The 288,358-nt window shown below is 41.0% G+C and overlaps 2 protein-coding genes across 6 annotated transcripts; both read left to right on the top strand.

Moving 5' to 3' along the window:
- Positions 1-70,712: 70,712 nt before the first annotated feature.
- Positions 70,713-227,194, top strand: PTPRR (protein tyrosine phosphatase receptor type R). Of its 2 annotated transcripts, XM_074573239.1 has the most exons (15): positions 71,110-71,255; positions 72,681-72,752; positions 83,550-83,854; positions 147,715-147,828; positions 151,174-151,329; positions 158,999-159,109; positions 165,752-166,014; positions 189,070-189,256; positions 197,645-197,729; positions 204,686-204,765; positions 206,993-207,130; positions 213,950-214,060; positions 215,244-215,401; positions 219,406-219,519; positions 225,980-227,194. In XM_074573239.1, exons 3-15 carry the CDS (start codon positions 83,792-83,794, stop codon positions 226,071-226,073), a joined length of 1,674 nt encoding a protein of 557 aa, XP_074429340.1. In that variant the 5' UTR covers positions 71,110-71,255; positions 72,681-72,752; positions 83,550-83,791; the 3' UTR covers positions 226,074-227,194. The 2 variants fall into 2 exon arrangements, with proteins under 2 accessions (XP_074429330.1, XP_074429340.1); XM_074573229.1 differs by lacking the exon at positions 72,681-72,752 and having other exon boundaries at positions 70,713-71,255.
- Positions 227,195-227,922: 728 nt separating this feature from the next.
- Positions 227,923-288,149, top strand: PTPRB (protein tyrosine phosphatase receptor type B). 4 transcript variants are annotated; one of them, XM_074573203.1, is made up of 34 exons: positions 227,923-228,021; positions 229,309-229,701; positions 238,254-238,492; positions 243,819-244,101; positions 251,237-251,515; positions 251,855-252,112; positions 253,685-253,948; positions 256,364-256,633; positions 258,408-258,668; positions 260,728-260,994; positions 262,319-262,582; positions 263,519-263,782; positions 264,750-265,013; positions 265,741-266,004; positions 266,877-267,146; positions 267,785-268,048; positions 268,878-269,141; positions 269,528-269,809; positions 270,997-271,275; positions 272,091-272,240; positions 273,512-273,755; positions 274,871-274,977; positions 275,488-275,587; positions 277,247-277,330; positions 277,448-277,465; positions 277,571-277,652; positions 278,112-278,202; positions 279,372-279,448; positions 280,253-280,387; positions 281,396-281,518; positions 281,735-281,898; positions 283,156-283,291; positions 286,421-286,541; positions 287,574-288,149. In XM_074573203.1, exons 1-34 carry the CDS (start codon positions 227,967-227,969, stop codon positions 287,594-287,596), a joined length of 6,639 nt encoding a protein of 2,212 aa, XP_074429304.1. In that variant the 5' UTR covers positions 227,923-227,966; the 3' UTR covers positions 287,597-288,149. The 4 variants fall into 4 exon arrangements, with proteins under 4 accessions (XP_074429304.1, XP_074429313.1, XP_074429292.1 ...); XM_074573212.1 differs by lacking the exon at positions 270,997-271,275; XM_074573191.1 differs by lacking the exon at positions 287,574-288,149 and having other exon boundaries at positions 286,421-286,702.
- The last annotated feature ends 209 nt before the right edge of the window (positions 288,150-288,358 follow it).

Raw genomic sequence — 288,358 nt, 5'->3', positions numbered from 1 at the left:
GAGGCATGTCCATACATACAGGGCAGTTTTCTGCAGCAACGGAGCCGTAGGACACATGGAAAATTTGTGACCCCAGGCTTCTGCTTTCCATTTGTTCTCCAAGGTATGTCTTTTATATATTTTGTATGTGGTATGTGTCTTGTTACTATAATCAATGCAATGGTGTTGCTACACACTTTGCAAAGCTCAGGAGGTCGCCCGTAGCCTAGCGTGTGACAAATTCTAACAAGGATATACGATTATTTGGGCCCAGACGCACTGACAAACGTGCAAGTCGTCACTAGAGATATGGGTTACAGTGGCCTCCATGCCAGCAGCCTGCCGTCAAGCTCAAGATACAGCTTAGCACTTCTTCAAAGCGTGGCATCTGCCTGCAGCCAAGAAACGTCCACCCCACTGGAATATGGATTAGCACTGTGCATGGAAAATAAGCTTTCACAGTCACCTTATAATTTGTTATTTTGACTTTTCCGTATATTTTTGCAAATGTTAGAGAGCAGAACTGAGTGTTAAGGACTCTGGGGGGCAGGTGAGGTGGTAGCAGACGAGATGGATTTGCACAGCAGCAATGAACTAATAAGGTATCAGCATCATTTCGCAGATTTTTAAACCATGTGTTGTTATGCTTTTCTGAAGCTGCAGAATTCTGCGGAGGATGGTACTTGTTAACTGTAAACACTTAAACTGCTAAAGCCGCAAGTGTCGGTTTCTTAGGAATGTATCTATTTTTTCTAAAAAATATTGAAGAGTATCAGTCTGGTGGCCAGACAACATTCATAGGCAGGAGTCCATGTTCAAGCAGATACAGTGAACTTGTGCAAGCCCAGAGCAGCAACAAAAAGCACCACATCACGATCTTAGGAAACGGAAACCTGTTTCGTCCTATTTACCCTGATTTAGATTAAGGAATGTTTGGGAAAAGACGGTTTGTAAAAAGCCAGTAAGTGTTCAGGGCGACAGTACTGTGCCATTTGTGGAATAATAGTGTTCTCTTTAACACAGAAAATCTCATTGACCCAGGAGACGCAATGGGGCCAAATCCTCATCTGATGTCAATCAGCATGATTCCTTTGCCATTAGCACGGCTCCAATGTGTTCGGTGGAGCAATACCAATTTACTTCTGCTGAGGGCTTTGGCCTTCTGTCTCATAGCTCAAAGAAATTAAGCTGCCTTCCAAGCCTTCTGACTGAAGCCGTGCACAGTTTAAATCTTGTTGCAAAAAAGCCTGTTCAGATATGTTTTTCCTTTCTGTTTCAAATGACTTTGCACATTCATCATATGAATTCAATGGAATATGTTTAATTTTCATCAAACCATGGAAAACCAAAAAATGTTCACAGGTTTACGCCAATGACCCATTTTGCTGAAAAAAATAATAATGCACTTAAGCTAAATTTACTTTGCAGAAATATTTTCTCTTTTTTTCTTTTTTTTTTAAATTTGTAATGAGATGTGACGAAAGTTAGCATATGAGCCATTTTACACCTTATTAATAACATTCTGACAGACATACTTTGAAGTTCTTTTCAAAATAATGTGAAAATCCAAGAAAATTATGTCAATATTATTTTAAGTTAGAAAGGCACCCTTTTTTCGTTTTTATTTTTTCCTTGGTCATGTTTAAAATGGCCTGTCTTAAATTTGGAAAACCCTGTAAATTCACAGCTAAAGATATAATTCGGTCCTTATTGAAACTAACACTTTCCTATATTACTTTAGTCTAAGACCTCAGCTCATTATCTCATCTCACAAATCAGGTAAACTATAATGCTCCTACAAAACAGGAAAATTATAGGAATTTCCATTTTCCATGTTACATAGCGAGAACATCCTACACAGATGTTAATAGTAGCTGAGATCAGGAGTTTTGTACACTTCCTCCTGCTGTGATTAGGTTTTGCAGTTATTTTGCATACTTTTGCTATCACTAGGGTTAACTTTTTTATGAAGTGAGGTATTGGGTAGGTTTATGCATTTTATATTTGTTATGGTAGGCAAGATCTGTGGGGAGCTTGTGGGAGGAAGAATGGGTCTGAGAGGGGCTGGTCAGCCTCTGCGGTGAGGAGGACCTACCCATGGAGGACTGAAAGCCGCAGCAGACCGAGGCTTTGAGGGGACTGAGTCAGGTCCCTGTTGGTGATACTGAACTGGGACTCCAAACGTCAAAGGTTCCCCTAGGAGGAAGGAAGCAAGAAATGGTGCCAGTGGTTTGGAGATACTGACATACTGGCACATGAAGAGGTGTGCTGGCTTATTTGAGAGAGAAGAACATGAGGGAGGATCAAACATCTTGGAGCAGGTCTACCTAAAGCTTCCTCTTAGTTTTAAATATCCCTGCACCTTTGTCACCTCTCCTCGCCAACCCCGTGGTCATGGCAGGAAACCTCCTTGTAACTGGGGTTTAGCATGGCCCTGCAACTAGATGTGACCCCACGCATTCCATCACATCAACTTGTGATTGCCACCATGGACGTGAAGAGGGGAAAAGTCACAGGGGGTGAGGACATGGTGAACTGTGGTGCTGGCTGGGCTGGGAAGGATCTGACGGCACGTCTAAAGGAATAAGCCCTCATAAGGAGAAAAGCAGACAGTGTTCCCCAAAGGAGCTACACAAGATGACCGAAAGAAGCTGTTTCCCAGCAGATCCTGTCTACACTAGGGCTCTGCTGGCATGACTTTGTCGGCAAGTCTGGAAACTCCTAATTGAGGCACAGCTCCAGCGGCCAAACTTTAGTGCAGATCAGGCCTCAGGAAGGGCCAGGACGCTCTGATGCATTATTTCCAGTGCAGGTCCCACTAGATTAGGATGTGTTTTTCATTTGAAGTTGAGCTACTCTAACCCAGTTCCCTCCAAACAAACAAACAACCGAACGAGCGAGCAAACGACCCCGTGGGAGGGATGGCTTATTCGTGCTCAGTGGGGAGCAGAGCGGGGTGGGGACCGACTGGCTCCGAGTGCCGGCGCTGGGGTTGTTTTCCCCTATGACTTTCATCCTGTTTGTCACTGTTACCAGGGGTTTACAAACTCAAAGCAAACATCTGGTCCGGTTTAATACCAACAAGAAAGAAAACTGGATATTAATTTTGATATGACAGTAAAGCAGTTTGATAGCGCTCCCGCTGACAGAGCCGCTGCACCATTTACGATCTCTAAAACGAAATTGATTTTCATAAAACCCTCACAAGATCCTATTAGGGCTGACAATTAAGATTATAATGCAGCCTAGCCTGCTCAGGAGCAGTAAACTTTCCTGGATTCTGGTGGGTTGGTTATACTGACTTTATATTAAGTTAGAGAAAATTTTGGTCATGTGAAGGCAAAAGCAGTTTAAATCTGTTTCATACATTGCAGCATGGTCTCACTGATTAAAAATACCTGGGCCTCTTCCAAACTTGTCGTCATATTGGCTACATGACTGTTATAAGCAAACCCCCGCAAACAGAAAGATCTGAAAGTTCAAAGCTTATTTAACTTGAGAGTGCTTGTAAAAGGGGAAAAATGCCATTTCTGCATGGAATAATGGCTTGTAACTTTTCCAGCATTATTTTTTCATTAATATCACCTGAATCTGATATGCATGTTTCACAGCAGACTCTAAATAAGAAATCTGGTACCTTTTGGCCTGTTATTCCTGTACCATCTGGCTAACAGGTACTGTACTGTTCTTGCAGTGTGACGCACCAAATAAAAAAGTCAGATCTTTTTAAAGCCACAATAAATTTCCCAAATGAGTTTGTGTGAAATGTTAAAAAGCAGAAGATAGAGGTTTTGGGTTACATTGCCTCTAATTTGAAAGGGGGATAAGTGGAGCCAGGTGGGCTACTTAGCCAATACCTGCCTGTTCCAGCTTTTTGAATCTGTGAACATTACACCCGGATACAGATGGAAATTGGAAACAATAAATGATTATTACAGAGACTTTATCATCCTGTAACTTGTGCACAAAAGATGAGCCACTCTCAAGGACACTTTGAAAGTGTGCTGCTTAGGCGTGCATCCGGACAGATGTACGGGAGTAGGGATGTGCCATATATCAAGTGAGAGGAATAAGATTTCTTAATTCCACTGTGACAAGAACCAAGTATCTTTTTAAAAATGAATCTCCCCTTCTCAGCATTAATCCAGTTTCTTTCTGATGTCTCTTTTTTGGTTAAGATGGGCGTCCACCCATTTCCAGCAATCTGCTAGTCCACAACTTGAAATGGGGGATGGTATAAGCAGGCAGATATTAAGAAAAGGTGCTCACGATATCTTACTTGAGTTAGAAGTACAAGAATTAAAGGTAAGCTCAGACAGTTAAGTTCTCCTCTCCCACTGTCCGCTTCTGAGTCATAAACCTGTATTCTTATTAACATTCAAAAAGCTACGTTTCAGGACAACTGCAAATAAAGCCAGATCAGAAATTACTCAATGGCATATTTCTTTGTTGACTATCACAATCCAAACTTTCCACATGGATGGCCTGACTTTGGTGGGGGATGGATGGGAAGCAGAAAAATTTCCATCACAAAATGTCTAGCTTGCTTTCAACTTTCTCAGCAGAGGCCAATTACTCTGTGGCCTGGGGTCCCTGCTCCCCATCCTCTCCCAGCTGTTGGGAGCAGAGGCTGAAGGAAAACTGGGGCTCTGGGACGCTTGGCAGCAGCTCGCTCCAGATCCACCTCAACTTCACATGAGACGAATCCCTCCGCAGAAGCGTGCGTTCTTTCCCCATTAATGAGGAAGGCAGCCTGGACAGATGCAGGCACTGAGCAGAGCCGGGCAGCTGGGCTGCCGTGGAGTTCAGGGCTTTCCTTTGAGTTGGTGACAAAAATGAATGCTGAGACATGAAAAACCTCAGCAGGATGTGATGAGCTTCTCTGCACATCTCTATAACCAGCTGACGAGCTCTCCCTTGGGAGGGGAGACCACCGCAGCTAGCACAAGTTCTGATAAAGCTCGTAAGCACTGGGCAGGTCTTCCTACGTTTTAATTCTATTTGCATATGATATAAGACAAATACGCCAAGGGGCCGAGCATTGTGATGCTCAGCACTGCCATATTAGGGGCTGGGGTGAAGAGGGATTCATAAACCCAAGGCAGTGCTCCAGGTAAGCTGTCCTCTTGAGTGGAGGTGGGGGCCACAAGGGCAGCATCCACCTCACTCCTGCATGGGATTCGCAGCCCAAGAGCTCTCCTCAGCTGCCTAAGTCACTCCTCTGTTGTAAGGGACACACTTTACTCTCTTACAGTATTTATTGCGAGGCTTTCTTAAGGTTCCCTGAGCAAAGTGCACACACTTCGGGTTAGACAGGAGAGGGCAGAGGACTCACTGTGCTGGACTTTCGTGATCAAATTTGCTCATGGCTTTTTTCTGCCTCTCACCCTCACCTTACCACTGTGCCACTGTTTTCTGTTGCCAGCCTTTTTTCCTTCACAATGGTCAGCTCGCTTCAGCTCCTTGTAAAGTGTCATCAAACTCTGCAACACAATAATTAATTAAAGAGCAGAAAGAAAGTGTAGGGATGGTAATAATGCAATTCTTACCCTTTTTCTAGTAATTTTTCATTTCTCTTAGGGAAAACAAACCTGAGCTGTAACAGCAGGACTGCGTTTAAAACAAAAACAAAACCCTCTTCTGGAATACCTCCATATATAAGAATGGGAAATTATTCCTTGCAAATAATTCAAATCAGGGTATTCCACAAGATGTGAGACTCAACTCAGGAGGAACTGCTGGAATGAAGTGCAGTGGAAAGCTTAACACCGCCTCTATTTAAAAGGAAAAAAAAAGAGAAACTTTACAGATCTGATCTTTATTATATGAAAAATGAAATAATATTTTCAACATTTATATTTATTCTGAATTAGTGGAAATGCCACAACAATGATAATTTTTTGGCCTAGCACAGAAAATGCCAGTTTCATAACAATTGTACATGTTAACATACTTGTTCCCTTTGGGGTATTTGTACGTCTTACCAGCTTAAATAGCTCCACTACTTATAAACTAGTACACAAACGTCTAACAGATGTACAAGTTCACATGAGAAGGAATAAAAAATGCACAAAACCATCACTCTTTCACAACTAATCTGCTTTAATGTAGGAAACACAGCCCACTTGCGCTTCCTTCACTGCAAATGGTTTCTTACTCTGTGAGATCCCTGAGTCCCAGCCTACTCTTTGTTCTTTCATATTTGAAATAGCTGTTCGACTTTTAGAAATGCTCCGTCAGTCTTTTTTAATTGTCTCATGAGACCCAGTACTCTGAACAAGCATAAATAAATGCCTTTAAAAGCTCTGAGATGGATTTACTGGGAGGACTGAGGTGGGTACATCCCCCCATATATAACAGCACAGGAGCTGCGACCCCGAGGGGTCTTTTCCTCACCTTATCCACAACCATGCAGCATCCATCTCTGAACAGTCTGATTTTCATTTACTTGGCACATTAACCTGCATCTAAACAGTTTTGAGGTCCTGGTTCTCCTTATTCCTTGTTCCTCTTCTGTTGTGATTTTGGCCAAAGTTGTGTGGAGCTGATGTTTCTTCTTTCTCCCACCTCCTGTTCGCTGTGTCCCTTCTCCAGGGAAGGAACTGGTCCTACACACATGTTTAGGATATGCCTATGTCCCACAGTGTGGTCCTGCAAAGAGGTGGCCTGAACAAGCTGTTCAAACAGAGATGTTTGCAAAATAAATGAGTCTGCAGTTTCACCTGAAGATAAATTTATCGTCAGAAGTGGAATAAAATAGTCTCCTTGCACTGCCACATGAATTGAGCTTTACTGCTTCTACTCTCCAAGCCAGCTTGCTTATGGTTGAGGCAGATTGTTTGTACAGCAGTGGGTTGTCTACAGGACTTGAATCCAGCTCAGCAGTGGAGAATGCTTGGACCGATCAGTCACTCAAATGAGTTTCTCCCTCCAACTATTGCACAGAGCGTACACTCTTGTGTGCTGTATGACACCAAAATCATTCTTGATCAAGAAAGAAAAGAGAGGCAAATACTTCTAGACCAATTACTAGTCCATGCCTGCAGGAGGGTAAAGGAAGGAATACATTCCTGTCACTTTAGGAGACACCTCAGTGTTCTGCTGAGCATCCGTTACCTTTACCATCATCAAGTTTAACTAGATGTCAGTTAAATGATTGCAAATGCTGTATCCTTAACAGTGCTGTGGATCTTGCCAGTTTACTGGCACCACTGAGACCTAGATTGACTGGGATTTCCCCCCGTGTTCTTTGCCGTAGATCCTGCCTATGGCTTTTGGGTTAGCTCTTCTCCTTCGTCAAGAGAAGCAATAAACAAGCTGGTAAATCTGTCCTCCGCATTGTCAAAGTGTAAAGTTACACCGCATCTGTACTTTCTTCTTCGTTTTGTTTTTTAAGAATCTATTGGGTTTGTTTGTTCAAGTTAATGAATATAGTATGTTATTGTTATGTAGTTATGCCAAAACACTTCACCAGAAATTTCATAAATGTTTTCTGGTGCGTTGCCCAGTTTCATGTGGTTTCACTTTTTCCTTCATATAGAAGAAAAGCACATGGAAGATAAAGATCTTAGGGTTAATACAACTAGAGAAAGCCCTGGGAAGATTCCCTTAAACAGCAAAAAAGGAGTTAATGAAAAATCAAGTACAAATGAATTATTGTCTGGCTGGCTAACAGTAAAGCTTTAAGGTCTCGATCGCAGCTTTTATTTGCAATGGTAAGCATTTATTCTCAGCAGGAGTCCAGCCAACTTTTGGGGGGACCATTTGTGTGAGAAAGCACACATCACCACAGGGAAAGGTCTCACCACCTCACATTTGCAGCTTCACAAAGTTTCAAAATTGTCCTTTGCTCATAGTAGCATTCCTCTTGGGCTAAGGAGTTTCCATACAATTAAAAGGAGAGGGTCTCTGCCTCCAGGGAGTTCACAGCTGAAGGTCAAAAAAACCCAAGGGGAATCAACAAAGGGGGTTTTGTACAAATCAGCAGGATGCTACAAAACAGCATTGCATTAGGCTTTTAGGATGTCTCGGACTTGTTCTGTTATTACAAAGAGGCTATTTTCCCAGAACACCTCCATTATCTGTGCAAAAACGCTACTTTTTGAGATGGCAGCTGAGAAGTTCTGGAACTGTAAGAAAGCAAATTATAAGACAAACTAAAGCAAACTGCAGTTTGTTCATATAGATAGTGCAGAATTTCAGTGCAATAGACTTGCAAAGAGCAGCATGGGTATAAGGGTAGACTTTGTCCCTCTGATGGTAAATATATCCACTAATTTAATTTTAAAGCCTGAATTCTGTTAAATCAGCCTTATATTCCATCTTTGCATCCTGGCGGTATACATCTACTAAAATTCAGGGCTGTGGAACTTCCTAGATCTTCTTAAGCAGTAAAATATTCCTCTTTTCTGATTTCTCTGCTGCTCATGTTAAAGTTAATGGAAAGCTCTCTTTGATTTTATTCAAGTGGGATCAAGCTCTCAAACATAATTTAAGACCTCAGCCAGTTCCCATTGCAGCAACCAGGCCCAACAGCTAACAGCTAGAGTTGCACATGCAGATTGCCAAATGGAAAGAAAACAGGCTGAAAGAAGCATAAATATAAGGGGTACTGAAAATAAATTTATTGGAAATGAACACTGAATCTGAATGAAAATCTGAACTGCTTCCAAATCAGGTTCAAAGAACTGATACAGCAGAAAAAGGCCGCCTTAGCCAGTATTATGTCTCTTACCTTAGATAAACTAACCTACTAATGATATATAGCGGAGTCACATATTTTTCTCTGACGCATCTGCCAAACATCTATATGTGCAAGTGAATTCACAGATCCTGGATTGCTTTCAGAGGCAGGGATGTAGACATGTAAGCTCTCAAGTCAAAGTAATGTGACCCTCTTTGTAGCTGGATACTTTTTTTCCCTCTAGTTTCACATACACAAGTGCAAATTTCCCCAAGATCGGCCACAGCTGCGTGGAGTTATGTGATGAGGCACATCTGCCTTGACGAGCCACATGGTGAGGGGCACGATGCCAGCCTTGGAGCGCAGTTTCTGAATATGAGATCCAGGTTACAGTACTGGGCCACAGCCTCTCCCCTGCTCTAGGACACCTCAGGCCTGACCGGCCAGTTTGGCAGATTTAAGGTGAAGCAGACCAGCTGGATTTGGCATTTAATTACAAGAAAATTAAGCACAGTGAAAGGAATGAAGAGGCTTACGTGGTGAGGTGGTGTGTGATGGCAAACTGCGCCATGCTACCTCTCAGTCCTATCCACCACGAGCCCCCGTCCTCTTCGCACCCAATGATCTTCTACTCACCTTTTCAACCCCACTCCTCCAGCATTTTTCAATCTCCAGGTCTCCAGACTCCTTCTTGCTCCACCTCCTCCCCATCTCCAAATGTTCCTGATCCTTATTTCCAGACCTCCTTGTGCCTGGTCTTTCACTGCCCGCGCATGTCCCCTGGCTAAAGCCCAGTTCGTTTTCAGGAGCTGATGATGTCCCACCCCTCCCCCTAGGCTTGTTCCATCTCTCCTGCTGTCCACATCCATCACTGCTGTCCCACCCTGGCCATGTCGGCTCCCTGCCCTGACTGTCCCTGAAGAAACAGTGAGGTTTTAAGAACCTGAGCACAGGCTGCAACTGTGAAAAGCCTTCCAGAGCTGCACTGTGAGGGTGCCAGCTGTGGGAGAGACAGATGGTTTTGCCTGGGATCACAAACTGGGAAGACATCGTGGTGTTGCTCTCCCAGTATGCAAGGAATTAGTTTCATGGGGAAAGAAAATGAGGTAGGAGCCAGTTGTAAGTGTTCAGTATTTGAGACTTGACCAACCCACCAGCAAAGAGCTAGTAGTGGTTCACCAAACTTACAATAAATATAACAAAGCCTAGGCCACTTGGAGTTGGGAGAACCAAATATGGAGCTATGAGTCCTTCAGGGGGCTGCAGAATAAATTAATTTCTGTGAATTTCCTCTCACATACACAGACACATTATTTAAATGAACATGTGTCTGTCTTGTCCTCTTCCTCCCACATTTCCCCTCTCTTCCTCCACCAGCAGAGGTGCAACAATAAAACAGATTTGCTTTTTTTGCTCTTGGAAAGCTGGGCTGCACATTAGTAACTTCCCTTTTGAAATCTAAACTGAAAAATTATGTGCACTAGCAGACCATATTGTGTTCTTATTCTTGAAGCCAAGCTCCCCTTGGGTACCTATACAGCTTAAAAAGGCAGTGACAGGATATACAGCTGGACAGAGTATTTCCAGTGGAGCCACTTTCCACTGGACAGTGACATTTTGGTGGAATGTGTTGTTTCTGTCAGAATTTGCGCTGGGAGTCAGTCTGGTAAGCAGGTGGGTGGCCAGAACCACAAAAAGCAATTTTTTAACAGAATTCCATTATAAATTTCTTTTGTCTTTCTGACTTTTCCTTCCAGTTTGGAATAAAAAATAAATAAATCTGGAAATGGTAGTTTTTCTGTGGAGCAGGAATTCCTAAGCCTTAACCAAAAGAGAAACTATTTGTTTATTTTTCCATTTGGCTCTTCCTCTCTGTTTCTCTGGCTTCTCTCACTCAGCTACCCTTCCCACTCCCCCTTTTTTGTTCCTTCTGCTCATTTTTCCCCTTTCACCTCTTAATTTCTCAGCTGAATTGTTCTCTCACTCCTGGCTTTGCAATCTATTTCACAGCTGATCCTTTGCCGAGCATGAACTCAATAACACTGGAGGTGAACTTTCACACTCATGTCAGTTCAGAGGATTAGGGTAGACAGGTTTGCCCCTCTCTGTGTAGTAAGTAAGGTTAATGTATAAACTTCCTCTCTCTCTGCTTTATATTCTCGTCGGTTTTATTATCTGAACTTACTGTTTTGTTTTAAAACCCTGATCCATATCTAAACATAACCTCATGTGAACTGCCTGGCCACCACCACCACGGCTTCGCCCTAGCCCAGCTCCCCTGTACGAGTAGCAGAGTTGCTGTGTGAAACGCGGCTTTGTATTGGAAATGACCGCAGTGTTCAGTGCGGTACCTTCAGTAACGTAGTTCGGTAATGGAGTTCCTGCTCTACGCACCTTTTTCCTCTCAGCCTGAGAAAAGTTTAAGTTTTACCTCCCTTAGTTTCACTAGCGGTAGCACAGGTTGTTTTAATATTCTACGCTGCTTGTAACATATTGCAGATGTACCTGTGTGAAATGGTCTCTCGTTATTGGAATGCAATAAAAAGAAAACAAGCTTCTCGAGAGGAAAGAGGGTAACAGAAAAAAGTTAACTCAGTTTGGGCCTGAAATTCCCCAGATTTTTATACTGACATTAACGTTTTATAATACAGCTATTAAATTACCCATAGAAGTGCATTTAAAAAGGCTCTGGGCCAAATTCCGTATTCTTTCTTTTACTCAGTCCCTGTATCTGTTGCTGAAGGAATAAGAGAGTTTGTCCGATTAAGGCAGAAGAGTAACATTTGCAGAAGCGTAGCAGTGATTCTAGGATCTCAAAGACTGAGGATATGCTTGTGACATGCCACAGAGAAAGATGACGAGACAACCTGACGCAGTAGACACCACGGGAGTTCCAGCAGTGGCAGGAGCCTGGGCATCTTGCCTCTGCCTTACCACAGGTCAGGCAGAGCATTTCAGCTCAGCTGCACCTTGGTGACCTGGCTGCAACGTGCTGGAGAGACTGGGGCTGCTGTTTGCATGCATTTCTGCTCCGTAGCCTGTTATCTGTGCACTGTGTTTCCTTGCGTGGTGTAGATCTGCTGTGAGTCAGTTTTTAAATGGGACTTAGGCTCCTAACTTAACTGGAGACTTGCAAAACGTCCAAGGAAAACATGAGGGCCAAACGCTTTCCCCTGAAGGAAAGCCCTCATCTGGTATAGATCTGACACACCATGCCTCTTCTCATTAAGCACATAATGTATTAGGATACTTGAAATGAGGCAGGATATATCCATGTATTGGTTGTCCCTAGAGGGAAAGTCGTCCAACAGAAGAGTATCCATGCTGATCTGAAGTATGTTAGATGCAGCACAGAAGCGGCAACAGGGTCAAATGAAATGTCTGTGCATTTGTTCTGTGCCCCCACTGCCATCTCTGAAGGGCTTTTGGTTCAACTGAGCTGGCAGATGAACCCATTCTCAAGTTCTAAAAGCACCTTCAAATTGCTTGTGTAGAGGTCTCCAGCTTGTAACTTGAAGCCAGTACAAGTATTTTAATTTGTTTTAATTCACTGCCTCTGTGAAATGAGACCAAGGCAGAATGTCCCTCTCTCCCTCAGAAGAGCACAGGACTGTGCCAGTGCATTTCTTAAGGCAAGCTGCATTATTTCACACCAATTTACTCCAAGTTTGGCAACAGTTTCTTGCGAACACTGATTTTTCCTCAGGGTTTGTGTTTTCAAGTGTAGTGTGTATAGCTGATTTCTTTCAGTTTGAATGCTTTATTACCCATTGATGGTGGAGCTAGAAACAGGAATGGTTTCGTAGCATGAGAACATCATCTATGATCTGAATGGACTTAGTGTACGAAAAGGTAAGGGTTGAATATAAATGTGTGGTTGTTGGTCCCATGCCAAAACAGAGTTCACTAAAATATGAGTCCAGGTCAGCATAGCCTGGGATTCTGACCTGTGTTTGCATAAATCCATGAGTTCGGTGATCTAAACCTAGGGGGGAAACCTGTGTTTGGCCGTCTGCACCTTGAGAGATGAGCAGTGAGAAAGAAACTGGATTATTATAGTGGAAAGGGAAAAAAAAAAAGCCATTGTGCAGCAGTTGTTTGCAATGGGCTAGATCATCAGCCTGGTGTAATTTGGCAAAGCACTGCTGACTTCAGTGAATCTGCCCCAGTTTATACCAGTGAACGACCTGTCTTGCTGTAATTTATCATTACTGTCAGCAGTCCCTGTAATTTTAATCTTACAGCATCTATGAAGACCAATGTGTTATGCACAGCTTCTCTTCTGTAATCATAAGGGAATCATAAACCTTCTGGTAATCTTGGATAATCCCCGAAGCTATGAGTCACTAGAAGCTGAGGCCCTTCATGCATCGTTTGAACCCCTAATTATCCAACACATGCGGGTGAAAAGTGAGAGGCAAGAGCGGGGCCAGCAGTAGACAGAAAACACTGGAGGAGCGATTTCGAAGGGGACTTCCCGTTAATATAAACAACCTTCTTTCCTTCCTAATAATGCACCTGTTAGCAAATATATTCCTGGAGAGCTGCGCTCATGCATCTGCTTACGACTTTGCAGAGGAAGTAGCTAATTGACATTAGGGGACTTTGAGGTGTTTCCTGACTGTAACTGTGCAGTACTTAACACTGCTTTATAGAGCACAATGCTCAAAACACTGCCAAAAACTCTGGAGCCCTGCTGAAAATGTGGAAGAAGCAAAAGGTTTCCATGTCCAGAATGGTGACCTAGAATTTAATCTGTTTCCAGGTAGAATTAATAGCACCCTGGCATGGAGCCCAGTCTTTACCTCTGCACAGAATGAGTCCTGATGAGAGCTTTTTTCCCTCTCTGAGTTACTAATCGTATCTCTTTTCAAGGAGATGTGTTTCCCTTGATCATTCTCGGTTCCTTAGGGTGGAGAAATCGAAGCTATTGAAGAGAAATCTGAGAAACTGCAAGAACATTTTAGAAGCAGGTTGCAGGCAGTGGCGGCAGCAGGTCTCATGTTGTGCCAGGCTGAGTACAGGAGGAAGGAGGCCTTCAGCCCCTTGATTGTGTACCGCTTTGACATCACTTGTTGCAACAGCCTGTTGTGAACACTACCCAGGCATGGTCCATGCTCTAATCTACAGCCTACTGATAATACAAATGAAGTGAGGGTGACATTAACAATGGAATTTCCTCTTTGAGCATTATATCTCTCAATTCAGTCAAAGGGAAACAGTTTAGCCAAGTTTCTGGAAGGAATAAGGTTAGTAAGCTTGCTCATTGTGCATTGTTTGTTCCTCATCTTTTGAACATTTTGGTTGATTTCAGTGATATTGGGGGCTTACATATCTTGGAGAATTCACCAAAAATAGAGACAGAGATTAATGACTGCCCCAAGTGTGTGAAAAGCTGCAGCAGAACCCACGTCTTCGTAGACACAGGAGTCAACCAATCCTGAGACACAAGCAAAAGGAGGCTCCATTAGTTCAGACGCTTTTTTAATTTAAATACTGCTTCTGCTGCATTTCCAGTCAACCACATGACAGAACTCAAGGAATTTCTCATGGGATGCGTGAGGCCTTTGATAGCAGCAATGGATGGGGCCTTTTTCAACCACTGGTGTTACTTCTGGTCATTGCTCAAGATGAAACTGGGCATTTGTGCTTTGACTGTGGAGTTACAGAGGGGAACAGGCTGGTCAAAGTTGAGCCAGCGAGAAGGGAGAGAGGACCGGGACTCTGTATTCATGTGCTACGAAACTGTTGTTGGTTTTAAGACATCTGTACATCAGGCCTGGCTATTTGAAGTCTCAGATTAGCTGGAATTATTTGGGCCGTAGTTGAAGCATTGCCTCTTTAAATCTTCAGCAGACCAGCGCTGGCTGACAGGGATGGACTGTCAGAGTATGCTTCTGGGGAAAGGTGGGATATAGGAACTACTCCATCTCTCAAAGGTATGTTCAAACTTGCCCCGATGGCTGCAGAGCACAGCTGGATGGTGAAAATCCTGTGGATTTAGCTGTGGGCTTGTTACAGAAGTTATTGCAGCAGAGCACTCCTAAGCAACAATCCATTATATTTCCGGGAATATTTTTTTCTTCTCACTATAGCTGGAGGTTTTGCTCTTTTTTGCTTTTAGTTTAGCTTGCCTAATCTGTCCCCCTCTCTCTTTTTTCTCATTTTAGGAAATTCATTTGTGAGTAACTTCAAAAATGGAAAATATTTTTAGAACTATAAACAATTTATTTTGTTTTCTTGCGGGGGTCCGTTAGCTGGCACGGGTCTAAAGAAGAAATCCCATAGCTCTTGCAGCCAATTTGTTTTTGTTTTCTCCTTTGGTTTATTTTACGGTTACACAGACCGGATGGGTGGAGATCAGATCGGTATCATTACGATGCCTGTTATATCTGTCATCCCACAAGTTTGTTTGCTTTCCAGAAATGATTAGTGTTGATTTCAGCAGCTCTATCAGCTAGTATATTCTGCTATTTGGTGCTTCTCTCACCAAAACACACCTACTGTATCCAAACGCAGGAAGAAGGTGGTTACTTATCCACAGACTGCGTGTACATCAAGAAAGCTCTAGCATATCTCTGAATGTTGTGAAACAGCCTCTCTTCTGCTGTCCATAAATATAAATTTTCCATTTACTAAATGGCTCTGACTTCTTTCTCACCTGCTGGTATGACTCTCTCTGTGCAGAAAAGGCAGCTAAAATTCCACTTTTTTTTTTTTTTTAATTAAAAAAATCTAACAAACCCCAAATCCTTTGTTCTATTGGAACATTGGAAGTGGCTCTGGGCTAACGGAAATCAGCAGCAATGTTGACATATACTTCACAGGGTCTAAGCTTTCATTCAGTAATATTATACCAGAGTGTAGATCTTCAAAGAATTTTCTCACTGGAGAATTTCTCAACCTCTACTTTCTTACACAGAGTCAAGCTGAGAATAGATGCTTCCCTGTTAATTTAAAATGGTGCTTGTCTAGATGCCGTATCCTTAAATCAAGACAGTATTACTCTTGTCACTGCATGATTTTGCGTATGTGAAGCCCCCAAAGATGTAGACACTGGCACCACACAAAATAGGTAACAGAAGACATTAAGATACTTTATGTGTCCTGCAGTCAAGAAACCAGACCAGCTGCCTTGATCTCTGTCAAATGGGAAAAGGCATTAATCATAATAAAAAAAAAGAAACCTCAGTCATCTTCATTTGCTTATTCCACTACTCGGCTTTTAAGCAGAGGTAGGTAAAACACTTTGGGGCATATTTAAACTATTCTGTTTTTCCAAGACTTAATTTATACCCAGTTTTCTTGAGAGAGACAACTCGAGGACATCAGCAATATGCAATAGCTCGGGACAGGGAGTAAAAGATAAATGCAGAGGGAATCTGAATTAGGAGAATGATGGTGCTCAAGGCTAAGAGTGGCCAGCCACAGAAGAGTCAGGGCCAAATCTGATATTAACCTAAATAGTATACCAGTCCCAGGCAGGTATGAATCTGAAACTCTGCAGAACTGGGTATTAGAGAAAACTCATACAGTTTTGATCTTCGGGAACTGTGAATAAAAATAAACAAGAGAATGGCAGAAAGGGGCTATAACAACCCATAAAGACGATCAAAAGTAACTTGAGCAGGAAATATCACCTAACATATCACTAGCACTGCAGCTTCATTCTACCATGTACTCTAGCACATCTGAGTGGCATTTGAGAGCAAGGCATGAGTCTTACAGAGGAATAAGGCTGGTGTTAAGGCCATTTGCATATGCATATGCAAATCCTCCTATGAGGACAGACTGAGAGAGTTGGGGTTGTTCAGTCTGGAGAAAAGAAGGCTCCGAGGAGACCTTATAGTGGCCTACTAGGATCTTAAGGGGGCCTACAAGAAAGCTGGTGAGGGACTTTTTAGGATGTCGGGTAATGGCAGGACTAGAGGGAATGGATTAAAACTAGAGATGGGTTGATTCAGACTGGACGTTAGGAAGAAGTTCTTCACCATGAGGGTGGTGAGACACTGGAACAGGTTGCCCAGAGAGGTGGTGGAAGCCCCATTAAGGCCAGGCTGGATGGGGCTCTGAGAAACCTGGTCTAGTGGGAGGTGTCCCTGCCCATGGCTGGGGGGGTTGGAACGAGATGATCTTTAAGGCCCCTTCCAACCCTAACAATTCTATGATTCTATGATTCTATATGCTCATGCAAAGCATATGCTTTGACAGAAGCTGAGTTCATCGTATACTGTATACAAGACTGTTCATTGAATAAAAGCTGTAGGTATAAAATAAATGTTGCTGTTCACCTGAGTTAGTTGGTTTAGTATTTGACCATACGAAATAAAGGTGTTGATCTTCTGGTTTTTTTTCAGTTACACTGCCTTAAAGTGTGTTCAGAAGGCTTGATAAAGTATTTTTCATAGAACCATTATTGTGTGGCTGATTTATGTGGCTACTTTGATGGTAAGGAAGTTTAATTAGTAATAGGTACAGTTCTTGAAGAGAATTTTAACAAGGTACCTCACATACGAAAAGCACAGAAGCCTCTTTGTTCTGAACAACCCCTAACAGGGTGTAGAAGGAGACTTTTGCTCACCCCACTCATTCTGATAAATTAGTAGGTTGCTTTGAGCAAGTAAGCGGAACAAGATCACAATACCACCAAGCATCAAGTCTTGGCCCACTGAGGGAACAGTTGCACCATTGCTAAATTGCTGCGGAAGATTTATACCATCACAACATCAATGGTGGGATTTCCTTCCTTGCTTCATTGAAACGGAGCTGTGTCTAGCTAAATGTCCAAAATCTAAGCTATTCCCCTTGAGCATGGGGAGGAATTGGTACAGCTAGGAAGTGAGTCACCTCATCCAAACACAGGAATTTAGGATAAGCCAATTCAATTGCTGTAATCAAATCTGCTGAAAACAACCTTCCACACTTTCTGTTAAGAAAAAAATAGTTGCGGCTGGTATTGCAAGGTCCCACTAATGCAGGCTGTCTACCCAGCTGGAGAACATAATGCATTCTCATTTTTACGGCTATTAGGTTTTGGAAAGAAAAAGGATAAACAAGTTGTTTGAATCCATAAATCTGATACAACTTTTAATAAATATTTTGGTACTCTCTGAAAGGCAGTGCCTACACCACCAACTAAAGGCAGCCAGGAATCATTCTCTGTACTGAAGGCCAGATGGCATGGCATCGATCCTGTTCACAGGCCCAAACTCAACTGCTCTCTCAAAGCAGAGACGTCAGGTTGCTTTGCGGGAAGGGTCCCTGGCAGGCACTGGGCTTGAGCATGGTCTGTGGCAGCACTAACAAGCACTGGCCAGACGCGGGCAAGAGTGTGCTCATCCTTTCATTGCACTTGCGAAGCAGGGTGTGGGCTGTGCCCTGCCTGTTTCTTATTTAGCAGAATAGATGTAGTCAAGAGACTTTATCCTACAAAAATACAGTTACTACTGAAAACACTTTTTTTAGCAGCAAAAGACCATAGGCTAAAATGGGATGGTGTGTGCTCCAGCAGGGCAAGGTTATGGTTGCATGTTGGGGGGGTGTCGTGGTTTAGCCTCAGATGGCAACAAAGAACCACGTGCCGCTCGCACGTGCCTTCCTAATACAGGAAGGATCGTAAGAAAAGGCAAGACTCTTGGGTTGGGACAAAGGCAGTTTAACAGGACAGTAAAGGGAACAGGCAAACAACAGCAACAACACGGACAGGGGAATATACAAACGCAATTACGGAACCGCCGCTCCCCGCCGCTCGCCGACCGGCCGGACCCGGGACGCCCCAGCCCGCTTTTAAGCAGCAACTTCCTGCCCCCTCCCCCGGCAGCTCAGGGTGGGCGTGGCTCCATGGCATGGAATACCAGGAAAAGTTAACCCTATCCCCGCCGGAACCAGGACAGGGGGATTCCCAGATAGTTGTGTGTATTTTCCTACGTTCTTTAAAGAAAGACCCCCAAAAGGAAAGTTACATTGCCTGTATGGTCTCTAAATGAATCCTGATCAAATGATTTTTTATTATTTTAGCTATAGCAGATAGACTACCTGATAGTGTCTTGAATCCTTCTCTAGATGTAGAGATGGAAGCTCTCACGCATTTCTTAAATGCTCTGAAAGTTATAACAGTCTGGCAAGAGAGCAATGGAATGGAACAATCATTTACTTCTGGTCTCTTAAATGCATGGCACATAAAAGTAAAACGTAGGCTAAGCATTCATCAGACAACAAAATTTATGAGAAGGCTAAGAGAAGTCAAGAATACTATCTTCAATTTTTTCTTTTTGCTGAAACACTTAAAAATTCTAAGGTCTAAGACAGGTCTGAGGTCCTCAGTTTTGAGGGGATGCGGAACTAGAGTGAACAAAACCTCTTTCTGCAACGTCGTGAAGGAACTGCCTCTCTAGGTCTGAGAAACCCAAGGGGAATTGCACCAGGGAGTCTCACAAGAATTGAAAAGAGATGGATGGAGAGGGACTAAAACCAGAAACTATAAATCACTTCCACAGTGTCTAGAGCTAAACTACATTTCCAAATGCTAGTGAGATGGTTTAGAAGTTAGCTTTTGTGAACAAGTCTTGTACTTGTCATAGCGATCCACTTTGAAGCTTAATGACACAGAATTGTGAAGTTATTTTGTGACGTTTTGTCTTCATGTTTCATCTCCAGGAAATGAAGTCCTGTGATTTCATACAACTCTTGCATTTGACTCAAATCAAGAATTTGTTAGTAATAAGGATGATTGTTAATGATGGGGACAAATGGGTGAGTTCCTAGGTTTACTTACAGTAGATATTGCCATGTGCAACCAAATCTGTGACAACTGCAAAGGGGTTAAGAAATACGCAAAAGGATTGATTACAGAATAAGGCTACTCATTTCTATACATGCAGACCCAATGGTTACAAAAGCACAAGCTTTAAGGCAACGAGGTATTTCTCACTGTGGGCATCTGCACACTCTGAAGAAAGCCAGTACATAAACTCAAGCAGAATTTTTTTTTAGTCTTCGATATATATTTTACTGCAAAGACAATGGGATTCAGATGTGCCATAAAAAAACCCAAAACCAAACAAAACACATGTATTTCTTAGGCGGCGTGAGATAAAGAGCTGTATGTAGCCTCTTATATTTGAACCATCTCAAAACCAGACATGGGGATTTTTAGTCCCACGGTGCTGCTAATGTCTAACAACTTTCTAAGAGTAAGGAAGCAGGCAGTGTCTTCTGTTCCTCAGCCACGCTGTTGCAATATCAGCGCAGATGCCCGTTGTGATAAAGGTTTCTCATAATGTAAGCAGTTATCGGCTCTTCCACTAAGAAACCCTGAGCCAGACTCTCCGCCACACCGCAGGGGCCGTGGGCTGAGCCGGCTCCTGTGCTGCTACCTCTCTTCCCAGGGTCACAGGTGCATGGCCAGACCCCTGCCACGACCCTCCTCGCCTCGGTCGGCCGTAGGGAGCCCCTGCCAGCTGGATGCACTGCTGTGCTTGGTGCCGAGTCTGCTCTAGCAGCCCCCTTCTACCTAAATTCAGCAGAAAGCTGGAGAATGTCACCAACAAAGACAGAAGGATTAAAAAAATAAGCAGAGCACATAGGACTCTCTAAATTGCAGTGGACAGCAGTGCGTCCTGCGTCCGTAATGAGCGATACAGACCTCTTGTGGTGGTCAAACCTCAGTATGTTCCTGCTAGTCAACTAGTGTGTATTTCATAAAAATTAGCTGGTATGTTACTGTTAAAATTTTATTTGGAAATCAAAAATTCTTTGTAGCTTGTTTTTCTTTCTCAAATATCTCTGTGGGGGTTTTTAAAACAGTCTCATACACAGAATTTTATTTATGTGTTTTATAAACCCTGTAAATTCCTACCAATCTTTCCTTCAAAATATAGAAAATTAATCAGAGATGTGAAATTCTATTTATGTAGGTCTTCGTAGTGCCTTTCCTGTCATTCATACTTCCAAGTATCCCAGGGAAATCCCCTAATTGAGAGAAGTCAACAGCAATCAGAACAGTTACAAGACAAACTGAGAAAAGCAATTGCACAACAAATTAATGAATATATTAAAGTAAATGGAATTATTTTTTATTGCAGAAAAAGTAGACAATTAGTGTTTTTCAGTGTGACAAGGAGAAATGTTAAAGTAAAGGGCAGATGGAACAATTAAATTATGCAGATGAATCAATCTGGGAGGTAGAAAAAGCAAATGATTAACTGAATGCCCTGACCTAACTCACCAGACGACTACAGCATGAGAATTAAACAGCAGCATGTGCACAGTTACCAGCAAAAATATCTGGTGTTACTTCAATTTCACAAAAAAAGTAACATTTGACACTCATATATATATAGAGAGACATACAGATACACCTTCTGTTGTGCGAGAAATCTTTCAGACTCGCCCTTATTTCAAAGAGCAGTGGCTTTGGGCCATATCAGCATGTTATCAGCAAGTATTCTATTAGTTCACTCATGAAGGCTTCCCCAGTGAGGATTTCCCATGGGCAGCTGCACTTCAGGTCTTGGTGGTATCATCAGGGCCTCTCAGGTGGATTCAGCCTGGACACAGTAATTTGTATGACCTGCATTCCATGGCACTCACTGTACTCTGAAATGTTTTTTTTAGCACTTCCCTTACCTATTTGAAACACGCTGCCTTATGCTGTCTGCCAGCATTGCCCAGGAGCTAGACGTTTGTCATGAGCAGCCTTCCTCATGCACCCCCGTGGTCCACCTGGACCCTGACCTGTCAGCCCATGTTGTATCCCTACAGGTAGCTCTCTACGCTCTGTTGAACATAGTTTTGTCTTCAATGAGGTCCTGATATGAGACCCTCTTGTGAGGCAGGTGCTCCTGATGGCAACGCTTTTGGCCTCATAAGCAAGTGGTTACACACTTCACATGTATTACCAAATCTTTGAAAAAAAATCTCACCAAATGTCTTGGGCTCTGAGGTGAGCATAGCCATATTCAAGTCATCCTTGTGGAGAGCTGCGAATGGTTTGGTCACTGGACAGTGTAAGAGAGCACACCAGAGGGCGAGGTATTGTGTATCTTAACCAGAGGTTTTCCCTCCCAGCAGTCCCGTTTTATATCGAACTCCCCAGGGTATTACCCAAGACTAAGACATTTGCCCTCAAAGGCCTTGGAGTCGCAGGAGCATGTGGACACTACCAATGCCTTTAGTGCAGTATGGCTTCTTTTTATATCTGTTTTCTTCTTGTTTTTTTTTTTTTTTTTTTCTCTGAAATATGCACTGGGAGGCAATATACAACAGCCCCCCAAATCTGCACCTCATGGCTGGACACCTTATCCTCTGCAGTTTTGAGCATTTACATCAGGACCAGATGTTCAGCAAATTCACTGGAGCCAGAATTAACACTTGCAAGTTTTTTTTTCTATAATGTGAATGCCTTTTAACAAAACTAAAGGCAACCAACTCATATGGCATAGGCCATCAAAGTACAGTAAGAAGGCAAACTTTTGACTGGTGACTGGTAGATGTATTCTCTACTTTTACTGCTGATGTTTGGAGATCTCGTGTGTCCCAGGATAGATTTTACTGATGTATAGAAAGAGAAGACAGTGACAAAGACAGAAGTTTTAGTCATACAAAATGTATTGGTACGGTTTGCATTTCTTTTTTTTCCCTTTTCTTTCAGTCTCCCTGTGATTTTTACCCTATCTTCACCACTTTTGCCAAAAGTTGTTCAGTTTTTGCTTGCTGAGAGCTGACAAGTGCTTAGTTTTATGAAGAGCAGTCAACAGCTTCTGCAGGAGAAAGTGAACATTTTCAGATTAGTTTTCTTTGATAAGAACATAACTCTGTTAGAATCAGATGGGGTCGCCAAGTTCTCAGACTAGTGCTAACGAGGTTTCAAGCTACTGATCCGAGTCTTGTACTGATTCTTCCTTTATTGCAAGGGCTAGAATGCATGTTGCTTCCACTGCAATAAGAAAATACTTAGACAGCTCGTGTGTGTCTATCTTCTCTAACCTTCAGAAAACATGATTTTTTCTCACATGGTCTGAGACTCCAAATCTGAGTTTAAATTGCATGATAATACTATTTTCGAAGACATTTTTCTGTGTCCTGGAAAATAATCAGAGACATGCTTCGATGTCTTCTTTCTGATAGAAAACAACAGTGCCTGCAGCCCAGACATTACTTTTGAACAACTGTAACAAAAAAGGAAAACTATGGGGAAGAAAAGGGAACTCTACACAAAAGAAAACCCTTCACAGAGAAATGGTAGACTTTGTATGATATTATTCCAGTTTTTCTTAACGAAGAGAATACACTAAGGTTAAGGGTTACATTTTATAGGAAGACAGTGTCTGTAGGTTTTCAAGCTGAACTCAGAACATAAACCGGACAATTGCACTTGGTTATCTGCATGCCTGTAATTATTCTAACTCTCCACTGGATGTCAATACTGCTTAATACAAATGTTGGCTCAGAATTCACTGTGTTGAGCAGAGCAAGCCCTGCTTTTAGCGGTAATTACTGTTTAAGAACATAATTAGGTAAGGAATGTAACTACAGCAGGTGAAACCTCACCCATTTGGAGGAAGGCAGAGGATAGTCTTTAATAGAAAAGTACTTCTTCCTCCATTCTCTGAAAAGTTAAGGTTGCAATTGAGCTTCTGTTATATAGCTGATGTGCATCTCTCTGCAAAAATTTCTGCCCTGAACAGTTCGGCAGAATGGGGAACCTGGTGTCTAAAATTTCTACCAAAGATAGAAAAAGTATTCTAGAATAAAATCATCCTAAAACCATTGCAAGCTTACCTTCCACTTTTAATAGAGAGGGGAGGCTTCCAGAACTCAGGCACATGAAACCTGGCACACAAAAGAAAGACACACAGAGTAAGTTTTCGTTAAAAAAAGTTGTTAAAACCACATGGCTTGGTATTAAAGCCAAAATTACTGATTGGCTTGAACAAGCCTCAGTTAAGCTCTAAACTGCCAGGACCTTCCACCCTTTTTGCTCGTACCTAAAACAGATCCCCTGGTGCAGTTTTCACCTGCAGAGCAGGGGCATGGTGGAGCTGCTGAAGGAAGAGCCAACGGCCACAAGGACTGCAGAAGCAGAAGAGGCAATGGCACGAAGGTAAGGAGAGAGGAGGTATAAAAATTCCCTGTCCTGCAGATATAGGGATTTGGAGGATATTCTGTATTTCCTCTGAAATCCCAGTGAACTCTCCCTGGTAAAAATTCCATTAAATGAGTAATTCTGTGGTGCAAGTGCAGTAGAGTTTAGCGATTCTCTATTATCCTCCTGCTGCTGTCAGCACAGGTGAGAACATGATGCTCCTTGAAGAGGAGAGGGAAGCTCTGCTGATCACAAAATCTGAGTTAGCAGAGTATAATTTTTAAATGAACAACATTTAAAAAACTTTTTTTTTATTTTGTCAGGTGACTCTAAAAGACAACCAGGTTAACATGGTACTTCTGTCAAAGTAGGGAGTTTGGGGTTTGGGTGGGGTTTTTTTCACTGCTATATGTAGCAATGAGCTGAAACAAAATGTAGAAAACAAAACGAACCGAAATGGTGTTTCAGTGGTTGAGCTCCCAAAGCTGAGCTGATGCCAGTGGCACCCCATGCTTCTGTGATTCCGCCTAACGATGCCTGTGGTATTTAACTTTCATAAGGATTTAATATTTGACACTGTGACAAGATTTTTTCCAAGCATGCATGGAGTGTTTTTTATACTCTTTTTTGGCATATTTATTCAAAATGTACTATATTTAAGATTGCTGTAATCACATACATACATTGGCTACTGGCCACAACATTCGAGCTATTAATCATACCCCAGAATCCGTGGCAGATGTAAAAATTAAGTTTTATTTATCAAACTTACTCATTGGAAATGGCAGCCCAAGAAATTTACTCCTGAGGATTTTGACTTTTCTTACATACTTCTGGCAAAGGGTTCAAGGTTTTAGAAAGGTGTAAATCATATTTTTGCTCAGTCCAGACAGTGTTGGCACAAAACTAAAATTATTTTTCCAGAAATGCAAACCCTTTTGTTTGGATGGCCTTTATTTTTCTGCCAAATTATACCACCAGCGCTATTTCTTTAGCCTAACACTATTTTCCATTACAATCCCATCTTTCAAGAAACAAACCAAAGCCTTCTACCCTTGCAGAAATTTCAGACCCACAGATATGACTACCTTTCAACTGAGTTGGGAAAGTGGTCTCCAGTGACAGACTTGGAGGATTCCGGTTACTTTTTCCATAAATAGCTAGATGAAATTCAAATAACCTGATAGGGAAAAACAGGTTCAGGAGGAAGATTGTTTCTGTGGTATGACCCACAAAGCTCCGGCTCTGAAAACCTTCATATATGGGTTTAGTTACTAAAGATAGTGCTTTTGAAAATAACTAGCATGAGTACTGTTTAAGCTGAAGGGGCCCCAAATGATTGTGATGCTGTTTCTGTTGTTTGCTAGCATAGGAAAAGCTCCTACAACACAAACTTCCTCGAGTTTTCTATTAAAGAAGAGCAAATTGGGTACAATAATACAGAAAAGAAGGAAAAAGAACAACTGACAAGGCTAGCATTATAGGACAAAAATACACCCACCATATGAGTGTACAGAGTGCCACAGATTCGTTCATCTGGTTTTTCGCTTTCAAATTGTTTTTGATTTACAAGCATTCCTTTTATATACATATATGATATATTAAAGTGTAAGAACTAAATTAATTCCAATTGTCTTCTGCTTGGACTAAATATATGTTAATGTCTGGGCCTTATTTTATTTGCCTTCGCCTTCCAAACATTGTCATAATACATCTCTTTGTATTTGTACCACAGATCTATATAGCACGTTATTATTTAAAACTCAGTTGCTTTGTTGAGCAGCTTATAAACTAGCCCAAATGAAGAAGGTACCTAAATGAGAGTATGTAAGAGAATGTATGGACACCCGTGGAGAGCGGGTCGGCAGAAAAGGCACTCCTCTGCTAAGGTGCAGCAGAGGAAGTGTCTGGGCTTTGTTCCCCCAGCCCTACCTGCTGCTTAGCTGGTGCTCCATGTTAGAAGCTTGGTTGTGATTGTCTGCTCTTATAAACATCGGAGAGAGGGCGATTCAGACATTATGTGAGCTAACTCATTAGATGTCTAATGCTAAAAGGGGTGAATAATTTGTGGCCAGGGAACAAAAGACTGCCCCAAGTACAGCAGGATGAAAAGGATGTTATCCAGTTTGCAGGAAAAGCTGTTTAAAAAAATATACTGGTTGTTTAATCCACACTCTTCTGGCTGGTGACCTCAGTGCTCCCCAGGTGGGCAGATATCCCTGTCACCAAAACCAGCATTTCCTCCTCCCAGGTGAAGGCACTATCACCAGCCGGCACAGACCTCACCCTGGATGTGGCAGAACTGCTCCTGCACGGCACGGCAGTGAGACATGGGTTTATGGGGCAGAGATGGGGCAAGGAGGCGGGAAGTCAAGCAGAAAGATAAAGCGTTGCAGTGTCCCATGGGAGGGGGATGTCCTCCCCCTGTTTGCTCCAAGAGCCACGGTCAGTCAGGTAGGTGGTTGCATCACCTACCTCCAGCGAGGAACAGGCTGGCTCCAGACTGAAAAGATGGAAGTTCCTCCAGCAGCATCAGCGGACTTGCCCGTCATTTTATTTACCTGTTTTATTTGCTGTAAAGCAGAACTTTTCTGGTTTCTCACTTTGATGAGAAAAGTAAAACGAAGAAAATATAAACTCAGTTCAGTCTGAGCTGAATCAGTGTATAACTTGGCCTCCAAAGCGAAATATCGACTATCTGCAAAGACCTAAAGGAAACCATCACGCAGATTTGAGGTAAATCGGTATAAATCCAATAGTTTCAACAGACTACTTCAAGCATTAGTGTTAGTACTTGTGCAGCCGTTACAAGGGGAAAGATAAGCATTATCTACCAGGTTCAGTCCATGACTTGAAACGTGGTGGTACAGATTCATTAGCCATGGCGCTGCTCAACACACTCATTATTTATTTGTTCCTAAATAGTCCTCTCAGGTTTTGTTTTGTAAGTTTTCCTACATTCCTTCTGCTTCAATGTCACGTCGTTTGCCAGCATCCTACTTGTACTCAAAATGGGTAAGATTTGTTTTCCGAAATGTCAGCATTTCCAGGTGTCAATTTTCTTCCCTTTTCAGGCGCAGAAGTGCCAGCGGAAGGTTGGCTCTCTTTTTCTGGCTCCACAGTGAATTAAGTTCAACGTCTCCTTAAAAAGGTTTGTGTTTCAGAACAGCTCAATTTAAAAAAAAAAAAAAAATAACCTGACCCAAGCCCCCAAACAGGACAGTTAATGGAAGAAAAAGCTCTCGGCTTTGGTTTGAAAGTTCTTCAAGAGGAGGAATGCAAAAGGACTAGTGAACACAAACAGTTCTCATCCATGCCCCTTCTCCATGCCAACATATTTCTTCCTTCCAACTTCTGATCACAAATTAGTAGTTTAGTAACTGACCCTGTAGTGTTTTGGACTATTACTCTATTTGGGTCTGCTTTCACCTAAATAACAACCATCTGGTGGTGTCTCAAATCAGATTCGTGTGATGGACTGTATATAACAACCAGTTCAAGGATTGTCAGGGGAAGGGTTAACATTCTTGCCCTGAGCAGAAGGACCGCAGCTGCATGCCGTAAACTTTGCACAAAGATTGTCAGGGTGGAAAGGCTGGGTCAGCTGTAAAGAATTAAGCGAATCCCCCTACCACGAGAAGAGGGAAGAAGAGGAGTGGAATTAAGAAGTCCTTTTCTGTTCTCGTGTTTGGTTTGTAGTAAAATAGATAACTGAGAACATTTGAGGCGTACCTCGACCCTTACCCTCTACACAATTTTTCCTCGTGAAGGGCCTTGCTCCTTGATCTCACAGAACCTGAGTGATTCATCTTCTGTTCCAGTAACGTCCGAGGTTTGCAGAAGGTGTGTGGAAAAGAGACCACATGTACCTGCAAACTCATTTACTCTTTCTCTAGAAATTTGTATCCCCACTGTCAATCTAACATTATGTTCCTAAAGGAAAGGTGGAGGGTTTACTCTACACTGAAATGTTTTCCACACAGGTCCTTCTTCAAGGGCAAAATTGAGTTCAAGTAGCATGGACATGTCTTGTTTTCCCCAACATGTTAAAATCCTACTTCAGCACAAACAGCATTTCCAAAATGCAGAGCTCCCTGAAAGGTTTATCACAGGGATATGGGGAAATGGCATATCTTCCTGCTACAATAAGTCATGGGGCAGCTGGAAACAAAAGTATGTGTCATAGGAAGTTAGAAATGGAAAAAAAAATAGCAAGGTCTGGTTGACTCTGCGTATCCAAAGGCTCTTTTGTGGATAGCAGGAATGTGAAATGCTGGAGCATGTTGCAGAAAGGAGGCTTTCACAAAAAGACGTGGCTGAGGATGCTATTACAGCCTGGGACCATGGTAAGGGTATAGTCCGGACTCCTTGTGATGGGTGGGGAAGGCCACATTCTGCTTTCTTGTTTTTTTCTGCTTTCTTGTGTTCTCTGACTTTGTCAGGGTGCCAAGGGTTATCAGGCTTTGGGCTTTTTCTTTGTTCCTTTTTAGCTGTGGGTTGGGAAATAAATTTTCCTCTGTGGATCTATGTGAATGTAAGATATGTATGTATTCACAGAACATAAGTATGTATAAGTCTAAATATGTGTATATACACAAAAACATCTTCAAGAATATAACTTTTTTATATACCGAGTTGTGCAAAAGCACAGCCACAAACTTATCTGTGTAACCATAAAGAATTCTACTGAAATCAATAAGACTTCTTCAGGCAATAGGGCATGCATGAGATACGGTTTTTTGGCAGTTCAGAGTACAGGTTGGCTTTTTTGTTCTGAGCCCAAATCCAGGCACTTGCTGTTGCTCACAAAGCTGCTGTATCTCCGGTATCTTTGGAGGAACTGCCTAAGGGAGCAGCAACCAACCTGAACCTTCGCTCCTGCTTTTCCTGACTTGTGTGAGCCGATGCTTTATGAGCTTACTTGTTTTCTCTGTAGCTGTTGCCGCGCTGCATGCCGCTGTAGCTGCTGTCCATCCGCAAGACTTAAAGCAAGATCCTTGACGGTATCTGCTGTTGACAATGGAAAAAGCAGATTTGTTCTGGCTTTCTATTTTTTTTGTGGTGTAAGACTATATTTGAGATATGAAAACATTTTTCAAAATGATTAGATCAATCCCTCTGTAATTTGATTTGTTGGGTGGGAGGAGGGGAGGTGGAGGAAAAAAATCTATTGTAGAATGTTTTTCAATAAACTGCAACAACTAAGAGTCCAGACCAACAAACACTTACACATGTGCTTAGCTTTAAACCTGAGTTAGACCCATGGGGCCTATATTTGTGTTTGATTAATGACAATTATTTGAAGAAAGATGGACTGGGTGGAATCAACTGGAAAAAATATGTAGCTATAAAAATGTATGCTTACTGTAACCTATTTTTATACTGTTTCAGTTCTGTTATATTCTTTTATCTTGCATATTTGGCACACAGCTGTATGTTTCTACCATAAGGAAAAGGTTGCACTGTCAAATTCTGTTTAGTTTTAATCAGAAGTGTGTAACTAAGTCCCCATTTGCCAACATGAGCCCAAGCAAAAACCCTATTAACATTGAGGAACCTGGTTGCAGAACTGGGACCTTAATTTGAATGAGCTGCAGGGGCTGATCTCCCTTTCTTCCTTCCTCTGGTGAGTTCAGTAGCCCTGCTTGTATGGTTACAAGATTGAGCTTACAGTATGATAGCAGGATCGCTTCATTAACAATCCCCTTAACCCTCATACTTGTTTCATCTTATCTGTACACAATTTTGGATGTTTGCAACCAGGTATTTGGGTGTAAAGTTAGGTAGAACCAGCATCTTTCAGATAAGAGCTTGTCTAAGGGTCCCCACAACACTGCAAAGAAGTATTTTTAATGATATGAGGAGTGGTAGAGTGCTGGGACAGGCCCTACTACGACGGCAGTATCAGAGCACAGCCAAGCTCCCAGGCTCTGGGGACACAGACTGTGCTTATGTGGGTGACTGTCACGTTTGTCAACTTTGCTGCCTGCATGGGTTGCTGCCTTGATCCACAGAGCAGCTCTGGGAGAGCCAGCAGCCCCGGTGCTCCTACCCCAGCATCAGTGCTCCTGCCTCAGCCTGGGCAACTCCCTTCGACCAACTTTGGGAAGAGGAGTTGTCAGAGTTGCAGGAGAGGCCATGCAACCACGTTAACTACTGTTTTCCTACTGGAGAGAAACCCTTGTTCCTGCTGCCCAACACTTTCTTTCTGCTGGTGCAGACAGAAGGAGGAGGAACAGGGCACCCAGACTTGGCATGGGACCTGCTTATTCTCAGCTCAGGTTAGCAGCTTAGAAAAGACACTGCTTTGAGCGCACAGGTCAGATGAAGAGTGCATGAGCGTGTCCACCCCTGAGCCATTCATGCTCCCTTTGTAGCAAGTGGTGGGAAACCGTCCGTAATTCTCCTCAGCCTTAGGGTAGGGGTAGGATTCAGCTCCAGACTGACTGCTGAATCCAGGATCTACACGTAGGTATCTAAATGTGAGCAAGGTCTTCAAGTGTCTGGAGTGGTCAGTGGAGATATAGTCTATACAGAGAAGGGGAACCACAGGGCAGTTCAGCCCGCTACAGATAACTGTATTGTAGAGTGAACTGAACTGCGCAGTGGTCTCCACTGACTGTGTTGACCAGATCTCCATGACTGTTCTGAAAGCTTAGACAAATTGCTCCCACTACTTCTGATATGTTTTTCTTAAAATGTATCCTGCCCCAGGTGTCTGTGTTTGGTCAGGAGAATCAAGTCCTGTAAGTGCCTGTTTTGCTCCACTGTCATCAAAGGTAGGCAGAAGATGGCTGCTAGGTGGCACAAATCGTAACACCCCTTCCCTGCTCTGGAAGGAGAAACAGCAGTGACAGCTCTGGGAAAGGTCTGGCTGGGGCTGAGGGTGCCAGCTGCGTTTGGGTGCGGGGAGTGGCAGTCTTCTCTGGACTGTTTCTGGCTCAGGTTTCTAGTTCCTAGGAAATGGCCTCTAGTTCCTAGGAAATGGCTTCTAGCTCCCTCTAGAGCTTAAGTGTATGGGTTTTCCCTATGCAAATTGGAAAGCCAGATTGGTTAATTCATTATAAAGTCTCTTCTAGAATTCGATTCCCAACTCACACAAGAGTTCAAAGAGAAATGTACAGGCTTAAAATGCCTAAATCCAAATTGCAGTTCTGCACATGTTAAGTGGTGCCTAAGCTCTTGAGAAGGCCAGACTGAACCCCAAGACAATGCCTAACCTTGTTGCTTCACAAGTAGTTAACTGATAAAAATTGCTTTGGTACCCTAGCTGCAGGAGCTAGGTTAAGACCATGAAGAGTGAGTAAAGGTAGGCGTTGCCTTCAGCACGGGGAAGGCATGCTTGCCCTCTAACTTTCAGTGTAGTCAGTTTCTGTTTAGAAAACATCGTTTAACAGGACTGAAGGTGGCCCTCTCTATATTTCCTAGATTAAACACTTGGAGTAGAAAGTCATTTTACCACATGAAATCTGCTCTGAGGAACATCACTGTCCCAAGTCATCTGTAAGGACTACCTTGCTGCATTTCAGAGCCAGGACACAGAGAGGTTAAGTGAGATGATAAAGGTCCCACAAGCCAAGTTCCTCTGTGAAGCTGGCATTTGGCTATACCTCTGGAGCCAAACACTCATGAGGGTTAATACATCTTGAGCCTAAACTGCTGCTCCAGCCTCAGCCTGAAAATGTCTTCCTCTCTGAACTGCTGGGTACTGCTGTGCGTTGTTTAAACAGCTGCAGAGCTCTACTCCTGAGAGACCTGCAGGCGTGCACTGGGTGAAGGCTTGTATACACAAACACAGTTTTGTGTACTTCTTTGGAATCTGCCTGGATAAAAGGTGGTATATAAACAGAGGATCACCATTGCTGCACAGTGAGGATTACATATCCAAGCCTCATTAGCTCTATGGCTGAGATGATAGATTTTACCTTTTTTTTTGTAGTACCGCCTAAATGGAAACCACCAAGACTGAGGCAAAACACCTACCCAAGACTTAGCCATTTAGATGCCCCGTTCCGATCAAAGGCTTAGATTCTGCAAATGTGAGGTTAAACTTATACCAGGTTGGGTAAGGCCCACTGGCAAACCCAAGTTAACAGAAATGACGCTGCATCTCTCTCTAGTGCACAAGGTTGTTAGACGTAAGAAGATTTATCCGCAACTCAGTACCGTTAATTCAGCATATATAACAACAGATGCGATAAAACCCATCCTTGCAGTAAAAAGCCTTTGCAGGCTGCCCTTTGGGACTTCAGGTCAGGAGTTCCCAGTCTCTCTTCCTTCTGGACCCATTGTGGTACAATTCCTACTGCAGGAGTACGGGGCTGTAGCACTGCCGCTGGGGTGACGCACTGAGGGATTTTTGCCTTCCCAGAGCCTGTAACTCTGGGTTATAATCACACACAAATGTCCTGTAGAGACTGTTTGACAAACTGCTGGGAAGGCGCAGGAGCCATGAAGTCATTTAGCAGAAATTGCTATGTTTGACATGTCAGGGGGATTACTGAAGTATAGTAGAGGTTTCAGATTTTATTTTCTATCAAAGTGTGTTTTGCATTTCTTTGAAGACTCTAAAGTAAATAAACTGAATAGTGCTTGGTGTGCTAGCCTAATGTAGTTGTTATTATGCCAGTTATTTAGAAATACTTTCGTATTAACAATACATGCCAGAGACAAGCAGGAAAGCATGTTCTAGTAACGTGGCATGGATATATAATTTTAATATATAGATTACTAATGCAACAGAAACAACTGTATGTGTAGTAACGGCAAATTAAATTCCACATATGTTATCAAGTAAAAATGATTGTTGGGCCCTATTGAGTGCAAATTTCTGCAGTTGCCTATGATGGCAAGCTACAGAAAATGAAAGGTTTGCTTCCAAAAACCATCTCATCCTTTTCCAGCTATTGGACTAGTGAATCTCTGTGCTTGGTGAGAAGAATCTGGGCTGGAGCAAGGGTTTGAACCCCAGACCTCCCTCATTTTAGGAGACTACTCTGAGAGCTGGAGTTTTAGCTATTCAGTGGTGGTCCTCTGGCTGTAGTTTTGAGCAGAAATTCCATCCTCGAGCAGAGAACGCTTTCCCAATCACTGTTTCATTGAAGCTGACACACACTGTGAAAAGCTTTATTTTCAGTGAGTCAGCACTTTCCAAGTAAAATCCATTTTGTCAGGAAATTGCCTACTAGCTTTCACCCTGTGCTAGCTGCACACATCCTCCATCAGGAAAAAAAGCCAGCTGAAAAGGATGTTTCAGCTGCAGCAGGTGAAGTCTGACAGGTGATATACCTGGTCTTTTGTATTCCTTCTCAGGGATGCATCCGACCCAAGCACTCTGACTTCCCTCTGCTTTCCCAGCCAGCAGCCTGATCCCTGCTTCATACGGGTGGGAGTGGGAGAGAGGCCTCTGACAGCACCAGCGCTTGGGTAAAGGCACAACACACGAGGGTGCGCCGAGAGGGGCGAAACAGGGAATACGCCTGCGCAGCAAATTAGGCATGAATTTAATATGAGATGCGTGGTGCTCTTAAAGCAATGATTTCTGTACAGTAATGAGTGTCACAGGTGAGATCAGGGTTTTATCAGTCTTTAGCACCTAGCCTCCACCGTTGTCCAGTGTAGGTATTCCATTTTTAAGTTTGTGGGGTTTTTTAAACAAAACAAAACAAAATAAAATAAAATAAAATAAAATAAAATAAAATAAAATAAAATAAAATAAAATAAAATAAAATAAATAAAATAAGTATACGTATATCATATATATACAAATACTCAATAAAAATGGGAACAAAAGTGAATGCAAAAAAAAATCATTAAAAGGACAATTGCGTGTGATCAACTGAAACAGGTTAATAGATTTTAATATACACAGCTTAGGAAAGGCATTTATGGAAGGAAGAGGGAGGAAAGATATTTAAACATGTGAATAGTGAAGTAAAGCTATCAGAGAGGAGTAACTACTTCAGCAGGTTGTGAGTGGGAATAATAAGGTGAAAGAGCTGCAAATTAGAGAAGATAAAATTTACACCAGGAAATACCAGAAACATGACAGAACTGAACAACTTGCTTCATACGTGTGAAAATCAGGCAAAATGAGACTAGATAAAACCAGAGAAACCCAGGTCTTGGTGTTTGGTGGGGTTTTCTGTTGGTTGGGTTTTTGTTTTTTTTTCTCTGAAGATGGTGACAAAATTCTCACTAGTTTCCGTAGGAGCTGGTTTGTGCCGCCCCAAAGGGTTAACCATAGTTCAGCTCTGGGGGTGGAAAGTATCACCCAGAAGTGGGGGAAGAAGAGCAAGGGGAAAAAGCCTCAGTGGCAGAAGGGGGGTGCTGTATCATCTTCCCTCCTCCTCATCTTCCCTCCCTCCAAAAGGAGGATTTAACACAAAAAAACCTGCTGTGATATTAACAATCTTTTCCTTAATTTAAAGGCTCTTCATACACAACCTAAAGGTTGGGTTGAATTAGGCTACAGTGCACAAGCTACTCTGCCTTATTCTGAGTGGTAGGAAACATGAGGAGCAGGAGTTGATATTTATAACCTTAAATAAATTATTCTGATCAAGAACAGCCTGATAGCAAAGCATGTATATTCATTTCTTATAATCTGTCTTGAAGGCCATTTACATAATCAGTTAGCTGAGAAATGCAATGTGGTTATATTATCCTACTGTCCTCATTCATAAGTATTTTGCCTTAATCAGGGTGGAAAGTTCAACTGACAACGCATTTCCAACAGTAATCATACCCTCTCCTCATCTCACAAGGCCCTTCACTTTCAGCAGAGCAGACTGCTAAATACATTGGCATTCTTCATATATGGCACTGGTTTCCCTACTTTCTGGGATATAAAATGTCAAATCTTGCATGTTTCATAGTTTTCTTAAATGTGTCTCCTAAATTCAGTTTGAGAGAATGAAAATTACTGAGGTCTGCAAAAAAAAAAAAAAAGAAAAAAAAAAGAAAAAAAGAGTTTTGAGCTAGAAGAGAGAGAAATATTTTAACAGTAAATAAGCGTGAGTTTTCATGAAATCTCATGGCAGGGATATTTCAGCAGAATGCCTCTGCTCTGCACATTCATGGAACATGTACTGGGATACCACATAAATGAGTGGAAAAAGTCATCACGGCACTTTGAGAGGAAAATAATTGCATTTTATTACCCATTTGGGCAGCATGAAGTAACACCACTTCTAGTTTGACCCTTTACTGTTGCTAACAAGGGTTGTTTAGTTTAATAAAAATATCATTATCTTTTACTTAAACTACAACTCTAAGTCATTGTTAGAGCTGGGCAGAAGAAGGAAATTCCATTCTATGTAGTACTTTGCCATTTCAAATTAGACTTTACTCTGATTTGGCAATGAAAATAAAATAAATGTGAACTTTGTCCAAGAGAAGGATTTAAGGGTTGGCCAGAAGACCTTGGAGCTATTGTTGGACCTACCTGGTTGGAGGTTGAGCAGCCAAAGCAGAAGGCGGTAGAAACCATACAGTTCTCCCATAACCATTTTTGTTTTGCAAACCCATGCTTAGCTTTCTGTTTTATTTAAGTACCACTGACTTTACTGGGATTAAGCTCATGTTTAAGTTTGAATGGGGATGAATCCAAGAGAGTTCATAAATCCTTTCTTGAGAACTAGGAGGTTGATGGCTGGAAGCCAGCACAGCTGTAGTGGTGGTGCTCCCCAAGTACGCATAAGGACATGCTAGGCCTGCCAACAGAGAAAAACGCAGGTTCCTTCTGCTTGAAAAGGTTCAAATGGAGTTTGGAAAGTCCACCTCACCATTGCGCACTCCTACAAAACAGAACCGATGCAGTGATGCCATGTGCTAGGCAAGGGAGCTACTTCTAAATGTAGAAGTTTGCACATAACCCAATTTTAGATAAAGAAGTTTGTTCAGGAGGGAGCTAAGAGTCTGTGATGTACTGTTTCTGTATTTCTCTGTATTTTAAGGCCTATCAACTGCGTATGAGGTGCTAACATAAAAAAGGAGAAAAAGAGCTAGTATCTTAGTATGACCTTTTCCCATCTTTCATCAACACTGAGCAAGTTACCTCTTTAATCTGCTTAGTCTGTGCTGGCTGGAGGCCTGGGAACCAAAGCCTTCACTGGCAGCCCAACAGCCACTACTTCACTACCATCTTGGCTGAGTCAAACTCATTTTTATTAGCAACTAATTTATTGTATAACATAAGCAGCAGGAGGACATTTCAAAAACAATAAAAGTTTTCAAAGATTTATGAACTACTAAAGACAGCAAAATATGCTTTATACATAAACTATGAATACAAAGAGATTTGAATTGTCTTGAGATTGAGGCATAATACGCTTAGTACTGCATTGCAGCTACTTCCTTATCTGAGTTTACTAAGGTGACCAAGAAGCAAGTGGGTTTCTGTTTTGGTATTATTAAAATCAAAGTCACAATATGCATCAGTTAATGAAAATTCTGTGGTAATAGTGTTTACAACTATAATGGTCAGGAATTTCCTTTGATTTAATGTGAACACATGATATGCTTGAAACCCGTTAAAAGAATGTTATTACATTAAAGGATGGAAAACTAAATAGTGAATATTAAATAAAACTTAAATGTGAATAAAATGTCAGTCTTTGTGAATGTGCAACATGCAAAGCCTTACAAGTCCCCTAAGATAAGGTGGAAGATATTTCCTACCCTTACTACCTCATAAAAGCAGAAGATATGCAGCAGACCAATTAAAAATACAGTTTGGAATTAATTAAATCTATTCACAGATTTCTGCTGGCAAATATTGTTGTTCAAAACTATGGATAAACAAAATAGAGTATTTTTAAAAGATGGTATACTGTATTTTCTATTTCTTGTGCTATATTTCTGTATTATTATTATTATTATTGTTGCTATCTGCATTTCAGAAATTGTTCCTCAAAATCCTGAAACATAATTTTTTCTTCATTTCAGTGAGCAAACTAAGGAACATGATTTACATCGCAGGTTTTAGATTTGCTGCTGGAATTGTTTTAGATGAAAAGCTGGACTTTGTTTTGAATGATATTCTTCATGAACAACGCAAAGGGAAAATGTGAACTTTTCCTTGATAAAACATGTCCAAATTGAATGGTGTGGGGAGTGTTGATCAAAACCAGAACGCTTCAGTTAAAATAAGTTAAGACAGCGGATTAGGAGAGAAGTAGTGTGAATACCTCCTGCTTCTCCTCCCTATGGCTGCCTTCCTCAGCTGAGCTATGTTCCTGCCTTGCTCTGCAGCCAGGAGGACTTGCAAGATAGAGCCCAGCGGGACCATGGTGGGACCATCCTGCACCCTGGGAGACGTAGTCTCCAGGAGGAGGTGAACTCACACAGCTTTTGGAACGTTTTAGGGGGAAAAAACCCACAAGAAGTGGGTTATCTTAGCTTCCCAACAGCTAAAAAGGATGAACAACCTGGCATAAATATCTGCACTTCAGCCGAATAGTGTTCAGGGTATGTGCAAGCATTTTTATTGTTTCTTGCCCTTTTATCGGTGAAATGTTGCAACTTGTAGCTTTTTTTTTTTTTTAGAAATGTTGCCTTGTAAATTAGGCGATTAGATCAAATACAGCTCTTAGCAGTTCAGTGCTGTCACTGCTATCTTGGGCATATCCCTCATGCAAACTTTGATAGTGTCAAGTGTTATTTCTGAAGAATATATACTTAACAAAAGATACCTGTGCAGACTGCCTATAAGCTTTCAGCAGAGCAGAACCTTAGATGTACGGCTTCTTTACCTAATCTGTTTCTCAAAAACATCTATACAGTTCTCTAAGAACCAGAGAGACAAAAGCCCGGTTTCCAATCACTTTATTCTGAGAGTTGACTAATTTTTTTAATGAGTTATATGAGGCACAAGCTTATACTTTATTATACACTGGGGAATCCACATTGACTATCAGCAGCCACAATACAAGGATTTTTTTCCCTATATCTGGCAGCATATTTTCCTATCTTTTGAAACCTTTGTCTTAATATCAGATTAGGCTAAAACTGGTCCAAACATTATAGGAAAGGAAACGAAGAGGACTGACTGAGCCCATGAACCTTGCCTCCTTCAGAAATCAGTTAAAATGGCTCCATGCCCTTATCGAAGGGATAGGTAAATTTGATATTTAGATTAGCATGATTGATAGAGCTTTTCTGGTGGAGTAATTTAATTCTCATATCCTCATAATGTTTTTTCACCTTGCAAAATATGCAGTTGTCATCCCATTTTACTGGAACTTTTTGAAAGGAAAAAAAGGAGATATGCAATATTAAAATACCAAGTCTGCCTTTGTCAAAAGTGCCAATGATTTGTAGTGCTGGGAAGTCCTGTGTGGCTGAGGTCTAGAGTGAATTAAACCCTGGAAGTATGGCTGTATTTTAGTGCTGAGCCATCAGGTGTGAATATTTGCCTGGCTGAAGGAGTCCTCATTTGTTACTACTGGCTAGACGTGCTGACCGTAAATCTGAAGTAAGGAAAGGCACCGAGCTCAACTGGCATCCCAACATACTTAGGCTTGTAAAACCCCCAAGTATTCTGTTATGTGCGCCCTGAAATGTTGACGCCTGTCTGACTGGAACCAATAACCTTGTATGACTGCTTTTTGACATGGGCAACTGCATGCAGAATAGGAGGCCAAACACCTGAGGGGTAGTTCATTTGGCTCTCTGCAGCTATAGTTGTTTCAGGGCTTGAATCAACTCTTTTCTTCCATGACAGCTATTTTGTTAAAACCAAAGCGTTTTGTAAAACATAGTGGTATTCTCTGAAAATGTGATTAATGAAGTTCTTTCTTAGGTTCAGAAGTGTATCAGGGAGAGAAAGACATTTACCTGGAAGGAGGAAAAGTTCAAATTCAACTTCTTCACTGCCTGGTTACTTGTGGGGAGCTGAGTTTGGCTCATTTTTTGTCCAAAGTGAGTAACTAATCTGTATGTTATAGACAATATCCCATCTGGTCTCCTGGAACAGATTTCTTTTCTTCATCCTAGTTTAAAAGGAGGTATTGCTTTCGTTCATGTTCGAACAGGCTTTGAAACCTCAGTATGCTTCATAAGGTGGAATTACTGCTTTTCAGCCCGAATGTGACCTTTGATTTTTACCATGCCCAAGGGTAGTTATGTGATAATGTTTGATAGTTTTCTGGTAAATCCCCAGGAAGATCTAAGGGGGAGGAGGTAAAAGTAACTGCTGAGATAGTAATGCTCTCCTTATTCTAATATCTCGTTCAGAGCTGGAAGATTAATATTGCAGTTATTATGCTTATTGTGACCACAAGAAATAGAGAAAAATGTAAATTTAACCACCCCAGGAAAAGAGAAAATATCTATTTATCTAGTAATGAAAATAAAGGGATATAATAATATAATATTTTGAGCTTTTTCGATGTGAGTGGGTGGTCAGCAGGGCTGGAGGATAAATCTTTAGTACTAATACACAGGCCAAATAAATTGAAGAGACCTAAAACAAAGGTGAAGAGTTCACTGAAAGACTGGACTGAACCAAGAGCTCAACATCAACCTGCCAAACCCCAGTGACTTGGATACTACCACTGTGTACTCAGCTGCTTAAGGAGAGGCTCAAGGCAGTTGACATCTGCCTACAAAGTAGTTTTGCATATACCATACATATTTCTGCATCCTATGGTCAGTGACCGAGCTTGTCACACAATATACAGGAAACTGCTCACCACAGATAAGCATCCAAAACTCTGTATCTATTTAAAATGACTGCATGGAAAAATGTTTTACTCTGTTTCTTATTAGATCTTTATGGTTTGTGATAGGGATGCTACTTCATGTCCTGTTTCCATCAACAATCATTAGTATGCCCGTTAGGACATCCAAGCTACAAACTGCCATCCAAGACCTGGGTCACAGGCAAGTCTGTTTGTCTATATTAGATGGAAAAAAAGTAGTACTCTATTGGCAGAAGAATTATTTAAGAAGAATTTTAAATCTTTTAATGATGCTTTACCTGGTTGTCTTCATTTTATGCGAACAAACATCGGGCATAAAGGGAAAGGAACAGTAATCAGGACTGCAACCATAAAAGATATGATTGTGGGGGCTTCTGCCTTGAAACAGAATTATCAGTTAGACGCTGTGCAGTGTTTCTAGTCTACAACAGAGGTGTGACAGCCATGTTGCTATTGCTTCTTTTACCAGTATCCGTTTTGAAGCTATTGTAAGTTACACTCTCTATCCCTCCCTCCCTCCCTCCCTCCCTCTCTCTCTCCCTTGAAGTCATGAACTGGTCCTGTTTCATTAAAACTAAAAGAAAATATTTTGCATTATCTGTACTAAATGAGGCAGAGGCTGAAAATAGCAGTAGCAGCATCCAGTCACAGGGCAGTTTAAATAAACAGGAGGGCAATTATTTCATACAAAAAAAGTCATAAATTGCCTTTTTGCTTAGTGACCCTTTTAAAAAATCTTCACTAGATGTATTAAATATGTTATCTTTAACTAGATTATTCCCTGTTGAGTGACTAAAACTGCTAGAAAAGTATTGGCTTAGTCTTATTGGATTATTAAGTGTTAAAAAGCTAAATTATATTTTATTGTAGATATAAGTATGGATCTCAGCACGCATTGCTTATGTTTCATTGCGTACTGGATTCTTTTTGCTGCACAGTCTATGCACACTGAAATTTAATTCCTTAAGAAATTTGTGCAGCTCCCTGAATAGTTACAGAGAAATGCTGTTTGTGCCTTTGGTATTTTTCCTGCAAAAGGAAAAAGTAGCAAATATAAATTAAACCTTGAGGCATTTCATTTCTATTATTGAGTCTCCTGTGATCTCCTTAAAGAGAGAGATTTTTTGAAAATTATGGTCTAAGCAGTATTTTAGCACAAGATTTTTTTTCTGCAGATGCAAAGCATTGTTAAAATGCTATAATTTTTAATGATATGATAACCAAACTTTGTAATGTTTGTTATATATATACACGTATGGAACTGAAGTTATTATTCCTAACTTTCTGACTATCTGGTTTGAAAATAACTAAATATCTGAAACATAGACCTGTAGTCTATTTTGTTCACCTACTCTCCCACATAGCTGACAAAAGGAGCATTTCTCCTGAGGGCAGCTCATTCCACCTCACAGACATCTGTCTTGGGATGGGTTGAATTACTGTTTGGAAATATTTCTCCACTGATTGAGGAGGGAGCCTGTGTGGCGATCTGAGACTCAACACTTGAACTTTTCAGTATCTAAAATGTGGAGGGCTAAATCTCCCTCACAGACAAAATGCTACTTGTCTAACCGGGATGGGCTTTGTCCTGTCAAACCTTAGACATCAGCCACCCACAGCTGACAGAAACCTTGGAGGCTGCCCAGGCTGAGGAGCAGTTCCTTCGTTCTGCAGTGGCCATGTAAAACAGACTGGAGGCGTTGTCTAATTCCACACTTCCACACAGGTGACTTTTTCTGGAGACCACTGTACAAGCTTCCGAAAAAGACTGTGAAATCTCCGTCTTTGGACATTTTCAAGACAAAGCCAGTGCTGATCTGATCTAGCACTGCTGATAGCCTTGACCTAGAAGACCCCCTGTAGATCCCTTCCAGCCTATATTTTTCTCTTGGTTCCCCGCCCCCCCCCCTACAGGTGACAACACAAGACCAGACAATGAGCTTTGACACAGGCATTGATGATTAGGTGAGATGAATGCCAGCTCTGGTCTCAGGCTGCTTCTGTAGACAGTTTGCCCTATTTTGATTACAAAGACGTATTCCTGTTGGTCCATGCTCACCAAAAGCAAAGTCTTCAGTAGCAATAAATATTCATTCATGGTTACGTATGTTAATACCTAAATGTAGAAATGTTAAGGGGTATTTCTAGGTGGACTTATTTAGGGTAATCTGAGAAAGGCATTTAAGTTGGATGGTACGACTTCTTCAAAGTAAATATCCACCTGTTTTAATTACTGTGGCAGAAGCTTAGACGAGTAGCTTAAACTAGATATCTAACATGTAAATAGCTAAATATTAGTGATGGATGGATCATATCTGGGAAGTCAGCTTTTTTCTACAGAATTTTCTGCCTCGTTTTCTTGCCTTTTTTAGTTACTAGGGAAGCAGAGATTGTATTGCAGATACATCTGCTTGAAAGAAAGAAAACAATTCTTAAGAAGAGCAGTTTTATCTGCTCTTTTTACTAAAAAAAGTGGGTTTAGAATTTCCCTTTCTACTTTTTTTTTTTTTTATTATTGTTTTAGGCCTTTCACTACATACCGGTTTCTTGTATTTTATTTGTTTCACAATAAATTGAAGTATTTAAGTTCTCATTGGAAACAGGAACATTTCAGACAAACTAAATCTTTCTTTCCCTCCAACGCTTTTCATAGTAAGTAAAACACTGTATGTGATCTTACTGAATACGGATAAGGCTTTGGTATGTGCTCTTGGATAATGAAAGCATCCAGAAGAGGAGATGGAGAGCAACAAATTTTTAAGCAATGGGATGGCGGTAGAACCCTAAGATGCAGTAGAGGAGAGCATCAATGACAGAGAAGAGACTGCTGCAGATCCCTGCAGTAATGTTGTTACTATTTTTGGAGTATTACACATTAGCTATCTAACAGAGATATCAGCGTCTGTTCTTCGAAGATTTGATCGATTTAACAATTCAAATACATATAATTATTTGTGGAAGAAGGCTGTTGCTCTGTTGTGGTTTTTTTAATTGGTAGGTTTAGCACTTCTGTTGTCTCTCACTCTTTCTAACTCTTTTCCTGCACTGAGGTATAGCATAAATCTTTTTTTAGGGATGCGTGCTGTCAGCCACCATATTATCTGAACCCTTTTCATGTAACTTAGAGGGCAGCAGCGAACTCCCTGGTAGACCTTGTGGAGGTTCTGGCTCTTGTCTTTTTTCTGTTCTAGAAAACTCTGTTTGCTATGGGGTGTTCCTTGGGGGAAGAATGAGGGGTGTTCTGGTAATGATAAAATGTACTCTAGTGAATAAATGGGTCTGGCAAAATTTCTGAAGTGTGGTTAGACTCTGGATTCATTTAATCTCCTCTGAAACTTCATTCCATATTTTCTTTCTACAATCACACATGGAGGACTAGATCCCCAGCTGTTTTAAGTCAATACAGCATCACTGACATCAGCTGTCTGTTACCCAGGATAATCTGGGTGTTACAACGCTCTGGCAACACAGAAACCTAGGCAGCATGATAGTTTCCATCCCTGAACTGGCTCGTACAGAACCAGCTTAAGAGTCCCTGCACTGGACTCCCCTGTATATCTGGTATTCAGGTGCTGATCCATGTGAACAAGTGAGACTTGTGAAAGCTGAAGCAGGCTGGTCATTGCTGCCCAAGTTACCAAAGCGTTAGCACATGGATGTGCTAAAGACAGCAGAGGCATTGGGGGGGCAACCCAGTGGAGTCCAGCAAAGCCAATACTGGAAATAAATTGGGGGTTTGAGCAGAGTCAGCTTTCTTTCCAGAAATGGGGAGTCTCTTTGAGGATGGGCCCAGTGACACAGGCTCAACATTCAGTTGTGTTCCTCGACTGCCAAAACTGTGTCAGGCACTAGATTGCTTCTGTGGAACAAGTTCAAAACTGTCTTTTCATAAGGACACAGTATACCCCAAAGCCTATCTACCTGTCTAGACTATCTATACAATCTATTCATATGTAATGGAGATTTATCTGTTGGTTTGTAAGAGCTAGAGATGCAGTTTAAAGGCTTTGGCTAAAGTTATGTTCACCTTCTTCTTTGGTATTTGAGTTAATGCCATCTTTCCTTTCATGCGTAGAAGCTAGATATTTAACACCCTTGAGAAAATAATTTTCAAATTTCTCACTGAAGGCTTTGCAGAAGAGAAGAGAACAGACATTTAAAGAATTAGTTGCCTAAACACAGGTGTCTTGTGCCTGTTTAGATCCCTGAGAGCATCCTATTTAGCCTGCAGGTGAGTATGGATCTCCTATGGGTACTGACAGCCCCAGGTGGTTATGCTACAGCAACCCAAATGACACTGTGCCTGTTCTGAGTCAATGGAGTCCTGAGACTACTCACTGAATCTGTTTTTGACTTGCTGGGCTAGCGCTTCTTCAAGCAGTGGTCAAAGAAGGCAGCCCACCACGGTCCAGTGATTCCTGCATAGGACTGGCAGCCGTGTCATGTTAGCTGTGTTTGGAGAGGCCCAAGTGTTTAGGAAGAAGATGATCTGTCAAACCACGAGTAGTGAACAACATGGACAAGCTGGAGAATGTGACCACAGCTGATGCTATCTCTTAAACTGACTATAGGGAAGAAACATATATTGTTTACGAAAACAACAGGTAATGTCAAAACAAAAGGTCCCTGACCTTTTTTCTCCTTTTTTTCTTCTTGACTTTTTCTGGACAACAGATTAATCTATACTATTGTGCCGTCCTTCAATGTCCTAGAGCTCTCCCTCTCATACTTTATAAACATAACCACTATTTATCAAAAATCTGTGGCTCACTGTTTTTGAGGTGGGACAAGAGAGTAATAAGAGGCTAAAAGGAATCATGTGGATCCAAAAGGTGCTATAACTCACACTCAGCAAAGGCAAAACATGATTGCCCTTAGTTTGAGAGAAAATCATATTTGTTTCGAAGTTTATACTACTTTAGACATGCTAGCAAGTACTTGAATAAATGTAGCACTTTACGTATAAAAATTGCAACCCAAAGGGAGGCAGCAATAATTTAGCTCAGAAAAACCATAGAGCTCTCTATTTCTCATTTAGTTGGCAGAGAAGCCCTCCCATATCCTCAGAAGAAATGAAAACAGATGAAGTCCTGCATAGTCCATCCTCTAGTAGGAAGCAGATCGTGTTTCCCACATCTGTTACCAAGATAGCTGATCTGCACTGTTCCCATCAGAGGGATAGTCAGGGTATCAATGATTTGAGGTTTTGCCTTTTTAGGAGATAGATTTCTCATCTTGTTATGTCTTTTGTTAATTTTTACAGCAGTTTGATATTATGAAGGAGCTCCTCCTTTTCTGTCAATAGTACAAGGTCACCCTATCAGAATAACATAATACATCACCAGCTTGCATGCTTCAGGCATTTGAATAGATTAATTTTGCTCTGGTAAAATTTAGCAATGCATCTTTACTTCCTGCTTTTCTGTGGACAGTCAGTCCAACGTTAATGTCAAAAGTAACCGCATGTTATGGTAATATATTAGGCTTTAAAGAAATCAGATATTTTAAAGATCTGAAAGTACAATGTTATAATGCTTTAGTTCTGGGAAAGTTTTTTAATTTTATGGGCTATAAATAAGTTGAATTATGGAAGCCACCTAAGCTTTTTATCCATTTGCCAACTTGCCAATATGCAGCAAGGAGAGAGACAAACAGGTTGACAAGTCTTTATGTCTGAACGCCATACAGAAAGAAATTCAGGGATGAAACTGAAGGACCACAGCACACCTATAGCTTCCACAAATGATAATAAACTGCAGAAATTGCAGCCCGAAACAATTCTGAAATGTAAAAGATCTATCTATTTGGAGTTAAAGCTTTGGAAGCATTAAGTATACTGAATCTCTCTAAATTTTAGAGATGGAAATTGCCAGAATAAGTCCATATGACTTGTGTTCTTGTGAATCTCATATTCTAATAAAATCTCATTACTTGCTCCTACTTCAATCAAAGGTTTAGAGCACAGAATAATATTTAATCATAACATGTAAGGTAGCGATTAGAAAAGACCTTGACAAACTTGTATAATAAAGTTGGCAATAGTGAAATCTAATCACTCCTAGAAATGACTTCAGAAAAGAAAGAGGTTGCATAAAATCGATGCAGAAAAACTGGGAGATCATTAAAAAGTAGCTACAACCATATTTTTTGTTGTTTATATGTTACATGGGTGAAGACTGAGGGAGTACCAGTGAAGAAACACAGAGAAATAACGAGCAAGCTCATTACATCAACCATCAGTTAAAGAAATCCTGAAATATTTATAATGCACATCTAAACAGAAGAATATACGGTGATGAAAAGTCAGGGATACACCTGATGATTTTACATTCACCTGAGCAATTGCAAACAATGAGATCGATCAAACACACAGGAGTTTAAAGGCTAAAATTCTGCCATTTTCTGCTCTGCAGAAATCCTCGCTAAGTATTTCGGGATGAATTGTCAGTTAAAGGCTAAATTTGCCATAGCATTGGAAGTACAAATCAAAAGACTGGAAAGCATGTTTCTGGTGGATCACTTGAAAAAAACAGTCTCTGAGAACTGCAGAGGTGACTGTTTCTGCTCAAATAGTTGTCACAGAAATACATTGTTAAATAATATACATAGAAGCTGCAATTTGGACAGTTGGTAAGAAAATTACACCTTTCTGTGAAAGGTACACAGACAAAATAAAAAGAAAGTGAGAGCAACTGCCACTGCACAATGATTGTCATGTAATTTATTAGGTTAACACACAGGGCTTGTTTCTGTTTTAATTGGGAAAAAACCCCCATGTGTGTCCATTTCAAGGTAAAGAATCACTGGGCCTTTTGGTTCTGAATCAGGACATCATGTAAGGGATAAAACGCTTTATTCTTCCAAGGGATTCTAAAAAAGCTGAGATCCTTACTTTTGGATGTCAAATGCATTTTTAATTATGATGTTCCTTCTACTATGATTAGCGTTGTTAGCAGATGTTTTTGCTCAAGAATCAAGACTATTGGAAACCAATATGTTTCTCAAACTAGCTATGTTTTTCCTCAAAGAGAATTCTGATCTAATTGGCATGTGTATTAAAGGGATTTCCTGTTCTAAATATACTGATTTCCTCAACTGTTGTGACTATGTGTAACATATGTCTCCAAAAGCAGAATATCCTCAATTACCAATGCTCCAGAGTTTATGCTGTGAAAGCTCAAAGATCTCAACGAGTTTTTAAATTTCATTCTTAACTTCTGAGTTCAGTGGGATTTAGGGGCATTTATGACCTTTCATGACATACTCAATATGTTGCAGGATCAGGCCCGTAAGTCTTGCCACAAGAAAGTATTCAGAATATGACTTTCTGGATTTTGTCATTTTGAATGTCATATAATTGGCTCAACAATTGCAAGAAACTCCAAAACGTCTGGAAGGCATCACATTTCATACTGATGGTACCTACCAGGTTTAGGTAGAAAAGCTCCAGACAGTGTATATTTTATTTTTTTTTTTAAATGCTGGTTCTGTTGGAAAGAAGTCGATACCCACATAGCTAAGTTCTTAAAAATGTAGAAAATCTCACCAGATCTGAATAAGGGTTTAACAGAAGGATTTAGAAGAAACTGTTATGACAGCCTTGGGCATGTCATAAGTGGGTCAGATTAGATATAGCAGAACAGATAGAAGGTGAAAGAACCAAGATTTGCAGGAGAACTGGAGTTTTAACAAGAAGTATTAAATGGAATATGAAATATTACATCCATATGCTAGAGAAACCACATGTCGAACAGAAGGAATGGTAGACTATCAAAGCAGTGACTTAAAATTTGTTAGGTTTGGCAAAGCAAGTCATAATCAGTACAATAAACAGAACACTCGAATACTTAAATAACCTTGAAGAAATGTTGTAACTGCAAACAATATTTTCCTCTTGATTAAAAAAAAAAAAAGTGGGACCAATTCTGTTAGGCAGTATTATGTTTTAGGTTTTTTAAAATTTGAGGGTACCCAGAATTACTACATTTTGTTTTTATAGAAAATACTGTCTTGTGAAAACACTATCACTTGTTAAATATTGCATGAAAAATATCTACACTTTGTGGCAGTAAGTAGAAACAAGTACAGCATAAACAGCAGCAAACTGCTGATGAATGGAAGTGCTATGTGTGTTACCTTACGGTATTATTAAAAATATCATGCATTATTTACAGAATTGCCTCACTCTGTGCAATGCTGAAAGCTTTATCCATTCTTTTAGAACTTCTGAGGACACCATATTGTCTTAAAAATGCTTTTTTTCTTTCAGATATTACAGTATGTCACACTATACCAAGATGCTACCTGGAGTCAGAAGTTTAAATTGATTCTCTCATTTTTGCTTTAATGTAAACTGAAGCAAATGTCATTCACAGATTTCAGACAGATGCTCTAAAAAAAAGGAAAAAAAAAGGAGGGAAAAAAAAGCACTTACTTAAAAAGTTTCCACAATGTCTCATCATTTACACTAACAGCCTATGACTCCAGGAATTATTACTAGTGTTTACAAGTAGATATTCCCTCCGATCCATAGGATGGCAGTTCTGCAAGCTGCAGCACATAGGATGTATTATACATCTCTAAAGTCATCAACTTCTTGAGAAATCATATATTCCAATTGTTCCTTATTTTTTTTTCTGGACTGTGGGTTATTTAATGCTCAGGCTGCAGCAATTTATGTTTGCTGAACGTTACATGTGTTTTAGCTATCTCTCTGTGTGCTAAGATAACAAATCACACATGAATCAGTCAACAAGAACACATCTATAAACAAATAATGTCCAGCAAACAGTTTTTCATTAATCATTCCCAGTAAATCACAGTGGCAGTCTGAAAAAATTAGACGTTGATGGAATTGTAACATTTCTTCCAGTTTCAGGGAGATGTGAGCACTGAGCCTCAACTCCAAAGGTCCACAACATCTCTGTTATACCACATCGGACAACAAGGTGTCTTAAACAGGAAGGTGTTGATTGTTGATTCAGCCTTTGTTTTCAGCTAGAATATATATAGATACACATTGAGAGTGATTTTATTTGGAAGGGCCAGAATACGTGGACTTCCTTACACACTTTGAAGGGGCACATCCCTCAAGCAAGGGGTATGTGACCTCTGCTGTAAGATCCTACCAAGAAGCCTAATTCATCTCTGTATTTTAGGGTTCATGAAAGACTAAAGATGAAGTGCCTGAAAAGCATTTGATATAAGAAACTTGGACATTAAAATATATTGTTTCTGTTTGTCAGACACTGTTTCAAGGCATTTTATTATGAACTAGTCCCATCACGCATAACAACTTTCTGCAGCATGGGAAAAAACCTATGTGTTTGTGCACTTGTTCTTTAGTCTGGGTTATCAGTGAATTAGCAGCAAATTATCCATTCACTTATATTTGAAAGGAGAGCAGGCAGATACAGGGTGGATCCCCCAGGCAGGATTTTAATGTTAAAACAGGGCTCTGTTCAAGTGGCAGGCTTTTGTGGTAGCCATTCAGAGGTGATCTGCAGGGCTAGTTGTGCTTACAGGGAGGCTGGGTACAGATGAGCAACAGTGTGCTAAGATGCTTGCACCTCCTGCTGCTTTAGCTGAACAGTTACCATCTGTAACTCTAATGCCTTTTGTGACAGTGCCCCACTCACCTATGCTGTGCAATTAAAGAATGTCAGTTTTGCGCAGAAGTAGATAAGCAATCCTTTCAACAAACTTAGATGTTTTACTGCTCCATTTTCCCCACCAACTTCCAGGCAGAAACTGTGATGGCACCCTTTGCCAGGGCTTCATCTGTATTTCCATCCCACACAGGTGCATCAGCAGATGCTCAGCAGAGAAGAGCTCTGCTCTGCCCCATTCCTTCCACCAGGGATGCAGGGCATCCCTCCATCCTTCCAAGGAAAAGGCAGAGAAAGGAGGAGAGGACTCCATTTAGATATAGGGGAGTGGGAAGGAAGTCAAGAGGCAGAAGAAAGAGTTTAATCCCTAGGCCTAAAGCATTTCAAATAAGATTAAGGTCTCAGTTCAATAACTGGAGCACTGCTATTTCTTCCCGAATTAAAACTGGCAAGTGTGTAATGAAGACTAATTGCATACTTTGAATATTAGAAATACTCAGATTTAGTTATACCCTAGAATCAATATTTTTTTTGATACTGATTTGGGGACATTTAAGAGTGATGCCTGTTTAATAGAGGTGATTTTTAATGGATGCAAAGTGCCAATCAGTGGCTGCAAAGAAATTCTCTCAGCCTCTTTTGATTCATTTTCTTCTTTGCAACCATCTAATAGTCCTGGCCTACTTCAGCTATCATTAATGGTAGTATCATTGCTCGAAGAGGATGATTAAGAACTCCTTAAAAGAAAGAAAACTCCTGTAATCTCATTGCGTATTATAATTTACATTACCAGACAGTTCAAGCCTGTAAAACTACTTTAAAGTATATGAAGTTGGTTTGGAGGGCTGCACATCCCAAAGGTTAGATCCCTTTTTAGCCAGGCTTCCCTGAAAACCTCTTCTGTGTCTTGATCCCTAGTCCAAAGACCAAATGACAGCATAGCTTGTAGCAGGCTGTGAAGGCACAAGCTTGTTCCTGCCTACTGCTTCATTGTGGAATCGCCCATTTCTAGGACCCAAAGGCACAGACGGTATAGATACAAACAAATAAATTTTATGGTATCCAGTATCATGCCCACCCATATGCTAGGAAATTCCCAGTTCTCCATCACCTTATCACTTTTTATCAGAACAAGAAAGACTGAATCTAAAGCCAAAATCAAGCTTGAAATGTCTGGTTACTTTTTGCTGGGCTGTAAAGACCCACAAAATTAATCTGGAAATTCATCTGCAAGTTTGAGACAAACAATGAAGCCAAAGACTAAAGTAACATTCAGCATGGTGAATCACTAAGGGTGTTCAAAGGGAAGCTCTTTCTCAGTTTATCCATTCTGGGGTCACTTATATTTTCTGTAGGGTTTTAAGTGCTAGTCTGTTCATCGCTTTTAGGCAGGCCTATTGCTGGCGCCAGAGAGACTCATTATTTTATCAGGCTTGCCTCTGTTACACGAACATTTAATTGTTTGTGGTATATTCTTAGAACACAGAAATGATAGATCTTTCTGGCATTCAAGTGAATTCATTCATTTGATTTATTTGTTTTCCCTAATAGCACAAGAGGTTTCGGCTGAATATTTGTTTGGAAGGACTTGGTATATAGAGAAATGTGAAGAAAAACAAATGTTTTTGTTCCATTCAGATTAGCTGGCTGTAGTACACATGGAGAATACACAGTCCATGTAAATGCAGAAGAAAAGCCAGTATAAATGTTTGCTTTACAGTATTCAATAAGAACTGCAAGAGGCATAACTTGTTCCTGGGGAAAACTGCTTGAGCTCTGTCGTGAGTGCTAGCCACATGGCTTTCTGGTTTTCAGAATGGGTGTCTTCCTTTGACGTTAGTACCTAGAGGCTCTGACTAAGACTGGGGTACCACTCCAGCACATGCAGAAGGTAGATAGAGCAAATGTACTGATGCATGTTCACTCTAAAAAAGCCTAGGAGTACAATTTCCATTTTTTGGAGATGACGAAGGCTCAGCAGGCTGTATGCAGATGGCCCACATGGTTGACTTGGGACTACAGTACTACAGTGTTCACATTAAAGAGAGCAATGACTGACCCAAACTTTCTGCTCTCCAGGGCATGGCGTTTGGATCCCTATGCAGGTGAGGAGAGAGATGAGAGAGAAGTAACACAGCAAGGCAAAATAATATAGGTCCCTATAATTCCTGTAACTCAGTCCATCTAATTTAGATGTTGGGATTTCTCTCCATTGGCTACATAGGCAGCACTGATTGGCAGCCTTGATGAGAAGATAGTTTCATGCACTTGCTGCTGTCCTGAAATAAGATGTATGTCATCCTGGTAGTGCTGACAACTAAAGGATGACCTGTGATCATTAAGGTGGCTGATCGTTGTAGAGGCAGTGCAGCAAAATGTCCAATATCATGCAGTTGAGCCAGTGACCTGATAGAAAATCATCCTGTGGTCTTCTAAATCTGGCTGCATAATTGTCACAAGAAGAACCAGCACAGATCTAAATGACAGGTGCTGCACAGCCTGTGGACATCTGCTGTGATGTGGGAGACTGTGGCACATTGCTAGCGTAAATGATGGAGATAGGGAAGGAAAGGTCCCTCTTCTCCATTGTATAGCTGCACCTCACCCTATGGTAATATTTATCTCAGCATAATGTTGAAGTGCAGTAACAGAGCATGTGAAGGCTCAACAACGCTACAGATTTCTTCAGTATATACCATTCTTCTGGTTTAGTTCTTGTTTTCTTGTTTTATTTTTAAGGAGTTCAGACACAGACTGCTATTGTGAAAGTGAAAATGTCAGTTTTCTTTTAAAAATCAACTTCTAAATCTCATGTGTGTAGATAGGAAAATATTTACCAGTGTGGTTTGTACCTGGAAGATATAGCATCATCAAGGTTTAATGACTTTTTATGAGAGAAAGTCATTTCAATATCCCCATATTAATAAAGCTGAAAAAGTTCGTGTGGACTTCAAATTCATGGTATTTCGATATTATCAGAATGAAATATGCCTATGTTTTCATAGCTATTTTTTTTTTAGAAATTATGTTCCACAACTTTTTTTTAACAATTTAATGGTTTTGTCTGTTGAAGACAGAAATTCCGTTTATGAATAGCTCTAGTTGTTGAGGAAAGCTGGAAAAAATGATCATGGCAGGCTCAAAAACCAGAAGACCAATAAAAAGAAACAAAAAATGTAGTATTTCTTAATATTTGGATTTTATACCAATGCCATGAATGCTGGTGGCCTAACACTGTGGTTTGGCAGTCCTGTATTCATTCAAATCCTAAATATTTTTCAGCTCAGTTGTGCACTCAGACATTTGTGCATATGAACAATTTGCATATGAACAAGGCATCTGTGCAGAGATGAGCCCATTTATTCTTCGCCATAACTATTCATTATTGATTATTTATTCTTCAGTCACATATGAATAGCGACACATTGTGGAAATTGTATTGTTTCAGAAATGCTATAAAAACAGGACTTGACCAGTCCCCAGACCAAATCTCAACTATTTGTTGTGATAAAAACTATAACTCTTCTATTGCTTTTTAACCACAGGTCTTGAAGTTTGTGACAGCGAAAAAGCATGAGGGTTACAGAAATGGGGAACTGAGGCACAGAGCAGTTCAGAGGAATTGCAGTAGGTTAGTGACAGACTCCTGCACCCCTTCACTTAGACACCTCAGCCTTTCTTGGCTTCTAAGGATGCTCTGTTCTTCTGGTAGTGTTAAAGCACTAAAATGCTTTAATGGCCATTTTTTTTGGACAAATGGTTCTGTGTGTGCTGTCCAAAATGGGTAACTATTGACTTATACTGCTAGACTCATATGGAATAGATTAATTTCTAAGCTGCAATTTTTCACAACCAAAATGTTCTTTGAGTAGTAGAGTAGTAGAAATAGCTGTTAATATGGTGCATATGCTAAGGGGAAAAATTTAATTTACCTAAGACTTTCTTGTAATATATACATAACTCTTCTTATTCTGCCCAACATACTGAAATTTATTATCTTTTCCCTATTTGAATCCTGTATTTTCTGACTCATTTCTTCTGTACTGTCCTCGTTGACACCAGGAGATTTGAGTTCTACCAAACTTTCATTTGATCTAAAATTTGAGATTATCTCCCTATGGACCAATGACGGTTAAAATTGTTACTGTTTATAGCCTACAATTATACATATGTGTGATCAGGCTAAAAAGGATATGTCCCATCTGTGACTTCTAACATTTTCTCCATATCTACTGTTAACTTCTAAGACATCATAGTCAAGACATGTCTTATCGACTAAGTGGAAGGAACTATTATTATAATAGGTTTTCACAAATATTTGTTTTAAAAGTTCTTATATAAATTTCTACACAAGTATTGGAATTAAGCAATGTAAAATTAAGGCTAAATTTTGCAGACCTTAAACTGAGTAAGAAGTGAAATTACCTCTTCACTTCAGACCCGCTACATCAATGCACTTTTGATGAGATGACAGCTGAAAGAGATTTGAGAAGGGTTCTGCATGCTGTCACTTAGACATGAGGGCTAATCTTTTCAGACTATTGGCAAAATGAGTTGGCCGCAATCAGGATGAGGAATAAATGTACATAATTCATTATACAGTTGTCTTATGGTTTGGATTTGGTTGAGAAGAGCAAGTAGGCACCACTGAAAAAAACTGATATCTTTCATTTTGGTCTGCCAGGGGACCCTTAAGATCAAAATCTGGCTTTCCAAGTGATAGAATTCATATGGAATCTGGTAAGGGCTTACAATTTTCACATCAGCAATAGTCAGTTTGTTTCCATCAGAGAGGTTAGAAGCTGTCATTTTAATTTTTTTCTGCCTGCTGGTGTGTTACAGCATTCACACCTGCCAGAAAATGTCAGAATGTTTATTCCAAGAATAAAAATGTGGGCACATGTCCGCCTCCCAAAATAAATAGTACAGCAGATATATTCTGTAGCGCCTCCAATACTCACAGGTTGGAGTTAGTCATTCTTCCTGTGAGAGGGTGGCCATCAATCACTGTCAAAAGGAGCCTTGAGTTCGGAGTCAAGAACAGGGGTACTTGGATCAATGGACAAGGAACACAAGGAGCCTGTAGGGAGAGGATAGGCTTTTTCATATGTGTAAGTGGCAGCACTGTAAGGTCCCAAAAGCATCTGAGCTTGAGAAAGGAAAAACTGCAGTATGGAGAGTTTGCTGGTTTGCCAAGCAAATCATCTTTCAGTCACAACCTTCTCCTCCCAGAAGACCGAAGGGTGAATATTTTCATAATAAAAAGAAATCACTAAAATTTTGTCCCTGCCAATGGAACATGTTCAGCAATCATCTGCATTGATTTACTGGAAAAAGGGAAATCTTTGTTCTATCGTGAAGTGGTACCACAATTTTAAGATGGCAAATGCATAAGAAACACCAAAAGTGATACTCAGAAGCTAATTTAGTCTGTCAAACTTACTCTTTTCAAATAAGTTTTAATAAGCCTCTCAAAATCTACTTTAAAAATCTTCAATTTAAGTGATCGGAAACTAAAACAGAGCAAGGAACAAGTCATGAAAGCTTTACAGGGAATGGTAACATTGTCTTGTATTTAAAGTGCTGGAATAGGAATTGCCTAAATTTCTGGCTCAGTCACAGACTCCTTGGGTGACTCTGGATGAGTTATTTAATCTCCATTTGCCCCAATACTTGTAGAGAAGAAAATACTCCCTTTGAACTGGTTGCTTTAAAAGGCAAGTATTGAGGGGCAGGTAACGTGGCTTGAATTCATCTGACGTAGAGAATCCAACAGAGCTTCATTAGTGAGTAACATGCCAGTTTCAGGCTCCCTCTATAGTTAGAGCAGGGGGATAAGAAGCTCCTTTGGCCCTTGATGTAGTCCAGCTATGATCAGAAGACTCCTTTGACAGCACCTCTTTTTATGCATTCACAGCAGAAGAAACTTAAGGTGACCACAATCCTCATTTGGCATTTGGCTTAGCTGGCTGACCAAAAAATGATATATTTTTTTTCCCCATGCTGATATGACCTCCTCCAGAAGAGCTGGTAACTTCTTTCTTCTTTGTGTTTCATGGGTCAAACTCCATAGCTAGACTGTTTCCCAAGAGCCACTGCAGGAAAAAACACCTATCATGCATGACCTTCTCGAAATACAAGAAGACAACGAGGCCTTAATGGCCCTGCATCTGCAGTTCTCACAAATTCAGTGTTTTCAGGTTTTTTTCTGAAATTTATTTAATGAGATTTCTGAAGCAATGTTTTGGTCAAAGTTCTGCCAGTAACAACCTCTTGACTTTCTGAACCGCACCTCAGATGATGAGTTGAAAACAAGCAGGAACCCTTCGGCTGTCAATCAGCTACTTATTCACACAGCATCTAAGTCCTTAGTTTTTTAAAAAAAAAAAAAAGTTTTTGAAACAACAATGCTTACAAGGGGCTGAAATATTGTGACCAAAGCAAAATGGCAATCTAAGAACAGATGGGAAGCCATGGCACAGAACATAACTGCAATTCTCACAGTATTTATGTATTTTATTATGGTGGATCAAGAGAATGGAAAAAAAACATCAAATATTTGCAGATGAGGGCCTGGGGAGGTGCAACCATGAAATGTGTAGTGTCTTTACAAAAAGAACCTATTTCAGCAAAAGAAATGGAAGTTACCTACTACATTTGGTCAGAGCACTGTCTGGAGAAGTAGGAGAATTTGGACCAAATCCCTGATGGGGCTGCAAACCAGCGTGATTTAGACCATGACCCTCACATCCCAGTCGACATTCCAAGATCATCCTGTTTTCTGTCTTGCTTTTCTTGTCTTCTATTTTTCTGTTCCAGTCCCATTAACCTTGGCGAATCTTGACCCAAATTTTTATTTCTATCAATTTCCTGCACCCTCCATGCCCCTGGAAGTCCCCTGAATATGAGAAATCATCAAGCTCTCTAAGAACAAATAAACGTAGGAGATAACAAAGCAGAATTGTCCATTTTCTTGTAATGATGTGAACCACAGTCAGAAAATGTATTGTCTCCTGCTCCTCCTTACGCCTATTTATTGAGTGCCTTCCATTTTCTTAGATATAGTTTTATATAGATACAGTGATAACTGAGCAGGGAAGTGACTTACTTGGAAAAAAGCCCCTGCACTTACTTCATTTTTAGCCTTCTTAAATGCAGGTGAGGATAAATACCTGCATCACAAACCACAGAGTTTTCTAAGTCTCTGGGAAATGCTTGCTGGCCTTCAAAATCTCTGAATTTAGCATTTATTTCTCAGCAACGAAGTGTAACCAAGGAGACACGCATTCCCAGACAGAATATCTTTAAGTAGCATAGGCTCCCAGACATGCATAAGAAGAGTAGAGAATTCCTTGCTTGCAGCCTATGAATTAATGTTACTGTGAATATGTGTTCTTAGAAACAAACATCCTGCAGACAAAACCTAGAGGTGGCTGGCGAAGGCACCCATCAGTCCAAATCTGACAGCCATCCAGTCATATATTTAAAGACAGTATTATTAGCTTCATCCTAAGGAAGTTCAATGAAATCTTTGAATTTCTTTGAGAAATTCCACGGGACAGGAATTTCAATTCACATAAGATGCTTGATGCTATAGGCTACTTAAAAGGCTTTGATTTTTATCTTTCTCCTAGTGGCTCCTAGCAAAATACAGAATTAATCTACCATAGTTCTTGGCACTTTGTAGTGCAAAAGACCATCCATGAAATCTTCTGATATGGTGTCAAGAATGATGTGAAGTTTCTGGGCAAAATGAGAGCAGATGACAAGCTGAGGTAAGTAGTGATGACTCCTGAGTTTAACTGATATATATACTTGGCAGTCACATACGGGTTTGAAGTTTTTGTGGGTGTTTTTTGTTTTTTTTTTACTTCAGTCATCTAAAAGGGAAACAGCTTGATCCTTTGAAATTAAATTAGACAAGCTGTTAATGAAGACTAATTGCTTTGCATAATTTAAAATATGTAGAGGGAGCTCCCTTGATCTGTGCAAGCTGTACTTGGGTTAGCACTGGGGCTGAAGACAAAAGATATCTCCAAGCCATTCACCATCCTCCTAATCTGGAACCAGACTGACAGCCAAGATGCCCCTGAGAAAGTTATAGCAACCCAGAAATATGCATCACTGCTCTTTTATTCTGTCATATAACTTAGCTGTGCTTTCATGTTTTACTCACTAGGGAATGCAACTGTCCTCTCCACTCAGTGCAAGGTTCTTACTTCATTGACAGAGCCCCTTTCCATGCTGTGCTGGAGAAAATCTTGTTACCTCATGAGACCCAGGAGCCAGAATCTGCCCTGGAAGTTTCATCCTTCGGGAGGTGTGTTTGGGGACTGGAGGCAGAGGCTGCAGGGAGAGGAGGGAGCGTGGAACTCGCACTACTCAGCACAGGGTACCTTAGGCACCTACTTAAAGGAGCGGGACGCCATCAGCATGAGCAAACCTAAGTCAGGGTGACTGGAGTCTTGCCTGCTATCATCCTAGTGGCACATTCCAACATTTCCCCCCTACACTAACCCTGTGGCCAAACATCAAATCTCTTCAGGGAGCTTATTCAAAATAGAGAATTAATCTGATATTTTCCTCTGGATTAATTTTTGGCTGAACCAGCTCACCACCTACCAGACATGAGGGAGAAAGAACAGGAATGTACAGCTGGAGGTGGAGGTGGGACTTCCCACACCACTGACTTAGATCAGCTTAAAATGCTGTTGAACTGCACTCTTGAGGGCGATTCACAGCCTAGTTTCACCATATAAAAGTAAAGGAGTCACTAGAGAGCAGTAGATTCTGCAAAAGGCAAGTCAGAGCACCTAAGCTAACTGCCTCAAGTCAGCAGCGGGACCCCCCATGTTGAAACATGCTGTTATGCACTAATGATGCTCTGGACACACTTGGGTGACTAGTGGGTTGGATTTTTTCCCCAATGTTTATTGATTTAGCAAACACAAAGAAAGGAGTGCCAAATCTGGCAATTATTAGTGACTCCATGCTGTAGTCTGCTTGTGAACATACAATGTTCTGAAATATTTTCTAAAGAGCGTAGCATATAACAGCCTGATTTAACTCGGTTATCCTTTTCACAGATTATTACCTTACTGGCAACTCCTCTGCCGCTTCTTCCAGTCTGTTTTCTTGCTAGTAGCATAATTTCTAAGTTAAAATACGTGGATACAACCCAGTGCAGTGTCTCTGGGAGCACTCACACTGCCAAATTTTAATCATGTAACTTCATGGACTTTAAGGAAAGCCATCTCTCCCTGAGCTGCTGATGTACTCACTGGAAAAAGAGAAGCTCTTCCAGAAGCACATGAATTGTGCTTCCTTTCTGAATCACTGTGGAAGACCCAGTTGCTCTCTAGTGATCATATAGGGAGCCTAAGGTAACAAGCTTCTAATTTAGACATATGAAGTAAGTGCCCAAAATTAAGCACTTGGAAAAAAATGTCATCAAAATATTTTCAATTTTCTGTATCTGCAGAGTGAAAAAGTATTACGTACACATGCAGCTAGGCAAAGTGCTGCATTGTTCATTTTGAGATCACCCCATCTCTTAAGCACATATCTTAGACAGTATGTTTAAGTAAAAAAAATTGAAAAGTGGCAAGATTCCTCTATGGCCATGAACCAGGACCACTACTCAATTTTGAGAGAAGTTATTAATGGTTTACGTTGAGGTAAGTGAGAAAAATCAGTGCAAGTGAAGTACAGCATTTGGAGAAACCTTTTACTTAACTATGGAAGTTTTTTTCCGTGAGCTCAGTTTCTGAAAATACGAGTTGCTGCACTACTTGGTTAAAGACCCACTATATTTACAGCCAGAAAAAAGTGTTCACATATTTATTTCTGGAGAACAGTGACATCTAGTGAGCGTCCTGACCGGTACCGAGCATTCCCTGGGGTCGTCTTAAAGACTGAGCTTGCTACTTGGGCTTGGCTTGTTTTTCTGCTATTTGTATTTTACAGTTCCTTGAATCTCAACTGCATGTGCTGCTCATCTCTGACAGAGTCTCATCAACGCAAATGGCAAAGTAGCTGTGAGCCAGAATGGGGAGGGAGTGGGGTGACTTCGAAGGGGGGACTTAAGCACAATTAATAAAATGTAGGTATGTGCCCTGGGACAGATTTGCTGTAGTAGAGGAATTATGGTGGTAGCAGTGTTGCCTAGGAGATAAACATCAAGCTGTCAAACGGTCGGGAGCTCCATCAGCCAGGAAACCACAAAGTCTAAGTGGTTCATTAGTTCGGCACTTTTCTGGTAGACTTTCTGTTCCTGGGCTCCCAGGAAGCTCCCCACAGAATTCACAGCTGCCTTCTGCTGGAGATCCCAGGGCATGTAGCCATACTCACTTCCACTTGCAGCCGGGGGGACATCCCCAGATACTAATGTGAATTCATCCATCAGGTGAAGTCTGCAGTTTTCTTTCCCTACCGAGGTTCAGCCCAGGACTGTGAGAATATGTGGACACATCCACTTAAGAGTAAAGATGTTAGAGCTTTAAAACAAAATGCTTTTCCAACTAAAAACACTATTCATTTTACATTGCAGCTCTGTGAATAAGTGACAACTGGGATGATCCTCCAAGGACCCCTGGATAGGGAAAAGGGTGTCAAAAAGAGCTGGAAATTTTGCTGTAAAGGAACAATTCTCAAAGACCGCAGTGAATCACACAATGAACTTGGGGGTTACAAACGGTTTTGAGGTACGCACACACCAAACTGGAAGTCTTCAGCACTCCATCAGCACCCACAGCTGGACACTTCATTAGCACTTGGTCTTTAAAAAACTGGAGAGGTGATCTTTCAGCTGTGTCATAAATTACAACTATATCCAATTCAATCTGTCCAGGCTGTAATAATGTATTTTATTATATAAATTACATATATTTTATTAGTATTCTGAGATACTGGGCCAGGTTTAGCAGTGTTTTTTAAAGCAATTTAAGTCTAAGAAAACAGTTTTTCTACATCTACACCAGTTTAAAAAGGCAGAACCTTTTTACACCTAGATTATCATGATATCACTTTCATCTGTCAGCATTTGAAGAAACTCAATTAGAAATGATGAGAAGGCTTGGAATGGTGGAAAACTAAAGGTAATTAAATCTTTACATCATGTGCTATGTAGTTCCTGAAACTGGAGGATTAGAAGTTTATTTTACAGAAATGTTTTATCATAGGATACTAGAATGGATGAAATCCCCACTGTAATGTGAGTTTTTTATTGTTTCCTGTGTAATGGCATTTACACTGTTTTGTTGGTTTTTTTTTCTTTTCTCTCTTTTCCTCACTGCAAATGCTGGAAGAGTGCACACATTTGAAGAAAACTTGTGCAAATATCTCAAATGTCAGGAACAGAATCTGAAGACTATCTCATTGTATTCTGCTTCTTCTTGTTTTACCTTAAGGAAAGTGTAGTATGTGGCCATCTCATGGAAGCTGCATTTTAATGGATAGGGACAACAGAACCAAAGCAAAGTTTTCTGGGTAAACTTAATCTTGGTGTTTCCCATCTTCTGTGCCTTTGATTTTGCTACCATAACAATTCTGTAACACTGTGACAGATTCAAACATGCCTCTAGAATCTTTTCTAATGTTTAGAAGGCAGATGATACTTTTAATTTTGTGGAAGATGATAGATAGAGAAGCTCCAGAAAAGGAGCTTGACTTCTCAGAAGCATACTGCAGCCTGTTATAACCACACTGCCACCAATACAGACAGTCTCACAGGTCTTGTCTGATCCCTCTCAGAACAAGGACTTTTCTGCAGAAATCTCCTGAAAAGTTTGCTGTAATGAGGGAAGAGCTGCAATGTACCAGTGGAAACATGACACAGGAGGCAGGCTATGTGGCAGCCGGGTCATGGGGGCCAGCCACCGCTATGTGATAGAAGGTGTTTGTAGGACAGAGGAAGGAAAAACGATTTTCCCCTTCACACCATCAACAATCTGACAAAAGTACTGCAGGACTGAAAACAGGGGCTGAGAAAATTTATCTTATGGTGAGGTCTTTGAAAACCTGAGTGCTTTAAGAATAAATCTTCAGCAATTAAGAAATTTTGTCAATAGGCATGTGCTTTGCTATTTCCTTCCTTGCTCCTAGGACATCTAGTTTATGGTCTCCTCAGAGAACACATTTTAGATAAAACAATGGATGGAAATTGTTTAATCATAGTGCTAAATATCCAAGAGAGAGCTCTTTGACACTAATTTGGGAATCCAATGCAGCTTCCTGTCAGATTAAAAAGTCAGATGAGAGGTTTGATGTAGGATTGTATCCAAAAAAGACAGAGCTATAACAGCGAGACTGTATTTAGCCATTCTCAGCTGGTTTAAAAGTATTTAAGATTTAGCAATAGAGTCTAAACAATGAGGTATTTGGCTTGGCTGTGTAAGTGTAAACATAATGTTTCAATTGAAACCTTCCATATCAGATGTTTTTTCTCTTCAGTTTGCATTTTGTAAATAACTTGGAATTGTACTGATTCCCCAGAGTCAATAACAAGTTGAAATCATTACATGGACAATGTCCTGTATGACCTGAGCCACTTCAAGCATTGTAGGCTATTTTCCCTCTCAGGGTACCAGCTGCTGGAGGATGAACGATGAGCTTTGCCTGTGGCTTAGTAACTATTTTCTGGTAACAAAGTGTAGGAAAAAAACAACAACATTGATTCAAAGATGGTTATTAGTAAAATTGTAATGTTAAATCATTCCAATCTTGACAAAGTCTTTTTCTCAATTTGGAAAGGTATCTGTGAGTATTTTTATACCAGTGATGACTGAAGAAAATAAAAATACGTATTTATGGGTTAGGTTTTGGGGGAATTACTTTCCACTAGGAAATGCTCTGGATAAAAAAAGGAATTCCTCATCCTTCATTAGTTAAGGATCAGTTTCAAGCCTTAAAAGACAAAATACATTAATCATAAACCACAAAACATATTTTTTAAAGACCGAAGACAAAAATTTCTAATTCTTCAATTTTTAACACTATTTCCTTTTATTCTGCAAATTGGAAAGTGCATAAAAAGCTTTGTGCTTTGTAGGGAGCTAATAATATTTTGGAAGTGGTTTACATACTAATAAAGTCTAAAAGCAACTATAAGTGAAAAAGCAACTGAGGAAGAGTTAGACCACCATTGCATGCCACTGGAAAGAGCAAGGGCTGTCTCAGAAGGCTGAAAGAACTTTATTTGCAAGAAAATAAACCTTGTGGCAGAGTTGAGTATCAGAAAGATTCTAGACTTCAAAAGAAAAAAAGATTATTCTCTTTAGAAACAAAAGAAAAAGTAGTGACACATTAGTCGCAAAAGTGGACGCAGCTTTGGTTTGATAGAAACAAGTCAAAAGTGTATTAGGGGTGGACAAAGATAATCAGTTTGTAGACAGCAAGAAGCCCACACTTCTGACCTGATGGACGACTCCTTTTCTGAAGTTATAAAAAAAATATATTATAAAACAAGTAGCCAAAGAAAGCATTTGTTCCTATTCTCAAGTTTACCACAATTTTCATAGTGTGTCCTTTGGCTTATACAAATGAAGGAATAGCCAGATAAATGAAAAAGAATGGTGAAGCAAAAATGCTGCAATACACCACTTGGGAATACTGATTTTCTTTTCATGAATGTTTCTGTAATATGATGACAAGACTGCATTGTCCTGTGAAAGACAAAGTGGTAAAACATTGCCAAGAAATTAGATTGATATAACTATTTTGAAGTTTCTACCAGGATAATGATTTATTATTTTAATTAAAATATTAAGGGGAACAGAGAATACTGGAAAGATTCCTTTTTTTATATAAGACTATTGAGATATATTTATATGATTATTATTTTTGACAATTCCTCACGTGACTTATTTTTATAAAACAACTTTTCAGATTTTGTAAGACTTAAAATTCCTATCCATTGATCATCTATAACCCTACAGGTTAGGTTATCTGTGATACGTTACACAGGCCTGATCAATCCCCAGCTGTAACTACTGATCCACCTATAGGCTACCTTTGTTACTTACGTTACATTAAGATAAGACTTGCTGCTACTTGGAAGAAGTAGATATTCTGGACTCCATATGGTTAGACCACACTCAGTGATGTGGTCTTTGTTAAGGCCTTTCGACAAAAAGGATAAATAAAAAGAATCGAAATACCCATTCCTTTTGCTTGTGCTCTGTTTTTAATTTTTCTTTTCCTTTTCTATCAATTAAAAAGTCATGGTTAATAAGCACAATAATTTTCCTTGTCTTTAATCATTGTGTTCCTGAGGTGTTGGTGAGGGAGCCCATGTGACTTAGAAAGCAGGACTGGAGTCCCTAGACTGGCATTAAGAGAAACAATTACTAGATGTTGGCCTCTCATTTTTATTTCTCCAGATTATAAATTGCAGAGGGGAGCTTTGTTTATTTCTTTGTTTGGATAAAATTACTTGCTGCTCAGCAAATTGGAACTTTTTTTTTTCAACCCACAAAGAATCTGGCATTCTTTTCCAAACTATAGTGTTTACTTTACTGTCCGCAGACCCTCAAGCTTCTATTGCCATCTCCTCCTGTTTCCCTGACTACTTTTTTTCCCATCTTTTGTGTTTTCCCTCATCCACTACTGTACTTCAGTTTTTCCTTTTTCAATCAGACTGCATCAGAGTATTAATGCCTGTGCTGTCTCATGTTGCTAGTATTTTTCTTTCCATTCATACTTGTTTTGATATTCCCCTTTAAGTTTCTCCTTTACACTGCCAGGAGCAGGTAGAGAAAGACGTTCCCTGTATTCCAGCCAGGCATGCCATAATATTGGTCAAGCATGATTCGCTGTTGGTGAACCCACGTTGACCACTCCCGATAAATTTATTTTCCTCCACATGCTTAGACATGACATCCAGAATGAGCTGTTCCATCACGTTTCCAGAGATGGAGGTGAGGCTGACTAGCTTGTAGTTTCCTGGGTCCTCCCTTCTTGCCCTTTTTGAAGACTGGAGTGCCATCGGCTTTCCTCCAGTCCTCAGGCACCTCTCCTGTTCTCCATCTCCTTTCAAAGATGATGGGGAGCGGCTTAGCAATAACAACTGCCAGCTCCCTCAGCACTCACGGGTGCATCCCATGGATTTGTGGATGTCATGTTTGCCTAAATGATCTCTAATCCAATCCTCCTCAATCAAGTGAAAGTCTTTCTTTCTCCAGACTTTTTCTCTTACCTCCAGGGTCTGGGATTCTTGAAGGCTGGCCTTAGCAATAAAGACTGAAGGAAAGGCAGCATTCAGTAACTCTGCCTCCTCTGTATCCTCCGTCACCAGGGCATCCAGCTCATTTGGCAGCAGGCCCACATTTTCCCTAGTCTTCCTTTTGCTACTGATGTACTTGAAGAAGGCCTTCTTATTGTCTTTGACATCCCTCGCCAGATCTAATTCCAAGTGGGCCTTAGCCTTCCTCATTGCATCTCTACATACTCTGATAAGGTTCCTATATTCCTTCCAAATGACTAGTCCCTTTTTCCCCATTCTGTAAAACTCCTTCTTCCATTTCAGTTTTTCCAGAAGCTCCTTGCTCATCCATGCTGGTCTCCTGCCTCCTTTCCTTGATTTCTTACTTATAGGGATGCAGCAATCTTGAGCCGGGAGGCAGTGGTGCTTGAATATTAACCAGCTCTCTTGGACCCCTCTACCTCCTAGAGCCGTACCTCATGGGATTTCTCTACCTCTCCTGAAGTCCAGGGTTGTAATCCTACTCATTGCCTTGCTTCTTCCATGCAGTATCCTGAACTCCACCATCTCATGTTCACTGCAGCCAAGGCTGCCCCCAGCCTTCACATCCCCAACCAGTCCTTCTTTGTTTGTTAGTACAAGGTCCAGCAGCACACCTCTCCTCATTGTCTCCTCCACCACCTGTGTCAAAAAGTTATCATCGATGCTCTGCAGAAACCCCCTGGACAGCGCGTGCCTTGTTGTGTTCACTTTCCAGCAAATATCAGGGTGGCTGAAGTCCTCCGTGAGAACCAGGGCCTGAGGCTACTTTCAGCTGTCTGTAGAAGGCCTCATCGACTTCCTCTTCCTGATCAGGTGGTCTGTAGTAAACACAACAATATCACCTCTATTAGCCTGCCCCTTAATTCTTACCCGTAAGTTCTCAACTCATTTTTCATCCACCCCTAGGCAGAGCTCAACACATTCCAGTTGCTCTCTCACATAAAGAGCAACCCCACCACCTTGCCTTGCTGGCCTGTCTTTCCTAAAAAGTAGGTAACCACCCATGACGGCATTCCAGCCGTGTGAGCTATCCCACTACATCTCTGTAATTGCAATGAGATCATGGCCCTGCACCAAACACAGATCTCTAGTTCTTCTTGTTTATTCCCCGAGCTGCATGCATTCGTGTACAGGCATTTCAGAGAGGTAGTTGTGCATGCAGCTTCCCTGGAGGGGTGAAAGAGGATCCACCATAACCATACACACCCTTGAGGTGCTTGGCCTTCTAGTTCTCGTATTAGGAGGCACCTAAGGAACATTTGTTGCTGCTCTGGTTGGCCTGGCTTGTTCTCCAGTTGGATGTGATGGCATAAGCATTGCCATTTTGGACCCCGCCCCCTGAGTCCTTCAGTTTACACCAAGTTGGCCAGCCTGCTGCCAAAGATTGCCTTGCCTGTTCTAGACAGGCAACTCTCCCTAACAGGTTATAGTCATCAAAGAATGTCCCGATGTCATCCAGCCTAAGGTGCTGCAGGTTTTGATGCATTAAAACTTCAACTACTAGTTGCAAGTATATTTTAGAAACATTGTTTGACAAGCCAATGAGCAGCCAAATCAGGCAAATTTTCATTAAAATCAAGCTTTGTGCTTATACAAGGAAACAGTGAATTTTAAATCAGTCTGACAGAGATGACTGGCAGTTTGTTCTTGTTTACTTGGGCTAGAAGAAGAAAGTCAACTTTGCACAAAATTGCATATTCAATTAATTGGATTTTGACTGATTTCTCTTTTATTTCCTATTTCAAGGAATGGTACACTCCTGAAACATAACATCAAAGTCTGAGGCTAATACTGCAAATAGACAAATGCCCAAATTCCCTCACCTTATCTGAACCTGAACTTACCCTAACACTGGCATCTACGGATTAGATCAGAGTTGCCTGAAGTTTGATTCGCTTGACACAGAAGCTCATTATTATTATTATTATCTCTACACAAGTTTAGTTACTTTTGTGTTGAGAGGTTTGAATCTAGCATACTGTGCAACTTTAAATCTCAAGCACAGCTGCATCATTTAGAGATTCACTGTGTAGTTATTAGTAACCATGGGTAACTTTCCTTCCATATTTAAATGCATATTAGCATACACACACATATTTGCGGGTTTTTTACCAGTATTTAATGAGAAAGGCGTTATTTGACATATTTATTTGACATAAAATAACTGACTATACAAATAAATATAGTTCAAGAGATACATTCCTAGCTTTGACTAAAGGCCTTTTAAGGATAATCTGAAACTTCTTTTTACACCTTTTTCTGTCTGTGTTGCAATTTAAAGTATCTGACTTTATAAATCTTGATGCCTCTGGTAGAACATTGGAGGATGATATCTTTACTGCCCTCTGGTATGAATAGCATAAAAGAGAGAAGAACTTGAAATCAGGTAAAGTGGTGACATGGTACCTGGGCTGCGTGAAATCAGAGCTGCCACTTGCTGTTCCAGATACTTGCTACGAATGGACCTGGACAGAGAGCCAAAAATGTCTGCTAACATAGATTATGTCATTGTGGCAGGTTGTTTATCACCAATTCAAAATCACATATATCACCAATTAGAAATCCATAAACAACTTTCTAAGAAGTGTATTCATATCCATATGTGAACTAATTACCTTAAATTCCCCTTACTGTCAGTGGAGAAAAATTGTAATTTGGGGATAGGATTCATCCAAAGGTTGACATCTAAAACAAGTCAGATGAAATACACTCTAGGACTTACTATTTGTCTCTCTCGATAATAAATGGATCTCAGCATGACTAGTTCAGAGGAAGATATCTACCTTGCAGATGCAGGTTAGGTGAAGTGAATCCCACACCTACATTTGGAATATTTGTGTGTCTTCACGTCCCACTTTCAGGCAAAACAATGGAACAGCTAATGCAGCACAGCAGAAAGCAAAGATGACATTTCTGGCACATTTGCACAATTAGGCTTCAGATAGAAACAGTGCTAAAAGACCTTGCCATGGGCAAGAAGATAAATAGCCATCCTTATTATTTCAGATCTGCTTAAAAGTGTTTTACCACTAAATACAAAATGCTGAGACAAGCTATCATCAACATGGCAGGAATAAAAACTCCTACCATGCTCCACATCACATTCATTCCTCTCCTCCTTCACACGGAAAATACAGAGGGAGCCATAACTAGCATCTGAATTGCCAGCTTCATTTCCCCTCTCAGCAGCTTTGTAAACTCCTGATGATACTGTAGAACACCATAGCTTCTGGGTACTGTATGGGAAAGCAGGTGACCTGGAGCTATACATCTTCACATCAAAAGAAAATAACATAACTTTGCTGGCAATCTAAATGCATGAATGAATGAAACTGGCTGCCAGAAGGGAAGTAATCAGCATGGCTAAATGCATTTGCAAGTACTGATGTCTTGCCCTCAGTACTGGTTAGGTCTATCCCAACCCCTCACAGGTCTTGTTCAGTACTTCAACTGCTCACACTGGGGATTAACAGTTGTCTGCCTTGAGTCTTTAACAGGCAGCTTTTGGTCAGATACCCCTTAATCCATTTGATTATTTCCAAACAGCCACACCAAACAGGAGTGAATTGTTTCCACTTAAGCTATAGTCAACTTCTTTAGCAAAAAAAAAAAATTAAAATGATACAAAAATTATAACATGGTCTTGTCAAAATCTGGATAAGGGTCTTGAAGTTTCAGACTAACACACAGTGAATAAAATACCCTTGCATCCTCTCTCTTTCTCTCTCTGTCTTTTGCTGTCAAAGTTTTTGTTTCTCTCAGCTGAGTCAGTGTCAGTTTTTCATGCCTATATTAGAGATTCTGCCAAAAATACACTGGAAAGTCTCAGACCACTTTAGAAGGCTGTAACCCTATAATGACAATACTCATTAAGGAATATGATGCATTTGCATTGGTACAATAATGATTTTGCCCACAGGCAATCTCTCAGGACACAAGTCTGACACTTTTCCTCTAGCAGTTACCTTTCCACACTGTGTTAAAGGAACTCCTCTTCCCATCCCAGCAATATCATTTAGTGTGAGACCTAATTGTACATGTCATGAGCTTTCCTCTGCTGAGATCACTGTATGCACACACATGCATACACCAAAAAGTAGCTATTTTTCTGATTTGCATTCATCTCTCTAAAGAATCCTTTGATCTATGCATATAACCTCCTATTCACCCCTCCTCCTCCTCCAACCTGCTTTCATTTATTACTACACAGTGCTTCAGTTTTCTGCTGAAGCTTGTCAAGGGACAAGAGATATGAGCATCCATATTATTAATCTTAGACAAAAGTGTGATTCTCTCTTCTTCAGGTATATTCTCTGCTTGCTAATCTATGTATTGCTGCCCTATTAAACTGAAGATTGGTTTTGAATTTGGCTTTCATTGTTTTAGCTTCTTCTTAAAGCAATTTGTCAATGGAAGTCTAGTGCAAAATGATTCCCAGACAAGGAAGATGGTCTATTCAGTGCGACAGGGGAGGAAAACAGTAAGAACTTTAACACTTGGACCAGTCTCTCTTAATTGTAACCATCAGCAGCATATTCAATCTGTAACATCTGAAGAGAAGAAGGTACTATGAAAAAACTTTGAAGAGAGTTAGCAATATCCCATACTATTTACCCCACTTACAAATATTCATCATTCAGCTAAACACTTATTTCAGCTCTAGACTCTCTTAGAGTAAGCCACACACTAGTGATCTCCACTCTGGTAATAACACGTTCCGTATTTGGAAATTAAATAAATAAATCAGTGAAGCTAGAGAATTCAAGCTGATGCAACATGTGTTAGCTTGCTTTCTGTGTAACAGCTTCCCACTCCACAGTAATGCTTCCATTTTGCATTGACGAGACTGCCTTTTAAAAAGGAAGCATTGATATAAAATTCAGCAAATTATTCAGTCTTAGCTTCCCATTGAATTCAGCTTAAGGATGAGTTGGAAGCCTAAATGTTTTCTTGGATGTGGGCTCAAAATCATATCTCAAGACAATTTTCTTAACAGAATAGTGGTGAGTCATCTGGTCTTTGTGCCTCAAGGCTCTACAAGTGAGGTGAGTAGATATTGCTACAGCACTCAATCATATGAAACCACAGCTGCCTCATCTGTAACCACACAGGGACAAATCAATACCATTAGCTTCTGTGGAGTTACCCTATTGATATATTTGACCCTACGTCCTTACCTAGAACACACAAGGGTGATGACTTGTGGACAATAACAAAACATCAGAGGAGTGTAAGTAATTTTTTCTCGTGTCTTTCCCTAGGAGTTGGCTAAATTGCAATTTGGACTGCACAACTTGTTATGGGAAGTATAGCCCCCTACTTATTTTTCCCATATGTATACCTCTGAGGTCTGGGCACCCAGGAACTGCGGTTGTGGGGGCACAAGTAGGGTGCACTGCACGGACAGACTTCTTTCTTTCGCTTCTTTTTGCTTTCATTTCTACTAGTCAGGATTAAACTGGAACAGGATGTGCCGCAATTTGTATATAACCACAGCAAATTATCATCTCAGTAGAGGAAGCAGCAGAAACCTCACGATTTAGCAGGGCATCTGAGGCACAATACCTACAAAAGATATTACTGAGATGACAGGGCTCAAATACCACTCCTTGTTCAAAAATCCCCTTGATCATTTTAATTCCCCGTTTTGGGCAGAGCTCAAGATCGAGTGCTGTCTTACGACCTGAGCCTTCTTTCACTTATGTTGCTGTCAAGCAAACGACCTAACTGTCTATACGTACACGAACAGCCGTGTGGGGGCTGGCAAAGGAAGCTCATTTGCATACGTACAGTCACACATACAATCACATCTAGATATCAGGCCCTGTGCAGCGTTTCCCATCTTTATGTGAAGAAAATTTCTGCACAAAGGTTCATTTAAAGACAGTTGAAAGCTTGGTTAATTAATCTCTTTTGTTATTCTCTACTTAAGAGCATCATTTCAGCCGCAGACCTGACGGTGTGCATTCACTGCTTGCCACATCCAGCAGCAGGCTGTCGACGGATCGCTTGCCGAGTGACACATCTGCCGCTCCCTCTCAAGGTTAGCCTCCAGTGGCTCTTTGGATCAATTAAACTCAACTGTAGAAAATGATCTTGTTACAGGGCTGTCTCATGTTTGGCCTCTTTATGTGGGTCTCTGATAGCCATGTAATCAAATTTCCTAAGTGTCTCCTGCCTGATTAGGTGTTGCATCAGTCTGGTTTGAACCGCTGCCTGGAGTTCAGCGGATCCCAAGCAAATGTTACTCTATTTCTGTATCAGCCGTGATTTCCATCAGGCAGTTTTCGCTAACTGCTTGTTTTACAACACAACGTGTTTCACAGCACATTGAAGGGGAGGACTCCCCCGCTGCAAGCACAAACCCACACGTCGCCCAAGTCCTCCCCGACATGCCAGATCTTCTGAGACGAGCCTCAGCAGCGCTGCGATACTGGGGAGATGCAAAACACACCGCTTCGCTGCAGCAGCGAGTCCCGGCTGCCGCTTCGGCTGGGAGCTGAGGGAGAAACCGCCCCCCTCGCTGTTTCCCTCTCTGGAACCGGAGATCTCGCCCTTCGCCTCTCATCCCCGGACACACCGGCTCCCCGCCGCCCTCCCACAACACCATCTCCCGGTGGGGGGGCGATCTCACCCCGGTCCCCGCTTCTTCCCGCCGCCGGGGCTCTCCCCTCGCCTCACCCCGCGCTGAGGAGGCAGCTGAGGCCAACCGTCCGCCCAACCGTCCAACGGCCCGGCCAACCGCCCCTCCAACCGCCCTCCCGCCCCGCGCGGCGCTGCGCATGCGCAGCCCGCTCCCAGGCATGCTCACTGGCGGGGGCTGGGGAGGGAGGGAGCGGGACGCGGTGCTGCCCGGCTCGCCTCGCCTCGCCTCGCCTCAGCGCGGCTGGCACCATGCGGCAGGCGGCCGCCTGCCTGCGGGCGCTATACCTCCTGCTCCACCTCCGCGCCGCAGGTGAGCGGGTTGGCGGCCGGCGGTCGGACGTGGTGCGGGGAAGGGGTAGAAGGCGGCGGGCATCCGCTTGCGCCCGGCGGCGGGCACCTGTTGTGGCGGGGCGGCCCCTGCGCGGGTGAGGCGTCTCGGGGTGGGGGGGGCTTGGTAGCAGCAGCCGCCGGCGGGCGGGCGCTGCGAGCGTCTTTCAGCACCGCGGACAGCGGCCGGCCCCAGGCGAACCCTCCGGCCCCTGGTCGCGCGGACCTGGCCGGGAGCTGGGGCAGCGGAAGAAAATCGTGCCTCTTTACCCCTTTTTCTTCCTTTTCCCCCCCTATTTTTTAAAATTTATTTGGGGTGTGGGGGAGGCGTTGCGACTTGTATTTGCTCGTGGCAGCAGGTTTTTTAAGAAAGGGGAATTTCAGCTGCGACAGCAAGGCGTTTAGGCTGTAGCGGGGATAATAAATCCTCTGCCTGCTTGGCGAGCAAAACGTGTGCCTCATTCAGAAACGCGGTGAGCGATGAGCGCCCCGGTACGTACATGAAGTTCCGCTGCCAGTTTCGTTCTGATGGTCGCGGCTTATGTTTCTGGCGTAAATCTTGGGCTTCTCTTAAATCATGAAAAACTGCTTGTTTTTCAGAGTCTCTCTCTCCCCCTGTGCAGGTTTAAGTATATGTACTCTTAGGAAGGAAATAAAATCTGGGGTAACTGTATAATTGAATTAAGTTCTCAATTAGAAAAGTTGAAGAGTTTCTTTGTTTTATCATTTATGGCAAGCACAGCTACTTCTGGAGTAGAAAATGGCTGTTACACTCTGCTTTTAACTTCACTGAAACTTAATTAAGGAAAACAATGAAATGCACCCCCTAGGTACTGATTCTTTCGCTCTTGAGAACGTTGTTTTTAGGAGAGACTTTTTAAGATGCAACTAACTTGCATTGTTTTGTTGCAGAATCATTAAAAGTGATAATTGAACTTCATGTTTCTTTTCATGTGGAAACAGTGCATGAACATGTATGCCCCCCCACCCTCCCAAACAAGCTGTGTTATGAAAATAGTTGTTTATATGGAGACAGCGGGAAGCAGGCACTGCATTCTTTCATTTGTCGTTGTCAGGAGAAGTGTTTTGCCTCAGTTATTGGTATTTTATTGCGCTGGAATATTAAGCTACACTTCATAAAATCTCAGGAGCTTCTTTCCTGTATAGTTATAGTTAGGAAGCTCATGCTGTTACGCCTTGTATTCATGTGTGCAAGAGATTATTGACTGAAAGACGGGGAGCATTTCGTGATCCATTTTAATATGGATTAATAAAAAATAAAAGCCTTAAGCTGCTTTTAGATTGTTCTTTTACAACATGTATTAAAATGATCATGTGTACAAAATTATTGTACAGCCTCTATTTGACATAACATGCCTTCTAATCTCAGTGTTTCCTCTATTAACAGTGGACTTCGCATTAGTTTTGATGTCCTTCATTTTTCTATCCTACTAATGGAAACTGTGTTTATATCCTGCCAGTAAGCCATTTACTTTCCTTACTAAGTTTTACTTGTTTCATTAAGTAATTGGGAATGCTTGCAAATGAAGCTTGGCCTTTATTATGAAAACGTCTCTACTCATGAGAAAAAGAGAGGAAAATAGATGTTGATATGGTGTTACTTTGTTCCCTGGGCAATCTTGGAAAAGAATTGTTTTGGAGAAGGCAACAGAGAGGATGGACGGGAACTGAATTCAACCTTTGCATATTGGGCATGACTCCCATTGAGCGCAAGAGCTGTGCTTCCTCGAAGGCAGGGCTGCATACAACTTGCTCGCGTTGGAAGTCATTGAAGATGTCACAACAATGAAATAACATAGCAAGCTTAATCTGCTAAGATTTCTCTGTTTCATCTGATGCAATTAGCAAATTTGGTCTTACACAGGCTACCACTATGGACATCTTTTATGTATAGCCTAAACTTAGGAATTATTGACAGTGATTTTGCAGCTTTGGTTCATGTGGAACCAGAAAATGCATTCCACTTGCCACTAGTGCTAGGTCACAAATTATACCCTGAATGTAAATTTTTTTGTAATGTGATGGAAAATGCTTGGCTTTTTTGTTCTGAGGCTGAATATACATGAGGCATGCTTCTAGGGAATGCTGAAGAAACTGTCGGCAGACATTAACAAAATCTCCCTTGATATCAGTTGGTGATAATAGATTTTAGGGAAAACATAAGTCTATGTTTACTTGAGCTAATGCTACAGCAAAAAAATATCATTCTGTAATGTGTTTAAATAGTGCTTTGTAACGGAGAGGTAACGCACGTCATATTGCAAATCTGGTTTGCTACAGAAAGACAATTCTGCTGTGGTTGTGTTGCAATAGCCACGTATGTATTCACACAAAAATGGAAAATATTCTTGTAAAAAATGTGATTGGGAATTTTCATGTGATTAAAAAGGTACTGTTTTACTAAGTTGATTTAGATACCGATTCCAATAAAGCATGACAGCTGTGTAGGCAGAAAATTAAATCCAATTGTGCTGTTGGTATACCCGTATATTGCTTGCTGAAATCAAAGACACTTGTGTGTGCATCTCTGAAAACAGAATTAGGCCCTTCTGCTGAGTGCAGCAGGTGAACTAATCAACCTGTATAGAGCTTGCTGTTGGATGAAGACCTAAATCTGTAGCGACTGATTACAGGTCAGCATGAACCTTCAACTTGTATTACGCATTGCATGAGAGACTGCAAGGCAGAGCAGGTTATACTCTTTTTTAGTAGGTATGATCTAATACATGTTCTTGCAATATAAAACTAATGTCTCCCAAGATAACTAGGAAGCATTCTTGCCTTATAAAAGAATGGCAGGTGGTAGCAAAACCACAAAGTGACGCATTAGACTATGTTGTAATTAGAGCCGTTTGCATCATCCAGGTTACTCGACTAACTGACTATTTCAACTCATTTTCTTTTTTAACAAATTTCTTGAAGAGAATTAAAATATATGATTAATTAAATATCCAGTCACAGGAAATAGGCAAGGAAAATCAACTAGGCTAGAAAAAAATTTACTCTTTAAGAGAGCATTTTTGCAGAATTTGCTTTTAAGATGAACAAAGCTTGGACCTGGAAAAGCACAGAGTTAACAACTGAATATCTGGTCAGGTCATCTAAGTCATGGTTTCTTGAGCAAAGGCCTTACACTAGTTTGCTAAGGGCTTCTATTACCTCATTTTATCCTTGTCTCCACCTCTCGATCCTTCCCTAAGCCTGTCAGCTGAATCAGGTTAAATTCAAGATAGGAAATAGTGGCATTTTATCTTTGTGGGGCAATGCTGTAATAACATGAGGATTGCTTATATCAAAACCAAAATTTCTTTGACCGCAAACTAACCCTCCATTGGGTAGAATTCACTAGGTGTAGAAAGATTTATTATAAATATGCTAGACTGCTTCTCAGTTAATTGTTACCAAAGTCCATAAGGTGATTTTACTAAGTTCTGCTGAGCAGAAACTAGTACTTCAGCTTTCCTGGTCAAACATGCACTGTGTGGTATTCTCATTGTTGGAAATGACTCGAGTGGACTGTGGTTTCTAATTAAGTGCTGGGGTGCCTATTTTTTAAGAAATGCACAAGCTCTTTCACAAAAATAAGAAAATCTTTTGACTGTACTTCTAGGGTTGACGTGAGATCTGCACAAAATGCATTCACAATCAGATCCATTTCAGTAACTTCATACCAATGAGTGAATAATGCTAGCCTCTAAATAAATTTAGAGTGAATGTGAAGGACCTATTGATTTAAAAATGTATTGGAATTCTGCTTCATTACACTAACATAATCTAAATGAAGCTGGTACTTATAATTGCCTTCTTTAGAAAACATATTGCTGGTCATGAGTGGGTGTTTTTACTAGAATAGACATTTGTGCCTTTTATTAGTAGACTCATGGATAATCAGAGGGTAGTCATCTGTCTCGTTGAAGGTTCTGTTGGGGAGAAATAGTTTTATAATTTGGTATCTGACTTCATATTTTTGAGGAAGTTTTTAGTTGGAAAAACAGACTTTTGTCATGTTTTTACTTGTAGAAGTTGTCGCTACTTATAGTTTTGAAAGACATCGTCTTCTACGAGAGGTTTATGTTCAGTACATCCATTAGGAAATTATTGAGGTTTGTGATCGTGGAATCCCTGCCTAATTTCATTTGTTGTATTATGAGAAGACTGAAACATCTTAGACAGCAAAGGCTGGTTCCAGCTTCTCTGGAAAGTGATGCAGGAGAGTTGCTGAAAAACCAAGAATTGGGCTCTTGGGGGAGTCTGTCTCTCTAGAAGGAGGCTAATGAGATAACAGTGGGCGGCCGTGTCTGGTGGTGGCCCCCCTCCACAGGGTTGTTATGAGACTTGATGTGGGGGACTAGAAGGAGTGGTAGGACTCTTACTCCATAAAGCACAGTCGTTGTCCTGTAGGATTTTCAGCATGGCTTCGGAATAAGTACTTGGAGAAGCTTAATAAGATCTGTTCAGAAATCCTCAGTGTGATTTCCTGGAGCAGTGTTACTCAAAAAAACCCCAAAACAGACAAAACTTCAAGACTGAACCTGACTTCCCTTCATGCCAGCTATGGATTTCTGTGGAGCTCCAGATTGCATGGAGATACTATACATTTACATCCACGTTACGCAGAGCAAAATTTAGCCACAACCTTCATTTGGAAAATTACAGTAATCACAAAATTAGCAAATTGATGCAGCACTTTCTCACACCTTCTGGGAAAAAAAGTCTGATGTGAGACTATACAGTACATTAGTGCCAGGGCATAAGTATGGCAGAATACTTAAGTGCCTTTGGGACCAATGGCTCATTTCTCAATTCACATGAGTAGAGCTAGTGAAATCAATGGTCTGTGGTATCCAGTTTCATTATTGACATTTCAGGCAACAGGCCCATAAAACGAGATGCAAAGTGCCTTTTTGAAAAAGATACCACTGATGCTTAATTCAAATTCACTGTAGCTGTGGATATTTTTGGTCAGAGCTTTTTTTTTTCTTTCCTACTGAAAAGGACAAATTCAGCAAAAATGAATTTGCAGTTGTTTCTATTTTCAGCAGATTGCTTATTAGAAAAGGAAAAAAAATCCTTGCCATCATCTCTCTCTCGTGTGTACTCCCTCCCTCTCTGGGGCGCCCTCGCACTCTCTCACATGCCTGTACGTGCACTCACTCACTCTCACACACACCAACACGCACAGAAAAACAAATTGTGTCGACACATACACACATTTTGTACGAATCGATTTTGTCTGAATTTTTTGTTTTGATCAAAAGTTCTGAACGTTTTTGTTAAGGCCAAATCAAAATATTTTTGTGAACTTTTACAATTGCCCTGTTCTATGCTTGCTTAGCCCTGGTGTAGGTTCCTTGCTCTGAATTTTGACATGTCATGGGTACTGTTCCTCTGCTGCAAAAGGCCTGCCTTTTTGATTACTGGACCTACCTAGGAAAGCGCAGAACCCTTCCTCTGAAAGACTGTGACCTTGTAGCCGTGTAATAAGGGGTTGCCTTTGCTAATAACAAAGCTATAAGCTTTGTTCTGAGTTTGTAAGGCGTCATGACTGGTCAGGTGTGCTCTGCCTGAACTTTCCTTAACCTGACTGTTTTACTTGGTTTAACTCTGCCAGCAGTTTCTCCAGTTGACCAAGTGTCTATATCTGTTTTACTCATTTATCTTTGTGCGGTGTGACTCTAGTTTTATACGGATAGGAGTAACACGGGCTGGGTAGAACAGCAGAGACACTGAGAGTGGAGGCACAGGATGTGGTGTAGAGGAGTACAGGCGTGGGATGATGAGTTGGGGCACAGGCTTGGCACTGAAGACCCCACGCTATAAACAGCTCTGCGATAGGTGAAAATGCACACCTGGAGCTTGAGAATATTGGGTTTAGGAGTTAACAAAGAGAACATAGAAATAGCATCTAACATATGTACATGGCACCATATATAGTAAATTCAGATGTAACCTTACTTACATGTGTAAGGTGTGCTTTTTCTTTGTTCATGAACAAGACTGAGTGTTACAGGCCTGAGAAATTCTAGCTGAAGGAGGCTGTGAGAAGCTATGCAGGAGCATGCCCAATAAGAGCGGTAGGTCTAGCAGCTTCCTTTGGATAGGGAATAGCTTCATTTGTTTTACTCTAACAGGTTTTGTCTTAAGAGGAAGCTGTGGTGTGAAGGAAGGATCTGACCAGGCTTTGTGTTTTGGCATTATTCTCTGAATGATGGAAACAGCCACAGCCTGCAAGTCCCTCTGCTACAAGGACTGTTATATGTGGGAAAATATTTTCCCAGGTGAATTCTTTTGTCCGTTCCAAAACTTCCAATGTGTTGCTTTGTGCGTGTGCTACCAAACCAGCAAGTGGATTCATATTTTTTCCTTTTCAGGTTTGCCTGGTTTGCCTCAGAAAAGCACTCTTGAATGTATGTTCTGTTGTTCAGCAAATTGTGAAGTTGTATTTTAGGCACTGTTTAACTGCATTTTATTGGTAATAACGATTGGTCCACCCTGCTAAAGTTGAACAGTAGTTTGTGTTTGGCTAAGACTGTGTGTAGCCTATCCTAATGAAATTTAGATTTGATTGATGTACTACTTTGCTGACAGTAAGACACGCTGTTAACTAGGTGGTACAGCTGCAAAGCATATTGCCCCAAGACAGCTTTTTTTTTTCATTTGTGCTTTCAACATAATTTAAAACATTTTTTGTTTCCCACTAGGTGTGTTGACTCCTCTTGATATGTTTTGGGTGGGGTTTTTTCCACAGTAAGATAGATGAAACAGGCATAAAATGATAGATTTTGTATCCTTTAAAGTCACTGCCAAAGGAAGGTCCTGCCGCCTGCACCAGAAGGGACAACCTTCACAGCCCAGAGAAGACAGAAGTCTTTAAACCTATAGTAGTGTTTATCCTATGTCTAGAAATTACCAGTAGTTAGCATTTCCCTTAGTATCTTTGTCATCAGGACTCCTGAGAGTTAGAGCCATGCTCATAAAAGGCTAGCATGATAATAAACATTTTAGCACAGATGCTAAGAGATGTTTTTTTTCCCCCCTTCCTCTGGGCCAACATCTACAAGAGAGAACTGCAAACTCTGCTCCGCAGCGTGTGAGTCTTTTTCCATCTGAATGGACTAAAGAGAGACAAGCAATGAATTTCCTAGCTGTAGGAATGCTGGCATTATTGGAGATGATTGATCAATGGTCTGCATAAGTACATTGATCTGCGTCTCACAGTGGCTCTGGGTGGCTGTTCAAGAAGAGATGAACCATTGTGCAAGAGGTGATAAAGACTGAGTCTGTCCAAAGTCTGAGGCTGGTTTGTAGGGTGTGAAGAAAGGTTGTATAGGACAAAGAGCATCTTTCAGGACGGTGAGCTGAACAGAAAGGAAAAAAGCATGTGGAGCTCAGGATACAAAATTTAATTACCAAAGTTTAGTAAGTCTTTTTACTGAAAATGAGAAATTATTTAGCAACAGCATTAAATACTGTAACCCAAATTGCATTTGAGTTAAATTTATCTTTGAAACCAATCAGTCAAGTTTCAGCATGTTTTTCCCTTATGAAACAACTCTACATTTTCTGCCTTTTTTCCTCCAATTTCCAGCTTGTTAGCATGAAAATCTCAAGCTGTGTAATATACCAAGATATCTGTAACTATAAAGAGACTTCAGTGTTATAGCTCTAGTTATAGTATTAAGTGTGAGTTTTAAAACATGCACTCTATATTCACTTGTGCATTTTACTTACTAATCAGGTGTAGCATAGCAGTTCTGTCGATGGATTTGGGGTGACCGTACTACTTACAAGTAGCAAATGCACAGTATACCTCTCGGTACAGAAAATGGGAATGTTCAGGAACATGCCTTATTATGAACCTAATTTGTTCAGATTAAAACAAATAGTAAGACTTGAGACAATGACCTCCAATTGTTTTTCCAGACTCACATGAAGACTTTAGACACCATTATCTTGGCCCTATCAGGTTTACAAAAGAACGTTATGTCCCACTGGGACTCTCCTTTTCCAGTTGAATGAAGTTCTGGTTTCTGGCTCTAGAGGATGTAAGATAAAAAAAAATCTGTAAAACTGTGATATTTTTATGTTTTAAAAAGAGAAAACTGTTTTACTGTGTTACTGGCTTATTAAAGGATCTTGACTATCTTGAAGTTTTTTATCTGTCTATTTTAGAGAAAGTGAAGGTATTTGGGAACTAGGAGTCTGACAATTTTCTGGCAGGTTGCTTTAAAATAAAATGTCAACTGTCTGAGACTATTCAGGGAGTCAAGACAGTCTAGAGAAATCTTGGAATTTCTCTATTAAGCAGAGGCCAACTGGGACAGTCAAAAGTGACCACAGTATCTTTCACATCGGATATACTATTTGTTATAGGCTTTCATTTCTGCATATGTAATAAACGTTTGTAGTGTAAGACAGGCTCAGCAGCACGTGCTATCTAGCATTCTTGTGATTTACTGATCTGTTATCATAAGAATCATAGCATGTGTTGGGTTGGAAGGGACCTTTAAAGGTCATTTAGTCCAACCCCCCCGCAGTAAGCAGGGACATCTTTAACTAGATCAGATTCTTCTTTCAGTTGGTAGAATGGTTATTGCATGAAATGATCTAGATGAAGGAAGGGCAGGCTATCTTCCAGGAGCAAAGGTAGATACAAACCTGCTGCTGAGAAGTTCTGATATGGGTTTGAAAGTAGCCACTGATTGTTCTTCATTTTGGAACAAATAATGACAGAAAATTTTCCATTGACATAAAAAAAAGCTATTCTTAGCTGAGAAATAGGTGAAGATTCAGCATCTTTTTGATTAGAAGAAATAGCATGGAATCACAGTCTGAACATCTCGTCTGTTCTCCTCAATGCCAAGGCAGAACAAACTATAATTCTTTGTAAATACACTTGAGAGGAGGGAATTTTATGAGAAGGAATAAAATTATTTTCATTAAAGGGTGATATCAGCATTGGGTGAATATTACAAGTCAGTCATGGATAACTGCATTCTGAAGTAGAGTTCAAACAGGGTAGTGTGAGCAGAATATCAAAATTCACTTTAGGATCAAGTTTGCTAAGCTTATGGAAGAAATACTTCTAGGAATTCTATTTTTTGAGCCTTGTCCTAAGCCTCATTTTCTTAATTTCTGTGTATGTTGGGATATCTGAAGCTTGAAAGATACCAAAATCACTTTTTACTGTCATACTGTGGTATTTCAGTTCTTTGTAGTTTCTGATGGTTTCCTCAGAGGCCACAAAGGAGTATTTGCCTTTTCTGTATAGGTACAGAATTTGATACAGGAATCCCGGTCTTCTCTTTCTTAAGGGTTGGAGACCGGCAATATTTAAAGGTGATGTGTAGCAGAAATGGTGGTGTTTCTAGTGACTTACTTCTCTGAGTGTCTCATTGATGCATATTGCTTGTGTTCAGAGCTGAGGCTTGCGGGGTGAAGAAGAAACATTTCCCCCTTCGTCAGATTAAGAGGAAGCTTTAGGTTCCCCTGTAGTATCAAGGGTGGCCGACTTGTTAGGGTCACCTGAGGCATCCGTAGCAGTCTGGGAGCCAAAGTCTGATCTTGATTAGGGCCTTATGCACAATCTACTACGGTCAATGAAGTTTTTCACATGGGGCACTGTAAGTGCATGTAACCTACTGAAGTTACTGGGACTATGTGGACTTCACAGAAAACCAAGTTTAGCCTAGTAATTTTCTTGGAACGTATTTGAATTTCTGCGCTGTCACCTGGTAAATATAGATTTGTGTGAGTGCAAAGAATAGGTTGTGTAATTTGACTTGTTAATTTCTCATTTATACATGCCATTACCAAAGTATATTTTGTTGTCCATCTTGAAAATCTGCTGTGATGGACCATATATTGAGTCCGCTGCAGGGACCTGTGTTACTTACGTGATTTTTAGCATTCTAATGGAAGTGAGCCTGCTGGGATTTAGTGGGAAATAGTGATACTGCTGTTAAAAAGTACTGAGATTCAGCAGCAGCCAAGCTTTTTTTGTTTTGTTTTGCTTTTTTCAGTAAAAATAAATTAAATAAAAGGGGAGTTTGAAATATTAAAGTGGGTAGGAAATGCAATATAAAGAATTTCAGGAGAAGCTCAGTGGGTTTGATTCCCTCAGAAACAAAGGAGTAGGAATGAAGGAAGCAAAGAGGAACCACAGACACCAAATATGTCTTTAGTTACATTCCTGTATATTATCTATGATCAATTTTGGTTGTCTGTGAAGGAGACATGAAAATAAATTCAACAAAGAGGTGGCTATGAGAAGTCCTGTTTCCTTGTTTTTATTTTGCCATTCACACAACTCTTTCAATTGCTAGGTAAGACCAGCCCTCAGGATTTTATCAATGAAGCCAACCCCCACAAAGCTTAATGAGATCCCAGCAAGCTTAACAAGCTTTGAAATTCATCTGTCTTTAAGACTATACTCTGCGGTTTCTCTCTCTTTTTTTTTTTTTTTTTTTTTCCTGCTGCTCTCATCTTCCCAATCAAAACCTGAAGACAGCTGTACACATGTGACCTCAGTGGTCGTCTAGGAAATTGCCAGTGTTTGTTTTTACCATTTCAAAGAGTAGCTTTAGGTTTAGCATCATACTTTATACTAGGAGGATCTCTAAATGTACTGCAAAATGCAGGATTCTGTGTTCTGTCTTCTTCCTATTGATTTTCTGCTCATGTATGTTATGAATTGCTTCACTGCCTACTGACATGGGCCTGTTTTTGGCAGAGAATGCATTTCCCAATGATGCATAGCAATACTATAGCACAAATAAGGTATTGTCCTTGATTTTCCTAACCGAAATTTCATGAGGAAATTAGGTCAACAGAATGTAATTACCTACACTGAAATCTCCTAAGGGCACTGGGTAGAGCTGTGCAAATGACTTATTATTTTGATTTGCTTACAGAAGCAAAAAAAAAATCAGAGGCAAAAATCAGTCTGAATAGAACAAAATGATTTCTTGTTCAACCTGAATTGAAACATGTTGTTGGTTCTGAGCTGTTCTTCATGAGAATTATGAGAATTAAAATAACACTGATTTTTTTTAATTTATTTTTTTAAACTAAAGATCAGTGCACAAATGCAACATTGCCATTAACTCCAGCAGCTTCTGAAGAGGAAATCCCAGGCTGATCAGAGTGAGCTCTCTGGGTTCACTTCTCTTAGAACACAAAGTCCCTTTTGTACCACAGTGGGTTCCTTAGAGTGCTCTTCCAGGAGGTGACTAATGCAGCTTCAGTTACTTTTTATCTGTAAAAGAGCTGATCCTTGCCTATTTTTCTGCTCAGAGGGACAGTCTAAGTTCCAGACTGGGAGCTGAACTGGGCTGTTGTAGCTGTTCTGTTCTTCACAAGGAGCTGAAGATTCGCTAGGTTTCACCTATTAAAAAAAAAAAAAAAAAATCAAATAAAACTTTAGTTCTGGTTCCTTTTATAAAGGCATCATTAGGAAGTATTTTTGGCTATCAAAATAAAACTTATTTTTTACTAATACACAGTTTATTAAAAATATGTAATCTAAAAGAGTTCCTGTGCCCAACACCGAGGTATACAAGGTATGGCTAAATCCACACACCTATATCTCCTCTACAGAGAGCGAGGTGCTCCACTGGCTGGCCAGGCGATGCTTGGCTGTAGGCTGGGTCATAACAGGAGCGGGGACAAGGGACTGTAAGGCCTGCTGATCTAAGCAGTCAATGGCAGCTGAACAGGGAACGCAGAATTACGATTATGGACTCAGGCTTTACCTTTCTTCTCTTTCTTACATGTTAAAGTCTGATTTTTGGATCTGGTTCTTGGCCTTTTCTCCTCAAGTCACCATATATAAAAGATGATCAAAGCAATTCTCATCTTTGGTATAACTGATTGATTAAATAAATCAGAAAGTGGACTGCATATGTTTTCCTATTGGAGTTGAACCTGATACAAAAGTTGGACTTGGCTCAGCATGTGCTTTGCTCTTGCACGTCATTTTTGAAATGTAATCCTGGCTGAAAGTAAAAATAACATTTTTAAAAGCCTTGTAAAAAATGAGTTTAAGAATGCGATACACTTCACATACTTAGTAGACTCTCTCTAGAGTTGTTAAGCTATTGCTATAGAAATTACATTGTGGGATTTTAAGGGAGTTCTTGTATTCCACAAATATTCTTTCCAAATCTTGCTGAACCCAAAAATCTCATCAGATTTCCAGCACCATCTACAGAATATATGAGACACACATTCTAAACTTATTCTTCTCTTTCTGCAGGCTGCTTTTCTGGAGACAATGACCACTTTTTGGCAATTCATCAGCGAAAATATGGGAAACCTGTGTTTATTTATCATCATGTGCAAAGTTTGGAGAAAAGTCTGGATACAGACAGTTATAAGAATTCCAAACAAAATTTCCATTCTTCTTCCCACACCAAAATAAGCAAGCTGCACCCTGCAATAATTGTTAAATCAGCCTTCCCCAGACCTGCCTACGACCCATCCCTCAATCTGTTAGCTATGACTGGTCAAGATTTGGAGGTGGAAAATCTTCCTATTCCTGCAACTAATGTCATTGTTGTGGTAAGTGCCTTTTTTTCTGAGTTCTGGAGTTGTTTTGTGAATAAATATGCCTGTAGATAAATATACACATAGATGGTAATTTGGGGTATCCAAAGTTCATATTCTGCTGCGTCGCTGATCATCTAAATCTAAGTAACGACCACACATCTTTAAGCTTTTCACTTTAGTAGAACTCGCATTCGTATAGCCTCGCATATAGCCATGGTCAACAAGCAATCTGATGAACCAGTGCAGAACAGCTTCTCTGTAGGTAAAGAACTTGCCTCAAATCCCTTCAATCCTCTTGTCTTGGTTGGTACTTACACTGCTCTTGCTGGATGGATTTTAAACTTGTTCTGCATAGGGCACAAGAAAAGGTACATTAGGAAACAATTCAGTGGAGGCAGGGGGATTTTAAAAGGCTGACGGAAAGGATTCATTCACTGCTGTTTCTCCACTGAATCCACCATTATGCTTATGTAGCTGTTTGAAAACAAGCCTGTTTCTTGCAAAGAAAAAGAACTATGTTTTTTTTGGTGTAAGCCGTATGTGCTTCTTCTGGGATGTATGCTCTGGAACCCTCCTCTTTTAGTTAACTATGTGTGTGATCTGTCCCATTCTTGGAAGAATGATGGCATTGATCCCTCCTGCAGTAGAGGGCATGTCACTGGAATTGTGTACTGATGCCACCCTGCTGCACCTTCACCCTTCATGCCAGTGGAGCAGCATACTGTCAACAGAGCTGTCTGTCCTCTGTGGAGTGCACAGCACAGTTTGCGTATGCTTTGCACAGACACTGCTCTGCCTCACCCTGGTCCATAGGTAGCCCTGCTTGATTATGAAGAAGAGCTTTGGGCTCATCCTTCTCCTTCCTGGAGGGAAGAACAACCATTCGTAATGGCTCACACGCTCGTTAGAGTGAACTAATAAAGATTAAACTGAAACAATGTGACTAATTACAGTCAGCAGCTATTTGCCTAATTCTGTAAATTACTCTGTACAGAAGATGCTATATTAAAAGAGAATGGCCTTTACAAACAAGGGAAGAAGATGAAGCAAACAACACTAAGGCATGTTAGCACACGAAACGTTTCAGAATCACGTACGAGTTCCTTGTGCTGTTGGTACCTCTAGAGATCTGCCCTCGTGAGTTCACCAAATGCAATAAAGACTAGTGAGACAGAAAAGAATAATCAGAAGAAGAAGGGCAGTAATTTTATTAGTTTAACATTAAAGTTTTAACCGTTAAAAAATACTATCAGAGGACTAGGCTTCAAAAAAGCTGTGCTCTGCACTTGTTGCATCCCACATGAACAAGACCTCCTAATCTGGGGTTAGATGGCTAGATTCAGTTTATGTAAGTGTCCGTATCAGAGCAAAAGAAGGTACTGACAGCCATTCTTCACTGGGGACATGCCAACTGCAAATGAAGTCCCAATACTGAATGCTACCGATCAGGAGGAGGAGATGCCAAACAAGCTGTGCCCAAAGCTAGCCTAAGCCAGGAGGGCCAACTCCATAGTAAAGGTACCTGCTCTCTCTTTTCCATAGCAAGCATTATTTCACCTCCTGTGAAGGTGAAACCTTTCTGTTAGTGCAAGGAACTGAGAATATGCATGGCCCCTCATTTTTATATTAGATGATGCAGTTGCCTATGGGCTGTTATTTTAGTAGAGCTTTGTACACTTTGGAGACCCGCAGTCCTCAACCTGTAATGGAAGAATCCTGCAAAATATTCTGGGGCTACCCTGGTTTTAGCTGACTGGCTCTGTGCTTGCATTAAAAGCTAAATGAGGCAGATTTTCCACTGGCAGTCACATAAAAAAAGATCTATTAAATCTACATTAAGTTCTCATTAAGTGACCTCGGTCTGAAGCTTTGCTTCTGCGTTTCTAGGATGGAGCTGCTGCTCCGAAGCCTTCTGTTCTGGCTGAGAACCATATGTGCTTTAAGGGAGGGGAATGACAGCGTGAGCTAATCATGACATGAAAGCTGTTTGTTGTTTGGGATCTTCAGATATCTCTGGATTTGTTGAAGGACAGTGTTTTTGTTTTTTGTTTTTTTTTAATGTCATCCTTTCTGAAAAAGCCTTTGGGGAAGCATGTGTTTTTAAAGCTGAAGTGCTGAGGGTCAGACATCTCACTGGACTATGCCCACAGTAAGTTTTGAAGGTGTCTTCCTCCAAAGGGCAGCTGTCCCACAGCAGGGTGGTTGCCCCAATCCAAGCACAGCCTTGCTCCTTCCAGATCTCTGCACTTCAACGTTTTGTTTCCTCCTCTTGAATTTGCATTAAGTAGATTGTAACGTTAATGTCATTGCCAAGGGAGTCTCTTTTGTTTTGAATGCATGTATATTGCTCCTTCTTTGTTTGAACTACCACTTACTGCTTGTTGCCGCTTTTCAGTTTTTATCATATAGGGCAAGCAGCAACATTTGTTGTTTTGCCCCGGCTGACCCTTTTTGTTCTAGCCTTTGGCAATGTTGTTGGTTGCTCAACTTGAAAGGGCAATTGCTAGTGTTAATGCTTCCTGTAATCCAGTTACATGGCTAGTGCACATTGTGATTTAGTAGGAAAGCCAGCAACGGGGGTTATTTTTTTAAATAAATCAACGCTGTTGCAGCTCTGCAGAGAGGAGGAAACTGGATTCAATCTAATTTCAGTGACTTGAAGTCCATTTTCACATGATCGAGGTGGAAAGGTAGGGTGAATGGATGCCTAATGTAGAACTATTACAAGGTTACACTTTGTGCTAAGGACTAGACCATCTGACAAGCAAAATGTTGCCAATTCACAGCAGAGTGCTGTAAAGCCAAGAATTCTGCAGGTTTTGTGTCAAAAAGTGATGTTTTGTGTCTGTCGATAAAGAACGCATGTTAAGAAGTAATTTTACTGAACCTGGGGATATTGTAGTGCTTGTTTGCCTAAGGTAGGAAAAGGAGACATTAATTTTCTGGGAGTGAGTTTTATGTAACTGAAGGCTTTCCATCACGTTACCCAGTATTAAGTTCCTGTCTTGTGTGTGTTCAGTGCACATTGTTGAGGGAAGACAATCCAGCGCTCTTAGAAGCATTTTGACTGTTCTATAAATGCCTTAGTGCTTAACCATATGCTCTGTTTAGCTATTTCTCTAAATGACGTGAGACCAACTCATCTGCAAATTGCTTCGTTAACATACGGAATTACATAATTTTTTTGTAATACTTGAGTTTTCTATTTGTATGGGTTTATTTTGGATCTCCGAAACTATACACTCATCGGACATATTAGAGAGTTAGTAGTGAAATGAACAAGTTCTCCAAATGTTTATTTGCGTTTATTCCAAGTCTTTCCAATACTGAATGTGAGCACCACCAAGGTCAAGGCAGTACATGGAAAACAGAAACGGTCTGTAGATAACCACTTGTGATTAAAAATGTTGCTGTCTAGCACACTTGTTAAAGAACCCAAACATACATACATATATATATATAGTTAGGGCTGAACTTGAGTGTAAAGCAGAAGGACTTGCTGTAAAAGTTACAGCTCAGACTAGGTCTAAAGTATCACCTCATGGAGGTGCTAAAGCATCATCCTTTGTAACCTGATATAGTTTGGTCTGTTCAAAGTCTCTCTGAGGCACGCAAATGTGTTGTACTAAGATTGGACCAAGCTCCTCAGATGCTTTTTTCTCTTGTATCCTGTGAAGTGTTTCAGAAAAATGGAGGTAATAAACTTGCTCAATATATGAAGATTTTCCCTTTCACACCTCGCTACTACTATACACCTTCTTACATAAATGTGGAAATCTGTCTCTATTTCTGTTGCTTAGAAAGGTCAGAGCACCATACAGTAGCCTAAAATTCAGTACATCTCTTCAGTTTTATTTGGTTTACATGAGCGTTACTGAAGTGAGTTGATTTAATTAGATTTTCTCTCAGCTAATGTCAATAGGACATGAGATTCATAGTCAGCCGCAGAGAGCTTCTCTTTGCCTTTTCCATGACATTTTGTGTAAGGCTGAGTGCCTCAGAGCTATGCTCTGCCATACCATTACATCTATTTTATCACCAGTGTTTGAACCATCTACCTTCAAGCACGCTGAAGAGCACAAGGAAGAGCTTCAGGTGCTAGTGCTTGGAGAGAGGATTCAGTGGGAGAATAAAGCACATGAATACTTGTGTCTCTAAGTAGATATCTACATGTGAACTAGGTATTCAAGCTTCAGTACAGACAGTGGAAATTTAGACTGCTGGTAGTCTATTAGGCTATTTAGCACTTTTCTGAGCAATTTCTGGATGATTAGAGAGTTAATATAGGTCAGGAACGATATTCAATAGTCAGACTGGATGTAGTCATCCTGTTTTGGAGATTAGTACTGACACAGGCCATTTCCACATCAACTTTCTGCCAGAGAACAGTACCAGATGCATTTAATCTACCAGTGGAACGTAGCCTGGATGTCTACTTCAGGGTGAGCTGAGTGATCTCCCTTAGCCCAAATGGCTGTAGTGACAATATTTCTATTGGTGGCAGTGGGTGCTTAAGCACCAACTGCAAACTGACTACTTACATATTTATATATATTCGCACACACAGAGATATGTACATTTAGTGCCATCTTAATCTGGAGCAGATCCCAGCTTGAACAACACATTTTTATATTGAAATAATGTGGAAATCTTTTCCAAAACTAGGCACAGTTCAAGTAGGTGGGCTGCTTCTGTGTGACTTTGAGTAGCTGAAAAGCATGAGGCTGTGAAACCATAGCAGAACGGCTTTTACACTTATGTCAAACTCATCCCACAAATACTGCTATATCCTCTCGTCTAACTTTGCTTATACTACATAGCAAGAGATGCATCTTCTCTGACTTTCTTACTGACATGGCCTTACACCTATAAGTTTATTCCTCCACCAGCTCCTCATTTCCTGATGCATCAGGTTTAAATACCAGTGTCAAGACCCAGAACTCATCTACCTTATTTTTTCCTATATTTTATTTCATTATTCACACCACTTTTTTTTCTGCTGGAAATGTCTATTTTTCTAACTCTTTGTACTTTCTGTGAAGGCATGGCTTCCACATGAAATGTCCAGTAACACACAGAATGTCCTACTCTCTCCTCTTCATGCATCCACTCAAGACTTACTTTTGATGGAAGTCTTGCTTTTTCCTTTTAAGGATCAGCCAAACAAAGGGAATCAGACTACAAAATAACTTTACCGACTGGGGTTGTTGGAGTGCCATAAGAAGAATTGTATGAGGAGAGCTTGATAAAAAGGTGGTGGCATTCAATCCTTCCAATCACTTTCAGTCCAAAAAACTATTTTCCCCATAGGTACATTTTTGTGGAGACATTTACTATAGTTTTCTTTTCATAAAAATGGAACAATGTCAGTGGAATTTGCTTTTTACTTTTCTTTAAATGGAAAATACATGTTTCTTCTCATTGGTATTAATGGTAATATAAGATGCCCTCTTTTTCAAGGCTAAGTCCTAGAGTTTTACTGAATGAGATGAGTAGGATACAGAGAGCTCTCGGTGTCACAGCATCAAGCTGCGTGTGGTTATTCTGTGTACCAGAAGCTAAATGGCTTTCTGAGAATCCCAAAAAGAGAAGATGCTCTGATAATGTTTTTTCACTAATAACCTGTTACAGATTTCCCCAGCTGTCCACTCCATTGACTGGCTGTTTTTCCATAATCCTGCTCTTCTCGTTCAGTAAAACTACCCCACGCTCATTCCCTCTGTAAGCCTTGTGAAGAGGTGGTCAAAATACCTTTGAAAGTATATTAAGCTACATAATGGGGTGAGAACATGGCAAAAAAAGATTGTTATGAGTGAGGAGAACAAGTAGTCCATAAAGTGGCAGCTCAGCCAGTGCTGAGGCAAACAGCCAAGCTAAGTGTCTATGAAACGTAACAAAAAGTCAGATGTCACTTAACATCTGTTATTGCCAGACTGAGAGAGGGATTGGCACTGGGCCAGGCAGAGGAGGCATGAGAAGAAAATCATGTCTCTGCAGTGACTTGTCAAAGGAGCCTTCTGAGGAATAAGATCTCAAAATCCAGGAAGGTATCAGCTGTGTCCCTCTCCATTTCCAGGTCATGTGTTTGATGCTTGGAACAACAGAGGACAAGTGCCATGCTGATAGACAGCGAAGTTTTAAGACCTTCTTATAATTACAGTGCCGAATTGCTAACAAACTCTAAATGTTAGTCGCATATTACAACAGTGTGCCATATTAGTCGGGATCCGTAGCATGATTGTTATATTCACTGTTGTGTCCCGTTACACTTTACATCATGACACCAAACACCAGGCGTTCACAGTATTTGGCTTCTAAACTTAAGTCCACCTTCTATTATGACATAGATGATCCCCATAATCTTAGTCCTTTCTCAAGTAATTATACTAGGCATAATATATCTGCAGCAAGCCTTGCAAATAGACCTAGTAGCCTGCAGCTCTGTCATTCTGGATTTTGTTTGCACAAAGAAATATGGAGAATCTGCATTATTTGGCCTCATTTGCTTTCTGCCTCCTTCTGTGCACTTCAGCAGGAGTAATTGCATGCTGAACCATTATCATGGTATCGTGTTTGCTGTCAGTCTTTGTGGAAAACAGGAAATATTGCATTAGGTTGTAACATGCACTAAAACCTCCTCAAGGCACTTTTTTGTCATCTGACTTGAAAAATGTTAAAAGAATGTTAGTGGGATATTCAGCAACCCAGTGCTTTAATGGATTAGTTTACTGACGGCAACTTTGGGGTTATTTTCTGTCACATTCAGTGGGATGCTAAACTTGCAGGAAAGCTAGTCATATCTTTCACAAATTACGCAGATCCTCAAAGTTTTTCTTTTCCTGCATTTTTTAGTGAAGGGGAGACGTTTCTTGAAGTCATTTAGTTTTCTTCATAAGCTGCACAGTTTAAATGAAAACTGCATATCAGGAGCAGGCATGCTATACGTTTTTAAATTAAAAGCTAAAGTTTCATTGACAGCGTTGGGCGGTTCATCTGTAAGAAAGTAGGCGTCAGCTGTTCCGTACTTCTTTCAGCTGTATGTTCCTATAACTGACCAGTCCCAGCTGTAAAGTAGATACTTGTGTGTAGCAGAAAGGAATCTGCCTATGCTTTTCCATTCTTCAAATTGCTGGGTTTTGTCCTACAGGAAGATCTTCATAAATTGATAATTTTTTTTTTTTTTTTTTTTTTTTTTTTGCAAAACAGAGATTTTCAGTGAAATTGGATTGAATTCAGCCACAGTTGCAGCCAAATCAAAGATGTTCACTTTTGCTTCAGCATTTTCAAGATATCTTGGAGGTTCAGGAGAACTCAAATGTGAGAGAAAGGCTGTATATCCAAATGTGGGAGAACTGGCTCAAATCCTTGCTCCAAAGGAGGTAGAGAAGGAAACTGAACCTGAGTTTGTCTTATTTCATATGATCTAGTCACTGAGCTAAGGGGTGCGGAGTAACACTTGCCTCATACTCACAGATGAAATCATTTGTTTGACCCAAAATGCCAACTGAAAATTTGGAGAAGTGTTGATCTTGGGCTGATCGAGTACAAATTTCTTGTATGTGTTTTGATTTGGTCTCTGAAATAAGGGAAAAAAACCCACAAACAAACAAGCCCCCCTGCTGCCTCCTTATTACTTACATGACACCATTTATTCCTCTGATTGAAATAGGTTTCTGTGCCATTTCTGTGCCATGCTGTACTGAATTCTAGGAGAAAAGACCCAGAGATTTGGACAACAGTGGATTTTCCATCCCTGCTCTTTGTTTGGCTTCTTTATCCCAATGCCCAAACTGCACTTTGGGTGTTTCAGCATTCAGCTTTGGAGGCAGCCTTCCTGTCCCTACCGGCTGGAGCTGCACTCACTCCATTACCCTCAACAGTACAGACGGGCTTGTATTTCAGCAGGAGTTCAGGAGATCGTTATACCGGTATCAATGTTCTGTTTTCCTTTTACAAGTGAGCTGAAACCTATTACTGCCTAAATTTGACTAAGCAAAGAGAAAATTTTCCTGGCACGCAGAGTTCCAGGTGCCTTCACTGGAATCCCACATGGTTGGCGTCCAAAATCCTAAATGAACAAAATGGCCCTACTGGGGTCATGAGACCTGTCAATAAACAAACCAGTGACTACTTCCCACAGCAAATCTATATGTTTTATTGATAATGTTCAGGAATAAAGACTGAGGAAGGACTTTTTTTTTTTTTAAATTCTTTCAGCACCTTCAGAGAGCTATCTTTGTGAAAACCCAAGTCCCCTACAGTAACATTTAAAAGGCAGATAAAGGGCACTCAGATAAAAAAGACAGCAAGACAGCATGTGTTTCCTTATCAGTCAGTGTTTTGTTGGATCTGGCAATTCAGCCTCTGGAATAATCCTTTTGGTTCTTCACTTCTGACACCGTTAGGAAAAATGACAGCTTCTATAAAGTTCCTCAATAGATGTCTCATAATGTGTTCTTGTATGTAACCCCTTAAATATCAAGCCTTATACAAATTCCTTTTGAAAAAGAAAAATAATATTTTTTTTATATCATCGCTACATTAATATGTGATATTTTTACAACACAGTGACGTTTTGAAACAGAGAAACATTATTAGGCAGCAGAAGATGCATTTTTGAGCACACATTTAACAATGCTTCGTAGATCAAGTATTACTGCACTCCGGCATCTCTTTTGCAAAAAATAAATACTGAATTCTGAAATGAAATGCATAGGCTAGGAGGATATTGGAGTTTGAAAGTGATTATGTAGCTGTCAACTGAATGATGTTTTTTCAGTCACCTCAGTATTGAAATGGGTCATGGAAAGGGGAATAACCCAGGGAAGTAAGCGGAGAGTACAAAGTCTTTGTCTGTCTGTGTTGTTGTTGCGAAAAGCATTTAAGTAACGTTTCGCTGTCCCTCCTTTGAAGGTCAGTCGTGACTGACAATTTGTAGTGGAGCTAATTCTTATTTGGCTCTTCACCACAATAAACTGGTGGAAAATACTTCTAGTGGATACGGCGCTTTGAATCGAGTATGTGGCAGAAGCATCATGAAAAGTATTGTGGGTATACGTCAAGACTGCTAATAGAATAGTGTTGAGTAGCGTAGAAAAGTGGTTGACAGCATATGTTATATCTATGTTTATTCAAACATGAATTGAAACAGATTTACATTTCAGCCTTTATTAGCTGTTGGAGAATAACAGTGGAATGTCTGCTTTGTACAGATTTGGCTGAGGATGTGCATTCTCCTTGGGAATGGTCATTGTGTAATAAACTGTAGCGTAGAAATCAATGACAATATAAATCAAGATTTTTCCATCTACAATATGCTAAAGTAAATTTTAGTTGATTTACCCGATGTCATTGTTTGAATTTAATTCCATTTTTTTTTTCCCATTTTCCTGTTGGTGTTTTCAGAATAAGAGGTTATCTTTTTGCTGGTACTAATTGTACTAGTTTTCTAATCTTGTTTTCTTTTTGAAAACACACTGAAAGAAATAAGGATCACTTCTGTTACAGTCCTGTGGTGTTCTGGCAACACACACATCTTTTTGGACTGTTTAGCCAAATTGTTGCTGATATGCTTTCTTCGTGCAACACATAATATATTGTCTAATTAAGAACACAGCTCTGGAGGCTAACCTTTACAAATAGATATATTCCAATTTCATGTAATAAAAATGATTTCATGTTATAACAGTTTAATTTCAGGTACTGTAGCATGTAGTTCTATAGTAGTGCATGCAGTCTTCTGAGCTAAGAGGTCATTAAAACACAAATGTTTTGTGTTAGTGCAAAAATGACCTTAAATACTGCCCTCTCAGAGTCTTTGCATTCTTTAGGAAAATAAAGCTAAAACACTGTAGAAATCATGTTCCTTGTCTTAAAGTGACAATGAAAAATAAGCGTGAAGCAGACATTGTCCCCAAAACTTCTGTCATAGGCTTTCTCTGGAATGGTGCTACAGGATGCTAAGGCTCTGCCCAGTTAGCCACAGTAAAAGCGTATACAGGCAATAGAAATTAACCTGAAAATTAAAAATACTCTCTTTCTTCCACTCTTTTTTGTTTGACGATAGCTACACTAGTTACACTTTGTGCATTGCCTGCTGTGACAGAAACTTAGTTTTAAGGGTTTCTAGGTTGACCCTGGTAGAAATACTGTGTTAAAGAATGTCTGGGGTGGGAGGAAGGCAGGTGATTATTAGCTGTAGGAAGACCTCTCTGATGTGCTGTATACGTACTTTTGTGGTTGGAACGAGAGACTATTGATGGGACTTGGGAGAATAAAGAAACATTAACCGCAAATTTAAAATACCACCTTGATCATGAAATAGCAAGAAAGCTATTGAATGTTGATCAGGAAAATTGTGGAAAAAAAACCCCAAAAAACAACAACCCAACAACAGCTGACCTCTCTAGAAATAGGTAATAGGACAATAATTAAATAGATTGATAATTTGAAATCCATAACCTAAATCAAAAATTCGATTGTAGCTTTAATTATTAAATGTGCTTCCTAAGAATCTGCCTGAAAATGGATATAATCTTTAATGAAATAACTGTAATGTGAGGCTTGCAGTTATGAATGAATTAGAAAACCATATGGATGCATTAAGTAGAATAACAAATGTACCATACACAAAAGTAGGACATCCATAAATCATTTATGATGTCCGTTCTCATCAGTTCTTGGCTCTTTGAGTCTTAATTGAAAGCTAGGATAGCTGGATATTAGAAAAACTAAATTTGTTAGTCAGATAGCAGACAACTTTCATTAAAGCATTAATTAATTTTAGAAGGCTGCGGGCCTGATACATTAAAAATACTTGCAGACCAGTACTACTATAGTCATATTTTTTCTATTTTAATTACTATCTTCCTCTGGACAATGAAAATCATTTGTGTTCTACTTTAACTTGCTCAGCAAGTATGATGGGATACTATTATGTTTATAGAATTAGGTATTGTCTTGTCTGAACAATTCCAAATGCTTCAAACTGCTGCATGGTACAGTAACAAAAGTAAGAAGGCTATTCTTACAGTAATGGAGAGTGAGCTTGTTTCCTCTTTCAAATGCAGAAATTCAGAGGACCTGTGTTAGGCAGTTCATTCTATGCACAGTCCTCCTTACCAGTAGAGACAAGGGAACACTGCAGAAACCTTTTTCTTTTTTTCTTTTCACTTTTTTTGTATTTAAACACACTATTTTAAACTCTCTTTTTATCACTTCTAGTCCTTTCCTCACTGGAATCTAATCTCATTAAGAAGATGGCCAAAATAAACATTTTGGAGCACTGTCTTATAAAATGAGGGCATAAAATACATGCTGGAATTAATGTGAGGCTTAAGCTACAAGTTTACTTTGTCAAAGAGGTACATGTCTATGTCAAATTGTTGTTTCAGTAAAATAACTTAAAAATTTTAACAAATAGATGGATTTGCAATATTGGTTCCAAACATATAAAAGATTCAGTCTGACAATGATGTTATTCAGTATGAAGAGCACATCTTTGTGGTGGCGGTAAATACGATAAGAAAAGTAGAGACAGGCAGCTTATTTTCAGGGATCATATTTATTTCTGTCCAACAGTTAGAGTGGGATGTTTTTATAATTAATTCTCCATTATTCAAAGTGAGGGACTAAGGGATGTCGTGGATAATGAAAAAAAAAAACTGATAAAGAAACAATATAACATAGTAAGATCACGATGTAGATGTACTGGGCACAGAGTTAGCTCACATCTATCAGGGCTTGCTAGCCAAGTCCTAACATCAGTGCACAGTGCTGGCCATGACTAACCAAAAAGTCCCTTGGAGTTCCAGTGCTGGGGAATGTGTTACAGAACATGAGGACCGTCAATGTCAGCCCTGAGTTGTATCCTCCTGACTCTGAGGTACCACTGCTTAAGGGCAGCTTTGATGTCTCCATGTGCTATTAAACAGAAATCCAAGGGCAACAGAGCAGTGACTGTATTTCTAGGCCAGGGAATGTGTTTCTAGGCCAGACTGAGATGTTCCCAACTGCTCTACCCACAGTCAAACTTTTTCTCTCATTCTCAGGTAATTGATCTTTCTTCTCCTGTAATGCTACCAATTTGTTTGGCTGGCCAGCCAGGTGTGTTCAGTGGTTGGCAGTGCTTTTGCTTGGCCCATATAAAGTTCACTTTTGCTTTCTACCATTATCTTTCAGTGGACTGTAAAACTGCCTTGGCTTACAGCTGTAGGCTTTCCTAGGGGCTAGCCAAAATTTCCTTGCATGCCCTGTTTGACTCATGGGCTGCCAGTTGACAAGTCCTCATCAGTTATGAGCACAGCCCTATAAATTTTTTTCATTAAAGGCAAGAGACTTTAAACGAAGAATCCAGTGCTTTTGGCATGCTGCATATTCATCTCTTTTGATCAATCACTGAAGAAATTAAATACTTCAGAAATGTGTATCTGCTGCTTGAAAGGATTGTTCAATCACTGTGGCCTCATTAATGTCTTGTGTGTTGCCAGTCCCAGTGATCCCAGCTTTTGCCAAACACAGTTGTATAAATTTGGCAAAGGCTGCTAGCTTTTTTTTTGTTGTCTTAATGTTGTTATAACCCTCTCCATCCATTGCTATCATAGTTTCTTCAGTTGTAATAGAAAGGCGTTGACTATAATCTTTGGCTCCAATACATCGTAATTTATTTTCTTGGCTCATCTACTTTAACATATAAGCTACATCTTTGCATTCTTAAATCTTATTCTGCCTGGAGGCTGACTGACTCTGCCTCTATCTTTGGCTTTCTTTTTCTTTCCCTTGTTTCTAATTGTGAACTTCTTTCAAAATTACTTTGAGGTTGATGCAATACAAAAATACCTTCATTTTGATATCACATCAGCTGCCAACTAGCTCTCTAACAGCTTATTAGTTATGGAATGGATCACCCATTCCTTGTAGCAATTTTGCTGTACAGGAGGCTGATCAAGAGCCACTGAAACTAAGTTTTCTGAGTCAAAAGCCAAGTCAAAAGCAGAGGTATCCCAAATACAAAGTTTCTTCTTAAAGAATTTTGAGGTTTGATGTAAATTTTTGAGGTAAAAAAAAATTAACTGGGATAAAATGGAACTAATTAGACACTTTAGATGGAAGGCAAGAAGGAAATGAGTTATGCATCACAAAACGACCAAGATCTTGGAGCTCAAGGCATAGAGCTGCAATGGATGCTCAGGTTCAAGTGCCTCTTTTGCTACATCTTGGTAGTAGCCAAGACTTACAATGAGGAAAGTAGTTAGATCATCTGAGTCAGGTTATTTGGTGTCTTTGTTTAAATTTTAGAATGTATCTGAGACAGGCTTATGCAGAGGGTGTTTTCCATGCACTTGAGGTTGCCTTTGATATATGTGAGTTCCAGAAGGCCAAGTCTCTTTTAGACACTGAAATACTTTGTTCTCCTTTACAGATCAATTTTTATTTAATTATTTGGACTGAGTGGAATCTGTGGTGTTGGTGGAAAAAGATTTGTCTAGAAGTCTAGTCATTCAATTAATCATGTGGCATATGGAGGACAAAGCAATAATTCTTTATTCTGAAGCATATATCTCAAGATCAGGGACTTGAGCTGAGGTCTCCCATAGCCAATATAAAGCTCTAACCACAGATCTTTGCTTGTTTTGAAGCAAATCAATCTTCTTCAGATCTTGAGCAGGTTGGCCCTTAGTGAGGTTATCAGCAATATATTATTTTTCAGCAGTATAAGACACTCAGTTTTGAGAAGAAATTCTGGGGACAGAAGCTGGAGAAAGCTATTCTTAGCTGTTCTTTCGCTAACAGCCTGTACAAAATCAGGATGTGCTGTATCGGCACGAGTCTCAACACATTATCCTGATAAGGTTATACTGAGTTCCTCATACAACCTAGATAGGGAGTTTCTCCATCCTTGCTGGAGAAAAAAGTTGAAGGGAACACTATAAAGTAAAAATGCAGACAAGTATTTCTGTACAGGGAGATAAGAACACGTGCAGTCCATGTGCTTTATCTGGTAAAGCAGGAAGGCAGAACTTGGTTTTCAGAGGCAATACCAGACAGGTTACATAAGCAGAAAGGAATGAATAAAACTTTAGTGCAGTGAATCTAGCACACTCCATTATTCTCTGTTTGGAAAGATCACTTATTATCCATGGAAGCCTTTTAAAAATTCTCCATGTATAATTGGGAGTCATTTAGTTAAAACCATAATGTCAACTAGACAATTATTTCAGCCAAACTTTCACTACGTTACTTCTGCATTGTTCGTTCTTTCCTGAATTATATTTTCTACTGGTACTTACAACCTAATACTACTGATGTGAATTGATGTGAAACTTATGAGAATAAGAGTCCTAGCTGCTTGGTAAGTTTTATATTGCCCAGTATAAAACTTGTATTTCTCTCCATTTAATCAGGCATGTAACATAGTCAAAAGCATTGATTCAGAAGAACATTGCCGCAGTTTTCATACATCCTTCCTTTTTTTTCCATCCTTTTCGTTTTGGGAAACCAATCAGTGCTTACCATGTGGTATTCTCTACCCTTTTTTATCCTTCTCTTTCATTCCTGTAATAAGTTTGATGGAGTTATTGCCCCCCAAATACCTAGTCTGCAGTGCCTACTTAAGACATTTGTCTCACCATCCATTCAAACCCTAATGATTCTGTTCTTTCATCTACTCCATCTCAGACTCTCCTGTGTGCAAGTCATATAAATCCTTTAGTCCTTTCTTCAACCAACCCTTGTCTTGTCTTTTTCTTTTAACATATGTTTGTGTTTCAGATTATGATAGGGCAAATATCTAATTTTACCCAAAATCTTTCATAATGAATTCGAACATGGAAAAATACTTCAAATAGCACATTCACCTTCCTTGATCATGCCCCCATGTAGCTTCTGGAAGTGAAGCTCTGCTTTTCTCCTTGGCGTGCTGCATTGGTCTTCTGCGCACTTCTGCCTGTGTCCTCATCCCTTTTTAGAATCATAGAATCATTTACGTTGGAAAAGATCTTTGAGATCATTGAGGCCAACTGTTAACCTAGCGCTGCCAAGTCCACCACTAAACCATGTCCCTCAGCGCTACATCTACATGTCTTTTAAATACCTCCAGGGATGGTGACTCAACCACTTCCCTGGGCAGCCTCTTCCAATGCTTCACAACCCTTTTGCTGAAGAAATTTTTCCTCATATCCAATCTAAACCTCCCCTGGTGCAGCTTGAGGCCATTTCCTCTTGTCCTATCACCTGTTACTTGGGAGAAGAGACCGACCCCCATCTCGCTACTGTCTCCTTTCAGGTAGCTGTAGAGAGCGATAAGGTCTCCCCTCAGCCTCCTTTTCCCCAAGCTAAACAACCTCAGTTCCCTCAGCCTCTCCTCATAAGGCTTGTGCTCTAGACCCCTCACCAGCTTCATTGCCCTTCTCTGGACCTGCTCCAGCACCTCAATGTCTCTCTTGTGATGAGGGGCCCAAAACTTAACACAGTATTTGAGGTGGGGCCTCACCAGTGCCGAGTACAGGGGGACAATCTCTTTCCTAGTCCTGCTGGCCACACTATTTCTGATACAAGCCGGAATGCTATTGGCCTTCTTGGCCACCTGGGCACACTGCTGACTCATGTTCAGCCAGGTCCTTTTCCACCAGGCAGCTTTCCAGCCACTCTTCCCCAAGCCTGTAGCGCTGCATGGGGTTGTTGTGACGCAAGTGCAGGACCTGGCACTTGGCCTTGTTGAACCTCATACCATTGGCCTCGGTCCATGGATCCAGCCTGTCCAGATCCCTCTGTAGAGCCATCCTACCCTCAAGCAGATCGACACTACCCCCCAACTTGGTGTCATCTCCTCACAACTTCTCATGCTCTACTCTTCTACACTCCTTTTTGCATCTCTTCAGTGCTACCTCTTACCCCAGGCTACTACCAGGATTTTGGCTTGCCTTTGTTTTTTAGTCACCTTTACCTTTGTCTTTATTTTTCCCTTTGTCTTCTGCTCCTTCCTTTAGTCTTGTAGCCTCAAACCATTTTACTGATTTCTTTTTCCTCTACATTTTTACATATTTCATAGCCCACACTTCTTTTTTGGTTCCCTTGATAGTCTTCCCCTCTGCTGCACACACTCCTTTTTTGCCCAGGGCCTTTCTGCTACCAGATCTCTGACAATGTTGTGGATATGCAGATATTTTCTTGATCTGTAATGTGCATTGTCTCACCATATATTGTGACAGTGGGGCAGGTGTTCTCAGCTCTGGTTTTAGTCAGATGGTTTGGTCTGGGTGGTTTTTTTATTATTATTATTTCTTTTATTCATGGCAAGTTACTACTGTGGCTCACTTTGGGTATTTCTAAACCTATTTGCTTGTGGTAAGCTAGGAATAACGAACTAGAGAATATTCCTGCTGCTGGTATAGGGTTGCCTTGCTTTTGCAATGCTCCACAGACTTGTGGATTCCAGGTGCTGTGGAGATTATTGTGAAGCATCTACAGCCATGTAATTACAGACCTGTAATTAAATGATGATATAAATGATTTCTGAAAATCTCATTTAAACTAGGGACCAAAATATACTTTGAAGTCAAAGATAATTTTGCTATTTTTGCTAAAGTGTTATAGAAAAAATATATTTTTACTTGGAAAAGGTTCACGTTTGCCACATGAGTTGTGACTAAAAGAAACTAAATGTCTGCTCAAAGACAATAAAATGTTACCTCAGTTGAAGTAGATATTCATTTAAGATTAATTTATCGTAAGGTGTACGTGTCAAAGGTCTCCTACAATATAAAAATATGCAGTATCTCTTAAGTGTAGGCCATTGAATAGATTGTATTTTTACTCTGTGGAGTTTTGGAGGAAAATGTCTAATACATAGAAAATACATAGAAAAAAAATATCAAATGACAATATCGTCCACCAGATGTCCCTGTACTCATAGGTGGTAATGAACAATATTCATTCAACTGTCTAATTGCTTTTATTAAAGGCAATTTACACACAGTGTATGTATTTCCCAAGTCTCTGTTAACCACAGTGTAATAAGATCATGAATAAATGGCAATTACATTAACAGTATTTGAGAGCTGTAGTTATGAAAATAAATTACAGGAATTCACCATTAAGTTTCTATTTGCCATCTCAGTTTTGTGTGCTTTTCCTTCTCGTGGGAAACAGTCTGTCTTTATCACGCGTTGCATGGTAGAAATTTGTAATGCGTATAAATTTATGTATGTAAATATAATTAGTCATATAAATATTATCAATCAATATGTTCTCATCTACCTATCTGTCTATAAAAGACTAAGTTACTAGAACTGACAGGACTAGTGAATTGAAGGAGATTGCTTTTAACTTTGGTAGCTATTGGAGCAGATTCTAGTCATGGTGCCTGCATTCATGCAGGGTATATTGTTTCTGCTGCCCTTAGCTTGCCATGCAGTGTGCTCCATCCAAATGCTTGGCTATCAGACATCCATGCATGCTTAGGGGCTACAGCAGGACTGTATCTCTTCTAGAGTGGGGACTTAGGCTACTGCCCTCAAATCTGTAGATAACCATATGCCTGACCATACCCACGGTGGGAATTCGGCAGGTCTGCCAACATGTGTGCCCTTAAGCATTGCAGCCAATTCGAAGACACAGCCTGATTTTTTTTAGCGATGCCATGATGCAGGCAGGACACCTTGTCCTCCTTTTTCCTGGGATGACTAAGATGCCAGAAAAACATCTGAATCCCTGCTGGGAGCAAGGCCCTGGCATGACTCAGAGATCTCACCCCAGGCGTTCACTCTGGCAGGTCTACATTGGTGACTATCCTTGGAGAGGAAGCCAGCAATCAGTGGTGGCAGGCCACCTGGTCACAGGACCCATGTCCAAGCCTTCCTTTTGTTTTCTATGTCAGTGCCACCATGGCATAGCCCAGGTTGGTGATGTGCAGTCCTCACAAGCTCTGCAGACCTTCCCTATCTGTGTGCATATCTTGACAGCTACTACACGTGGCCAGGGTCCAGCTAACCACAGGGGCTGCCTGGCCTCCTACTCCATCTCTGCAGAGGGGCTAGCACTGCTGACAGCTGGCATGCTGAGGTACAGACACACATAGGCAGGGAGCAGCACTTTGGCTTGGGAGTGGCCTCCTTTGAGGTACAAAGGAGGTACATCTCTTGGGACAGGCCACATGCCTAGTGCACCATTGGCTGCCCCGGGTCATTTTTTCCTCTCCATTTTGCTAGAAGGAGCTGGTGGACGATGACAGGAATCAAAGAGGGCTCCTTGGGTAAGACTGGGTGGGAAGGGCACAAGGCATTTGTATTAGGAGGGCCTGGGAGACACACTCAGTAGACTTAAGCACTCTGCACTGTTGGCATCCCTAAGCTGATCTAAGATGTCTTGGGAGCTGTCATGTAGACCCTGCTTTGGGCCTGAGGTGTTTTTGCAGGAATCCAAACAGATTAGCATGGACAAACTACAGGTCTGCAGAGCCAATCCTTGCGCACCTGCTAAGCAATACACACGTGTGGAAATCCCACCTCGAACAGGAGCCATCCATTTATTCTCAAGAGTAGTCCTGTTTTATGGAATTATGCCAGTGCATATTCGCAAGAATGCATCTATTCAATCCTGATAAGTTAACTTAAAAGTGTGGAGAGAATGGGATTCTATAGTTGTAGTTGTGACTCTCCAGATGTTTCTGTGTTTGGCAATGTATTACTTGCTTAGAATCTTTGGTTTTAATAGTGGTTTTATAACCAATTTGTTGCTTTTTAACCATAATTACAAAGTTTTGCAAGATGGAGAGCCTTGAAGATTTTCTGTTGAATGGGTATGAATTTATTTATGGGCATTTCTTTTGTCTTCTGCATTTTTAAAAAATTAAATGGTACCTAAAAAATCCTTATTAAAAGCAGGTAAATGTTTAGTGCCCATTAAAAGTGCCTTCTGATAATGATGATAGGGCAAACGATACAGTTTCTGTTGTTTTTCAACGTGTTTGTGATTCTGTCTTTTAGTATATGCATGTGACTTTCCTGATTGGTGAGCACTTATGTAAGTTTTCATATTAGATACATAGATTGATTCATCAGTAGGAACTCTGTCTTAATAAGATGACTGCCGTCTGGTGTCTAAGCACTGTAAGCTTGATTAAGTAAGGGGAAATCAGTGGGAGCCAAAGGAGGCAGGAAGGGAGTTGGAAAAAACAAATTTCTTAACTAATTTGGAGAAAATAAGCCACTTTTGAAAGCAGCAGATATCCTTATCTTGGTGAATGTGCTAAAAGCTTACCCTTCCTAAATTAAGATACCAACTAACGCTTTATATTTATTACATAAAAACATATCTTGTATTTATGTGTATGTGTGTGTATGTATTTCAAAATGGCATATTGTGTGGAAAGTTAAGTGTTTTCTTTTGATTTTTTGGTTGCAAAGTTTTCTGTTTCCATAAGGCAGTATTGTCTCTCAAACAGCTATCAAACAAAATAATAACAAAAAATGTTTACTGCCACAGCCCAGTAAGCAAGGCATAAAAGGTTATTCCAAGTCTGAGTATTAGAAAATGCTACTCCGATTTTCAAATCCATAGACCAATACAGAAATAATTTATTTTTTAAACCTTTTTTCTAAATATATTTATTTTTTATTAAAATATTTTCAGTTTGTGATGTACCATGATATTAATGTAAAGAAGCTTTCGTGAAGAATGTTTAGTGAAAGTAAAAGGTTCTATGTGCGTTTTAGCCCAACAGAGTGAACTAAATTTCTTTCAGTCAACTGAGCTAACTATACAACTTAATCCTGTTACTTTATTTCAGTTTCCTGGATTATCTCTAGCTCTTTAATCTCATAAAGTACCACGTTTCTTAAACTGCTTGCATATGTTGGGGAAAGGCATTGGCTGAATAAGAAGTAGACAACACCATTTTTTGCATGACTTCCTTAGTTTGAATGTAGGAATGTACAGGAGCTGCTGTAAAGGCAGTAATGAAGTCTGATTACGTAAGTACTTGTAATTTCTAAATAGACTTTTGCTTAAACCTAGAAGGAAATGTATAAAATAGGCAAAAGTATAACAACCAAGTTGTGACTTAGCTCTATTTTAGCAGTATGTTGCTAATGCTGCAATAAAAGGGCTCTTGTCTGTAGTTACTTGAAAATGCTCATTACATCTTGTGCTTGTAATGAGCTAAATTTCAGTTTACAGACCAATCTATCACTGATTTAATTCTACAATGATGGTAGTTATGAAATATTACAATACTTGTGCTAATCTTCTATAAAGTTTATATCATACAAACATGGGTACGTTTCGGTCAGCAATGGCATTTTTTTAATAAAATTTCTTCCATAACGCTCTTTTTAGAGTAGTTAAAATCCTCTTACTGTACCTTCTTAGAATTGTGTTTACTGACAGTGAGTGTAACACCTGTCTTTAATCTGGTAGAGCTTTATGAGGAGAGTTGACAGTGGATTTTTAAAGTGAGGGAAAAATATAGGCAGTAAGGGAATTGTTTTAAATAACAATTAGCCATATATGTTTGGTTAACATTAGTTTATGTGCTATTATAAAGTCAAAGCACGACTACAAAAACTGAAACAATTCAGCAACTCCGTTATCTGTATAATGCTCTTACAATGGAAAAAAGAACTTGGAAAATATATGTACTATTATTTCTTTAATTCTTTTCTGTCATGCTTTTAGTGTACCCCCGTGTCTGTATGTTTTTTCTGTTACCTTGGTGTGGATCACGATATGTAGGTGTAGGAAAAATTCCTGTGCATACTTTGGACCCATAGAAGTTTCTGTCCCAAGTTCTAGCCACATCTAGTTTGTGTCTCTGGGGATCTGCTCAAACGCTGAGGCATCTGTTTGCCTGTGTCTTACTGAGGGAAGGGAGCCTGCTTGGGAAGAGGCTGAGGAAAGCTTGGAAGGGACTTGGGAAGCTTGCTGAGGGACGGACACTTGCTCTAACTGAATGCACCTCAGAGAAATAGCTGCACAGGAAATGGTACTGCGTTCATTTCTAGTGTGGTGATAAAAGCAAAGGCTTAAGTTGGTAGTTTCTGCCTAGACAGGACTGGGACCTCAGTACATAAGAAAATGAAAGCCACAGGCCAGCAGTGAGCGTGGTTTTGCAGCACAGCAGATGAACAAGGAACACAGAAGGGACTGAACCAGTCCTGGCTGCTTATATGTTGTCATTTCGAGTCTTATGAATATGACCAAGAGTATGTTGTCTTGAAGCTCTCAGATTTCAGTGAGCATGGATAGCTACTTTTTTGTTTGTTTGTTTTGAGTAGCTGGTTGGGATTGTACCTGTGGTGCCAGAATACCTTTCTGATAGCTGTGGTACTTGTTGGTCAGTGTGACACTGAGCTCTGCCTGAGAGGTCCCTGCCAGAGTCTTCAGACCACTAGAGCTGTGCAGAATGCAGCTATCCTTCATTTCTTGTCTTGTCCTTTCTTCCCATAAGGGCTAATAGCAGTCATGGTATGCTTTTTCAAGGACAAACCTGACGCCCGATTTTCAGTGAACTAATCTGTTTACATTTGGCTTTGCTCCATCAACGACAAATAATATTAAGTCTATTAAATAGCATCTTGGTATTTTAGAGCATTTGTGCACAAGTTTTGCAAAACAGTGCTTGAAGGTTGTTTACACAATGAAAAAGGCAATTCTGCTAACTTACCATATTAGTTATTTCTCATAACATTTGGATTGCAAGTCCAGAATAGATGTAATATATTCACAAAGGCCACAAAGGCAAAGATCCAGGAAAAACCTTTCCTTCAGCAGAGTAGCTGAAATGAACAAAATGTTCCTGGTTCTTTAATTGCTTTTCTTTCTATGACTTGCCATATCACATAATAACATGAAATAAAACAAAAGTGCATCTGTCTAATCTTGTAGCACTCATTCAAGCTGAACTCCCACATACTTCAATTTCAACCTCTGCCTTTTGGTTGTGCTCCTCATGCTACAATAATAGAGGTGAAATACAGAAAGAAATACCACAGAAGTGGTACCAGAGAGGGTGGCACGTGGGAGAACAGTAGTTTACTTGTCTAACCACGGCCATGTCAAACACTTTGTTTGATGCGGTTTTGGGGAGGAGGTTGGGAGAACAATATTCTTCTGAGATGGTCAGAGCTCTGCTCTGGAGCCTGCTGCCTTTGGAGCAGGGAGGCTTCCCAACACACATTTGTTCTGACTACAATTATAAATCTGTCAAGGTGCGCTCATATTTAAGAGTCTACCACACTCTTAGACATTTTAGCCAAGCATCTCCATATTTTCAGCCTATAGAAAGATCGTTCTCCTGAGCATTCACTTGCTGGTTTGATAACAGCCTCCTTAGAAGCCAGAGTAAAGCCAGAGCAAAGAAGGACACGTTTATGGTGCATACTGCAAAGAACTATCTGTAAATGAGCCAGACCAGGTATTGGAAGCAGTGTGGCCATCACAGCATAGTAGCCATAGCTGTGTGAACATGTAGATTTCAGGAAGCTATTCAGGTTGCTCTACACTGCACCCCAAAATGCCATGACTCAGCAGGTGGCATCTGCGGACACTTTATTCCTTACAGGAAGGGACAATGTGGCCATAAAACCTGTTTTCTTCTGGTTCTTCAGCACAAGTGTGAATGATGCCACCAAATATCTTCTGAGACATGAGAGAATAAAACAGCAAAATAAGATCTCTGTCATAAACTGAATATCAACGTTGTTGCCTTATATATATATATATATATGCTAAACAGTATATGTTTATTAATGATCATGAATAAGAGGAAAACTCATTTTTAATTCTCTGAAATGTATTAAACATTAAAAGATGGAATGAAATTCTGCTCAGGAGCTTCAGCATAAAATGAGATGCGGTACCCAGTGGGAGATGTTGCTTTATTGCTCATAAATTAAAAATGAGTACTTTTTGTATGTGTTTGGTTATTATTTTCTAAGAAAGAATTGCTAATTGTTAGTAACTAAGTAAAAAATACCAAATACTGGTATGACTATTTACTGGATAAAAAACAGGGAACAGAATCTAGGACTTGCTTCCTTCTCTGCCTAAAGCAGTCACTAATTGCAAAGTCACAGTCACACTTGTTCTTTATCTTTTCCTTCAAAAATCTGGGCTTCTTATCTATACATTGAAGTGGCTTCAAAAGGATGGATGAAGAATGGTGGAAGTCCTAGAATAACCTCAGGCTTGTTAAGACAACACTTATTCTTGGGAAATGTGGTTTGAAAGTCTCCTTATGAAAGGGAGAATATTGGACCCACATCTTTTTTCTTTGGATGACATCCCTAATCCCTAAATTACTAGAAGGAAGTAATAAGGATACAATAGCTCCCATTTTGTATTGGGTGTAGAACTGAGGTAAGCATAAGCGAGCAAGCAGAGTCCTCCCCCAAAACTTCTTCTGATGTTGAATAGGGTTTAAACCATGCCATTGCCCACAGTCATCTTCATTTATTCACCAGCTCCAGCACCATGCTGGATCTGTTGTTTGTAAACAGGGAAGGTCTTGTGGGGGATGTGACGGTTGGAGGCTGTCTCGGGAACAGTGACCATGAAATGATGGAGTTTTCGATTCTGGGAGAAGCAAGGAGGGGGGTCAGCAGAACTGCTACCTTGGACTTCTGGAGGGTGGACTTTGGGCTTTTCAGGAGCCTGGTCGACAAAGTCCCCTGGGAAGCAGTCCTCCAGGGCAAAGGAGCCCAGGAAGCCTGGATGTTTTTCAAGAAGGAAGTCTTAAAGGCGCAGGAGCAAGCTGTCCCCATGTGCTGGAAGACAAGCCGTCGGGGAAAAAGACTGGCCTGGCTAAACAGGGAGCTAGTGTTGCAATTTAGGGAAAAAAACTGGATTTACGGCCTCTGGAAGGAAGGGCAGGCCACTCAAGAGGACTACAAAGAGGTAGTGAAGCTATGTGGGGAAAAAATCAGGAGTGCCAAAGCCCAGCTAGAACTAAACCTGGCTTCTGTTGTCAAGGACAACAAAAAAAGTTTCTATAAATATATTAGCAATAAAAAGAGGACTGAGGATAATCTCTGTCCTCTAGTAGATGGGGCTGGTAACATAGTGACCAAGGATGAGGAAAAGGCTGAGGTACTTAATGAAGTCTTTGCCTCAGTCTTCAGCAGTAGGACCAGTTGTTCCCTGAGTACCCAGACCCCTGAGCTAGAAGACAGGGATGAGGAGCAGAATGAAGCCCCTGTAATCCAAAGGGAAATGGTGAGGGACCTGCTTCAGCACCTGGAGGGGCACAAATCTATGGGGCCGGATGGGATCCACCCAAGGGTATTGAAAGAGCTGGCGGAAGTGCTCGCCAGGCCACTTGGTATCATTTATGAGCAGTCCTGGATAACCGGGGAGGTCCCAGCTGACTGGAGGTTAGCAAATGTGACACCCATCCACAAGAAGGGCCGGAAGGAGGATCCGGGGAACTACAGGCCAGTCAGTCTGACCTCGGTGCCTGGGAAGGTCATGGAACAGATCCTCCTCAGTGCCATTACACGGCACATGCAGGAGAACAGGGTGATCAGGCCCAGTCAGCATGGGTTTGTGAAAGGCAGGTCATGCCTATCAAACCTAATATCCTTCTATGATAAGGTGACCCACTTAGTGGATGAGGGAAAGGCTGTGGATGTTGTCTACCTGGATTTTTGCAAAGCTTTTGACACCATTTCCCACAGCATTCTCCTGGAGAAACTGGCTGCTCATGGCCTGGACAGGTGTACTCTTCGCTGGGTAAAAAACTGGCTGGATGGCCGTGCCCAGAGAGTGGTGGTAAATGGAGTTAAATCCAGTTGGTGTCCAGTCACAAGTGGTGTCCCCCAGGGTTCGGTGCTGGGGCCGGTTCTCTTTAATATCTTTATCAATGATCTGGATGAGGGGGTCGAATGCACCCTCAGTAAGTTCGCAGATGACACTAAACTAGGCGGGCGTGTTGATCTGCTTGAGGGTAGCTTGGCTCTGCAGAGGGATCTGGACAGGCTGGACCGATGGGCTGAGGCCAATGGTATGAGGTTCAACAAGGCCAAGTGCCGGGTCCTGCACTTGGGTCACAACAATCCCATGCAGCGCTACAGGATTAGGGCGGAGTGGCTCGAAAACTGCCCAGCAGAAAAGGACCTGGGGGTGTTGGTGGACAGCCAGCTGAATATGAGCCAGCAGTCTGCCCAGGTGTCCAAGAAGCCTAACAGCATCCTAGCCTGTATCAGGAATAGCGTGGCCAGCAGGACTAGGGAAGTGATCATCCCCCTGTACTCGGCACTGGTGAGGCCCCACCTCAAGTACTGCGTTCAGTTTTGAGCCCCTCGCTACAAGAAGGACATTGAGGTGTTGGAGCGTGTCCAGAGAAGTGGTACAAAGCTGGTGAGGGGTCTGGAGGACAAACCTTATGAGGAATGACTGAGGGAGCTGGGGTTGTTTAGCCTGGAGAAGAGGAGGCTGAGGGGAGACCTTATCGCTCTCTACAACTACCTGAAAGGAGGTTGTAGAGAGATGGGGGCTGACCTCTTCTCCCTGGTGACAAGTGATAGGACAAGAGGAAACGGGTTCAAGTTATGTCAGGGGAGGTTTAGATTGGATATTAGGAAACATTTTTTTCACTGAAAGGGTTACTAAACATTGGAATAGGCTGCCCAGGGAGGTGGTGGATTCACCATCCCTGGAGGTGTTTAAAAAAAGGGTAGATGTGGTACTTTGGGACCGGGTTTAGCAGTGGTTTTTGTCAGGGTAGGTTAATGGTTGGACTTGATGATCTTAAAGGTCCCTTCCAACCTCAGCGATTCTACGATTCTTTGATTTTATGCATGACCTGGCTGTTTATGCCTTGGTTTCCCCTCCATTCAGTCAGGATATTATTTGATTTTGCCACAAACAGAGGCAGCTGCAAATATAGATCCATTAACACTTTGTGAGTTTTTCAAACACAACAGTAATGACTTTAAAAGGAAAAACCCTTCAAAAAATTAAAAACAGTATACAAATATATCTGAAAAGGTGCTTCCAAAGTTCATTTTCTCACACTAGCAGCAACGAAAATCTGTACTCCCTGAGTTTTGTGGAGAAAAGGTATTGATTGAATCGCTTAGCTTTCTGGGCTCTTATAGTTTCAGTTTACAATGGATTTATATGACATGGCTGAGTTCAATAGCAAGAAACTTGATAAAAAAATATGGTAGGTGTTTCCTAGTTCTGTATTATCTGAAATCAGATCGTTCTTAGTCCACAGCTAAAAGCATAGGCTGGTTTTCACTGCAAACTTTTAGAAGTTAATTCAGTGTGTGTAGATTTGAATGAAAACGCACACAGTTTGCATTAAAATCCGAGTTCTAGGAAACTCATTTCTTGTAACACTAGGTACTGTAGAAGATCTGAAGAATAGAAATTTTGTATGCAGGATATCCCCTTAAAGCTGTACACTTAAAATGAAAATCGCAATGCAGATTTGTCAGCATTATGTCACAGGTAATGCATTCAGTACGTTGGATCTGGCTTTACTTTATGAAGATAGATCATTTGTTATGAATGCATCTCTTACAGAAAACATAGCATTAATAGAACCATAAAAATCTGACCTGCTGAGATATGCCTCATATAGAAACAAATCTACATTTGCTTCTATGACAATTTAAGAAAAGCATTTTAGTGAAGCTATTGGTAAAACTGAATTAGACTATAAATATGTTTATTATTTTTTTGAGTGAAAGGCTTAATTTGCAGAGGAGGTGCTGCATGCAGATGTTGCAGGTAAGGTAAAAGCAGGGCATGAAATTACAGGCTGCCATCTGCTTTTAACAAATTAATTTTTCAGTTCTGCCAGTCAAAATTTAAAATTCATGATTAATGCATGGTGCTCAGTTTAAAGCTGTTGGAATAAGAGACTGTTCAGCACTGAATTCTACTACAGCTAACAAGGCAGATCAGGGAGGTCAAAGCTTATTTCTTGTAGTCTTACACAGGCAAGGAAATCCTTCTCCTTGTCCTTAGCATCTTGATTTCAGAAAGCTCTCATCATCTCCAATATGTTTTCTTGGAAAAGAGAAGGCTATGAGAAAGAGATGATTGGTAAGACCTGATTCATACTATTACATGTCTTCCATTATTTTGCAGAGGTTGGTTGTTAGCACTGCAGATAATCATCTCAAACCAGAGAAACTTTGGTGATTATAAATTGTAACAATTCTCTCACAAAGGATATTAATTATAAAGGTAATGGGGCATGCTTTTAAACTCCTGTATGTCGCTCCTTTTTTCTTTTTTGTTTTCCTTTTTAAAGGAAAACCCTTGAAATTTTTTCTTGTATTTTTGTCCAACATTGTGGATATTCTACAGAAAATTATATACATTTGTTAGATCAAAATTCACTTTATCTTAGTTTTCAACCACCCCCCCCAATTTTACCGTTTCTTCTTATTTTCTCTTTTGCTGAACTGTAGTTCAGTAGAATTAATTGTACCTGTGTTTTTTTCAGGGTTGTTTTTTATTTATCTTTCTTGCATTTTATATTCTGTAATTCTTAAAAACTTGAAACAATTCGGGTAAGTTAAATAAGCAGTAAGAAAAAAATACAAAGCACAAAGAGAAAAATAGGAAAACTGGAAAGGAAATGAAAATAAATAGCAAAGCTGGAAATAATTTCTTCTATTCCAGTTGATGGCAAAAAACTTGGACTGGGGATGAAGAATTAGAGGGGGGAAAAAGATGTATCATAGTTTTTGTTTTCCAAAATGAAATCAATGTAGAATTCCAACTGGAATAAGATCAAGTTTGCCAATGTGTTTGGTTTGGGTTGGGTTTTTTTTCACTTACAAATTTCATATTAAAACCATTCAAATGTTGTTTTCTTTGGTAAAAAATAAGACCAGGTTATTTTTCAATGGGAAAAAATTCAGACAGAATATATGATCCAGCTCTTCTGGGGCTGCTGGCTTTTTTTGTTCTTGTAGATTAGAATCATGATGTGGAAAAGCTTAGGAGCTGTTCCGTTTGCAGTGATCTGAGAAGCATCCCCAAGCAGCCAGGCACCAAGTTGCAGTTCTGAGAGCTTATAAATGCCAATGCCAACAGTCTGTAGATCACCAGCTCCATCAGCTAAATCTTCTGGGCAAAAGGAATTTCTAGATTTCATTTGCATTGTTGTGAATTGTCCCTTATTTGATGGAATCATAGAATCATAGAATCATTTAGATTGGGAAGGACCTTTAAGACCATGAAGTCCAACCGTTATCATAGTGCTGCCAAGTCCACCACTAAACCATGTCCCTCAGCACTACATCTACACACGCCTTTTAAATCCCTCCAGGGATCTTGACTCAACCACTTCCCTGGGCAGCCTCTTCCAATGTTTGACAACCCTTTTGCTGGAGAAATTTTTTCCTCGTATCCAATCTAAACCTCCCCTGGTGTAACTCGAGGCCATTTCCTCCTGTCCTATCACCTGTTACTTGGGAGAAGAGACCGACCCCCACCTCGCTACAACCTCTCTTCAGGTAGCTGTAGAGAGTGATAAGGTCTCCCCTCAGCCTCCGTTTCTCCAGGCTCCTCAGCTGCTCAAATGATATTGTCTGTGGAAGATGTACAGTTAAAGAAGAAAAAATAAATCTCCATTAGGAAGAAAATATTGTTGTCTGTATCAAACTTTCAAATATTAGTCTTTGTATGCTTTCCCAAATGAAAGAAAGAAAGCAAGCTACAAGAAAAAACACTGTAAATTATAGCCTATCTTGCGGAGTCTGTTGTGGAGAAATTAGTGAAGTTCTAGGTCTCCCAACTGCTCCTGGAAGTTTCTGCCTTTCCCAAGAACTGTTTATTGTATCTGCCATACTGTCAACCCTACTTCATTGCAGTGGCAGTACTGAGGTGAAGAAGGTCAGTGTAAGCGTGAGGTTTTACAGACAAGAAGGCAGTGTTCTGCAGTTACAGTCAAGGACTGGTGCGTGGCCTCTGAGGAACGTGCACTGGCAGATTGTGTACTTGGGGAATTGCTCTGCAGGGTGGCTTCACGTGAATGATTCAGATCAATCTCTCTTGAGCGAGAAGTTTGCAGTGGAAAGACGTTTGTGATTTGACAAAAAAACATACTTACATTTTTCATATTTGCAGACTTTCTCATTATGAATTTTGAAATTTTTGTTAACGGCCTTGTGATCCTGTTTTGAATTTTCTAACAGCATGGTAAGAACTTAAAAATGGATTCAATTAAAAATAATTATATCTTTCAGAGAAAAGAATTCCCTCAGAAACAGAGGAAGTCACGTTATCTTGTTTAACTCCCAGCCTTGCCTTGGTAACTGGATAAAAGAATTTGAATCAAAGCTAGTCTTCACACAATATGTTCTCTACTTTAGAGTTCCTCTATCTTGCAAATTATACAAAACATATCTAAGGCTTCTAAAGCAAGCAGTGTCTTTCTAATTCTAACTACGCATGTGTATGTAGATCGGATTTACAGCATAGTCACTTTCGGATGGAATAGAATAATTAAAAAAGATCAGTTTGTACAAAAACCCCAGGTATCTATGTGCATGCTGGTATTATGAAAAGTAAAATTTTCAGCATTGTAGGGAAAAGAGGTGATCATTCAATGCAATATGGCCAATATTTAGTATGTTCTGTCTCTTGTATGCATGCATATGTGCACGTGTGTGTGTGCATGGTATCATTCAGTGGTATCATCCATTTTGAAACTGTTCTCCAAAGCCGTTTCCCATTTATGTGGTTTGCCAGCACATTTTCCTCAAAGTGGCATAAAGTGTCCTTGCACAAAACAGCACCTAATTGTCCTGTTCTAGGTAATTCCCCATATAATATGTATGTATGTATATCTATACATATTTTTATATATATATATATATAAAAAAATAGTATGTATATGTTTTATACAGTCAATGATATATATCATGCTTAGGTATAGTTGTTACAGTATAAGCCTCTAAAATGTTTAATAAACTTAATTTTCCCTACAACAAGTCTGTCAAATGAGATTTCAAACACCCCAATTATTCTGGGGTAGAGAATTTTACAACCACAATGCTCAGAGTAGTGATTTTTAAAAAATCCATCACTGATTCTATGCTTCAAATGTAAACTGCAGATTTGCACTGAAGTAAAAACTAAGTTGTTTCTAGGTTGCTCTTGGTTTATCGTATTAAAAACCATGGTGTATTCTTCCCTGGATGCGCACATGTGACTGCCATTAGCATTACAGTATCACACAAGCACTAAAGAGACAGGATAGTTCCCCAAGGCCTTTATGTTATCCTCCATGCATTAAATCACGTGGAATGGAACAGAGTAATCTGAAAATATGAAGGCTTTTGAACCAGGGCTATTGAACTGTATTATCCTTGCTGCACTAATTCCACAGAATCGGCAGCAGCAACAGAGCTGATACGGACAGATATGCTCAAAAAGCATACAGATATTTTTCTAGCCTTCTGGAAGGCAGTGAGGGGCAAAAGGTTGCTCTGGTCTTGTAGATATCATTGGTATGTTGTAAAAAAACTGTGAATTATTTGGCATAAGGAAGAGATTTTGTAGATTTATTTTTTTTTTTAAGAGTTTTCTCATTCAATACCGTCTTTTATCTTTGTATAGGTAGTATACAGGTATTGATGACTCAGGTCTCTCAATAGGTCATTAAAGATAAATTTATTAGTGTTCCTCAGCCTTAAAGTTGGTGGAAACATAAACTTTTCATTCTGAATAAAGCATTATGTCTTTACAATGTTAAAGAGTTTAGATAATTTGGGGGGGGGGGGTGTGTGGGGGAACCTGCTAAAGCAATGTACTCCACTGAGACAACCTTTTCTAATAACTTACTCTGTCGGGGAGATTTGACCAAGTTCTTAGGTTGCTTTTTGAGCAAAACTAGGACAAAAACATAGCAAAATCTTTTGGCCAGTAGCTAAACTAGCTCTAAAGCTAGTAACATCGGTGTGCAGTTTTCATTCTGCAGGATGTGTCAAACTATTCTTTTAAATGTAACCTCACTCAGGAATACCAGTTGTTCTTTGCAGAAAGTTTAGCAAAAACTAAAAATTCTAATGAAAATATTTCTTGGAAACCAATTAATTTCTTTGTTTTTTTAAAAAAAATATTTGGGGTATATTGCAGATATCTCTATGGAAAATATGCTTAGAATTTCCCAGCATATTCTGAATGAAGTTAACAGCCCAGTCTGTAATTTAGTTCTATTAATATATAATCTCCACTATCATGCCTTTATCTGTTTAAAGTTCATATGGCTTCCTGGCTGTGATCATGAACTCCTATGCAGTAACCATAGCTTGCAAATATTTGTTCACTTATTGCTGGTTGTTGTCCTTCTTACCTGTGATAAAGCTAAGTAAACAGTTACAGGCAACATATGCTTATCTCATTGGTAGGCTGCAAAATGATGAATCAGAGTGAATAATTATTTGAAAAACAGACCGTTTCAGAGCAAAGAAAGCCACCCACCTTGTGTCATCTTAGAAACTTTTAAATACATTAGGAGAATATTGGCTAGGAAGGCCAGACTGATCCAAATTAATAGGATGTTAACATTTATTTGTAATGTAAAGAGACAGAGTAAAAGGTCACAGAAAAATTTCATAACTGTAAATCTGCCAGAGATGAAGCTTCCCCGTGATATGGGACAAACTGTTCTGTAAAAGAAGTGTGTTTGCAAATCTCATTTTTATAGGACTTGTTTCATTACTCTCTGGATTCAGTGGCAAATGTCCTGATGGTATTAATGGCGTACAGTTACTTTCCTGTAAGGTGCGCTCATCTCTTGCACCTTCAGGATTTTATTCAGCAGTTAATCCTTCCACTTGTGTTTGAGGCGGTCAAACTCTCATTGAGTTGTCTCAGTACCGGGATAGAAGGCTGGCGTGAGAGGTTATGTGTAAGGTGAGAACTGATGTTGGGGCAGCTATTGCAGGAAAGAAGCTATGGGGTAGTGCTGGGTAGGAAGTAACAGAAGGAAGAAAACCCAAACCACCAAAATTACCACTTCAGGAACATGAGATTTCTTGTTTGGCTTCTTTACTGAAGATTGGGTGGTATGAATTTAGTAGTTTTTGCATTACTCATTGGTGACTAGAGGTCACTTCTTTACAGTCCTTTTCTATCATTTCCTTCCCATGTTACATGTTATCTTATGTTTTTTACACTGCCTCATTTCCTTTCTCTTTTCTACTCATTTCGGATTTATTCGTGTGACTCAAATATACTGCTTCTCTATGATTAATACTAAATTTCTTGACCTTCCACTTCACCATGCAGACTGAGAGCTGACAGAGACCAGTAGATAAATGGAGGTTGCCAGTCCACCCACATCATCCTTTTCCAAAGGTCATTCATTGGGTCCCTCCTGTTTTCTCTCCAAAGGACCTTTTCTGAGGAAATTTGCTGCTTCCTCCTCTGACACCACAGGAGGCCATGTTAAAGAAATCCAGTCTTCAGTCTTCCCCATTTACCCCTGTGAAAAAGCTGCTTAACTGTAAAGATTTTAATCTAGATTTCTGTTCAAAGACATCCTTCATTTTGGATCTTCTTCAGGCCTTATACTGCCGTGTTATACCACCATGTACTGCCTTTCCATTTTTGCCATATATTCCATAGAAAATCACTAGGAAATCTTCCAGTATCCTCCCAAATCATGTCATGACTGGACTGTGTGACCTTTCCACCAAATGTTGTCTATCATCCTATTAAAAAGTGTTTTCCTACACTGTGTTATCTGTATACTATTTTTGTAGCAATTTGGTAAGCATCTGTCATATGAATTACTTCAGCGCTCCCATGTAAGTATGTGTATATCCTAAAGCTATGTGAAAACAAGGCAGTCAAGGAGGTCTACATGAAGAATCACCTTGAAACAATGTCTGTGTTTTTATGTATTCTTCTTCCTGCTCAGTTGTCCAGTGAACTGGGGGAAGTATTTCTGCAAAATGGCTTAATTTTTTATGAAGCTATTGAAAGGTGCAAGAGTTATATTACCTGCTGAGAAAAGAAAGTCCAAGTGGGCACATAACATTATTACTTGAACCTCTCTGCTTTAGCAGGAAAACATGTATTGCATACATCTAAAAAGTTGTCTTGGCCTCTCAGCAGAAGCTGAGCTGTTCTCACTCATTACTAAATTTAGCATAACTACACAGAAACAGAAAGGAAAAGAGCAAATAAAGCTTGAATCTTCACTTTCATTAATAGTTAATTCTTAACTGCATAACGTCTTACTCATGAGGTGATATAGGACAGACATCCTTCTTTATTATAAGTGCTGTGATATTATTAGAGACAGGAAAAAGTCATGGAAAAAAACCTGCAAATAAATGTTTTCCTCAGAGAAATAAAACCTGAGGTTTTTCTTCCTCTTATAAAACACTTAAGCTGGCCATCAGACTCTAACAAGGAGTACATCTGGGAAAGTAAATCAATGGTAATGTTTCATAGAAAAAAAAAGGGAGCTGAGATGGTCTTTAAAGGTTTTGTGGTTCTGTATTGGTTGTGTTAATGAAGTTCATTCTCTGTAGATGATATAACTGCACATGCTAATGCTTCCTGCATTAGTGAATGAATTCCCTTTTCTCTTATGGCAGAGCAAGTCTCTGGTGAGAAACTGAATTCATGACAAGATATAGGTCAATATCTCCCATCTGACTAGGGCGATCCTCCTACCAGCCTGGAGAGAATGTGGGTGGTAATGAGAAGGGCACAGGTATTAGCAGAGACTAAAATAAATGAAATGAGCTCTGCTTGACGGCAAAAGTATCAGTTATTCTAGTCTTGCAGACCTGATGTTTAAATGAGTAATAGGAACACCTCTGATGATACAGGATAAGCTGGAAAGTGGAGAAGCAAAGAAGTCATCAGCTTTTCTGCTTTGGCACATAATTCATGCTATGCCTGAAAGTGTAGACAGAAAGAAACCTTCCTTTAAGTGAGGATGCCCATTTCCTGACTTGCTTGTGGCATTCTGGCTCTCCCAGAACTTCAAAAAGCAGAGGAGAATACAAATGAACTAGTGTCCATAAGTTGTCGGTTAGGCTGCTGTCAGTAATGGGAGAGGTGATCCCACGGAGAAAGAAACATCTGGCACTCAACTGTAATGATATCATGTTTGAGGTGATGGTGAGCAAAAAATGATATGTTGATGAAAACCAGGTTGTGGTTACCCTTCACAACATCTTCCAGCTCTGACAGAGTGGCCTTAAACTGCTTCTCCTTCAAAAAGTGATTTGATTTTTATTATAACAGTAGTTTATAAACCTGATTCCTACTGAGAGTATAAAGGAAGGATTTAAACCTTTCCAAGGACTCTCTAGATTTGCATCAGTCAAGAGTTGTGAGAAAACATTTTTAAGGCAAGGAACTTTTAACAGTGATACCTTCCTAGCAATGACAGAATTATTTTTATGCGAATAGTTTATTTCCTAGGGCTCTTTAGTAAAATAAATAGTATGGATAAATGCTCTAACACACATTTCCATTACCAGCAAAGAATAGTTACTTAGCCAAGCTCTGAAAAGCTATGACGAGATGCTTCATGGAAATACATTTACTACTAGAGTGTCTCTCTGCATGTTCAATAATGGGCAATGCCCGCTGGATAACCGATCGGTTACCTCACATCTTCTTTAGCGTTGACATGACTTGCAAGCAACCCAGCTGTCACAGTGTGTTTCAATTAGGCTTGATTCCCTTACTTAAAAAGGCCTGAAAAACTAATTGGCACAGAGGTACTTTTGTCTCCCAGTTGCAGGGAAAGATACAATTACGCAGCAGACAGGGGAGAGAGAATGCACAGGGCAATGATGTTTCCTCCTGTCATTAAAATATTAGGTAAATCTGGAAGAGCAGGGATCATCATAGCTAGAGATAAGGAGAGGGAGCGGTTAAGTTTCTCCCTGACAGGGACAGGGTTTTGTGTTTCATAAGACAATACCCTGTCTTAAGCAGAAGAGCAGTGCTATGATACACTCGGGGATTTTGGAAACTGTTATTGCCAGTGAGAGGCTGGCAATGACATACTTATTTAGATGTCATGTTTAGAAGAACTGATATATTATCCTTCTTCTTAAATGCAAACAGAAAGATACAGGGAGGATTCATGGAAAGCTTTCACTTCTGATGGTTGTAAATAATTAGTAGGGATAATTTACTGGTTTATGTTAGAAAGGGGTTAAAAAAATCCACTCTTCTACTTTTTGCCAGTGTAAAGTAAATGCTAGATGAGTGCTTGTGCTCTTTTTCCAGTCTTATATCTTCCTGCTCAGGACTATAGAGAGAACTTTTTCATGCACTGCCGCTACCATCTAGTGTCATGAAAAATGCTGAACAGGATTTTTATTGTGTGTACTGAATTAATATCCCTGGGTACTTCAGCATAGCATAACAGAAGACACAGCCATTCAGTTACAGTATTTGTTGTTACAGATTTCTGGTTTTGTGACAGGAGAGAGGGAAACAACCAAAAATAGTTTCAGGGCAGATCTTCTGGTTTGCAACTACACCATATGCCCACCACGCACAATATGTCTGATTTTTCCAAAAATTGAAGTGTAGATGGTAAAACATGATGAATGAAATATATGGCTGGTATAGCACTACTGACTTCAGAGAAATTACACTCGCTACAAATCTAGCCCAATGTCCAAACAGGTACATCTATTTTCAGGCAGCTGCTTGTAGCTGTTTATCATTTCAGTATAGTTCGGTGTCATATCGATGTAATTGAGAGGTTCTTTTCCACTACTAGAGAGCTTCCAAACTGATTCTGAAACTAATTGAAAAATCACTCCTCTGTTTTTTCCTCTCAGTTTATTACGAAATTGAGTCCGTCTGGTATATGTCCCTTTCATAACAGCATCCTCTGTGGGGTTTTAATCAAATCTGCATTCTAGCAAGACGTTCTGAGTTTCTGCTTGCTCTCTTATAAGTAAAAGTGTCCTTTTGTTCTCAGGGACACTGTTTTTATTAGATCACTGTTAAGAGTATTAAAGAAAAGACTCTAGAAATAGTCTAAACTAAAATAGTCTAGAAATAGTCTGAAATAAAATAAAATAAAAAAGTTACATATCTGATTTATATGTTATCTCTGAAATCATTGCACGCAATTCACCCCATTAGGCTATCTGAGGACATGTGGCATAATATCGTCCACCAGCGGGCTGTTACTTATTCAATAGTTCATAAACTAATAGACTTTAGGAGGCTTATGCAAAAGTGATTTAGATCCTAACATCACAGCTGCCAATAAGCAATCCCCTCACCCCCAGGAAGTGGCCTGCAGATGTGGCAGGTTGTGACAGCGGCTTGCATCCGAAAAAGGAGGGATGTCTAAAGCTATTGGGAACGGACCGGAGAGGAGATGCACGGTGAAGAACTTTGACAGAAGTAAATGTCACCTTGTGAAATAGCTTTTTAGCTTTTTCTCTGACAGAGAAATAGCAGTTTTCCTACTGTCACGTTTGCTTACTTAGTACAAGCCTACCCCAGATCCACCAGTGTGAAAGGAAAGATTCTGACTGAATTCAGGTAGCTTTGGTTCTAGATTTTTAACAGATCTGTACTTTCTGCTTTGTTTGCCTAATTCTCTTCTCTTTATTGCTGCTCGAGGAACACCACAGCTCCTTTGTCATCCTCTCATAAGGTGAATCCTTGACCTTAGCAGAGTCTAGTTAGAAAATCTATAGCTTGTGTCTGTTTGTCAGAAAGATTACCATGAAAATCAGTTTTTTAAGGACCCATGTTTGAACGTAACATACTTGTCAAATCTTTCACCTGTTCCTTTGGAGCTCTGCCTGATCTTTTTTAAGCCTTTTATTAAATCAGCACTAATAGATTTGATTATGAAGATGTCCAGAACAAAGAAAAACAAGTGCCTTCGCTCACTGACCTAACGCTAGTTTTTAGAGTCTAGATGAGGGAGAGACGCAGCATGGGGCACTGAGATGGTCTGTGCTTTGGCATGACTGAAGAACGATAAATCCCCTGGCAGTGTAAATCAGCAAACCCTGATCAATGGCTCCATGTCCACTTTCACCACCCAAAGACGTGGCCAAGTGGTATGAGCAGATTTTAAACAAATCTTGGAGGAAAGGGTGGTCTTTTTTTTTTCTTTCTTTCTTTTTTTTTCCATCTTTCAAACTCAGTGTTATCAAAGTGGCAGATACTGTGTGGCAAGCCAGTGGCAAGGCTGGGTTCTGCATCTTCATTACAACAGCAAGCAGACCACTCTGCAGCTGTTCCTCTGGACTTTTTAAGGTTCATTTTTCTTGAATAAGGATGAAATGATCACGGAATCATGGAATTTTCAGAGTTGGAAGGGACCTCTAGAGATCACGTAGTCCAACTCCCCTGCTAAAGCAGGATTGCCTAGAGCACGTTACTTAGGACTGTATCCAGGCGGGTCTTGAAAGTCTCCAGAGAAGAGGACTCCACAGCCTCCCTGGGCAGCCTGTTCCAGTGCTCTGTCACCCTCACTGTAAAGAAGTTTTTTCTCATTTGATTGGAACTTCCTGTGTTCCAGCTTGTGCCCGTTACCCCTCATCCTGTTACTGGGAACCACCCAAAAGAGTCTGGCTCCATCCTCCTTAAACCCACCCTTTAGATACTTGTAAACATTAATAAGGTCTCCCCTCAGCCTTCTCTTCTCCAGGCTAAAGAGTCCCAGCTCTCTTGGCCTTTCCTCATAAGGGAGGTGCTCCAGTCCCTCAGTCATCTTTGTTGCCCTGCGCTGGACTCTCTCCAGTAGTTCCCTGTCTCTCTTCAACTGGGGAGCCCAGAACTGGACACAGTATTCCAGTTGTGGCCTCACCAGTGCAGAGTAGAGGGGGAGAATGACCTCCCTTGACCTTGATCATCACAGTGCCAGCTCTGTTGTTTTCATTTGACATTTCTTTCTGTTTAAGTCATTCTCATTTTTATATGGAGAAATTCGAGACTGTTGTATACAGTTTCCTGGGAGGTTATGGGTCAGCTACGAAGCAGAATAGGTTTTGGCATCTCAAATGCATGCAGGAATATGGGCTTGTTGGCTTAAGTAGATTAGCAAGAAAGTAAAAATTTTAGCAGTGCTTAATGGTATCAACAATGACATTTTCAGACAATGTCCTAGAAAGACACATGTAGCAGTTCATGCTTCCTAAAGAAATAGTAGAGACTGTTTGCAAAGCTCAGGAAGACAGCTCTGCATGATTCATTCATGTTTGAGGAGGATTATTCTTGACCTTGTAAGTCCAGAAAGCATATTTTTAAAAACAAAGTGAAAAGTGATGGAATAATTGCAGGAAGTGGTTTTAACGCACTGACAGCTAAGGAAATCTTGGTCTTTTAGCACAGTCACTGTTCTAAGAGACTCTTTGACATCCCCAGAATTTCCCAGGCTAATAATTAAAGTGAGCCAGGCAATTAAGATAATAGATAAAAGTAGCGCACATATATAAAGGAACATTTCTTGCTGAGATAATAACAGGAATAATTAACTGTGAAAGTCAAGTAGCAGTGCAGAACTCAATATATTCCAGCTCCAGGATTTATTCAGAGACGTTTTACTTTCATCCTCTGGTTTCACCTGCAGGGATTATACAAGTTAGCAGCAGTATCTTAAACTGAAGTAGAAAGTTCATAGCAAAAGTTAGTTTCAAAATGCATCTTTCCTCTTTTTGTGAAAGTTCAGTCCTAGTAATATAAAACTGATTTGTGTTCTAGAATACAGTATTTAAATTAGGGCCTGTTAGTCTGATTAATTTAAGGAAATGCATTCTTCTGCCAGCAGGTTTCAGAAAGACTCCTCTGGATGAGGAAGTGTTTAGTGGAGAAACAAAAATCTGTGTGTTCCCATTTTCTCCTGACCAGTTCACATTTCACAGGACAAAGTGGTAATGAGAGGACAAATTCTTAGCTATATGGGCATTGCTAAGGCTAATATGGATGCCCAGAAATTAGTTTTCTTTTGGACGGATTTGGTTTTAACCCACTTCAAAATGAGACAGAATCAGTAAAGCTCTCTCAAATATTTTTGCTAAGCAATAAATTTGTCACAAAAAAAGTCATCCCAAAGAGAGTTCACATTCAGGTCTAATTCAGTAAGTAGCTTTGACTGAAGAAACAAACTGGTGGAAAGGGCAAAGAAGAGGACCCAGAAAATCCCCACTATGCAGAAGCTGAGTCTCTAGAATACTTCCCAGGGTATGGACACCCTTCCTCATCTTCAGGGGATTTTGAACTTAGTTTCTGGACTGTCTGCTTTTCTGCATTAGATGCTTTCTTTCATTGTCTTCCCTTGACAATTTTTTATCCAATGTGAGCCAATCAGAGATTTACTAGAACAGCAGCTGTAGCATTCAAGCGCTGTTGTGGTCCTACCCACCAGGCTAGACTATCTTTTCCTACTATTTACTCACTAAATGTGCTTTATAGAAAATGGAGGAGTTTCTGAAAGAGAAATCGGGATTTCCTTCACCACGGTTGCTAACTGACCCTGTGGGTGTCACTTTCTCGTGGGACCCTAGAGATGACAATTAGCTCCCCCAGCCACAAGTGCGGCAGAATGGTGGGCCTTACATCTTGCATGTCCCACGGGAGACTTCTGACTGCATTGCTCTTTCAGCATAGGTGAAAACATTGACCACGTCTAACTTTTCATTGTCTTTATTTTTGATGTTAAGTGCCCAAAAGTGAATTGCCAAATGGAAAATGTCAGTTAGTACGAAATGCTTTTTTTGGTTCCTTTTTTCAGTGGGAAGTCAAAATTTGTAGTTTTGCTTCATTTATGCAGTTTGACAGAAAGATGAGAGAATTGCGTATTTCTGCAACCCCACAGTCGGCAAAGGCTGAAGCAGAAATATTGAGCTCCAAAATGCTCACCTCTTCCACCTGAGCAGGAAGGATAACTGCTCTCATGGTATCGGTAGCAGCAGGCATCCGTTATTCAGTGGCAGCCAAGCAAAATGGGGGGATGTGGCAAAACATTTTGTCTTTTATTACACGTAATGTGTCAGAAAAGAGGGCAGCTCTCAGGCCTATTGAGCTCCGTCTTGTAGAACTCAAACTGCCTGCCTTTATTGCAGGTCATTATTCACCATGACCATTAGAAAAAGAGGAAGATTCACTGGAAACCATACAGCATGGGTCTGTGGGGGTGATAGAGCACATACTCTGTATTTCTTGCCTTCATTACTTGTTCTGTTTCTCCCACTGATGGCTGAATTTCTGTGATAAATGGCAGCATTGTGTATAATTAATACTGTGTACAGTTTGTAAGTCAGTTTGTAATGTACTTAGACATCCTTTTAGATGAAAGGTACTCACCATTATCTCTCTGAATCACAGGCTCTTGTCTTGTCAGGAGATACAGTAAGGCACAAACTTTTTGCCACAAATCACTTTCCTCCCATGCCTTGTGGTTTTACAAAAACAAGGCATCTCAGGAGTTCCATATTTCATTTTTATATCATTAAACCCAATCTTTACCTCTTACTCTTTTAATAATTTCCCTTGTCTTTCCTTTCCTCACCCTGCATCAGTCATGTTAATTTAACTGTGGAAGGTCTGTACAACCGCTAAAAAAAGAACGTCTCAACTCCTCTCCCTGTCCAATTCTTATTTTATGATTCAATCAACTGCTCAAGGTATTAATTGTTAAAATAAAATAATGGCACCTATGAACACCCTCTCTGTATCTTTTTAAAAGTTCACTGGTAGTTCAAATATTCATTATGTGTAGAGAGCTACTCAAAAAAGTGCTGATATACCAGTAAATTACTTGAATATTTTAAAGCCTGCTTTGGGTGGGAGAAATATTGTAACACATTGATTATATTTAGATTCACGTGGTTAATCACTATGTGCAATTTACTATGGTTTTCCATATAGTCGTTTTGGACTGCATTTGTGTGTCAGTCCCAGGAACGGCCAGGAAGTATAACATGCATCTAGATCTGCCAGCTGCCTCCCTCTTATATAGCGGTTTTGCAACAAGCTGCAGAGCCCGCTGCGGACATGCTTAGGGGCATCCAAATCCATCAGGTGTAGTCAGGTCTTGAATACACTCTCCTGGTGTGCTATTTGAACACACTTTGTTTACATGTTTATATATGTTTATATGCCTATGTTTGACTTATTCACTAATAATAAAGATTTTTGAATGGTGATTTTTGTCCAGGAGATATTGATCACTGTTTTTTTCAGGCTCTGCCAGATTTAAATGCTGAAATTAGTATGTTTTCATAGCTGCCTGTATTTAACCCTCCTGATAGAAAGCAGTGAATAGGACAAGGTCCTGTGTTTCAGCTACTGAACTGATTGCCCAGCATCCTACTGCAAACCTGCCTTCCTCCATGTTTTTCTTGATGGCCCAGAAGTCCATCTTTGCACCACATGTGAGTGGGTTGTAAGTCCTGTTCCACCAGCCCAGGCAGGAGATCAGTGGTCTCCCTGCAGAAGAGGGGCAGAGTAGACCGCGTAGAGTAGTAACAACACAAGCGCACCACTCCACCGCCCCAGACCACAAGTTCTCTAGAGCCCATTTTTCAGAGCCCATCAGCGTCATATGCCATATTTTGAACCTTTTTTTTCCAGAGCCACGATGTGTCTGTTATTGCCAGAATCTTTCAGTGGAAACAAGCACGCTGTTCAGCTGGTGCTCATCCAGGTTAGGAAGGTGGTTACATTTTTAGAACATAAATTGTTGTTTAGTGTTGATTGCCTGCATGAAGGCTTTTGTATAATGATTATTGCTTGATTATTGCCACAGATTGGAGGCAAGTTATTGATTAAGTGTCCTTGGGCATCATTTTCTGAAGCTTGTCTCTCTGAAACCTTGATTTTCTCCCACCAAGATATTGACAGATGGTAAAAACACATTTGTTACGGAGATTAATTTGTTAGTATATGTTCTGTGTACCTTATACACAGAGACAGCCGAGCAGTAGGAGTTAAGTGATAATAAGTCCATAACAAAGATACATGCTAACAGTGGAGAGCTGTTACCGTACACAATCAAAACAGAGATTGTTATCCTTCTTTTTATTTATGTGGAACAAGATAATATACATTTTATACAGCTCTTTTGGTGCTATTTTTGCAAAGATGTTGATATAGTTATGAGTATTTTTCTATGAGCTTAAAGCACAAGAGTGATTTCCCACAGTAATCAAAGTAATGTTACACTGATAAATTCCTGTTGCCAGCTCCCCATGTTTCATACTAGACGAAGTACTCTGTAGGCCTCAGCCCTGGTGAATGGAAATCATTTAATGGCCTTATATTTTATTTTACATCATGTAAAGTTTATTCATTCAGTATCGAATAACTGACCAAATTTTTATCAGGCCCTGATACTGCAGACACCATGTCATTGTGGACATGGGGTTGTTGTCAGCTTTATCTCTCTGAAATAGTTTGCAGTTATGCGAAAATGTGGGTAACTAAATTGTACATGAAATTTTTGTATCCTTTTCTAAGGACTTTGTGCATTCAAAGTCAGTGCATGGGTAATTTTCAAATTATTCTAAATATACAGAAAAGTACTTTTGAAAGACATCTTTTTTCTTATGCCATAAGAGGCTGTGAAGGACGTGGAGGGGAAGAATAGGCAACATCACAAGCTACAGCTCTGTCGTTGTTTCCTAGCTGAGATTTTCCACTCCATTGTGCCATTTCTCAATCTCTGCAATGGCTGCTAATCAAATTCTAATAATGTGATGTTTGACTTGATCAGCTGAATAACTAAAGTGACTGTTTTTCTGGACATCAGGTTGTCATATGATTGAATTGCTGTATTCTTAACTTGATTTGTTTTGTTGGGGTTTTTTTTGTATAACTGAAGTGATTTGGATGCATTTCACATAGAGGAGAATAACAGCTGGTGAGGGGGCGAGGAAAAGTAAGCTGTAGCTCCCAAAAAAGGGGATAGCTTTTATCATATGTCATTATGTAGAGAGTTCTTGTCTTCAAACCACATCCTATGCGACACTTCATCCTTTGTCTAAAATATCTGCATGTCTAAATGTGTCCTTTACAGAAGGCCAAAAAAAAAATAATAATCTGCTACTGTCCTGGCTTGCAATTATAGTAATTCTGTTGAAACAAAGTAGAGTTAATGCTAGTGTAATGACTGAATTAGAACAAGCACCAGCTTTAACTATTGTCTTTGGCAACCTGGGTCTCATATTCCATAAACTATAGAGGGAAAGGATTATGGTCCGAAATGATTGAGCATAAAATCTGTCTGAAACCGTGTACTTACCTGGCGCCTTTGTGGCCCTGCATTAGAAACACTGGGCAGGTAGAAGGCAGGAAACTAAGTAAACTTCAAGTCATATTTAGGTTCAGAAGTTTATCCCAATCTGACAGCTTCTTCAGAGTGTTTTGATCTCTAACAAGTTCTAAGGGGTAAAAAGAGGAGTTTTTAATATCAACTTAAGGAGATAGCCTTCCTGCAGCTTCCATATGCTCTCCTGCTATGCTCCTAATGAATGATGCAAAATCTAGGGCTGAAACCTGTATCACAGAAGCTACTGGGGGCACTGCTACTGAGTTCAGTAACTGCAAACTCCTGCTTACATAATTTATTTAATTATCACCACTTTCTAAAGAGAAAGAGAGTTTTAAGTGGCTTTCTTCAAGCTGTTTAGAACCTCTTACACATGACAAAATTTCTCTTTTGAAATAAATGTCAGAATTTTGCAACTGTTTATGACAATAATGAATTCATCAACAAAATGCTTTTATTGTTGAGAAATAATCCTAAAAGAAAGCACATAGAAAATAAAATATGAAATATTGCAATACTAGTTAATTGTAAAAGTGTTTTTTGAAACCAGATGAAGAAAACTTACTTGAAGCACAATAGAGCATGTGGAGCACATAATGTCAGAGCATGTTGTGAGGTTTCTGGAGGGTTTCAGAATTTTGTAGTGCTAGCCCAGCCCAGAGCAGCTCTGTAGCCTAACCTGTGCACTCAGTGCCCCGGCTCACGTCGTGGGAATGGCTGCACTGTGATGTTGCCTCCAATTCTCATGACAGCTTCCTCCATCTGCGAAGGAGCTAGGTTCAGATCAGGTGAAGAAGGTGAGCAGTAGACCTTACCCAGTGCTGCTGTGGGTGCAAGAAGTTTACTCAGGTTCACAGAAGGAACTTTGAAGAGAAATCTGTTGAAGGTTATTATTATGGCAAACTGCAGTAGGCTCAGAAAATCCCCAAAGCTAAAAGTGGTTTGACACCACATTAGTAGCAGGGTAAAGGTTTCATATGCTTGCCCTGTTCTTACTCTTGCCTTCTTGTCTACTTATGGCTGTGCGTGATACACAGCATTGGGAGAGCTGGATACTTGGTCAGAACCAGCAGGGCCGTGTGCTTCAGTTGTAAAATGTAAGCGCTGGCACAGTATAAGTAACGTTTTAATTTTATTTCATGAGAGCTATTTTAAGATTTTATGCCAATTTATGCACAACTAAGCATGAAATAGAATACATATTTCAGAAAATTTCATGCTGCGATGTGAAGGAGGTGCCTTCCTACTTAAAGTGTTACATGCATAACAGATTTGTGAATAGTGATGGGGGCCATTGTTGTATACCATGCACCATCCGTGATCCTATTGTAAGTGTTCTATAAAACGCAAAGGCTAATAAACAGCAAGGCAGCAAAATGTTGAAGCATAATGCTGAATATGTGAATAATTTTGTGGAAGTTAATAGGAGCACTCAAATTCCTTGAACGTTCATAACAGCTGCTCTGGAAAATGATTGCAAAATGCCACTCTTGTTCTTGGCAGGTCTGTGCCCTGTGCTTATTCATAAACACAGCTGTTTAATATTAGATACAAAAGTAAGTTCCTCATTGTTTTATTGTCATCAACCCTGTACCTTTGGGAAAGTGATCTGGATCAAACACTTAAAGAGCAAGCCAGAGACTTTCTTACTGAAAGAAAGCAACATTTGTTAAACTTTCTTACTTTACTGATTTTACTTTTTCCCTTTGGAAAAAGTCTGTGTCATTTCCCCTTATAGAATTACTTCCAAATTTTTATTCTAGGAGAGAAGTTGCTGTAAGTCTGCAGTGCAGGTACAATGCACAGAACAAAACCACTGGTTGTGGATAATTTTTAATGTTGTGTTTGATTTCTTATCATAAGATGGTTGAGACGGGAATGGGCCTCTGGCGATTGTGTAGTCCAGCCCCCTGCCCAAAGTAAGGTCCCTCAAACCTGCAGGTTGCTCAGGACCTTCTCCATTTGGGTTCTGAATAACTCCTAGGATGGAGACTCCTCTGGGCAACCTGTGCCAGTGTTTAAACACTTTCATGGTAAAAAAGTGTTTCCTTGTATGTAACTGTAAATGAAACCTCCTGTGTTTCATTTTGTGCCTATTGCCTCCTGTCTTGTCACTGGGCACCACCAAGAAGAGCCTAGCACTGACTTCTTCACTCCCTCCCTTCGGATATTTATATGCATTGCCAGGCTCCCTCCTGTACCTTCTCTTCTCCAGGCTAGGCAATCCCTTTCCAGGAGGTCTCATGAAGTTCCAGCAACTGCTTTGGAGCCATTGACTTCACAGAGGTGAAGTACTGTTGACTTTGGTGCTTGTGTCAAGAGCAGTGGGTCCCAGATCACAGCTCTTCGTGTATTTGGAGTTCAGCAGGAATAAGGATCCCTTTCATTCACAGCTGTAGTTTTTCCGGTTCAGCAGAATCCTAGAGCTGAATCAAACCTCTGCCACTGCCAAAGGCATCTGCACTTCTCCCCCAGCTTTGCCTCACTTCAGGCTCAACAGAAACCTGGAGCACTTGCTGATTTACAGTGTCTAGCCTCTGTAAGGTGTAAGGTCAGGAGCTAAACTAAGAAATCCAGTTTTCCTCATTTTGATGACATAGAAGGCAGCATAGTCCTGTAGGCATAGACCCGGCTCCTAGGCTTTCTATGTTACATGATTGAAAGGGGAGCATTTTCCTGGCATAGATGTTCACTTCACTTCACTATTCAGGGTTATGCATTTAGGAACTGTGCCGAAAAAGCTCTGAACCAGGGACTGTGAGGCACCTATTAGTTGCAGGGAGGTGAAACAGAATCCGAAGTAAAACAGGGATATTAAAGCCTTGAGTAGCCATTGAACACCTCACCCTCTTCAGTGAGCATCTGCTCAGAGTGGCAAAACCCGGAAATAGTGCTCCGGAGGCCTAACTCACTTCTGGTTCATTTCTCTATACACTCTCTGCATCTTTACGTTGTTCTGTAGGAAAACACCTTCTGAGACTTCCACAGAGGAGAACAATTTTATTAGATTGTTATTTGTGTCCGCTGACCCTAGACGGAAGTAGAAATTATCATTTAATGTGAGGAACTGTTTGGCTTATCCAGCAGAGACACAGGATAAAAAAATGTTTTGATTACATTATTTTTGTACTTTACAATCATTTATCTTTGGCACGTAATTTAGAAAATAGGGTTTGATGACCGTTAGTAATTGCCTGTATTTTCTGTGATTGGCGTGTGTAGTGTTCAAAATTGATGTTGCTAATTAAATAACAGAAACAGGAACCAAGAGTTAATTGCAGTCTGTGCAGGTTGCCCCTCAGGTGTTTTGTGTCACCTGGTAAGTCTCAGCTCATTAGCAGAAACAAAGTCAATAAGTGTTTACAGAACTGGAAGCAGCTGGAGAGTTACAAAATCACCATGTCTCATAGAAGCTGTGTGCCTGTGGATGTGTGTGCCTGGTCATGGTCATGCTCCTGATCACCAGCATGAGAGAGACATTAATGAACTGAAAAGGAGTAGAAAATAACAGCCTGCATGTAGTTCTCTCTGTTGATTACCAAGATACAAGATATAATAACTGAATTTTACCACCTCTCTGACGTGGCTATACAGCTTCCAGATGGTTCAGAGGTTGAGTAGGGATTGTATTAACGTAACCTTAGCCTGCATGTTGTCCTGGGAGTATCTGTTCACTTGGTTATCAGATATGAACCTTGACTCACTTTCTGAGTCACTCCTAAAAATATATTTCTTTGCAGGTAAACTACATATGCTTCTCCAAGATTTGAGCTTAGCCCTATTAAGTACACGATGTTCAGACAAACTTCACCTGAATCACCCGATGCATCTGACCTACCTTATTGTTTTTCCCGTGTTCCCTGACTCTTGAGTTACCTTCAATCTTCTGTGTTATCTTCAAGCTTCTGTATGACTCTGTGTGGCTCAACAGGCCTTTAGTAAGGATGTTGACCAGCACAGAGCTAGGAGCAACTTTCTGAAAGAGGTCATCTGTTCCAGCACATTTACAGGCTTAGCTTTCTACTTGCTCTTTCAGCAGCCAGTGTGATTACTTCTGGAATGGAATATATACAATATATATCACATTACTATCACACCTTGATTTCTTATCCCTCCAAAAAATCTCTAGAAGTGTTTCCTTCTTTCTTTTTTCTCTCATTATGAAAATGTTGCCAACTCAATGTGTACCCCTGTTGATATTTAAGCAAAAAAACTTTAATAGACTTAAGTCTACTGGCCCTAGATATCCATTGATAGTTTTTCTTCCTTTTGCTAGTGCCAGCGGTTCATGTAGACTTTTTGTTTTTCCTGTTTCAGTATTTACATGGTTATCTAAAGGGATAAAAATTAGCCTTCTTCACAGAAACATCATTTCTATTATTCTATTTCTAGTCTTTTCACAGGCTTTGCAATTTTCCTCATGAGGAAGCACTTTAGGTTTTCATAAATGGGGAATGTCTAGATGTCAGCACTCTCTGGATTTGAAAGCAGTTCAGCAGGCATTCCTAGAAGTCCAGAGCATATTTGTAGTGCACAAAGTATTTGTCTCTCCTGAAGGGGCTTTTTAATTGTGGCCATTCTCAGCAGAACCATTTGCAAGTTGGAGCTGTCATGGGCAGACCAGCTTTTCCAGATCTGTGGGATATGTGAGACAAGAGCCTTAAGCTGGGGTAGCACTGTCACTGCCACGGTCACTGTTTTCGGAATGCAGAGCAGCCCGCCACTGGTGTTGCACTGTGGATGGATGGGCAGCCCCAGCCTGAGGCCACATTCATTACGAGGCTCTTTAGGAAACCCTGATTTATAACCTTTTTATAGAGAAGGAACGCGTATCCAGGAAGACAAAACTAATGGCACTACAAAAGTGCAAATATCACTAATGGTGTGAAATTATCCTCTTAATCAAGTTTATTTAATGAAATTCGAACGTTGGAAGAAAAGATGAGTGTAGAACTCCCACTGGGGAAGCAAACTGGATTGATAACATTAATTCTGAATTCCCATTTCTCCTTCTGCTTTCCCAAATTTCTAAGCCACTTTGTTATTGCTTCTACCAGTTCTCACCATCTACCCTCCCATTATCTCATCTCTGAACTGAGAATGGCACTGCTGCTTCTCTCCACATTCAGATGTAATACTTGTTCAGTCTAAAGTAAACAACCACATGCTCTACTAATAATTAAAGCTGTACATGTGACGTGTTCTATTGTACTTGGAATTTGAATACACAGATATGCATAAATATCTTAAGGATATGGCCTTAAAAAGTCTCATATATCTAAATAGTCATCTTCCATAAGGATATAGAGACTGTCAACTAGCAGCTTGTTTCTTGCACAAAAGTTTTGTGAGAAACATCTTTAAATGGCAGAATTTCTCAGTTTTCTTATGTAGGTGTATATTCCACTTTCTTTTACTAAGTCATCCCCAAAATATTAAAATTAAAAAGGTTTGAGTCACTGAATGAAGATTTGGATTTTTGACTTACATAAATTGCAGAATGGTGTTCAAGTAGAAGATTAAGTCTATTTAGACTCCTACAAAATAGAAAGAAATCATTATTTATTCATTGCGTTTTGCAAAATATTTTTGCAAATGCATTTTTCTCATTTGTGAGCTGCTCTATGATCTGTCTAATCTGTATGTGAACTATAAGTGCAAAAGACAGAAGAGAAGAGACAGAAGACAGAATTACAATAAAATTTAGGAACTTCACAGTTAGTTGCAAGATTAGAGTTCAGAATCTCTAATCACAGTCTAACTTTAAAAGACTGATGAGTCATAAATATGTTTTCAAATCATATTAGATAAAAAAAGACACTATTCAGCTGACATGACAAAGTTCCCATCTTATTCAGGTTATGCAAATAATTTTAATGCTTGTCTTGTATTTTGCATATTAGTTATGTAATATATTATGATGTCAATTAACTGCAAAAATTGTTCATAATGAAACAGGAGAATATTTAATGGTATATAATACAGGCTTCAAACAGAAAAGAACATACATGATGAAGTACATAAAAAGAACTCAGGATGAAGTACATGAAAATAACTCAGATTCAGTGCTCTTTGTAAATATATATGGGAAGTCCTCTGTTTCTGCACTTTAAAATCTATGTAAATCTTAAAATTCTGGATCTTTGTTAGGGTTAGAACACTAAAATTTTCTGACTTAAATTATAAAGAATAACGCCAAGCCCTGGAAAATGAGATAGCGAGGGCCGTTGGCCAGAATTCTGTGTTGGGTGTCCAAATCTTTGGTTTTACTTAAAGCATTGACATTATATACCTTCTTCATGTTTGTAAGATAAGCACTTTGCCGTGATGCACTTCCAATTCTTCAGAACTAATGAATATTCTTAATCCCCATTCTTAGATCCTTTGGTATGCCCACATCAAAAGAACTACAGATGTTAGCTGAGAATTATTATTTATGTCTAGAGTGTTCTTTCTCCTTACATCCTTGCTCTCCCTGTCACCCAGCATGTCATAAACCCTCCCCGTGTGTTTGAAATTGTTTAGGAAGAATACAAGCAATTCTGCACGTAGCAGAGGAGACACCACCCTGGACCATGTTATACCTGCCTGGCAAAAAAGACCTGACCCAGTAAATATGATGTATGCAATAGTAAGGGAAGAAATAAAATTACCATATGGAAAGATGTTAATACAAATGAGTGCAATGCCGTCTATTACAAACTCATGCTGTTGGTTAGATCAGTGTTGCAGCTGTCTAAAATACCTCTCAGGAAATGCAGACCGAGTAATTCGGCAGGAGCTGCTCCAGACTTCCAGGGGGTTGGTGAGCTCTTGTTGAGCACAGAGTTGAACGCAGATCCTGCTCTTTGCCTCACTTGCATAACATAACTTTATGTGCCTGTTTGCACACATCTGTAATGATGGTGAAAGCATGCCTTTTGTACAGTCCTTTTCTAGTAGGACACAGGAAGAGCCTCTGCCCACCAGCAGTGTTCTCCCAGGGGAATGCACCTCAGGAGGTCTGGGACTGGTTAAATACCTGCAAGAATAACTGGCAGTGAAGGGATTTGCTTTCCTTTCAGCAGAGGCTGATCAGCTCTCAGAAAAATAAGAGTTACCAGAACGTTCTTGAGAGACAGACATAGGTCTGTTTAATACAGCAGGCTGTGTTGATGGGAGGATAAAATGGCTTGTGTGTAGACACAGAAGAATTTTACTAAGTAGGTTTTATCTAACGTGACAAACATGAAGCATATGTTTATGGAGTTGAACAAAGAATTCTCCCTTATATATTCCCATGTCCTGTGACAAGAGGTAGATAAAGAATTGAGGGCAAAGGGGTCTCAGTTACGATATTCAGTTTCACTGATTTTATTTCTGTCTTTTTCTTGCAGTACCAATTTGTGGAAAAATCACAACTGAAAAAAAAAAATCACATTGTGAAAACCTTTTTGCTACAACGACAGAGAAAATTTAAGAATGTTTACCTTCCTGTTGCTCTTTCCTTTGCTTAAAACACTCAGATTTCTTTAGAAAATGGTAGTTTTGATTATTTTTTAAAATTTTATTTTCCTCTTTTCCCTTCAGTCATTTAATTGTGCAATTTCTGAAAGGTTTTCTGGGAATGGTATGTTTAATGGGGAAAAAGGTCACAGAAATGAGAAGCTGTAAAAGCCATTTAGTTAACCTTATGTTTCTTTGTTCATCCCAGCATGGGGTTTTTCCATTTTACCATCCATTATTTTTGTTCAGCTTTGTTTCAGCTAGTGAAACAAGCATTCCTCCAGTACTGTAGACAAAATCTAATGATGAAGTTGAAAAGGCAAGTTTGTTGGGTTTAGTTCTAACTGAGAAAAAAGGCAGAGGAGGGATTAGTTGACAGACTAAGGATGCACCCTGCCAACCCTAATGACCCTGGCAACCAACTACCACACTAGTGGTAACCCACCACGTTTTTCTTTGAGGTAACACGCTACCCTGCTGCCTTGGTCAAATGGTAATGATGGTTTCTGGGTGTCCAGAAATCCTGTAAGCACATATATAGAGCAACTGTATTGCCCTTGCACAACTGATCCAGCTTGTTCTGGTGAAGCTGAACTTGCTGTTGCAGTACGCAAAGCCACGATAGCAATGGTATGGTAGAAACGGGGCTGAGGCCCTTTGCTGTACGCCTCTGGCCATCCTGCTGGGTCATGTGGTGGGACTATGCCCTTGTGTTGAGTTGTGTGATTGTGGCTGTGCTGTGCAGGGCTGACAAGAGAGGCGGTGAATGGATATAATATACAGATTCAACTGCTGCACAATAGTGTGGCTTCTCTGTCTTTGGATGAGTGAGAGATGGGACATGAGAGCAGTCCATAATATGTGATTTGCCAGCACTGTGTAAAGAGAAGGGAAAACGCAGCAAGGAATTGAAAAGTGAGAGTAGTGTGGGAGATATAGCTCTTTCAACCTCTCCAGTAAATTCACATCTGCATCTTTGAGACTATGGTATATGTTTAGTCCGGCACTGATGGGGTTCATTTAGTTTGCCCCTGCGAGCTAAGCAGTAGTCACGCAGGCCAGGCATGTCTGTGTTCAGCTGGGTGCAGCGCTGCCGCGGGGACAGCCTGTGTCTCCCAAGTAGTCATATGAATTTCAGTGGGATAATGTCAGTGGATTTTCTTCTCAGAAGCATTTGCTGGTTGGGACACTTTGCAAAATGGATTTCTGTCTTATCATGGCTAAATGGAACAAGATGTTGTAAATGATAGATCATTGAGATATTTTCTCAAAATAAGCTAAAAATCAGTTGGTCGTGTTAGACATCGTGTATAAAAGTCAGACAATAACCACAGTCTCCAATGAAATTCCTGTCTTTCTCTGCACTATGCTGTCAAAAAAGTATAACATATAAATATACAAATTTAAATCATGCTCCTCCACTTTTCTTGAGGCTTTTTAGCTTTTTGGTTTGTTTTGCTTTTACACTTAACTTCTGAACTCATTTAAGTAGACACACTTCCACTGATAAATTTATGTTCTGAGTTTTAGCCGTATACCAGCTGAGATAGAAGGCATACAGCCTTTTATTAACAGGCATAGATGCTATCGCTGTGTCTCTTTTCTGGCAAATAAAGTAGGTGTCTTGGTTTTTTTATGAAGTCTGCGAGCCTTCTTGACATCATTTGCAGGACTTGTGTTTTGATATGACAGGTATAACACAGATATTGCGCTGGATTGGAACCATACACTCGGTTTCTGAGAAGTTGAGTATTTCTTCCCAAACTCTCTTCCAGCCTGCACAGAGCAGCAGCCCCAGAATGACTGGGAATCTCATGGGTTTCCAGAGTTCAGGAAAGAGCCAGGAGATGTGCATAAAGATGCACTCGCTGCGTTCATACAGAGGAGCAGTACCTCCCAAACACAAATGCCACTGTTTGTGGTCACTTGGGGAAATCTGGAAGATTACTTCTTGTATGTTTAAAGAATATTGTTAAAAAATAAGAAAGAAAAAAAAAAAGGAAATGGAAACCTCACCCTCCAAATTTGCAATTGCTATTTCTCACTGAAAGATTGATGAATTATTTTGCTTTTGTGTATGTATGAGAATGAGAACTGCATGCAAACAGTTTTTAATATTCTCTTTTAAGGGTGATCAATTCTGAGTATGAAAGGGGGAAAAATGCATTTTTCTCATTCTAAACATCTGAGGTAGGCTTTGACAGCTGTGTTGCCTGTTTGAAAAAAATGAACACAGAATACTCTTCTGATCCTAAACATGAAAGAGAGAAATTGAAGATCCATGAATTAGGCTTTGCCTCCAAGTCATTTTAGAGCATTAATATCCTATATTACAAAGCAGCACAGCTTCTTCATCTTTGACCTCCCAAGTGGAGTCATCTCTAAAGAAAGCCATTTTCAAAAACTTCTTCTCTAATGGCTGAATCTGAAAACTTTCTCTGCATTAGGACATTTGGTACACAGTATGTGTGTCACGTTTCCAAAGACAGAAACCCAAATCTTGAGCTGCTGGTCAAAATTACAATATTGTTATTAACCTTAACAGCAATCATTGAGGTAAAACACTCCTTAAATCTTTGGTGAGATTTCGTATTAGTGTTTTCCCTTAAGCTGTGCCTTCTCTCTTCAGTACTAGACAGAAGAGGAAAATCTTTCATCTGTCCAGCTGCTTAGGAGAAGGGGAATTTGTACTTCATAGTCTCTGAAATACCGTCAGTATTAGCAGCTTCAGGAGGTCAAAGATCCTGAGACAGTTGCCAAAATCATGATATTATCTTTTCACCTGCTTTCCAGTTTCTGAGCTTATAGGATTCACAAACAATCATAGAATCATAGAATGGTTTAGGTTGGAAGGGACCTTAAAGATCACCCATTTCCAACCCCCTGCCATGGGCAGAGACACCTCCAACTAGACCAGGCTGCTCAAAGCCCCATCCAGCCTGATCTCGAACACTTCCAGGGATGGGGGGGCATCCACAGCTTCTCTGGGCAACCTGTTCCAGTGTCTCACCACCCTCACGGTAAAGAGTTTCTTCCTAATATCTAATCTAAATCCACCCTCTTTTAGTTTAAAACCATTACCCTTTGTCCCATTGCTACACTCCCTGTTAAAGAGTCCCTCCCCATCCTTCCCGTAGGCCCCCTTTAGGTACTAGAAGGCTCCCATAAGGTGTCCCTGGAGCCTTCTCTTCTCCAGGCTGAACAACCCCAACTCTCTCATCCTGTCAAATCATTACCAATCATTGTCAAATCAAACCAATCATTAATGGTTTTGATAAAACTTTGAGGCACATATCTAGTCACATGAATCCATGACAGGATAAAACCCAAAGTCGTGCAAGTTTTGTCTAAGAAAAAACACAGGTCCCCAAGGATTTTGCTAACTTTGTTTCAAGTTCATAATAGTTAAAAGAACATAAGGCAGAAATTACAAGGGTGCATTGTATTGTCTGCACTTGGTTTATATGGATTTGGAGTCCTAAATTAAGCAGGGGGAAGTCAGTGATACAGGTTTTATTCCAATAATTTGTGATTATGGATGATAATAGCTATAAAAAACTTCAGTAGGCCAAAAGGTTGAAAGCAGATGAAGATCCAAATCATACTGGTGAATTGTGTCACACTAAAGAGCCCTTGTTGGTGAACATTTGTTTCCTGAAAACAGGAACCTGATCTCTCAAGAGCCGAGGTATAAGAATCGCTTCTTACTTTGAAAGCCTTGGCTGTGGTGGACAAATAATGCAGACACAGGCTGCAATCAGGAATCACACAAGATCGGTCTTCCACATAAATAACCTGATTCCGGTTGAGCCAAATGTATTTTAAGACTTTTTTTTTTTTCAGATGTATTTCAAATTTTCTTCTTCATGCGCCCAGGAACTGCAGGGAGCTATGATTATGTGAAAAAAAGGAAAGCGTTTGCCTCTTTCTACAGCATTCCCATTGTGTGTGTTCAGGCAGATTTTACTCATATGAAACTAGCAATAAAAATTGTCTCTGAAAATAAATGCATGTGAAAGATAGACGACAGCAGTACTGAAATCCTACTTTAATTTTCAAAGCACAGAGAAAGGTTACTAAGGAGAGCAAGTCAGTGGGAGTTCCTGAAAGATGTGGAAGTTGCTGTATTGTCTTAGGTTTCTAGTTTTGTTCTTCATTAGTTTGTAAGGTTACATACATACATACACACACATATATACATATGTCTGTATAAAGTAAATTTAAAATTCTGAAGATAAAAAGAAAAGGATGATTTTGGGGTGGTTTTTTTTGTCTGTAATTTTTCTTGAAGGCATTTTGATGTATTGAGGACCACTTTACAAAGTCGTAACCGGAATTTAAAGTTCAGTAACTAAGAATTGTTTGAAACATAAAGCTAGCTGAAATGAGGGTTTTACAAAGGGAGCAAGGAGAAACAATCCTGGTTCGTTGGCATTTTGAGCTTCATGCTGTCTCTACCTAGAAATTTAATAATTGGACAGAAGAAACACATGACTTATAAAGCGCTGTGCTGAACAGGCTCAAAAGGGTCTGTTTGCTCTGAGGATTACAGCTGGCTTTGGGGTGATGAAATAGGATGTGACTGGTACAATCATGCTGTGCACAAAAGTTGTACCGGATATGATAGCAGCATGCATTTCTTTTGTAATGGAAGGAATAATTTTTTTGCTAATATTGAATAAGGACAAATAGGACAATTTTATGGAGCTCATTATACATGACCCTCAAAGAACAAAAAGGTTGAAATCATGTTCAGCTGAGCTCTTCCAGCTCTCCTTGTGTTTCCACCTCTCTGTATTGTCTTGTGCTTTTCCATCATCTTACCCTTTTCAACTGTCTACCATAAGGGAGGAGGGGACGGAGAGGTGGATGGAGGAAGGAAAGAGCCTAGAAAACTATCAGAGCTTTGATGTGAACTTTAGCTCTTATTTTAAGGAAACTGAAATACTTTGTGATGAAGTAAATCCCAGTCCTTGAAGAAATGCAGCATCAAATTAAAAAAAGACAGGAATTAACTTTTGGGGGAACGTTAAAATTATCTGTGAAAGAACTTGAAAAGTTCCATCCTATATATCTGTCCCCCATCTTCTTACTAAAATCCTGTGAAACAGTCAAATACTATTGTCCCCATTTTATAGACCTAGAACCGTGGCAGATTAACTGTGGCAGAATTGCTGAGGCCAGAGGCACAGCAAAGTTTCAGCCTTTCATCCCTTCTCGTAATCAAAGTGCAAATGTTCCCAGCTTAGGACTCTTTAAAATAGACATAGTATCATTGCAATCAGTTTTTTAAAAAGGAATAATATACTTCCATATGCAGGAGAAAATTGTCTCCTTCCGTCACTAAGTACTTAAGTTCCACAAGACGGTGAAGCAGAAAGTTCCCTCTGTCCCAAAGAAGCTCTCAAAAATCAGCCATGAAGTCCAACAGAACTACTGCAGCCTCCTGCCCCTCTCCTTCTCCCTTCCCAAGGGGTCCCACAGTACAGAGACCTCCTGGGACTGGTATTATTTAATGACAAGTCTGCGTTGAACTTGTGTTTCATGGACAATAGATAACCTCTCCTTCCTCTATCTTACACCCCCTCAGCTATAACAAGCATGCATCCCATGGACAGTTAGGATATGGGATTCTACAACCCTCTGACTCAGAAAAAGTCCTGTTAACTATAGTGGGCTCTGTATAAGGTTATTCCCCTACTGAGGTGGGGCTGTGGGATGGTAGTCTCATACAATCTATAGCACATTAGGTGTTTGGAAGCTATAAATGCTTTCTGACTTCCAAAATATATAATACATGATTAATGCATTAAGGATACCATAGGAAAGAGGTAAAGGAAAAGGAGAAATACGTACAATGAGCCTTGAGAGGACAGTCTAACCCACACTCTCAGACTGTCACCCCACCATGTTGTGATACAGGAATGACCCAGAAGCCAGGAGAATGAAATGAACTACCTTCTGAGATTTCCTTCAGAAGAAGGATAGAAGACTATTCTGTGTTTTCTCATTAGATGTGATCAGTAAGTCTACATTATCTTGTGACACAATGGTGTCAAATGACACTGAAAGAGCTGACCCTTATCTTTCCTAGGAGACTGGCAAGCCCAGAGATTAATGCAAAACATAGGACTCATAGAAATCAAAGTGTGCCTCTTGAAGACAGGCATTAACAAACCTTATCCTTAATAGGCTGAATGCATTCTCATACACTTTAATCATCCATGAAGGTCATAGAGTCTTTCTATAGCTGACTGACTCACTGCCCAAGTGCATGTAAAAGCTCAGTGAGGGAATCTTGGACAAAAGCCAGACCTCACAGATGGAGCGTTTCTCACTCTTGTGTTGGTGCTTCCTACAGAATTGTTCAAATCAGCCCCAAATCAGCTGATCTCATTTGAGAAATTAGTTCTTCTCCCTGAAAAAAATAAGTGTAAATCTGTCACATAGCTGAGACAAATCCGTTTAGTCATATCGCCCACCCACCTCCAGAGTAGCTTTGCCTGTCTGAACTGTGGATGCCAGCGGAGTGCCCTGGTCTCACCTCAACACCTGGTATGGCCTCTTCATCCTCTGTGATGCAGCAATCTCTAGGATCATCCTTAGTTGGTACGTACATGCGCAAACAGGACTTGCATGAAACCCAGTATCTAGTCCAGGACGATGGCCATCACTCAATCCTTTCAATAGCAGACTGACAAACTTATCTTTTCATTGCACTAGGGTTCGTCTTGGTTTCTGGTAATTCAAGGCTTGGCTTCAACTGTATGACAAGGTTTGTAGTATCTCTTCTGTACGGTTTTCAGGTACATTAGTGACTTTCAACATCCGTCTAAGCATTCATCCCTTTTTCTGCCTCTTGTTCTGTTTTTTGGCCTCAGCAACTTCCTGTGGTAAAAAGGGCTGTGGATTAATTGAAGTGTGTGAAAGACTGCTTCCTTTTATAAATTTTGATTTTCTCATATTTTAATGAACGTTCACTTAAAAATCAGTATGGGGGGAGACCATACAGAGGCCTTAACTAATTAGATTAACCCTACAGTTCCCATTAGTGTTACTTGCGTCTTTGATTTCTCTCAGAGAGCTCGTAAGATGCATAAATATTTAAATGCATATGCTTTCATGAAAAATTGATCAAGAGTCAAAATTGTTCTTTAATGCTATATGAGAAATGCATAAATCGAGGAAATACTATGCTTACTTTAAACAAAGATTTTGCATAAAAGGTGTGGGGTTTTCTTTTCTAGCAAAAATGTGAGTGAAGTTGTGCAATGTCACATCTTGAAAAGCAGCATCCAAATATACAAAACTTCCCTGGATTTAGCAGGACTGAAGCAATCCAAGTATCCCATTCCTATCACTTTTTCTTAATGTTTATACAGCACAAATTTAGAGTTCTTTTCCTCATCACCCAAATACTCTTTGGACAAGCACACTTAAATTTTCACAGGCTACATGTGAAATGTGGAACTGTTTGGCAGTATTCTGCAGACTTGGTGTCTCCTCATTAGAAAATGGGTGACTTAAACAGAAGCATGTTCCAGGTCCAGAGCATTTCTCAATGCTTTTCACTGGTCCTTGTAAATTGAAACATATGCCTGTAGTTTTTCTACTATTTCAGGTGATTTTCACTACACTTTTGTAGAATAGCCAAGACTCTCCCTCACAATTTTTCAGTAATCGCTCTCTGACCTTAGAAGTATGTAAATGTCCCAAGATTTATATTTCTAGTCACATTGTGTTTTAGCTGAAATATATTATGTATGAAAGGTTGAGTAGGTCACTGCAGGCAACTGGTAATACACAGAAACATGAAACTCCTTTAATTAATCACCAAGAATAATTGATTTTTTACTCATGAGAATTTTATCTTGGTTTACAGACATAATTCAAAGTTTAATGTGGACTTCATAGAAGAGCAGGTTTCTCCTCTTGAAGAAAATAGCAGACACTGGTTTGATTTAGGACGAAGTGCCTTCAGTGGCTCATCATGGCAAAATGCTTTGTTCTAGTTGCATAATGCTGACCTGCATCGGAAGCTGAGGACACGCTGTCTCCCATGGAATTGTTGGACTACATGAGATGCTAAACCTGCTGTGAGCCATGAGACATAGAATATTATAAAATCCAAAATCTTCTGTGGATGTGTGTTAGGCCACCTGAACCAGCCAAGGGGGCTAACCTCAGCTGCAAACCTCAAGTCATTGCATGGCAACAGGAAGGCAAATCTAATGTGTTTTAGGGGAAGAAAAGGAAAAATGTGGTATTTTCACAATTTGTTGCCAGATATTTTGTAGTCCTACACCCAAGCTGTACATATAGAACTCCAACACTTTCACCTTCGCTCCTGACAGGTACATCCTTTTTTTGTTGCACGGCTGAGGCTGTCTGATGAGGGTGGCACGATGAAACACGGAGACACTAATTGACTGTAGACACTGCCACTCTGCAGGTGGTAGAGCAGGGTGCTCAGGTGGAGGGACCCACAGCCCAGTGCCAAAGTCCCTTTAGCACAAAAAGCATTTTATAACATCTTTGATGACTTTCCTAAAAGATAAATAAATAAGTGGAGCATAGGCAGGTAAGACATCTCTGAGTCTTTTCAAGCTTGTCTGAGCTTTCTCTTTTGTTTGGCCTGAGTAAATAGGGGTGATTATTTTTATTTTTTAGAGTTGCCTGTCTTTGGTTTTAGCACAAAATAGAACTTGCTACCCAATGGCCCTTAAGTATGTAAAATTCCTAGTACGTATAATTTGCTGATTGACTTTTAGTCTTTGTTCATAAAAGTATTGTGAAGACTTATACTTCAACCTTTAACCTTCTTCATCCTTGATTATTTTTCTTCCTGTATATTCAGGTTAGCTGGAGGTTTGAGAAAACACCCTTGGTGGTAGTGTCAGGAGGAGTTTAGAGGGAAATAACCATTGTATAGGAAAGGAATGGTATATTTGAGGCTCACTGCAGAAAGGATAAGGGAAAGATAAGAAAGGGAGGCATCTCAATTTTTCTTGAGAGGCAGAACTTGACTTTCCAAATTATAATTTATTCTAATATCCTAAAAATATTATTTCAGAAACTGTGTTATACATTCATCCTTTCATGTTGTTTGATTTTTTTTTATTTAACATGAAAATCTTTATCATGAAGGCCCCATAGGATCTCAGTTGTGAATAGTCTTTGGTGTTTTTCTGTGATGACTTTCCTTTTCTGGAACTCTGTCTTCCCAAATTTTCTACTACCAGCAGAAAACTCCTTCCCTTCAAACTACCTGTTTTGCTTGGATCAGACAAACCTAGAAACTGTCGCTACAGTTGCAATATCCAGGTTGGTAATTGCTCAGGGAAATGAGTCGTCCAGGGTGTTCGCCTCTAGGCTCAACAAGTCAGTATTGCTAACAGCGGTAGCGGATTCAAAATTGTAAACTCCTTGGGGAGTAGGTTGCAATCCATGATAAACACTGCAGATGAGCAAAGGGTAAATGGTTAGCACTGTCTAACTGGGATGCTTCAGCCCTTTCTTTTCCAAAGCAAAAGGAGCAACTAGAGGAACACAGTAAGACATAACTTGTGTATCTATGCTAATGCTTTGTTTTATTTATTGCTATGGATTTACTTTACAGGGGTTAATTTCACATTTTATTGCAGAGGGTGTTTGAATACATAATGATTTTGTCTGTGTAATTATAAACTGTAAATGGCTGGACAGGTTTCCATTCTAGGAGTGATTCTCTTAATGACAGTTTATATTGTTTGTCTAATGTACAGGTATTGTTGCATTTGTAGTTCATCCATTATCACTCTCTTAAGTTTATGGACTATAGTCAACACAGTATGTAGGCATGCCATCAGAATGGCACATGAATATTAAAATAGTACAATTTCAATAATGTTTTAGAAATTTTCTACTGGTAGGAATAGTCACGACTATTTTTTCTTTCTCTTCTCTATCTTTCTTCTTTCTTTTTCCTTTGTTTTTTTTTTGTGTTTTTTTTTTTTCTCATTGACTAACTTTTCTCAACAAAAATTACCATAGTTAGGAATTTGCAGAAAGACAATTTTGTACCAGACCCTCATGTCCGACTTAAATTTCAGTCACCTCCAGTAGGGCACAGGCCAGAGTTGAGAACATAATGCCCCCAAGTGTTACCTTCATCCCAGACATTGATAGTGTCAGTATGGGTTATCGTATGATAACATTCATGTAATTTAGGAGACCCATTGCCTCTTTGTGCTAAGTAGGCATAAATTAGCCTGGATCTTGTCAGAAGAAACTTGGGAAAAGAGTATAATCTTGCCCTATTCCTATCATTTTCCATAAGCATCCACAGTTGGCCACAGGATACTGAAGCGTCTCCAGTCTGCTCCACTCCTGCTTTATGCTTTTATGAATCCAGTACAAACAAGGGGGTAATAGAGAGCACAGAGCACATTTCTGATGTGCTGCTCACTCTAAAGCAGGTGCTCTTGGGATCCCATTGAGCATTTATTTCACTGATTGAGTTAGAAATCCCATTCTTAAACTGGCAGATTCTGGATTGCTAACTTTCTTTTTGGTGGGAAGAGCCAAATGCACTCTCTTGTGCTGCCTGGTGTTACTCTTACTTATTTTTTGTTTTAATTGCCTTCACACTAACACCAGCAATTGAGAAGCAGATCCCTTCAATGGACAGCAAGGCACAGTTCTTATAAAAAATGTAGCTATTTCTTCCTCAGACACTTCTTGGGGCTTTTTTGATGAATAGCCACAAAAAAAAGAATTTATCGCTGCACAAGAAGAACCCTGAGATGTGGCTTGGGGACAAATTTCTTCCCACCCACTCTAGGAGGTTTCCTAAAAGGGTCCTGAAATCTCCAGCTGCAAGGCCAGGTGAGCCTTCTAAGGAGGCTGACGCCAGACTGACAGAGTGCGTGCTGTGGTCTTCAGGCTTCCTCCGGAAACACCAAAGACAATACAGCTGTTACAGAGACACACGCACACTGTGAAGCCTTTTATGAATATTTGTTATAGGACACGGTGGACCAAATTCAGACCTGGTAGAAGAAAATGTGACCCCTGAAGATAATGGAGCTTCACCACATTTTATTGTCCCTGGATATGATGAACCGCAATCCCAGCATACTAAATCTGCAAGAATTTATTACCTCTTTATAGGCTCTTTAAGATCTTCTATTTCATCTGAAGACAGATATTTTTTCTGTCCGTTTCATTTCTGTGTCTTTATCAGTGAGTTCTTAACACACTATTTAACAACATCTCTATTAATGTGATCTGATCCCTGGCTAAAGTATGTTTAAGTGAATGTATTTTGATTTTATGCCTGCTAATTTTGCTCAGTAACAATGGTTAGCATTATCCCCATAACTCAGGGTCACTGACTTAGACAAGCAGTTTCATGCTCTTTATACCATCCCGATGGATCTCTAGGGACCCTCACGACAGCCTTCCTATTTCAACAACAGCTCCCTTTCTCATTTACCCAGGATCCTCAGACCAGGCTGTCGACTTTCAGTGTAGTGATGGCTTCACAGCTCCAAACCAGTTCTCATCTGCTGTATCGCCCAGGTGTGCTGTGGCCAGAGTGAGCCAGTCTAGGGAACAGAAGAAATGGTGCTAAGGTCTGTTAGATCTCCATATCTCCCCTCTCAAGACATTTCTCTGTTTCAATGACAAAGCTGGAGCAGTTTTGTAACCACTCACGATGTCTGTCTAATTCAAGAAGAAGCAAAGAGAAGAAGATTTTGCATTTTGAAAATGCCAGGGTAGCAAGGGTAATTTAAGTTGAAAAATCCTATAATACTTCCAGCTGAATTAAAGCTCAACCATGTGATAAGAGCAGATCTCAGTTGATGCATCAAGACCTGGCAATCCCACTAGTGTAAAAAAAAAGAAAAAAAAAAGAAAAACACTCAGTACTGACGGAAAAATCAAATTGACAGTGGAAAAGGAAAGCAAAAATTTTATGGTTTTACATCCTAACTTGTAAAAACTGATAAATAAAGAACAACAGTCAAAACGTGTGATGCTGTTTTTTCTTTGAGAAAAAAGTTGCCTTTCTTTCTAGACCATAACCGTATTCCCAATGTGATGTCTGACCCATGGCTGTTTAGTTCTCTTTATGCAGCTCTGTTTAGGAGGGAAGAATATTTGCTTGGCTCTTCAGAGCCGCAAGCTGCCCTATAGCTCTAAATAGGAAGTATAAAATAAAAAATCTTTTTCAGCTCAAGTCAACTGGGTCAGTCAGAACTTACTAACTTCCTAAGTCAGAAGGTGCCAGAAACATTGGAAGCCTTCTGGGACCATCTGGCATACTCCACTTCCCTCTCTTCTCTCCTACATATTGTGTGCAAAGGGGATATAGGAACAAAGAAAGGGACCCCAAAGTACCACAAGGGAGTATAGGCCACCAGGCGTCACATGAAGACCCCATATCTGGATCTTTTTGGAAACTAAAAATTTGAACCGAAGTTGTTTTCTGCGTAAAATTCCACTGACTTCACGGGAAGGATTTGAACTTGAGGAAACATTTAAATTTCACTGTGCTTCAAACACAGAGAAAGAAAATGCTTCAGTGATATAGTTGATCTCTGCTGAGAATTATAGTGTTCTCTGACTCACATGAGGAAGTTTTAGGAAATTCAAGCATGTGGAATGTTTCCAGAATGTTTCTTTTTTGATCTCAGAAACCGCTAATCAAAATTAAAATTGTATAATTTCACTATGTATGACTCATTCTTCACCTGCAGGGAGAAATGCTAAGATAATATTCAAAGCAAATCTTCATTGTGTAAATCCAACATCTAATTTTTTAAAAGTGAATTGAAGTTTAATGCTTGACTTTCATTTTTAATGTAGTAATTGTGCTCTCTTGAACGCTGTGACTTGTCCAAGGAATTTAGCCAAAACCGCCTGGAACCTATTTTGAATGTAGTTGAGTAAAGGTGGTACTTTGCTAACGAGCAGCATTTAAGAATCTTAAATTTTCCTTTGGACTTATTCTTTGTTGCGATGTAAGTAGATTGCACGAATTATCGTTCTGGGAAAGAAACAATTACCGAAGAGTCCCAGAGATCAGTCATCTTGCGAACTGAATGTGTTGAACACGGAGTTCATTTGAACTGGTTTTGTTTTTCAGACACTGCAAATGGATGTAAACAAGCTGAATATCACATTACTTCGGATATTTCGCCAAGGAGTGGCAGCAGCACTGGGACTGTTACCTCAGCAAGTTCATATCAACAGACTCATTGTAAGTACCAAAGGGCTGTCTATAATAAAATGTGCCTGTTTATTTTGCATTCTCTTAAATTTATTTTCCTGTCACTATGGAAAAGTGCAATAAAATAGGACAGAAAAATACTTTTTTCCGATACTTTTTGTAACTGCACTACAGAAAAATAGATCTCCATTACAAAATGCTTTAAATTTTCTTTTGAAAGGAAACCATTGTCAGTTACAGTCTAGAGAAAAATTGTCAGATAAATCTCTTTTGTGTCCTATTCATAAGCAGATTGCTTATCCTTCAGTTTTCATTCCAATGCAGTTCTACCTGACATTCATTAAGAAACACTTATCCGTGTTTTTTTTTCTCAAAGGTTGAATATTGCTCAAAAAATACATGTGATTCTGCCTTTCAAAGGCATCTTCACAATTTATCCTCAGACTTTCCATTAGTAAATTAAATGACTTCTCACAATTAATATTCATGTTTTGCTATTCATCTATAATAGTCTGTGCTCAGAAATGATCTTGTAGACTATGATATCATATTTGCAAAAGATGACGACAAATTTGCTTCTACCAACAAAGACTTTTTAAAAGCAATTGTCATTGTATGGTTTTCTGTGTATGGTTAAGAGCATACATTATTAACACTGTTGTCTTTTTATGACAGTTTTACCATGAAGCAAAAAAACCCAACATCACATGTGTATTGCTGGCATTCAACTTGCATTGCAGAGGGAAGAAAAGTTATTTTCTTTTATTCTACATGCAGGTTGAATATTAGGGAAGAAACCTGACAGGTTCAGCATAAAAATATTTCCTGCCTTGATAGCTTGATAGGATTATATACATCAAAAAGGATTATAAAACTCCTTCAAATAATGCCTCTGTGAGAAAGGATCACACAAGAAGTACAGTGGAAAATATCAACAGGAACGCAATGCAGCCCTTTTCATGTTCGCCAGGGATGTCACTCATTCGTGACAAGTGATGCTAAATCTCCTTTGTCCCCTGCATTAACCAGAATGAAAGGTTGAAAGACATATTCAAGAGAAAAGCACAAGAAGAAATGTTCCAAAATTTGCGTTGTGTATTTCAGCAAAGTAAGTCACTTAGTAGCTTTCTTACTATGCTGTGCGGAAATTATGTAACTGATCAGAAGAAATATGCCATTTCTCTTCCTACTGACTCCATAGCTTTTCCCTTTGTCCTCTCATTTGTGTTCTAAGGGAAGAGGTGATGTCATTTTGCACATGAATATAGCTCAGAATACATAGGTACCGTTAATTAATTAGTCTTCTCAACATCTGTAAAAGTCTGCTATGAGTTAATATTTAAGTGATACAAGAAAGCAAACTTTTGCCCTATTTGCTCTAGAAGTTACATGCAGTCAGAATTCGCAAGGAAGAAAAATATTTCTTAGGAGGCATTATTCCCACTCTGCATCCTTCTAACATGAGACAGCTCCTCTCATGCAGAGTGTTGGCAAGCAAGCAGGGCACATCAAAATTCATCTCACCTCACTTCAGCCTCGTCTAAGCTACTCATCGAGGCTCCCTGGAAAAGTAATACAGAGAAGGGTAACTGGAGGAGGAGAGGCATTGAGAGCCCGATTATTTTAGGATGGATTGAATCATTCTCTAGAGATGCCAGTCTCTCTCCGTTGACTTTGGAGGTAGTTTAGATGGCTGAAGTGAGGTAAGCTGACTCCCTCCCAAGTGAGCAGCTCTCAGAAGTGATCAGGAGCCCAGCAGCCAGGATGTGGTTGGGCACAGGGAGAGCAGAGGGCCTGCTAGCCTGTTACATGTAACAACACATAGTGTGCCAGGAAATGTTAACTGGGCATTTCCAGTGTCACCTTAACCTTTCCAGTAAATCCTCCTCCCATAAAGGCCTTTTAATGGGCAGAGGAACTCCTAAAGAGAGGAGGCACGAAGCACTGGGAATGCCGCATCCGCACCAAGCCTTGCCTTGTGCCTGCCACCTACACCCAGAACCAGCCACCTACCCATGTCAGAGACCAAGTAGGACCGCAGCCTCAAATCAGCTTCTTCAGCTTGACAAAAGTCTCTGCCTTGAACTGATGCTCCAGACCTGTGGGTCTGTTTTCACTCCTTGTTACCCTGCTGATCTGAATAGTCCCACTGAAAAACGCCCAGTCCCACCGCTAGCCAATGTACTTTCCAATCTTACCGAGCAGATGAACCGGCAGCACATGTGAGACCACGGAGGGCCTAAAACATGACAAGGGTAAACATGTTTGAAAGCATCCCTTTCTGTGCAGCTCTACTTCTGAATGCAAAACTAGATATTTTAAGAATAGCAAAAGATGTCTCTCTTCACTTCAGTAAAGATTATGACGCACATTCAAGGTGAGGGGAAGGAGGCAGGGGAAATCAGGATTATGACGGTTTGAACTGTTCTCTCCCATCCCATAACGATGAATAGCAAATAAACAGACTGGTGAGGTTTTTGCCTGCTCAGGCAGCAAGGCGGGTAGTTGCTTCATGTTTACCTTGTGTGTGTGGAACCCCCTAGGTCTGGACTCTACATTACAGCCTCGGCTAAGTTGGCCATAGCCCTGGGAAACCCAGGGTTTCCCCACCCTGTCCAGACATCAGCACTGTTCTAGTCTATCACTAGCAGAGGAACAAGTCTCTCCTTTTGCTCCCTTGAGACAGAGTGAGCATCATTGACATCTCTAATACAGCACCCCTTGGGCTACCAGGACTACATCAAAGACACCAAGGCAGGAATTAATAGAGGGGAGAGTAGGCATTCTCAATTTACCTGCTAAATGTAAAAAAAACGTTTCTGGTCCTTTCATTTTGTTGTGCCATTTTAAGCAGTTGCATTGCAGTTGATGAAAAGGACTTTATACTTCATTGTGGTATGTGTCTGCTATGTCTTGACAAGGGTTAAGAAAGTAGCGCTGAAATACCACAGCATTATACTAAGCATTCCTGTTTAAGGACCACCTTCTAAACCAGGGCTGCGTTTCAGCTCAGATCAGATGAACTATCTGCTAAAACTCCTGTTGGCACTTTGCCCTTGACCCCATCCCGTGCCTCCTCCCGTCACCATGTTACATTGACCTGTCTTGTTTAATGGTGCTAGACTCAGGAAGATGGTACCTTGTCAATAATGAGAGAGATGAAGCACACGTGCCCACGTATGGTATTTGTATTGTCTTGAACAGTCAACTGGGATTTAAGAAGTCAGGGAATAGGTATACTCTCCTTACAAAGCAGGTTGAAGCCTTTATATTCCATACTCTTGTTTTTGGATTTATAGTTACAATCTGTAGACAGCAGAGATTATCTAATCTCCAACCCTTCCTATGATTCTGCATTTTTTTTTATTTTCCTAGGGGAAGAAGAACTGTGTGGAACTGTTTGTGTCCCCACTGAACAGAAAGCCAGGAGTTTCTGAGGCACTCCCATCTGAAGAAGTACTGCGTTCCCTTAATATCAACATTTTGCATCAGAGTTTATCCCAGTTCGGAATAACAGAGGTCTCCCCTGAGGTTGGTTATCAATGTTCTGACCTGTAGTTTGTTACAGATTAGGCAGTTATTGCATCCCTGATAGTTTTCAGGCTGAGGTTTTCAAGCACGAGGCAGGAAATGTGTAAGCTAAGATGGCATTCTGCTATAAGGCAATTATACAGCTAGCCCTGTTAAATTACTTTAATAGTGCTTCATTAGGCTATTCAAGCATTAATATCCAGGTTCTCCTCATGCAGCTGTGCTACCATTGAAATCAGAGTTTAGATCCTAAGCATGCATCAGTTGCCTTAAAGGAAGAGGGACCAAGGACTTTTTGGTCTATTATTGCAGGTTGGCAGGTATAACAATTTCAGTAGAGATAAATGAAATGCAGATGTCAGGTGTGAGCATTGCTACCGATGTAACTTGTGTCTGGCATGATTTTGAAAAACTGAATTTGTACGTTGTACCCTTGCTTCTTTCTGTTCTCAGGAGAAGTGAGAGATTTATTTTGTTTACCTGCTCCAAAAAGAGGGCAAAAATAAAACTTGTAGCTATTATTTGTATGACTACATCCATTTTGGGGGGAAAAAAAAATCTATTTCAAAGCAGAGACTGCACTGCCATCTCCACAGTGTCCCAGACATTACCAGTGAGATGGACATCTAATTCTGGGCTGACCACTTAAGCTACGCAAGGCAAATGAAAAAGAGTGAAGGCCTTAAAGCCTTTAGGAAAGTAAATCACTGAGCTCATAGATGCGGTCACATCACATTGCATTTTATGTAGTGTCTTAGAAGCCCTTACCTACATGTAAAGACCCTCAGAATTCAGTGTGAGCTCCAAATAACTTCAAACGTGTTATCAAGAATCAGCATTTTCCACAGAATCTCCCATTTTGACAGAGGAGATGTCTATGTCCAAAAAGGTGGAAGAAAAGAAGAGGTTCTGATGAGCTGTTTCCCCGTATGGGTAAAGAGTTCCTGGTTTTTTTACATCCAAACCTATGTTTGAGCCACTGCTGAGTTAGTACTGGCTGTTATGTTGACCTGTATTTCTACTGATTAGAAGAGATTCTAACTCTGTTTAAGAATCTGGAAGATGCCTTTGGTACAAAAAATGAAATATAAAACCAAGGCCAGTTTAATGCAATTTTACATGCTCTACTACAGCAGCCTGCCACTATGAAACTGAGTGGATTCTCATGTTTTAGCTGTTCTAATACAAAACGAAGCCAAGCAGTGCTGTCCAAACGTCTTATCAGGTCTTTATATTGCCCATCAGCCACCTGAGCTAAGCTTCCTTTAGGTCGGAATTCCCTTTGTTACTGAAGCATATGAGTCTGACGGTTGTGATAGATGCAATTATCTGTTCCAAGCACATCAGTTACAAATAACACTTCAGGTAGACATTGGACAAGAACATACATGAATAATAGATGAATGCAGAAATGTCACCAAGCTATGAGGAGATGCTGGAAAAAAACGCAGCGCTGAACTCAAGATCTCATCTTGAATTAGATACATTTCAATAATCTGGAGTGCTCAGATTTTTGAATTTTCTCTCTGGAAAAAAAAATAAGTAGACAACCAGAATCATTTAGAAAATGATATTAGAATGAAAGTTTTGCAGGCTCAAACTCCTAATACTGTTGGAGAAACAAGAGATTATTTTTAACATTTCAGTTGCTAGCAGATTATATAGCTAAGGCCCTGATCCTGAAAAAATCATGCAGCTTTTCCCTAATAGGTATTCCTTTTGGATCTCAATAAATTGTTTACATGTGTAAGACTTTACAGAAAACACCAGCTAAAAGACAACAACATATAATCTTCAGTTGCTCAGCTACTAACCAGTTGTTTACTCTTCTCTCAGCTTGCTCTAAGAACAAATTGTGCCAAGCAAAGTAACAGCAAAGAAAATCAAAACAGGCAAACCTTTGAAGGAAGATACAGTTATACAAAGCTTTGCATAGCTTTGAAACATTATTTTACCCATTGTGTGTGTGTATTCCTTAATCCTAATTAAATCATGAGCTAATAAATTGTACACTTTTCCACCAGAAAGTCTGAATGCTTCACAACCAGTATCGTATGTGCACTATCAGGGTATCAGTGCAGAATGGAAGCATTATCCGCATCTTTCAAGGTGGGTGGCTGACACAGAGGTGTTAGGGCTGGAATTTGTCTCCTTTTTTAGCTGCCTATTTCGGTATGAGCTGCCTAAGGCTTGAAAGTCTACTGACTCTCTCTAAAGTAAACAGAAAGAAAGATATGTTCAGCAGGCAGTTCATCCCACCTCTGACATACCTCTCCTGAGATTGCTTAGTTGACTTTTTCTAAGTCTTTGAGTTGAAGTCTTAGCTTAAACTAGACCCCCAGCTGTAGAGGGTTAGTGGTGGGGGAGATTCCCCTGTCCTAAGAAACTTTACCAAGAGTATGTAGGAAAACCCACGTGGAAAACTGAAGGTCTCTGCTTAAAGTCTCAGCTCGTGCGATACCGTGAACAGCAAAAGTCTCAGTGGATATAGGTGACTGGGACTACATTTCCATTCATTCCAGTAATAATTTTCTAGTTCACATCTGCTGATGCATTAATCACTGATGATCTATTTTCAATTAAATTGTCCATCTGAAAATTCATGTCCTAGTTTCTTACTCTGCAACAACCGAAAGAGCAGATTCCCTGTATGCCTTTGCTGTAGGAACCACTAGAGTCCTTTGCTGCCTGGTGTAGAATGGGATATGCACCTGTGGGAATGTGAAAGTTTAATTTAATGGAGTTGTTGCCGTTTCAGGGATCCAGGGAAATAGCAATACCTTCCATATGTCCTTTCTCTTCCAATGGCCCACTGTAGTTGTAGCATTTGCTCTTTCATTATGGTGTAAAGTTTGTGTCTGAAGTGGAATTTAGGATTGTGTTCTGCTCCATGATGTGTGTCAGGGCCAGGAGCAGACTTCCATGGAGCAGTCCATGTTACTATGTTGTGGGAATCCTGACTTCCTAGTGTCTTTAACTTGTGCTCAGAGAAAAGAAGAAAATAGTACTGGATTTCAGAGTTTAGTAGAGTAGAAGAGAACTTGAAGTGGTTTAGAATGACAAAAATAACTGAAGTTACAGTACGTAAAATAAGGGTTACTGTTGTTTGAGAGATACGCTTACTGCCAGCTGGGAAATATAGCACTAAAGGAGAAATTTCCAGAGTTCATGCCAAAATTATGCAATCCCAAAATGTAGCATTACAGCCTCCTTGCACAAGGCTTCTCTTGGTTGCCTTTGAAGCGTGTGATATTAACTTCTTAGAGAAGAAATCAAAGGAAGCAATCATGCACTTAAAGCATACAGAAACTGTAAGTCATTGTAAGGACAAGTGATCAAAACCGATAGCTTAGAAATTACAAATACCTAGACCGACAGAGGCACCCGGGAACAAAGCAGAGCACAAGGACGTGCTCCTGTGATCAGGCAAGGCAGACGTGGCGTTACACCTGCACGGGCGCACCCAGAGCACCCACCGCAACAGAGACAGGAGCCCTGCAGGCCTGCCAGATTTGGCGTGAAATCACAACATTTTATTGCACATGCGTGTAAGGTAGAGCCTTTGGGGAGGCTTTGTCATGGGAGATGCTAAGTGGCTATTATCCTGTGTCCTGGAGTCTGAAAGGTCACCCATGTTCCTGCATGTTTTCACCGGGGGTGGAAGTGATTTCTTGGCAGACTTTCCTAACCTGCCTTAGCTAACATAGTTAAAACAGCAGAAAAAAACAAAGCAACTCAGGGTGAACTTCAGTGAACCCTTTTTCATCTTAAGTTTGATCCCCAGCTCCCTGTAAGCTTTCCTCTGAGCTCAGAACTACAGCGTGCCATGCTTTCATTAGTGTTTCAGCCCAAGGAACTAAATGGGGTTAACTGACCCAATCTACAAATTCAGCTATTTTCCAGTGAAGACTTACCTTTCCTGGCAGCTCCTGATACCTTGGCAGGATCTTTCAGTCACAGATTTTACAGTGACTATTTCAGGTCAACGTCTCTTGTTATTATGAGCGGGCTGCTCATTTTACTTGTTTGTAGAAATAATCCACTAGTTTTCCATAATAAGACCAGAACGGCCAGAGTGGATTTTTAATGTCTTTTTTAATTAAAAAAAAAAGTTTATAAAAAATGATTTTTCTGAACACATTTGTTCCAGTTCAGAGCAAAGCAGATACCTGTGCAGGCACTCTTCAGTAAGGTTAGCGAAAGAATGGGATTAACAATATATTGATTCTTCCCCACCTTGAATTATGCTGAATTTAAACTGTTTAAATTAACCTGGCTAATTGTGCCTGAATGACTCACCTGACTGTGGAGACTCCTTAGGGAATGGAATCAAACACTGGGGGCTGATGCTCTTGATGATGTACATGATGATGAGCCTTCCTCCCTGCAGCCAGGTTTGCTCTGGGACCTGATGGTGCCTGAGCTACTGGAACTCCCCTGCCATCCTACCTGCTCTGGTATTCCCCCGCCTTTATCAGTTGTGGCTTTTTGTAGCTTAGTTTGAGTTTATCTTCCTGCTCTCTGATGGCAGTGGTACATTCCCACTCCTCAAAAACTATACAAAAGTGTTAGTGGATTCTCAGGCAGGAAAAGGTTCCCAACGAAGTGAGAGAATTGAGAATGAGTGAGAAAATCAATTGACTGATGTTCCTCCATGCAGGAGGCTCATTGCCCATGGTCGTGGACAGAACTCCTCTCTTTTTTGCTTTTTTCTCTAGCATTTGGCCATCCTGCGGGCTTGTTTCCTGGGCGTCAACAATTTGTAGTGAATATGGCAGTTGCCGTCCCTCTTATCAGTTCTCACAGACTGAGGAACAAAGTTCTGAATGGGCAGCACTGTCCTTTCAGAAAGCAATTCCTTATCATGGTGGGCGTGAGATGACTCAGTGACTGTAGGTCACAGCCTCTTCTGTCACTAGGGAGCAGCTTAAACTGCTGTCCTGAAGTTAGATCCAGGGCAAAGATTTCTTTGCTTAGGTGAAGGTACTACTAAAGTGTCTCAAAATGGTGTGTCAGTTATGTCTAAGTTGTGGCATACATTTTTTTACCCTTTTTAAAGCATTTGTTGATATTCTTTGAACTTTATCCTTAGAAAGACAAATCAGGGAAAGACATATCCTGAACATACGTACCATTAGACAGACATCATAGAGATTAATTCTCTTAGACTCAGTTATGTATACAAAGTCTATTGTAAAATATTTTAAAAGTTTTGTGACACTAATGAATTACAGTTAGTTGAAGTCTCACCCATTGAGTCAAAAAATCCTATTAGCTCTTCGTCTACTTTTTTTGTTCTTTCAGTGAAGAAAAAAACCCCATATAGTCACTTACAAAAGGTCAGCACGGCCAATTCTCCTTCAACTCCTGCTTTTTATCTAGATTTCCTCCTGAGACACCTGAAACACCGGAAAGCCATCAGGTAACCCACCCAGGGTCAAACACTTGGTTTATAGCTAATGGGCCAGAGCTGCAGCTGCTGCTGTCGCTGTGGGATTCCCATGGAGCTCAACAGGAGCAGTCCCGAGTGTGGAGCAGCTGCAGATTTGGGCTTGGAGCCAGTATTGGGACCCGAGCCCTGTGCTGTGAGCACAGCAGAATAACCTTGCTGTGCTGAGGTAGCAGATTGCGGGGAGAGCTGCACCCCGTTAGAGTGGCAATGCTGTTTGAATACGTCCAGGAACAATTTTTTGCAGAAATATTTGGCAAGTTTTCCAACTTATCTTTGAAAGCCCTGGTTTTTAAGTTGCTCACTAAATGCAAGACTGGCACTTAGAAACCTTGTTAAACTGTCACTACCTGCAATCCTTTTAAGCCCAGATCATGAAACACTGCGTGATTACACACACACACACTAATTTTACAACGTCTGTTTCTATAGTGTAGCAGAATGGGAACCATTCTGGTCCCTAGGGCTACGACTTGCAAAGAAAACTCTTCTTTATTGTGCTTTCAGTTCTAAAGCAGTCAACTCCTAGTCATACACATGCAATTTTTTCAGGAAGTCTCTGTAAATTAACCATGCTACCAAAGACTTCTCTAAATGTTTGTATTTTTGTGGCAGTATGATCTGTGAATCGTCTCGCATCCGCACTGACTTTTATCTGCGTTGTCCTGGCCCTTTTCAAAGCAAGCAGCCCACAAGCCTGTGCTGAAAGGAGGACCGTGAAAACTATATCGGGATCCAACATGCAGCAGGTTTCTGTCAGCTTGCCCTCTCTTCCTCAGGCCGTGCTCTCCTCCTCCTCAGCAAGCCTTTCCACATGAATTCAACGTCATCAGGACTTTCTATGTTTGGGAGGCTGATGCACCCAAGGAGTCTGCTTGATATATTAACTGTTCAAAAGGGCAGGCTAATCGCTGGTTAATCAGCCTTTGGGGCGTGTAAAGTGCTACAGGGTCCCTGCAGTTACACAGCTCCTGTGGGCAGCTGCTCATCTTTAAATGGCGGAAATCTTTCCTCTGTGGAAAACTCCCAGTTCTCTTACACAATGTCCCCAAAGAGGAAAAAAGACCACCTTGAGATGGGAAGACAACTCACTCGTTAAACGAAAAGTTTAATTAAAGCCATTAGGGAATTTCAGCGAAAGGGAAACGCCAAGACCTTGAACATTTACAGTGGAAACCAGAATTTAAGAAAGTCATTTTTACTCAGTCTGCAAACTGTACTGAAAATACACAATTAAGAAAAGAAAAGCAAGTAGCTGAAAATTGGGAGAGCAATGTCTACTGAACTGCGGTCACAGAAACACAAGATGACATACCTTACTCTAAATAGCATATAGCAGATAGACTGAGAGTACGTGTAACCCTGTTTCTACTGTCAGATCTCTGTTTGGAAACATAGTGAAATTCTGGTAATTTAGTACCCCAAACAAGTCCCCACACTGCAATAAAGCCAAAAATCAATGCTTGTACAATTATTATTATTTCATAAACCCCAGGAGTTCCCCAGGAGTTCTAGAAATTTCAGTGTGCACAGCTGTTTTAGAAATGTACTATCAGCAGGAACCCAACGATAACGAGATTACTTTAAGCATAATCAGAATTATAGATAGACAGATAATGAGATTACTTTCAGCATAATCAGAATGTGTTATGTACGCACATGTATGTGTGCGTGTACTCTAAAGGTGACGGCGTCGGGGCTTCCCGGCTCACGAAGGCAAATCGGCGCCTCACCTGCTCTTCGCTCCCGTGTCAAGTGTAAATAGTCCCGAGGCTGGTGCGTGGGGTGCTGGGGCGGGAGATAAGCCCTGGGGAGAAAGAGGCAGGGCGAGCGGTTCCCTCAGCCCACGCGAGAGCGCTGCCCTTTTGCCTGCTGAGCCAGGTGGTTTCCAAGAAAGACCTCGGGTCTTGTTTGCTTACCTTCAAACCGGCCCATGGCTCCTGCTGGAGGGTTATCTCAGCAGCCACTGAGAAGGTCTCGGATCATCTCACGTAGCGTTAGGACCCCTGTGTCGCACTTTAGGGACACACAGTGTGCAGGCGGGGTGCGTAGCCGAGGTGGGTATGCAAATAGCAGCGTTCAGAGTGCCATAGACTGTGGAATGTGAACTGTGACAAAGCTGAGGAGGGTGATTAATGTCTGACGAGAGCTATTTAATCTGCGCACGCTGCTGTGTAACTTTTTTTCTCTTCCTCTTTCTGTTTTATTGCTTAAAAAAAGAAAAATGTTTTGCAAGGCCAGCGTGAAGCAGACAAAATCTGGAGCAAAGAAGGATTTTACGCGGTTGTCATATTTCTCAGCATCTTTGTCATTCTAGTAACTTGTTTAATGGTAAGTTTCCTTTTTACCTTTTTTTTGCTTTTCTTTACTTCATGCTTTTCTCTGTCTGAAGGGTAGAGTCACACATTCTTTATGAGAGGTGTTTTCTTAAAGCTATTAAAAACTCAGCTACAAGGTAAGAGTTGGTCACGTCCACAATGCTGTGAAGCCAAATTTTCAAGACCCCCATTTCTTGGTGTATTTTGCGTCCAACTGAAGAATGTAACTAGAAGGAAGCTGAAGAAATAAATAATGGTCTCTTAAATCTGCAGAGTAACTGTGCAGTGACGCGAGTGATGACTTCTCAACCTTCTTACTAAGGTCCCAAGATCCCTGAAGTCGCATTAGCTGCCTGTATTTCAGTTTTATTGGATAGTAAAAACAACACCACAATCAACAACAATTGATAAAATATTGTCAATGCACAGTTGTTAGAGTGTGTGTCAGTATTGATGTATAGAATATACAAATTTTAAACTGAAATCACTAGTAAGTACACGAAGGAGTGATTATATTTTTTAATAATTTTGCCATTCACATTGTATGAGGTCCGTGGCCAGGTTTAAGGGCATTAGGAATACTTCTAATATGCTGAATATGAGATGTGCAAGGGTCACACAGAAGATGAACAACACTCCACCACCACTGGCTTTCATAGGGTAATTTTTGCATTTTTTTTTCCATTGTTGTATCTCACATGTTTTCCTTCTCTGAATTATATATTTCTTCTGTGGTGCGTACATATAAGGGTTTACTGATTCCTGTGGCATTCTCAGCATTTATGAACACATAGTATCTTGGAGTCTTTTAAGATATTTTGCTTTCAAATACATTTAGTTTTCTTTAACCTAGATGGATTTCCCACTTCCAACCTTAAGATGGAAAGAATGTTTAAACTGAAGATATTAATAAACGATCACATTTATAACAAAGTCTTATTTAAGCTTTTAAAGTCTCCCTAAGATTTGAAAAGCATTTTTTCTCTCACAAAAAATTGTTGCTTTGTGTAACTTTTACTTCCTAGTCATCTCCATTTCTCCGTGCCATCTCATTCGAAAATAGCAGGGTAACTCTAGAAGTAATAACTTTTACTCAAACTTTTTACTTTAGAAAAGCAGGTATTTTAGTCATTACTGACTGTTTAACTGGAAGGGTATAGAAAATGCTGTCAGTCCTTGTCCTGGTACTGCACAATATTTTAATTATTTGGAATGCGTAGATGGCATTGGGAATTGCAAACATCATGGAGGACAGTATCAGAACTTACAATATTCTTAAGGTGCTGGAGAAAAGATGGGAAGTAACAAGAATGCTGCTCAGCAGGGACAAGAACTCTAATTGTGTGCATCAATACAATGTAGGAAATACATGGCAAAGCAACCGTTCCGCAGGAAAGGTTCCAGCAGTACCGCAGAGCACACACTGAAGTAAATGAGTAACATCACGTTGTTGCGAAAATTACAGTTCTTGTCCTGGGATGTATAAATGAGGATATATGATCTCTAAGGTCTGCATTTGACTTGGCTCTGGTAGTTATTTGGTTATAGTGTTGTGTCTTTCTCATGCTATGTGGTCTCTTGTGGAAAATGGGAGCAAGTTACAGTAGGGAGGAGATGCAAGAGTAATCTGAGATAGAGAAGGCATGGAATAATTTGGTTTATTTATGACAAAGAAAAGAAGAGAAAAAAGGAGAAACATGATAGTTCTCAAACATGGAAAGTTTTCAAAGGCTGTGGTAAGGAAGAAGATAATACTTTCTCCACTGCGGATGGGAAATGAAGCAGGTTTTTTTGAAAGGGTGATTTGGCTGACTCATTAGGAACTTAGTTATCAGAAGGGTCACTACATCCTGGAGTGCATTGCTTGGGGAAGCTTGGTAGTTTTCATCCATTAAGGTTTTACACAAGCGTCTGTCAGGAATAGTTTGGATATAGCTGATCTGGAGTTAGGGAAGAGGTAAAGACTAGCAAACGCCTTGAACTCCCTGGTCTTTTTTGCAGGCATTTCCCTTTCTGTCCCCACCCAGGTCCAACCTACATCTTATGTGTGCTGCTGTTTAGACCATGTAAATGGACACTGTCTCAAATTTTGCCTTGACCTGCTGATACATGGAGTATGTGCAATCTAAAAGGCTAACAAGCAGCACACATTGTTTTTCATCCCACTTTACATGTGACAGAGTGGCAGATTTATGAAAACTAGGAATTCAGTATTTCAAATTCAGCCATTGCTATCTATCAGACCATTCAGGTTTAGCGTAAGGTGTCAAGGACGATCCAAAGTGCCTTTGCCTGTAGTGACCATATCAGACAGCCAAAACGAGTCCTCTTTTTTAAAGTTACAGGGTAGGCACCTCTTTGTCCATAGGTGGTCATTTGTAGTTTAAAAAGTCCAAAAGCAGAAAGCTTAGCCTGCATCTGTAGATGATGTGGAAGTGTCCTTCAGAGTGTGAAGTAGGAAGTAGTTTAAGTGATGATTGTGATCATCAACAGTGCTCAGTGTAAAGCAGCTGAATTGTCAGTGTCAGCGCTTTGTTCTACAGAAATTGTAAAACATGCAGGCTTGTCTTTTAACTGGGTTTTACAAATCATGATGCTTCCCTGTGTGCAGAGCGCGCACTGTGCATTAACAGCTTTTAGGCTTCTTAATGCTTTGTTGGAATTTAACAAATATCTGGCCTCTATACATAAAAATCTACAGTGCAGAGTATTACTAAATGGTGAGATCAGCAGGACAAGTGCTAAATTCAGACTCGTAAATTGTACCTTTGAGGATGTTCTCTGTATTTACTCAGCTAGCCCTCATTGTGGTGGTATGAGAACCTCTTGGATCCCAGGAGGGATTCATCATATGTGGAAGCCAACACACAGCTCATTGCTGTCCCCTTCAGTGGGCCCAACCATGGACTCACTTCCACTGGGATCATCATACATTGTTTATAAAGTATGGCAAGCAAAGTGCTAAGTAAGAACAAATATTTTTAATGCTCCTATGTGTGAACAGTTCTCCGTATTTTTTATTTTACACAGATAGAGAAATAATTGAGTCATCACCAAATTTAATAAATAACACAATTTGACAATGGGTTAAACTATTTGCTATTATATTTCTTATTAATTTTGCCTATTTTAATAAACCCACATGTTTGCATATCTTTTTTTTTTTTAATATGTATGTATAAGTATCCGTTGAGTAGCCTGAAAAAATCACCTTCGGATTATGAAATATTTGTAGCTACTTGTGGTAAGAGGGTTCTCTAAATGTTTTTCTTTTTCCCACTAAAAAAAATGAGTCAACAAGTAGGATTTTTTTTCATTTAAAATAATGAAAGACATGAACCTTGAGCAACCTGACCTGTGAAAGATGTCCCTGCTTATGGCAGCGGGGTTGGACTAGGTGATCTTTAAAGGTCCCTTCCACCCCAAACTATTCTATGAATCTATGGTTCCATGAACTTTGCCTTGTCAACAAATGGTGAAGATCTAAATTTTTACCACTGTCTTGGTTGTTTTATGAATTATGAACAATTGTTTGATGTTTTGGGGAGATAGGTCTTTAAATGATAAATATTTTTTCATCTTCGTGATTGTGTTTTGGTATTTCTTTAACAAGAAGAATATTGAATAACAAAAAAATGCATTTCAGCATCCAATTTTCACATGACCTATCACCTGTTATTAAACTTACAAGTTTCAGGATTCATAAAATGGTGCAGGACTTCTGAAAGCACTTTGATAGCAGAATATGTACCATGAACTAATATCAGCCTAGCAAATTCAGCTTTTCCCACTTTAAAGATTTAAAGCAAAATTAGCAGTACATATTTTAATCATACTGCAAGAGTGTTTAAGCCAATTTGAAGTTAGAGGGTTTTAGTATAAACTAGTCCTAGATTGTCTGAATTCTTTTATTCTGCTTCTGTAGATCTTTTTATATTGTGTTCAAATCATGGTATCGAAATGGCTCCCAGTAATGCATCAAACAATGTGACTAACACCTCTCCCGTTTTTGTTCTTTCATCCCTTCCCCAGGGTCTGGGGTAAATTTTATTAGTCAGTCTTCTTCTCATGTATACACACGCACAACAGCTCTGCTCATGCAGAGATACACACACAGCCTCACACGCATGTTGATCATTAGGGTGAACTGTCTTAATTTCCATGGTTTCTGTTTTACTATACAGTCTTGGGTGTCCTAAATGTCTTTAGGCAGATGAGTTTTTGTATCACTGCTCCACATAACCATTGCCAAGATGTTTGTTCTGGAGACATAGTTATCTCATTGGGATTTCCTGTCAATCTCTGAAGATGAATAAAAGCAGTTTCCACTGGTATTTTGAATGGGTAGGTAGGAGGTACTGGCCAAGCTAGCACCTAACATGTCAGCTTTCCTTTGCAGAAATCTGAGCAGAGATATAAGGAGTGAATGTCATGCTGTCAGCACCTTGTCATTCTTCCATCTAGGCTCAGTAAAAGAGGAGTCAGAAAGAAGAGTTGTGTTCCTTTTGGATTGTGGCTCTAACCTTAGGCTTAATACATGAAAAAAATACAGATAACCCACCCTGTGACTCCTGGAAAATAGTACTTCATGTTGTTCAATGCCTCTTGATTGAGGCACAATGAATCTGAATCTTCTGAGGTATCAGTAAAATCCCAATTTTCCTAATTTAGGGGCTTCATAGCTGTTTCCATCCACGACATGTTTAAACTGATTTGAAATATAAGTACAACTAAGTTGTTCCCTTTGCAGAGCTTGCTGATTGGGTTGACCCCTGTCTTTTTGGCCATTTCTGTTTCCTTGTCTTTCACCTGGAATTTGTTAAAAAATAGATGGCCCTGACCACGCTTTCTGAGGAAAGCGTGTTAGCTCTTAGATCAAATGTGGTTCTTTCTTTAGCTTTTATTCAACTTCTGCTGGTGGCAGGCTGTCTTTTTTTCCTAGTCTCTAATAATAGAGTATTAAAAAGGATATGAAATAATACTTGTCCAAGTGTTTTTAACCCAAACCCATCATTTCCTGGGTCTCCAAGGAACGAAACTGTGTCAAAATATGTCAGTGACAAGAAGGTATGGTTAACATTGTCATGCCTGTGAATGTCTGAGTTGTATATCTGTGGGTTACCAGAAACAAATAAGACCAAAGCAGTCACTGAAGGAAAAGAGGGTTAAAATATTTCAAGCTCCTGTTTTATCGTTACTGATAGCTCTGTCCTTGCTTCACAGTAGGGCAGTTTATTCTGAAAAATAATGGCAAAGAGCAGATTATCTTATCCATGCAATCTAATTCTAAACTCTTTCTGAATGAACAGATGGTTTATGTAGCTAAGCCTTGTTTAATGGGTGTATTGCTAATGACATTAGGTCAGTTCCCAGCTAAACCTCTAATGCTAATCCTTGAAAAAACAAACCCATCAGATATATCCAGTCTTCACTGGAAAGCTATGGAGTGATAGATATTTATGTGGTGCTAGCAGGGCAACGGCTGTCAAAGAGCCTCTGACTTGCAGCAGAAAAATGCTTTGGTCTAGGCTTTGTCTTTATGGCTTTGCAAACCAGGATTCAATTCAAATGCTTTACGGCAACACATGAGCAGAGTAGAAGGTATAAGAATATCTGCAGACACCTTCAAAAAGCTGTGTAAGTGCCTTTCACCCACCTCCGCACACAATACTTATGATAGTAATTCTCATAAGTTTCATAGGTTGTAAGGCGCATTTTGAAAATGCCACAACCACGATGCAGAATCATTTTTTGCAGTCCTCTGAAGAGAGATAAGGTGTGTTAAATAGGTGTAACACAGGTTCCTCTGGAGAGATGTTACTGAGCACACACTACCTGCCGGCCCTCGCCAAGCCTGCGTACAGCAACGGCAGTGTGGAGTTCGGTGGAAGAGGATCAGTACAACTTCTGAAATGCTTTTGCTGCAGATATCTGACATCCAAGTTCATAAGCAGTAGGTGGACAGAGAATCCTGCTATTAAAGTATGTTCAGACATCAATGTCTTGGTAAGCGTAAAACACACTTTTCTGAACAGATACTTAAATAGCTTCATAGGCCACGCGTTGCTTCAGCTTTATTCCAGAACAGGTTATTTTTCTCTGAGGATATTGAGGGATATTCTTGCCTACCATTACAAAAGCAGCCTACTAGGTTACTCTGTTCAACCATCAGCTCCATGTAAAATGAGTAAGAGCTTTTAAGAACATCTGCTCTAAAACTAATCGAGGCTGGTATAATTAGAGACATGTACCTGGATATATCGTAACCATCTATTTTATTTTGTGCCATTGTCTCTCTTGTGTTAAAATTCTTCCAAATTTTTCTACAATTACTCTATTTATCAGTATTTCCTTCTTCACAGTTAACTATTTTCCATTCTATGTTATTTGCCCCTTTAATAATACAACTGCTGGTATTACAAATAATTACTGGCTCACAATGAGAACTGTTAAAATCTCTACCGCCCACGTGGACGCACTGTGGTTTATGTAATGAAAATATTTACCCTGTTGTGGGAAACGCTGTGTAACACAACTTGTGGCTTACCTTCTAGGAATGAAAGCCACGTATAGCAATCTTATCCAGCATTTGTGATACTTGCCTTGCCTTGTTTACCAGGGAATTGAGATCAGGCTTTCCTTTTTATTTCTGTAGGTTCTGTACAGATTAAAGGAGAAGATCCAGTTGTCACTGAGACAAGAGAAGGAAAAGAAGCAAGAGATCCACCTCTCGCCCCTTCCCCTGCCGACAGCTCAGTCCGAATATAAGACCACCAACAGCATGGTCCAGCCTGAACAGGCTCCAAAGGTTGTCAATGTTGTAGTGGACCCTCAAGGCCAATGTGTTCCTGAGCTCAAACCTCCCCTGTGTGCCAGTCCGTCTCCTTTCAGAATGAAACCTGTGGGGCTCCAGGAAAGGTAAGATGGTGCCCAGCATGTTCAGGATTTATTCTGCTTTGCTATCCTCATGCTGCATGATTTCATATGTCTCTCTTCTGTTGATGAATGACTCGTCATACAGACATCTGAGAAGTGGGATTTTGGTGTGTTAACATCTGTCTCGTGGGTATTCTTTCCTTTCCTTTTCTTTTCATATGAGCAAAGGTCCAGAAGTTTGGGCTGAGATTAACTGCAGTACTGAAATTCTTTTGGCAATTTGTTTTTTCCCCTTTCCAGCAATTACTCCAAAGAAATAATTTTTCATTTTCCATTGATTTTTGCGTGGTTTGATCCTGGAGATCCTGGCAGAGGGCACAAGGGCTGGTTATGTTTTGTCAGCAAAAGATGTTCTCATTGTCAGGGAGTCCCTAGCACATGGGAAACTTAGAATGAAGAAATACTTACACCGACTGAGTGCATTTCCCAATCTCATGCAGTGTTTCCATTATCACCTTTAGATAATTTTTCTTCTTAAATCCAGCTTTTCATGGTGGTTGGGATACAATCCAAGGTCTATAGGCTTTACAAAAAAGAGAAAGAAGTGATTAGTAATGAAACTGACCCTTGTGTGCAGCTCCTTAGAAATACTTGGGCACCAAACCTTGCCGCTCATTCTACCTTTCAAAAACTGGGCCAATGCCCTTTTTATAAAACTAGATATTCTTCCCACAGAAGAATGCACGCTGACATCTGTCTCTCCTTTCTTAGAAACCTATATAATTTCTTGCCTGATGGCTGCAGGCTGCTTTCATAAAGCATCAGTGCTCTGAATAACTAACGTAGCTTGCAGCCGTGCAACTGAACTCTCCTACCCTGGCACAGACAATAAATGAAAGAACAGACGCCACGCAGATATGACGGGGAAATCAGAATGAAACGGAGACCAAGCGGAGCCCCGTCTGTGAGGGCTCTCCGACTTGAGCAGTAACCCTGATTGAGCTTGAACCACGGGATTTCAATGACAGAGATTTTATCAATGGCTTTGTGAGGCACGGACAGAGCTAAGGGAGGGGGATTCATTCTTCCACGAGTAAAAGATGCTGAAAGGCAGAGCTGCCATAAAACATGTAGTGATATTATTGCAGCTAAAAATATAAGGAATGGAGGAAGAAAGTAAATACGTTTTGATAGTTGCTCTAATTACACAAGACCCTAAAAATAAAGCACATGAGCATGGGGATCCCATAGCTAGTTTATAATACCTAGTATCTAACATAGTATATGTAATAGTTGAGAGGGATTGGGGTGAAGAAATTTGTAGAGGGAGTTTGTACTTAAGGACTGGGGAAGAAATTTTTCCATTGCTCGAACAAAGAAAATAAAAACTATTGATCTAGGATCTTAATTTCCACTACTGCAGATAGGAACTCAGCATTTAATATTCTAAAACCAAATTTCCTCCTCTGGAAGGACAAAGTTCTGAGTCAGATGTGTCAAAATGGAGAGCTGAGATACAAAGAGGAAACTAAACCTGACATTTGATCAAATAAACCGGGCTTTTCTGTTTCTACTGTAAAAGAGAAATAACAGGCCATTGTGAAAAAGTGAATGCAATTGTGATAACGTCCCATTCTGCAGTTCTTTCAGTTCTTTTTGTCATGTTTAACACAGTTAGATTTCATCAGGCCAAGTCCACTTCTAAGAAATGGTGGTTTAAGTTTATTTCAAGCTCAGTGATACAAAGGTCTGGGGACGTGAAGGAGAGAATTTTAGGGAACGGTTGTTTTCTCTCCCTCTGATACAAGCCGTTATTATTATATATATATTTCTTATTTATTTACTATATCCTGTACGATGAACAAATTGACACACATTTTGACACACAGAAGCATTAGAGGCAAAAAGTAATAATGCAGGAACACATTTTGCCTCAGACATCATCTAATGACCAGGTATGTGGACAGTTTAAAACCACTCTTCACCTTTCTGCCTCACAACAACCTTGCACTGGGCAACCTTGGGCCATCCTCATTACACAAGGGAGTGGTGGAATTTACAGCATGGGGCTGCGCACTGCAAGCAGCACACTGTGCACAAAACAGTCTGCTTGCAGCCCTTTTTCTGTGAGTATGGAGCCCTTTTTCAGGAGTATGGGATCAAGCCTGGAGGTCGCCTCCTGCTCATAGCCACAGCCTGGGGGCACCCATTCAATAATGTCTGCTACCCTGATTTTGGTGTCTGCCAGGGGAAGAAGCTCTTGGCAGGCTACTGTGAATATGTGGGTTCCTTGACAAACTTAACATAGAGATTCCTTTGGCCAGATGGCTTGTCAGCGGTTTCTGAGCAGTATTTTCTAACTATCCAGACTCCCTGGTTTGATGCCTTAAGTGCAATCCATACTCATGAAATGCCTGGTATGACACAGAGCAAACTGTATCTTTTCAAAGAGAAACCAATGGACCATGGGCCAAAGCAGGGAATGAGCCAACCACTGTGGTTAGCCATCTAGATGGGAAGTTTGTGACAGTATCACTGAAGGATGGGGCAGAAAAGTTGGATGATGCCCACCTCTCCAGCTCTCCCGGCTCTGCACACTAGGTGTTGCTTTGAGGAGCACACCTAAATGCAAAAATATGGTGGAACTGAGTTTTCACAAAGCACCGTATCAGCATCTGGCTCTTTGAACCTTTCCGTTCTTAATAGGAATAGCGCTGGCTGGGACAGAGGCAGACAAATTGTTAATGGACAACTGTCCGTGGATCAAAATTTTTTTTAGGAATTTGTCCAGCTTCTTAGAACGTATTGTGCTTCTGAATGCTAGAGCCAAGTCCACGTACATTTTCCGCTGCGTCGCTGGAAAGGCTTTTACTCATCTATTTCTATGTCCGTTTGCACTAGCAAACGCGTGGAACGCCGCGGAGGGTTCGCGTGTGACACGCAGGGTGCTCGGTGCCTCGCTGAACGCCGTCGTGAGCCATTCCGGGCGCGGGGAGGCTGACACCTAGAGGTGACAGCTAGGGGTGACACCTTGAGCAGGGGGGCGGCAGCGCCCGCAGCCTCCAGAGCTGGCGTCGGGGTGGCCTGCGTCTTCTCCTCTTTGGCTGTAGCTCTTGCAGGAGGGAAGGTGGTCCAGCGGCCTCAGGAAGCGAGTTATCGCCCTGGGTGCTGATCAGGGATGTGTGTCCGTGTGCGGCGTGTGGTTGGGGAAGGGATGGAGCAGTGGTGGCCAAGAGTGGAGGATGGACCGGCAGGAGTGGAGGTGAGAGGGCTGTTGGACAAAAAGGCACTGACCCTTTCCTATTACAATTAACGACAGATGCTGGGGCAGGCAAGTGAAAGGCTGTCTTCAGAGCCTCCTGCCATCCTACGGGTTGCTCCGTGCTGAATGTTTCAAAGTTACTTTCTTCTGGTGTTTTCACAACTGCTGCTCCTTTGCAGCAAGACCTTCTCCATCGGAAACCCACACAGCGTTGTTACTGACCGAGGGAGCAGGAGAGTTAATGTTATTCTCCTGTGGGTGTCTTCAGTGATGAACAGTCACAATATCATAGCACCGACACCTGAATTTAGGATGTAAATGATCCTTTTCCCTATGCAATCCATGAATATTGCATCAGGGCTTATTTTCATAGTTAGGCTTTTATAGGTTTATATGAATAATATATACTTTTTCCTTCAGCAGAGTAAGACTTCACTTTATTTTGCTGGCCCAAAATTCATCTTGATAAGAACGGTCTTAGCCAAAATCAGAATCCAGTGAAGTGAGATGTGATATTTTAAATTTCATTCTGACATGTCAAGCATTGAAAATTCTTAGAATAAGCAGTGAGTTGTTAAAACACAAGCATGGTGGGGATATAAGTATAACTAAGTTACCACACCAGCAAAGTATTTGCTTGTTTTACAACTGGATTTACTTTTTTCCCAGCCACGACCACTGTGAGGCTTAGGTTGGATATTATTTGCGACTAGGACAACTGTATTTCAAGTAACTAGTGCACAGTATACTGTTTTGTTCCATTTAGTTACTACCTAGCATGCAAAAGTACATGGAAGAAAAGAAAATGTGTAAAATGGCTCTTCTACTCTGTGTGTTAAAAAACACAAACAGTGCTTTGGAAAGTCTTCTCAAGCATTTGTATTCCATCCCAGCCACAAAGACCTAAAACTGTGGCTATTACATCTAAATAATCAGTGGGAAAAATCACAACACTTCGTTTTCTCAGTCTGTTACATACTCATTGGAATATTATTCTGTCTAAAAGGGAGATGCTAGGGGCATGTAAGACTCTCATTCAGACCAAGTAACATTTTACATGTGCTTGGTGCCATTTTTTTTTCCCTGCAAATAAATACAAGAGAGTGGACAACATAATAGAAAAAATAGTTTGGCAAATAGAGCAAAAACCTGGTAGATAAGCGAAATAGTAAAATATTTTTAAATGGGAAATAAAAGAATTCTGCAATGGTACGGAAGCACTGCTGCGACACAGGCAAGCAGAAGACACCCTATGAAAGGGAAGGCAGGCAACGGCAGTGTCAGCAAAACCGGAGGGGAGAAGGCAGCCCACTGGCATGGTTCAGCCATACACTGTGCAGGTTTCTCTGGTAAGTGTGCAACCGAGCCTGCAACCTCTAGAGAAAATCAGTAGGCATCAGAATACAGAATAGTAAGGGGAAAATCACCTAGATCAATGTCAAGTGTAACTGCCTTCAAACAACAGAGAGCGCTGAATCTTGGCTTGACCAGTGTGTGATGTTACTTTTTCCCACAAAGCAGAGCAATACTATAAAAACCCTATGCCACAGGTAATAGGCCGTAACCAGTGAGATTTCTCTTACCATAAAGATTTCTCTTACCATACCTGTAAATTGGCAGCAGAATTCTTTTCTCCAGTTCTAATAAGTACTCAGTGGACATTCAGTGAGTATAGCTTACTGTAAGTATAATGAAATAAAAGTTAAAATAACGTGCATTAAAAAGCTGCTAAATGCTCACCTCTATCCACTTCCTTGTAACATGAGAAAAAGAGATATTCTGATGGAAAATACAGGCAATACATTTAAAAAATATTTTTAAAAAATGTATTCAGATAACCCATAGTAGCCTGTGGAACTCACTGCCAAAAAAGATAAAGCTTGAAGCAGGAAAGTATTAGCAAGAGGTACTCACACTTCTAGTCACACAAGTAATGACAGCAATTACTGTCTTCTGTCTGCTTTTGGCATCCTTCCTCAGAAACATCTCGTATTTGACACCTTTACAGCGAAAATCATGGACAGTTTGGGCTTCAAGTTTGGAGGCAGAAGAAAATTCCTATGATGTTAATACTGATAACTAATCTCTTTTATTAGTTATTGTGCATAGACATGCAAATTAAACTATTGTTCTGGCCACCTAAATTATTTCTGTGCCCTGTCAATTGCCATCTGAATGACAAATGCTGTGGATGATAGACACCAACTGTAATACCTTTTTTCCTGGTGTTAGAAAAACAATATCCATTAAAAGGCATCATTATTGTGACAATACTTTATACCAAATAAATGCCCTAGTTCAACCTTGTAAGAAATGTTAGAAACATAGTAAAAAACCTGATGTGCTCTTTGCTTCATTGACATAACGGCAGCTGCATCTCGGGATATCACTGTTCGACCAAATCTCTGCTCTACTAGATGAGAAAAATTTCCAACAATTCTCTCTGGTTCTGTTCTGATTTTTAGATCACAGAGCACGGTTGCTGCAAATGTAATTATGGTGTTGCTGATCTGTTATCTTTATACAAAACCGTCCATTGTGAGTAATCATTTCAAGTAATGCTCAGAGGGTAGCACCTTGCAGTTGGACTACTGTAAACATGCCAGGTTTTGTAGTTTATGACACAAGCATGGGAACTTAATATATTTACAGGAAGAGGCCTTGAATTTCCTGGCTAAAATATACTAGCTTTGCATAGATTTGGAGGATAAATTTACCCTATTGTGTGGAGCTGAATATGCTTTCTGCATTCTTAATTTAAATCCTAGGGATTGTTTTCAGGAAAATGTCAGTGTAATTGTTCAAAGCACAGCTATGTGCCAGCACAAAACTACTAGCTGGAGAACAATTTTACGGCGATATCCTATCAGAAGGAATTTGCAAAGTGCAGGGACCAGTAAACCGAATTTGAGGTGGGAGGCAGGAATTTTTGTGCTCCGGTCTGTCTTTGCCACCGACTCACTAGAAGAGCACTTTGGACCTGCCACATAAACCTCCTCCAGCCGCGCTCCTGACCACTGCATAAAGTCTGGCTGGCTGGTGTGTCCATCTCAGGAGACGTAGCAAAGATGAGAACCTTAACCTGAAGTACAGGAAAGGTCCTATGTGCTACTACTTGTGCATTTAAGGAGACTGAATGTATACAGTAAAAACAAACAAACAAACAAACAAAAAACCCCAAAACAACAACCAAAAAAACCCCACACCACTTTCTGAAGGACCTGAAAATGCATTTCTCTCATTTGGCAGACCTCTCGGCCGTGTTTTTTCCTGGTCTGCAAGATGCACTTATGAATTCAATACCCCCAGAAACACTTACTGCACTGCGGCCAGCTAGCAGAGATTACTTTGTGTACCTACTGCCAAGCTCCCTTTACCTCCAAAAAAGCGGGGGCTGGATGCAGACTGCCTTCTGGGAGTGCTTTGTGCATGTGCTGGTTCCCAAACTGTGCCAGTGAATTGCTTTGGAGCGCTCTTGTTGGCAAAGACTAAAAACAAGCCAGGGCTGCAAAGCATGAAACGTAGTGGTATCGATTACCGAGTTTCAGTGCCTGGGATTGTTTCCTGGCACCGTTTAATTTCTTTTTCTAGATGTAGCTTGCTCCTGAAAAAGCGCTCAGCTAGGCTAGCAGCCGACGTGAGGGGAGCAGTCCTGGTCATGGGCAGCTTCTTATGGGCTGTGCCTTTTAGTAATGCTCCCTTCGGTGCAGGGTCTCCCCACAGCCTGACGTCGTGGCTTCCCTCCTCCTCGGGCCATCTCAACTAGCCAGAAGGCCACACCGTGGCTGCTGGCACCTGCACTCTGGGTGACAGGGTAAGGGCAAGAGTGAAAACCTTGGGCTACCGAGGTGGGAGAAACTGGTTTAAGTAACAGGGAACATGAAGTGGGATCCGGCTCTGAGAGTCTCCTGCTCAGTGCCCGAGAGGCTTGTTTTAGTATATGGATTCCTGACTAGAGAGAGAACAATGCTTTACCTCCAACTTGCATTTGTGCAACGTTTCTCTTAGTGCACAGTCACTATTTTTGCAAGCGCTGGACCTCTGAGTTGCACAAACGTCTGTTCTGTCCAACCCATTGCAGACATCTTTGCTTATCTGCAGTGTAGGAAGAGGGCAGGAATGTGAATTGTCCCCTTTCTCTGGAGGGGAAGTGAACTCAGGCACCAGCCTAACAAAGACCCTTTAAAAGCCATATTTTAACTATTTGACTCCTGGCTGGTTTAGCAGGTGTTTTGGTTGTAGTTTAGAGCTCTTTGAAGCAAAATTCTGTGGGAGTTAGTTACAATCTAAATAAATAGATGCAAATAACTATGTACCATCGCCCAAATTTACACCCATAATCCATTGCCCTGTGTCTCCAGCACCTCTTGCAAATTACTTCAGATTAGCATGGGTAGATGCTATGTTTCCTCTCCGAGCTCCATCTCTGCTTTAAATTGTCCCACATCCCTTTTTTTTCCTCTTGCAAAGAACTAAAAGCTCTACAAAGCACGTGACATTCATTTCTGGGAGTGGATAATTCAGGCAAATTAGCCCACCCTTGTCTGGTGCAATTTCGTGGTCCTCTCAGATGCCGGGGAGAGCTCAGGTTAGCACACAGCCCATGCCTACCCTTGCTTTCACCTTTACAGTCTTGGGAGGTTTAGTCAGGAATTTTGTAATAATTTTATTGTATTCCCAGGTCTCTTATCTGGCGTTTATTCTTGTTACTCCAGTTGCTACTGGTTTTAGCTTGTACACAGGAAACCGCAGTGCCAATCAGTGTCGTTCCCAAGGTGACAGGAAACCCTGTTTGGTCGGATGTTGATTCTGCTTGTCTTTACTGCTCCACCCATCGCATTTTCTTCCTTTTTGGCTTAAGTTAAGACAAATTAATCAGTGGCCGCCATCTGGTAGACAGTTTTGGTGGTTTTGCAGTGATTCGTCCAGCTGATCTTTTGAAAAGCAACACACGGCACGAGAAACCAAGGGGAAATATCCATGTTAATATTTAAATGATTCTCAGGCCTAGGATCAGATGAGCCATTGTTGAGTAATTTGAGATGTGTGAGTAACCCCCTTGTCTTGTCCAGCAGCGGGTTTGGGTTTTTAAGCGCTGTTTGGTCAGAGAGTTGAACTCCGACGCAGCTTTTCAGTGACGGATTTCCTCAGCTTCTGTCTGCCTTTGCTTCGTTTCTGTGGTCGACCATCCCAGGCAGAGTTTCTGTGACTGCTTCACCAGCTGTCCTAACGTGCAGGCAGGGTGGGACATGTGGTAATGTGAGGAGAAGCACATTAGCTGAACTCGAATGCTCCGAGTAACTCAGCTCAGCCCATAGCAGGATGTGTCCATCTGTGACATTTACAACCATATACGTTGCCTTTTCACATCAGCAGGTTGGAAATGCTGTGCTAAGGGATAAAGAGAGGTAGAAGAGAACCAGTTTCGTTTCGAGATTGTGTTATAAACAGGATGAGGTACATTTCATCTGATGAGTCTTTGATTAGAACCCACAGGTACTGATTTCCGTAAAATAAACAACTGATGTAGAAGGGAGCATCCCTAATGGATATACAGGGTTTTCAAATTTTCAGGAAAGGTTGCTTTTTTAGATTTGGGGACTTAATACAAGTCCTCTTGAATGCACCTACTAATGTCTGAAAAAGGCCAATGCCTCAAATTAAACCAGAAATATTCACTTTTCCTCTTGTTTTGAATCATAGAATCACAGAATAGTTTTGGCTGGAAGGGACCTTTAAAGGTCATCTAGTCCAACCCCCCTGCAACGTGCAGGGACATCTTCAACTAGATCAGGTTGCTCAGAGCCCCGTCCAACCTGACCTTGAATGCTTCCAGGGATGGCACATCTACTACCTCTCTGGGCAACCTGTTCCAGCATTTCACCACCCTCATGGTAAAAAATTTCTTCTTTGTATCTAGTCTAAATCTATCCTTTTTTGGCATGTATTTCTCAGTGATAGTGCCATTCCTTCTGGTCAACTGTTCTGCAGGGTAGCTTAAAGCTGAATTTAGCTCAGTTCCCCTTAATTTAAAATGTTAGGAACAGACACAGAATGCAGCTAAAGAAAGAAAAGAAAAACATCAAAGCACCTCCAAAACTGCAATATAAAATATCTAAGTATACCTTTGAATTGCAGGAAGCCATGTACTGGACAATACTTAGTAAGCATCTAGCTTATATTGTAGCCATCAGTTAATATTCCAGGACATGAATCTCTTCTTTGAATGCAATCATAATTCATTTTATTTCTGTGCATTGTCAAGAGAACACTTATAAATATGACAGTTGATTAATTATACTGCTACTTTTTGGAAAAAAACAGTTCTGGAAATTCAGCAGAGATCTCTCGCATAGTCAGAGCTAGTATGTACAGAAAGCTTAACATTGCTAGCTAGCAGAAATGCCCTTTATTTGCAAATAGAATCATAGAATCATAGAATGGTTCGCATTAGAAGGGACCTTAAAGATCATCTGGTTCCAACCCCCCTGCCATGGGCAGGGACACCTCCCACTAGACCAGGCTGCTCAAAGCCACGTCCAGCCTGGCCTTGGACACTTCTTTCCTCAAAGAATACTGTGTGTACATCTGTGGGTCAGGCTATTTCTCGGCTCTTGTGGGAAATTCTCTTTAGCATTTTTGTTAACATAGTACCTGAGAGCCTCAGTCACAGGTCAGGATCCCTCTGTGCAAGGCTCTGATATGCACACAAATGAAATTATCCTCTATCCAAAAAAATTACAATCTAAGCATTAGACAAGGTAGTAGATGAGCACAGACACTTGGGCAAGCCTCAGGAAATGGAGAAGCAATAGCATCATGGCAGAGACGAGGATGCCCAGAGTATGCTATGAGGATGGCTCAGCCCAAGAAATACTGCCCAGAGCCAGTAGCTGATTTCATGTGACACTGACATTTCAGGCAGGTTCTTGCTAGAGTTGTTTGTCTGCTTTGATACCATCATATTCAAGTTGGTGCATCAGTTTGGTTTGACTTTGAAGCTTTGCTGAGTATGGCCAGCATATTTCAGAAGCTCTTTCTATTATTTTCATAGTAAGGCACGTGACTGATCCAAGATGATATTGCAAATCAGTGCCCTATCTTCCTAAAATACCTGGACCCTTGAACTCTTCGTTCAGTTTTCTAACCGGTGGAGTCTGTAAGAAGCTATGACAGTGATATTTCTTTCTGGGCCAGGGACTTCCGTTATGTTCCCTATCAAAGAATATACTGTTGATGCTTAACAAACTGCGTGTATTGTTGTTATTAATTTATGGTACCTATAATTATCCCTGTTATGTTAATACTGTGATTTGATAACAGGAGCAAAACAGAACACAGTGACTTCAAATAACTGCTCAAATATGCGATAGGCATCAGAAGGGGAAGTTCTGTATATAATTCCCACACAGAAAAATGTCGTTAAGTACAATGTTTCTCTAGGGAACTCGGTCCTTGTGCTTCGAGATGACCAATAGCAGCTCCCTGGAAAGCCATGCTGCCAGCGAGAGATGGGGCCGGTGCTGAGCAGGAGGCAGCTGAGCCTGACCTTCCGCTTCCCACCGTCCCCCTGGAAGCCGCATCTCCTGTCTTTGAGATGTCTCAAATCCTTCCTGAGTTGTAGCAAATTCCACCGGAGGACTGCTGCATAGTCCAGAGGCTTTCAGCTCCTTTCCCTGGATTTGATAGTGGACGGAACAGCGTAGCCTTACAACAAATGAAGGAAGACAATCAGAACAGCAGGAAAGTACACAACAGCTAATAAATCCAATTTGCATGGTCTTGTTTCACTTTAGACTCTGTTTAGCTTGTTTTGCCTCAGTGGATTTATAGAGGTATCTGGGAAGAGAATTTGGCCCCTAGAGCACAATACTGAATAGGTTTGCGAAAGAAGAAGGCATTGTGAAAAGCAGAAAGCTGGTATTGTAATTAATCCCAAAGGTAATCCTCTGGCTACAGAGAATGCATTTGCAATTTACTGTTAAGATTAGAATAAAATAAATGTTTTATGCTTCATCACAAGGATTTTCCCAAATGTAGATGTCCTAAATACCCCTCCAGTCCCCATGTCTAGTGTTCACTATTGCCTGGCTCCCATCTCCGGAGTTCATTGTCCTGGGACAGTGCAGAGGTCCCACGGTGGGCTAAGCAAGCTGTCTGAAGGAAAAAAAATCACAGAAGAGAAGACACCAGACACAAAGATGTGAACGCAACCTTTGGTTCAGGATGTTCCTAAACTACAGATTGCCAGAAGCTGGAGGGCATACTAAAAATAAGTAACAGTGTTAATTAAGTAAACAGTAATTCCTGCTTGCTTTGTTCTTGTGTTCTTTCCCTAAACCTCCTCTTGCCGGCCATTGCTTAAAACAGGATACTGGCCAACCTTTGGTCTTACCTAGTACACCAAATTTACGTTCATATTTCTACATCACTCCCTTCAATGTATGTTAATCTAACCCGTGTTAAATCATTAGCTGTATGGAGCCCTGTGTGTTGAGAGCATTTGTACTGAGACAAATGGGGCGGAGGTGGGGCTGGGAGGGAGTTTGGTTTATCTTTCAGATAAGACTTCTCTTTTCTCTTTATTTCATAGTGCAACATGCATTTAGAGGAACACTGCTTTTATCAGAGTCCTCACATTTCCCTCCTCTATTCAAATTCATAAAAGTGAATTTAAATCGGGTGATTGAGGTTTCTTAATGCCATGAATCCTTTGCTAATACAGAACTATGAATCTGAAGCAATTCTGATTATTTCACTCTGAAATTTCCAGTCTGTACTGACTCATTGGTGGTGCGTATGAGGAAGAGTAGGTCCAGAAAGCCTTCACTCTGGCCCATGCCTTCGTCTCTGGACACAGGTACAGATGCATTTGCCTTCTCTAGAGCCCAGCCTATGCACTCCCCTAGAGGAACATCTCTGATGAAGGCAAGCAGTGTCCTTCAAGGGATCTGCTGAGCTCTGTAGAAAGGAGCTCCAGGTCACTTACTTACCTGTTCTGTTCCTCATCAGCCACTCAGCTCTAAATGGGACTTGGCAATACCTCTTTTAAAGGTCTATCTAATCTTCAAAGTGCAAGATAAAGTACACCTGGGTATTGCAGACACTTACAGCTGTCTTTTAAAAGCCTTCAAGCATTGCTGCATTTGAAATGGCAAGCCTAAGTGGATTCCCTGAATTTCATTTTCAAAGGGAATCCAGGCACTTTGCACATTAATATATTTGTTTGAGCAAGCCTTCCCAGTGAAAGCAAGGCCGGAAAGCCAGACTACTAAAGTGAATCGGGAAGAGAGAAAGGTTTATATACCTAGCTTAGGTGTCAGCTTTGGAAACTTCCGAAATGGCAGATCTAAGTGCGCATATATGGTTCCTGTCTCTAAGAGCCTAAATCCCATCAACTCATAGTATAACTTAAGCACATAAGTCACTCTGGAAATGAGCTTGTGCTTTCCAAAGTGTGTGAGCTAAAAGGATTTTTGGTCTGTACAGGCAGCCTTAGACACTTTGTCCACTGTGTGACTGAGTGGAGCGGTCTGGCCGGCTGCCTTTAGGAATGTCCATAGATGGCGCAGCTCTGTTGCGCAATGATGTGGGTCTGGAGCTTTTACATTCTTCAGGAACTGCTGCTGTTCAGTAATTTCTTCAAAGTGCGCTAACAATTCATTTGTCCGGTTAGAAATCTTCTGTGTGACACTTGCAGTAGTTTAAAGATAATGAAGACCAAGTCAAATAAACAAGAAATGTGCTTTTTTATTATCTTAAGGTTGACAGGGTGTAGTAAACGCCTCTTTTCCCAGATGTTCCTTCCTGTCTTTCCCAAATGGCAAACTCACCAGGAAAGAACTCATTGTACTGATTAGTCTTCAAGTCACAATAAAAAATAATTTTCTTTTACTGATACTGTCTGAAGATTCTGCCCATTTACATTGAGAATACTCCTACCCATGTCTTTTTCCAGGTCAGCTGGTTTTGGTTAAAGCCTCAAAAGAGTATTGAAGGACATTAATGCGTGAATAGATTTATATATTTGCTTGTTTGGAGTTAAGGGTTATAGAATATATTCCTTGAATGAGCAGCAGGTGCAGGATGGAGGTAGAGTTTGTGCTTAAGAGATTAATTAGTATGGAATACATGAAGCTAAATTCACTTATTGATAACGCTCCTGTTATGAAAAACAAAACACAAACTCTTTGTTTCTTCTAAAAGCTGAAAAAACTAAGATCAGTCTGTTATTTATTTGGTTACCTTAGGGCTGACCAACTAAACAGCAAAAAATCCCAGTTAAGCAGTCTTAAAAAAAAACTTCCTAGAAGTGATTACTGTAGTGTTGTACCTCTCCGTTCTCATTTATTAGATCAGTTTGCTTAGATAGGCTACAGTTCTCTGAATACTGCAGGCAAGCACCCTCCGGGCATGCTGTAGTCCCCAGCAAAAAGTGTGCCTTGCATGTGCTGGGAAAAGTAATCAGGCTTTGCGCCTGGACAAGAGATCTAAATGGGAAGTGATGGGTGCCTGGCTACAGCTCATCCCAGGCATCACAGAGGTACTTATGAACGGAAGTGATAGAGGGGGCAACTCATATGTCTGACAAAAAATATTTTGCAAATTGACTTTTTTTTCAAATTTTCAAGCAAAAGATACAGCAGACAGAATACATAGGATTTTTTAACAGTTCTTGTTGGTTTACCTTAAATAAATGCATTATCTGAGCTCGTTAAATTGTGCATTTGTTTAATCTGTGCAGCCCTAGCAGCTAATTGTTATTCCTCTCCATTCTCTTTTCTCTTTCCCTAGTCTTTTAATCCCTTTTGTTTATATTCATTGTAGCTTGGTTTAAATTAGCGTGTGCATTAATTGGAGAGAGAACAGGTCATCCAGTATGTTTGTGCAATGAGGCCTCCAGTACGAAACAGAGCAATGCTGCAATGCAAGCAGATAATAATAGCAATAAACAGGACTGCATTCAATTAAAGCTCTACCATCTAAAGTAAATTAACCATACATTAGTAAACATTTATTCAGCTCTTTGAAAAAACAACTCAAATAAGCACAACAAATTAACATCTTCATTTATTTTTACTTCTGAACATTTAACTCGGTTTTCACTCGTGCTGAAAACATGTATATGTGAATATGAATCAGAAATGGAGCTTTATGTTACCATTCAAATTTTATTGGAGAGAGAAGTTTGCGTGACAAAACGCAATTTGATTGTAGAAATAATCTACAGGAAAAGATGGGAGGTTGTATAAGCTTTGCATTTTTGAACAGTCAGTTCCCGTAGCTGAGCGGCGTAGCCTTATCGAGGGCAGAACAGGAGTGAATTGGCAGTACATTAGAAAGCGTGATTAAAAGAGGGAAAGTTGAAACTACTCTCATGTCAGCTGTTTTCCTCTACAGGATATTGAGCCATTCCTGTCCTAACCAGATACTGATTGCTTAAAACTTAGTCCAGAAGTACTTGTCAAAACCGTTTCCTCAGTTCATTTTGACATGCTGAGCTGCGAGTAGATCCTGAGAATAGTTTGCAATTTAGTGCTAGAGGTATTGGCCTGCTCTCGCTCGTGGCTGTGGGAACAAGATCAAACCCTCTGGAGAGAACATCAAGTGCCTCCGCATTCCAGAAAAGCTATTTAAACTTTATAGCTGAGGTTCCTGATCAGTTTCTATGGACTCAGAGAGAGCTGGAGGATGCTGCCAGGTGCTGCCAGGAAGTTTCGTGTAGCTAGGAAGCTGCAGAGGATTGGAAGTCCTGCCTCACAGCAGCCATATATTCCTCCTCTTCTCCTTTCAGTAGGCACACAGCTTGCTGTCATTATTTCCAGACCCCCCTCCTCAGAGTGAGAGTCAGGAAGCATCAGTTTTTCAAGTGACAAATAAGTGGGAAAAAATAATAATGCAACGGTGGAATACTGTGAGAAGAGCCACGTGATAGAGCAAACGTGAGCAGAGATGGCAGATGTTGTTTCCAAGAAGATGCTTAAGATCAGCATACTTCATCCTATTGCCTCCCCTATAGTACTGAGCTTAAATACCTTCCATCTATGGCTTTCTGATGATAGGTATTAGCTTCAGTGTTGTACCCCTCTGCACTGTAAATGAGGTCCTCTAGTTGGTGAGGTCAGGCTGCCCACTCAAATGACTACAGGATTCATCTTGGCTGCAGATGACCGTGAGGCAGAGTAGAGATATAATACCAGTAATATTAAAACGACTGAATTGCTAAGCATGCTTGTGGAAACATTGGGCTAATATCTACCTATTTGTGCAGGATCTCTTCTCTGGAGAGGAAAAATCAGAGGCTTTGGAAATGAGGCCGGGACCCCATAGAAATAGTGCGGTCCACTGTTCCTAAGCATGATGGGAGGTCAGTAGGTAACTTCTGGTGTGTTAAGTAGCACTGGTGTGTCAGGGGATAGCAGGAGAGGGGGGAAGACCAAGTTTTGACCATCTGCATGTGAAAGTGCTGAAGGTGGAACTCTGATCCTGCAGTTTTATTTTCAAGCATAGTGAAGTTGCTGCAAAATGAGTGGAGTGGAACAGGTCCTTCAAGGTATTGGGCTGTATGAATTTAGATTATGCATTAGTGCAAAGTAAATCAGTCATTTTATATTTATTTGCTATCAAAATCAGTTTGTATTCCTCTGCTTTTTTTTTTTAAGTAAATGATTGACATAAATAATACTGAGTCTTGAAATCAGTTGAAGAGCAATTTCCTTTAGAGAAGAGTATCTATGACAATTGATTGCAAAATGACTTCAGGTAACTTGAGAAGTGACACAGATTTAGGGAACCTGGGGTTTTAGTTCTACTTCTAACTCTAATTCTTCTTCAGCCTTATTTGTTGGTTGATCGCAGCTTCTGATTTTTGAGTACTTCAGTTTGGGTGTGATGTAGGTTTAGTTTGTTTAAAAGTATCAGTAACTCCAGGTCTGAGAGAGATCCTAAAAGCTGCAGCAGTTGTTCAAGTGAAAACCAACTGCAACCCGAAATTGTCAGCAAGCAAAGCAGAGATCATTTGCTAAACCGAGTTTTCATCACGGATCTGCCAAACATAGCATCTGTGTAACAATGCTTTATAGGGCACCTAGCAGTGTAAAAATAAAAAGTACGTTATATGCAATAAGTACCTAATAATTAGTGCAAATAGTTAGCTAATTAATTTGTTACTCATTATTTTCTCAGACTATTACTGATTATATTTGTTGACCTTTGAAAGTAGGAGTAAATAAGAGGATAATTACATTAACAGGTATTGTGTATTATCAGGACTTGTGGGGTTTTCCATAAGAGTATTCTCAAATATGTGCGAAAAACGGAACTTACGAGCTCTATGTTTCCAAGAACAGAATGTAGACCTAGGAAAAAAATGAATTTTCTTTTTTCAAGTTTGAGTGGTCAATAATGGAGTTTTACCACATGCTTAGAAGACTTGTTTGAGATAGTATGCTGATGCTCAGAAAAAACCCAAGAGGTTACCCATTAATACCCATACCCATTAATGCAACCATATTCTCATTCAGCCCTGCTTTCCCAAGACATCCAGTAATACAAGCAGTACAAGGTAACACATATTTTATGCTAGCATGTACAGAGCAAGAATCATACATAAGCATTTGTGAAAAATACACGAGCTGTTCTTACGCTTGTTAGAAGCAACTATTTAACAATACTATGAATGTTACTTGAAAATTGATCAAATTATGTTTCACTTCAAATGAGAGTCATCTCTTAACCTTCTGAGGACTGACTGCAATGGATATTATAAATCTGGATTTGTGAAGAAATGTCTCAGTCATATATTAGAAGATCTGAATTACTGTTTGCCCAAGGCTGCAAGAAAATGGCAGTATGTTCAGTCCTTCGCAAAGATTTTTTTAATCCCGCTGTATTTCTGCTTTTCTACTTTTTCTATTTTCAACACTGGTTTTTCTTGATGAAGTCAATGGGAGTTATGCAGTATCCTATTTTTATTTATTTTATATCAAAATACAGGATTAATAACAACAACAGTATGTCCTTTTCTGATTACTGTGCTTTTCACACCCCACCGCAGCTTGACGTATCACATCTGTTCATGTACATGTCCGTGTCTTCTCCTAGCTATTTTGCTAAAAGCAGCAGGATAGCTGAGACCTGTATTTTTCACATTGTCCTTTTTTACAAATTTGTATTTTTTTCCTTTGAATTACTCTACTAAAACATAAAACTGGATAAGCAGGTGAACTCTGGCACCGGTAAGGTAGTAAGTGGTGGAAACCGCGTGCCTAATTGTGCTCTCCCAGTACAATTGCAGCAGTGCAAAACCCAACTGAATTCAGCGCATTTGCTGATGGGATGGACCAGCAAGGGAAGAGAATCAGGACCCATGCTCTAGACCGAGCCTGTGACCACTAGAGAAATAAAATGCACAGGGGAATCGCGGTGTTTTTCGTGACATCCCTGCAGTAAAACCCGGGGAGACTCGCCCTGTGGAGCGTCCCCAGGTACGAGCGGGATCTGAGGACCCAAAGCAAACTCCCTCCCCAGCAGCCACAGCCAGCGCCGCTCTTCCCGCTAATTAATGGCTTCCTTCCACCTGCACGGCTGACACAGCTCCCGCCTCGGCTGCGCAGAAACTCGGCACAGGGAGGGAGGACCGAGGGCGCAGAAGGAAGCGCCTCCCGCGTCTGCAACACTGGGGTCGGAGGGCAATGGCTCTTGGAGGGCAGCAGCTGTCACCGCCGCTTCCAAAACCACTAGAGAGAATGAAAAGCCAAGGACCGGGAATCTGGGCGTTGCATTTTTCAGGAGTGCTGAATAAACATGGGAATGTGTATTTAAAGAAATTACCCAGCTTAAATAAACAACTGGGAAAACGTGTCAGGTAATTGGATTTTCATAATCACCAGCTATGGATTAATTTTAGGGTCAGGGAAGACCTGGAAATGACCTTGCTAATGATTAATAGGCTTTAGTAACATGGTGGCCCTCCGAGATGGACAGGTGGAGCTTCCTTTTCAGAGTTTTCAAACAAACATTGAATTAATCTTTCTTCTTTTTTTTTTTTTTTTATCATGGTCTGTAATAAAATCTGCTTCTATAAATGTATTATTAAAAATACTCCAATGGATTCTCATCAGTGGACTTGTTCCTATTACCCAATTGAAAAGAGGGCTGTGAGTATGTTAGTAAGACCCCCCTCTGGGATACTAGACAATACACAGACACAAGTGGTTTCCTGATTGCACTTATTCACATACCTAGTGATGAAGTGGCTGTCCCAGCTGGTGAAACTTCAGAAGAGTTAGTCTCATGCTGCTTTTAATGTAATGTGTAATGTGGTGTCCAGCTCTGGAGCCCTCAGCACAAGAAGGACATGGACCTCTTGGAGCGAGCCCAGAGGAGGGCCACAAAAATGATCAGAGGGCTGGAACACCTCTCCTATGAGGACAGGCTGAGAGAGTTGGGGTTGTTCAGTCTGGAGAAGAGAAGGCTCTGGGGAGACCTTTTTGCGGCCTTTCAGTAACTAAAGGGGGCCTACAGGAAAGATGGGGACAAAATTTTTAGCAGAGCCTTTTGCAGTAGGACAAGGGGCAATGGCTTTAAACTAAAAAAGGGTAGATTTAGCCAAGATACAGAGAAGAAATCTTTTACCATGAGGGTGGTGAAAGACTGGAACAGGTTGCCCAGAGAGGTGGTAGATGACCCATCCCTGGAAACGTTCAAGGTCAGGTTGGACGGGGCTCTGAGCAACCTGATCTAGTTGGAGATGTCCCTGCTTATTGCAGAGGAGGTTGGACTAGATGACCTTTAAAGACTCCTTCCAACCCAAACTATTCTATGATTCTATAATATTGTCATGAATGTTTACAATTTCTCAGATTCCTCCCATGATGCTCTTCCCCATCAAGACACAACCTCGAGGGGATGCTGGGGGAGGTGTATCATAACAAAGTGTCCTCTAATTTGGCCCAGACTATTAACATGAGGAACATAAAGAATATAAAGTTATTTAGAAAGTAAAAAAGGGTTGTAAATATTCAGAAATATGGGAAAACCCATGTGTATGGCTCCATCACTCTAATTTGAAATGGAAAGATACCTGTGTGCAGTCAGGAGATACATAAATCCAAGAAAAATGAGTTGTCTGACCTGAAGTGCCACTGGTCTGATTGTGATTTCTTTATTCAAAACCTATTGGTGACAAGGGATAGTTACTAAAAAAGGGCTTTGTTTTTGGCGGTACCTCCTTGTTGCTCTGTGGCCAGCCTTGTGCAGTTGCTCCAGTAAGGTGGGAAAAGATGGGCTCACTACCTAACCTCTTTCCACCCAGGTAGTAAAAAAGAAGTGAATTCTTGCTTTCTACTCTTTTCTACAGAAAGTGAAGAATTTAACTGTTGGAGGAACACAGGGAAACCAAGGAGCCCAGAGCAGGACCTGAGACTAAGCTTAGGACATACAAGCGTATGATGGGTGCAGGTCCTTCCTCATCTTTCAAGACAAGGCAATATGTCCCATTTTCAGCCCTATTCCTCAGCATGGTCTTGAATGCAATAAATCAGTCTGCTTGATTAATGTTAATATTAGCAACAGTATTGCTAGTGTAAACATTATTAAAATCTTTTTATTAACTGAAGCATACTTCTTCAAAAGTGTTCCTTGAGATGCCCATTTTTATGGGGGAATTACCTTTACAGCTATTATCTATTGTATATCCTCTCATGGACTTTCTAAAAAGATGGCTGTACCTTAGGTAATTATTTTCTGACCTATATTCAGTTTTTATTCAATGTGTGGCTTTCAATGTGTTAAATATGCAACTAAAAACTATTTCTTCTTTCCAGGGTAAGTTATTTGATTCTCAACATCAGCGTTCGTTAATAATCCCCATAAATGGTAAAAGATGAAAAGTCAAAGTTATAATTAGATCAGGTATATTTTTTGTTGTTGTTAAAAAGGAAGTAGCCTTTTTGCCAAGACTGTCAGTTATAACAATGTAAAAGCCAAAGAAAATATTAACATTTTCACTGTACTTTGTTATTGAACAATGCAAATACTTTTCCTCTATATTAGGAAATCTCAGTAGAGCTCCCAGAAGTATGTCTGGGTCTAAACTGCTACCCATTTCTCAACCAAAGGTAGCCTAAACGGTTTTGGAGAGGTTCATTACACACCTCTTCTGTGGATTTCTGGATTGTTTTCAAAAGATTGGGCTTGTGATACACGCCCTCAGAGCCACCTGTTTGAGGGACTGCTTTTTTCCACGGAATAAATTGCTAGTTGTGGTCAGAAGAGGTGCTTTTGCAGGAGTATTTTTGTGAGAAAGCGTTCTGACAGGATGTTTTCCTTGAGAAGCAGTGCAGAGCTGAGGGACTGGCTTCCCCCACAAGCGGGGGCAGTCCCTGGGGAGCTGGGATGGGTACGTGAGCCAGGATCCTCCTGCAGTGTCGGTCAGAGAGTGGCCACCGCGGCCAGCTCGCAGCGTGCCCACGTCCCAGGCTGTCATGGCTCTGGATTTGGGTATGAGCACTGGTACCGCCGACGGGGGCTTCGGTGCGATGCAGGGTGTGTAGCGAGCCAGAGAGCACCACTGGGAGCCTACGCATATATCAGTTACTAGTCATTTTGCTCAAGATGCTACTTCACTTCTGCCTACCTCCTAGTAAAATTATCAGAATCATGCCCCACCTACTTCCCTCTGCCAACAGAAATTGTCCCCATCTACCCCTGGAGGCAGCCAGCTGCCTGCAGCCACCTTGGCTCCTTCTTGCCTCTCCCACCTCTGCTTCTGTCGCTGACTCACTGTTACCATCTGCGGGCCTGGGCAGCAGAGCTCTTGCTTTCACCCACCCATCACCTCAGCTGAAATAAGCTTATGGACACGATGGTACAATGTGAGATTCACCGATTCCACCAGGTGGTCTTGTCTCTTGGCCATTGTTGCTTTGTGTTTTGCTAAGCGACAGGTGAGCGACTGAAGTCATTTCTATTCATGCAGACTGACATGATAGAAATGGTTTAATTTAAAATAAAATCACTGAAGGACCTGCTGACATGTATACGAGGAAGGGAAGTGCATCAAAGTTGCATCAGAACAAAAAAAAAGTGTTACATGCATATGGTTACAAAGAAGAAAGCAATAAACCCTAAGAGTACTTATTCTACTTCTGCAGAAGATAAAAAAACAGAACAGCAGCACCAACACTAAGTAAGGAGTCACAAGGTCTGAAAAGACAAGTATTTTGCTCAAATATGTGTGCATACAAATACCTAAATAATGAACGGGTAGTAAAAAGCAAGTATTAAGCAACTTTTTCTGCAGACTAGAGGAAATAAGTCCCCCAATACTAACAGCACTTACCTCACAGATACTCTTTGATGATGTCTGTATGATATTTGTAACAATATGTGATATTACTGTAAAAAGGACAATTGTATCTTAACAACATCCCAGTGTCCAGACCGGTGAGGAGTCACACTCGCCCGTCGGGAGCTGATGAAAAATGCACCCAACCATGCAGAATTCTAGCGGGAAAACTGGAGTCACCGGATAATTCATTAGCCAATATACGGTTAATCACTGGCATATGTGATTTTAAAAATAGGCAAGGTGTAGAGCTGTATTCTGATCTGGCAGGATGACTATTAGGAGAAACTTGAGACAGAGGTCTTATGTTGTGGTTGTATATATCCAAGCATGGCAGAGCAACTAAGAGCTTAAAGAACTCCCCTGCAAGTGTACATTAATGGAGAGATGATAATGTGCAGAGGTAGGAATGAAACTTGCATTGTCATATCTCTGTATGTGCATAGCTCCTTGGTAAATGTTAGAGACGTTTATACTGAGCTGGGCATCTGTAGCCCAGTTCAGACAGCTGCATCCTATAGTACTGATTTCTGATTAGTAAACACAAAAACTTTGATTGATGCCTACAAATATGTGTTTAGTCATCACAGTTCACCAAGCATGGATTTATTGCAATCAATATGCCTAAAGTTAAGAGTCAAGTAGATAACATTTGATCGATGAGTTGAAACTATGAAAAAAGACAGTTTTCTTAAGTGTTGTTTTGAGAAAGCAACAAAAAAAGTAGCGCTTATACCAAGCACACAGTGTGCTTTATTTGTATTTTCATGGCTCAAAGGTGTTGCTGAATCCAATTTCATTTTCCTGTAGAAATGTGAAATGTTGATGAATTCGATTGTCCTGCAAGAGGTGTTTGGCATTTCCGAATAACTCCTCTACATCTGTGACCATTCCTTCTCCTGGGATGCAGCTCATTTATTGTGGTTTATTGCTTCTCCCTTCTCTCCTACCTAACATGAGACATTGTCCACTGTCTTGGTGGTCCCCTTATTTCTGCTGATTTTATCACATTTTTCCCCTCCATTCGGTATATTTAATTTGAGCAGATTCTTAAACATATAACTGACACAACTGTGAATTTATTTCCAGGTGATTGTCTGTATCAGTTAGAAATATATCCCCTTTTTTTTCTGTGAAACATTTCTTCCTTACTAAGATATCCGTTTCACATTTGACATCCATAAAGATTAAGCAGCATATACGGAGCAGTTTCTACTTCTAAGAATAATCCAAATAGTTGCTCCCTAGCACGCTGTTCCTGCAGCATCGGTTGTTAGATTCAACAGGTAGGACGATATGTAAAATCTTGGTTTTCTGGCCACCCGGTGTTTCCAGTGAAACCAGTCTTGCAGTCTTTGCATGCCCAAATCTCCCAGTGCCTATAAAGAAAGTCAGGGTGCATAAATAACTCAGGATCAGCTGCATGAGTATGGGACTTAGAGTAATGCAGATCTGCTATAACTGTTTTAATTATTTTCTAACGCAGACGAGGATCCAATGTCTCACTGACTTTGGACATGAGCAGTTTGGGAAGCGTTGAACCTTTCGTCTCTGTGCCAACCCCACGAGAAAAAGTAGCGATGGAATACCTACAGTCAGCCGGCCGCGTCCTGACACGGCAGCAGCTTCGAGATGCAGTTGCGTGTTCTCATTTACTTCAAACAGAATTCATGGTGAGTTTAACAACAACCTTTAAATGAGGATTTTTGACATAATTGGCACAACAGAAACTGGGGGGGTAAAGTAATTCGTCAACACTTTAACGTCAAGGTACAAATCATTTCCAAAGGGCAGATTAGATAGTTTCAAGGTGGTGTTTTATGTTTATGCACTAAAGACAGATAAGTATGTCAGTTATATCCATGGATAATACAGATTCCTCTCGGTTTGAAGTCCCATTCATAGATGGGATAAATGTCATATTAGAGCTACAGTACAAACAGCCAGGACTGTAACACTGACAGTTTTAAAGAGATCATAAAGGCTACAATGACAGAAAACACAGTAATAATTAGAGATTTTGTTTATTCCCATGTAAAGATCATGTATGGTTGCAATTTGAAGATTAAATTTTTAGTCACTATAAATGATTTTTTGGAGCAGACAGGGACACCCACAGTCAGTCGGTCCAAAATATCTTTAACAAACACTCCATACAGCAAGCCTAATATTCTCAAGACCAAAAAAACTGAAATGTCCTACAATTTAATACTAAAAAGGGTAAGAATCTAAAACGAAGACAGTGGCCAGGTAGAAACAAGTCAGAGCAGAAAAACTCAGTCAGGGAAAACACATTATTACGTATTACTTTAAGACCTGAAAAAGACTGGTGTTGCAAAGTAGCCAGATGAAAGAGGCTATCAGAAATAAGGAGACACTCTTCACAAGGGAAACAGAACAGAGCATAAACTGAAGCCAGTTGAATGTGAAAGCTGAATAAGGCAGGCCAAAAAAGGTTTTGAATTAAAGAAAAAAAAATCCTAACTTCATTTTTAAATAGATCAAAAGCACAAAGCTTACCAAAGAGTGCAAGGATCAACAGATGATCAAAAGGGTAGAAAAGGGATTTGGAGAAGTTGAAGCAATAGGAGAGAAGTGACTGCACTATTTGCATCTGTGTTGACCATAGAAGAACTTAGGGAATTTCCTTCCTCTGTGTCAGGAGTAGATTCAAACAGGTCACTGGAGAATCTGTCTGATATTCAAGTGTTAATAGAAGAGATTCTTGAACAAATCAATAAAGTCAATAAAAGCTGCCCACTAGAATAAGCTACTATTTACCCAGGAATCCTAAAGGAGTTCATATATGCAATTATTGATGTATTTACTGGGCAGGTGTAACCTAGCATTAGGTCCTCAACAGTTGAGGAATCAGAGGGCCAGAGGTAACAGGAGTTCTTCAGAAGGGCTCCAGAAGATATCCAGAGAACTGCAGGCCTAGAAATCCGATATCTAAATCAGAGAAACTGGAAGAAATTATAATAAAGAAAGAGGACAATAAATATGTAAATAAATGCAATGCACTGGGGAATAATCTATATTGCTTTCACAACTGCATGCTGCTCTGATCTTTCCATCTTGAAGCGCATACAGAAGTATGGCGAACATAATCCCAGACCAGAGCAGCTTCTGTATCAGAAGATGCTAAATAGACTAGACAAGGACTCTTCTGCCTAGAAAAGGGACTGTAAGGGTCTCTAGCAGAAGCCTATAAAATCATGATAGGAAGGAGAAGGGGTGATTATTAATGGTTTTTCATGCTAAAAGAACAGTATCAGGTGACCGGTGCAATACAAAGGAAAGCTTGTCCCATTCTAGTTCCCTCAGATGCCTTGCTACCAACTGCTATAGGAGGTTACCAGTTATGCCATTGGTTCTCTGCCATTCTGCTGCTTAGGCAGGAAAGCTAGAAGAAATAACTTCATCGTTCTTAAACCGCCCATGCTGGGAGTCAGTTTGTACAGACAACTTGGCACCTTCATAGAATCCTGCTTACCCAAATCCTCTCGCACAGCATCGTTGCATGGCTTTGGGGCAACAGCAACTCACATTTTATTTGTCCCTCAGGGTGGCACAACATGACTTTGGCCATTCAGTGTTTTCACAGAACTGTAGTGAAAAGATCATGACTTGTCTATTCCATTTTTAACCCATTTTTTAAAATGTGTTTTAAGATGAAGCTGTTGAACATGATCTGTTTAATATCTTCCTTGCTACACATAATAGCTTTAGTAGGAACTTGAGGCATGCAAAGAACGCAGTGTATAACCCTCACTTGTTCCTCTCACTCAGCTTGTTTTAACTAGCTAAAGAAATAAAATAAGACAGTCTTCTTGAGACTAAAGTTATTAGTTCCCATGAAAACCTTCTAAGTGTGCAAAAAGTGGATAAATGTTCAAAGTTTTCCATGGAAAACTGAAACATGAGCAGTTTTGGGTTATTTTTAGTTCTTTTTCATTAACATTTAATTTTTTTATTAACAATTAAGGGGGTATTAACTTTATTTTTTATTGTAAAAAATGGTAAGTTACCATCAAAATATTTTTCCATAAGACTTATTAAGAAAAAAGAGCTATTTTCCTTTTTTTTTTTTATGCTGAAAAAATGGTTGGCTAATTTTACTTGGGAGAATATACCTGATTTGCAAGGAAGAAGAAGCATAAATTGCCCAGCATATACTTCTTTAGTAGCCTGAGCTGCTACTGTTCAAAAGACAGAATGTCTGAAGTTGGTAACAGAACAGAAAAATTAATTATTCCTGAAACACTGGAATGTCAGAAAATACAGTCCTGCATGGGAAAATGCCGGATTGTTAAATCTATAAAATTTGGTTCTCATAAAAATTGAGGGATGGGTATAATGAATATCTGGCCTAATTTGCCTAAATTTTGCCACATTTTCTTGAATGCTTTCAGAGACTCAAATCGTTTCTCTTCGAGTGTATGAACAGTTGTAGTATTTAAAGGCTAACATGAGCCAGAATAGCTGTTATTAGCTGTTATTACGACATAGTTGCCATTACTGAAAGCTGATGGGACGAATCCCATGACTGGAGTGTGGCTATCGGTGGCTACAGGCTGTTCAGAAGGGACAGGTGAGGAAGGAGGGGCAGAGGCGTTGCTCTCTGAAGAATAGCCACGAGCAGGTTGAAAGCTTATGGGTAAGAATTAGAGACCGAGGCAACAGAAGCGGCCTCGTGGTTGCTGTCTACCACAGGCCACCCTATCAAGGGGAGCCTATTGACGAAGCCTTCTTCTACAGCTACAGGAGGCATCACACTCCCAGGCTCTCACCCTGCCTGGGGACTTCAATCACCCCAACATCTGCTGGAAAAGTAGCACAGTGAGCTGTAGGCAACCCAGGAAATTCCTGGAGTGCATTGAGGATAACATCTTAAGCCAGGTCATAGACAGCCCTACCAGAGGGGCTCCGATACTGGACCTGATGGTCACCAATGCAAGTGAGCTAATCAGTGACATCAAGACTGGAGGCAACCTGGGCTATAGTGATCACGCACTGGTGGAGTTCGCAGTCCTGAGGGATATGGGTTAGGTGAAAAGTAAAATCAGGACCCAGAATTTTAGGAAAGCAAAATTCCAGCTCTTCAAGGAGTTAGTCAATAGGATCCCCTGGGAAACTGCCCTCAGGGACAAGGGAGCAGAACACAGCTGGCAGATCATTAAGGACACTTTCCATAGAGTCCAAGAGCTCTCAGTCCCCAGGTGTAAGAAATGAGGAAACGAGGGCAAGAGACCAGCATGGCTGAGTCGAAACCTGCTGGTCAAACTAAAGGGCAAGAAGGAAATGCACAGGCAGTGGAAGCAGGGACAGGTATCCTGGGAGAGTACAGGGACGCTGCCCGGTTCTGTAGGGATGGGGTCAGGAAGGCCAAGGCACTTCTGGAGCTGAACTTGGCAAGGGACAAAAAGAATAATAAGAAGGGCTTCTACAAGTATTTTAGACAGATATTTTGCCTCAGTCTTCACTGGCAACCTCTCTTCCCACACCTCTCAAGTGGATGGACCACAAGACAGGAACTGAGGGAGGAGACTGCGTCACTATAGGAGAAGATCAGGTTCGTGACCACCTGTGGAACCCGAACATTCAGAAGTCTATGGGACCTGATGAGATGCAAGAGTCGTGAGGGAACTGGCTGATGTAGTTGCTAAGCTGCTGTCCATGATATTTGAAAAGTCATGGCAGTCAGGTGAAGTCCCCAGTGATTGTAAAAAGGGAAACATTGGACCCATTTTTAAAAAGGGTAGAAAAGAGGACCCTGGGAACTAACTTCCTGTCAGCTTCACCTTTGTGCCTGGGAAGATCATGAAACAGATCCTCCCTGAAGCTATGCTAAGGCACATGGAGGACAGGGAGGTGATTTGAAACAGCCAGCATGGCTTCACTGAGGGTAAATCCTGCCTGACCAACCTAATGGCCTTCTATGATGGAGTGGCTACATCAGTGGACAAGGGAAGAGCTACGGATGTCGTCTATCTGGACTTCTGTAAGGCCTTTGACATGGTCCCCTACAACATCCTTCCCTCTATATTGGAGAGATATGGATTTGATGGGTGGACTGTTCGGTGGATGAGGAATGGGTTGTATCGTTGCATCCAGAGGGTAGTGGTCAACAGCTCAACATCCAGTTGGAGATCGATGACAAGTGGTGTCCCTGAGGGGTCCATATTGGGACTGGTACTGTTTAATATCTTTATCAATGACAGTGGGATTGAGTGCACCCTCAGCAAGTTTGTGGATGACACCAAGCTGAATGATACGGTTTACAAACCTGAGGATGGGCTGCCATCCAGAGGGACCTGGTCAAGCTTGTTAATTGGGCTTTTGTGAACCTTGTGAGGTTCAACAAGGCCAAGTGCAGGGTTCTGCACCTGGGTCGGGGCAACGCCCAGTACCAATACAGTCTGGGGGATGAAGGGATTGAGAGCAGCTCTGCCAAGAAGGACTTGGGGGTACTAGTGAATGAAAAGCTGGACATGAGCCGACAATGTGCGCTCGCAGCCCAGAAGGCCAACCGTATCCTGGGCTGCATTAAAAGAAGCGTGGCCAGCAGGTCGAGAAAGGTGATTCTGCCCCTCTACTCCGCCCTGGTGAGACCCCACCTGGAGAACTGCATGCAGCTCTAGAGCCCTCAGCACAGGAAAGACCTGTTGGAGCGGGTCCAGAGGACGCCCACAAAAATGATCAGGGGATTGAAGCACCTCTCCTATGAAGTCAGGCTGAGAGAGTTGGGGTTGCTCAGCCTGGAGAAGAGAAGGCTCCGGGGAGACCTTATTGTGGCTTTTCAGGACTTAAAAGGGGCTTATCGGAAAGATGGGGACAAACTTTTTAGCATGGCCTGTTGTGATAGGACAAGGGCTAATGGTTTTAAACTGAAAGAAGGAAGATTTAGACTAGGTATAAGGAAGACATTTTTTACAATAAGGGTGGTGAAAGACTGTTACAGGTTGCCCAGAGAGGTGGCAGATGGCCCATTCCTGGAAACGTTCAAGGTCAGGTTGGACAGGGCTCTGAGCAACTTCATCTAGTTGAAGATGTCCCTGCTCATTGCAGGGGGTTTGGACTAGATGACCTTAAAATGTCCGTTCCAATCCAAACTATTCTATGATTCTATGATAATTATAAGGATATCGCCCAGAGAGGTGAAATAGCCCGTGAACAAAGGCATATATGGACATACATCTATAATTGTATGCATGCAACTGAGCACATGAATGAGTTCAGCTTATACATTATTTGTAATTATTTAATTATGTATAAGATATAAATGTGTTTAATAAAGCAAATCTATATATGTTGCCTATGTAGCTACAGACTTTGTATGCTAATTTGCACATGTTCATGCTATTTGCAATCTGCTGGGCTTATTTTCCCTCACATTAGCAGGAATGTTTTGTCCATAATATCATGATTTTTTTCTGGAATAATCTCTTGCTTTTCACAGCCAGTTTCAGAATAAGTGACTTGTCTGTGGCTGTGATCCATGGTGCATTGTCAGATTTCTGTCTGTGCCCTTGGCCCCACAAGTACTTACTACTGGGAGGAGCCCACTGACTAGAAAGTGTTTACAGGATGTAAGTGATTAATATTATTAATTGACCTTGTTGGCTCAGAGAAATGCATTTCTGTTTTCAACTCGGTGGCATTTCTGCGTCTGTCAGTAACTCGCCAACTGATGAACTATTTCAAAGTTTCAGCAGGCATCAAGAGGGAGTCAGGCAGGCAGCTGGAAGAGCCCCACTGACCACCGTCTCTTGTTGTGCAGGCAGAGGATTCCTCCTCACACATCTTTTTCCAGTCTCTGCAGATGACAGATGTAGATCACATTAAACACCAGCTTAATGCACTGCGCACTCTCAGTTTGTATACAATTCAGCAGGGAAACCTTTCAGAAGCCATGCACTGATGGTGCTTATACTAAGACAGAGCTGAGCCAGGGAAGCTCTAGGTTAGCCACTAGCCTGTACCAGGGCCAGTTCGGACAATTCAGAGCCCAAGGGGCAAGGGGAAGAGTCTCACAGAGGTCACCACTGGGAAGGGGTGAAAGTCAGAGGTGGCAATGAGAGGCGTGTGGAGCTCATTTTGTAGTTCCATGGAGGAGGAAGGGGCATCAGAAGCAGGACAGAGGTGAGATGGTTTGACCTGAAGGAATGGGGATGAAGTTTATGCAGGAATGGAGTCTTACAAGTGAGAAGTTCCTGGGCTTAGTGCAGGCATCATATGGATGGTAGTACAGGGAGCTGAAAACGGCTTGGGTGAAGTACCTGCAAGGAAGGTGTATCTTAGCAGCAACACTTTGGCTGGCCTGAAATGAGAGGCAGCGAGTCATTCTTTTGAGGAGTCAGCTGAAGAGCAAGGAAGACATCAAGGAAGAAACTGACTGAGGGAGAGAGGAAGAATAAAGAAGGTCTACTAAACACATGGGCGTAAGGCAGAGAAGGAAGACAAATAAAAACCAACAGAAAAGTTGCAGCCTCATCTAGTAAGTTGTTCAGAAGCCATGTTGGGAAGCAGAAAAGAATCAAAGCAATTCATTATGACCTATCTAAATTTTACTTGAATTTGGCTTCTCTTCAACCAGAAAAGTAAAAGGGTAGCTTCCCTGCTTGGTGAACCCATGTGAAGATCTGCTGTTGGGTGCATCCTTGGCAAGCTCTTAGGATCCTCGTCCCTGTTGCTCTAAAAAAATCCCACAGCAGCCAGTCATGCTGGGCAGAATCAGAGCTTGGGTCTGAAGGACAGTGGCCACGCATCTCGTCTGTGCCAAAGTCCTTGGGGACACCTGCGCCTGGGGAGTTAGGAAACAGCTCATTTTGGAGGAAAATCCTTAAGTAAATTTTCCAGTGGTGCAAGTCAAAGGAGGTTTGCTCTGAATAAGGTAGGAACCTCCTTTTGTGCCTCTTCATGTTCCTATGTGTCTGTAAGAGGCAATTATTAATATCCCGCCGTCTCTTTGGATAAACATCCCAGGCTAGCAATGAAGTTTTCAAGTCTCTAGTAATGACTGTGCTTTTAAGTAGAACTATTAGTTTACTGAAGGTCACATTCCAGCTTGCCCTAAGATAATTTAAATAATTGTGGCCAAAACAATTCAGCAAAAAAAGAAGATTTGAGTCAACTGAAGCATTTTTAATGTGATTTTGCCAGATTGTTTTGGTTGCTAAAACATCCCCCACAATCAGGATAAAAAAGAAAAGCAAACCCCACTTGTTTCATCTTGCCATTTTCAAAGAGTTGTTTTTATTCAACTGTAAGAACACTAACAATGTTTCAGGACCTCAAAATCAAAATTATTCTCCCCTTCCTTAGACCAATGGAAACATTTTGTTCAGTTAAAAGTTGGAGGATTTTTACTTTTCATCCTGACAAACAATTTGAAAAACAGTAATTTTAAGTTGATCAGAAGTTTATCATTTGTACGTTTTTGGAACTTCAAGCAAACTGTCGCATTAGTTACTTGCACAACTGCATATTCAAAGAAGACAATGTGGATCAGTCACTAAAAGATCAAAACGAGAATCAAGAGAAATATTGCTTCAGATTTTTGTTACACTTCAGTCACTGAATGCAAAAGGCTAAGGCACTTCATTCTAGTAGTTTCTATAAAAAGCAAGTGAGGTCTTTGACTGACATTGTTAAGGACTTTGCACAAAATTTAAAAAAAAAAATGCTGTCTATTAATATTTAATTATTTTGAAAGTTCCTCCCCCAATTATGTAAAATGTTGCTCTTTTCTGCTACAGCACTGCAGTCTTCAACTCCACTTTTCTAGAACTATTGTGCATTTTAACCTCTCTCCTAATCCTGTAAAAACTTTGCTTTTAATAATTCATCAGAAGTGTTCCTTGGAAGTTACCCCTTCGATATGCACCTCCCTGTGTTTATTAAAGGAAGGGTGTTGACAGGCTTGAGGTGGGAACCACTTTTTTTCTTAATAACTTTGATGTCAAAAGACAGTTGTGTAACAGCAGATGGCCTTCTGGTGATAATTTCCTGCGTGGCTCCTTTGGAAACACCAATCTGATTTAATTTATTTTTTATAGGAAATACCAATGAATTTTGTGGATCCCAAAGAAATTGACATCCCGAGTCATGGAACTAAAAACCGCTATAAAACAATTTTGCCAAGTAAGTGAGTTAGCCCATGGTTTCCTACTATGACATTTAGTCCTGCTTTGAGAACGTATTGCTGTGAAAATCTAGCTGTCTTTAGCTTTGATCATTGTGTACCTATTCATAAGTGTATTTATAGGCCATGTAGAAAGACAACAAAAGCCCAGTGCTGTAGGACTGGCAAATGCAGAACTCTCGCTGGATGCTTTAGTAGGTACACACTTTGGCAGCATCCCAACTACGTACTGAAATACAACCTGGGTGCACGCTGGTTTTCTCTGGAGGACAGCTCAGGCAGATTGGAGTCTCCATCTCTGGAGACATTCAAAACCCACCTGGATGCGTTCCTGTGCAACCTGCTCTAAGGTGACCCTGCTCTGGCAGGGGGTTGGACTAGATGATCTCCAGAGGTCCCTTCCAACCCTATGGTTCTATGATTCTATGGGTAGAGAGAGGTCTGACATGCCTCGCAGTTGCTCCCCAGATCTGGAGGACGAGAAGATCAAGACTGCTGCCTCCGTCACAGCCCACACCTTCTTGCAGTCACTGAATTCCCTCTGGTTGGCTCAAGCTAGTTGGGATCCTGTCCAACAATAAGTGTCCCAGACTAAAAAAAGCAAGTTCAGCCTATCTGTTCTTGTAGTGGACTTCCATCTTTAAGTCCTCTGGTGGTTTTTTTTTTCTTCTCCATGCACCAATTGGCTTCGTGGAAATCTGTTCACATTAGTAAGCAAACCGTCCTTACTCAGTGTGTCCTCATCGTCGCTGTAAACTTGTTACTGCTTTGCTATACTGCTTCTGTATTTTTGTTGGCCCAAATTCTTTATTTCTGCCAAGTAACCATTGCTTTGTTATAATTAGAGGTGATTGAAAACTTTTCAGTGGAATAGTTTTCCTTCAAAATACATGTTTCTCTGAAAAGCAACTATTTTCCTAACATTTGTTGGGGGATAATGAGATATTCCATTTCTCCTTTATTAATCATTTTGTTTTGTGTTCAATTTCAAAATAGGTTGCAGAAGTTTTAACATTGCACTAAATATAGACGTGAATAGTTGAGTTTTTATAAATTTTGACATCACCAAAGTGAAAAAGTTCAGCGATTCAAAATGTTGGAGAACACTCCTACAGAAAAATGTAAACACATCCCTTTGCTTAGGTTTGGAATGAAGAATACTTTTAAAATGAGAGCGTATCCTATCAACTAGAAATTTGTTCTCTAATCATCTCTATAATGTCCTTGCAGGCCTATGTTATATGTTAGTCATGCAAATTCACACACTTTAAATGACAAGATTTCTCTCAGCGAGCCTGAGCACATTGTAGTTTGTTCACATCATACAAAGGCCTTGCAGTCAAATTAATGAAAACTGATGGCCTTCAGCCACTAGATTAGTCTCAGAAACGCGATACGTAGCTGGGAAAGAAACTTGTGTGGAGTCCTCGCTTCCCTTCAGCCCCCACTAAAATTCCCATTGACTTCAAGGTTAGTTCATCTATTGCAACCAATGGCTGTGTGCAGCTGAGCGCAGTGGGGGAATGTTGAAGGGAATTAAAGAAAATAAGGAACTGAATGCAAGTTATATACCAAGTAATCAGAAAATTCAGCGTCCCTTGGAGTCTGGCCCAGTGTCAACAGGATGTACATGGAGGGTGAAATCCTGACCCCTTTGACGACAGCAGGACTTTTGCCATCAGCTGCAGTGGAGCCAGGATACCGCCAACCCTCCCTCTGCCTGACAGGCGGATTTTTGGAAGGAGTTCTCCCTTCCCATAGCATCTCGCATCCCAGCTTCCCCAGCCACCACTGGGTTCGCCGTCAGCAATGCCTTGCAAATGCGTTGAGTCCTATTTCACTGCAGCATGTGTTTTGAATCGGGACGCGACAGCTGGGCCGTGGTTGATGCTGATGAGCTTTGAGAACCAGCATGCCTTTGTGTTTTCACCTCCAGTTAGCTGGGACGTGCCGCTAACTCTGAGGCACATTTCCAGTCCAAGCACGCTGCCGGTGTGCACCACAGCTACTCACTGACAGGCACTTTGTAACCAGCTTTGACAGAAATCAAAAGGCCTGTTGTGCGTTAGCACCAGGCTGTTTCAAAGAAGATATTTTGAGGATTGAGGCACATGCTCATAATAAATACTCGCACACCCCACACCCAGTCCGAGAGGGTTTGGAAACGATTTGAGTGATTAAATAGAACAGCCTTCCTGGTTTCCTGCTGAGATGATATCAACCCGCTGCTTCGTACGCCCGCATCAGCTTTTCCATTCCCAGCGCTGGGTGCGTCCCCTGAATCGGGGCACCTGTGGTGACAAGTGACGTTTGAGCTAATGGATTATCACCTAAAAATGCCCAGTCCTGCCAGCTCCACCCTCTGCGCTGTGGAGGATGTTCTCCTTTTCTAAGAGATAATTTTGTGACAGGGTGCATGAGGGCATGTTCATGTTAAGAGATACTACCCAGCCAGCCACACTCACGTGAAATAAAATGAACGCCTAATGAAAATTATTCTAAATGGAAAACTATAAAGTGCAGGAAATGTTACATTTCGAGGAAAGATGTTTCAGTTGCAGTATAACATAGCCAACGCTCTCATGCAAACATTAGGATGCCTCTTTAAGTGTCATTTGCTTTATAATAATATGCTAATACAACAAATAGGGGACAGTGTGGGATCAGAGACAAGTGGCTAAACAGTTCCTTAAAATCACTGTTTCTCCATCCCTCCCCTGACTGCAACCCCACCCCCGGGTCCTGTTAAACCGCACTCCGGATCTTCAGCTGCATTCCCTCTGCCATCCACCTACAGCGTTTCCCACACCCTCTGAGCAGGTTCCCAATCCTGCACACACACCTCCCAGTCTCTCACCACAGCCACATCCTTGTGGCAAAACACCAGCCCTGCTGCTCACTCCTCATCCTCTTACTCCACATCTTCACCTTTGGCTGCTTCTCTCCTGCAGCCCCCACTACATGTCCCCGCAGCAGGACCTCGGCTTCAAAGCCCAGTGTCTTTTCCCCTTCCTATCTCACTTTTCCACCTCAAACCAGAAGCAGAAGTCCTGTGGTGCTTCAAAGCATGTGTGGGCTCTTGCTTACAAAGGAGCAAGTGGCTTAACACTATGCTGTGGGTATCTTGGTGTGTGCAACACATCCAAGGTACCTGGATGTCATTCCTTATCCCTTCCTGAAGAGTACCCTCAGGGCAAAAGCCTACATGAAAACACTGGTGGCAGAACAGCAGATTCACAGTAACATGAAGGCAGAAAGCACTTGTCAGGTCAGCCCCACAAATCCACAAGCTGTTGCTTGAAGTGCTTACACTAAAACTGGCCCTGGCACTCCAGCTAAACACAAGGGGAAAGTTAAATCTCAATCATATGAACAAAGCACTTTATTATGCAAGCTTATAGACAAATATAGGAAAACCGTTTTCTTGATGTTGAGAATTTTCAAGCTCCCTTGCACCACAGTCTTGGCTACAAACAGTCAGATTTGCTCCAGTCCTGCTCCCTAGTGAAGGCAGCAGGATCACCAACTGGCTTTCAAAGACTAAAGAGAAAAAAATCATATTTACAAAGCAGAAGGGCAGATTTAATCTTAGCGGAATTCAACATGGGTTCATCAAAGCATTTTTGTATATTCATGTGTGTCGCCAAAATGTGTCCCAGTCATGGTCACCAGTATCATAACATCTATAATATTTGTACATACCCAGTATTATAACAATTGATCTATGTTAGACTGCATAGTTAAAAATGTGAATGGATATTAGGCAGACCTTATTTTTAGTACATAAGAAAGATTCCCTTTGCATGAATGAAACTTTATTTTGTAATGCTGAAGCATGTTTTAAAATGCAGAAGCACTCACCATGAGAAATCTGTTAAATTTTCCATTGAGAAATCCTGGATTGTATTGGAAGTGCCAGGAATTATTCAGATGAGATTAAAAAATGATGCATAGTTTACCGGTGTTTTATACATGAGGTGTTTTGAGGCAGTTGTACTATTTGCAAGTCTAATAGCCTATTCTCCACCTGGCAGAGACTGGGAATGCAGTCTGGTGTGATTCTTCCTCGTCCTGTGTTACAATGATTACCAAATAATACCGGTATCCGTAAATCATTTATAGACTGCAGGCAAAACCAGGCAAAATAGAGGTGCATGAATTTCAAAATGTTTCAATATCTGAAAGATTTATGATCTTTTGGGCTGCAAGTGTGAGGGCAGTCTGCCTCACAAAATTTTCATCTTCCTTTCCTGCTGACAAAACAGAAATACCTTAAGCCCCTCTCACACTATTTCAGTCCTGCTGTTGGTAAGGCAACTAGGACCGGACTAGGAGTAACAAATGACTTATCTTAGAAACGCTGCAAATGCAAACATACCCATGCCCGAAAGAATTCAGAACATAGTAGCAGTCGAAATGGAAGTTGTACCCACTGTACAATGAATACAGCCTTTGCAATGGGACAAAGCCCTGGGTCTTCATGACGAAGTGGTGTTCATGGAGTGGATGAACTGCCAGCATCGATGGCAGTGCGGGAGGCTGTCCAGCAGTGCCACCATACAGCCCACTTCTTCCCTGCACTGGGCAGTCTCATGAGGGCCAGCTACAGCCTTTATAACACCCTCCTATTCCTCCAGCCTGGTAATTTCAGGACAATATTAATTTGTTAAAGATGGAGTTAGAGGAAGCTGCTTTACTCTAACAGGAGAGTAATTCCAGACTTCCTAGATACATGGAAGAAAACAGCGGTAATTTTGCCTCAGTCAAAATTGTAGGAGAGATTTTTTATTAGTAATTATAAGTGCTTAACAGCTCTGCTGTGTTTCAAGATGCTTTACAAACATTGGTGAATTCAGCCTTGCAGCCACCATCTGTGTCTTTCTGCTGTAGCTTGACTCTCAGACTTTGCCATCCTTGAGGAAAAGATTAATACCTGCAAGGTGTTTGTCATTCAGGAGGAAGCTAATTACTTCCATTTGTGTCTGATGATTGCTTAGTGGCAGCGGCACTCAAGTTTTCCTCCTTTCAGAGCTGAGTTTACAGCATTTACCTATTTCATAACTGATCAGGACTGTTAATTTATAAAAGATTCCCATTCGGAAGCAGTGTTTGTTTCGTTGATTGGAGTTGGAAGGAGGTCTCAGAAACTGTACAACTGATTTATCTGCTCCTTAGTAACAGAGGGATTTATCTCAAGACATGGTAATTAAACTGGATGTTGAGTCTGCTTGGAAGAGGTTTTTTAAGGTAGGGGTCAAGCTACACCAGAATCAGAGGCATTGTGTGAGCTAGAGGAAGCGGGTGTTTTTTTAAGGCCACGTAGCCTGAGGCATTTGTGGAAATGGCTAATAATCACTCTGTGCTGAAAAGGAATGAGAGGTTTCCTGTCCTCATATTGTTAAGGGGGGAAAAAAGCTCAAAGTAAAGAAGTTGGGAAAGCTAGTACAAAGAGATTTTAACACGAGCTAACTAGAGTTCATGTTGTGCTATTAAGGCAGAGGACAAGACTTCCATGCCCAGACTTTGAACTAGGAGTCATGCATTCATTTGCACATTTTAAGAAACATACTTTCAAAACACCAGCCTGGGTCCTGCAAAGGCTCCACTCCTGTCCAAGACACTCCTGTGACCTCCAGTAGGAAAAGGACATAAAGTATGTTTGGGATGATCCCTCCTCTTCCTTTGATTTGCAAAGGTTTTATCTTGTTCTTAGGAACAGGATGAAAAGTCACAAAAGAAATCCAAAAGCAACTCTGAAAATACTAGGTTTTGCTACAGCAGAAGTACATCAATTATATATTTCTTGTGTAAACAGCAAGGCTACATAATAAATAATGTCTTTTTACCACTGTCCAGTTCAGCATCCACATATGTATCTTTGAACATATTGCCTAGATTGCACTCAGCAAAGCAGAGACTATTTCAAAACCATATACTGTCAAAAACCTGCTGATTCTAATTAATTATTCAAGCAAAATGCCAGAATAAAAGATTATATTTATCAGTACAGAAATATTTCCATATCATTTTGTTAAAAGTAGAATATTTTTTCAGAAAAGGTGTGAAGACAAAGAGTGCCCCTAGACAGCCACAACATAGGCACCTCACTTCCCTTCTCCTTACCCCTTTCTGTTACACCGTGTAATTGAGAATTTACTGGCTTTAATTCGAAAAGGGTAATAATACATGGGGGATCACATCACCACACATGAGCAAGCAAAAACTTCCTTTGCAGGAAGGATTTAGTAATCCCCAGCTCTGTACTCAAAAGAACGGGCCCCGACTCTGTTCTAGATCATCCAAGACAGTGAAGGAAAGAAGAGAGTGAAGGAAAATATTCCTGTATTTTGGCATTGTGTCTCCAGTCTAGTACACATGAATCATCACCAATTGTGTCTGATGAGAACACAGGACTGAAGGGAAGGATATGGATTACCTAGTCCAGACCCATTACAGTGAACTTAAATTGGTATAAAAACATATAGCTGATTTCATCCTAGGCAGAGGAAGCTTTTCTTAATTTAAGTCCAACTGTAGTCATTGGAACAGTACAACTTCAGGCAAAGATATCAAAGCTGAATCCAAAGGACTGAGTGTCATTATCGAGCATTGTACAACGATATGACACAGGTTTCAGAGACAGTCTAGGCAGGTCCGCTTGATACTGTGGACAGGCAGACTAGACCTTGCTGAACATTGCCTGGACCTGATAGTGTTGCTTCAATGCCCGCAGCTTGCCGAGATACTTGTACACAGCCCAGCATTGTGCAGTAGAGGCATACCTCAGTTACACGTGATAATCCTTTGTGGAGGGAAGAATTTGATGCATAATGCTTTCGTTGCTTGACAATCCCGAATAACAGTTGATTATTTTCTTCAGCTAGTCTTTGATTCTCTATAGAAATCTTCTAATGATGGGTTTTCTTTCCAATTTCCATCTTCCTTGTGCTCTTAGATCCTCTAAGCAGAGTGTATTTGAAACCAAAAAGTCCATCTGACTCCTTGAGTACCTACATAAATGCTAACTACATTAGGGTAAGTAAATGTACACTCTTCATGTGCTTTTGAGACAATATTTGATTTTCCACATGAATAGCTGATTTTGCCAAGGTGCCACTCATTTTATTACTGCTCATCTTTATTGATAATCCCTAATCTTTTTGTCTACATTGATGTGATAGAAATAGTTTCATGAGCTGTTTGTAACAAAGACCACATAGCCATGAATGTACTAAAATGGTTGCAACAAGAAAACAATTTATCAAATAGTTTATAAAAAACATTAAGAAACACACGCATTACAATTTGTTTACTTCAGTGTTTACCATTTAATATTGTCCCACGGCCTCATAGGAAGGAAAAGAGGGTTACATTTTAACAGTGACAGAGATACCAGTATTTTGGTAAAGAGAAGATCAGAGTCAACATCAATATAACCTGTATGGTTGATCCTTGGAGTCATAGTATCCACAAAACAAGTTCAATGGTGGTGGATTATTGTCATGCATAACTATATCAATTGGTAGTCCTGAAATCAATTAATTAATAAAATAAATTATATATATTATATTTATATAAATTAAATACTGTAACAAGTGTGTGAAAAGCAGTATAAACAGATGTGTTAAATTGCACACGTGCACCAGCACACGCACTTGTTCACATTTTACTCCCTATATAGAATGGTTACGTGATACAAAGACTTTACCAGCACAAACCCTGTTGGAAAGCATTATTTCTAAGTGTCAGCTATGTTGTAGTCCTCCGTGACACACACAGAGCCTTCTTGAATTTATGGCACAGCGTATACTGACAAGACTACTAAGAAACTACTTCAGTCATATTTTAGGAGTGTAGTGCTCAACCTGCACAATTAAATGTTTTGATTAGAGTTATGTACCAGATCCTCAGCTGGCATAAATGTAATAGCGCAACTGAAATTTGGCCCCAGAGCTCTACAACAACGTTGCTTATTTAAGTAACAGTACATGAATATATACATACACACCCCCCATGGCCCCTGCCTCACTTTACATCCTGTACTGTCAGAGGGTTTATGAAAGACGTCGTCGTGTAACTAAGTAGAGTGGTTCTCTTTGGAGAACAACTCTTCCAGTAGCTAGGCCATGTTTTGAGCCCTCCCTTTTCCCTCTGCCACCACCCTTCAGGCCAACATACAGTGATTTCTCCTGTTGCTAACACCAGTTGAATTGTTAGCAACTGCAGAAAAAATACAGTCCAGCAACAAAATGAAATTTCACATCCATACATGTAACATCATTAGGCTTGGTGAGATCCCAACAGACCTGTCTTGGACAAAGCACGTTCAGGCAGATTGGTAAGTTGGTAAGTAGGAGGACTGTTTATACCAGCTGAGGATCTATCCTGTTGGTTCATGCAGTGAGTAACAGCTGTCAGGAAGAAAGGCACCCAAAAGGAAGGCCCATGGCTAAAGGCTCCTGCACCACCTCCAGCTGTTCTCCATTCACTCATCCCCTTCAGACATTGCCAGGATCACCTGACCTGCGTTACTGTTGGGCACCCTGTCGCTGCACAAACTCACAAGTTCTCCTTCTCACCTGAAAAATAAGAAGGCAATCTCTTGTTTTTCTCATTTCTTCTTGCCTTTCCCTTTCCTCTGCTTCCCTGCTGTTTGCCTGACCTTTCTTTGACCTCCTGTACACTTGTGTGCCTTGGGACTCCCTATACTGATATACTGTCCCTCTTATAAGGTTTCATAAAGGCACTTCTCCCTTAGCAAAGATGCATAGCAGCGTCTTTTACTCCACAAGCCTTCATGTATTTTAAATCTCTTTTCCTGTCATGAATCTTCATAGAATCCAGTTTTATAGTTCTCATTTTTTTTCTGTAGCTTGTTTACTGTAAACTATCTTGTAAACACTGCAGCAACATAAATCATGGATTAAAGTACCACTGGATGATGGAAAGCCCCAACAACTTGAAGAACAGAGTAAGCTAGGAGAAGCCAAGTAAGCAGGGAAATCTGAGAGGGATTGATGTATTTTCAGGACCATTTCAGTCCATTGAATGAGTAGTTTCCAGAGGAAAAACTGTTCTACTGAAAAATTTCTGATCTGCTCTACTGTTAGTCATAACTGCTTTCAATTTAAATAACTCTTTTTTTTCTTTTTTTTTTTTTAAATTCCAGATTCTTTTTTCTGCTCTTTTAAAACAGTCACCTGCAATTTTGGTCCACCACATGAATTTAAAGTAAATGGTTTTGTGTCTGTCTCTAAACCAGGGATATGGAGGTAAAGAGAAGGCTTTCATTGCAACTCAGGGACCCATGATTAATACCGTGAATGATTTCTGGCAGATGGTTTGGCAAGAAGACAGCCCTGTCATTGTTATGATCACAAAGCTGAAAGAAAAAAATGAGGTATGACAACTAGCCAACCTGAGAAATTATTCCTGTGTCTTCATACTGTAGAAAGAACCTTAGCAGATATAGAAGGAAGCTAGCACATAACTGGCTCTTAAATACTCTGGTAATGGGCAATGTGAAAAGCAATGCTGGGGTAGCCAAATATACCAACTTCAATTGCATAGCAATCATAAGAGATGTATTAACAAAAGAAAAAAGGAATTCCGTTTTCTAGATCTGTGCTGTTGGGTTCATAATTTTTTAAGAAACAGCTCATATGTCTGTTGATCACCTCTGTACTTCTTGTTACTTTCTGGTATGTAAAGAATAGATGGTTAGTGTTTTGATTAGAGGTTTCCTGACATGGTTGAAGTTTGCACTTTGCTATAACGGCAGGTTTTGAATCCATTCCAGATATTACAGATCTTCAGATATCCCAGAAATACAGTTTGGGCTCCCAAATGCCAATACCATGGAGGGACTTAGCCAGAATGCAACTACATGGCTCTTTACCTTAGTACCAAGTGGAGATGACAATTGCATTTTAATTGCTAATGGTCATCTAACTGCCTGTTACACATTCTGTGACTTTTGGATCAATTCCCAATTACATCTTTAATGGCTTTATTTAGTATTCGTATAAATTGTTGCCAGGCTTTCCTTGATAGTGCTAGAGTCCATATTTGTGACTTCCAGGCACTAGGAATGAAAATGACTCTCCCATGCAGAGGGCCAACACAAAGCTCTGTTCTGGGAGACTGAATGTTAAAGAAGTGATTTACAGGGCTTGTGGACAAGAGAGAAACAGACATAAAGGAGTTTGGCTTTTTTCTTGAGTCCAAACTGCTAGACTTGATAGCACTTCCCAACTCCAGGTAGGTGCCTCAGCCGCGTCTCAGCACCTTGCCGGGTGAGCACCAGGGCCATACTGCCCCTGCTCCACTCACACCCTGCTCTTCAAACTCAGATACATGTGATAATAGAGAAACAGAGTTTATTCAGGCAAAGTCTGAGCCATCAAGGGGCCAAGATCAAGATCCTGAGTGCCTTCTCAGGGCTCAAACTCACTGGTCCATTTAAATATGGACTCAGTAGATGTACTTTTCTTTCTTTTGCCCTTGGCTGCTGCTTGGCTCTTTGTCACCGTGAGTTTGGGCTTCTAACATGAAACTTAAAATCCAGTGTATTTTAAGAAAGCTGTATGTAAACACTAGGTTGGTCTTGTAAAATATCCCAAGACATATTTCCAATCCAGGTGCCATTTTACACTAGACTGTTCAACCAAGTGTCCAGAAGCCTACATTAAAAAGATTATTCCTGAAAATGTAGAAAACTTACCCCAGCCTAATTGGCCGAAAGAACAAGTATTTCACTGAGGAAGTGCTGACTGTTTAAACACTCACATCTGACACCGTGTAAGAAGAATGACTTGAAAGAAGTGCCCAGTGGTTTCCATCATGTCAGGAAGCCCTGTGTTTACCTGAGTTACGCAGGCTCTAGGCACTGGTGTTTATCCGCATTGTTGTGGCCTGGCAGTGGTAATTTCCTCCTAATAGAAAGGGTGGGGAATCTCAAATCGTTCCCAGGCTATATAGAGAGGCTGTGTTTGCACAAGCCGTCCTGCCTGTCTAGAAACCTTAGGAACTCTCCCACCGTCAGCCGGTTCCTCCTGAAACCTTGCTTGCTATTGAAAAGAAAACAGCTTAGCTAGTGGCTATGCTCAGCATATTAACTTCACTGTTAAAGTATTTTCTCTCTGTAGAGAAGGCAAGAGCAGATGTTATTTAGCAAAATAGCACTTGATATTTTTTCTTCTCTGCTGTGTTCTGCTCTGTTTCCGTTGTTTTCAGGGAGGCACGTCCGCAGTGTATACACACATACAAATACCTGCATACTTGAAAGTGTATTCATCCACTGATCCACATCCGTACCTGCACAAATAAACCCCCATACCTAACTCTCAGGTATAGGCCCCGTTCCAGTTGGTATAACATCAGTTAGCTCAAATGGAGGCTATAATGTACTCTAATGTATAAAGTGATGTATAATGAGGGGCTGTCAAATGAGAGACACATGACAAACCTTAATCTCAACAATGAATTCATTTATTTAGTGTAAGTAAAATTATTAGTGTCCTAGTTCAGTATAGTCAGTATATTCACATCATCAGATGTGATGAATTTGCAATAACAATAGGAATTGTGTGAAATGATGATAAACAAAGGTTTCTATAGAGTTACTTCCTTCCATCAAATGAAAAAAAGATGAAGACACTGTGGTAACAGTATTTGTAAGATGGATGAAGATATAATATGAAAGTAAAGTGCTGAGCAAAATACTGATTTCAGCTGTATGAAAAAAAGTGGAGCATTAAATTATTGGATTTTCTTTCCTTTTCATTTTGAACTCTGTTAAAAAAAAAGGAGATTGATTTATAAGCAAGAATAATGCTGAAGGAACTATGAGTGCTCTGAGTATTTTAAGCAGAATCTGTAAATCCTGTCCTCAAAATTACACAAGTGTCTGAACAGATTGGAAATCTACCTGTGCAAGGAGAGTCCACAGCAAAGGAGCTTCTGCCTGAATAAATAATGAGAAATTTGTCACTCTAGGCTATAATTTTTGGGCTAATATGAGGAAAAACACATCTCATCTAGTGATCTAGGTGCCCTCCCTGGTCACAGAAGAGCAGTAGTCACTTCCAGAGGGTGATCCATCCCACTCTAAGAGAATGAGATAAATCACCCACTGGAGGTGACCATCTCTAACTCTGTAGTACTATTTTAGGACACAATCTTACAAAGCTTTATCCGGAAGGCACATCTAAATTTCATATATTACTGAGTTTAGTCGAGACAACTGAGCAATGGAAATTAGACAAATATGTGGAGTGTAAGAATTTTATAGACTTCTATATAATTTTGTAGAGAAGTTTATAGAATTCAGTTGTATCAGCTGGTTTTCCTGGTTATGTTATGTACTCCACAGATAATATGCATTTAGTTTGCCTTCAAAATTTACTAGCAACGTTACCTGTTAACCAGGGAACATCTTTTGGAAAGCATAAATAAAGAATATTGTGCAGCATTCTGCAAGAAGAACGAACTAGTACTGACAGATGGATTAAACAATGTGTGTTTATTCAACTCAGATAATATAAATCTTGTTGTCAGTAATTATCTAGGACAATCTTGTTAACTCACTGTTTAAAGCTCACATTATTTTTCACGTAACATTTTTTCCCTCGGTCTGTAGGCACCCTTATCTACACATAGCAATACAGGTTTTGGAATTCGGAAATCCTGCCTTTTACAGAATTCACATAAGCTTCTTTGAAGATTACTTACTAGTAATTGGCACCACAGATATGTCTTAGGTTTTGGAAAAACTTAAGAAGATTTGGTCCTAACTTTGAGGATTTTAGTATATGAAGGAAAATCCTGCAAGCCCTCTTAAAGTATACGTCTCATGCTTGAGTTAGTAGTGACTGTAAATAGGTAAATAGTGACTGTATATATAGTGACTGTAAATAGGCAGGAGTAAAAAGGGGTTCTGGAACTGAAGCTTTGTTATAATTATTCATTACTGTTGTGTCTCGGCCTGGTTATTGGGACATTTAATGTGTAAATTTGTTAGCGTGGCTATATGGAAAAATAAACAAGAGGAGCTGAAGTAAAGCAACTTGACAAATACTTGAGAATTGTTAAACTAATTTTGTTCAGGGTCCAAATCCAGGCAAAATAAAGCAGGTAAATAACCCCTCAGCTGAGAGCGCCTTCCTCCATTCGGCAGAACTGGGGGACCAGGCTGCAAGAGGAGCACTTCTGGCAAGTTAAAATAACCTGTGCTCCTGAGCGCAGACCGACCGCAGCAAACAGCAGGTGCCAGCCCCAGTCCGAGGCAGCGCCGGACCCTACACAGTCATGGAGACCCACCTCAGGAGCGGTCCCATGAAGCCTGGCACCTGGCGGGCACGGGATGGGGAGCGCAAGGAGACAGGACAGGGGATGGAGAGAGCCTCAGCCTGCAGCCCTGTCACAGGGGGAAGGACAAAGGCTGAAATCAATTAGAGGTCATGCGAGAAGCTGTTTCTTGTATAAACTTCCTGTTCAGGTCAGGGAATGTTGTGTTGTTTTGTTTTGTTTTTTAAAAAAGGGTCAGGGACCAGATCAGAAATAAATAATCATTTTTAGCAAAAAGCTAACCAATGGAAATTAATCCAAGGGGGGAATCTGAAAGATGGCAGGAACATGAGGTTTTCCACATGAAAGTAAGAAGATTCCCAAGCTTTTGGCTGCCATGCAAGTTGGTTACGATTTCTTTTTTTTCTTTTTTTCTTTTTTTTTTGAGCTTAAACATCTTTTAAAAAATCCTGCTCATAGCTGTTTTATGTTTGCTGACTACATAGACGATTTTACATCCAATCCCAAGCTCACAAAATATGTGACCTATTTAGAAAGTGCTGTAATGTACGAGTATGCTGAAAGGGAAACTATGCGGCCTGAAAGAGCAGCAAGGAACAGAATCAGGACCAGCACATAGACTGGAGGTGGAGGACTACAGGATGATAAGAACAAGTGGTTTCTTCCTTCTTTCTGATATATACAGTAGGCGATAAGCTTTTACTGATTACAGGCATGAGGCTAGAGAGCACCTTCTTAACCATTGTGTTTGCCTTTTGAACTTACCTACGTGAGACCAGTGGAATTTTCTCTAAGGTTCAAGCAGTAGCTTGAGGCAATTTATTCTTTTTTGGTGATGCTCCTGGGATTTTCTGTATTTTTTTTTTGTATGTCTGATATGTTTATCCCTCCCATCTTCATCTTTGTTCCTTTATTACAATTAACTTCCAAAAACATGCTAATTTCCCCAAATATCTGTCTTCTTAGAAGTGCCTGAACCAGCTGATCCCAGCCCTATTTGCAAGGCTATTTTTTAAAGCAGTAACAAACGGTATTTTAAAAAGATGCAAGGAGACTGTGTTAAAAATAATCCATTGTATCTCACTAAATGTAGACAGACTGTTAAATGAAAGTTATTTTAATGAACAGCCCCATTTCATTGTCCACCCAGAGCAAGTTGCCAATTCCAGTTCTGGGAAAGAGTCAAGAAAAACACTCTTCTGGAGTGCCTGGAGGCTTTGTAGTGAGTGTCGCATGCTTGCATTTATCAAGGAGTCTCAGGGGTTGACTCAACTATTGTTGATTGTCAGGGTACAATTGTGTATTTAGACTTTTCTTTTTCCCATATTAGCACTGAAAACTACACTCCCAGGGAGGGGCGTGAATTGCAGATCCGGCAGATGATAGTCCCTATATGTGTCACATGGGGGGACTGTGGAACTAGTGAACACTTTTTTTCGTACAAATTTCTGAGTATTTTATTGCCATTCTTGATGTCTTCGGGGACACAGCAAATTTAGGATGTTCGAGTAATTCTGCAAAAGACAGGATTTGAACGAAACCAGTCAGATTGGCCAGCATTGTTTCAGAAAATGTGGCTTTCACACACCTTACACTCTTAAGGTAATGAGCATCTATTTTTAGAAAAGTTTTTATACAACAGAGATTATTCAGTTCAATCGGGTTATCAAGTAGAGTAGCAGCTTAAAGATCACACCTGGTGGTAAAGCTTTGCATTTCACTGATATTTTTTTCTGGATCAGTTTTAGCAGTATTTACTGGGAGTTATGCTTTATGGCAATTAATTATATTAAAGTGATTGTTACATTTTGCTGCATAATGTAGGCTACTGTCTAAATATGTACCAGTTTCTTCAGCAAGCATTTGTGAGAAAACACAAACAAGGTCTTTCTGGGATTCCTATTAATGTAGAACTGTCTGCTCTCTCAGTGTCATTTTTTTTTAACCTGTGTATTGGATATTAAAAAGAAGGCTTTCTTTAATTGTTAGAGTGTTTTTTATTTAATGAACAGTTCAGATTGGCCAGCATTATTTCAGAAATTGTGGCTTTCTAACACCTTATGCTTTTAAGGTAATAAGCACCTATTTTTAGAAACGTATTTCTACAATAGGGATGTTTGCTTTCAGGTAGACTATAGAGATACCTTTATGGAAATTAATATGAAGTTGCAGTTGACTTGAAGATAAGCAAACTGTTGCAGGGGAAAAACAAAATGGTTCATATTGTAAATAGTATTTCTTCATCTTCTTTTTAGTAAATGCTTGTCACCTACATTGCTGATATAGTACTGATTTATTCAGAATTCTATATATAATTTTGTGTAGCTGTAGCAAGACTGGTGGGTCTTTTTAACATTAATTTCCAGTAAGTTATATAGTAGACAACTTGGATTCTGCAAAATACTTTAACATGTACATTAACTCCCATTGATTTCAGTAAGAACTAAGGGCATATTTACATGCTTTGTTGTATCAGGGCTCAGGAGAGTAAAGAGGACAAAGTTTTGTGAGGACAGGTTTCTAAATGTCTTGCTCAGAAGGAAATCCCATTTCGAAAGAGCAAACTTTATAAATTTAATTCTATGAATTAGAAAATGTTCTAGAAGAAAAATCTTTACATTTTAATGTGTAAAATAATTCCTTTAACTGAACTTCATTGAGAAGAATATAAACAGCTGTTCAAAGTGTTCAGTGATAGAGATCCATATTTGAAAAACTCAGATTCTGAAAATCAGGCCTCTGTCATTCCTTAGGAGGCCTACAGTATCTTATTTAGGAATGCTTCTGACGTGAGTAACACCTCGGTTCAGTTGTTCTGAACTTTCCAGACAAATACATCCTGTGTAAAAATTAGATATGAATATGGCTCCAGGATCCAGTTTGTTGATGACCTCTGATGTTTGCTTTCCAGAAATGTGTGCTCTATTGGCCAGAAAAAAGAGGAATCTATGGGAAGGTTGAAGTCCTTGTTAACAGTGTGCAAGAATGCGAGAACTATACTGTCCGTCAGCTTACAATAAAGGTAACAATCTGCATCTGAGAAGCATTGTTCCGAATGCTTTATTTTTTTAATGTTAAATGAAGTTAAAGTGTTTTTTTTTTAAAGGGCATACATTTTTACAGGAGGAGTAACTGAGCTATGAAGCTCACAGCTGCAAGGTATGATTGAGACCAAAGCGCTGGAACGCTTATTGTATTGCTGCTTTGTATCACACTGGCAATAAAAAAGGCTTCAAAAAGAGTGCAAGTTTCACTCTCTTGAATTACATTTGCTTTGAGGCCTGTTTAGCATTGCCAAGGCGACGTAAAAGGATTTTAGTTAATGAAAGAGCTAGCATAGCATCATTCTGAGAAAATATGCTGCTCATGTTGCGTGCTGAGTGCATCTATAGCCCATTTGAGAAGCTAAAAATATAAGGAGTACATTAAGGAAAGCTTCATGCTTTCATGGTTCTGACTAAACAGTAACTGTGCAAAATAAGGCAGATGCTCCTCTTCTAAGTTACTCCCCATATTACACTTATGCGCTATCGGATTGCATCATCTGCTGCTCCTCACAGAGCATTACAATAAATAATGAATTGGGAAAATTTGTTTGGTGTTTCGGCCCAGGCAGTGAGAAGTGGGCAGAAGTCATATCATCCAACACAAATTACTGTAGCCCATATTTAGCCCCTTGGCTTGTTGAAGTAAGTGGTAGAAGCCTCTGTTGGAGAGAATAACTGGACAAACTGGGACATTTGATTAACCTAGAGGGCAGTTCTTCTGCACTTTTAACTTAAATCCTCTTGCAGTTTTAGTACCAGACCCTTATGATAATATCCTTAAATGGCAGCGAATATACATAATAATTTAGAGATTCAGAAGCCTATGTCAAGTTAGTCTCTCTAGATCTTTTTACTGACCTAACACAGACCTCTGAAAATTCCCGGTTGACCACACGGTCAGGAAGTTAGTAGTCAGGTGGACGGAGCAGAACGTACATAGCTGAAACAACAGCTGAGTTTTCAGGCGCACAAACCCTTCTTGCAACCGTGTCCCTGGAAGCATGGCTGTTCCCCTGCAATTGCATCCTCCGAGTCTAATAAAACAAAAATTGTTAAGTCTCTCTTAACATTTTTACTGTCTTTTTACCATAACATTGAGAGAAATAAAAAGAATTGTTCACCACAAGCGTGCATATAAAATCTTCATGTTATTTTCAGCAAGGGAGTCAGTCCCGAAGTGTGAAACACTACTGGTACACATCCTGGCCGGACCACAAAACCCCCGACAGCGCTCAGCCTCTGCTTCAGCTCATGCTGGACGTAGAAGAGGACAGGGTGGAATCACCTGGCAGAGGGCCTGTCATTGTGCACTGCAGGTAACTCGCAATCCTGCTCTTAAATGCCTGCCCAAAGCAAGGCCACAGCAAATCGCATCCGACAGTCCTCCTCCTAAACAAAGAACGTATCTGGGGAAGAGTAAAATTCCCCAGATCCTCTTCATGCTAATTGGCTTTTTCAGTTCATATTTGAGGATTTGAGAGAACTCCCTTGTTGCTAGCAAATTGTTTCTGAACCATTCTCCATTTCTGCTAATGAACTCTGTTTTTGAAAGACCAGCTGGAAAAAGTATTTATTTTCTGTTTCTTATTCATTATTTGCTTTCTTTTTAGTCTTGTTGCATAATTACGTGTCTAAGTCAGATGCAATGCCCTGTGACTGGTTGGCTAAAATGTTGTAAAGTAAGTCCATTTTGAACAGCAGGCATCAGGTACAAATTTGGAGAGCAAAACACATCAGTACTAAAATTTGTGAACATTTTCATAAAGGCAGTTGGTTTGATACTCAAGAGCAAAGTGTTATTCAGTACTCAAGAGCAGGGTGTTATTCACAGAAATTACAATGAACCAGAGAATGTCCTTCTAATCATTCTAATTAAATTCCATTTTATTGCTTTATATTGATTCATTGCCACATGTTGCAGTTGAAGTAGTAGGAAGTAGTACTGGACTCATTATATTGGTGTAAAGAAGTACGTGAAGCAAAACAGAAAAAAATAAAAATTAAAATCAATGTTTCCTTACCTGCTTTGTCTCATAACTGTGATGATACATCTCTTACAGTTGGGTTAATACTTTTTTTTTTCCTAGAAGTACATCAAAAACAGAACTTTTCATCTTGAACCACTTCTTTTCAACTCCATACTTTGGAGATTTAGAGAAATAGAAGACAGATTTGAACCACCCGACATTTTGCAAAATCAGAATGTGATGAATAAGGAACTTTCCCAAATTTTATGCAGCTGTTTATATCAGGAATTGTAGTTTCCCTAAGTAATCCACAAATCTGTGGATGGCTATTGAGAGTCCCATTTTTCCAGTAAGGATCTTCAGTAATGAAGGTCTTCAGAAGAACGGGGTGTCTTTTGGGGGTGAATGATATGACAGCAAAGTTTGTTATTATGAACTGGAGTTTATTCATGATTAAAGACCCAGATATCATCTCAGCTGTGATTAAAATTAATAGTTCTTCAGTGATAACTCAGCTATCTATATGCTCACTACAGTATGGTCTACAAAACGGGTAAACTCACACTCCATTTCATAGTCAGATAATTTTTTCCCTTTTAATTTGAGTTGCAGTTGTGGTCATCCAGGTCTTAGAGAGCCTGTGCACACTTTTAAATTTGGACCTCAGATACAAATGCACAATTCTCAGTTATTTCCAGAGGAGCATTACAGTGGACACTCAAACAATGATCCTTAATCTGAAGCAGAAGTGCTTTAATAATTTCTTAATGTGACACAAGTGGAAAAAAAGCAATTCAGTTTATTGTACGTGTCTTCTTGTAGCCTGTAAGCACAGGGTGCTGTCTTTCTTACACACTTCAGTGATGAGCCCATTCAGGATATAAGAAGGACTTGACTTATTTTAGCTAAGTAGTTCCTATTCTGCAAAAGAATAGGAGAAAGAGTGAACATTTGTTTTGGTCCTTGAAATCATCAGATCTGATTACACACGTACACCAAGGACACAGATTTCCAAAAGAAGGAAAGTTTTAAATTCATACCAAACTTTATAGTGGCATTCACTGGAAAGGCATGTGTTTCCTCTCTCATGTCACTCATTGAAAGCATGGGTAAATATGAAAAATATCTCCTTAATCTGGCCTTTGGATGTGTAGTTAGGACATCAAAATAAGTTTGGGTTTAATGGCAACTAGGTGGTTTGGGATCAAATACAAGTTTTAATTAGAGATTTCAAATATAGAGGGAAAAGGGCTTTTTATTTAAATTGAATCAATAAGGAAGAATTAGAGCACGGAATTATATTCTGCAAATGTAAAACTAATTTATCCCCCTTTAGTCAGTGAAACCAAATTGCCTGAGAATCTGGACCACAATGCCGTTTTCTACATCCCAGAAGAACCAGCAATTTGGCATATTGGAGGACTTGTAAGAGTTTCTTAAATGAGAATAAGGGATAAAATTTTCATGCTCAGTAACTTGACACTGTTAAAGTTATTGCTGGAAATTTTTGCTTTTCTTTCCTCATCAACTAGTGCATAAACGTGTTCTATAAAAAGCATACTGCCTGCCTCTCTTAATCCCGAAATCGTAACAGTCCAATATTTCACACTCCCAATTAACAGACCACAGTCATTACGAATGAGCTACTACACCTTACACTCCTAAAAAAGAAGGGAAATTTAGAAAGATTATATATAACAGAAATATATATATAGAACATGTTTGGGTGCTTGAAAATATTTCAAAGTAAGCAGCTCTCCATATTTTGCAGATATACCGGGAAAGAAATGTCAGGCAAGCGAAGAACAATGTCATTTTTATCTCTCACTATCTGAAATAAAGCTATGTAATAGGAGAGGACTGGCACGCCTGAACTGAGGAAGAAAATACATTAGAAAACCCTAATCTTTGTTTAATACATATTAAGAACGTGTCCAAGAACACTTAATCCACCCTCAAAAAAAGGGAAAAAAAGAACCCTTCATTATAGCCAACTTCACTTACATCTGAATTGTTTAAACTTGTTAGCCCCACTTTCAAGGGTTTCAAAATATTTGAAGAAGAGAAGGGGGGTATGCATTAGACTGCTTTCTCCAAACCCCTCCTTATGAACTATGTCCTTCTGCTTTTGGATACATTTTATCCCATAGTTATTGATGTCCAAAGAGACAGGCTATCAATGCAGGATCTTCATCTCACTCGATCCTTTCTTATGCTGCCAGTTTTACATCTCATTATCCCCTCACGGTTGGCTTAGACATCCTCATATATTTAGTTTTGCTGAGTCCTCTTGGACATTTTCACTTCCAGATGGGAGGGCTCTTGACTTTCTAAAGCACTCCTATCTTTCATTCCATGGTGAGTAGACTGTGATTTGTTTCAGCTGTAGCAAATGGACATACTCCTGGTAACACTTTGCAGTCAGACATATCAAGCTTCCATCTGAGACACTCAACGGATTCTTCCTGGCGTTAATTTAAATAACTCTTGCAGTGCTCTTATGAGGCAGGTAGCATTCATACCCATTGCAGAAATGAAGAAAGCAAGGCACCAGAGGGTTAAGTGTTTACTATAAAGCCAGGCATGGAGATCTCGACCCCTGACTTCATGTTTTAACTATTTTTCTCACATTTTCCTGCCATGCAGCACAACAGGGTTGAGCTGCACTGAATTCCACATTACTTCAGCAAGAAACAGAGTGGGTCAGAGATTCTCAAAAGTGTTGGATGCCCAGGGAGTGAAAATAATGCCAAAATGGCTGTTTCCAACCAGGCATCAGGAAAACCTGGGGAGTTACGGCACCAAATCCTTCTCCCTCCAGCAGAATCACAGGAGAGGGGGTTAACTTCATCAGCATGGTTGTAGGTCCTTTTTACCTTCACGGTTAGAGGTATGGTTAGCAAAACCCCTGTATACTTTGAGGGCTTCAAACATAAAGCCCCGCTGACTTTTGCCTCTAGGTGGGCTTTTCCCCCAGCTCAGTGTGTATCTCTTTCGTTTGCTTGGACTGTGCCAGAGAATATTTGGACGTTGTGGTACTAATTGGGATTGGTTTTCTTACCATACACTTGTGTGCAAAGTGGAAACGTGTAAGCCTCACAAATTACCCACAACAGCTGGACTGCTAGAACGGTGCACCCTTTCATTTCTATCTAAGAAAGTGAGCTGAGAAGTTACCCTTGCTAGTCATGCACCCAAGAACTGTGGGTTCTAGCACTTCTGTGGTTTGTATTTTTAGCGTTTTCGTATCTATTCATGATTTCATATTCTATTCTATGTTTTCATATTATTTTAGTGTTTTCCACTTTGATCTGTGAACTCCATTCTCCTATTAAATTTTGCCTTCTTTTCAGTGCTGGTATAGGAAGAACTGGATGTTTTATTGCCACGGCCATTGGTTGTCAGCAGTTGAAGGAAGAGGGAGTTGTAGATGCATTGAGCATTGTCTGCCAGCTACGAGTGGATCGGTGAGTTCCAGAAGTACCATAAGTCGGTTAATGATTCTGAAAATCAGACAATGATTCTGAAATCATTACTGAAATGATTCAGTAATGATCGGTAATGGTTCAGTAATGATTCTGAAAACCTTTTCACAGTTGAATGTTTCTTTACATGAATTGGCTGCCATCACTTTTGCTGACTCCTATGACAGCATTTGCTGAATATTCAAAGTAACATTTGTATTTAGATTCTGAGTAAGGAATATTGTTTTCTGGGTGAAACTGGGTGAGACTCCACTGAATGAAATTCTCCTGAGATGGCAACCCTGCAGTTGCTGGGCACTTGGCGCTCCTCTTTTCCTCTCCTGGAGCTTTCTGCTGTCTGCGGCATCCCAGTAGGACACAAGAGAGACGGGGCAATCTGGAGGCAAGGGATTGTCTTTGAGCCTGGATTGACAGGGACATCCAGGCTCACTCAGTGTGTAGTTTCTTTATGCAGAGGAGAGAGCCAAATCTGGTGCTGTTGCTATTTCCTCAGCTGTGCTGGGGGTCCTTTTGAATTGGGTTGGCAAACTTGCCCAGCTTAAGAAAATAGCAAGGCATTTTTTGCAGAATTTTCTTAAGTCAGATCAATTCCCTGATTGAATTCACAGCTTGGGAGCAGGAACGCTGTAAGCCAGCATTGTTGCAGAGTGCTTTGTTTTGTGAAACCATGGCTGAAGAGAGATTTGTGTTGGAAAGGAGGATGTGGGTATTGTGCACAATGGAAGCTGCTGGTTTGGTTGTACTTTTCTTTCTTATTCTGCTTGGGGAAACAGGATTTTGTATAAAGTAAATAAACAGGGTCGCACCAAGAATAGAGAAGTTTCATTCCTCTCCTGCTGTAGGTACCAGATCGTATAATCTCCTTGCTAGTATATTAACTGCTTCTGACGTGCATTTCTTCTTTAAATGGAAACAACCCATAAGGGTGCAAATGCTGAAAAAGAGCTCGGGTTGAAGGGACAATGCAGGATTTTTGTGTTCTGAAGAGCTCTGAAAGGTACTGGAACAACAAAGGACCAGAATCCATATAGCTGACTGCGTGTATGGATCACCTCTTCTGCCTTCACCTCCCACGCGCCTTCATCATACAGAGATTGCAATGTGATCCTCACAGGGCAACACGAGCCACTTAGAGTGTAAAATTCTCCAAGGGGAGTTCCTGACCTAAAAATCTCAGCAACAAAAAAGATGGAAGAGCTGAGGGAAAAACGCTTACTCTGTTTTAAATTATCAACTCCAAATTTCCAACACTCTGTTCTGATTATCTGTTCATCTTATTGAAAAAGGTTTGTAGTGCTCTCCCCTATTTTAGTATTTCTATTATAAGATAATCTTTTTCTTATTGCTTTTACACTCCACTGTAGAGAAGTGGAAGCAAACTCTGGTCTCAGCTACACCATTTTTATGTCATTATTTCAGACGTAGAAAAAATAATCCATATTTTCAGCTTTATAACTGACAACACAATTTCATTGAGTGTATCTGACCAGTGAACTTTCTTATATGTATTAATATCCGAGATAAACTTGGAAAGAGAATGAAAATCTGACCCAAATAGAAACATTCATAACAGCAATCTCAGTGACACAAAGCTTATAAAAATTCTTAAGTCTTGTGATTTGCACGTTTCTGTAGTTTTTTGAGTTTCAGATTATATAAATAGACTCCAGAGATCTTGCTTAAGGCACCTCAGCTCTTCATATTCTCAGGCATTGCCTGAGACAAAAAGTATATCTGTGTTTTAATTTTTAAAGTCATTTTTCTGGGCAAAAATCAGTAACCAAAAGCTCCTTTTCTTTCCCTTTTCCAATTGGCCATATTGTGGAATGGATCTCACTCACCTGGCAGTCAGTTTATAGCAAGGATTGTTAAGGCAGAGCTTAGCACCCCTAAGGCTATGGTAGCCACTGTCAGCCCAACCAGATTGCAGGTTCATAAAATGGACAAGCATCAGTGCTATATGGACAAAACTCCACGAGACCAGCTGCCCCTGATGACCCGGTCTCCTGACGTGGTGGTTATTGGCAGATGGCGTGTGAGGTGGGCTCATTACATGTGGCATCAAGCTGGAAAAATGAACTAAACATCCCACTAGGTGTGGCTGCAAGAGCTGCCTCTGGCCACAGCTGTGTTGCACTTCAGTTACCGGCCTGGCCAACATTAGCAATGGGGTACAACCAGGAGCAGAGCAGCAACAGAAATGAGGCTGTCTTCCTCGTGATACAGGCCAGCAGCTGAGCTCCAATTTATTCTTTGTACGTCAGATTTGCCCTCACAAAACAGAAAAAAGAGAGTTTATCATAAAAGGGTCGTTTTATCTAACCACCTAGGGGCCAGACACCTGCCCAAGAGGTACACTGAATCGTTTCATTTCTGATACCTCATCTCCGCTAGGATCCCAAGCAGGCTTGCTCATGCTCAGAGCTGCACCATCCAAACACAGACCTACTGATGGAACAAACACACTCGATGGTATCCACTTATGTGTGAACTTTTTGTCAGATGGGTCCGTGGCCACATTTCTACCAAAGTGAATTGAGCAATAGGAGAATAGAGAAGAGCTGCGTTTGAGGGGCTCACCGTGATGCTGTAGTGATTTACCAAAACATTCCCGTTGCCCAGCACACTCAGTGAGAACTGAACAAGCATCCAGACAAATTGCAGATGGTGGCAAAGAGTTATGCTGAAAAATACTTTAATTAACTGCCTACGTAGCTCCTCTGGAAACAGAATTTAAAATAGAGCTCTAGCAGGGAATGAGACAGGGGAGAGCTGTTCCCAGGTAAGGCATGTCCAGATACCCCTTTCTGCTTAGCTGTTCAGCATAAGTTTAGGGGTGAACAGATCTGGCAGTAATCATCTGTGCTGAGTTAACATGAGGAAATAACCATCCATTCAAAATCTTGACCCGGGATGGAGATACAGCCATGCTCGGTGTGGATTCATAGAAAGATAGACCCACAGGTCTGCTCAGCTTACTTTTTTTCCCAGTTCATTTTTTATGTTTTGCAACAGAAACAGGAAATGTTTGATGTGAGGCATCTTCAAGACTTACTGTGATATCAAGAAACTTTGCACATTCTTAACCTTAAAGGCACATTCTTGGAATGACGTCCGATAACTTTGCTCTTGGCTCCTCAGACAGGATGAAAAGAGTTTCCAGTGTGCGTCAATTCATTGTTTAAGTGTTTTGACTAATCACTTTAGGTTAAAAAAAAAATCTCAAACCCTGCATCACATTCATTCTGGAGCAGACTGCATCCAGCTGCACTAGCAGCAAGCCAGAGGGCAGGGTAAAGAACCTTTCCCTTCCCCGTGGCTGCTGGTCACAGTCCCCAAGCCCTAAGAGTGCCAGGGGCTGTTTTTTCCAAGCACAACCCCAGACAGCCCCAAAGAAGCAGAGGCCCCAGCAGCTCACAGAGGAGCTGGCAGTATGGGCTGGCAGAGGACGAAGGCTGCACGCCCAGAGGTGCCGTAGCTGTGGGTACATCCCTTCTGGGCACTAGGGTTGTGGAAGAGGAAACCTCCCCTCCTTGAGGAGATTTCCTCCTGAAACGCTCTTCCATGCAGCCTTTTGCACAAACTGATGTTTTTGGGTCACAGATAATTCCTTGCTATTAAACGTGAGCCTTGCCCAAGAACAAAGGGGAGGAGGACTTGGGGATTATCAGTAGATGAAAAATTGGACATGAGCCAGCAACGTGTGCTCACAGCCCAGAAAGCCAATTGTATCCTGGGCTGCAGAAGAAGCAGCATGGCCAGCAGTTCAAGGGAGATGATTCTGCCCCTCTACTCCACCCTGGTGAGACCCCATCTGGAGTACTGTGTCCAGCTCTGGAGCCCCCAGCATAAGAAGAACATGGACCTGTTGGAGCAGGTCCAGAGGAGGCTTACAGAAATGATCTGAGGGCTGGAGCACCTCTCCTATGAGGACAGGATGAGAAAGTTGGGGTTGCTCAGCCTGGAGAAGAGAAGGCTCCGGGGAGACCTTATTGGGGCCTTTCAGTACTTAAAGGGGGCCTACAGGAAAGACAGAGACAAACATTTTAGTAGGCCCTCTTGCGACAGGACAAGGGCTAATAGTTTTAAACTGAAAGAGGTACAATTTAGACTAGATATAAGGAAGAAATTTTTTACCATGAGGGTGGTGAGGCACTGGAACAGGTTGTCCAAGGAAGTTGTGGATGCCCCATTCCTGGAAACGTTCAAGGTGAGGCTGGACAGGGCTCTGAGCAGCCTGATCTAGTGAAAGATGTCCCTGCCCACGGCCAGGGGGGTTGGATTAGACGATCTCTAAAAGTCCCTTCCAACCCAAACCATTCTGTGATGCTGTGGTTCTGTGAATCCCTCGTATAATAGCACTGACAAGGCTATTATACAATATTATACAATATATTATATTACTGCCCCTAAGCGGACAGGGACGAGCACTCGTTTGCCCACACAAAGTTCAGAAGTACCGTAACATCTTGGTTGTGCTTGCAAGCACAGGCCAAATGTGGTAGCGCTGGGCTCAGCCCCAGCCAGGCTTATACCTGCTTTCTAGGGGATTTTGTGTTCATCACCGAAGAGGAAGGAGCAAGGATAAACCCCACAAACAGCCTAGTGCAGCCAGATTTGTCTTAACCTGCCCTTCCTGCCAAGTCCTTCTCCCTGGATACGTTCCCTTCCTCCACCCCTTCCACACAGCAGATCTAACCTGGGAAATGCACTCCCTCAGAGCACATCTTGGGGGGACATTGATGGGGAAGACAGGGAGGGAAGCTGGCTGGGAAGGGGTTGCGTGGGCAGGGCAGGACGCAGCAGCGAGGAGGAAGGAAGGAGGCTAGCAGCACAGAGGACCAGAGCAAAGCCCTCCCGTCACCTTTAGAGTCTCGCTGGATCTACAGGCAGGGGACAGGGACAGAGGAGAGCAGCTGAAGGCAGCAGGCAGCCAAGAGTTATGAATTTGTGGATGTCTTTGTTGGCAAAGCTAAGAGGCTGCTGCATTTTGCACCGGATGGGACCGTTTAAGGACCTGTGATTTGGTTCCTAGGAATAGCATATCATAATAGACATGCAGCTCACTAAAAGGTGTTCTACAGTTGCCTGAGCTCACTGGAGGAGCACAGAGAGCTGATCGCTTGCTTAAAGAAGTAGGTATTATTTTAATTATGTTTTTGCTGCCACAGCCATTTAACGATCCAGTATCACTGAGGAAACTTAAAGGGCCTTATGGTTGTGGATAACATTCTCTAATACTGAAGGACAATACTTGTTGAGGCAGTTTTACCATTTTTCATATAGCTTTGTATATCAGTAGACCCTTTTGTTGCTAGGGTGTTTGAAGGGATCACGTGGGGGTTTGTCAGACCTTCTCCTGTAAGATACCTGTCTTTGGCATTGCTCTGGATCCAAATCCCTCATGAATTTGTTTAAATGAAGATCTAGATGAAGCCAAATACAATGCATATCTTAATGTCTTCCTTCCCGCTATGGCCATTTACTCTTTCATCCCCCCAAAGGTAATGCTGAGGATGAACTAGGGCTTGGTTCTAGAAGCAGAGTAGGCAGCTTTGAGTACCCTGGCAGATGAGGTATTAAAAGTGGAATTAAGTAAATTTAAGGCTTCACTCCGTGAGAAGTGAGACCTGGAAGACCTTAGTACTGTCAGAAAGAGGCTCGGTTTAATTTTAGAGCTGAATGATCCCACTTTTACTAAATATCACACCTGTCTCCTGTAGGACATCATCCCCTCCCTACCAATGCAATTGGCACTGGAGATGTGGGATTTGATCCTCATACTTAGACCTGAAAAAGGGGTTGTTATCAGGTGAATATATTAAATGTAGGGATCTAATCCAAGCTGTCTGTAACTAGTCCTTTTTATGGTCAAGTTAAACCCTTCTGTATTGTTGGTGCTGAAATGAGTCACTGCTGTAAAATTTCTTAGGTGGCTGCTGTTCAGACAGGATGCACTGTAGGCGTTAGAAAGAGGACAGGAAGAGCTGTTCGCCGCACAGGCGATGTGAGGGTCACCAAAGGTTACATTTTTAGTAAAGGACAAAAACGAAAGGCCAAATTCTGAATACTGCCTTGCTCCATCAATAGTAATGCTGCGTCCGTGTGTCTGGCCTTCCTTGCCTGAATGACCGAGCAAAATTCTCTATGGATGTGTTGAATTTGAAATGTATGTTTTACTAACATAGATGCTAGATGTTTTCCTCTCTCCTTCTTACCCTGACGGAATTGGGAATGGTGGTTCATGCTGGGCATGTGCTGAATGGTGTAAGTTATGAAGAAAGTACGTCTCCTCAGGCAAATCTCCCACTTACTCAAGCAAACTCTAAGTCAAAACTTGAGAAAAGGGCTTGTATTGTCTGGTGGTCATGGGGTTGGCAGGGGCTGGAGGTTGTTGCATTCTTACGAAACAACATTTCGTTCCGATGTGTTTCCTTTTCAGAGGTGGAATGGTTCAGACCAGCGAACAGTATGAATTTGTGCACCATGCACTGAGTCTGTATGAAAGCAGACTTTCTGCAGAAGCTGTCCAGTGAAGCCACGGAGGGTAAAATCGAATGTCAGTCTCTTGAGGTAATTTATTTCATTACCTACCAGCAGCTTCTTCAAGGAGTTTACTGCAGTGGGAAGAGCGGCTTTGAGGCCAACTTCTGAAAGGATTGTGGACGGTTTGGCAAAAGTGTAGAGATTGCTGGACCCTTACTGTATATGAATGTATTGTGAGCTTCCCAAAAATGATCTATAAAGAAGGTACCGTATTGAAACAACAAATGGATTTCACGTATATATCTAAAGGTGGGTTTAATTCTGTAATACTGATATCTGCCGTATGGAATGTATGTATGTGCTACTGCTGCAGTTGGATGGACATTGGAACTTCCACAGAAGAAATGTTTATCAAGTGTATAAATGCTTTAACGTTTGCAAACTGTCTTGTGAATGGACTGTCAACTGTACTGTAAAGTGCTATTACTGATTATGTGGTGAGCTTGTTTCTTGGCCACATAATATTCTTGCTGCTAAAATTGCAAGTGTTCAATTATGGATTAGAAAAAAAGATGAGATAATAAAAAAATCAAAAGTCTTGTTTTTGAAAATATTCAAAAGCAGTTAATATTTTATATGGAAATATATGTTCTTCCTACTATTAACTATTAAATGTGTATTTACTGTAGGTCTTACAGAGCAGCTGCAGAGCACAATGTCTGTTATTCAGTGTGTATGTATTTACCCTGTACTGTTGATTGTCTTAGAACATGCTTCTGCTACAGACCCAGATCCAGTGTATTTGTAAATTGTGTAAGTCATTTTACTTTTAAAAGAAACTTTGTAGCATATATTAAATGGTAAGGATTTTAAATATTTGTCTGTCTTTTATTAATATGGGATTTTTTGCTTATGTTGTTTATTTGCTCTATCTCTTTCAGTAAGAGGTGGACGCCTTTAGTGATATGAACTGTTCCACAACAGGTTATACAAGAAAGAAAATGCTGCTATGACTGTTTCCTTTAACATTCAGCAAGAGTTTGTTTTTAAGAGAAATGCAAAGTTGGCATTATGACTTACAACACTGGGAGGTCTGTTTACAGGGTATAATGAGTTTTTAATGCAGTGATGTTGACTTTGCTTCATACTGCTAATAAATTACAGTTGATATAAAATATTTACTGAAGTCTCTGTTCTTGCTTAGATCAGTTAATGCACCACACGCTCTTGTACCCCCATAAACAGGCATAGCCTAGCACAGTTTGGTTAGCCACCACCATGGCTTCAGACCACTGGAGAGCCAATCCAGAGGACATGGGCAATCTCCCACTGACATGGAGCAAGGTGGATCACCTGATGGGAAGGCAAAACCGGCATCACTTGATCCCTCGGGGGGAGTTCGTGTAAGACCCAGTGCAGACTTAAGAGATTTTTCCTCCTCCTCTTCCCCTTGCCTCCCCCTCTCCACTTGGCTTTTAGAACTTGCGGAGTTAGAAGTATCAATATGGAGATTTTGCTTGATTATGTACACTTACCAAAAAATGTGTGTTTGTTCCCTGGATAATACAGTATATACTTCTTCAGCCCCATCCAAATCACCTGCAGGTTTTAAGATTTCACAGGCAGCAAATTACACAAAAGTATAAAACCTTTTTATTAGACTTCTAGTCTAAAGAGATTCAATGTCATCTCTTTTAGTTACCCGGGTGTTTAAAAACCTCTCTCTCTTTTGCTTGTATTTTTACAAAATAAAGCAACTTGTAAACTCTGAAGAATCATATGAAAGGACAAAGTGGTGTAAAACTCCCCAAAACAATTGAATAGAAGGAAGTGCTCGTCACTGACTTTTTCCCCCTGTGAAGGCACATTTCCTTCCTAGCCTTCGCTTCACTTATCTGAGGTGGGTTTTTTTAAGAGAAGCATGGGGAGTTGCTAGAGGCAAAATGGATTCTTTATTTCACGTCCTGGTTTCTACCTGTCTTGCCTTGACATTCTCAGGTAAGTGTCTCTCCCCACTTCCCCTCTGCTGTATTGCTCTTTCTGACGCCGAGCAGAGCCCTCTGGGGCAGCTGGCGACTTACAAAAACCGAGTCACTTCTTCTCTTGGGTTCATACAAGAGGAATGGGGGGCAGGGCCAACGTAGCCCGTTCTGTTTAGATTTCTTTCCAAATGAAAATAAACTGTCTTCTTCTATGCTGTAGATACCTCTTCTGTTTTTAAGAAGATCTCCTGGTAGACAATCCAGGAGCTGAGCTTTGGGACAAGCTCTTCAAAGGGGAGATTCCTATTTTTTATTCTACTCTGTGAAACTCCCAGAGCCAGGAGCTTTCTGTGATGCTTAGTTAGAAGATACCCAGATCTGTAAAACCAGGGGGATGACAAACCTCAGTCAAGGGAAATAAATATACATGTTGCATTTAGCACTTTGTAACTAGCAAGGCTGGAAATGTTTGAGTACTGAGATTATAAAAAGAGAAAAACGTAAACAAGATGTGGCAGGGAGGCTGCATTTGAAATATCCAGTTCTGTGTTCTGTAACAAGTACGGATTTTGCTTTGGTAACTTCAGGGTTTTTTGATGAATGCATTGTAGTTCTCCTTGCTTGAGCGTTTGGTGTTGATCTTTAAGTGTGGTGGCACAAAGAGCTCATCTAACGTGAATTAGGATGGTCACAAAACTAACAGCTAGAGGCATTGGAGTAAATCCAGTAAAACAGATGTACTTCCTATCAGTAAAGAGCCTCCATTCCTGTAACGGCACAGGCACTCAGAGGCACACAGATTTGGGAATATCCTCTTATATGTTTTCTTCAGAAACACTAGGAGTTTTACTAAAACAATTTCCATGCTGTAAATTATATTGTAAAAAGACTGTGTCATAAACCATGAAAAAGACTGAGAGCTTGTGTAGATGTGTGTATGCTTTCAAGCAGGGGAAGTGGGGTATTTAGAATTGGTATTTAAAGTTAATAGTTCTTGGATTCCTTTCATATCCAGTTTAATTTTTTTCATTCTTGTATGTCATGAAGGTCAAGGTGACCTTTGCCACAGAAGTTTGCTTTTTGCGTTCTCACTCTTTGCATTACCAGTACTTGTATCATGTGGGTTGTCCATTTGGGTTTTTTTAAAATAGGATCAACACATGGAAAGTTCATGAAAAGTTCAACACATAGACAGTGGGAAGCGAGATTTATTTGCTGATATGCTTTAAATCATCAAGAATTTGCTTTTTGTTAAATAACCGTGTGTAATCTATTGCATTTTTCTGGAATTTTCCTCTTCCAGAAGGGTTTCTGATTATCCATGTCCAGAAACAGCAGTGTCTTTCAGAAAAGAGAGGAGTCATTATGGAAAAGTGCAATATGACCAACCTCAACCAGCAGTGGCAGTGGACGGCAGATGACAGGCTCCTCCATGTGAAATCCGCCCAGTGCCTGAGCATCTCTACACGCTCTGCCCTGTCATCTCGCAGCATCATCGTTGATTGTCCCCAGGCAGTCAGGTGGACTTGCCAGGAGGAGGATGGGCTCCTGAAGGTGGCCAACAGCTCTCTCTTTCTCACAAAGCAAGGTCAGAAGGTAATGGCCAAGCAGAGTAAGAAATACCTTCATACTTGGATGCAGCTAGAAGCCAGCGAGACGGGAAAACCTGTTTATGTAAATCTGTGCTCAAAGCAAGGTGAGCTACTCCTTCAGGGAAGTATCCTGAAAGTTTTCATAACAAAAATGTCTCTTTTATGCTAACTTAAATGTTAAAAATTATGATATTTTATTCATATAGAAAAATGTTTGTCATAGTTGAAAGTAGTTTAAAGAACCATAAAAAGAACAGATGAGATGAGTGCTGTTGTTCTCACAACTGGTGGGGCTTTTAAGCCATTTTATATTTTCAGGATGTCTCTCCTTTTCTCCACTCCCAATCTTGTCTCATTTCCTTTTTCACTTTTAAACAGAATCGTGGGTACTAATTCCTAGTACTTTTAAAAAATATGGATGTATAACAGTCCTTCTCCTCCCCATTCATTTTATCATACAAATCCAGATTCAATCTGTCAAGAGCAAGAAGACATCTGAAAATCAAACATTTGCACAATTATTTCTCTGATTAATCCAAATCCATGATTAGAACAGACATGGCTTACACATTCACGTGTTTACACGGTGTCACTTCGCACTTAGATGCAATATATATGAGAACACTCAAAATCCTCAAGATAATGAACTGAATCAAAAATCTCAGAAATTCTTGCAATAGCAGTTTGAGGTACGTGGGCCTGTGCACATACTCATAGATGTGTTGATATACCTCTGTGGTTATACGTTTCCATATCCATAGCAAAAGGAAGGTAGAACAGTTTGAGTGCTGCTTAATAACACTGTCCTTGATATCCTGTTGTCAATCCTTCCTGACAGTACTGTTGACATTCTTCTTGCGCACTATTAAGCAGTTCGTCATGGTAAATAAGAACAACCTGCAGAGTTAAGCTTTTTATTGGGGAACACACAATTTATTCTTGTCTTCACAGGATTTTAAAAAAATGGTTTATGACCCAATACTTTTGCACATGGCCAACTTTTCAGAGTGTTTAAAACAAATCCGTGTTCTTTCTAACCGTTCTAAGCACCCATTCATTGTAAGGCAAAGTACCATTTTTTTCAGCAAATTTGCACTTGCAGAACTCTACTCACAGCAGCAGGACTACTCACCTGAGTGGAGGTCTGACAGGACAGCTTGCAGATTCAAGGAATGGAAAAGTGGCCAAGATGCCATTCCAGCCCTCCCATATATTTTAGGGATTAAAAAGGAAAAATTGTTTGAAGTCCTGTGTATAGGGTGAGTATGGCTTGCTTATTCGAAGACACCATGAAAAATTAAGATGAGGTACGCAGGCAGTGTTATTTTCTTTAGATAGCTGGATGAAGCGTGGCCTAACAAAGTTAAAGTAACCTTCCATCCTTTTCTTGATCATCCTCAGAGGAGAAGCAATTTAAGACCAATGAGTACTAAGACGGTTATCATGGGGTATTAAAGCACCTTCTCACCTATTTACTGTGCTCAGTCCTTTAATGAATTTACCTTAATTTTCCTGAAATTTTCTCCATAGGCAGGCCTGTAGATCCACTTTAAGAGTCTCACTGTGTCAGTTATCTCCTTTTTGACAGCTCTGGGAAGCTCTGCTAAGAAATCAACAGGACGTTATACTCCTCAATAGCTAACTAAGAATTCTAGATATATAAGAAACTCATAAAGAGTTGAAGTAGTGCAAAGAGATTAATTTTCTAATAATAATAATAATAACAACAACAACAATAATAATAATAAGTAGTAGTACAAGAACAAAATCTAATGCTCACAATGCTGGTCTTGACATCCATATGCATGTCAAAATTTTCAATGTTGAATGCATAAAATTCGTTTTCCAAGAACATCTGTCTGCTTTCAGTGAAAGCAGCAATGGATCAGCCTAAAATAACATATTCAGTCTATATTTAGCTAAGATAGTAAAAACTGAGCAAAGTCTTTGGAGCTAAAATGGCTGTTTTTCTACTCCTTACTAACACCATATTTTGATATAATTTACCCTTTGTTTTCATAGTACTCATAAAAATAGTTATATTTTGGCAAAGGAGTGACTCACTGAATTGCATCCCAAACATCTTATCAGCCCAGATATAGTACAAGCTCCAAACCCAACAGCTGCAACTACCTTTTATTCTGGACCTAACTCAAGTGCCAAGTGTGATTTTTCTGAGCCTGCATAAAGTCTGGGCTTGGATTTGGATTTCAAATCAGCCATCTGAGATGTGTTTGGATATACATTTTTTTGCTACAATCCTGACCTAAATGACTCTTTGTGGAAATCAGGATCAGTTTAAATATGTACCACACCTCTGTTCCATCAGGGATCACTTTAAGTCTGACAGCAGACAGTCTTTCTCACACAAAGCTGTGATTGAATCTGGCCTCTGGCTGAAACAGCTAACATGAAGAAGGGACACGAGGTATCAATCTCCCTTGAGATGGGGAGGCTTCAGTTCTCATCAAATTCATGAGGAGATTCTGGGCGGAGAGAGGAATAGTCTGTATAGTGATGAGGTCTTCTTTTCACTAAGCGTCTGCTGGGTCAGAGCTTCTCTAAGCACAGGACCCAGGAGAAGGGACGGGAATGGAAACAGGGAGGAGGAAAACATGGGGGAAGTGAAGGGATAGAAGGCTGGACAACTGAAAAGAGCAAAAATTGTTGCATCCAAGTAACAATTGCAGAGCAAACCTCGTCTCCTCTTGTATGTTTGGAAAGCACCCAGAGCACTGCTAATGCTGACCCACTAACACTGATGTCACTTCTGAGTTGTGTAAGCAATTCTTAAAAGCTTCTTTTGGTCTGGGTAGGTTACTTTCAATAAAATATCCAATTAAGAACAGAGGTAATGCTATGTGGCACCTCGAATATTACCAACAAACTTCAAAACCATTGCAGACCAACAATTATTCACTCAGTGGAGAACGACTTCAAATAGGGAGACACAAGTCCAAGCTGTATCCTGCAGTTATTCACTGAGATCTAGAGGCTGTCACACAGCCTGTAGAGCAGTCTGGATGCAGAAGGTGACATCAACTGTTTTGTAATATGGTGCTCTGCATTGCATTTCTCTCCTACCATATCATACATAGTAGGGACATCTCCTGAAGGAATTGTAGCTGCAAAACCCTAGAACTGTGGATATCAAGGCAAAGCCCCATTCAAGAGAGTAGCTGATTTTGTGGAGGAGAGTGTTTTTATTACTTACCGTTATTGCCAAATACTTAAGAACCATAGTGGGATCTACAAAGATATAAAACAAGTTGGACAAGGAATTCAAATAGCGTCTTTTTATCTCTTGTTTTGTTTGCAGTCTAAAATAGACAAAATATCAGATACTATGTATGAGCCAAAGCCTGATGTGCCGTTTGATGTTCAAACTGTTACCTCCACAGTCCTTCCTCCTTTTCTACCCCAGTTTCTGGGCCTCTATATTCTCTTTCCTGTGCGCATCTCTCTTCCCCTTATCCCATTTCTAGTTTGCCGCCTTCACATCAGAGCCTGAGCTTACTGAGTTCACATCCCACTGCTGACACTTCAGTGGGTGTGATGGCTGGTGGAAGAGACTCAGAGCGCGCTCCGAACCACTGGACCAGCAGTAACAACTGCAGAACAGGGTAAAGGAAGACACGTGCATCTTCTTGGCACTCTTGGGAAAGCAATCACGTTACTATCTCCAGGCTTTAATTTTTCCATGCCTTTAGCGTTTGTAATGACTGCAACAATCCATCCGTAAGTTCACAACAGGTTGGATTTGTGTGTGTGTAACCTTTACAAATTTCTCCAGGAAAAATTAGAACAGTGAGAATATTTTCATTCCACCTTCAAGTTGACCCAAAACTTTTTTCCTAAAAAAAATTCACTCAAACAAATTTTTATCTCCCTGAATTATTATTTTATAGGACTTTGTAAGTAAAAGAGTTTCTTAACATCTGTGTGAACCCATGAAATACCAAAAACTACTTGAATCTTCTTTGTTTGGTCAAAGCTATAAATGGCTGACAACTGTTGCTCAGCTCCACCTGGAAAATGAAAGGCATCAAATGTCAGATCCTTGGACATAATTACAAGACCTTGTACACAATCCAATAGCACACTGTTGGAAGCACAAAGATAAATGTGTTCTTACATTTTGTAAAAAGAAATGGAAAAATCTGCAGTGTAGCCTAGATCTTTTGTTCTCATAAATTTTCAAAGTCTCAGTAAGCCACAGCGCAGAGAGTATAGAACAAAATCAGCTCAGCTACTTTCATAGGGAAAAAATGGAATGATATGAACAGCTTCCCAGAGCAACCAGGAGGATGGCAAGTCCTGCTTTATTATTTCATCTTCTGCTGCAAGTGCTAACAAAAGTGCCCGTTCCAGACAACTGTACTGGTAATATTCACGATTACGTTCTCTCCCTTTTTGTTTGTATGGATCTCTGTGTAGAAGCTGGAGTGGGTTTCAGCTTCTACGTATCTAAATGTAGGGGACTGAAGGAAGGGCTTATTTCAGTTGTGTCAACATAGGTGCTTTTTGCCATTTGAGATGCTCTGGGTCACCCCACCTGACCTCTGTCTGCCTACCCAGAAAGACATAGCTGACCCAGTGTCCCATAGGTGCTATGAGAGCCCTGAGCAGATGCCTCCGATGCCGTAGGGCAGTTCAGATTACACTAGGTAACTATGTTTAGGCAATTGAACCAGGTCCTAGGTGTCTACATAGTAGCTCCTGTTCTGAGCTTTCTTCAGTAAAGATGTAATCCATGGAGTTAATGGAGTCTAGATACCTTTCAGTGACCAAAAATCCACTTCGGGGTGAGCTGGGGCTATCCAGAGTGTCAGAAATAGGGCTGATAAACCGATGATATTATCACTATAGTTATCTGGGATGTTCTGCTAGGACTGGTGCTGAAAGTTCAAAAACAAGCAAGAAAAAGAGCAGCTCAGGATTAGTCTGGAGTTTGTAGACATTTGACCTCTCTGACATGAGATACAAACATTGCTAACTTCTACAGCATTTCAGATAAAGAAGGTGACGTTTTTTCAAGTGGCATAGATTTTGCAGTTTTTAAAAGGACTACATTGAATGGCAAAGAAAGGACATTTAGTGGATTTTGTTCTTCTGTCACACTCCTACGTACAACAGAAATCTGAATTATGTTTTTAAAATAGAGTCTTTGTTTTTGCAGTCTATTTACAAGTAGTTAGACAGCTAAAAAGACAATTCATTTTGTCCTGCACATGCAGAGATCTTAAAACGACTCCTTCCAGTTTCAAGTCTTACTGTCAGCGAGTTAGAGGTAGTCTTACGGAGTATTTCTTCTTATACAATAGATATCTGATTCCTTTCTGTTTCATTAGCAATTCAGCCTTAGTTTTCTGAAACTGTGCTTTAATAGGTAGGTAGATAGGTGCAAGCTATTGCAGAAAGCTGCACCATGCCAGCTCGTCTGAGTCTGAAGGCAGCACTGTGGAGTTCTCAGTACTCGACAGCTAACCAGCACTCGTACTCATCCTACATGCAAAACGTATGGATTTCCTTTCCTTGTAAGCAGCCTGCTGCTGTGCAGATGGATGCAGTCTGCAGGACACCCCATGGATGAAATATGCGCTTAGTCAGAATGTCATAATTTCTCCTGGGTGTGCTACTGATGATTACAATGGTATGTTCACACGCTGTATATCATTCAGCCACTAGTGATCAGCGTCAGTGTCAGTGCTGCAGTTCTGTTCCCATGAACGGTTTAATGACTGATTTCCAAAGAGACTGCTAGAACAATGCTAAACACTTCTGAAAAATCCCACTGTTGGGATTTCTGTGTACTTTACTGATGTCCAGATGGGAGGTGAGTTTTTTCTGGTTTAAAAATTTGGAGCTCAAGTTGTGTATAAATCTGTTTGCTTGGGTCTTATAATATGCAGTTTTCTTTTATAAGTGCCTGCTATTAAAGAAGGGCTATGAGGGTCCTTATGCTGGGACCATAGTGACTTTCCTTAGAAAAAGAACGTAAACCTGGATCCCGATTTTCTTGAAGTGAGGGCAGATATGAACCCTATTAGTCAGTCCAATGTAGCATACATGGGAAGTCCTGATACGTATATCCGAAGTTCCGGTGTGGCATAGTGCTTAGCACAAGCCATTTCCACCCGTAGGTTACAGGTAAGAGACTGTTGTCAGTCTTTGCTGGGAAAGATCCTTTAACTGGAAACCCAGGGTAGCCCTGAGCTTAAAAATAGGAGTCGGGTTGTGCAGTGACCAAGCACTTGTTCATGGTACCTCCTCGGGCTGGTGGAACGTTGCTGAGGACCAAGCGTTTTGCTTCCAGGAGAGTCGAGCTCTCCCCTCCGCTCCCGCACCAGGAATGCTGGTTTTCCCCTGGCTGCCGAGTCCCGTAAATGTCGCTGGCGGCACCAGCTTCCCTTTTATGGAGCAGCAGCTTTCCTGAAGCACAATTGCACTGGAACGCAAACGTCTTCCTGTTGGAATTGCTGCTATTTGTCTGTAAATAAATCCAAGATTTTTTTTTTAATGTGTTTTTGTTGGGTGTGTAAATCTATATTTAGGAACCCAATTGAGTGGCCTTTTTTCCCAAGCAGCTGCTGACCACTCAGATGTACTTTTGTTTAGCCGTCTTTCTATCAGTAAGCTACTCCCTGCTGAACTTGGAGATATCTCAGAGGCAGAGAGCCAGCAGGCCTAATTCTTTCCAAGTCCTTTGGGCTTCTAGTTGCCTTTCTAGTTGCCTACTGCAGACTTTCAGAGACCCTCGACTAATGGGAGATCTGCAGGAACAATGACTGACATGGAATTTAGGCTGAGGCTGCACTTGTGTCAGCTGATGGGTTTATTTCAGCAGCTGACGACAGCTTGAGCACAGGGCCGCCCCTGCCAGACTCTTCCCTGTCCTTTTGGTGGGGGCCATGAAGGTACGTGAGGTAGGACCACAGCAGACTCGGCACCGTAGGCGCTCTGCAGGGGATTCTGCAAACGCAGCAGCATGAAGGTGATGGTGCAGTGTTGGACCAGACCTGAGGGATTGACGAAACCCTCTGCGTGGGTATAAGAGAGAGCAGAATTCGATCTGTAGTACTGTTTTCAGTGCCTCGATTTGGAAAAATATTTGATCAATATTTTTTGCAATTAAGTGGAGACTTGGAGATTTTTATTCCCAGAGAAGCACAGTTAGATAAAAGGAGGGAAAATGTTTAATCTGGGTATCAACCCATTCCAGCAAACAAATCCTTTTCAACCTCCAACTTCAACTGTGTACCAGGTGAACGCACTGTGCTGTTGGGCACAGGAAACGCTTGCATGACGGTGTCACTTACAAGGGTTTACAATCTCACTTTTTTTTCTGGATGCAAGTGACAGTACTGCAAGTTTCTTTATATAAACATATTAACATATATATTTACATGTACTGAAAAAACCCATCATGTTGACTTCATAGAAACTCACCCACTGATCCTTTGGGTAAAAAGTAATCACACGTTGGCCGGCTAAGACATCATAATTGCGCACCAAGTAATTACATTTGGAAGCTTCTGCTGCAATTTAACCCAGTCATTACATTATTTTTTTTTTAGAGGGTTTGTGAACTAAAGTTGTTACAAATGGCAACCAGCCCAGTGGCTCAGCAGCAAAACAAGGTTCTGTCATGCTGGAGACCCCAGTTCAAGGACAGACAAAGTGTCTTGGGCGTTGAGCCAACGCACACGAGCTGCGCTCCAGCAATGGCAGGGCAGCTTTTTGTGAGGAGAAGGGGCCAGTGAGTAATTCCAATCGCTTCGCCTGAAATGTGATGCTACCAGATGTAGAGGCCACAACAGCTTGAACCCTGCCCTCACAGCCACAAAGAAAGGATATTAAATACATACCAATGGGGAGGAAGAGCCATGAAAATGTGGAGGAAAAATGTGTAGTAAAATCTTTCCTGCGCTCTAATTGCAACTTTGGCGTTCTCTGAAGGATACGTGACTAAAAAAGCAAATCCACCATTATATTTGCAGACACTTCAGTTAACTGATACGATTGTTAGCTGAACCTTGGAAAGGGAGCAGTCAGGGGTTAGCGTGGTCTCTGCATGGGACTGATTTAAAAACGCAAGAGGAATGTCCCATGTGGGCACAAGGAACTTACCTTGAACAAATATTATCTTGAACAAAAAAATTATCTTGAACAAATTATCTTGAACAAAGCCATATTTTGAACCTACACCAACAAAAAGCAGATGAGAATCTGGCCCATGTACTTATAAAGGGGGCGGGGTTGGCCATATAAAGCTGAAACTGTGTGCTGTTTGATAGACTCAGCAAGTGAAAAAGCTATGAGTGAAAACATTGTGCTGTTAATGACAAAGTACAATCTTTCTCTTCACTTCAGAATCACTGATGGACTGTATTTAAAAATATGGTATGAATGTTCAGGGAAATTAATTTTTTTCTGCTTTTGTTTTGCACAAACTTTGGTATTGATGCAAAATGCAAGTTTGCACAAACTTTGGTATTGATGCAAAATGCAAGTTTGCACTGAAAACAGAAACCTATAGAACTGACAGGCGCACTTAAACTACTTAGGAGTCACATCAGCCACATTTATTGGCATCTAAAGAATTGTTTATAAAAATGTAGAGCCGCTTTTAATTACTTTCCTTTATTTGTCTTAGATCTCCAAGATGCAGACACTGCCATATGGAGTACTAGAACTACATCCCCCCCTTTAAACGCTGTTACCTCTGGGCCTGAAAATCTGCTGAAGAGTAGCACAGAGATGTTCATCAGAAATGTGACTGAGCACTTCAGTAAAAATCTCATTGAAAACCTTTACTTTGACTTGAAATCTGCAGTAACAGAGAAAGCCTGGATCCCAGCAACTACTCTTCAATACTCTAGCGCTACAGAAGAGGTAAGGCAGAAGAATTATTGATTGATTCTTATTAAGCCTGCTCCACTCTGTGGAGCCTGATAGCTATTACAGGTGGATGTTCCGTGAACTGGAAAAAACCAGCTACAGGACTAAGCTTTGTTCTTTATTTTGGCGAGATACTTTCTTCATGCTGATAGTGCCCTTTCCTAGAAGCACAGCTGCAGAAAAACTCTGCCTCTTCTGTACAGCCCAGTCCTGGTGTGCACAATGCATTGGGAAAATCTCTCGGCATGAGGGAAATGCTCAGGATACTTGAGGAGCAGTGGAAAGCTCATGGATGTGGGAGAAGCTACAGGGGCCTGGGTGTCTGCTCTCTGACTTAGGCTCTGCCATCTGTTTGTTGCACGACATGAGGGTCTAGCTCTAATTACTCTCTAAGAATCACAGTATGGTTTATGACCTTATTTAGGATAATTGAGTCCTGAAATTACATACATGGTTGGCAGATTAAAGCAAGTGAAATCTGAATGCTTTAACTTACCTTACAAGGAACCCTGTCCTTGACCCTGGTGAGCTTATCTACTGACCGATAGGCAGAGTGGAGACACGCAGCCGCTTCTTGATCTCTGCTCTCTCCAACCACAAACAGCCCTGGCAGGGGAGGGGAACGGGGATGCCAGCCCCATCCATAGGTGCAGCTGACAGTGGGCATTCAGTACCGCCGCATCAGTTTCCACTCTCTTTTTTTTTTTCTGTGTGTGGGCAAGGCACAGTTAAGTGATTTGAGAGCAAATCTGGAATCGTCATCGGCAAAAAGCGTACGATAAAGCATGCAGGACATTATTGGTCACTGCATCGACATCAACAGCGGTTTAGAACTGAAAATCCCTAAATTCCCTGTGGCTTCTTGTCCAGGAGACCACACTGCATTCAGTATATTGGGGCAGGCAAACATATTGTTTCAGTTACTACATTGGGTGTCAATGTTACTCTGGATGAGACTAAGAAATGTGTTTTGTATTTGGGAGGGCTGTGGACAGAGCAATCTGTACAATCTGGTATGAACAACATCAGTAGAGACAGGAAGAAAGGAGAAGTAGTGTCACCCAGGACTATGTTGACCCAAATAACCAGCTCGAAGGTTTACAGACCCTGACACTGCTGTTCTGGTGCTGCTGAAGGAAAGGGCCTGAGCTGATGATGGATGCACTGCATCCTGTTCCACAGCTGATGGAGACGGTTCTTTTAAAATAGGATTATTCTGCCTTGGTGCAGGCAGGCTGAGCTAATTTCCCCATGCCCTCTGTCCAAATGCATACCTCCTGCAGAGAATTCCAGTCTCCAAATGGAAATGTCCTATATAATATAGTATTATCCAAACTGCCAACAGCACTCCTCCTGAATAATCCCAACAGTGCTAGAGAAATGGCACCTTTTGAACTGAAGCTACTGCCTCCTGCGTTCCTACCCCAGTTCACCTCCTGATTCAAATAAGCCGTGCTGAGCAAGTTGCTTAGGTCAAAGCTTTCCAACCAGAATCCTGGGTGATAAGCACTCTAAGCATATCCATGAAAAAAAAAAAAAATCATTAATATCTGTGCCTTAGAGCCTCCAGACGGGTCTGGACATTTGAATCTAGATACACCAATTTAGACATGCAAACTTAACATCTTTGGCCTCCATCTCTCAGTTTCCCTGTCTAGAGTGGAGTTAAAAACATTTTAGTCAAACTAGCAGGGACGTTTAAAGGATTAACCAGATTTAACATGATACTTTGAAAACACATCGACTAGACTAAGTAAGCGCTGAGTGCTGTTTGGGAGACAACACCTCCTATGAACTGCATCTGCCCAGGCTAGGTCCTCTTCTTTGTAGAAGTAAAGCCTTGATGTTATTTGGCTGTGAGCATACCCATTTTGGGGGGGGGGGGCGCGCAACAGTGACACTTCAATCGAACAAAATGTTTAGTTTAGGGCAGCCTTGGATTTCAAGTAAAACTGCAGCTTGCACTTTCAAGCCATGACAAAAGCTATGCAAAGCCCATTTCCTCTTGATTAGAGAGACAGAGAGAGAGGCTGGTGTTAAAAAAAAAAGAACTCAGGAAACCTTGGGAAAGTGTCTGAAAGGGACTTTGGAGCCTGCTATTAGAGACACATCCGGCCACTCCCAAAACTCACTTCCAGTCCTTTTTTTTTTTCTTTTTTTTTCTTTTTTAATTAATTTCTTGGCTTGCCACACAGATCGGTAAGCGTTAAAGGCTGTGTGACTGCCGATTTGCTAAAAGCCCATTTATTCAATACCAATCTGGAAATAATTATTCGTATCATGTTGGCTATTCTATATAAATATCTTGTCACCAGTGAATTGTGGACCCCTCCTGTTTTATTCCAGTGCTGGCACAGACGTCTGTGTCAGACCTTGCCCTTACAGCAGCTTTGTGCTGGATAATGTGCAGAAGGAAGTCTCAAAACCCTTAATACACTGGTACTTTCCTACTATTATAGCAGAGTAGTTTCAAAGATTTTACAATAGCAAGAATAAGAGAAACAAAGTGGGAACTTCTAAATTATGGGCAACGCTGAGAAGGAGCAGCATCCCTTTTCTCCACACATTATCTTCTGTTAGCTGGAAGAGACAGACAGACATTGCCAAGGGTCTTTAAATTTTACTTTGTAAGTTCAATTCCTTTCCTGAATTTTAAAAGTTTGCACTGTTGGGTTCCTTTCACATTTTACATTTACTTAACTAATTTACACCTATATATCTGAATTATATCTTCCCTGCAAATTCGGATTATGGATGTTTTCAAAAATCCTTACAATGTGAGCTCCACTTTCCAAGAAAAGGCAGGTTACTCCACATATTGCCATTTTCAGAGAGGGGTTTGAAGTAATCCAAACATCCCGATAAGCCTTCAGATTTGCTCTCCTCCAGTGCTGGAAAAATATTGGTGTGGTTTATGCCATTAGGTCCAAAAAGCATGATCATCTAAAGATGAATTTACACTGTCAAACTCTCTGACCTTGAACTGATTACAAGACACCTATGTCATTTTAGTCCCAGTTTAGGTCTAATACACACAGACACACATCATGTTTTCCATCAGTGGTTCATTTATTAATGGTACTAGCTCTCTGGGGCACGGTCCCTCCTTTTGTCTGAAGTACGTAAAACATCTCTTCCAAGGGAGAACTTGTTCTGCAATTCTTACGAGAATGGCATAATAATCAATATCATCATTTAAGGTGATGTTCATAAAGTTATTAATCATCCCAAGCTTCGCAGAGTAAAGCCCAACACTTTCAGCTCCATGTCCCTAGGACCGGGCATGGATCTCCACGGGGAGAGATGAAGCTTTCCACAGGTGCAGGTACCACCCACGAGTGCTCAGACCTTCAGTTTCTGAAGAATGAGAGCTAAGGTTTTTCAAACATTTGTGTCTTGTTTGACAGGCTGATGCACAGAAAAATCTTACAGCAGCAGCTCCCCTAAAAGGCAGCACCTTTTTCTCCCTAAAATGGGGCAAAAGTAAAATGGAAATGGTGAATTTGCTTGGGGTGCTGCTTTTAAAAGTTAAAATCCCACACGCATCATGCAGTACAGAAAGATGCAGAAAAGTGCCATTCCCGTTGAAGAAAAGTCAAATTCCTCCCCTTTATCCAATCTCAAATTTACCCCATGGCCTCTAGTTTATTGTCTGTTTGGATATCTGAAGGTCCAAAACCCTTCTGGCTATGTTTCTTCTCCCTTACGCCAACCCACATATACATATACGTGAGTTTTAAGGAGCTTAAACATAAACAAGAAGGGAACGGACACGCATGACAGAGATGGAGAGCTGTGCAGCAGCTGCGGCCGAATTCGGAGTTGCGCGCAGCTCGTTTGGGGCAGCCTGAAAACAGGGTGACTTTCTTGCTTTCCGTGGCGTGTGTAATTTTAGCTTGGGAGTTATTCAGGGGATGCGGGAAGGAATTGTTTCAAGGACACAAGCCGATGCGGAACAAAACAGAACGCTGAGATAACTTGGCCGCTGACAGACGGGCTTCTACTCCGTCTGCTGTGGGCAGCAGCTCGGCATCGGGCTCTGCTGGGAGTCTTCTTGCTGCAATACCTCCGGTCGCGGTGCCGCAGGGAGAGGATGGAGGCCTCGGTGGTCTGCATCTAACCCCTAAAAACGTCTGCGTTTGGGACACGGGAGTTGGAACGGTGGTTTAAGGATGGCTGAGGCCAAGAGGAGGGTGGGCCAGGAGATGGGGTGACAGGCGAGGAGAGGTGGGCATGAAGGCAAGGCAAGGCGGCGTCGAGCGAGGTGCGGCCGGCGTCCCACAACAGCATCACCTGAGGGGGCAAAGGGCCCCCCCAAGAGCCAGGAGGAACGCGGGGAAAGAAGCCCCGGGGAGGAAGCGGAGAGGAAGGGATGTGGGGTGGGAGAGGAGCTGGGAGGAAGGTGGGACCCACAAGGAGCGAGGGACGGCATCCCGGGACCCGCCGCCCGCCGCCGCCCCCCGCGCCCCCCGTCCGGGGGGCGCGGGGGGCGGCGGCGGGCGGCGGGTCCCGGAGGAGGCGCGGGGGGGTTGGCCGGGCTTCACCGCCCGCAAGAAGGGGCGAGGAAATCGCCTCTTGATTGCGGAAGTCGGCGGGAAGGGCTCCGGCAGAGTCAGCCCGGGTCAGAATGGCAGCCTGGGAAGCAGCGGCCGCCGCCTCCCCCGCCTCCTCCGCTCCTCCTCAACCGCGGGCGGGCGGGCGACGGGCAACCCCCCCCCCCCACACACACACACCACCACCGCCCCCCCCACCCCGATACACACACACCCCATCCCATCCCACCCCACCCCGGTGGCCGGGAGGCGGCGAAGGCGGCCGGGGTAAGCCCCGATCGCATGCAGCAAGCGGGCGGCCCGGCAGAGGGCTCGGCCGCCGCCGCGGGGAGCCCGGGCCGGGGAGCGGGGGGGGCCCCCGGGACCCGCCGCGGCCACTTCGCTTCTTCATCGCCCCCCCACCCCACCCCACCCCACCCCACCCCGCCGCCTCCCTTCCCCTCTTCCCCTCCCCGCGAGGGTTTTCGGGGTTAAAAACTATCGGCGATGCTGAGCTATGGAGCGGGATTCGCCTTGTGGACGGCGTTGGCCCTGACCAAGGTGAGCTGTGCCGGGGAAAGGGGGGGGGCGTGGGGGATAGGTGCGGGGGTCGCCCCTCGCAGGTCCCAGCCGAGCCCGAGGGGGTGGGCACAGGCCGGGTTTGCCCCGCACCGGCACCGCACGAAGCGGGGCCGGGGGTCGGGGAGGCGAACCCAGGGAGAACGCCGGCGCTGCCCGGCGGCTCTCCCCGAACTCTCCCCGCTGTCTCTCTCTCTCTCTCTCCGCAGGCCGCTCCGGGGGAGGCGGCGGGACCGGGATGCATCGCCAACCTGACGGAGCGGCGGGTGGCCGGGCAGAGCCTGCGGCTGCGGTGGGACGCCGCCGGCCGCGCCTGCAACTTCAGCCTGAGCGGGCGCTCCGAGGACGGGGAGGCGGCTGGCTGCCAGCCCGCCCCCGCGGGCAACGGCTCCTACGGCTGCAGCCTGCGGGGCCTGCAGGCCGGCACCTGGTACCACCTCCGCATCGAGCCGCTGGACGGCGGGGAGGCGGTCAACATCTCCCTGCAGACAGGTAGGGGCGCAGCGCGGCGCCGCAGGTGCTCGGGGGCCGGGAAGGGACGCCGGGCTTCTCCTTCCCGTCCCCCCGGGTTCGGCCGGCTGTAAGAGGAGGGGGGCGACGCATTTACAGTTACTGTAAACCTACAGTGCTTGCTGAACATAGCTCTCCGGCGCTTGAGGTGTCTTTACCCCGCTGCCGGGCATAACCACTGCCTAAAGTTAAGCCAGCAGGCTGGAAAGGAGACGGTGCTGTGCAGAGACAGCAGGTCGGTGCTGGGAGCACGTTTCTGCCGCTCCTCAACCCCTTCGGCTGCCATCCAGCAGAATGCTTTAAGAAGTAGTAGCCTGTAACATCCTTTATGCTCATGCAGACCTATTGGCTTTGTAGTTCCTCAGGTGACAGCTTATTTACTGTGTTTAAAATGCAATCTATTTAATGGCAGGTAGATCCTGTTCAAGCACGGTTTACTGTTTCAGCCCATTTCTATACTTTTATTCTGTCTAACCAGAGTCTAAAAGTCAGAAAGTAAGGCTGAAGCTTCTTGCTTGTACGTTTTCCTTGAATACAACCAGTGAGGTGTTACGATGTGCAGTTGCGTGCGAGTGCTCACAGTGTCACATCCATGACTGGCTGTAAAAGTGTTCCAACAGCCTGCCAGGTTGCTGCCAAGGAAAGCCCGCTTTCTGCCTGCGTGTTTGTGTGTGCATGTGAACAACTGGGCATTTCACAGCAATGAACAACATAGAGCCACTGGCTGCCGTGGCAGAATTGGACTCTTTCTACCTGTATTAGCGTTTTCTTAAAGATGATGAAATATAGTATTGTCCAACGTCTGACTGGTGGTAACACAAGACTCAAAACAGAGATGTCTTAAATGAGGTCCATCATGAAATGCCTCCCTGATTTGCTCCTAAAGTCTTAGCTTTGGAGAGGTATTTTGCAGTATTAGTGTTGAAGATTGAAACAGCCAAATACTTAACAGTTACCGGTTCAGAGACATTGTTTACTGTCAGACCCTTTTACCTGCATTAACTGTACAGATGCATTAAATACCCTCTATTAGTTTGCTTTGGTAATTCAAGTTAAAAAAAGTCTAGTGACAAGTCTGCTGGTGTGATAGCTGTAAGGTAAGCTCAAGTCATGTCACTTGGTAAAAATGAGCAATGGTTTCTAGGCAGACAGTGATTTAAATCAGTGTCATACATCACGAGAACTGTTTTTAATATTGATGACTTTTAATTTGAAAATTGAAGGAATAAATCAACCGTTATCAGAATGACAGGTATAAATCACCATCGTTGCAGGATAGTAGAGATCTATTATTGAACACTTATGTCGAAGTAGAGAAAAAGATACCACTTTAGACCGCATTTTGATTAATGCATAATCATTTAGACAGGAACTTGTCATTTATGATTTTTTTTTTAATCAGTAAATAGATTTTGCAAGACTGTAAGATGATAAAAGTGATTGGAAGCAACTGCTGATTATAGTGATATTATGTAGCAGATGTCAGAGTGAAAAGACCAATTGAAGTTTAAGCTGAAATACTACAAATTAGTGGACCATAGTTGAAGTGAGGTTTATGTTTGGATATCAGAGATCAGTCAAAAGCGTGAAATAAGAATAGAGGAACCATGGAGGTTTCCTACAGACAGCTACTCAGATTGCTCCGTGGTTCCTCTATTCCCTTGATTCAATTACATCCATTGCATTGCTTGATCATGTTTAAAATACATAATTAGCTCCAAAACTTGTCAATTTATTTTTTTGTAAAGAACGTAACAGGGTTTGTTATGCCTGTCAGCAAGCCATGTTGTACTGTCAATACTGTGCATTTCAATGCAGAATGAGGGAGGATTATTCCTCTGTACGGTTCCACTAGGGGCAGCATTTTAAACCAGCTTTCTGGAAACTCTTTTTCACCTGTTCCTTTGTAACTTGATGTCAGTAGTTTTGTTTTACGATCTACCGAGCCTGAATGTCCGTAGGCATGTGATCCTGGAAACTATCCTGTGAATATGGAAGTATGAGCAATATTTTCAGCCGTATTGTAAACAAAATTCCCACCGATTTGAATGGTAGCGGAACTGAGCTATCATGGGCTGTCTAAAAATATGATGCCTGACCATGGTGCTCAGAGAGGTTCCCTTCCTGAGTCCTTTGTCTAAGAAAGATGGGCTAAGCTGTCCTTTGGAGGTGCCCAGCTTTCTCCCCTGACTATACAAAGAGCCTAGGTTAAACCAGGCACCTGAAGTTTAGATGGTTGAGGGTAAATGAGAGGAATCCCATCTCACATGTTTACTTTTGCAAAATGAGGTTTTGAACATCTGTATCATCTTGATGCAATAAGTGTACACGAGAAAGTCTCAGATTTGTTTATATACCTAGTTCAGGAACTTTAACTTTTGGTCATATTTGATCCTGTTGAAATTTTCATGTACTTGCTCCTGTTCCGAGTTCACTTTTCATCATGTTTCTTATACAAAGTGCTGGAGTAGCTAAGCCCATAAAATACAAAATATTTTGTTAGACTTTGAGTGTGATCTGTTCTGATTAAGGACTTAGGGTGAAAGCGATCAATAATGTGTACCGTAGTTGCAGTTGTAATCTGAAGGCTTGGAGAGGACCAAATCCCTAACTTAATTTGACCTTTGGAGTATTTAATTTCACGTAAAAATCATAGTAATGACAATGAGTTAAGTCTATGGTGTTTGCAAGTTTGATATTCCAATAGAGTAAGTACGCAGCTCACCAAGACCGCAGAAACTCTCCAGTAACACAAGACCCTTCGTGAATCTTTGAGTAGAGAAGCAGGTTCTATTTCATTTGTGTATGAATAGATCTAAAATCTACTAAGGTATGGAATACTCGTACAGTAATCCACACTAGTCCACCAAGGTGGAGTCTGTTATTTATTCCTTGAGTATATTACTCAAGGAATTTTGATCTATGAGTTATCAATTTAAAATGGCAAGTATTTAATCCTCTAGAGCAGAACTGAAATACGTCCTCCAGAATGATGGAAAATACAATCACATATGCACTGTATAATCCAGGTATACACGGGCATGCAAACACACATACAGTGTTGGCAGTTGTGCTATTTTGGTAGAATAGGAAATGAAGAAAAAAGCTGATAACGCCTTTTATCAGCTCTGAGCTACGGATACATTTTCCACTGCAAACCTGAGATTAGAGACGTTAGTAGGCACAAGTCTGCATATTTATTTCTGATTAATACTTGCCATTTGTTGTGGTTTTTGAGTATATATACTTAAAACATCACATAAAACCATACAACTACTCAGCATGCTTGGCATCGTAAAGTTGGGGTAACACATGCACCTGTCGATCCTTCATGTTATCTACTTTAGTGTGCTCAGTAAAACTATTACTGTGACTGAGAGCTACTCGATGACAAAAGGCAATAGGGTAGTATCTTTCTTGATTTCAGATAAAATACTTTTTAAGTTCTCGGTTCTCCAAATGTCTGTGCACCAGCATAACTGTGTATTTCAGTGGTGTATTTTCAGTGACTGAGTAGGTCTTTAATTAAAATTCTAGTTAAAAACAATAGTATATGAACAGATCTTAAATTACAGTTAAATTTATTAATTTCAATTCAGAATTGAAATTCATTTGTGAAATATTGGTCTTGAGAGCCATGAAAAACAACTTGGCGATTCCCCTGCTTTCAAATATATCTTCTAAAATAGGCTTATAAATGCCATATTCAACATTGTTTTCTACAAAAATATTGCAGTGATGTGTTTTGTTATGCCCTAATTGAAGCCACCTGTACTGAGAGAACTAACAGGTAAATAGATTTTTGTCAGGAAAACTGCTAAATATTTGAATGAAAAGAGATTAAAAATTCTGCCTTCTAAGACACAGTCTGATATTTTTTCCATTGTAATATGGAACTGTAAATGCCAGAAGCATGGCTTGGCCATGTGTTCACTCCTGTAAATTTCAAATTATTTGGGACAAATCTGATTTATTAGGTATCTGTAGGAAGAACTACTGTGACATGGCTCTGACTGTATGCTGTATAATCCTATAATCCATAACTACGTAATGGTTATGCTCATTGTCTCAAAAGGCAGAGTACAAGAAGAATGCAAATAACCATTAAGCCTGTTTTAAAGATTTTCTAGGTTGCGTATCATCCCAAAGAAATTAATATTTGTATTTAATAAGAACAATGAAATCAACCCTCTTTACTTAATCTTCAGAAAAGTCCTTGTAAAGTATGTTACTGTTTTATGAAAAGGGAAAACTAGGAGAAAACTGGATGATTTGGTAGGACGATGGCTGAGACTGCAAGTCAGGAATTCCCCGTTACTCAATCCTGGGGCCGAATATCAGTTATTTTTTTTTTCCTGCATAAGGCAGGGGTGTTTCTGTGCTTACAGACTGTATTCGGGAGTCATGTCATTGGGATTGGTGGTAACCATATCTATCATTTCTATAAAATGTATCTATAGCAGCTATGCACACAAAGTGAAAATGGGGGTGCAATATAATTAAAAAAACCTTAAGTCTTCTGGAAGACTCCTTTGTAGACCAGGGGACATCAATTCATATAGTATGAAATGGTATAAAAATACCTTTGTGAACATATTTTATTTCTGTGATATATCAGCGTTGTATCGTTGCCAGCAGAGACTTGTATAACAATGTAAATGGCTTTTTAAGTGTTTGTTTCCATCCAGGGCTCTTTCAGCCCAGGCACTTCCCAATCTCATTGTTCCTTTGTTCTAGCGGATGTACAAAGCACTGAGTGTTTTGTTTTCTGGACCAGATAGATTAGATAAAGTCTGATTTTCTGAACTTCACCTTCTAGGCACGCAACTCTTTTCTTTGCTAATGTACCTTAGAAGACAGATTGCCCAGGACAGTATAAGCACTTCTAAAAATCTAGGAGGTGTCTTCTTTTGTAGAATTTGGCAAATAATGTGGATTACTATGTTGATTACTTTTGCAGGACTAACAAGCAGTCAACTTTATCCTAACTTTGTCAGAGAGAAAGTTAAACTTCTCGATAGTTATTATGACTGTTGCCTTGATATCAGTCAAATTAAAACTTTTTCAGCTGCCTGTGCATCTGACCATATATAGTGCTGGAATTTATTTCTGACTCCCAAAGTTTGACCTTTCTGATTAGAACAATTGCCTTCAAGGAACAAGTTTATACCCCCACTATTCACTTTTGCCAGCATAATAGTCTTTCGTGGCTTAGTATATATTATAGGTGGAGCTGGTAGTCAAGCCTATTGTTAAGATTTCCTGACACTTTTCATTAAAACCTCCTGTCTCAATTGCTGTAACTGGGTGAAGTTTTAACTATTTGGCCTGAAGTTTGATGTACTTGGTCTTTGACTTGAGTTTTAATTTTTTTCTTTTTTTTTTTTTTCATATTTAAGCAGAGTTAGTTTGGCCTTAAAGAAAGAGGTCAAGAAAAGGAGATAGTTATTTTTATTTAGTGATTTTGTTAATTTAGCTTTTGTCTCTTTTTCTGAAGAGCACTAGCGTCTCTGTGGTCCAAAGCAGTAATCTGAAATTAGGCAAAGACCTGGGTTCAAAGGGACACAGTATTTTTCGGAGCCACAGAGTCACAGACTGGTTGAGGTTAGAAGAGACCTCTGGAGGTCATCTAGTCCAAGCCCTCTGCTCAAGTAGCGCTACCTAGAACCGGTTGCCCAGACCACATCCATACAGCTTTTTGATTTCCCTTGAAATTCCTAATATAGTTAATTGACAGAGCATTGCACCAAAACCTGGCACCAGTATGTTCTCAGCAGAGCTTTATAAGAAGCAGTTAAACCCTCTGCACCATCCAGGCTTTGAAGAACTAGCCCCATGATACTCCTACCACTGTATTTGTAGGGTGGGGGTAGGTTCGATTTTGTCCTTTCAGCCTTTGCAGTGCAGTTTTTAATTACATGATCTCAGGTTCTTTTGACTGCCTGGTTCAGGGAACCAGGCAGCAATGACTGCATTGGAAAAATGCTTTTATTCTTCTGTGTTTAAGGCACCGTTCATATGGAGACCTCGATTCTCAGCCTGGATGCACCATACACTCCCTGTCTGATGCTAGGCAAGAGCAGCACAGACTGTACTCATGTGGAAGCCAAATCTAGTTGTTAAATTGTTAGGAAACCTTTATTCTTTAACTCCCCAACTTGTGAATGCTTGATTTTGCTGCTTTGGGTTGTTTTATGATACCTTTCTAATACGCAATTGCTTAACCTTATTGGGAGACATAAATGTCAATACCTTAGTACACCAACATGTAATATATTTCTTTTGATTTGCATGAAGTCTTGTGAGTGATGAAATACACTTGGAGAATACGAGCAGCCAGAGTCTTGTTTTGGTCAATGTTTGCCATCCCTTTAGAGTTACTGTATTTTACAGGTGATTTTACTTGACAGCTCCTTAATAAACAACATAATGAACACTGAGGGTTTCTCAGAGAAATAGTCCCAATTAAATATAGTTCCTAAAAGTTTATCCAATGTAGTGTTTGGGGTTTTTTAAATTTACATGAGCAATACTACAGCCGAGCAGAAGCATATTCTATCAGAATCTGTTTTAAGTGGTTGAAGTCAATACTAAAAACAAAGGATTGTTGCCCTTAAAATCGTGTAAATGCTCGTGCTCATTAGTGATAAAGTGTTTAGTGTGAGTGCTAGGAAATGAAAGCCACTGGTACCCTTGTATCTATAAAGCTACATTACACTGGGGCATTGAGTGTAATTTGCTGCATTTTCATGTTTGCTGTTTCTTATTAAAGTTCCTACAGTTTTACTATCAGCAGATTTCCAAGCTTGTTATATACATCCACAACTGGAAGTGTTTTTCCCCACGTGTGTGTGAGTGAGTGTGTACACATACATACAGAAGTAGCATTTCTGAATTCTGCAGGACGCTCTTGTAGACACGTTTCAGCGATACAGTGTTTATAAACGTAAAGAAAAAGACTTTGAAAAGCGCTGGCAACAGGATGATATAAAGGGAGAGTTTTGGAAGTTTTTTCGTGCTGCTGTGTAAAACTTCAGACAATCCCAACACAACAAATAATAGATTGTTTTCTGTTATGTTTTGTTTTGTTTTGTTTTGTTTTTTTGTTTAACTACAGATCCCTTACCACCACCTCATTTTGAAATTAATAAGGAAAAAACTACACTCACAAGCTTACAGGTTCAGTGGGATCCTTCCTCAGGAAAGGTGGACTTGTATAACCTTGTATTATTTGATCATGATAATAAAAAGATACAAGAAGTCTCCATACCAGGAAGAATTTCAAAAACAGAAACCACTTTCTCCAGTCTCATCCCTGGGAATAAATACAACATTGTCCTCAGCGCAGTTGCTGGAAATAAGAGTACCCCGGAACTTCACATAAGTGGATCTACCGGTAGGACTTTTACTGTAGTTCATCTAAGTAAAACCACTTACAGTATTTTGCAGTTCTGCATTTTGAAATTAACAAATATATATCATTCTTCTACCTGGGAAGATATGTATACGTAAGTATCTACTGATTATACATAGAAATAAATAAAGCATGAATGTCTAACTTAAAGAGTTGTTTGCTTCTTAGCAATGTCATTATGATGTCTTTGGACATAAATTTGGGGTTGGATTTTCACCGACCCTAAAGAAACTCAACATACTTCAGAAGTACATGTGTTCAAAATTGCTGAAATTGTGGAGAAACCATTAGGCCTCAAGCATGTGGTTTTTATTCCAACAGTGCCATCCCCAGTGAAAAATATTCAGCTCAGTGTCACGACAGACAGTATTCATGCTTCATGGTCTCCTGGCTCTGGGCACGTGGATCGTTACAGGCTGGTGTTGCTGGATAACCACTCCCCAGTTCATGAGATTCACCAAGAAGACCCTTTGACCTCCTACACTTTTTCAGGACTTACAGCAGGCCACGTGTATAACCTCTCTATCATAACCCAGGCTGCAGGGTTGGAGAGCAACAGTTTTCAAACTGTCAGGACAGGTATGATTTCAGAATTCGTCACAATAGAACAACAAGCTAAGGCCATAATCTAATAATATTACAGGACATATTTCAGAATAATAAATGATTCGTGTTCCAATTCGTATTGCCAGACTTCAGTGGCTGAATTACCCTTGGCAGGTATTGCTCTCCAAAGGCTGTAGAGGGAGTTAGAGACACCATAAGTTTGTTTGGTTCCCTGAGTTACCATTGCAGCGAAGTTCGCAACTACATTAGCTTTTAGGGTGCCTGCAGCTAAATTAGCTGCGCTGCTTAATGTAGGCAGCTCCGTTAAACATGTACAGTTAGGTGTTAACAGTCTGAGCCCCAGTGCCCTGGTATCACCTCAGACCTGTGAAAGGGGTTCATCTGACTTGTTCAGTGAATCGAGGCAGCGTGTAGCCTGGTTATTTCACAGTACTAAAGACAGTTTAACTCCATTGATTCTTACTTAGCTGAATGGGAGGTGTAGAGCTTGTGAGTTTTGCAAAAAAAATATTTTTTATGTCTTTTTTTCTCTGGATTGCAAAATGGCTGCACTTCTGTAAAGGAAATGAAAAAAAAATGTAGAGTAGGTTAAGAACTTTAAAATTGAATGTTGTTTTTGTTTTATTTTTTCCCTGAGAAGTATTGATTCGCAAAACCAGAGCTTTTGAAATGAAGGTTTTTTTCAGGAAGGTTTTTCAGAATAGAGTTCTGTGGTCAGAGAGAAAAAGATGACATCCTACTAAAGCCCAGTGGTTAAAACACTCATGTAAGCAAAAACAAGGTCATGCCTTGGCTTTCCTTAATTTCTGGTAAGTGTAAGGTGCAGTTTATTCTACACAATTCTTACCATGTAAACATATTTTAATATCAAATGAACAATATTGTGATGTCTAGGGCACACGGATGAGTGCTGTTGTCACCTGGCACTGGCTGTTCTGGGGATTATACTCATTTTATTTCTTCAGATTTTTTTTTTCTTCCTGTTGTGGGGTGCAAAAATTTTAAATCTCACATTTTCTCGCAACATAAAAGCACTCCATCTAGCTTGCAGCATGGTCCTCCATTTCAGTACCTAGCATGTCCCAAGCCTGAAAAATGAAGATATTAGAGGTGGCTATGCTTTTCTTTTGGTGGAGCATTTGAATAAAGGAGTGTGATTCCAATCCCATCTACACAGGTGTAAATCAGGCATAGCTCCAATGATGCTATAATGTTTATTCTACCAAAATGTACACAGGCATCTCTGTTCTGTGCCTGGTCTGTTTTATAGTCATGTGCCTGGTCTGTTCTACAGTCAAAATGACCAGCGTGAGTGCAGACATGGCTAACAGATTTTCTACTCTCTGAAGTGAGAGTGGTCATCATGAGGGGCGTCTCTCTCAGCAGCAGAATATCTTAAGCAGGGCCGAGTTCAGTTTCACTGTGACCAGGCTTTGCCCTTTCACTGTTCAGGCACAGTCATTCATACTCCATCTCATATAACCATTTTAAAAGCAAAACTTAACTACTGCAGTTTGGAGGCAACAGGTCTTACATGTTCTGTGTTGGAAGTACTTCATTCTCTTTCTCATTTTCTTTTTTTAGCCCCAGCTGAAGTCTTAGATTTGACGGTGACTAACGATGACAGCTTAGATACTTTAAAAGTTAAGTGGAGAAGACCTTCGGGAAACCTCAATTTCTATAATATCACTTTGTCTCATCTTGGATCAGTTAAAGAAGTCAAAACTCTACAGCCACCGGTCACAGAGACTCACTTTGACAAGCTAACTCCAGGACGTCTTTATCAGGTTACTGCCCGCACAATCAGTGGTGAACTGTTTACTGATCGGATGGCAACTGGCAGGACATGTAAGTCTTCTGCTTCAGCAAGAACGTTGTAACCGATGCTATTTTTGCCTACACTGGCCTTGTAGAAAATCATTGTAGGAGACAAAGTGATTTGGATTCCAGGCAAAATAAGATAAAGAGCACAATATTGTTCCGGGAGTACCCCTTCCTGACTCTCTGGCAACAGTTAATCTGGCAGCCAAAAGCAGCTCCCGCATAGCTTGGGAGCAGGAAACAATAATGCATTTTGGACCTTATAGTTGGGTGAGTCTGTTACAAAACTGTTCCACACTACTCCACTTCTGACCAACTTTATTATCTTGAATTCAACTCAGCACAGTATATAAAATGAGTTACATTATGGGGAAGTCTGCATGTAGTCAAATTGTTAACGGATTTTTAAGTAATTTTGCAAGGTCTAATATTATCCCTTGCTCCAGACACAAATCTACAAATAAGAAAAGATTAGGTCTCGGATTTCTTTACTACCAACAGCATGGATTAAGGCAGGCACGTGGCAGCCTGGGTAGAGATGGGTTATGTTTTGTTTATCTTCTTTCAGAAGTAGAATTTTCTTCCAAGTATCTCTTGTATGAGTTCTGAACCTGAAAAATCCTGGCATGATTCTCCCACAGCACTACTGGCCACAAAGGCATGTCATCTTCTCCACAGCAGCCTAGCCCAGGACAAATTTAGATGGGAAAAAATATATAAGTGGGTGAAGAATACATACATAAATTGTTAGTAGACTCGGAGCCAAAAAGTGTAAAATGTGTGTGTGTGAGAGAGAGAGAGCAGAGTATTTATTTTAGAGACTATTCATCATCTGCAACTAAACCTCTCACGTGAAAGGCACATCCTTGACATATCTAGCTGCTGCCCCATTCTCAGTGCAGGCTGTAAGAGACCTGAAAAGCCTTCCGGGTCCAGTAAGTACAAAGCTGCACTGGTTACGTATGTGGGGTTTTTTTTGTTTGTCTAGCCTACCATTAAAGACCTTTAAGATTACCATTTCCATCTGAAGGAAGAGCTTCAGGCCCTCACTCAAACCACTGATCCCCAAATTTGTGACCTAGACCCAGTACTTTCAAAGCTGGGGATCTAGAAGTCCAATTTCCAAGGATGCTGATCATGTGCAATTCCTTCCCTTGACTTTTCCATAGATACCAAGAGCTTTGAAAACCGAGTCACTTCAGCAGAAGCTTTGTGGCCTAAAGATGAATTTCTAAATCCAGGCTGTCAGGTCTACAGATGCTGAAGGGGTTAGACTCCTAGGATCCCCCTGTAACTCGTAGAGAGAGACGGGTGCCCAAGAACATAATCTACATCACTGTGTATTGAGAGGGTGCCTACGGCAGCGGAACCTGCCGAGGAATGTTGTGGCAAGGAATATGGGCATCTCAGGGACTGAAACTTTGCACATAAGGGTGTAATGAGCTCCAGCCAGTCTAACTTTATCTGTTATGATGTAAGAACATCTGTGCTTCCTAACAAAACACTGTGTGCATTTATCCACCGACTCACAATCGAAACACATCTCTTATATTGACTGGCATGCGGGAGACCTAGGTTTGATACCCAGCTATGCCTGTGGGAAGTGAAACTGGTATTTTGTGGTGCTGGTAGAAATCTCTCAATCCTTTGCTGAGTGCTGACCAATTAAATATTAACTAAGCCAGAGAAAACATGAGAACACGGTTCTAGCCTTACAGTTCATACTTGCTGATGGTCTCAGGGCTACAATGCTGATCTCCCATAGAGTGTCTTAGCACTGAGTTATAAGTATCCTAACCTAAGGGTCTGCATCTGTCTTCCAATCTCTGCTTGGTGTGGTTGATGTTTAATTATTCTATGAAAATCAGAAAAGCTTCAGTGGTCCAGTGTGACCTGCAGGAGTAGGTGGGAAGGTTGAGCATGTAAATTCAGGATCCTTGAAGTGCAGGACAGGACTGAGTGGATGCTTTAATCAACCTCAGTTTGAGCCCTGGTGCCTTACAGCTGGGAGGGACAAGGACATACAAGGCCTTTGTGGAGAAAGCCATCAGATTTTGCATTTCTGCTGCTGAGACCAGAATTTGGCCCATAGCGGCTGAGGTTTTGCTCTTAGCTTTGAGAAACTGGTTGGCAGTTTCTAAGTGAACTTAAGTCCAGGAAAAAGCTGGGAAGCTAACCGAAAACTGCAAGATGCACCCGAAAAGTGCATGGGGGAGATTTTGCCTGCCCTAAGAAGGGTTCCCCATTTCTGATGTCAGAAACCAACAGTGAAAAGGGGAGTGGTTTGTGTGGGGAAGGGTAAAAATGAACGCCCAACCTTTGTAACAAGATACCTCACCTTGCTCGAACTGATCCAGGCACTTCTGCAATAGCTGTGCTGCGAGACAGGTTTTGCCAGAAATACCCCACTTCACAATGACTCTGGCTGTCTCTGCATTTCAGCTCCCCAGAAGGTTTCTGAGCTGAAGGCCGGTGGCGGCGGGTGGCTGAGGTCCCTGCGAGTGACCTGGCTGCCCCCTGCGGGAGACTGGGAGAGGTACCGCCTGCTGCTCTGGAACCGCTCGGCCCTGGTGCTCAACGCCAGCCTGGAGAAGGACACCACGGAGTACCTCGTCCACGACGTGGGCCTCATCCCGGGGAGGCAGTACGGCGTGGATGTCCTTGTGGAGAGTGGCGATTTGCAGAGCAAGAGCAGCTGCACGGGGAGAACAGGTCAGTGGGCTCCTCCGGGAAGCGTGGAAGTGCGAAATGTTCAGCTGGGCTCTGGGGACAATGAGAAAGGAAGAGTAGTCGGGAATCCACGCGTGAGTTTCACTAGTAAGACAGTAAAAAGGATCTCCCTTGCACACAACGGGAATAATTATTTTTAGCAGTTCTGTGAAAGTTTTCAGGGTTATTTTTGTGGTAAATTTTTTGTTAGTGAAAGTTTTGGCAATTGTATCACCATTCTGTCATGACTGAGGCATTACACCTCATGTACAACATTTCACTGTTATATTCTGTAGCTGATTGTAGGCGCCCTATATAGTTCTTAAAGAGAGCAATATGGATCCTCCTGTGTTGTTCATCAGTATTTTCAGTGGCAAACTGGTTTCCTTGCCAGCCTGCGTAAAGAGTATCAATGGTGTTAACCAAAGCTGGCTGAGGTGTGTGTTGGTGTGGCTGTTCCATAACATCCCAGTTCTTGCTCCTGCGCTCCGGAAAGAAAATGAGGTTAGTCTGTTCAAGTCAGCCTTTCCAAAGGAAATCCATATATGCTGCAGGAACGCAAGTGGAATTGTTTTGCAGCATGTCACTCAAAGCCACATCTGATTGCTTTAAACTTAAAAAATAATTGCAATGGAATTGTTAATGGTTCTGCTCTAAGAATGCAAAATAAGTGCAATTCAGAGGAAAAGAAGACTTGGAGGAGGAGTATCAGGCAAGGCTCAATCCTGAGCCTTATCTCACTGGAGAATGTGAGATAAGAAAGGGCCACCCTACTTTATCCTCATCCTTCCTTGTGCCCGCCTTTCCTGCTACACCCCTACCTGTCATTCCTCGAGGGCTTTGTTTTGTTAATTTTGCACAATGGCAAGACCAGTAAAAGCTCCAGAAATTAAGCTTTCTCTAACTTCTAGCCAACTTGATCAGAGCAAGGCACATTCTCGTCTTGCTTACTTTGATGTACATTACAAATAATTTAAGTTTATGGTGTTACTTTTAATTGACGCCATTAAGCAGTTAGAACATGGTCCAAAAAATAATATCTAACAGTGGGTGCATCACAAGTGTGTTTGACCCACAGTCGGGTACATAATGTACCTGTTATGAAGCGTAGGTATTAGGCCCTATTCTGACCTAATTTTCTCTTACATAAACACACAGTCTTGGAAAGTGGGTTGTATTTCAATGTAACAGGGACAAAATCAGATCAAGGGGCTACGTTAGGTGACAGATGCCCTCTGTGCGCATGCATGCACACACACACACGAACACACACAGAAATTCACTGATCAGATTCTTTTTTTTATACCACTGTGAGTTTGGAGTGTCTCCCAACTCGACTGAGATACGAACCAGTGCAAAATCAATGTCACTCTGACCCTATAATTTGCGTCCTTGTTTGTTTTAGCTAAATTGGCGTAGATCTGTTTTATGGTACAAATGTTTTATATCCCTGTCTAGCACACACAGTTCAAGAGAAAGCTCACTGACTTCACTGCATTTCCATTCGTACTAAAACATATATCCTGATGTAAGTTTAAACCTGAGCATTACAGCCATAATGCATTGCTGAAATCTGCTGCTACAGCCCTTTCCTGGAAGAGCAGCACAAATACTAGATTTGTAAGTTTGGCTTCCTAGAGAAAGGTAAAGAATCTCCTCTTGATTACACATACTCTGTTGCTGTCACGTTTCTGTCTTACAGAGCAGATTCCTTACAGCAGCTTGAGAGTTCACTACAAAGTCGTGTTCTCATTGTGATATTTGTGTACCTTTACAGCTCCAGAGCCTGTTCTCCAGCTCCGTGTGAAGCATGCTAACGAATCTTCACTTAGCGTCATGTGGGTGACCCCTGTTGCGGAATGGGACAGCTATGTGGTTTCACTGGGAGACAGGGATCTTACTGTCATTAAAAAAGGGCTTGCAAAAGAAGCTAAGGAATTCACTTTCACTGACTTGGTACCTGGAAGAAAATATACAGCTACCATCACTACCATTAGTGGGATTTTAAGCAACTGGACTTCAGTGGAAGGAAGAACAGGTATCATCCTGTCAAACTACTTTAATCTTTACTTCTGTTAACCATTAACAACTTTCTTTGCTTTGTAGTGAACTGAATGAACTCAGTGTCTAAATCTCAAAAGTCTTGAATTTACGTATGTTTCCTCAATAGAAAGGTTATGTTTCTGAGTCTGTCATTTCTGACTGTCAGTTATCTTACAGTATTTAGTTAAGGTTTTGGGGAAATGGATATGTAATTCCCGGCAAAACAGTTTTCTGAAATATTATGTCACGTCTGATCAATCTACATTAGCACAAGATTCCATATAAGAACAATTTTCACTGAGTATCATCAGGAAGGTCACTTCCTTGATTCAAAGCATTCATCATCTGGGAAAAAAAAAAAGGGAAACAACAACCACACAGGAAAATGTTGCTTTAGGGGGAACATTCCAAGGTTGACAGACACAAAACATATGTGACCTTCAAAATTTATTTTGAATTTCTCTGCTCTTCTGATTCCAGCATCTGTATCTGTTACTTAGGATGATGATTGTGACACAAGGAAGGTCCCATTCCCACCCCCTGCAGGGTGCTAATTTTGCACACGTGTGCAAGTTTTAAACCATATGTGTTGCTTGACTTACGCAATCTCCAGTGCAAGCAAAGTCTTGAAATGCAGCTCTGGTGTGGCACAGCACAGGGGAAAACAAGCTGCCAGTGTTAGAATCTAATCATGCCTATGGCTTGATAGTGGTCCTTACTTAAATGTTGTAACTGCTTCCAAGGCCTGAAAAGTTTGACTTACACTTTAATTTCTCTGCTATGTGATTAGATAGCTGGGATTTCACTTCCTTCTGCCTTATGCCCCTTTAGGAGGCCTATTCAGGCATAAAGGTTACAGCATCACGCTTCGCTAGTATGATCAGTGCTTGAGAACACATCAGGCTGGAGTAGTATGCCAGCATTACATTCAAAGTGATAAAGAACAAACATCAGTGAATTTGAATGTGGGTCTTAATAAGCATTCCAAACCTCTGAATCTTCTTTGCAATAGGAGAGCTTACTTGGCTTGCAAAATATTGCTGTAAATATGACAGAAATAGGTCTTGGATGCATCCCAGGTTGGTCAGCTTCTAGTGAAGCCTGAGGTATCACTAAAAGTGCCTTTAGCACAGCTCAGTGCCTTGTTGGAGCTTGCTATGTTATGACAGAATTATAGAACAGGTGGGATTTTTGATTCTTTTTTTTATCAACGGTACATTTTTTTTCAGCTATGTGCCTAATTTTCTAGTGTCTGTTAATGATTGCTAATCCAGTACTATGTGTGCAAAACCACATAGTTTTTGCAAACATAGTTTTGCAAAAACAAGAGATGAAGCTTGCGGTCACATTTTGTAAGGTTAGAGTGTTTCTTGATTTCATCTGTGCTTGGTCATGTAAGCAGAAATACTTAGAAAGAAGTAACTGTATTCCCTTTCTCTGAACAAATATTGTCAAATTAAAAAAAAAAAAAGGATTTTGGGTAAAATCATGGCAGAAAAATTAGTATCCTGCAGGTCTTCTGACATAAAAAGTAGAACCAAACTCATCCATCTCAGTTACCCCCAAAATTAAAGGGTCTGACACTTCTCTGAGGTATAGATGACGGTGCCTGAGGTGTTTATTAAACTAGTTTGCCATTTAATAGGAATGAGAGCTGGGGAATAGGAGAGGAAAGGGAGAATGGAAAACGCAGACTATATTTGAAATAGTTATTGAAAACCCAAGTGATTTCCTAAATTGATGGCTTTTGTTTAATGGTATTTATAAAATGCCATCTCTTCCCATTCACTGATCTTGAATCATTTTGTTCTGACTGAGAAAAGCTGTGCTAAAGCCCGAAAGACCTTTCAGTGCCTTAGATAGTTTCCCATAGCCCACATCCCATCAGACAGGAAGCAGTCCACAGATTATTTTTAGTCCTGTTGAGTCTGGCTGCAAATTGGAATGTTGTTTTGATGCACTTCCTCAGTGTGACTAAACTTGGGTTATTTGGGGCATTTTGTTTTGTTTTGTTCTGTTTCTCCTCAGTAACATTATGACAATTTTCTTTGCAGTGCCAGCCCAAGTGACTGGTCTGACTGTGGCAAGTCAGGGATCAACCAACAGCTTGTTCACCAACTGGACAAGAGCGCTGGGAGATGTAGACTCATACCAGGTGCTACTGATTCACGAGAATGTTGTCATTAAAAATGAGACTGTTCCCAGTGAAACCAACAGATACCACTTCTATCCCTTGAAACCTGGAGGACTCTATTCAGTTGTTGTCACCACTGTCAGCGGGGGGATATCTTCAAGGCAAACGATCGCAGAGGGGAGGACAGGTAAAAAGGAAATACTCCAGCATGTCTTTTGTCAGTTCCTAAAAGCTGAATTTATTAAAAAGAATGGTCTTGTGATTAAGCCACTGGACTGAGAATTCATAAATACAGGAGTTTCAGCCATATAATTCCTGTGTGTGAGCTCAGGCACGCTGTGGGTCCAGACTGATGTTAACATAGCTTTAGGGAGCTAACTGCTGTGCATTCATAGGAACTCTGTACAGCAGGATCACTCTGTAGTGAAGACAAAGATATGCCCCGAGAGTGATGCGCAGCTGTGGTGAGTGCATCACTCTTTGGAAGGGACTTTCTTGTTCCATTGACTAGATGGCAGCACAGGGTGATTGCTCCTTACTTAGGTGTGCAAAGTAGCTGCCTAAAGGTGGTGGGATGAATTTGTGTCTCAGTCTCTCATGATCCATTCTTTTTCTCCAATCCAACATCAAAGAATGCCCACCAGGGTTAGTTACTCGTTATGAGGCCCTTCTATATTGCACAGGACAGGATTTACTATTGCAGCAGATTCTCTAAGTTTAATGACTCATGAGATGTAATACCAGTCCTTTGGATATTTGAATAGAGGGAAAAATTCACAAGACATTGCAATTTCACCTTTTATGTGGATTTGGCAAAGGCCAGGCATTCTGCAGTTTGCACCAGTGTTCTCCTTGAAAACAACTATTTTCAGGTAAAAAAAAAGAAAGAAAAAAGAAAAACAATTGGCAAAGAATAACTCTAAAAGGCTTAAAGTACATAGGCATATTTTGTAAAATCTTCTAATATTTTGACTCTGACAGCTGATGGGCAGCCTTTTTACTGACATAAGTCATTTCAGTGCATCAGAGTCCAGTGAAAATGTGGCAGTTAATTATGATTAAGGTCTGCCCCTGTAATAACCCTAATAATTCTGTACCTGAGTGATGGTAGCTCTGGCAGTGTGGAGCCTTTGAGCTCACCTTGCTGGCTTGAAAAACAAATTGCATTCGTGTTTTGGCCACTAGGCGTCAGAGAACTCATTGTGAATGAAACACATTCTTCTGTGAGCCTCAGCTTCGTACAAGCCTCAGTAGTTATTGCTATTGCTGATGAATGGCAACTTGAGAGCATAACTCATCTTCTGGGATTTTAGAAGTGCTGGGATGGTTCCACCGAAGACAGCTTCCTTTGTTGTATTCCAAAAAGCAGATGACTGCTGCTGAGTGGAGTCAGTGCAGAGCTTCTCAGGCGTCCCAGGCTGCTTATTTTGCAGGATGGCATTCCAGACATTCTCACAACAGTAGGAATTGGCTAGTTAAAGCTCTTCTGGTTTTTCCTCTTTGTTGCACAGTTCCTTCCAGCGTGACTGGAGTAACAGTAAATAACTCAGGTCGCAGCGACTACCTCAGTGTCTCTTGGCTGCCAGCTTCTGGAGATGTAGACAGTTATTTGGTAACACTCTCTCACGATGACAAGATTGTTCAGACTCTCACCATTTCCAAATCCTTCAGTGAATGCTCCTTCAGCAGCCTTACTCCTGGGACGCTTTACAATGTGATGATAACCACGAAGAGTGGGAAGTATGAAAATTATTCCTTCAGCCAGGAACGAACAGGTAAAGAGAGCCTCTGAGCGAATCCAGTTGCCGTAACCATTTTGTATAGCCATTGTCAATGAACTATCAATGCCTGACCAAACTGGGATGGGTGAGCAGGGGTTGAAGGGTCAAACCATAAAATATACAGACTTATTCTTATGCCCCAACTGCTGCTTTATGTCATACAAAATTACTTCGGCATGCATAAAAGTCATGTATCAATCCTTGTGAGTGAGCAGAAATCAGGTATCCCTTTTGACTCAAATGCATTTTCCTGCCCTTAACCCCTCTACTTGTCTCTTCAAGTATATCCTGCAGAGCATCCAAAAAGAATTACTCAAACACTGAAAGAATGGGGTAGGAGCTAACTCCTAAAATATTAGTAAGTTGTCGCATAAATGAGCAACATCCATTTCTATTCTTTTTAGTCACGTAACACCCATGTCTATGGTTTTGGTCATGCAGTGTTCAAGGAGATTATAACAGGAATAGAGAAATTTCAAAGAAGGGTGGCAATAATGATGGAAAACTTTTTAAAACTTCCTCAAAGACTGAAAAGCTGGAGACTTTGCACTTGATAAATGAGTAGTATCAAGTTAGTGCAATTTTAGTCTTCTCATGATGTAAGTGAAAATCCGAGGGACAGACATTTAAATGAGGAGAAGCAAATTCAGGACTAGTGTGAACCCGTGGAACTCGCTGCTATAAGCAAAACTGACCAAGTTCTGAAAGTCCAAAAATTGGAAAGGCAAACTATTGTCATATGACATAAAGCAGCCTGGAAACTGCAGTTACTATTTTAGAGGGTAGGGTATTGCTTAAATCCACATTGCGGTCTTTTTGCAACTTCCTCAGAAAAGTGGTAATTACCACAAATATAGTCCACTACAGAAACTCCTGTTACTTCAGGAAGTTATTGCTTTCTGAATCTTTAGTTGTGTTTTTTTCTTTCAGTCCCTTCAAGTGTTCAGGGACTTACTGTCAGCAATTCAGCCAGAAGTGACTACTTGAAGGTGTCCTGGTTACATGCCTCTGGATATTTTGATAATTATGAAGTGATCATCAAGAACAACAATGATTTCATCCAAACAAAAAGTGTCCCAAAGGATGAAAATGAATGTGTGTTCACTAATCTGGTCCCAGGGAGGCAGTACAGTGTCACGGTCAGCACAAGGAGTGGGAAATATGAAACTAGTGAAAGAGTCTATGGCAGAACAAGTAAGTAAACACCCTGGAAACATCCTGAGACACTCCAGGATTTTTTTCTGTTTACCTGGGCTCAAAAATCTAGTATGATTTGAACATAGAATGTTGACTGTGACTCTTCAAATGTGTTTCATTCTAAATATGGAAAGCAGTATTTAGTTTATGACCAATGTTAAAGTTACAGACATATAGAAAGTAAAAGAAGAGACCTGTGCTGTGAGCTTGGAAAGCTGAATCTTGAAACATGGAAAATGGAAAACCAGAATTGTACAGATTTCCAGATCAGCTTAGTGTTTAGGCTTAAGCTAGGCCAGAATGTGCAAGACACATTTTTTTTTTTCTGGTCATGGAAATGTACAAGGAAGAAGAGAGGCTAGAACTCACTCTACTCAAATTACTCCGAGAACTGGAGTTGGAGAGCATGGGGCAGAGTGGTAAGGTGGCTAGTTGTGAGCCAGCAGGGATCTGGATGCAATCTGCCTGTCTTCACCTGGCACTGCATGTAAGCTAATGAGCCATGCTAAGAAACCAAGTTTATTAACACAGTTGTAGCGCTGGGCGAAAACAACTGACCTGTGTCTGGCAGGAGTTGGGAACTGCGCAGTGTGGTGCTGCATCACAGACAGCTCGCCTCAGGTCTCCACTACCTGAGGCCTCTTCACACCTCATTTGTTGTACATGCAGATCCTAGTCAATTTTTGTTGGCTATGCAAACTCCCTGCAGGCTCCGTTATTATTTGTTTATTATTTTTATGCTGATACATTGTCGACTCCCTGTTCTGAAATAGGACTTTCCAATGTTAGATATGGTGCAAACCACAAACAGCAACCCTTGCAAATAAGTGCAATCTACTGCTTATCCTCGGGAACTGAATGAAAAGTTTTTGCTGAGGAGCATGGCTTCAGAGCTGTTATCTTTTTTTCTGTGATGTGGTAATAAGTACTGAGAAGTTTCCTATCTTTCTTCTCACCTCTTTAGTGCCAGAGTCAGTGAAGGAACTGACTCTTAGTAACAGGAGCACAGAAGATCTGCAGGTAACTTGGTCAAAGGCTGAGGGGGATGTTGATAAATACGAGATTCAGCTCCTCTTCAATGATATGAAGATCTTCCCACCCATTTTCCTTGGGAACACGGTTGAGGAGTATTGGTTCACAGCTCTGATTCCAGGACGTCTATACAAAATTCTTGTCTTGACAATCAGTGGAGATGCACAACGTGCTACTTTCATAGAAGGCCTGACAAGTAAGAAATAATGTGGTATTTAAAAATGTGTTGAGTCTTCTCTATAGGAAAAAATGAGGGGCAGAAAAATCAAGGGAGATCCATGATCTTGTTTGAGCTCCTGCAACACTGGCACAAAGACAGCAGATCTCATTGAAAATCACAGTAGTACTTCAGCCAACTCGATCTGTGCTTAATAAACAAATGTCACAGGCACCAATATTTGATTATTGGCAGATAATTTGATTTGTTGCATAGGAATGGTATTGAGATGTCAGTGTTTGGGTTTCTGTTATCCCCATGCATGCCAGTTGTTTGCTTAGTATCTCTAGCTAAATCACTTAAGCTATTTTATGCCTGAGATGAATGGGTGAGATTAAGACTGCAAAATGTCTACTAAGTAAGTATACATAAAGAGCTTTGATTTTCTGAGGTGTTTCCAAAGCATCATTTGGAGAAGAGGGAGGTTATCCAGGTAAAAGAACTCACAACTTTTTTTTCCATTTGACTTAGATTTTCTTTACTTTTCTTCTTGTAAACACATAGAATTACTTTTCTAAAATGGCACAATCCTACACAAATGTCTTCAGCTTTACTTGTGTTTACCCATAAGTGAAGTTACTTGTACATGTAAATGCTCTTTGTCCTTTGAATCATTTGCTGTCACCATAAAAAAAGTAGGAATTAAAAAGTCTGATTCAAACAGGAAATTTGTGAGCGGGTGCCTTTGTGTTCCTTTTTTTTCCAGTTCCAAGTGCAGTCAGAAACATTCATGTGTCACCTAATGGCCTGACAAACAGCCTGAAAGTGAGCTGGACTCCTGGAGGTGGAGATGTGGATTCCTACACAGTGACTATATTTCAGCAAAACCATCAGCTTGATTCCCAGAGTGTCTCCAAACATGTCTCTGAGCACATGTTTCACAAGTTGGAAGCTGGGGAGCAGTACCGGGTGGTGGTGCAATCTAACAGTGGCACCTTGCACAACAGCTTAGCAGCTTTTGGGAGAACAAGTACGTTTCTTCTGAGACAAGGAGCAAGTCGCATTGCGTCTTATGACCCTTTTTAATAATGTTTATGAACATACCATTGGGTAGGGGAAGACCCAGTCTCACAAGAAGGTTTTATCTCAAAGAGCATGGGTCCTCTTGCAAACACTTAGGCATGGCTCTGTTAATGCCAGTGAGATCTGTCATGTGAGTAGCTTTACTGGGTAAATGTGTTGGAATTCAGGTCCCAGCCCAAAGTGTGCTTTTATGTGACAAATGCAATTACCACCCTCCCCAGCCCTGTGCCTGTACCCATACAACACATACATCTGCAAGGCTCCATGTAGTCAAATACTGTGTTCTAGCAGAGCCCATTGCATGGTCAAGGCTTGTTAGACAACGTATTGGCCCAGTAACCTGCATGTCAGGGTACACAAACAGTGGAATACCTTGTTTTTAATCCGTCCTCTCCCTTTAGCACCTGCATGTGTTTGCTGTGGCCTTGACTTTTAGCTCCTAGCTAACGTTTTCTATTCTGTGCCACTACTTTGCACCAATTTACCACTTCTTTATTTTTCAGTTCTTTTCCACATGCCTTTCTCAACTTTTTCAGTCAGTTCATCTTACTCTCCTTCTCCCTCTTTTCATGACAGTTTATTTATATTTCTTGCTTCTCCATGCCCAGTTCAGCTGTCCGTGAGGCTCTGCAACTTAATCTGACTGTATTTATTCTAGGAATTATTTGCTTGTGCAAACACATGCACAGATATCCCTTTTCCCACAAGCCAATATGCAAATGTATAAAGGTATTCTCTATTAATTACTGTATTCACAGTTGTGTATTGAATGGTCCATATTTCACCTGGTAACATTCTGCCTTTAATTGTTGCTTCTAGTTCCAGCCTCGGTCCAGGACCTATTAGCCCATCATGCTTACAGCAGTCATTCCTTGTTAGTAACCTGGCAGAAAGCTCCTGGTGTAGCTGAAAGATACGACATTCTGCTCTTGAATGAGCAAGGAATCCTCCTGAGCAACAAATCAGAGCCAGCTACTGCCAAACAGCACAGATTTGAAGATTTATTAGCCGGCAAGAAGTATAAAATACAAGTTTTGACAGTCAGTGGCGGGCTCTTCAGTAAACGAGCAGAAACTGTTGGCCGAACAGGTAATTAGAACATCTTGGTTTATTTATAGCTCCCACAGTCAGATATCATTAAATACATGAATCATCTTTGTATCTTGATTCTGGAATGATTCCAGTAAGGATAGACTCCAGATATTTATGCATCATTTTTCCTGTTTTGTGCTCGGTATGTGAATCTGAAATTTGTTAGCATAATAATGTGGCCATGGTTCATAATAAGCATTTTAAACCAAAGTGCTGAATGCTTCCCTCAGTCTGTCTGTTATGGAGTTACATGAATGCTTTATTGTCATCAAGTTTTCAATTCACAATCTTAAATCTCTTTAGTGTAGGATTTGATGTGAATACACACCTCTCAACTTAGAGCCAAGTCTTGCAGTCTTTACTCAATTAATGCTTTGTGTAGAAACTAATGGACAGTTCTGTGTGAGCACAGGCTGGAGAACCAGGCCGGCTGAGAAATACAAACATTGTATTGGAGACACTCAGCAGCACCTCATAAATGCTTTCCCCTTGCTTCTGAAAGTTGCTGTTGACAGTACTTAGCTACTTGTGGCTTAATTGAAATGTATTCCAGTCATGAGTTCTTGCTTTATTAAAGGTTCAGCTTAGTGGCTAGACATTTTGATATTTACTCTTGCATTTATTCTTCTTTTCAGTTCCAGCAGCTGTCACAAATCTGAAGGTCACAGAGAACACCACTGACCGACTGTCCTTCAGCTGGACCACCTCGCAAGGGGAGCTTGATTCATATGACATCTTCCTATACAACCCAGACAAATCCCTTCATGACAGGATTTCAGGAGAGCAGCACCTCCAGAAATGTTCATTCCAGAACCTCCGTCAAGGCAGGATGTATCGAATGGTGATTGTTACCCACAGCGGGGATCTCACTAATGAGTCGTCTGTCTTTGGAAGAACAGGCAAGAACATCTAAGAAAATCATGTCTCTAGTGTAGTGCTAATGAGGGACACCAATGAGCTGGTCTGATACTCATGCTAGATTAGAGCAACTGTTAGAAATATCAAAATTGGATCTTATACATGAAAAGCATTAGAAAAAGAAGGTAAATTCTGAATGATGTGTTTACAAGAGGAAAAATGAAGCAATAGTTCCTAGGTCCTCAGGTCAGGAGAAGAACATCCCAATGTATGCTGCATAATCCTTAAAGGAAACAGCTGCCTCCCATCCTAAAAGCAACGTTTGTCTATGAGTGGAAAAGACAAAAAAGCAAAGCAAGTGGGGTTAATGGGGTAGACAATCTACCAGTGAAATAAAACTTGTTTCCCACGGGGAGCTCTGGCTGCAGCTCCATGTTTGTTCAGCTGTGTATGGGAAGCAGTTTCCTAAGCAGCTCCAGCAGCTCTGACACTCTGTGAAACCTTTCTGTATCCTCTGAGGCACCATATAGTAACCTCTGTATACCACTGCCTCTGGATAGTGGTGCACTTTCTTCAGCTACCTCAGAATTGGATGTTTCCAGACACTGACTGGGAAAAAGCTGCTTGATGTTTGCAAAACTGTCTATTATGAACATTTCAGCTGCTTTTGGGGACAACGTCCGTTCAAAATAAGAAAGCAAACTACTGAGATATGCTTCCTGATGCTTTCTGGATTTTTGGCCAGCTGTGGTGGCTTTCTAGGTTGTTATGTGGCCGTCATTGTGCGATAAATATAAGGTCTGCTTGACGTCGTTGCTTCTTACCCTAACAACCTTCTACACAATGTAATACCCATCCTCTTTTTTTCAGTACCAGCCCCAGTTGTTGGTCTCAAGGCATCCAACCGAAACATGACAGACAGTCTGTGGTTCACCTGGAGTCCAGCAGCAGGAGATGTTGACTTCTATGAGCTGAATCTTTACAACCCAAATGGGACACAGAAAGAAACATGGCACAGGAAAGACCTGAAAGAGTGGCATTTCCAGGGGCTTGTTCCTGGCAGAAAGTACACTCTGGTTGTGGTGACTCACAGTGGTGACCTGACCAACACAGCAAACGCTGAAGGAAGAACAGGTAAAAGACACAAAAGCTTTGGGATTTTTGTTTAGTCCCATCTGTCAGAATTCATATTACTTTACAACTACGTAACAGGCTTATTCTGAGGGAGGATTTATTATAAGAGTCACTGAAGGTGTAAAGATAAATGATATCCCTAAGGGTATTAAACCAATAGAGTGTGATTTTGTTCAGCACTGTGTTTCTTTCAAAGGCTCAGGAATATGTAATGTCTGTGAAAGGCACCACCATCAGCACAGATGCAGTAACTGGCTGTGCACACAGGATAATGTAAACCACTTCGTGATGCATGAAGAAAATAGCTCATGTTTCATCTTATTTGTGTAAAAATTTGTTAAGAATCTCTTTTTTTTCTTCTTCCCCTCCCCCCGCTTTCTGTGTAGCACCCAGCCCTCCTAATGCTGTATCGTTTACCGATGTTGCAAATACTTCTTTATCAATCACTTGGCTGGGTCCTCCAGACTGGACAGACTATGACGATTTCGAGTTGCAATGGCTTCCAAAAGATCCCCTCACAGTATTCAATCCCTACAGCAGCAGCAAATCAAAAGTACGTATCATCTACGGCCTGCGACCAGGAAGACTCTATGAGTTCAGTGTCAGAACGGTCAGTGGCGACAGCTGGAAGACATACAGTCAGTCACAGGCTGCAAGTGTCAGAACAAGTAAGTAACGATTGCCATTGCACCCTGACACTCAGCTGCAGAAGATGCAGAACTGTTAAATCTTACCAATTCCTTTCACAGTCAGTAATTTCCATTAGTAAATTAATGAATGACTGGCAAAGAATTCAGCTAGACTCTAAGCCATTGCTGTGCGCAAGGTCAACTGTTTAAAGATTGAAAATGGACATACATTTGCAATCTTCACATCCAGAGTGGGGCTGTTTGGTTGGTTGCAGAGCCTGAATCAATCAGTTTCAGGGGTAAAATAGGTCTGGATATCCATACTTCTCTGACAGTAGGATACTGAAATAATCAAAATGTTTCTGAACAATCAGACAGGAAGGATGAATTAAACCCTGCTGTACTAGATTTGAAACTGGAATCAGTGTGTTCCACCGCTCTGGGTTTCTCTCTGTGTCTGTGGATCCATATCATCTCTAACTGTCTCTAGCAACCTCAGCAGCAGGCTGATTTGAAAAAGTGATCTGGAATCATAAAAATAACTGAGACTTGGCACACCCTCGTGTCACTTGAGGTGGGATTCAGCTTCAAATTGACATCTGTGTTTAGTAAGCTGAATAACTCTTTAGACTTCCTTCAGCATCTTCATTAAAATGAGAGCATAGCTACCTCTGTCACCTGTATTTAATCACTTAATTGTAGATGTCTGCCATCTGAAAGTGAAATCCCATCCTTGTTACGTCACATGTTATGAATGGTGCTCCAATATTACGTGGTTAAAGCATACTTCTGTGGTATGCTTTACTAATATGGACACACCACATGCTACTCAGGAAAGCAGATCAGTCATGAGATGACAGTATCAGAACTGACTGATACTGTTGACTGCATGTAAACTCCAAAAAAGTTGTAAGAGAGTTCTAGAAATTCAGTGTTGCTTTCCAGCGTTGCTGTTCTTAAGGCTTCAGCAAGTAGTTTTGTTTGCTTGTTTTCACAATTAATTACCGAAGCTTCACAAACCTGGTGAGGCTGCTGTCACTAGATCCGATTTCAGATGGCTAAAATGAGTTACACAGCCCTTTTGCAGAAGAGGTGAGAGTTCTGTCTCCCAGCCTCCTGCTCTGATCAAATGGTTGATGCAGAATCTAGGGGCCATAGGGTGAGCAGGGAGTGTAGGGTGCCTGTCCCTTTTCCCACTGAGCTTCAACTTCTCAACATTCCTCTAGAACCAGACAAGATACAAAGCCTTCATTGTCGGCCCCAGACCTCTACTGCCATTGCGTGTTCCTGGACTCCTCCTGATTCTGACTTTGATGGGTATAGCGTTGAATGCAAAAAACTGGACACCCGCGAAGTGGAGTTTTCTAAAAGGATAGAAAAGGACAAATCTCTGCTTAATATCATGACTCTCGTTCCCCACAAGCGATACCTGGTGTCCATCAAGGTGCATTCTGCAGACATGACGAGTGAAGTAGTTGAAGACAGCACCATCACAATGATCGACCGTAAGTGGAATTCCAAGTTGCTGTGAAGGGAGGCATTGAGCAGGAATAAGCAATAGATTGTGTTGGTTAGACAGCAAAAGGAGTTCTGAACTCCACAATTGCCAGTGTGTGGCACTGGTAATCTGGTTGTCAAAATAGGGTGAATGCAATATAGTTGCAGTAATACAGTTTTTTAAAAGATTCAATGATGTAGATCCTTAAAATCCCCACTTTTGCTGCACTGGTTCTCTGAAGGTTTTTCCCTATGTACTTCGCTTTACAGTTTAGTTCTGCTGTGTCACTGTTTGAGATATAGCTTTCTATCATATGAAGAATATTTCCTAAAGAAATTCTGCAGTCAGTCTGGAAGATGGTACTTTCCAGTTGAATGCTGCATCTGGCTGACTCAGGGCTGTTCCTCTGGAAAAGGACGCAGAAATTTAGATGTTTAAAATAGGTAACCTCCTGTAGTGAGTGTGCTACGTGACCTCCAAATACGTGGCTTAAACCTGTGTCATTTTTAGCAGCTACAATTTCTGATTTCGTAGATTTAGCAAGACTTTAATACATTTCCATGTGGGCTTCTGCAGGAATTCCTACTGAGGAGCTGCCACTGTTATTACAGTTAATTCACTGCTGGCTTGTTTCATCCTTTGACAGTTTCCCTGTGGGAGGTGAAGACACTTTCTTGATTGCAAAGAGAATAGAATCAGAGACTTGGGTCCAGTCAGCTGAGCTCTGTTAAGAATTGCATTTCCCTTACTAGGTCTAGCTCACAGCAAATACACAGATAATGCTTTTCTCTTTTTTTTTTCTTTTTTTTTTTAATTACTTAGGTCCCCCTCAGCCACCTCCAGACATACGGGTGAACAAAAAAGAGGTGCTGATTACCAAATCCTCCATCAACTTTACTTTTAACTGCAGCTGGTTTAGTGATACTAATGGAGCTGTGAAGTACTTTACTGTGGTTGTGAGAGAGGCTGATGGTAAGTGTCATGATTTAATACCATTCTCTCTGTAGCCTACAGGAGTTACACTGGGAGGTACACCTGCATCACTACACAGCAAAGGAGCTTCTCCTCATCTAGTGGCTAAGTTCCATTGAGGTTTTGGATCTATACCTGCTCCCTAGCCTGAGGACTTAGGAACTCGGTCTTCTCCTCAGAGGGTCAGTAGGAACTGCAGAGCCAGAAGCAGTAGTTAGCTTCTGTACTTTAGGTTAATGGTCTCATGTATGTTCAGGAAATTTGCACAGTAGGAGACTTATGTTGGATGCTATTGGCAGTGGACACGGAAGAAACTGCCTTGCTGTGCACAGATCTCAAAAGGTAGTTTAAATGTTAGGTGAGAACACTAAGGCAAGTCTTTTGGAGAACCTCAGTAAGCCATGCTGAGAAGGCAAAGGCAGCATCTCCCAGGTGGTGTTTGCTTACTGAAGAAAATAACTTTGCATGCAGTACTGTGAAATAGAATAGAAATTGCTCTTTTAGCTTGCATGTAAACTTCCCTTTCTGCAGTTGACCTATATGTGACAAAACAGATGGATGTTTCAACAATTAATACCTTGTTTTTAGAAGTGGCTTCATTTACTTGCATGCCAGGACATATTTTGTGACCCCTGAGAAAGTTTCTTAATCTTTCTGTCCATCAGCCCTTAGGGGAAAAAAAAGCACAGCTAATATTTCCACTGTCTACTCTGTTTATGCAGATTATAAAGCTCTTTGAGAAAGGGACTGCTCATTGCCATGGTTTTGCCTACCTGAGCCTTTTACACTCACTTTATCGTGAGTTTCCATTCAGGGGACTCCTGTCATTTCTTATTGCAGCTTTTCTCTCTATACAGAAGACTTGTCAGTGTGTGGATTTATATTATTTTTATACTTGCATTTTGAAATAGCTGGTGGTAGGATGCAGGATTATGGATCACAGAGATTCCCACCAACAGCACAGGAAAAAATCTCATAGCATTGAATTCAACGTGTGTATGCCTATTGCAGCATCATATCTGGAAAAGTTGCACTAAGGTCTTGTGAGGAAATCTGTCTGAAGTTCCCCAGAAAAGTCATAGCAAGATTGGTACTAGAAACCAGGCGCCCTAACCACTGTAGCTTTGCATTCACAAGGTAACCTGTGCAGCCTCAAAGAAATGCTGGAAAGTTGGATAAGAATGTGTCTGTCAACAGCTTGAACTTATAAATTGCATTGCATTAATGACTGTGGTATGTAAACCTTCTGTCTTTCTCTGCACATGATGTAGGTAGTGAAGGACCGAAGCCTGATGAGCAGCACCCATTACCTTCCTACCTGGAGTACAAACAAAACGACTCTATACGCATCTACCAGACAAATTATTTTGCCAGTAGATGTGCTGAAAACCCTGACAGCGACTATAAAAGCTTTGACATTAAGCTTGGAGGAGAAATGGAAAATCTAGGAGGAAGGTGTGATCCAGATCAGCATAAATTCTGCGATGGACCTTTAAAGCCTCGGACTGCTTATAGGTTAGATTTGTGTTGTTGGTTTGCTCTGTCACATTATTAGGCATGGTGCAGTCTGGATGCCTGATACAGTTGAGCTTCTGTAGGTTAATAACTGCGTTGTACAATGTCCTGTTGTTTCACTGTGAATTTATAAAAGCTTAATCCATGCCCCCATTCCGTAGGTATGAACCAGTCCTTCACTAGCATGGGAATGGTACAGTTAATTATGCACAAAACTCAGTGCAGTGAATAGGCTGATTTAGTTCCCTCGACTTGATGGGGAGCTCTCGTAGAGCTGCCAGATCTTTCTTAAGATGACTTAAGACCATCAGCTAAGTCAGAAGAATACATAACAGGAGAAGGCAAGCACACTTCACTTAGTCTGTTTGGCACCACTGACCCACAGCAGTTCTTTGGAACAAGTTAGAAAGACCTGGAGGTTATCCTAACCTGTGGCACCATCCCCAGGCTCCAGACCTAGGTCAGGGTTAGCTGTAGGGTGTGGATGAGGACGACTGCCAAGACCAGGCTCCGCAGTTAGGCAGGCTGTGAGACCAAGCTCCAGCGCAGCTCAGTCACCCTCCTCCTGCAGGCAAACACTCTCCCAAGAAGTCTGCAAGCTGCTCACCGGCCAGACACATGGACAGAAGGCACGTGCCAGGCAGTGCACATCACGCCTCTCAGCTTCTTCATCTACCACAGTCTGCTCTCATTAGGGCATGTTTCCCAAAAATGCAGTCTGAGAAATACCCACCTTACCAGGAGAACCAAGAGGACTGAACGTTTCTCCATTAGCACAGCCCCATCTGGCCGTGAGGAGGGACAATATCTCCCCACTGAGAAGCATTTCTGAGTCCTCTCCCCGCTGCAGCTTCTGCTAGTCCTGCCTTCAGGCATGGCGAGGCTGTGTGTGCCAGCAGCCAGAGCCCCATCCGTTACCTCTGCTGGGGTACCCCAGAGCCTCCATCTGTACTCACTGGGCTCTCCCCGCTGTAGGATTTAACTCAGGCGCCTGCATTAAGAACTCTCTATGGTCAGTGGAAAGGGTTTAGTTGTCTCTAAGGGGCAAATGAGTTCTTACTTTTCTGCTGTTGGTTCTGAATATCTGATGAGCTCTAACAGTACTGTTTTTTTAGGATCAGCATACGGGCTTTTACCCAGCTCTTCAGTGAAGACCCAAAGGAACTCCCTAAACCTCTCTTTGCAGACACCTTCTTCTCTTTACCTATCACTACAGAGGCAGGTTAGTTTCAGGCTTGTTTTTCAATGACTGTAGCACATGATTATATATTATGCCTCAGAACGCTCCAGTATATAGAACTATTTGCAAGGAGTGGAACAAAACCAGATTGTTGTGTATGGCCTGAGGGCTGCTGTGAAACGAGGCTGGAGCCATGGCTTACTTTGAAAATTCGGAGGACTGCTTGATGGAGCTGCTGACGGTAGAGGAAAGGGTGAACTCTCAGTGAAGCTACCACCAAGAAAAGTTCAAAGTGCAAGAGCATCAAACTCCCATGTAACGGGGCTGTGCTTTCTTTTGCTGTGGTTGGGAGTGAAAGATTTTGCATAACATTTGGAAAAAATAAGGGCAGAAAACCAAGGCCAGGTTTTAGCCAAGTGTTTAAATGCCTTACATTTCCTGGCGTTTAACCATTTTCTTTAGCTTATAATGACATATCCCCTGAACGATATTGATTCTTTGATTCTTCATATCTTTTCCTCAAGATACATAAATACACTGTTTTGTTTCTAGAGCCTCTGTTTGGAGTTATTGAAGGTGTGAGTGCTGGCTTGTTTCTGATTGTGATGTTAGTGGCTGTTACTGCTTTATTTGTCTGCAGACAAAAAGTCAGGTAAGTTGAGTCCCTTTATCAGTCTCTGTCACTGAAGTCAGGTCAAATTATATTCGTTTAAGTAATACAATATTTAAAGTGTAACTGTAAAATTGGTGGAATGCACTGAACTATTCAACAGGTAAAATCTACGTCCCCCAACATCTGTATGCACTAAGTATAGAACTAATGACTTACATTTTAAGAGATGTATATATTCTTGATTCAAATACCTACTGATGGTAGTCAGAATTATGTCATAGAAGGTCCCTGTAGCTCTTAGTTTTCAGTAGGAATCTGAGTATTTCTGAAAAACTGGTTTATCATTCAAACTGAATGTCTTTTGTCAAAAATGAAATGTTTCAAATTAATTTCATCTGTATTGTAGGTGGGAAGCTCTTGAAACTGTTCATTTAGACTTTATCATTTCAGTTCAAAAATCTTAAGGTGTGACATTACCTCAGTGTCCAAAAGATTAGTTCAAATGTTACTTCTTTTTTTTTCGTCATATTTGTGTATTTCACATTATAGATGAATCTTAAATAATGAAGTTTAAATATGTTTTTAAAAAGTGAAATACTTTGCTCAACTTTGAGAGAAGCATTATGCATTTAAACCATTTTGCGTGACTGAAAGAGATATGACATTATTGGTGTGAAATTCCTTGTGGTTTCTGAAATAAAAAAATTTCAACATTATATGGGAAACTAAAAATCTGAAATTCAGTTCTTGATACAAGATTATTCCTGATTTATTCGTGATACAAGATTAGGTTTATTTTATTTTGAATTTGCATTTCAGATGCCAGAATTTCACATTGAAAAAAACTTGTTTTCTGACTAGTCGTAGCTTTTAGCCAGAATGGATTTACCCTTTTGCAAAGCTATTCTTATGCTCTATGAACAAATTCAGTGTATTCCTCTTTATGCCTTCCAAAAAAAGAGGCATAAATCAGTGGCAATAGTAAATAAAGTCTGCTTTTGCATGTATAGACTTGTGCACTTCTAACTGTCTCGGTACATAGTGACATGTAGAGCATGAATGGAGTGCAGATTCGTGTGTTTTCCACCTTGGACATCTCATTGCATTTTTTTGATGTAGATAAACTTCAGATAGAGCGTGGTTTCTTGTTGTGAGTTATATAGCCAGCAGGACTGCAAGTACCACTATGGTTTTCCCTTATCATACATAAAGAGAAAATGTTCTTTAAGGGAGGTATATTGGAGGAGATGGCAATGGAAGGATGAAAGGGGCTGCGGCTTTCCCAAAGCCCACTGTGGGGCTGCCACTTACTCCTCCAATGAACCTAGGTATCTCCCAGAGGCCTGGTCTGCAGAGTCTGAAAAATCTACCTTCACGTTCCTCTCTGCTTATAGAGAATCAAGCAATTTAACATAGGACACCCTCCTTAATGATAGGCTGGGTTGTGAGTGTTTCAGAGCAAGACAAATATCTTACTGCCTGTGCACATGCGTACACTCCGCATCATTATTACCAAACCAAAATACAAGAAAACTCTGTGCCACAACTAAGAGGAACTTCACATGATCAGAGCCACAAATCCAAACAGACTTTCTTAAACTCCTTTTTACCAACTTAATAATGTAAGTTAGGTTATTGGTAGCTCTTATCAGTATCAGAACGTGATGATAAAACAGAATACCTTCCTTTTTATTCCAGCAATGGCCACGAAAGATCTACAGCAAGGCTGAGCATTCGCAGGGACAGGCCACTCTCAGTCCATCTGAACTTGGGGCAAAAAGGGTAAAATCAAAAGTTTTGTTTCTAAGAGTACTGTTTTAACATGGCATCATGGATGAACAGTCACATCTGGTCACTCACTGATGAAGTGTTTCTTTTTCTTTTTGAAATCATTTCTAGGAACCGGAGAACTTCCAGGTAAAAAGAAAAAATTAATACCTAAAAAAGCTTCTTGATAACCAACTGGATAAATTATGACTGTGATTCATCCTGTGATTTTCTTCCTCCTGTTGAATATTTTAGTCCGATCAAAGTCAGTCATTTTGAAGCACACTTCACCAAACTTCAAGCAGACTCCAACTACCTCCTGTCCAAGGAGTATGAGGTGGGATCTTAATCTAGGCAAAGGATTTGTTTTATGAAGGGGCGGGCTGGCTGAATCGATGTGTTAATGCGTTAGAAAGGCCTGTATTTGTTTGTCTTATTCACACAAATCCAGATAAGTTTGAGAGTCTCACCTGAACTCCACTTGAGCTAATGCAGAAAGCAGCTCTTAATTTGGCATAGCATCTTCTGGTTGTCATCCTCTGCTGATACCTATCTGGCTGAGGTCAGGAGCATTCATTTGTGTGGGACATCTGTGTCATAAAGCATGGAAAGCACCTGCCAGCCTTGTGCTTACTTTAAACCAGTATGATTAACTGTTTAATTTCAGTTTGTTCTTGTAAGAAAACATCCATTCTCTGTCGGTGGCCTTTGAGAGCGGATAAGCACTGCATCCCCCTGTGTTGTCACGTCCTTTAATTATTTCCACCTCACATTTTATTCCTACCTTTTTTTGCAGGACTTAAAAGATGTGGGTCGAAACCAGGCATGTGACATAGCACTTCTGCCAGAGAACAGAGGGAAGAATCGATACAATAATATATTGCCCTGTGAGTTTTAGGTTTGGTTGTGTAAAATTACATCACAGCAGCTATTTTTCACTTTTTTCAGCAAGCCTAGTGGAAAAGAGAGTGCAGCCAATCCCTTCCCTCCTTCCTGTCAGAGATGAAATACCTCTGCCAGCTCAGGTTCTGGTGCTTGGAGGCAGATGATGTATGGCCCTGGATGGTTTCACACAGGCCAGTAATTTCATTTCACTCTAGAGATGTAATGACTAGCATTCAGTCTGGAGAGAAAAAGCTCCAGCTATTCCCAGCATTCAGTCACTGCTGATAATAAGGATAGTAGAAATAACAGTGGGCTTGTTTACATATAGGGTGTCATCCATTGAGTGCTTTTTGACAGCCGTGCCAAATCTTACTTCTTCAGAGGACATGGCAAACCTACTATGCAATCTAGCGCCAGTGTGGTTCTGCATGGTAAGACACACGTGAGGTTAGCTCCCTTCTCCTGAAGCAAGACCTCTCATTGAGAGTTGCCCCCTTTAATCTCCTCTCTGCCAGTTTGGGAGGTAACTCACGCTGTGCATCGGGGAGGAACGCCACATGACTCGCTGCTCCACATGCTGCCCTGCTGCTGAGTGCGGCGTGCGCTTGGAGCACAGCCTCACAGCGTCTCCTGTGTTCTGCCTGCCGTGCCGGGCTGGGGAGCATGCCCACGATGTACAAGAAAATGCCTGACTGAGATCCAACATGGCATTATCTCACAAATCAGTGACCTGGTGGCTTAGGCACTCTGTACCACTCTGTAGTGCTGGAGATGCCACTGGCCCTCGGAAAGGGGGTTGGCCTGCTCGCACATGTTAGCTCAGGACTAACTGAGCTGCTCTCCAGTACAGCACACTGCTGACAGGATCAGAGGAGGATGCTCTTGTGATTCTTTTGTTGCCATAACAAATCCTATGCAACTCAGAAGAGGAATTTTTGGATATTCACTGCTTCCTTCTCATCCATCCATCTCCTAGTCTTTGGAACACTCCACAGCACTCGTAGGTGAAAGAGAGCATACAAATATAAACAGTTATTCCTCTAAATTAGCCCTCCATATAAAATCCTTGTAATAATGCTGCCAGTCCTTTCACAAATGCATTTCTGCAAATGGGAGAGGGATTGAAAATTAAGACCTAGCTGTAAGCCTTTTGTAATCAATTTCTTCCTAGATGATACATCAAGAGTGAAGCTTTCCAATGTGGATGATGACCCTTGCTCAGACTATATTAATGCAAGCTACATACCAGTAAGTGACTCAAGGATGGTGTTTTACAGTCCTCCCTCCAGTGGTAATTTGTCCTTCATCTAAAACTGAATATAAAGCTGGATGCCTAAGGCTCCCCTCCCCCTTCATTTATTCACTTGAGCTAAATGTCTGAGAACTCATTTTGTGGGTGTGCTGAAAGGCTGTGTCTGACTGCCATTAAGTTAACTGTGAGTGATTTAGCCAGCACTTAAGGACACTTTCTTGGATTGCTATAGTTATGTAAGATAGCACGCCTAATTGTCCAAGGACACATTTTTAAAGGTCACTGATTTCATACAGTGTCCACAACAACTGTAGCTATCACTGCAGGTGGCATCCTCATTGTGGAGCTGTAGCTCATCCTGACAGTGTTGGCACCTTGCATGATGGTGAAACTGGCTGAGATTACAATAATGCCCTTTGCCAAAGAGTTAGGATTGATAATAGCAGTGGCTTTAGCAATCCAGATTTCAAGCCAGAATTCATCTAATTTATTAAAAACAGTAAATAAAACAAAAACCTCTAGTAGATCCAAAATTGCTTGAGACTGTGCTGAACACAATAGAACAAAGAAACTGCCACAACAGAAACAGTATTTAGATACACTGCCACAGTCTCTTCCTTCCCTCTGCTCCAGCCAGCCTTCTGCTTCCAGGTCCAAGACAACAATTTAGCTCTCAAAACTATTGTCCCAGCAAGGGCATTGTTGCTGCAGAGCCCTAGATGCAACCCCATGGCTTGTTCAGTTGCTAGACGATCTTTTTCTCCCTTTATGGAAACTAATGGAGTTCTCTCTACTTGCAGGGCAATAATTTCCGCAGGGAATACATAGCGACTCAGGGCCCTTTGCCTGGTACCAAAGATGAGTTCTGGAAGATGGCATGGGAGCAAAATGTTCACAATATTGTCATGGTAACCCAGTGTGTTGAGAAAGGCCGGGTGAGCAGTGACTCTTCTTTATTATTAATGACTGTTTTGACATCTATTAAAAGTTTATGTTTATTATTTGCATGCCAAAGGCCTCAGTCAAGGAGGTGTACAGTAAGAGACAAGAGTTATAATCTAAAGACTGGAGACAGATTAAGGCTGAGAAGTGAGAATGCAGTGACCAGCCCAAGATCAAGGAGCACGTCAAGGCTAGAGTTAGGAACAGAGCTCAGTGCTTCTGGTCTCTAACCCTTCACTTTGCTCAGGAGTACTAATATAATCCCCTTAAGCATGCAGAAGACAAACACTAGCAAAAAATGCCTATTTATCAACTCAAATCAACTACTGCTTTAAATATAGGCTCTAGAGAGCAAACGTTGATCGTTAAACACATGGAATTTTCTCTGATGCATAAACCCTGATGCAGTAAGCAAAGTGACTGCTCACGCACTCACTGGTTGCAAGCATAGGTAGGTTATTTAGCTGTCCCAACAATCCACTTCCTCAAGTATGACCACATCCTGCACCCAACTTGAAGTAGTGATCATCTAGTGGAACATATTGGGTGGGGGGGATATTTCCTTTCAGCTTACCATTTTTTCTTGAGGAGATGGTGAAAGCGGATGCAGGACAGGCAGCCACGTGTCTCCTCCTGCACCTCACTGGCTCTGAGTGGGACCCCACTGTCATGTCTCAGCAAGAGGTGGGGAAGTGGGCACTGTAGGCCTAGCTGTCATCCAAGCAGAGCTCTGAGAAATGTTGGCGCAGAAAATGTTGCGGCATCCAGAAGAGGGCATCAGGGCTTCCCATTCCCCCCATCCCAAATGTGTATTATGAGAACTTCCACTTCCCAGCCTCATCCTATCCCGTTCCCATCCCAGGCCCTGTTTGTTGAGCTGACACAGCAGGGGGTGGCATCACTCTCTGAATTCAGCTGCTGCAGTTCTTCCTTCATCCTCAGGCACAGGAGGTCTGAAGCTATTACTGACACTAAATCTCTCTTTTTCTGTGTCCCTGCAGGTGAAGTGTGATCACTACTGGCCCCTTGACCAAGATTCCTTGTACTACGGAGACCTGATCGTTGAGATGCTTTCTGAATCAGTGCTCCCAGAATGGACAATACGGGAGTTTAAAATCTGCAGTGTATGTTTGTGTTCATCTTTTTTTTTTTTTTGGTAATTAATTGGCTCAAAAACAACTGCAAAGCTAAATTAGGATGGTTTCTTCTGCTGTAGCACAGTTGCATCATGCCCAGCCCATCTCTGGGGGCAGCAGTAGCATTTGCTCTGAAGGTGCACGTTGTTTGTGTCCCCTCCTCTCTCGTCTGTTCTGATGACCCACACTTTTGTATCCTGACAGGAAGAGCAGCTTGACTCAACGAGGCTCATTCGTCACTTCCACTACACTGTGTGGCCAGATCATGGCGTGCCAGAGACCACCCAGTCCCTGATCCAGTTTGTCAGAACTGTAAGGGATTATATCAACAGGACCCCAGACACAGGACCAACTATCGTGCACTGCAGGTGTGTGCAGCAGCAAAACATCAGTGGCACAGAGCCTTTGTGCGTACCCTTGGGAAAATCCAAAATGTTCATCCCCGTTAGGCCACGGGCAGTCACAGAACCTGAGAGAGATAGCTGATGGGCTTAAGTCTCAGGATACATCAGAGCAGCCTTCCCAAGGCACATGCACTTGCTCACAACCTCACCCTGGAGATACACTGAAAATGATTTTCAGGGAACCACTGCGTCTCTTGTGGGACCACTGGACAGCACTAAAGCTGTCAGCAGCTGCCACTGTTCACATGCTTTTGCATTTTTAAATTGCCTGTGTGCTGCTGTTGTGGCCCAACATCTGGATCAGCAAAGGGTGTTTTGAAAAGATAAGATATGCCCAGGGGTGAATCTGGCTGCATATGGATGTTGAGACTAGCTGGCAGAGCCATCTTTCCCCCTATTCTGACCGAGACTGCCTTTGTTTACTCTCTTCTCATGTTCTTCTGCTGTTGTGCCATCTCTGGCAGCTGTAGGGCTGCAGTTTTTCCTCTACTCCATGATCCACACCCTACAACATGTAGAAAGGCAAAACTGGACTGCCTAATCTGTGATCCACTGGCCAGCTGCAGCAGGCCATGGGGTTACCGAGTGAGAGAGAGAGTGCGGTGTGGTGTTTGAGTATCTTCCGATAAAGCCATATGGTCACTGGTACTACCTGAATGCAGTATATGACCCCTCCACCCTTTATATGGGCTGAGGCATGTATCTTGCATGACACTGCCTGTGTCTGCCTGTACATCATGTGCTGCTGCAACATGTTAGACGTCTATCTACTGTATCACTAGCAGGTCAACTTTCCTCTTCCCGGCCTCCTCCAAACCCCACCTCCCAGTATTTCAGCTATGAGGACCCTGGGATAGTTTGCCTTACCCTGCCCTTTCACAAGGCACAAGTCAACCGATCTTTTAGAAGCAAGCCTACTGGTTCACCCCTAGACAGAAGAGTTTAGAAGTTACAGTCAGGTGCAGAGCCTCAGTGTATCTCAATGACTGAATTAGTCCAAAGCAAAAAGCAGTATGGGCAGTAGCAGAGATACCTGTACCATCACTATCCTTTCCTCCTTCCTAAACAAATTTCACTATAAAGTGTTTGAAGTCCCAGAGATGCCATGCAAACAATGAGCTTCTCGCCTTAGAGATCTGGACTTTACAAAAGTATCGCATGAAGATAGTGAATGCTTTGATCCATCTCCTTTTAAATCTTTTGGGTGGTTTTCTTCTCCAGTGCTGGTGTTGGCAGGACTGGCACATTCATTGCACTGGATCGAATTCTACAGCAGCTGGATTCAAAGGACACTGTCGACATTTATGCAGCAGTGCATGATCTAAGGCTTCACCGGGTTCACATGGTTCAGACAGAGGTAAGTTTTGGATAGCCTACAATACAGCAACACCAGCTGCAGTATAAATTAATTAGTCTCTCGTCTTAAGGCTCTCAAAGCACTTCACAGTTACTCCACTGTAAAATACTAGTTAGATATATTTTAGTTCTGGGAGAATTTCTAGTTCAGGATTGTTTCCATTGGCTCTCATATAGAAGGTCCAAACCAAAACAGGTGGTAGCTATGCTTCCTGTAGATTTCTTCTTTTGGCACTGGCCCACAATCGCCCCAGCAGTGTTATGCAGCAGACACTTAACAGCACATTGTTGTGTTAATGAAATGTCCAGTAAGTGAGCTTTGAGCAGAGATAGGTCCTTCAAGGATCAGCTTGGAAGACAAACCTAAACCAGACAGATAGCTCGACATAAAAGGGAGAAGAAATGGAGGACAGAGAAAATCAGATGTACAATTTTAAAACTCTAGGCACTGTGACCTTGTGGCTTTGCAGTTCATTTTTTATTGAGCTGCTCTGTCCATTTTCATTAATGGTATTGGAAAGTTGATCAGCATTCTCCTAACATACCGTGCAAAAGCAAGTACATTTATTCTCAAAGTGCAGAAAACGTACATGTTTGGGATTTCTTTCTGTGCTTTTAAAACTGCAAGAGAATCACTTTACACTAATAGCAGCTAAACACTTAGGAGCTGATTTAATAAAAGTGAGTTGTGGAGGCAGTCTTTACATTTTCCCTGTGAACTGTTAATAGAGGAATCAGAACGGGTTTGATGTGTCTGCCTGTAGCTTGATACTAATGGAGGTCTCTGCTGTAATTTGGAAACAGAAATATCAATGACTGAGCTTCCTGATAGATGTAAAAGTCACACATGGGTATAAGGAGAGGCTTAGCTGGGAATGCAAAAGAGAGATTTCCTGGAACTATCTTAGTCACAGAAGACCTCTTGTTGGAGGGGAAACAGATCCACCTCATCTTCTACATTCCCATCAGCTGTAGCCAGTGAAGGCAGACAGGCTTTCAGGGGGGTGGCTCTTTTTCCCTAATTGGAGCCAACTACCTCAAGAATCTAAATTTGACACCAGGCTTATGGACAACTAAAGCTGTGTGATACAAAGCCCACCTTTGGCACAAGCTTGACATGACATCTAAGTCAAAAGGCAGCCAGACCCAAGCAAAATACCTACAGCAATAGTGAGAAGCACCCCACTATGCCACTACCAGCACTACATGCACTTCTGCCCCAAACCAGCAGTGGATCAAGGCTTACCCAGATCCCTCTTGTAGCCAGTCCTGCCCCTGAAAGAGTTCACAAGCAGCGTCCCAGAGACAGGTTGACAGAAAGCTTGTGCAGCTCACACATGCTCACCCCACTTGAGCTGTAACATGCTTGTAGACTGACCGTGTAGCTGTGTCAGTGCACAGCCACTGAGCTGCTGTGTTCTCAGCAAGCCTTGTTAATCTGAACTGTCAGTTGCATCTGTATATGGTTTCTGATTTGGAACTGTCTTTCATCAAGGTAGCTTGGAACACAAGCAAGATAATCTCTCATCCTCCTGCAAGAAAAATGAAGTAAATTTATCCTGGAGTTTTTTGATGATTCAAAGTTTTCAATGAGCTGTGAATTATGAAGTAATTCTTACACATCTTTTAAGAAAAAGTAGAGGAGGTGGGGAGAGGGGGAAGAAAAGATCATCTCCACAAACTCCATTTGATGCGTGTGAGGACCCTAGTTCCTGGTATTATCATTGTATTATCGTTGTCTTGGCTTCCACAATCTGTTCGGGGGTTGAGATAAAAGCTAGGTCCCCATCTGTTGATGTGGTGGAAGCCAGATCCCACTGGGGAGCACAGGCCAGCAGATAGGACTGTTTGCAATGACATGCTCCAGCCAAAGGTCACAGCACCGTCCTGCTCGACATTACGCAGTCATAGTAAAACAGCAGCAACAAAATGCTGCCCCTGCTTCAGACTTGGCTGAAAGCTGTTTAAGACAAGAAACTGCAGCTGGAGACATGAAGGGGAGTAGTAGAAAACTGTGTCCACCAGCTCAAAAGGCAATGGGCTCAGCACAGCAGCTGTAAGACTGGCAGAGAACCTGTCTACCATTTCAGTCCCAAACGGTCTCTGCCAAAGGAAGTCTCCATGCCTTGGCCAACTTTCCACCAAACTGGTGGGTGGGGTGCAGGATTTCTCCGCAGAGACAGCAGCTATATGTGCATAACGGCAGGCATCCTCACTTTCCCAGAGCCGGAGCACTGAGAAAAATGCAGAGCAATGACTCTTGTGAAAAACAAGTAGATAAATGTGCAGGGAGAAGATGTATATGCTTATTGGAGAAATTATGTCTTTGAGATAAAGTAATATTGAAAAGGTACACCTTGATATATAAAGATGCTCAGCCTAATTTGGGGGTACCGTGCTACACTAATGTAATCAAAAAAACGATGACTCATGTCATAAACCACAAAGAGCAGCAAAGCATGGGGATTTAACAATCTAGTCTATCAAGGTAGTTTGATAAATAGTCAATAACATGCTGACCCTCCCTACTTTGACTGTGAATGTCATCTTAGCGCCTTTCTATGAAAGGCACTCTTCAGAAAAGACAGTCTGTCATTTGCTGCATAATCAGAAGCAATCTTATAACATATACTGCATCAAATAAATGCTGCTTTTGCCAGAAAATCTGGGTGCATCAGAGTGCTATAAAATATCTATATATAGTGATAAAATTTTATGGAAAATATTTCTTTTCAGAACAGAACTCAGGAAATTGTTTGTTTGCGTGCTTCCCTGTACCTGCTAATTCTATTACCCAGACTTTATACCAAAGCATTCAGAAGTAGTAACCATCCAACACAGCGTCTTGTCAAATTATGCCTTATAGTTGATAGAGCTTTCACTCATGGCGTGATCTGTCAAAACATATTATGTTCATTTACGTTTTACTGGTAGCATTTCTAAAAGCAAGCGATCACAGAAGTTTACTGTTTTACTAGTGTGAAATGGAGATTAATTCTAGAAGTATATTTTCATTTTTAACACCACCCTTGATTTTGTATGTCGGAGTTAGCCTGTAATGATTTTTCACAATACAGAAAATTAAATTACAAAATTTCCCAGAGTGACTTGAAAAAAATTTCTTTTGCAGTGTCAGTATGTGTATCTACATCAATGTGTGAGAGATGTCTTAAGAGCCAGAAAACTTCGCAGTGAACAAGAAAATCCCTTGTTTCCAATATATGAAAATGTGAATCCAGAGTATCACAGAGGTCAGTGCAAGTTTATCAAATTGTAACGCGTTTCAAAGGCTCATTGGCAATGTAATTGACGGGGGGAAACTGTGCTATCCCTTGCCATCAATATTTGTTCCCTTCGTGGACCTTAATTTCTTCTCTCCTCTGCTCTTGTCACTCTTGCAATTGCATCTTTATTTCCTCCATTAGTAGCCATTATAACGTCTCTTCCTGCACCTGCCTTACCTTCATGCTGTCCCTTCTCTCACACTTCATGATTCCTATGCTGCTGGGGAAACTGAACCCCTTCCCTATCATGATATTGGCTCCTTCCTTTACCTTCACTATACTGAGGCCACTGGCTGGGCTCACTGGGCTCTTCTGTCATTCGTGGAGTTCAGTTTCTCTCCTGAATCTCCCTCATTTGCTGTTGATCATATAAGCGGCCTTAGGAGACTTCCCATCTGCCTTGACTGGCTAATGTAGGTGTCCAAGGCTGTGCCCTTTCTTTCTCCTTCAACTCTCTATCCTTGTAGGCTCTTTTTCCTAGCCTGTATCCAGTCCTTTGGGGAAAAGAATTGCAGGAGTAGTAAATCTAGCAATAGCACTGCCCTTCACCTCCTGTTCTCACGGCCGGAGGACCAGTCTGGAGAAGCTGTAAGCAAAGGTGGCCTGTATGGTCCTGGTAGAGCTCATTCCTAAGGGCTGTAGAAGTTTTCAGAGTCAGACAGCAGGATCTCGGTAGCTCCTCAAATTTGGACATTTGGAATTGAGGTTATACGATGAGAGATCAAAATAATTTTCTTGATCTGGCCCGTAGAAATCAGAGTTGTCATCAACAGGTAGAGCAGGCTTGGAGGAGGCCAAGGACTGAAATAACCAGTCCCACAGACTGGGTGTGCTAGCAAAAGCAGAGGTGGGATCTGCTCTTTAGCTGTCACATCAGTCACCAGCCAGCGCTGCTGCCACACAGCCACCTTTCAGAGCACTGTAGTCAGCTGGCAGAGCTGAATGTGAAGCCACCTGGGTTGTTTTATTTTTTCTAATCCCAGTTTTCCTTGCTTTCAGATGCTGTTTATTCAAGGCACTAAGAATGTTACAGACAACTGCTTTTGTGACCACATTTGTTAACTAGGGGGTTTGTTTGGGTTTTTTAACGTATGTATTACATGCACTAGAAAGGCACCAGACCTTTCTATTGAGACTGTGTATAATTTATTGGTCTGGTGATTTTTTTAAAAAGATATATAATTTAAGTGTAATAGGTATTAATGTATATAATTGTATTTTGGCATTATGTAAATATGTATTTTTTCTATATTGTTTATATTAATATTAAGCTTCAGATAATACTATTTTTTTCTTAGCACAGTTTTTATGAACTGTTCTATATAAACTATTTTAAATTGTATGGCTAACAGGACTGCTGCGTTTGGGGCAGGTTATGTATTGGCAGGTAACACGCAGGAAAAATCCTATAAGAACCTCATTTTTTATTTTTTTTTAAACTAGTTCAGTGTTTGTGAGATGAAATAAGCTACTATTAAGCAAGGGAACAGTAGTCCTGTATAGGAATTACAATGCTACTCTACACTTTAAACTTACTGTTTGTGATCTGAAGAAAATGGGTATAACCCATAACACAATGACATACTTTTTACAGAACTCATCAACAGCCAAGCAAAACAGGGTCCACCTCACTAGAAGCAACTGTTTCAGTCTAATGTGACATAGAAAAATAGCAAACAACACACGCTGCAGTGAAGTCTAGCAGACCTTTTCCTCCCTCTACATGCCTTGAGGGGAGACAGGTCACATCCTGATTTCTTTACACTGGTTTAAGAGAGCAGAAT

The sequence above is a fragment of the Larus michahellis genome, chromosome 1, assembly GCF_964199755.1.
Source record: "Larus michahellis chromosome 1, bLarMic1.1, whole genome shotgun sequence".
Lineage (NCBI taxonomy): Eukaryota > Metazoa > Chordata > Aves > Charadriiformes > Laridae > Larus > Larus michahellis.
This window is presented reverse-complemented; position numbering and strand designations above follow the sequence as displayed.

Excerpts from the sequence above, each read along its gene's own strand:
- PTPRR (XM_074573229.1), top strand. The coding sequence starts at position 70,742 with ATGCAAAACACACCGCTTCGCTGCAGCAGCGAGTCCCGGCTGCCGCTT. Across the intron at positions 166,015-189,069 it reads CCTGTGGGGCTCCAGGAAAG|ACGAGGATCCAATGTCTCAC; the intron begins GTAAGATGGTGC and ends TTTCTAACGCAG. Across the intron at positions 207,131-213,949 it reads AGCTGAAAGAAAAAAATGAG|AAATGTGTGCTCTATTGGCC; the intron begins GTATGACAACTA and ends TTTGCTTTCCAG.
- PTPRB (XM_074573191.1), top strand. The coding sequence starts at position 227,967 with ATGGATTCTTTATTTCACGTCCTGGTTTCTACCTGTCTTGCCTTGACA. Across the intron at positions 252,113-253,684 it reads TTTTCAAACTGTCAGGACAG|CCCCAGCTGAAGTCTTAGAT; the intron begins GTATGATTTCAG and ends TTCTTTTTTTAG. Across the intron at positions 281,519-281,734 it reads GGGAGTTTAAAATCTGCAGT|GAAGAGCAGCTTGACTCAAC; the intron begins GTATGTTTGTGT and ends GTATCCTGACAG.